This window comes from Tetrao urogallus, assembly GCF_951394365.1.
Source record: "Tetrao urogallus genome assembly, chromosome: 9".
NCBI lineage: Eukaryota > Metazoa > Chordata > Aves > Galliformes > Phasianidae > Tetrao > Tetrao urogallus.
Genome location: NC_136822.1, coordinates 10,125,506 through 10,413,863, shown reverse-complemented (window position 1 = coordinate 10,413,863; position 288,358 = coordinate 10,125,506). Strand labels below are relative to the sequence as shown.

The following is a 288,358-nucleotide window of genomic DNA, read 5'->3' as shown; positions in this document are numbered from 1 at the left end:
GTCCCACACTCTCAGATAAGCTTTGACACAGAGCTGGTAACGTGCTTCTGAATGGGATGTTGTACTGTGGAGTTAATAAGACAGCACTGCAATGCCCCCTGGTATGGGGAGAGGCAGATGGCCTCAGCATGTTTTCATGCTTGGTCAGGTGTTATTAATTTATGACCAAGAGCACAGGTGGCTGTCAAAAATTGCAATAATTTTTCACAAATCATTCAGCCCTCCAAAGAAACCAAGTACCTGGATGTGCTTTTATTATGTCTTTAAAAAGTGAGGAAGAAATTGTAGCCAAGTACTATTTAAAGTAATTGCTAAATTCAGACAATAGCACACAGAGAAGGGAGAAGCTGGAAGTGCTAAGTCCAGCAGCCTCTTCTGTCTTAGTCATTTTCCCATTAAAAATTATATGAAGCTCATATTCTTGATGTACTAAAGCTCTACTTCCAAGGCAATTGCAATTCAGGAATAACATAAAATGAAACGAGTACTTCAGCGATGCTGGACTGGAATTATTTTGAGCCCAGCACTGTGCTGCCAGCAAGCATTACCATTTATTATTTGAACTAGAACAGTCACTAGAGGCCCTGCTTATGACAAAAGACACACCCACGTAAAGAGAATATTAGTACAAACAAGAGGAGGATATCACCAGCAAAATAGAGAGCCTGAGATAAATGCTGAAAGTGTTATTCATCAGCAGAATAGGAAAAGCAGCAAATCCTGAAAGCCCAAAGGTCAAATTGTGAAGAACTCAGATCCCACTTCAAGAAGTATTCTAAGGTGCCACTCTTGTAGAAGTACTGTTTGCAGCAGTCTCTCCTGTGCATATCCACACAGAAATAGGAAGCCAAGCTGGAAACTGAATCTTGTCACAAAGAGTTGCTCCTACTACCACAATGGACAAAACCCAAAGCCAGCCCTGCCACACCAATGTGGGCAATTTCACAGAAGCACACGTCCACCTTACGGGAAGCGAAGAGGAGGAAGAGAAGCAGCACTGTGAAAGAAGGTACCAGGTGCCATACTGCCCAACTTGTGCCTCGCAATACCTGAATGCAACTGACATATGTCCCAGTATATTAAAAACATCCTTCCAGTTGTTGAGATTTTGTACAGTTAAAAACTTGCACAAATGATTGAGTGTTTAATCGACATTCCTTGCTTAACAGCACTGGATATTACCAAAAAAAATCCACCACATTTTGCAACCTTAATTCATTTTGCCCTACTTGTTAAATATTTTCTGCCATATTTTTATCAACAAAACCCCCAAGGCAAATCAAAATTGAATGTGAACGGTCAGCTTTTAACAAATTGAATTTAACCTATTGAAGCAGAGAAGGTAGTGTGTAGAAGGAGAAGGAAAATCCCAGGGTCTCTCTGGGTAACAGGGTTATCTTACTGTGCATCTGCTGCCACACTCGAGGAGCTCTAAAACTTTAGAGTTACAAAGCCTAACTACTGACACTGATGTGCATTTATGTGCAACAAATTGCGCAAAACCACAGCAATAAGAAAAACAAGTTAGAATATTGGAAATTAAACTGTAGGAAGCAAAAATGTGAACTGAAAATACTTTGAGAAAATAAGGACAGATTTCTTCGAATTTAATTATGAACTATAGGGGTGGGTGACTGAAGGGAAACAACCAAGCAAACATAGATACGCACAAAACCTCGTCAACATTGTTTTTGAAATATAAATTTATAAGTGATATGTCAGTGAGATTTTTCCTATGGCAAATACTATTGATAAATGCTAGTGTCTTCCTTTAAAGGATAACACTTACTATAGTAACAGAAATAGTTAAAAGGAACAAAGGCTCTGCTGCTACTGAAGAACAATATTAGTATCAGGCTAGTTAAAGAACTTAATATTTACATGGTAATTTTCATAAAAAGCTAAAATGATCTTACACTTCAGAGCGTACTTCAGATGCAGACTGACAGAAGTCCATTCTTACTTAGTTTAGTTTTTCTTATTTTGTTAGGGAGGGTTGTTTGGTTAGGGGTTTTTGTTTGTTTTTATTAAAGATCAGAGGGGAAGGAAAAACCAAGAGAGAAAAGAATCAGATTTAATTCAGAATCCTTTTAAGGATCTGGTTAACATACTCTCACTTTTATTGCAACATTAAAGAAGGAATATGGAAAGAATTATTCCCTCTAAAGATAAGCCTAGAAGAGTGCTTGTTCAGCATGTCAGGGACAGACACTCACACTTCAAGACATTCAGTTTAAGGAAAAAATATATATAAGAAGTTAAACAAAGCACTGACAGTAGATTCGTCAAAAGGATTACTATGGTAGACTGTAACCTAATCTCCAATTGCAATGTTCTCTGAAACTACACATTACACCAAACCTCACGTAGAGATGCACAGATGGCAGCTTATTGTCTGCTAGGGGTAAGAGAGCCGTTACAGAATAAGCAAAGAATCTTGAACTCAGCACAGGAGAGCACTTTCGCAAAGCAGATCGTATAGTAAAGGACTCCCAGGTTTAAAAAAAAAAAAAAAAACAACACTGATATTCATTTTAATAATACAAGTACATTATTCTTTTTTAACTTTATGAAAGAGTATATCACAAAAGCTTACAAAAGGCATTTTCATGTAAACACAAGGGGAAAAAATAAAAAGGATGCTTTCCTCAAAAAATCCCTGTTCTACAAGGCTATTTGTTTCGGATCCAGTGAACTGCAATGCTGGCATTTGAAAAAATTATTTTTCTGTACTGCACAATATTATTGTTTCTTATAAATTTTACTTCTCACACCTACAGCATTTGGGGGAAAGATTAAGATGGAAGAATAAACAGAGGTTAAATCTACCTCACATTTCAATCCTGTCAATGTCTCTAAGCTCACTTTGTTTCCCAGTCAGAAAATGCCACGTTACCTGCTGCAATACATGCATGTTTAAGAAAAAGCATTCCTTTGCTACAAATTTTTGAACTAATGCAACTTTGCTTCCAACAAAGAAATAAGCAGTGGCTTTAAGCCACCAGACTCAAATGAGTTCCTGTTCATGAAGCAGCTCTGGAAACAACCGTGCGGACATAACTCAGAAGATAGAATAAAGATGAGAACTAAGCCTATATCACCATTGAGAAAACTCCCAAATATACATCAGTGATCCAAGAAAGACCGCACTGGTAAATAAATTAATTCCACATTTGCTGGCTAAGCACATATTAAGTATACATCAGAGAAGATACCTGCTGATGCACATGGTCTGCTAACTAACATAAACCAGCACTGACGTTTGAAGTCAAACAAGTTATGCTACTTCATTTACATTCCAGCAGCAATCAGATGACCAATTCCTTCCTCAAGCCAAAGGTCTTTAAAGAGGGCATGTTAAACAAAAACATCACACACAAAACAGAAGAACAAGCTCACTATCTTTAATTTTACTATTTCTGTCAGCAAGGTCACATTAACTGCAGCCCAACAAGAACTGCCTATATTGTTTATTGCACGGGCTGCCCAGGACTCGGTATTCTATCACAGCACTGTGGAATAGTAGAGATGGACAAAGGTTGAATTACAATGACATCACCTGTTTGAACCACCATAAATGTGAATTGCTATTTCTTGTTAGCTTGCGATAACAGACTTACCACAGTAGGCATTTTCTAAAGAGAGACTAGCAGCTTTAATTTCATGTAAAAATCATTAAAAATCTTGTTGGTGTGAACTTTCCTTAGAGATGACAAGACATCTAAGATAGTAATAACTACTGCTTAAAACCTGCATTATTCCAGGCTACTTTAAACATAAGAAAGTAGTACAGCCAAGGCAGTCACAGTCATAGTACATAAAGTAACAAGATGAGGTCATTACAGAGGAAATAAGAGAAGTTCCGTGCAAGTCAGTGGAAACTACTGCAAGCAAACACCTCAAGCAGGTTTTTCAGTTTGATGCAAGAACAAATAATGACATCCTTGATGACATCAAGACACAAATTGCTTTGAAAAATGAGGTGAGAAATGCCTATCAAAAACAGATCAAGACCTTCTATCTTTCCACTGCCTATCTTCTCTACCTGCACTGTTTTATAAGGTTGAAAATTTTCACTCTTAGCAGTTTTAAGTTAGGGCTGTCATCTCAAGACAAGTCTTATTTCACCTCAGACCATATTTCAACGTATTTTCTCATCTTCACCTATGCCTTTGGATCCCTATGATGAAGCATAGCTTGTGCACCAGCCTCGATGTACACAGAAGCTGCATATCATATTGTCAAGGAAATAGATGAAAAATTAGAACTTAATTAAACTCCTAGCTTTTCTGACTACTGAATCAGCTGCTCATTCTATAAAAAGCAGCAAAGATCTGCACTGTTACAGAAGATAGTGGATGTATGATAGTGGATGTGTGCAATTTTGTGTTTCGCACGTGCTACACACCATCCAAACAAATAAGAAAAATCAGTCAATAGCATATGATTTAGCATGGACTATAACATATCTCCTTATATTGAGTACTACTTGGAAGGTGCAAACTCATCTCACCTTACTGAATATAAGATTTACATAAGATGCACTTCACCTAGCTCGTGTGTAAGCTCCCATCTTCCACTACTTTTTCAGCATAGACAACATAGGGTTGAAACCTATATAAGTCACTAAGTCTTTAAGAGCTACCTAGGTATTTGTTCTAGGCAGTTACCTGGTTTATTGCTTGAGAAACAAGCTTGACCACAAGTTGACTTGGAGCATTAGAAACAGCCTATGGCCCATTCACACCTACACAGGAACCAGTGCACTGGGAACAGATTGCAGAAGTCTTAAGTACCTCTACAAAAAGAGTTTGGGTCTGCACTAGTGGTCACCGACATGAAGTCAAATACCCTGGCTGGCCTATTGCTGTCTCCATACCTGGCTGCCCAGGCATTTCTGACACCCCACCTCGCCTCCAGCTGTACTTCATTCTGAACAGGTATTGCTGAGGAACTGCAAATTGTTATACCTACAATTCACAGGTCAGCAAGGCTTGATAATATTAAACTCATCATTTGAGGCACTTCTGTCACATTGATCTAGTGGTGCCCCTGAGCAAATGACCCTGACAGACCCTATCTGGCATAGTCCAGGACACAGACAATCTGTAAATAAATTCAAGTTGACTACCTTCTTTCCTCAAAAAAAAAAAAAAAAAAAAAAAAAAAAAAAAAAAGGCCAGTTCAGAAACTTGCATGCCAAAGTATTTAAGAAGTCACATTGATATTCTAATTCAAAACTATGTTACTTGGGCTGTTTTATAAGAGCTTAGTTCATACATTCAAAAACGTTCATCTTAGCACAGTGTGTTTTGAAAACAATCGAAATCTGTATGTAAAAATATTCCTCCTTGTAAGTTACTTCAGCTATTCAGTTTCCCGAATGTCATCATTTTTACTATTCTTTCAACACATACTTTTCACCCAAAAGCTGTTAAAAGGGCTCAGCTCTGTTAACATAGGCATCCCTTTATCTGACACCAATGATTTTTACCAGGTCACTGGTTTAATGCCTTTAAGCCCTTTATAAATTAATCATCAGTGCAGTCAAATGATTTTGTCAACTTCATAACAGTATCTGCAGTTTTGAATAACTGGCTCCCCATGGAAGATCTGGTATGAAAAGCTTTTAACAACTAAAAAATAGAATTAACCCTTATGGACAGGAAGAGATTTTCAGAACTGCAAAGAGAATGCTATTATCACTATGCCATACCTCCACTTACAGATGACAAGGCCTGGGGTAATTTCACCAGGACAAGTGAGATATTTTCACCTCTTAGGAATACATCAGGAGTTAAAGATTGCCTTCCGCAGCTTGCCCCTCTGGACCAAATCCAGAAAAGCATTTCAGTCTGAGATAGTCCCTGTTGATCTCAAGTAACTATATACATTTTTAACATTACTCATTGTTTAAATGCTCTACGGATCAAACCACATCACTAGTTCCTGGATGAGAAACAACCACCACCATGAATTCACACAAATATAAAAGCATTAATTTAGCACCGTACACCTTCCTGCTTAACACTAATTTTTTTGTAATGGGTATTTAATAATAGAACTGGAATCTCTTCAAGAAATCAAATTTCTTCCTACAAGAATTCCATAGAATCCTTAATTCTGTTAAAAACAAAAAACAAACAAAAAAAAAAACCAATAACTGTCCATGTGGGCCTAAAATTGCTAAAACAGTGCTCAGATGAAACAAATTTGTTGTACTGGTGGTTCTCATGACCCGTGAAGAACTTCTGGAATGAAGAACAGTTCAAATTATTAAACATTTCCGCACTATAATAGCAGCTGCTTTTATTTGAAGAATACTACAGAATTCTGGGAGCCAGTCCTAAAACAACACCTGAAAACACACCAGTGTAGGTGGCATACAGAACCCACTGATCTGCAAGTACTTCTATTTGGGTCAGAAATCACAACCAGACAGAGCTGCAGATTTTCAGCCCTTGACAACACTGCAACTCACCGAGGAGGAAGGGTGTGGGCAGGACGGTTGTGTGACCTCGACACACCGAGCTAAGTCACAAGTCCACATCGCAGGACTGCTCCAGGGAAGTTGTGATGTTATTAAAACAAGACAACAGAAGTATTGTCAGAAGCGCAGCTGCTACAGTAAGGATTTATGGGAGAGGGAAAAATGGAAAGAAACAGAAGCAGCACAGTTGGCAGAAAAAAATCATGACAGAGGACGTATAACCAGCATGGCAGTAGAAAAAAAAAAAAATATATATATATATATATACACAAATTGCCCTTATCAAGGCAGTGACTGAGTGCATGATCTGTATTTTTGCAAGAGTCCTGAAAGTCCAGGTACAATGTAGTTCAGGTATCAAGGAAGTGTACATAAATTTATTTGTGCTTTACAGTTGCACTGGACAAAGGTTAAAGTGCTTTTTCATTTTATCAGCTGCAAATTTAGTAACTGTCGTATTATCTGTAAAGCTACAGAACTCAACAAAGTAGGAACACTAATTGCAGGGACCACTAAGACCTTACCACAGTATCTATACAGCTGTGTAAGAAAAAAAAATGTTGCTTAATATATAGAATAAGATGCATGCAAAAAATACTGCCTTCTGCTATGACCGCTGTAAGATTCTGAGTCTGACTAAAGACTACTAATATCAAAGACAGAATGCAACATTAGAAGTTATAGGAAAGTTTAAGGCAGTTTATCTGATGCACATTCCTAATCCTGCCCTCCTCCAAACTCATTCCTACTTTTCTATTACTTTGACAAGGTGATACCATATGATCTCTTTCAATCAAAAAAACAGCAAACTTAGGCTTGTCGTTGACAAACAAGCTTCCAAAAAACCCAAAAACAACTAGAGGCACTCTCAAACGGCATGGGCATTGAATTAGTTTTCTAGTCAGAACTGTTCTATTGAAGCTTCAAAACTGGACAGAGAAAAAGGGAAGGAGATGGAGAGAGAGAGAGAGAGAGAGAGAGAGAGAGAGAGAGAGAGGGCAAGCCTACCTGTTTTGACTTTCCTTAGAGGAGTTGCAGTCTACATCCTCTGTAGAAAACACAGCCAGTACAGTACTTTCTACTGAGCAAAAAAAGCATATTCAGTTTACAGAATTGTTGTTTTAGTGGTAGTTCTTCTTGCTAGCAATTTATATCCTGCTGTTGCCAACAAGTGCGAATAATCACCAGAATTCAGATTCCAGCTAAACTTCCCAGCACTTCAGTTTCTGGCAAACATAACAATGATATTATTTTTACACTTACAGTCCAAACAGATCAGGATTGCAGGTTGAAGTACATTACACTATAGTGCTCTTTATGTTTACCCTCTTACAGCCTTACTTCCGTATCTTAGCAGCTGACATTTCAAAAGCAGCATGCATTTGTATTTGACATTAGAGAAGAACTGCTTCCAAAACCATCTCAATACTAGCTTCCACAGAACAGTCACTTGCATAATGCTTCTAAAATAAGTTTCAGCTAGTATGTTTGATAGGCAGATTACTTCAAGAACATTCAAAATAAGGCACACACCTTTATTTTCAAATTTAGCACTTGGAAGAAAATTATCACACCTGTTCTCCAAAAATCTAGAGAGATTTGAAGGTTTCTGGGTTTAGTTTGCATGTTCTCTGCTCAAAGATCTGAGGGGAAAAAAAAAAAGAAAAGAAAAAAAGAAAAGAAAACAATCCAGTGAGAGAAAACTCCCAGAAAGTTGAAGCCAGCTTCATCATGAGTGCAAATCAGAACAGTTCTACTAAGTTTCAGAATGCAACATTTCTTATAGCAATAAATGTCTGCCTTTGTATTCATTTGCCCAGCCATGCAAAATATTTATGACAGGTGGGAAAAGCAGTTTTTCCCTTCAAATATGGAATATTTCAATATATGACCTCAAAATTCAAGAAGAAATGTCATAATGCAATGGAACACATCTACACCCTTGTAGCTATATGCCTGTCCCTGTTCAAATTTCATCTTTAAAATCCTATCAACCTCAGCTCCCACCTAGTGATGCTAGCTGCTTTTCTTTCAGAGAAACCCAAATCATATATAAGAGAATGAGCAGTAATATTTAAACAGAGACAGGGAGTCAAAAGCTTCTTTCTTGACAAGTTTTCGTTTTTGAAAGTTTAAATCTCAATACAAGTACAATGCTCAGAAAAAATAAGTTATCAAACCCTGCATAAAATGAAATGCATACAATTATTTCATATGCTTTGATTTCCCAGAGCCTATTGAACTACAGAAGTCCTGACATACAAATAAATCCAACTCCTGTTAGAGTCAACAAGTGTCACATCTGAATAAGAACTACTATATAGTAAAATGACAGTTTGCCTCAAATTTGCCATGCCTTTAGCAGGCTGTGTTTTCATAGAATTTAGTGATTTCCTTTTTAAGCCAATAAAATATTTGTAGACTTAGAAATTCACTGTCAGAAAATGTTTCTAAATTTGAGTGCACAGGGTATAAACGACCATCACTCCACATCTTACACAGTCTTTTAAACTCAACAAAGTAACTGTCACTTCAGAAGGACAGCTGTCTTACATAAACACCAGTGGAAGATACCTGATCACAGGGAGGTAAGACATTAACAAGCATATGTACCAAGCAACAGCATTGTCTGAATGTAAGGAAACATTTCCAAAAAGACAGACTGACTGTTTCTAACTACTGAGTAAATAGCTTCCTCACATTTGATGGGCACTCAGAGCACTTCAGCAAGCTTGCATCCCCAAGGTGAGCTTCACACGTTATTAGTTACGTTTCAGCCACTGAGCATCTTCCAAAACCTATGCTTTCTTCTGCTCAGCATCTATGTCTCAGTGTTGACAACAACAACAAAAAAAATTGGACAAAAACCCCAAAGATGCTCTACAGTCATTTTGAATGACTCCAAGAGGTCTTTGGTTTCACAGTCCTTCAAAAGGGAAAGGGTTCAGCCTGATCTACGTTTATAAGTTTGCAGCTGTGATACTACTTTACAGTTTTCTTACCAAGTCATACTGATAAACCATTATTCTCACTACAGACACTGTTACATAGGTGAGGCAAAGTTAATGCTACTGGCAGTAGCATTCTCACAGGGTAAGGAGTGTCATAGAGGGAACTTGTTTCACATTAGCCATATGGGTGAAATCAACATTATTCAGTCAAATGCACAAGCAGGCAGGAGCTGCCAGTCCCTACTCTGTACAAGACAGGCTCTGGGCTAGTACGTGAAAGAGCCAATGCAGCCCTGTGCAAAAAGCAGCAAAGGCAACGTGCTGCGGGCAAAGCAACCCTGCAGGAAGGAAAGAAGCTACATACCTTATCTGCTGAAGGCAATGCTCCCCCTCAGTTGTCCCTACGGCATTCATCCCATGACTAGATTGCATAGACAAGCACTTGGGCTGCATTACTCAGCCACTATTACTCTGCAGCCATCGACTAACTGGTTCAGAGTGATTTTCAAGTTATGGGACTGGATACAATTGCTGTGCCTTTTTTAGCTCTATCTTCTTATATCTGTTCACTAGTAGCTTCTTTTCTAGCCTATTTGTGGACAGCATAATATGTCATTTGGCAGAGAAGGTTATGTCCTATCATGCTGCAGAAAGTTGCTATGAGATTATCATCACAGCTGCCAACTCATGCTACATTCTAGCTCTTGCAGTATTCAAGCTGTTCAGATCTGCACTGCTAGTTGAGTAGCAGAGTTCACAGAGCTCCAGCCTTGTATCACGCATCAGATTTGTTGATCGAAGTTTTTACTGCAGAAGTACACAGGACAAATTCAAATTAAATTCAAATGAAGAAATATCCTACAAAAGGCTCTTTCTGCATGTAGCACTCCCCATCTTTTACTCTCACTTCCCCACCTCCAATTTGTATCTCTACTTCTCCTAGTGTTTCTCCTTAGGTTCACACAGCCAACTGCAAGCCTCTCACAGCTCTCTGCTACCTGACTTCACTCCAGGGAAAGTGGATTACTGCAACGAACTCTGCCCCAAGAAATTTCCCTTTGGACCATGTACTGTGCGGGAATTTGTCCCCTTACCACAGCAGCTGAAAATACTAGACTAGAAAGTGAAACAGAATTTGAAGAAAGTAAAATATGTGATTTAACTTTATAACAGTTTACCATCCAGCTATCTGACAGGTTATCAATATTCACCATGCCTTCAAAGCAAAAAAAATTAATATTAGAGATCAATATTTGGCATGACCACTAGAGCTACCCATGCAAAATACCCATGTGGTACATGAGGTCAGGCAGTAAAATTTATCTTCAAGTCATATACAAGATTACCAGCCCATAATAATAACTTCAACGTTGCCAGAGTTGTTTTACAGATTTCAAAAGAAAAATGCTGCCATGTGTGCTCTGCCTGCTCAGAATGGCTCAGAACTCTATGAGGTATTTCAACAGAAGGAGAGAGAGTTTTGTTGGAATTGTTAATATTCTTTGTACAAATTCTGTCCAAGATTGCCTTAAGGAAAAAGCAACAAAACCCCAGGATTGCAGTCTAGATAGATTACCATTGGGCACGCACAAGATATGAAATACAAAAGGTGTCTTGCTTGCAAAACACCGCCCACAAGCAAACAGAAGGGCCAGGAGGTGGTTGGAGTTCCAAAGAAATAAAATTTATTATCACATCTCTAGTGATCCCAGCAGTGTAATTCAAGCAGAAAATAATCGAGTATCTTTCATTCTGTTTTACTGCACCTAGAAGAGTCATATGCTTTCACTCAATAGTAGTCCTAATTTCTCAGGTCATGCAGTAACATCCAAACTACGTTTGCCAGGGACAAAAAGAAATGTAGCATAATCTAATTTGCCATAGATTGGAAACAAAATCCTGACCGGAGAAACCACATGAATACATAAGAAAACAAAGCAGGTAGGTATACTTTGACATGACAGTAAAGCTGGTAAAGCTGCTGCTCTCACATGAGACTGAAAATAAAAAGCATCTTCCCCCCTCCCCCCCCCCATCCAAAAAAAGTACATTCAATTGAGGCAATATGTTAAAAAAGAGAGGAAAAAGGGGAAATAAAAAGTGAAGCCTCAGGCACACCTGCAGGCGGCAGGCGCAGGAGTCATGAGGTAAAAATTTTGGCGCCACTTCCCCCCACAAAATGGGTGCGTTCCACACATCATCATCTTTTATTTAGAGAAAATAAAATGAATTACCTCAAGGCCTTCTCCAAAAGGCACCAAGTCAGCCTCACACACACCACCAGCCTCCTCCTGCCAGCATTCCCAACAAGCTGCAGCCCGTTGCCCTCTTCAGCTGGGCTTCTGACCACTCATGGTGGCCCACAGCCATCACAGTGCTGACAGGGAGGAATCTCCTCAAGAGGACTATCTTCATCCTTGCACCTGCTCACAGCACCCATTCCCAAGGATCCAGGCTGCCAGACTGCATGCAGACAGGATGAGGCATGCCATATACTGATAACTGAGGTAAGTGGTATGCAGTCTCCACAGCAAGTCGCCATATTGAGCAACAGCAGGGGAATGTACTGCACAATCCCTGTTCCCAGGTCAGCACTCTCTAGTCAACACAAGAACACACAAAACACGTGCTGAACGCTGCCAGAGTCCCTTCCTCAAACTATTCCTTCCCACTTTCCCCCAGGCCACCCTGCTGTTTCCTGGCCAGCTGGGTCATTCCTCACACCGTTCCCTCCCCCAGGTCATCTTGCCCTTTGCTGCTTCCCTCAGCACCCACCTCAGGATAATCTTCACTGCTACAAGACAGGACCGTGCCTTTTCTTACCTCCAGCCCTAGCTCAGGGCCAGCAGCCATGAGGTGAGGAGCCATGTTCTCCTGAAAGCAGTTTCATGATCCTCTGACCAAGCAGGGGCACTGAGACAAAGGCCAGTACTGCTGGGCCTAACCATGCTGCAGAGAAGCCACTCAGCAATCCTCTGATCTTTGTCAATAACTGTGTTAGGCCATCCATTTCAGCTGTTTTCTGTGCTTTCATACAATGCAACTGTGTGCTCACAAGTGGACTTTTCTATGGGAAGAGGAACACTGAACAACTACAGTGAGGGGCCTCACTCAGCAGGAGCCAGAGGAGGAACATGCAGTAGCCGCATCAGAAACAAAGGTAAGCGAATAGAAAGTGTTTGAAAAAATCCTAACAAACAGAGGGAAAAAACAGACCTATGACTTTTTTTAGAAGCAGTCTGCTAGCAAACATTAGTCAATAGAGTCGTACAAATAGTTTGGAGAAAACAAGTTATTTCCTCTAGAGGCTTGAGATAGAAAAAACTGCATGTAAATGGTTAGCCAGCCTGTGTTAGAAGTAATGGCTCCTTGAGGTGACCTGCAACCAAGTGGATCCATGAACCACACAGACATTTATTAATCAAGGATTTCTTAAAATATTCCTTTTTCAGCCACTTAGTTATCAAATTCTGGAAAAACAAAATTGGTACTAGAGAAGTTATCACCTCCAGAATCTGCTTAGTTATCTACCAACATTTTTTTTTTTTTAAAATTGGTACACTGCCAAAGAGTAACCCTCAGTGACGTGCAGTCTCATGAGCAGCACACAAAAAAAGCAGCACAAAAGCAGAGCTGACTCAAATCCCCAACAGCCAAGAGGTAGGACAGAGTTAACAACAAGGCCAAAAAGGCTGATTGGGATGAATAGGTAAATCTGAGAAGAACACCAATTCTTCAACAGACTGTCAGTGCCCTTTAAAGTATACTAAATTCATCACTCTGCCTTTCAAGCTATGTAGCTGCTGACTCAACTTTTACTTCAAATCTTAAAAAGCAATGAACCTTCAGGGTAAATTTGCCAATCCAGAAACTAGTGGAGACATTGCACAAGTGGCTTGTGAGATTAAGCTGTCACAGGTTATGAAGAGGGTTAATCACCAGAGTATTTAAATACATATTTATTTTTGCTTATTCCTTGTGTGGTTGTTTTTTTGTTGTTTTTTGCTTTTTGTTTTTTAACTGTACAGCAGGGGCATTTTCTCTTTTCCTGCTCCAATTTTGTGCTTACCTGAAATAAATCAGAAATGCGTTATATGGTACAAAAATAAACCTCAAGCCTGAAACAAAACATCAACTTCCCCATGAGAGTTCTTTAAGCTTCATTAAGTACACTCTTGAAGGGAAGGTGGATTAATAGGAAAACGCATAGTAAGATCAGCAGACAAAAGCAAGGTAGAAAGTAGGTTGTTTTGTTTTTAAACAGCAATAATATTCCTATAAGTGTGTCACAATTTTTTCTCCTTTCTTATTAAAAACTCTGTGCAGCATTGTGATTTGACTCCACTCAGTTCTGTAGAATAGCACAGTAAGGTTACACAGTCCTTGCAATATCAGTGAAGAAATGCCCTTCATACAGACTATTTTTTTTTCACAGTTCAGCTTTTAAGTAAATCTACAATGCCTACATCCAAACAGCCAACACACAAGGTCCCAGCATCACACACAAAAAAGTAACTAGCCCAGATCAGATCTTGAAAAGGAAAAAGAAAATGGGAAACTGCTACTAGAAAACTCATTCACAATCACACAGCCTCTAGTTCAGCAATTCACCCCACATTTCACTTCTGCAAATCACATATCAGCAGATGATAAGTGAAACATCTTTCCTCACACCCACAAGAAGTCAAACACCTAAGATCAATCCTTTTCAAGATCTGAATGAGACCCTGGCTTTGGCAATGCCATTAAGAACAGCAATATACACACATACAATACGTAACCCAATAAGAGACGTTCACCATTTTCTAATCATATGCAAGCTTTAAAAATATTACTGTACCTACTTAATCCTCTACCCCAGTTTAATACTGATCTCATCTACAAGTTTTTCAGTATTGTTGAACTGTATCCTTTGAGGCAGCCTCACTTCAGTAGGAGTAGAAACTGCTTTTTACACTATGTGATAAAATTTCTTACAGCACTTTAACAAAGGTAAAATAACATACAGGTCCATACACAAAGGATCAGAAACCTAAGGAATAATTTTAGAAAAGTTTAAATCACTATTGTGACTCATGATGTTTGCAGTGCAGATAGGTTTTCAGACTGATTTTGAAGAAGGAAAATGAGACTTGGATATATTAATGAGAATATTCTGGAGGGGAAGCTCACTGCAAGCAAGTAGCTGATGAGAGAACAAGAGAGAAAAGGCAAAAGAGACACATGACCATTGGATTTATTGACTTTGATTTCCTCTATGGAGTCCATAAAATATTCCACTAAAGGATCCAGCAGACAATATAGGATCAATCCTATACAACATAAAGCAGAACCGCATTTAGTATGTATTTTAAGTAGTAATTGACTTTGAAATCTTTTGGGCAAATAAACTAAACTTAAATAAAGAAGATAGTATCTTTAACCAAAGTGGCAACAGAAATGATGGAGTGACATGGGCAATTAAGCATACACATCACAAATAACAACAGCCACCCTTAAGGTAGGCAAACAAATTGATTTTCTGCTTCTGTGAAGCTTAACAAGTGTTCTTCTAACAAACTTGCTTCCCAAAACACTCTCAAAGTACCACACTGATCAAATTTATTTCTTCCATTTAAAACAAACAACAGCAGCAAAACCCAACAATAAGCAAAACAAACAAAAACACCACATGTTTATCTTTCAAACCCAGTATCATATTATCCTTAGCAGACCTCTAAAAGCACAGCAGCTAGTAGATACTGTGGTAGGAAGTTTCCTTCACTCTCATCATAAAAAATGCTTCTAAAGATATTGTCAAACATAATATGATGATTAGAAATGATTGACTGGCTTTCTGCCATCGTACATTGTACTTGCTCAAAATTTATTTCTCATGCGACCTTATATGTGTAATAAGGATAGACATATCCAGTTCAGAATTGACAAAACATCATTTTTCCTCTTTGCTGAGCTAGCTTCCCCCCCCCCCCCCCCAAGAGCAATCTCACTAATATGCAGTTGAAGCATGCTGGCAGAAGTCAGTTTGCCTCTTCATGAGCTGTGTAGGTGCTTGCTATATTTAAAACAGATTACAGTCTATAGTAAAAATGATTGATTTGGATCCAATAGAAGTACACTGAGGTACACAGCATACTTTTCAAAAAGACCTTAGTAGACCTTATTAATAAGATCCCCTTAACTCTAGGGTTAAGCTCTAGCTTACCCTCTCCATAGGCAAACCAAGAAAACTCAGTGCACAAAAGCACCCTCAACACTTCTGTCGTGTCAAGGCCAGCAAAAGCTATAACACGATCCAGCCCAGAAAAAAAACAGTCTCTGTGATAACCCCATCAGCTATTTCTGCTAAGTTTTAGATGACGTCTGTAAGCCACTGTCAGAATTGCTCAGAGAGTTAAAACAAAGGAGACAAGGCAGTGACAAAAGGACTTGCTGAACCCACGGGTGAGCCTCTGGTGAGTAGAAAAAAAGTCCTACAGACACCACCTGAGGAGCCCCAGGCCAATATGCTGTGCTTTATGTCAGCTGATAACTATCAAGAGAATTTACCACAAAACATTGAATCTCCGCATACAAAGCATTTCACACAACAGCAAAAGGCAAAATCTTTCTCAGCCTAAGTCTTACCTGAAACTACACCGTACCTCCTTCATTAGTGCTACCCAACTGAACAGAAGCAGAGCCAGTACAGAACCTGAACCTCCTCTTCCCAACAATCTCTGGCAGAAATCAGTTACACAGCTGCCACAATCACAAAGGTGTTAACCCCTTCTCCAGCAGGCTGATTCTGCAAGCACAAATTACAACTGCTTCTCCTGAAGGAAACTTCAAGGGATAAACCAGTCCCTGAATGATAACTGTGTTTGAAGTAGTCATTACTTCTTAGGTACCCATCACTTAAGTTTAACTGAAAAGACATCTCAGGCTGCTGCCTCTTTAGGCAGTCTTAAAAGCTGCTGAGCCTATTTTGCATAAAAAGTAATTTTTTCTCAGCAAGATGTACTTTAGGTGAATACACTAAATGGAATTAGAGACTATAACACAACAAATATCATTTGTAGATGTTGCATAACTTTTAAAAGAATTCAATTCCTGAAAGCACTCAGAGACACCAAACTCCTATGCCTTAACTGCAACTCAAGTTGAGAGCACACAGTGAATTTTTGTCCATTGCTTCCCATGACGCGCAAAAATTTAGGTAATGAAAAGTGGTGAGAGGAACTGGGAAAGAGAAAGCTAGAAAGACCCGGTAGTAGCAACAGCGTAACATGCAGGGCAGAAAAGGAAATTACAAGGTCCCCTATTGAAATCCAGGCAATTCTCATCAGAATAGATGACACACAAGACAAGCGCATCTTCCAGTACATACATGCAAATGATTCAACTCTCATTATTTATGTGAAGATTTGTGGTACTTTGCATCCTTTCTCCTTTAGTACAGTTGGCAGGATTTGGATTCGATTCAGTTTCTCTAAAGCATTACATAGGGCTGTCTCATCTACAGAAGACTTGTAGTTAAAGAAGGAATAAGTAGATGAGGTGTGTGTTACACAACTTCTCTTTTAGCCCCAGTCACAAAAAATGGTGCATCTGAGGACTTTTGTGAGGATTCTAAAAGCAGGAAGCTATTGCCAGACATTTTGTCCTGCGATGGAACATTAAACTGTATAATATTTTGTTCTTTCAGAGAACAGGCTTCACTCTCTTCTTTTCTATGTGTAATTAATTGCCTATTACAGAGCATGACCTGCTAGATTTGAGGGTAGCTGTTAGATATAAAATAAAAATATGATATTGTTACAATTGAAAAGATTAGCATGACAGAAGGGCAACACAGAAGTAAACAGCAAAGGGACTAGCACAGATGGAACAGCGTTACAAAGGAAAAGAAAGGCACTCACCTGTCTCTGAGGCTCACAGGAAAGACTCCACAAGGGAGCAATCTCTAACTAGAGATTCTTTTCTAGGGGCAGTCAGCCCTTAAATGAGGTCTAAGAGAGGTACAGCCAGGCTCCACCCCTTCCACTCACACAGTTGAACTGCCTTCAGCTGTGCTCCCAGCGCTGACCGGGTCCTTCCCCAGGTGCTCAGTCAGTGAATCAGGCCATGACTTACAGTTACCATAGACATATCATTTGCAACTTTCAGAAATCTGAGGTGGTTGACCCAGGTACACAACGCATAGGGAACACTGTTTTTTCTTTCCTCTGCCTTCTTCCAGAACATGTAGCAATGAAGTACTTTCCATCAGTATACTGTAAACCTTAGTCTCCTACCCAGAGGCAAGACCATGAAGTGTAGGAGATCATTTATCATAGCTCATGAATTATATGTGTAAAGTGAATATTTTCTGTAGTATGATGGGGGAAAGAAGGGTAAAATTTGCCAATTGCAGTTATCAAGGCAATGCAGACTTTGCTAGAAGCATAAAATAATTAGGATGACGTCTCTGATCAAAGCAAGTTGTGCTCTTGCTTTTGAACTGATCCCGAGGAAAGGCTCAGTCAGCATTTTGATAGAGTAAAACTGAAGTCCTCAAAAGTTGAGGTTATTAAAGATTTTAGAGTGTTTTGTTTTTTTTTTCAATGAAATCAAAGTTAGTTAATTCTCTAAGTACACTATATTTGAGGTAAGCATTTTCTCTAAAATATTAACTAGATATTTCACTTGCTGTTCTAAAGCATTTTGTAAAGTTATAAAGCTGAGCAATAACTGCATCACGCTGTAGCTTTCAGTAGTTCCGGTCAGCATAGTCCACTCTATACAGAGGACAGCAGACTGGGAGGTATAAATTTACTCCCTTCAGCTACCTGCAGAATTAGATAATACACATGATTTTTCAGACAGAGATATCCAGATCTACCCAGCCCTTAAGGAAAGGATGTCTGGGAAATTAGGTAGGTCATTTCTGCTACAAGTTCTAAAGATAACTGCAGTGCAGCCACAAGCATCAATACTGTCAGCCACTGCTAAACATAACAATTATGCTTGTTCTTGTGCTCTAGTTAGGAAAGAGGCACACTAGAGAGGCTCCGTCCTGAGCTGAAAAAGAGACAGAGGAGATTACTATGCTTTAATTACAAGCACATCTGCAAGGTAATTTGCTGTAGGGATGGCACTTCCCACTTTTCTCATGGATAACTGATAAAGAAATGATAAGAATGCATTTTATTTCTGTTGCTTGGTGAATGATGAAAATCAGATAGCTTTCAAACTTAATTAAACATTTAAATTGCAGATTTGGTGCTGAAATTCTGTGGTAGTAAGACCTCACAGATTTGTTCTAAAACTGTGGTCAAGTTTCATCACTTTGCCATCTTTCAAGTGGTAAGGCCCGCAGAAGGTACTGGTATTTTGGATCTTGAAGCTCTGGCAGCTTCCAGAGTTCTCTGGAATGCTGCATGGTGTTTCCATTGGTGTTACTAAAAACTTAACTAGTTATTTTTCCTCACACATCAATTGTAATTTTTAGCCAGTTCTTAATCCAAGCCATTTACTGTTCATCACAGAGCATCCTGCAATCAACATCCATTCAGTTTTTAAGAATAAACACCCAAGATTTCAGCAGGATCCTTTAGTATTCTTTAAGATTGTGTGTGTGAGATGCAGAACATTTACACTAGGCTTTAGATATCTTTTTAATGAACTTGACCAGGCAGCTGTGTTATGCTGACTAAGGTAAAACATACTACAGACTTCTGACAGCACAGGACTGGAGCCAGTTGCTTGTTTACAGCTAATAGTAACTACAGATTTAGTTCCAAGTTTACTCAGTGTGGTCTTCTCCCATTTTCCCAACCTGGAATGAAAGAAAAAAAGATAACAGAAGTTAGCACACAAGTAATTATTTTTCTTTCCTCTGAGGAATAATGATTAGTCTTCCATAGCAAAGGTAATTTGCATTCACTTTTCCAGTAAGTATGCTGTGTTTATGCAGTTACAGCTGATAAAGGCTAACAGGTAACAACAAGCCTCTCAACAGAATTCAACCCTTTTAACTAGATCTTGGAGTTGACAGGCTGCCAATTGTGGGTAGCTGGGGTTATGGTATTCTTCCTAACACTTGCTTATTTTTAAGCTTACAAAGATCTTAAAAGTTTTAAAAAATCCTCTTAAGATTGTAAAATTCATTTGAGGCAAGAGATAGTGGCAAAAGAGCCTCTATTGGCTTCACTGATCAGTTTTTGCAGCAAATCATTGTGCTTTCAGGTGCATCGGTAAAATAGAATGAAAGTATATAAAATTTCATACTTTTTCTGTGTGCCTAACATTGTATATGTGCACCTATCTTTGTAAACTACACTGCATTCACTATGCCAGGTTTGTTAGGTACACATAGGCAAGCCCACTTTTGGAAAATACAGGATTCCATTGTAAAACAATTTACCTTGAGAATCAAGTCGTTTCAGAAAGCTCAACCACAATCTTTGCTTACTAATAATAGGGCATTCTTGATGGAGAAAGTATTTGAACACTGCAGAGTCTTTAATGTTTCCTGTGACCACAGTAAGTTGTATGCACTGACAGGAAGCAAAGGTCTTTTAGTTGCATAGGTTCACAGTAGGAGATTAAGATAATTGAACTGCATCTTATAAATGATGGGTATTAAGACAGTATACAGAAATTCCACCCTGTGTCTAAAAAAGACTACCAAAAGAGAATTGCATTCATCTTGGGCATTTGACAGCTTTTTCCTCGTTCCACAGTTTTAAAGATTACTTTCACACTGACTCATTATTTAACCAAACTTTGTACCCAGGAGCCATTTGGGATATTTGATAACACTAACACATCTTCCATAAATGGTAGCATTTTATTATACACTCCAGCTTCCCAGGTTCCAAATTTTCAGCTCTGAAACAACAAAGCACTTACACAAACTTCAAATGCCACCTCAGATGCACAGGAAAAATGGTATATTTTGCTAACTTCCTAAAGATGATAGAGATTTTTCTTAAGGTGTTTTCCAAGACATGTTAAAATTTGAACTTGCATAGCTTCTCAGTCACACTGATTTGGTAAGTGTATTTTCTCTACCAGCTGTATTTTGATTCTAAATTACATGGAAGAGAAACAATTTATTCTGCTTCATGAAACAGTTCTGAAGTTTTCTATTATGTTACTAACATCTTAATTGCTTTTTTTTTTTTTTTTGCTGTTTATTCCAAAACCTTTTAAAATATTTTGTTTACCCTTTTTCTTATGACATAACTCATTCAGCATAACAATTGTATTTGTCAAAATAGAACAAACAATTTCTGCTTTGGATGATTTAGAAATCACATTACTTTATTGCCATGTACCCCAGAATCATTGCTGACCACTCACATTTGAGACAGTGGTCCTAGTTTGAATGGCCTCCGCAAACTGCAGTGACTGATAATATAAAAGGTATCATAGAAGTTATTTTTCCAGGTAGCATTTGCAAAGACAACTCAGTGGCTTAACAACTAAATAATGCACATTCGATTTTCAAAAGCAAATGGGATTTTTCCTAGGAGCCAGATTTTGAGTGTACAGACAGATTTCAAAACGTAGATTTGCAATGCTTTTCATCATACAGGAAAACACCTGCGAGATTTTGAAAAGCTGACTGGTTTTCTTACCTAGTCTTTCAACATCTAAATGCCATTTACAGTTTGGCTCTATGTCAGGACTAATATTAAGACTTGGTTTGCAGGTTTCTTTGTTTCTTGCTTTAATTTCCAATAGTTTACATGCCATATCCTATGGTAGAGAAAAATAACAGCCTTTCTGTGGAATACTCTTGATTACATGGAGAGCAATGAAAGCCAGTTGAAATCAGTATAAGCCATTTTACCATCTTAACAGGTTTTGGATCTGACCACAACAAAAGACTCTGTTGATTACTTTTAGTAATGGCACTTTTCATCTATTTAATTATTCCTCACAAAAGCCTTTAAAAGGATTTATTTTCTACACAATACATAGATAAATTATAATGATAAAACACAACGTGACACCATTATTCTCTAGGAAAACGGTCATAGCTTTTGTTTTATTTTCTTCATGTTTAATGCAAGTAATTTTCCATACATGCAGAAAGCTGTGTGTATGATCATTTCCAGCAAAGATCAAAGGAGAATTTAATTTCACAGCTTATCAATAAGAAAATCTTTCATTTTCTCAACTAAAGTTTATATTCATAGGTTGGAAACTTGAGATAAATTCCCATAGAAGAATAAAAAAGTATTCATTCTCCTATGAAGGCTGCAGTCTGCCTGCACATAGAAGAAAGCAACTCCTGCCAGACTGCTTGTTTCCTGGCTAGATGCTGGACAAAAACCAAAAAATATTTTAGTGCTCCTTCTGCACCAATGCACCATTCAGCACAATGAATTCCTCCACCAAATAATAGGTGAACAAGACTGAAGTGTGACTTCATGGCTTGAGACAATCAGAAAAATGCTACTCAAGTCCACGTGCTGTACTGCAAATTAAGTCACTGCTATCCTTCAGTTGCTCTTCTAAAAATGAAGAGAAAAATATTTACACAATAGGTGCAGATCTGCACAGAAGCCATTGATGTTATAAGCTGCTTAGCAGTTCTACCAGATACAATTTGCCATGAAGTCCATGGAAGGTAGGGAACCTAACCTCAGGGTTAACCTCAGATACTACAGAAGAATAATATATTAAGATGTCCTGAAGAAGAATTCATTAACAAAATCAGAGCATAATTAGTTACTAGCCAAAGTTATGTCTCCAACCATGACTAAGTATGACTGACAGTAATGCTGTGATTAAATGTATGTCTGTCCTAAAAGTGAGGGAGCTGTGAGAAAGAAGGAATGCACAGAATCCCAAAGAGAATGACGTACATTCATCTTGTCTGTGCTTGCAGAATCATCAGCCTTGAGTAAGGAAAGACATATGATTACATTTTCCTAACAAAAGTCTGCACTATATGAGAAGGAGATTCATTATGTTGATAAGGATTTTAAAGTATTCCTTTCAGCTAACTGTGGAAAGTCAGTCACAGAACTATTTTGTAGACACTTTTAGCATAACGTATAGGGATGGGATGATCCTTGATCACCAACACCATTAAGCAAGTAAGCACACATTCAGTTGAAGGCATGTGATTAATCCCAAACTTCAGCAGACCTCTTAGGTTTGAGTTTAAGATTCCGGCGCACCTCACGGTTCACTACTCAGACAAGCAGAGATAGCCTCAGAAAAAGAAATCTCAAAAAATGTCATTTTGATTTGAAATCTAAATTCACCCTAAAGAAAAAGTCTGATGTGAAAGTACATTTCTTTCACCTACAGTAGGCAAAAGAGACATGTTCAGGTCTTCTAGCCTGCAGGCCTGTGCCATTCCTCCACAAGTACAAAATATCAAAAGTTTTTTGATGAGGTGAGCATGAATGAATTCTCTGTTCTCCAAATCACCAAGACTTGGCTGCAGAAGAATTCTCTGCCTAAAATATGGAGAAAGAATGAAAGGAATGTGGGTGTTCTTCCCTCTGGGGTTTAGTCTTGTTTATTTTAGAAGGCTAGCATCTCAAAAAGCTGACTTATGCTCCACAGCCATGTGTGAGTGATTTATATAATTTAGTGTAATTTGAAAAGCACTTCTCTGCAACTCTGACTTCAGCAAAGCACAGAAATATGTGCTTGAATGCCACTGTGAACAGATCTTTTCCTAAAACTAAGCTGGGCACGATTCATTCAGCAGTCCAACATTTTATCCTCTTTTACATCAACAATTGTTTTGTTTTGTTTTTTCAAAATAATATTATCGAGGCTTTAAGAATTTTATTTAGAGCCAGGCTGTTGAAAGAACAGGGTCTGCCACAACCAAAAGACAGATATGTGTCACCGAAGAGAGATGCACAGGACAATCCAGGAGTAAGACACTTGCAGGCAGAAAAATCATGCTGATTTTTCTTTCATGAAGGAGCCCAAGTGTGAACGAGAAGTCATAGGAACTGAGAGAAAAGGCAGCTACAGAATATTGGTGCTGTGGCCCAGAGGGAAATTTGATAGATGAAATTATGAGCTGGCAAGAGCTAGAAAGGAGTTTCTGGTACCCACAATTTTTGCTAAGGGCCTAGAACATCAGAAAAGTTGTGCTGTCAACCACTTTCACACAATAATTTCTGTATTTGTTCTACTGTAATGCATCAACATAATGATACTGCCTATCTTGTCAAGGCTCAAAAGTAAATACAGTAAAAAAAAAAACAAAAGGAAACAAGAGACAACAGTGAAAGAGTAAACACAAATAAGAGAAATGCAACTTGACAGGCAAGTTTCAGGCTTTTTTTTTCCCCCTTCTAAATATAACTGATTTCCTGGGGTATGGTATTGTTCAGATTTTGACCCACTACTGTTTATCATATAGACATCAATGTCATTCAGCCTTCACTCTGACTTCATTAGTCATTACAACAACTCCGTGTTAGAGTCTTCTTACCCTTCACTTCAGGTTTCTGGTTATTTCCACCAAAACCAGCAACCTCTCACTTCTAGCAAATCCTGATGAACATAACAGAATGTAGTAGAAGCCAAAGGCAGCAGTATCAGAACTTCATCTTCCGTGAACACTTCTCTCACATTTCTGTACCCATATATGAGGTCTAACAAATTACTGTGTTTTATTTTGCAAGATCTTACTGCATGAAGTCTTAGTTCATTTGCCAAGATGACTTATTCCTCCAGATAAGGTGGATGCAGCCAGGTCTCTTATCTCTTCTGTATGGGAGTCCCATACAGTCATGCCTTAGAGGACATTCACACTTCTATTTGAAACAGAAGAAAATTAGAAGTTAGACTGCATAGCTAAATTATACAGGGAAGGAAATGTGACAAGGGCAACTAGGACACAACCAGTTCTTCAAGGTGTTAAGTTTTATAGAACAAGTATATTAGTACTGAAGCAAAATTCAATGCCTCTAGAAATTACTGTGTGTCATAAGCATCAGGATTTCACAGCGGCCTTAACATGAATTATTTATTTTTCTTTCTATTTATCATTTCAATATGTAAAGTAAGCACATTCACAGCCATTTCCCAGAGAGCTGCAGCTAGACAATTTTCAAAGCTAAACTGAGATCTTACTTTGGACACTAGTCACACCCCCATATTCAGGATTCAGTCACTTTAAAGCATTCTTTCAGGATCTCACGAGCTGGTGAAGTCAAACCATTGGCCCATGCTTTACCAACACTGCTGCAGCAGCTAGTCCATGACAGTGACTACACAAAACTTTGTCAGAAGTATCAGCCCAGGCCTTGCCTGAAACAAGCTGCAGTTTGCCACAGGCACAAGTTGCACTCATGCTGTTGTCTGTGACCACGCCATAAGTCAAACCAGTGACATTACATGCCTTTATATTGCCTTCCTTTCTCCTTGTGCTCAAAAAAGGGCAAGTTATTTTTAAACCAAAACATATCAGTGACCTTTGAGCACTGCTTTTCTTGCCTTTTCTGAACTGCCTTTTTCTGTTACTATATTGGGATTTTTGCTTCAAAACATTTTAAATTTAATTCTGCCATTTCTCATGCTACTTGAGGCAGCACTCGTTTATAAGAGCATCATAATTTTAGTTCAAAACTATTCTCATAAAATTACAATATATACACCGAAAGCTGAAATTGCTATCCATTGTGTACAAAGCACTTAAAGTGTTCTCCACTAATTACTGCCTGTATGAAGAATTTTATGGATCTGAACTATGCGTTACACAGTTGCATTTTTCAAGTCACCTAGTACAGAAATTCTGAAGTTCCGGTTTGCTTTAGACTTTATTTTGAACTTTATTCTGTCTACAAAGGACAAGATATTTCCCACTCAGCATAAACTAGATGGTACAAAGGTAACTTGTCAACTTAAAATCTTATTAGAAACTGCACAGTGTTTTAAACTCAGCATTTTTTGCCAAAGTGACCAAAGCTTCTTTCCAGAGCACGGAGTTGGAATTTATTAGGTAATTAAAACATCCCAATCATACAAGCTACAGAGTACCTGGACAAAAGTGAAGTCTCTTGAACAACATTGGCCAAGCTGTTCACCTCTATTTCTCCTTCCAAAGCTTTGTCATCTTGAACTCTTTAGCGCACACGATGGTAGTCATTATTTAAGTGCAATGAGGCCTCAAAATTTGTTGACAAATCAACGAATTAGTGTAAAACATATATAAGGTGCCAGTGGAGATAGTGGAATGGAGCTGAATTTAACACAATCTCTAAAGTTTTAATAGTACAAAAATAGTAAAAGGTCCAAAAATTCCAAATTTATCAAGCTTTTCAATGTTTGTGCCAGATATTTTACTGAACTACAGACAAGCACTGAATCTGAATAGCAGTAGAGGGCTCCTCATTTGTCATCTGACACATACACATTCAAGTTTTTGTGCACCTTGTTCTCTTGCTCATTTCTTCACAGTCACATGAATCATAAGACATGGTATCACTCTACATTCCTTTTACACTTCAAAAAAACCTCCATATCCGTGAAGATCCACTGAAGTTTCCCACATCTAACACTTCACCTTCACCAAACCTGCTGCTCCCTTTTAGTATTTGACAAGATATGGCAATGTTGCCAAGAGGAATCAAACCATGTGAGCTTGCAGCTTTGAGCGCAGTAAGAGCACCTAAATTCCATCATGTGGTACCCTGGAAGGCTGAACCGAATGAAAAGTTTATGATAACTCCTCAGCACAACAAAGCAATCCCAGATCTGTTATTTTAAATCTCATCCATAACTTTCAGTTTGGCTTTCATGCACACACAAACCTTTACAGAATCATCATTTCAGTTTTGTTTTGCATATAATTTTGTTTAGCATTCCTTTTTTTGTTTAGCTACCACTTTTACTACGTCATGGTTTTGACAGCTTCCTCTCAAGCTAAAGGTTCTTGCCTATGCACAGTAGATTGAAAGCATTCTTATTAATATTTTACCATAATAACTCTCAACACTTCCGTGGTCTTTTGAGAACAGACATCAACCAAAATTGATTAAATATTACAAAAACTGCATTTTTAAAAAAGAATCTTGAATCATGCAGTATTTCAGTAAACGATGTAATGGTCAGAGTAAAGCAACGTAGTTCTTGAAGCATAACCTGCCAGATAAAGTTCTTACATTCTCCTATCAATTAAATATGAAAATCAGTTACTTTGAACAGCACTAATTTCAGCTATAAAATATATACTTAATATTTTAAACAATGCAGCAACTTCTTTGTTTCTAGAATTGTCAAGTATGTAACAATACTTTAGTATGCTTTGGCCTATTAATTCTGCACTCTAAATATTTAAGCCACTTGCTTATAATAAAAAAACACAAGGTATATGTTGAGAAATGATTAATCATTTACATTTTTATAATATTTTCCATCCAGTAAAACTAGGAGAAGTTTTATAGGTTGCACAAGGGTCCGTTTCCTTGTTACAGCCAAACAGGGTTTCTGCAAAGCAGAATTTGAATACAGAACTAATTTAATAATAGATAGCAACCTTCTAGTGGAAAAAAAGAGTAATTTATTCAGTTGAAGTTGGAAATTCAATAATTTAACAGCAACATAGTACCCTTGATTCGCTTTGGTGCACTGACTGATATTGGAGCGGAGTGCAACTCACAGCTAACCTCTGGGAAATGTCTACCTTTAGGTATACAAAATTGTATTGGTTCAGCATTGTATAATCAATCAACATACAGGTGTTATAATTAAGAAATATACAGGAGAGTTTGGCTAAGCAGGTTATTACACCAGAAAGAATAGATAGAGGGTTTACCCTTGTCCTGGGCTTGCTGGAAAACTCCAAAAGGAGGGATCTCCAGAAAGAGATCCTTCCCCACTGCTAGTCAGCTCTTAAATGGGGTCTAGGAGAGGTGAAGCCAAGCTCCATCCCCTTCAGTAGCACAGGTGAATTGCCTTCAGCTGTGCTCCCAGGGCTAATCATTGCTCATCTCAGGTGATCAATCAGAGGTTCAGGCTGTGATTCAGCAGTTCGCATACAAGTGTCTATTGACATTGGAAAGATGGATTTGTGCCCTTAAAGCTTCTATCATGGTCATGATGGAAAACAAACTTGAAATCTGAATGCCATTTATTGTTGCAAAAATCAGGAGCATGACTCAGTCTTTGCTGTTATAGTGCTAGCTTGGGTGATATGGCATGAATGATTCTGTGTCAGCAGTACAGCTATACCTCTTAGTGTACATGATGTTCTTTCCTCTACTGCTGATCCCATATGCTTAGTCTCTCATGCATGTTTTCTGTAACTCTTCATATTACACATTAACTTGCCTGCATTTTCTTCTTCAGATAGCAGTTTTGGTCAGCTTGCTACAAATCTTAAGACAGGGCATATATTCATCATCAAAATGAAATAGGATAAGACAGCAACCCAGACAATTTATGCAGAATCTGAAGAAGAGCAAGTGATGGTTAACACATTTACATAGCATGTAGGAGCTACCTGCAGATTTCTAACATGTAATTCTTGATTTGATTCTCTATCACATCTGCTACCTAGGAGACTGCCTGTGGCTACCAAATGCAGTATGACAGTTGAAATTTGCTAACCCTAAACATGGCCCTATTCTGAATAAATAAGAAAATGATTTTGCACTTTTTCTACGTTTCTTGTCTCACTGACTCAAAAAAGGCAGTCTGACCCCTAGGACACACTTTGAGGTTTTTGGTTTTGCGTTTTAAAAGTGCTGAAGGGCAATCATGCCACTGATGCAATGGTATGATTATTAATCATTGGTTCTTCATAGTAATTGAATTAGATACTTGGGAGTAGCAATTTTCTTTCTATGCTAATTATGGTGCTTATTGTCCAGATTTCTTATGCTTTAAGTTAGTTGACTGAAGTGCCTAGAGAACAGATATCTTCTGATTTTATGAAAGGATCGGAACTAAATGGACAATCACACAAAATAAGTCTGCTCTGATATTAACCCACATTCAAGAAAAATATTTAGCAAGTACTTAGCTGTTTTGAAGCTTTAGTTGTTTATTTTAGCTTTTCCTGATGCTCACTAAAAACCTAGCCTCAATAGAAGAATCCATTCTAGAAGACGCAGAGTGCCAACAACTTGTTTCAAGATCCACCCTGCCAGTCCAGGGCAGGCATACAGTGGTGCTGGGTACAGAGGCACACACTGCTGTTCACTCCTAAAATACGTATCATCTCCTCAATCACAGATATAATTAAACAAACTGGCCAGCAGAGACCTAATTTACCTTCTAACCAACCATCTGTGCACTTAGGCTGGCTCCAGGATGGCAGGATCTATAACCCATTTCACCCCCACCCATCCCTACCTATCTTTTTCTGCAGTGACAGAGAGTGAACTGGAATGCAGATGCAAAATGAACCAGTTCATGGAACTTAATCAGAAATACGGAGTCGGATAAGCACGACTTTTCCTCAGTTTTCAATTTCGCTGCATGGTGGCTGACCAAACAACTGTAGAGTTGTCAACTCCTAAATGAGGATGATAGCAGGAAAGTAGAGCTGAGTTAGCAGGAGTAAACAGTTGAATCTGCTGATTCAGCCTCTCTTTTGAAACTTCCTTGTTATGTTATGTTGTATGTTGTTATATAACATAACAACAAATTCCTTGTTTCATGTTTGCTACAAGTGCAGGGGAAGAGCTCAAGATATCTCCTCCAGTAGCATCTGTACAAATCAAGGGGGATTTTTCTCTTACTTATTTCCTGAACATCTATTTTAAAACTTTTCCTAAAACATAAACCTGAATTTAATAGAAATACTTGAACATGAATTATAATCTCCTTCTTTAAAATCTCATCTCCATCTTGTTCATCAATAAGTATTGTAGCTTGTCTTTTTTTATCTATCTCTACCTAAATTTCAAAGTAGACCTTCCTGTATGGTAAGGACTGACAGCTTTATAGCGATGGAAAGCCCTATGATCTTGGATTCTTAAAGAACAAAAACATGAAAAAGTGATTATTTTAGGTAAGTCTATGATTCTATGAACCTGGAAAGGGTTCTGAAGGTTAGGTACAGCATTCTCCTTTGCCTGAAGCCACTGCACTTAACCACCAATGTTTACAGCGTTCTGGATATGAAGATCAAAAACAAACAAACAATAGAGCTAGTGAAGATTTTTAAGAGTCTCTGACCCTTCAAAAGTAGTTTGTGCACACCCAGTGTGCCATCCCCTAAATAATTATTTGTACAGCTTAGATATCTCCTACACAATTAGGCCACGGCTTCACTATTTCAAACTTGAACTCACTAAACCTTTGAACTCATTACAGTAGCACTCTGTTGCATACATGAAGAATTTAATTTAAAATCAATATATAATCCAATTACTAACCTTGTGAACAGGAGAGAGATCTCTCCCAGTATTCTTTTTCCCCTATTGTGGATGCATACTAAGCTCATATAAAGATTTTTGAATGTCTACTTGCTTATAACTTGTTTCATGTTTGCAAAATTAATGTGATTTTTATTACCACAAGTGATAAATATGGTTTTAGAAATCATTCACCACTCAGACACTTACATCACCCTCTCAAAATATTTGAGCCAAAGCATCCATCCCACCATCACTTGAAAAGGCAGAACCGTGTGCATGCTGAAAGGACACAGCCCATAAGTTAAGGCACAGACAGTGTACACAGCACAATGAGCTCTTAGGGGAAACAATTTTTTTACTCTTTGGTTTGTGGAGCATCTATTTTATCACACTACACTTTTCAGTTTGGCCTTCACTGATGTACTGAAGATCTCACTTGGGAATTCAGAATGATAATTTTTCCCCCACTTCCCTTGAACAATTAACTGTAATGTGCAATGCAGCAATAATTTACAATGTGGCTCTAGGCTAAAAGCCTACTGCAGATTCTTTGCTAGAAATACTTATTAACACAACTAATATCAAGGTCATTCTCAAAGCCTTTCAAGCGCATCTATAGAATTTTTGCATTTGTTTGCCCAGAGTTAAGCTGTAAGGTCGATTACATTAACAGACACACGTAAGATCTGGTTTTACTCAATCTGTTTTAAAATTTATTGTCAAATGATTTTCATGTCTTAGGAAGCAAAAGCTCCAAATATAAATGCATCTCTGACAGAAGCACTTATATACAGACTGATTTAAAAATTGCAGAGTCTATCTGTCTTGATACTATGACATCTAAATATATAGCATTGCTGTTTTGGGGGAGTTCAAATTTTGACCTCCATATATTTTCTTACATACTAATGAAATGAATTTAAAACTTAAAATAACCTGTTATTTCAAGTGCTTGTAAGTTTTAGGCAGTAGGCAGTAAATTTACTTTTATATAAATAAATGTTATCTCATTACCAACAATCTCCATTAGAATCTAGCAGACCATGAAATAGACTTTGCAAGATCAAGCAATGTGCTAAGGCCCAGAAAAACATTATTTTAGCTCCCAGCTTCAGAAATTATGAGGGAAATGAAGCACTATATTACAGTTTGAGGTACACACACTAAATAAGCCTTTTTAGTCAGAGGCACTAGGAAAGAGAAGAGGAGATTATTCGTAACTGCAAAAAGTACAGTTAGGTTATTTGGCACCTTTACTTTAATGTCCTAATGCTTTTAACTTCTTACAGGATGTGCTTTTACCAGAGAAGAGGTTGCAATACTTCCAATATAGGATAAGCTCATTTTAGACAGCAGAGGAGACAACTACATTCTGACGCATTACCAGAAGCAACTTGCCTATTCAGAAAAAAAAATATTTGCACACTATGGTATCAAAAAAAAAAAAAATCAAAGCAAAACAATAAAAAAAAAAGTGTATCAGGTAAATGTAATACTTAGGCATCGTATCTTGAACTGGCATTTAAAGTCTGGGGGAGGACTGAATATGTAAGACAGCTCTTGCACATGGCTTTAGATCTGGCAAAGAACACAGACAGAACTAGAAGCTGATGATGGTGAGTTATTCAAAGCAAATGTGAAGTTCAGGGAAGGAGACCTGTGGAGGGGTCAGGTGAGCTGGGTTCCTGAGGTTTTTCTCGCCACGCTCTCGGGGCAGGTTTCAATCCAAGACTGATTCTGCAAGTTCTGTAAAGGTTGCTGTGACTTCCAGATTGACTGCAAGACTAAAGGTTTCCTGTAAATTTGTGCCTGTAGGTAAGACAGACCCCAATTAGTATAACCAAAGTGAGAATATTTGGACAATTCTATTACTAAAGATTTTCAGCAGCCATTTGACTGGTTAACATTTTTCCCTCCTAACCTTAACTCTGCTGTCCTGTTCTGCAGTGTGATGGAAAGCAGGGAAAAGGGCTTACAGTACACTAAAGTCCACAGAAAACAAATCTCATTTAAGAAACAAGGCGTTCCTCATAGCTAAAGAAATAAAATGTATTTTCCATTCTGTGAATACTACATTAAAAAAAACAAAACATTATAAAAAGGAAATGTTGCAAGTCAAAATAAGAATGCTTTTGAAGTTAAAGTTTTTAGCAGTTCATCCAGCCTTACTTTTTCTTAATCCATATAAGAAGTTATCAGAATCAATTCTAGAATATGGAGATGCAGATGTGGCCCCTGATCCCTTCTCTTGACTGAGGAACAAGGCAGAGCTTTGAGAAACACTGAGAAAACAGCAGGCCATCTGAGGATACGGCAAGCACTGTGCCTCGCCCCCAGCCAGTCACTGTTCATTTTCTGTAACCTGGAAGAGAGGATTAGGGCATTTTTGTTTTGTTTTTGCTTGCTTGCTTGTTTTGAGAGAAGCGCAAAGCCCTTTCCAACCTTCATCTCCCAGGATTTATTACTCCCTAAGTACCCAGCTGTCTTCCCAAAATACTGTGAAGGCAGGACAGGAAGAAGTGTCCCCAAAGGCTCTTAGAAGACAGAAAAAGCACATACACTCAAAAGTCAGGATGTGCTGAGGACATGAAGAAATGTGCAAAGGCCTTTAGAAGATGGGGAATGAGGACTTTAACTAAATCCAATTCAAAAAGAGAAATTGTGCAGTGAGAGCTTTAGCAGACCTCTCCCAAGCAGCCCCCATGCAGCCTTGTGTTCAAATAGCACAGGCCTTCCAGGCTGCTGAGGTAGGAGTTAATCAGTAACTTCTATGAGGAGTGCTTTAACTGCCAAACACTCTGCTCCGCTGAAGACAAATACTGCAGGCACTATGTCCTTCAAGAGACATAAGCTCACTCTTTGCAGGGCTCTCTCAGGAGGCTGTGCCTGCTGCTCTTAGCTGTCTGAATCTTTTCAATGACTTCAAATACATCTCAGTTCTTCTATCCAGACTGCAGTACAGCTCCTATCTCAGTGCCTGGAGCAGTCTCTCAAGAGTTAACTTCTCCTCATTCCCTCCTGCAGTGGTTACCACAAACTTGCATAGCTCTTTCCCACAGAGCTTTTCTCAACCAGACAGAAAACAATTCCCATCCACACCATCATAATTAGGTCACATTCAATAATCTACTCATCAACTGAGTTCAGTTTATCATCTCTCCTAAAAAGACAATATTGCTCCCCAAATCTGAGAGATTTAAAGATAAAATACAGTCCTTACGTACTTGTAGCAGCAGCCTTTGGACGCTTTTAGATTACACATAAGTCACTTTAGGACTGAGTTAACTTCTTCATAGCAGCCCATATGGTGCTGTATTTTGGATTAGGGGCTGGAATACTGTTCTGGCTCTTTCTGGACAGCTTTTCCACCATGTCTCCTACAGCAAGTGGCTGGGGATGGGCAAGAGGCTGGGAGGGAACACAGCTACGGCAGCAATAATTGCCTTCTATTTTCCCTTAGCTGCTCAAATCTCTTTCTCAAGTGCTTCTGAAACCCCTGAAAATCAAGACCTACAAATGTTACTTAAATGCACATATCTTGCTGCTAGCCTGGGCCCGTCTGATGTTATGAAAACTGACTGCTCAGGTGCCATAGTCACTAGACATTTAGCACACATTTCTGCAGTGAACTTCCTTCCACTCTCCCTCAAAAAAAAAAAAGACTCAAATTATGGAATAAAAGTCATAGAGGCAGAGGGAACTGACTTTTGACCCCTGAACAACATGCATTTGCTGTTTTAAAAATATTTATGGAAATGCATCTATCTCTAAGAAAAAAAATACAGCTTCACTTATTTCACTTTATAGCCCATTGTACACGGAACAGTATGTATTAAAGTAACTAGTAAAGCCCTTCCTTCGAAGTACTGAATGCTGCTGAGGGTAAACAGACTAGCACACTATGAATGAATTAACAAACCAAAATAGAAAGGACAGGGATCATGTATTATCCAGCATTAATGGCTTAACACCTCATTTTTAAATAGTCACAGTTAAAGACCAGATGGCATTTAGATGATAATCGGCAGCTTCGCTGTCATTGTTTACTAGAGATGTTAAATGAAGAAACAAATAAAAATACAGTGTTATGGCAGCATCATGAAGTGGGTTTCTTAGCTCTTGCAGACATTATAGAGGCCTTGTAGGAGCTTTATAAGAGCAAGTGCTATAAGAGAGTATAAAGCAGCTACCCTTGATTTTTATCAGTTTTGCTAGGAAAAATATCTGTTTATCCACTAACAGGCCAAGTGTCTCTGTGGAATAGCTCCATGGGAACTCCAGTGACCGTATGTGAATACTTGGTGAAAATAACAACTCCTTCAACAGTGCAACTTTCATCTACTATTAGTGCATTGAATCTGATGTACATTTGTCGTATGGTAACTACATGTAAAGGTTATGAGCCATATGTAATTGAAGTACGAAATTTCAGGAAACGTTCATAACCAAAGTTCAAAATACTAAAAAAGAATTCTAATCAGTTCTACTCTCTGCACACAATACCAGATCATTTTTCATTTTTACCTTTTTAATCTAATTTGGGAAGATGAAACAAGAGTTCCATATTAATAAGTTACTTTTTTTATTAACATTGTAAAATGTGTTTTTGTAAGTAGGCATTAAACCACACACTGACAGAGCCTGTCCATGAATTAAAGAAGGACCAAAGTATATGAATTTGATATTCAGACTGCCTCTCATTGAAGGGGAAAAAAATAATAATCCCCATTACCATGCCAAGCTAAAACAAGTTTTAGAGTTGCTAAAGCTAAAATTTAAAAATAACTGCTTGAGAGACTGTTTCAAACAGCAACGTTGGCTTTGTGTAAATCAAGGACAAATCCATACTACTTATTGAGGAGCTCCTCTCTTTTTTTGATATGTCTCACTTCAAACAAAAAGCAGCAAAGAAAAAAATGAAATGGAACCATGAGCTTCCATGCTTCTTATTCAGCATCTGAAAGTAAAACTGGTATACTGGCATATGTCTAACATTTACAGAGCACAGTCTTTTTAGTATTATTAAGGCCATTTAATTGCATAATCAGCTTGATGTAGTTATGGCCATAGTTTGCTAAATATTTCATTTGCACTTAATTTTCTATTCCAGTCTTTAAAAACAAAAACTAATGAACAGCAATCCTAGTGCATATTTAGGCTACATCCAGTCTAGAAATAATTAATTTCCTCTGGTGTCTAATAAAGCTTTCCTGAAGGGATGCACACAGATAATGGTCTTCAAGCATATTTTAAACTAAGACAAATATAAACTCAATTCTGTGTGACTTGTTTTAAACTTCAATTTGATAGTGTGTGTTTAAATGTTTTGCTGAAGCAATTTAGCAGTGCGGATGGGGAAAGTTTCAGTGTTTGAGCATTAATCTTCAGAAGCCTGATCAATGGAGACTGACTTGTTCTGATGCACTCAGGCTGACAGGAAAGCACCAGAATACACAGAATCAAGAGCATAAGGAAATCTTTCTCCTCCAGGAGAAAACAAGTAGAAGTTTCTACTGGAAGTCTAAAGTCCACTTTTTCCAGAGGTCCACCTTATGAAACTCCGTACAGGCAAATATTACCAGATTCTGGTATGGCATATAAATGCATTTATTTCACAGTATTGTGATGAGTGAATTTTCTTTTACATATAAAATCCAGGAAACCTAACCCAGCAATACCATATATGCTGAAAATCAAAATAGTGCAGATTTTTCACATATATTTCAGGATTAACCAATTCTTTGCCATGTCTCAGCCTCTGATAGCACATCAGTAAGGGAACCTCAACTTGATTTTAAAACTGCATACATGTGACAACACTGTAGGCCTTCACAGTTTTATTTTAGTATTCAGGCACTACTGCATGCATAAAACAGATGTAGGCATAAATTTGTGACCAACACAGCTTTGCCTAAGCCACAGTGACCTGAGCTGGACTTCAGCATGGTACATGTTAGCAGTGGAAGCACAGCCCAGGGGAATGAGAGTGGAAATAGCCATTTACTATTCTTTTGGTAAAGGTGTTTGTGCTTTTCTGGACTCAGAATACAATGCTGTGTTTTGTAAACAAAGGACTTTTGGAGGAAGGACTTCTCTTGTACAGAGTAGAATAGTAGGAAAGGAAGTAAGTTAATTCAATATTCACTTGGAGAGATCTCTCCAGGGATTTTCAAAGATTCTTGATCATGTCAGAGCTGTTAGCTACAGAGCAAAACGTCCCCTAACTTCCTTTAACTAGAAAAAAAAATCTCAACCACTCTTCCATGGTTGTCGTCCTCATCAGCTGTCCATGATGGTGAGTGGTATTCTTTTTCAATTACTTCACAAATTCTTTTGTTTCACTGAAAACCAAGGCAATATCAAAATCTCATTTTCTTCCAGAAGCGTTACCATTGTATGTCGTTTAGCTGCCATGAAAAGATACTCTACAAGGATGCCTCAAAGATCCTCAAAAGATGCCCCAACAGGGCATTACTGAAATAGAATTTATGCACATAAAATAGGAGAATGTAAAGAGGTTCACCATAGCCTGCTACCTTAACTAACAGTTAATGCACCTATTACTTTATCTCTTTGTTCCTCTAGGAAAATAAGTTAGCAGATAAGAGGATTTAGCCTAGAATTCAAGTAGTTAAATATTACAAAACTTAAACAGACTTCACAAAGTAGTTAAATGTTATTGAGTCTTAGTATATTCAGCAAGTAAGCTGTGTGCTAACCCTTCCCATACTCAGATTTGAAAAATGTAATTGGAAGTATAAGAACATTCTCAAGAATCTTGCAAGGAAAACAAATGAGCACCTTCACAGATAAACAAAGTAGGATGAATGAAAAGGATACCTGTAAACCTTTTAACTCAACATATAAATATGTATTATTTTCAGAAAGGCTACCTGGTTTTGATGCCCTTGAATGCAACATTTCTCACAAGAGGCCAAATTACTTCAAAGAATGTTTGACATCTACTTAAAATTGAAAAAGCCACACGGCATTTTTATCCTCTCCTCTCATTTCCCTCTACACTTCATCAACATGCTACAAATGTCAGGGGCTACTTAGAGGTAGCTGTGATTCACCAGTTAACCATCTCTACACGTTGATAAGAGAACCAGCGAGTCACTAGAAGTCTTTTCTAAAGGCTAGACAAAGCCAGGCCTCCAATAGATCATAAGAATACAGATCCTTGAACGGCAAACACTTGAATCTGAATACATTGTCAGTTTTCTTTATGGGGATTCACCTGACCACACCATTCAGCTGTGATTCACTGTGAATTAATACTCAGTACACCTTTTTGTTACAACTGTTTCTAGACAGTCAGAGGGTGGCTGGAGGGGAAAGTTTCCCAGTAACCAGACTCAAGATGTGAAGGAACCCACAAGACACACAGTTGTCTCTGAGTTAAAGGCCGGCTTCTCTTCAACGGGAGCCTGACAAAGCTATGCTGGCTAAAGCCTGCCATGGGAGGCTTCCTTTTGATAGCCAGCACCTTGCATCAAACTGAGCTAGTAGGCAACACATCCTAAGCCCAAGAACTTTGAAACATTTGGAAGTGAACCATTCTGTTTCCACCTGCTTGCTACTTTCGTTCCCTGGAGAGCAGCTAGCATCCACCAGCACTTGGCATTAAGATTCATTTGTCATTAGATAAGAACAAGGAAGAGCAGAAGTCAAGTTTATTCTATCTCTTGACTGCAAAGCAGAAAACAGCTACTAAAAGGAAATCAGCTGAACAAAAGATCAACATCTACATGGAACTCAGAGTGATTATGGGCTGCTGAACAGATTTCCTTCCGTGGACATCTCTGAGCTGCCTGTGTAAAGGGGCTATTTCAGCAGACATTTTCCTCTCATTGTTTCTTCTTTGGAAGAAACAACTCTTACCCCAGTTCACAGTCTTCTAATTATATTCCTTTTCTTTTTGCTAAATATTGAGTACAAACAAATCTTAACAACAGACCCTGACTCCCCAATAACCCGCTCTTCCTGCAATTCAGTCTGCTGATATCGTTGTATACCAGATGCATATTAACATCTTTAGCTCACTGGGAACAAAAGCTCTTCTAAACGTCATCCCTTCTGAGTGACTTTCCAGTGCAGTTGGTGTGTTTTGGGGGTTTCTGTTTTGTTCTGGGTTCGTTTGTTTGTTTAAAAATAATAATAATAATAATAAAAAAAAAAAAAGCATGGCTCACTCCACCTGCAAGGCACATACAGTAAGAGAAGTTTGATTTGCAACTCCAGTTTTATAGTATGTTGTGATTGTAAATTACCAAAAGGTATTTTTTAGACATACAAATCTCCTAGATGTCTTTAATAGTCAGATCCTGTTTGTTTTTTTTTCCCCACTTATCTTCCAGTTACTCACCTGTTCCCACAGACATTTTCCCATCTGCCTTGCCATTTCATCCCATAAGTTAGAACTGTTCCAAGGACATTAAATTTTAATACACACATTTAATAACATTTATACAATAGAAATAACCTCTCTACCTGGAAGACAATGAATTAGGAATATTTCTAAAAGTATCGAAGAGGTGATGAGAACATTGCCATAGATAACTAATTTTTTTAACGCAGCTCAGGTTTTCTTGCATGTTCCAGGGCTGCACAACAGCAACATGAGTTCCCTCCTTCACCTTACATGCAATGCACTAGCAATTATTCTGTACTGAACTTAGGCTTAATTAGCGAAAGAGAGCACAAGTTTCAACAACTCACAGTTAATATCCACGTACTCTGTAAAAACCTCTAGGATGAAAACCATGTCCCTCTAACTCAGTTATCGGTTTCTACTTCCCAATTTCACCCTGCATCTGTAAAAGGTCTGTTCTGTATCTTCTTAATTACAAAACAAACAAAAAACCCTAAAGATCTCCTATTTGCACCATGCATGTATTCTTATTTCCCCTATATGATACCTGATCTGTCTTCTTGTCATGATCACAATGCTGCTCTGACATGACATGATTCTTTATGTGATGGATAGTGCAAGCCGTGTGAACACTGGCTAATAGAAACCCACCTGTTGCACCTAAAACATGCCAAGCAATTTGCTGACAGCGACAGCAGATTAATCAACAGAGTGGCTCATTGCTTCGACACAAACTCTAGCATGACTGGGGCTTTGGCATCTCACAGGAATGCTCTTTATGTTGCTCTTTATGTAAGAGAGCAGCTTGAATGTATTGAACTCCACCTGGGGGAGAGCGGTGTAGCAGTGGAGAGCTTGTGGGTAAGAATCAAGGGGCGGGCTGGTATGGCTGACACCGTTGTGGGTGTGTGCTACAGGCCCCCTGATCAGGAGGAGGAGGTTGAAGAGGCCCTCCACAAACAGTTGGAAGCAGCGTCACGATCCCAGGCGCTGGTGCTTATGGGGGACTTCAATTATCCAGATATTTCCTGGAAAAGCAATGTGGCCAGGCATGCACGGTCCAGACGGTTCCTGCAATGTGTTGAAGACAACTTCCTGATGCAGGTGGTTGAGGAATCGACGAGGAGAGGGGTACTGCTGGACCTTATTCTCACTAATAGAGAAGGGCTTGTCAGGGAAGTAAAGGTCGGGGGTAGCTTGGGTTGTAGTGACCACGAGATGGTGGAGTTCAAAATCCTGAGTGGAAGAAGTAAAGCAAAAAGTAGGATTGCTATCCTGGACTTTAGGAGAGCCGACTTCGATCTCTTCCGGGACCTACTTGGAGCTGTCTCATGGGCTAGGGTGTTGGAAGGCAAGGGGGCCTGTGAGAGCTGGTGGGCATTTAAGCAGCTCTTCTTCCAAGCTCAGGATCGGTGTGTCCTGTGAGGAAGAAATCGGGAAAGGGTGGCAGGAGACCTGTGTGGATGAGCAAGGAGCTCGTGCACAAACTCAAAGGAAAGAAGGCGGCCCATGAAATGTGGAAAAAGGGTCTGACTACTTGGGAAGAATACAGGAATGTTGTCAGGGTCTGCAGGGATGCGACAAGGAAGGCTAAAGCCCGCCTGGAATTAAATCTGGCAAAGGGGATAAAGGATAATAAAAAAGGTTTTTTCAAGTACATTAACAGTAAAAGGAAGACTAGGGAGAATGTGGCTCCCCTGCTAAGTGACGGGGGTGTTCTGGTAACGGGGGATGCTGAGAAGGCGGAGATACTGAATGCCTTCTTTGCTTCTGTTTTCAGTGAAAAAGCTCCCCCTTGGGAATCTGAGACCCTGGAGGTTAGTGAGAGGATCTGGGGAATGGAAGACCTCCCTTCTGTCAGGGAAGAGGTGGTCCAGGAGCGCCTAGGCAACACCAGTGTTCACAAATCCATGGGACCCGATGGGATTCATCCATGGGTGCTGAGGGAGCTGGCAGAGGTGATTGCTGAACTGCTTTCTGTCATCTTTGAGAAGTCTTGGAGGACGGGGGAGGTGCCTGAAGACTGGAAGATAGCCAACATCACCCCGGTCTTCAAAAAAGGCAAGAAGGAAGACCCAGGCAATTATAGGCCAGTCAGCCTCACCTCTGTCCCTGGAAAGGTGATGGAACAGCTTGTACTGGATGTCATCTCCAGACAACCGGAAGAAGAGGAGGTTATCAGGAATAGTCAGCACGGGTTCACAAGGGGGAGGTCGTGCTTGACCAACCTGGTAGCCTTCTATGATGTTGTCTCTGGCTGGGTGGATAGGGGGAGAGCAGTGGATGTAGTCTACCTTGATTTCAGCAAGGAATTTGATACTGTCCCCCACGACATCCTTATAACAAAGCTGAGGAAGTGTGGGATAGATGAGTGGACAGTGAGGTGGGTTGAGAACTGGCTGACTGGCAGAGCACAGAGGGTCGTCGTTGGTGGTGCAGAGTCCGGTTGGAGGCCTGTAACCAGCGGTGTTCCTCAGGGGTCTGTGCTGGGTCCGGTCTTGTTCAACATCTTCATCAATGCCCTTGATGAGGGGATAATGGCCACCCTCAGCAAGTTTGCTGATGGTACGAAGTTGGGAGGATTGGCTGACACGCCTGAAGGCTGTGTTGCCATTCAGCAAGACCTGGACAGGCTGGAGAGCTGGGCAGAAAAAAACCGGATGAGGTTTAACAAAAGCAAGTGTAAAGTCTTGCATCTGGGGAGGAATAATTGCATGCACCAGTACAGGCTGGGGGATGAGCTGCTGGAGGGGAGCTCTGCGGAAAGGGACCTGGGTGTCCTGGTGGATGACAGGTTGGCCATGAGCCAGCAGTGTGCCCTTGTGGCCAACAGGGCCAATGGCTTACTGGGGTGCATTAAAAAGAGCGTGGCCAGTAGGTCGAGGGAGGTGATCCTCCCCCTCTACTCTGCCCTGGTAAGACCTCATCTGGAGCACTGCGTCCAGTTCTGGGCTCCCCAGTACAAAAAAGACAAGGATCTCTTGGAAAGAGTCCAGCGGAGGGCCACAAAGATGGTGAAGGGCCTGGAGCATCTCTCCTATGAGGAAAGGCTGAGTGAACTGGGTCTGTTCAGCCTGGAGAAAAGAAGACTGAGAGGGGACCTGATCCAGGTCTATAAATATCTAAGGTGTGGGGGGCAGAATGGCGAGGCCAGACTGTTTTCAGTGGTGAGTGGAGACAGGACAAGGGGAAATGGCCGGAAACTGCAGCATAGGAAGTTCCACACAAATGTGCGCAAGAACTTCTGTACAGTGAGGTGACGGAGCACTGGAACAGGCTGCCCAGGGAGGTGGTGGAGTCTCCTTCTCTGGAGATGTTCAAGACCTGCCTGGATGCCGACCTGTGCGACCTGCTGTAGGGAACCTGCTTTGGCAGGGGGGTTGGACTCGATGATCTCTGGAGGTCCCTTCCAACCCCTACAATTCTGTGATTCTGTGAATAGCAATGAATGAGCCTAGAAGGAAGCCAAAGGAATGAAGGCAGTCAGGCACTACTGTGAAGTTACACCTGGACTTAACGATGTTTTACCTACCTAGGTGCTTGCTTCCTCCACGCAACAATATCATTTCTTGACTTCTTGAGGTGTAGTTTGAGGCTTGATGAAGTTCCACCTCTCCAAATCACCTATTATTTGAATCTCTCCAGGATACTTTTACTCAAAAAAAAATTAGATTGACAGCAGTATGCCTATGGAACCATCTAATGTAGCTATAGCTTGCACTCCCAGTTACTTTCTATTCACAAAAGTGAAATGCACTTTAAATTGTGACTAATGCAACAAACCTACACAATATATATTTGTTTGTTTGCATAACTGAGAAATTCAGATAATCTAATAAAGGACACATGCTGGACGAGTATCACTCCAACCAAGGGAGGACGAGAGTAGCTGCAGTAGCATTCATACCATCATCAGTTGTAGAGATAATACCTTTGCAATAATAGGTTATGGCAAATATATACATGTACCTGCATGTTTGTAGGTATATAAAGCTTGCTTTTACATATTTATACATGTAAAATTTGTGTATATATGTTTACATTCGTATACATACATAATTTGCATAATGACACCTGTAAAAAAAATAATAAATAAATGATGCAGAGTCTTCAAAGCTGAGAGGAGTCTCAGTCAACACAGCACACAAATCAGCTTACAGAGAGCCAACCACAGCGAGTTGTCAGGGACTGGGCTTACATTAATGCTTTGGTTGGGGCAATAAGGCAGGTTTGAAGAGAACCACTCAATTGCCTTCCCATTTTCAGATGAGGGCTTGGCTGCAAAGCAGTGCTGATACACATGAACCAGGTTCCATGCAGAGAAAACCAAGCCAAGGGCACCTATCTGTGTGCATGCCAGATGTCTCCCAAGCCCTGACAGACTCATGCAAGAACAAACTGCTAATTGCACATACACATATTGAAGGTGCTCAGCCCACAAGATAAGACTGGATTTATACTGAAGCAAAATCTCAGACACACAGCAGTAAGGATGCAAGGATACTGGGGCTCTGGCATTAGTGGGAGATGAGTTTCAAAACCAAAAAGCTGAAGTATGCTTTGCCATATGCACGTAATTGTGGACATGCACTGTACAAGTACTGCCCTCTCATTCACTGAGTGTCTGCTGTTTATAGAAAGAGCTCCCTTAAAGACAGCAATGCTTAGAAGTTGTTGACAGCTACATCTGCTCTCTGCCAGAGCTAAAAATTTACTCTTAGTCAAGTAAGCATGAGCACATTAAGCTCAACCATCTTGAGATATAGTCTGCAAAATCAGTGTATCTAAATAAACAACCAGAACTGCTCATTAGTCTACAAGATTTGGAATAATAAGGCCCATTACTGGTAGATTCATTTCCTGCGGGTAATACGAAGTCAGCAAGTTTGCAATATCCCTATGATTTTTTCTGTCCTCAGAATTTGTATCCTATTTATGGCCCATGTCAGGCCTGCCTAAGCAACCAGGCCCCTTTTCCTACATTGAAATTGTAAGCTGACGTGCAATAGTTTTTAATACAATAAAACATCAAAAAATTCCCCACAAGAAAACTGACAGTTTTCTTCTTAAAATATATTATAAAAAGTAGCTGTTGAAGTCCATGTGACATAACTGCATATATATTAGACTTTACAGTAACTAGACATTCCAGCCTCAACAACCACAGAAGTTGAAAGCTTACAAGTCAAAATTATGTTAACAGTTGGCAGCAACGAAATCAGCTGCTGAAGTATTTTGAGGATTCTCAGAATTATTTGTGGAGGAAAAAAAACCAAAACACCAAAACCGAGGTAAAAATCCACTAAACTTTGAAAACCTCATTTCTTCATAAACACACAAAGCTTGCATTCGGCTAAGCCACAGTCATACCAAGGATGCATTAAATGGATACACGAAGCCTCCACAAATAATATCAAAGCTAGAACCCACGGCAGGAGTTCAGCATATACAACAGCATTGTGTTTAGAATAGGAAGATGCGTATTACAATTTGACTAACAGCACACTACTTGAAACCCTGACCTACAAAAAATAATATGCAGCTGAACACAGGCTGTATATTAAACAGTACATTTTGCTTTGAAGTATATTCTGCATTCACATTCAGTTCTCAGAAGACAGGAGTTAAACTAGCAAATATAGAAAACAGCTTAGACACTTCCTTTTAATGTCAGAACTTCCCGGCTCTGCCCTGAACATGCAAGGTAGTCTTCATGGCAACTGTGCATTACTCAGGTTCCTTCTCTTTGTCTAGCTTTTGAAGCACACAAAACAGGTACATTCTCATACTTACAGAGTGGCAGAACAACGGATCCTTCATTTTCCTAACAAAGTCATGCAGACTCTACATAGACAGCCTTTGTAGAGACTTTCTACAAAGAAAAGCCACAGGGCTTTTCTGCATCCAGCACTGTTGTGTACAGCAGAAGTTAAACTACCACAGATCTTTACTTGGAAGACTAATGAAATGTGTTTGTAAAACTCAGCATAACATTAAAAAAAAAAAAAACACAAAAAACAAGACAATGTTTAGAAGTGCCCAAGTGAGATCTGGAGAGTTGCTTAAAAGACTTAAAAAAAAAAAAAAAAAAAAAAAAAAAAAAAAAAAAAAAAAAAAAGAAGACAAATGAGCACAAATAATTATTTTCTTTAAAACACTTTAAAGTAAAGCCAGAATTAGATAAAGGTCTGCTTAAACTACTTGCACATCTTTGAACATGATTAAGAATTAAGGAAACAGCAAACAAAAAGCTTGCAGACATTGAAAGTAAAAATATCAGCAATGCTGATAGTGAGTGAACTGGTCACATGAACACCATTAAATAAATCAGCAGGTCTGCATCGTGTTGCGAGACTGGAAGAAGCTACATTTCCCTTACATTGCTCTGACATTCACCCAGACAGATGCATTTTAACAGATGGCTCATGGTCCAATCCACGTCACAGGTTTCATGCAACACAGGAATCTAACATAGCAAGGACTTAAAGTTAATACTGACTTCAGACACATCAGAAGGAAAAACAGGAATCCATGAGACTACCATAGATGCTGTCTACAAAATCATAGCTGGACTGTAAAAAAAAAAAAAAAAAGCCACCAAAATAATTAAGTGCTCATTAATGGGAGTCAAGGTCTTCACTGTAATAAATTTAAAGCAAACTGCATTTAAGCCAGTCTTCTGTGGTAAATCAGAGCAATATACAAAGTTTAATATACTTTCAAAGTCTCATAATAAACTATCTGCAGTATTGTGTCCAGTCCTGGGCTCCTGCACTCAAGAAAGATACGGAGCTACCGGAGATCTGAGACTGTTCATTCTGGAGAAAAGTGAGAGGGGATCTTACCAATGCTCACACACATCTAATAAGCAGGAGTCCAGTGGACAGAGGTAGGCTCTTCTCAATGGTTCCCAGTGACAGAACAAGGGGCAGTGGGCACAAACTGGAACTGGAGAAGTTCCATATGAGCACAAGGAAAAACTTCTTTACTGCAGTGGTGACAGCACTGGAACAGGCTGCCAGAGACACCGTAGATTCTCCTTCTCTGGAGGAATTCAAAACCCACCTGGATGCTGTCCCATGTTCCCTGACCTATTGTAGGGAATCTGCTTCAGTAGGAGGGCTGGACTCGATCTCCAGAGGTTCCTCTCAACTCCTACATGATGAAGAAGTATCTAGTAAGAAAATACCATGACCTGAAGTTCAAGGCAAGCAGGATTAATCTATATTATATTCTGGAAACTGTTGGAAGAAAAAGAAGCAGCACTTGTTCATGCTCGTTTCTTCTTAAGATTTAATGATCTTGACTGAGCTGGAAAATTCACAAGTTTTCAAGAACTGCAAACCAGCAAATTGAGATTAGAGACAGGAGGACTGCAACCAAAATCAAAACTTCAAGTATTTTTGAGGGTTCGTATTATTTATAGACACAAATTCAAAAGAGAATAGTATTGCTGCAGGTGTTAGTTTCAAATGCAAATGCTTTATGAAAAAAATCCAGAATAAATAAATCAGTAGCATCAAAAGTAATTATGTGTTTATATTATATTACCTGGTAAGATATTCTTCTGAAAAGGCAATGTCAGTGGCAATACAAACTGCTCCAAAGGCAAGGAAAAATAAAGTTCCTCAAAAAAAGAGGGAAGATACCAACTTAATATGAAAATATTGAATCTTTCATTCCATAAAACAGGAGGGTACAGCTTATTAGGTTGTTTCCAAGAAAATGAGTCCAACTTACAATAATCTTAAAAAGGAAAACGTTTCTGACAGATCATTTATGCTTTCAGTCAAACAGTCTGCTAGAAGGGTAGGGAGCGGGAGAACGATGCTCCTAGCTGCTGTCACTGACAACCAGGAAGCATTCCACAACACCACAAAGCACGAGTGCTTTGTCTATTTCAGTACAGCCTGGATTAAGGCAATTTTAAAAAAAGAAAGTCTGACAAACCTGAAAATGAGCATCTGAGATGAGGTTCTTAAAGTATTCTTTATTAATATCCTTAGAAGTTGCAGAAACAACTTTCTTGTAATATAAAGGCACAGGGAAACAGTTTTGATAAAATATTCCAATCAAACAGTAACTTACAGTACAAAAGGACAACTGTAATGCACATACAAACCCCAAACACCTCATTCAAAAATATTTCACCGTGCTCATCAATAATGGGCAATGACTAAAAATATAAATTGTTATTGTACAATAAATATCTGATAGGTGCAAACTGACCAAAATTTATTGCTCTCCACAATGTTTTCCCTGTAGTATTTTTTTTCCCCTCCTCTTTTAAGTTCCAAATTCCTTTTATAATCTACTTTATTGACTTGTTTCCGAGGGAACTAAATCTCAAAACAAAGCTGACAGGACATTCTAGCAGTGACAGAACTGCCTCAAGTAGTAACCAGAGCTGGTAGTGTTTGTTTCTTTTAAAACTTGAACAGTCATACTCCACTCTCTCACTGGGAAATGTGGTGAATGGTTTAATAAAAATTAAAAAAATAAAATAAAATCAACTTCAGTGATAAGTCAAGGCTTTTATGGTAGTGTAGTATTACCTAATGCTAGTCTAGCTTCCTCAAATGAGAGGATTTTATGATAAAAAATTATATGAATGCTCTGACAGCTTACGTCATAGCAAGTAAAACAGACTTTAAATGGAGGACAGAAATGAAAGACCAGAACTTGCACTGGTCCTTCCAACTTCAGAAAACAATTAAGACAAGAGCTAGGGAGGAAATTAGACTATATAAGCAAAGATGATTTAAAGTGAGAATTCAGAATGCTAACACATCCTTAATAGTCATCTAAGAAATCAAAAGCATTCTGCATCTTTAGATGACAAGAATTCTTAAGCTTTGAGAAAGAAGGACCCATGAGCTTGCTATTTCCCTCACTCTGCACTTGCAGCAATTTGGTAAAGCAACAATTTCCATCAGTCTTCTGATGCAGTACAAACAGCACACTGACTACAATCTTGCTCAGAATTTTTAGCTTGCATGAAACATTGTTTTACACACACACTTAAGAAATGTTAGTTCTCTTCATTACTGTTACCAGAAGTAACATGCATATGTTTTCTTAAGAGCAATGTTTTATGAACATGACTTCAGGAAAACGATGCGTTGTAGTAGTAAAAAAATAAAAATAAAAATTATGATCAAGTAATAAATGGAAAAGCAAGCTTTGAAGTAAGATCTTGTAGCAGGATGTGAGGTTTTTATAACAACAACGCTAATTTATCAGAGCAACTTCAGATTTACATACTTCATTAGTTTTTAACTGCACTGGAAATAGACAAACTTAGTTCAAGAAAGTATGTCTAGAGTGGATGTTGCTTAATCAACTCAGCTGGTAAACCAGAAGATGAATATCCAGTAAACTTCACTACACTTGAATTGAACAGAGTTGGTAACGATGTGAAGCAAATCGTTAACTTTCTGCACATTTTTATTCAAATGAGGGTTTTCTTCTAGTGTAAGCACAGAGTTTTTAGAAGCTCTTCAAACAGTATGGAAGGGACACGGAAATTTGAGTTTTAAGAATTATTAGCTTCAGGGTAGCACTTTTTTCCTTACAATTAGGTTAGGAATGGACAGGCAAAACCATTTTCTTTGGCTTTTGCTCAACTACTCTGGAGTAGCAAATCTTTATTTTTAGTCAAGCTTCTATCCCCAATTCCAATTAGCACAATTTTTTTTTATATTAGTCTTTCCTTAATTCTCAAAGAATGTCTGTTAAATGAAGGTTTGCTCACACCGTGATTTTCTGAAGAACAGTCACATGAATGTACTGGTATTAAGGATAAGGATTTTGTACAGTAATTACATGAAGTGAAATCTCAAATGGCAGAACTACAAAAGACATCAAACAAGTGTTAATTCAAATGACATCTGTGTTTAAAGAACCTTAAAAAAAAAATCTAAGCATAATAAACTACAGTGTAAAACCCTCTAAAATTAGACAGTAAACATGGGTATCCTGCACTCACAGTAGGAATGTACTGCACAGCATTAACATGAAAGCCTGTTAAACTTGAAACAATGCAGGCAGCTATATTTACCTGTAAGTAAATGCCACTTCAGGGTGTTTAAAAAAACCAACACAACAGAACACAAAAATGAGACTGTGTCAGGAAATAGGCCTTTAAAACAGGCCGGTCTAACTTGACTTTCCAAGTAAGAACATCAGTTTCACAAAACTGTGATACTAATGCAGTTTTATGTAAAGTACCCTTTGACACACAAGCTGTCAATTAAACTATCACAGTCTTTTTTGACCTACTCCCTTTTAAACAGTTTAGGAGAAAAGTCAATAGTAGCTCAAGTTTTAATTCAGTAAGTACCTTGTCTGTTTGCAAAGGAACATTACAATACCACAAAACCTGTGGTATTCAGAAAACCGATAAGTTAGTTTCACTTCTTCATTTTCTCTTTTGAACGCACAAGTTCAAGACTTCACTGCACGTGTCTTTGCAATAGTGTTTTAGCCAGTGTTGCAGAAGATTTTCATCGTGGACTACCTCACATTGTTGCTGAGTTGTGCAAGGTATTCACGCAGCTCCTTCGCTGCTTGGAATCTGCCGTATCGCTTCTTTGGGTTGGCACACTCATCCAGCAAGGCCTCGAGCTGCCCATCTTTGGCAATGTCAGCTGGGGGGTCGTGAAGTAGTCCTCCAGAAGTGCCACGCCATGTGGCATGTCTTGATAAAAGGTTCTGACAAATAGCATAATAATTGTGGTCCACAGTGACACGAGTGCAAAGAATCTCTTTTGAGAAGGACAGACAAGCTTCTTTATCACAGTCATCAAATTTGCTTTCATACCACACATCCCAGTTTTCAGGTTTATCTGTGAAATAAGGAGACAGTTAAAAAAAAAAGTGAGAGGAGGAAAGAAAGCATCCGGAGCACAATACATGTGTACCATCAGCTTTTTCATTGTTCATTTGGCCGTCTCTGTGACTGAGCAATTCAGACATGCTACAAAAGTTAGGTCTCACCTAATATTAAGAGGAGAGAGGAAAAAAAAAAAAGGAAAGTATGTTTGTGTGGTCATGAATTCTGAAATAAATGTACTGTGTTCAATACATAAAAACATTTTCTTGACGGATTCAGACAATTTTTATGTAAGCTCTCTGAAAATGTGTAATAAGAAATCCAGTTGCAAACCCAGAGGGATAACAGTCAAAAAAAAAAAAACAAAAAACAAGGAAGGCAACCCCAAAATACCCAAAGCAAAAGTAAAATCACTCGGATTACTGCCATAAGCTTTTCAGAGCCTAGAGTTTCATATTCAGTGTCTCCAGCCCTTAGTTTCACAAAGTTTTCCCTATAAGCTCAAAAGCAGCAAAAACCTCACGCAATGCCACTTTGTCAAACGTCTCCTGCTGCTGCAGCTTTGAGCTTTTACAGTCAACACAAAGATGAACAAGTTTTCACTATTCAAATTTGGAAAGAGCATTAAAACTCAGATTACCCAGTTCTTCAATTCCATTTTTACAGAGCACCTACATGAACAACTGAAATAGAAGCAGGCTAAAAGTAGTGCATGCCAATTAACTTCAGATATACTCAAAGCTTCGTAACGTTGAACAACTGGTCAAGCTAATTAGTAACATAACTGTTGAAGAAAGCTAATTTATTAATTTGTAGTCTACTTGTAAAGCTAGCTTTTTTTTTTTTTTTTAAAACATGTACAAATAATATTGCACTCATAGAGAAAGAAGAAAAAAACATGGAGGTGGGTGAAGTAAGGGGAGAGAAAAATAAAAGAAAAACTTACTCTGTCTGATTAACCTTTTGTCTGCTACCAGAACATTTTCTGCATCCACAATGATGACTTTCCCATCTCTTGGTCCAACTGCAAAGTTGTCAAAGCTGACATCAAGGAGGTAGAGTGCAAATTCAAAGTCATTATTTGTCAGCTGCTCAGCTATTTCCATTAACTGCCAGGCCAGATCCACTCGTTTCTCCCATGGTGCATTAAAATAGCTCCACAGCTCTTCTCCAACATAATTGACAGCCACCATTCTTCCACACGCTCCTAAGTACTTTGCGAATGGCCAACCCTCATCAGATGGGAAACTCTAGACATAAAAAGATATTTTTCAAATTTTCATTAACACAAAACAGCTTACACTTTAACAGGCTGTTTGATCAAATCTAGAAGAGATACCTGTAAATGACCAGTAACACTAGCAATAAATTCATTTCCACATACTTCTAGGTTTTCAAGGGAAAGAAAAAACATGACAAAAATATATTTGAGCAAGAAACGTTGCTAGACTGTTAGAGAGAAAAGCTTTGGAAGACCTGACAAAACATCAAGTTTTTTACATAGGCCTCTGTACACATTCTTCCACCAACCATCTTTAACACTTGATCTACGTCCACTGTACTAAGAAGTACACTCCCTGAAAATATCGTTTTGCTTCTGCTGTTTTTATTTACAACTTTTCTTTTTAATAACGTAGTAGAATGAACAAAGTGCATCTCGTTGTTTCTGCTCTTCCCCTCTTCCCATTTTCCCCAGTTGATTGGATTTCCTCTGAGGATCCTCTCACTTGAAGATTTCACAGGAAGGATTACAGAACAGATTAAGGTATAAAAGAAAGATTAGGGTTTTACACCTCTAGCAGCCTTAACAATCTACCTCTTAATTCCTACATGTATACGCTGTGCGTGTATTACACAAAACCACATAAAATGGTATCAAAAATAAGAAGTCTCCATTAGTAACTTTCTTGAGGTTAATACAAAAAACAGCCATTACACACTAACAGTAATAAAAAGACAGTGTATTTTCATATTTCAGTTGTGCTGAATGTGCCCTAAAGCTTCAATGTAAGCCGACTACTGTTTAAAAGATATCCTCTGTATTACGGATCAGAAAAGAAACACAAAAATGCTAAGTTTAATGTTAAATGCTGTGCACTCAGGACTTCTTTAAGAATATAACATACACTAATTTCAAATATGTAGAAATTCTACTGTGTGCCCACACGGCTCAAGATTTCATCTACAGAATTTTCATGGAAATTTCTGTGGCCAATCTTGTATCTATGGTACACATTTAAAAAAAAATTAAAACCATGATTAAGATTTATTCTTCACCCATTTTGTCAACTTCTGCAACTGCAATGGCAATTACAGAAGACAATTTTAGAAGAACTATTTACCATTACAATGAAGTACTTTTATTCTGCCTTCGAACACTTACATATCACAAAAAAACCTTTAAGACAGCTCTTTCTTATTTGCTCAAAAGGACATCGAATCCATGTTAGTAACAGAATAGGCTGAAAGCCTGTATCTGGACTTCTGCTCTGTTCTGACCACTTGCGCTACTCACAGAGATGAACCTAGTCATGAAGAGCCCTGAGGATGCTACAGAACTAATCTGATATGTTCAAAGCTAGTATGGTTGCTTTCAAGCTATAACAACATGCAATTGAGCAGAATTAAACCTCTCTCACTTACTGAATCTGCTATGCAATAATGGTGACATTATCCAGTCTTCAGCTTTTCATCTGCAGCTTCAGGGAAATTCATGACAGTGGCAAGTTACATGCAAATACTCACCAGTTCAGGGCAAATCAAGTGACACTCAACATGAGAAGAATGGGTTTGTTTTGTGATTTAAAAAAAAAAAAAAAAAAAAACACAAAAAAACCCCACCAAAAATAGTAACATTCCCACAAGTAAATACCTCCTTTCTTATTCCACAAAGTGATATAATGAAAATGCATACCAAGAAATGCCTTCAAAACAACATTTTGTGTACTTTTATCATTACTATATTCAGTCCTGGATCAAAACAAGCCCCAATGCATCTTTATATTGTATAGCAATACAAACAGGTGTTGTCCATCACGAAACCGCTTACAAAGGAACTCACTCAAAAAGACGCCACAAGGAATTGGTGCTAATTGATAACCTGTAGGGAATTGCCAGTGAGTTTTTCCTTCCAGTGAGCGGGATCAAGTGGCAAGACAGCAAATTCTAAATACTGACTGCTTGTATAAACCAGGAAAAGTCCTGATAGCTTAGGATCAAGAAGGCCCAAACCTGCGTTATCTATCCTGCAAGCATGCAAGTCTACTATCCGTAGACTACTTTTATAAAAACAAATTTGTACCCTGAATTGGAGAAAACTGACCTGCTTCTCTGATCAACACAAGTTTAAGTGATTTAACCCAACACAAAATTTTCATGTTGCTCCATTTTAGCAGCACTCAACGCAGTAAGTTCAACCGCTACAGCAATTATACCCAAGTCTTTTTATTTAGGTTCGATTTTGGACCACTCTACTCCTTTTCTTCTACCCCTCTCCTCTCCTATATTCCAGTCTTGCTGTTTGCTTTTGCCTCTCTTCCCAAATCCAAGTTCAATCACCACAAGCTGATCATGGCAAAGGGCACGTCTCCATCAAAAGGAAATTTTTTGCATATTCCTCCCAGTTGCATCAAGTACAGTCACTTCAAACCCCCTCTTTACTTTCTGAGGAAAGCAGTACAGCTGGTACTTGCTGGGCTGATGCTGAGTTGGACCAGTAGCCAGATCCAGCTCATGACATCACACTACTACTGAAAAACAGATGGAGGCAGGCCTGAATGGCCAGGTGCAGAAGAGAGGAAGAGCTAGAGGACTACTTCCTACCAGTAACAGGGATTTATGTAATGGATTAAACAGATTTCAGAAGTACAGCATTATCCACATAGGTACACTTACCTTCAAAACATATCTACTATGCTTCCTGTGTTGCATACGCTAAATTTCATCTCACAGAAGAAATTCTTGGAGGAGTTTTAATTTTTTGAAATAAGCTTCCCAAACAATACCACACGCCATACTGCTACACAGATGTATTTGCAACTCTGTGGCAACAAAAAGATCTTTTGACATCAGAAGTACAGGGAATCCTGCCAACATCTGCACATGTACAAACAACATCTCTGCTTTGGCTCCCCTCCAACTGGAACACAACAGCCACATCTACACTTCATTACCCAGGCCAGTAGCCGAAGAAGGGGATAAAAATATGTACAAGTGCCCCATTCAGTACTTTTATATTCACTCCATGAATTTGACAGGAATATCAATGAAGAACAGACCTGCTGTTTTCTAAGTAGAGATTTTTAACTTTTTTTATTTTTAAATTTTTTTAACTTTAAAAACTGAAGTAGCACATTTCTGCTGAAGGTCGTAGCTACCTTTTTTCTTTTTTTAAAGATGTATTACCCTTCTGAAAGCCAGTAAGATGCAAACACAGAACTGTATGGTTGTTAAATGCTGTTTCCATGAACAAGAAGCACTGAGAAACAAGAAGAATACACAGCAGCCAGAAATCCCACACTTGGGTACAGTTGCAGACAACATAGATTTTACTTTAGTTCTCAAGCTGCTAGTAGCGTAAATATTTGATTAGGTCACATTGTACTTGAACACATAGAAAACTGCATTTGGCAATTAAGATTACATATGCTCTTGCTCACAAGAAACAGCTACCTGATAAATTAATCTACAACTCCAATGCACCCGCTGACATCTTTGAATATACAGGTAAATGCTGGGAAAACCACAGTTACATCCCAGCGTTTAAAAATACAGAACTGTAAATGAAAGCCTACAAGTAGCTTAATAGTTCTCCTTCATTAAAACTGTCATCTTGCTCTATTCATACAGCAAAGTGAATAATTTTCTAACAGAGAGATGGCAAACAGTAAATACAACAAAACTCCTGACGCCTTCATTCCCAATGACACACATCAAAAAGTTTTTTCCATGCCCTGAATAGTTACATCTCACCAAGCAAAACTGAGCAAGCCCTGCCAAAGGAACAAAGGGCACTTTGTCCCTCAAAGTATTGCTCTCATGTCTTTAAAAAAAGAACAAGCAAAAAAAAAAAAGCTGTAGTCTAGGAAGAAATATTAAGGATTAATACGGTGAATCCATCATTTCACTCCAGAATAAAACACACTATTAATGCATTTGTCTGCCTCGCTTCCATCTGTGTATGCACAAGACGACATGCAACTGCGCCACTGCTTTGAACACAGCACTGTGAACTGGGGCCTGCAGCAAAGGCTCGGCAGCTTGAGGACAACAAGGCCCACTGTAGTTTGCAATAACACAAAACCTCACTGAATTACACACATGAAAGAATAATAGTTTATCATAATCAAGCATATAATTCACTTTAATAAATAAGTCTCAAAAAAAAAAAAAAGCCAAAACAGTTTGTGACAGTTGAGACCTTGAGCTGTTTTTCTACTTTAGCATAAAAAAATACAGCTTTTCATTTTCAGGAGTGCTCTAAAAGACACCGTACATCACCACCCGCTTTTATATAAAGTTTAGTTTTGTGTTTAAAAAAAAAAAAACAAAAAACAGAGTATGTACACAGAGAGCTACACCTTAAAGATGACCAAATTAATAGAAGAGATGCAAATATGCAATACAGTGGGGAGTCTTCTTCCTGCTTGCCATTACTCTGAAGATCCTGATGGCAAAGGACCTCTCCATAACGCCTTGGCTAGAATTATCTCACTGAGCCATGCCTGCCCAGGTATGAGCTGCTACAGCCACCAGAGTAACGTGCCACTCCTCTAAAGGAAAAGAATTAGTTCTCTCTCACAAAGTGCTGTTGATTTTGCAGTGTAAACAGAAGTAGGGCTCATATTAGTCACCAAGGCAAATAAGTACAGCCCTGAAGCCACGCAGACCTGGAGATCAGACTGCACAACGCGACTTCTCAGACCTAAAGAAGGTCAAAAAGCAGTCTAAGAAACAGATGCTTTCTACTGTCATGCCATGCATGATTTGCATTTTAGAAGCTCTGGATTCAAATGTATTTGTGAATGCTAGTGAGTGTAATGAAGACTATTTACTACTCAACTATATGCCACATAATTTAATGTTCATCTGAAGTTCCCACAGCGGTTGAGCATATTTGAATGCGCGTCTGCTCCACATTTGTGGCACTGAAGGACTCAGCTAGCAGCATGGTGGGGGTGGGATGACGGCTGGACGACACGACCTTAGCGGTCTGTTCCAACCTTCATGATTCTGTGATACTATCTGTTACTACTAAAGACTAAGCACTACTGTGTCAAAACATCAGTATGAGCCAAGAAATAAATTGGATGCTTGGAAGTTCACTATAAGACACACAAAGCAGCACGGATAAGCGCCTTGAAGCCACACGTGGTATTTAACATACTAATTATCTGTCAAAAAAGCACCAAAATTCAGCCATGACAAAAGCCTGGAATGCACCAGGCATTACAACTGGATGGCACTGCAGCAACAGTTAGACCAGAACTGCAGAAGATAACCTACTGCTAGTGCAGAGTCCGGGAAAAAGCTGCAGAAATGCACTTTGCCTATAGTTCACAGCCAACTTCTATAACTGTAAATATATAAGGCCAGCAAAAAAAAAAATAAAAAATAAAAAATAAAAACAGCCCACACATGACTCACAAGCATTTTATTTACTTCTAACTGCACAGTTTGCATAGGGTGAGATTCCTCTTAAAAAAAAGTGAACCCACTGTCCTGTTAGCCATGCTGCAGCACTGCAGGACCTGCCCTAACTGCACTGGGGCAGTTATGAAGACACATGGGTCAGTTGTGATAGCAGAAGAGTAAAGTTTCCTTCACTGCTCGCCACGCATCCTTACTGAATAAACAGCCATTTCTACTGAAAACACAGTTTTCTAAGTTAGAAGCAATTTCCCACCTCAGCAGTTACAGCACAGTCAGTTTCCCAAGCACTCTCTGCCTTTCTCCTCTCCTCTGCCTCTACACACAGGACTCAGGATCTTATTGCTGGGCTCATGTGTGAGACAACATGTGCTCCCTTCTCACAGCATCCAAACAACAGCAACTTTTGGTGCTCAGTTGTCTGAACAAGTTGTCCATATTTACATCAACTACTGCTTCAAGTGCATCAACTCAATGTTTACGTTTATGTAATGGTACGTTTTGAAAGACTATATGAATAACCCTTCACATATAGCTTATTTCATTTCAATGTGAATTCCGGTTAAAAAAATAAAAGGTGAGATTTAGTGAGATTCTACGAAAGTAAAAAATAATAACTTACTACTAAGGAAAGACAAACAGTGGGTTATTCTTCACTGAACACACATACGCAGCTGCTTAACAAACATTAACATGAACACCATCAAAAAAACGTATCTTAAGACTGCAGTAAGTAATCCACACAGCACCATGATGTTTCATACTACTGCCCACCACCTTCCAACAGAAGAACGTCATGCTCTTCTATCAGGTGAGGCTACAGACCCAACTGCAAGCTTATTCCAGGAAAAGCTCTACACCAATTACGACCACACAGTTCTGCAGGCATTGCCACTCAGGAGCGACCATGGTCCACACTTTAGGCTTCCAGCTCAAATCCCAATCTTTCATTTTAAAAAAGTTCCTGATGAAAAAATTCCTAAGTTATTAGCTGTGACAGATGAGTAAACTGACTTTTCAATCACTGTCTGCTCCTATCTGGTTGGTGCTAAAATTAAATAACAAAACTGTAAAGCACTAGATATCACTCAGGTTTGCTTTCTTGGAAGCAGCTGACTTTTAGAAGAAGCCTCTGGTCTCATTCCCATGCCAGTATCTGCCTTCATCAATCATGCAGAAAGTATGCCATGAAGCATTTCACATATCTTATGTATAAATGGAAGCAAACTGCTCAGTCATTTATCACTTCTGGAAAATAACCTCTCATACAGAGCACGCTGCATCTTGCTGTTACAAAAGCTGCGTAACAGAGAGTTGTGTATAATGTGCTCCCCTGGCAGGGGCTGGAAAAGGAGTTGTGTGACGTATGGTATAAATGAGAAAAATTGATTCAGGTTACATACGTAAGATACTTTACTCCTGATTGAAGGAAGGCATTCAAACCTTCATTACCCATCATCAAAGCTGCTGAATGTGCCTCTGCAGAATACATTAACTTTACAAAGTTTTGCAACACACAAAGCTGGTCCGACGTTGCCCAAGAACACTTTGCAGGATACTCTAATCTATCAACATTTCCAATACTCTGCAAAACACTTCTTACTTGATTAGAGGTAACAGAACCATACCACACTCTGAACTGGCAAGGATTGCCTTGCCTCCCACCAATATGACCTGCTCTGCTCTCAGCAGCACTTTGAGTAAGACAAATGGTGAGCAGAGCACTCCTTAAGCTCCACATGCAGCGGTTTTTCATCTCTTCAGCTGATTTGCCTGAAAACCTCAAGGATTATCTATATTTAGTGAAGAGCTGACATAAACGAACCAGTGCTGCCCACTGCCTGGGACGCAGCCCTGAACAGTCAGTGACACAACTATGCCATCTACTTGGCCTCTAAGGACTGCACCGTCCCTGCAAATTACAAAGACGATGACTTTTCGCAGGAAAGAGACTCTTTACAAAGAAGCTTTCTGCAGCCATCTAGGTATAGGATCGTTGTGCTGGAACATGTGCTCAAACACCCTAAGTTGTATGAAACAGCCAAAACAATGTGATTCCCAAACCACATCCAAATACACTCAGCAAAGCAAGACAGTTTGCACTTTCCTTTTTAAAGTGGAGTTTCCTTACTACACTTAGGAGCAGCTACCAGACTATGCCTTTCGTGCCCTGAATAGCAAGCTGGGAATTGGGGGGGAAAAAAACAAACCAAGTGCTGCAGATAGAAAGGCCAAAGGGAAGAGCACATGCTACCCTGAAATATATTTTTAATTAAGCACAGTTCATAAATGCCATCTCTAGAAATGAACCAATAAATGAAGGTGCTGGAGGCAGAACCTGCAGCCCTGCTTCTTGGGTGCTGGAAGTTTTTTGGCTTCCTCACTAGGGAAAAAGTGTGTGTGTGTAACAGCAGACACACAGCGATGCTCTCACACACACTTGCAAATATTCTCTTTGGAATACATCAGTTAGAAGCACGGACAGCTCGGCAGGCAGACAGCACAGCTCCAAGCCCAACGTGTGCAGCGAGGGCGGGCCTGGAGATCGTCGGCAGAGCTCTAAGCCAAAATATAAGGGAAGGGGAGGCTGCCAGCCACGAGCAGGTACGTACAGCTGGGTGTGCCACAGAACGCAGTGCTATATCGTGAACTTTGACCTAAAAACATGAATGAAATGCAAAATTTAGATGATGTACTGAAGTCCATATATATTGCCCGTGTAACAGCAAGTAAGCAGGGCTCTTAAATATACAACGCAGGAAGCACAACTGCTGAGAGGTGAGTGCTATCTCGTTTGCTGCTCCATCTTTCAGCTAGGAAACACACATTTTGACTGCCAAAAACGCTAGATCCGTATTTAGCTCCGAGAAGAACACAAGGCAGCAGGGCTCAGCTTCGCACGAGGCGAGCACAGGAGCACTAAGGCACGCAGAGCCCTCGGCCGCCGGCGACCCCCGGCCCCGCCGAACCGCCGCCCGAAGCGCGGCCCGCATCACCGCCCCGCGCTCAGAGAGGCGACGAGGAGGACGAAGCCCCGAGGCGCTCCCGCCCGCCGGCCGCTCACCTGCAGCACCAGCGGTTCGGGGTTGAAGGCGAGGGTGATGAGGAGCTGCATGCGCTCCGAGTCCTTCAGGTTGCGCAGCAGGAAGCTGCCCGAGTCCTTGGTCTCGGCGTAGCGGCGCACCAGGCGGTCGAGCAGGCGCTGCGAGGGGCAGTGCACCAGGTCGGACCAGCCCTCCACGGCGTCGGGGGTGAGCAGCCGCACGTCGCCGTTCAGGCTGGCGAACTCGGTGGCGTGCAGCGCCTGCAGCAGGTCGCAGCGCCCCCTGCCGGTGGCGCGCCGGCAGATCTTGGCGTCGATGTCGGCCAGCTCCTGCGCCGAGCCCAGGCGCTTCAGCACGACGCGGCGGCTGCCCTCGCGGGGCTCCCCGTAGCGCGCGAAGTACACGTTCTTCACGTTGAAGAAGTCGAAGAGGCGCAGGCGGCCCCAGCTCTCCAGGCGCAGCTGCCCGTTGAGGAACTTGCGGCACCAGCTGGTGCCCCAGCAGGCCGGGCACTTATTGAGCTGCAGGAAGCGCCGCTCCGCCAGCTCGTTGCGCTGCAGCGAGGCCAGTAGCGAGTGCGTGTTCAGCACCAGCGCCGCCGCCAGGCTGCCCAGCACCGCCAGCTTCACGTAGCGGTACAGCCGCCCCAACTTCAGCGACACCAGCCGCAGCATCGTCCCGGCCGCGCCGGGCCCCCGCCGCCCTCCCTTCCTCCGCGCCGCGGCTCCGGCACCACTAAACTCCGCGCCTCGGCGCCCGCCCGATAAAAGGCGGCCAAGTTACTGAGGGGACGGCGGGCGGGGGAGGGGAGGGGAGAGGGGGAGGCGCCAGCGGCCCGCCGGCCCGCGAGGCCACGCCCCCCGAACGAGGCCGCGCCCCCGAGGGAGGAGCCCCGCCACAGCCGCCGCCGCCGCCGCGGTTCTCCTCCCGCCGCCGCCCCCGCCCACCCGGGGCCGCGAGCGACGTCCCGTCTTCGCGCGCTCTCGCTGACGGCGGGAGGCGGGGCTCGCGGGGGCCGCGCGCGCGCCGAGGTAGAGGCGGGGGGCGGGGCCGAGCGACCCTCCCGTCTGCCCCCTCCCGCCCCACCGCCCTTCTGCGCCGGCCGGGTCGGGGCGAGGGGTCGGCGCTGCGGCCGCCATGCGGATCGCCTCCTCCGGCTGCGGTCCCAGTGCGAGACGCTTGATATCTGCCCGCGGGGCACGGCCTGTCCGGAACGGCGCGGTTCGCATGGCCGCGACGCCGCGCCCGCCCTTCGGCACGCAGAGGGCGCGCGCCGTTCCCGCCCACCGCTGCTCGTCGCTGCCGCTCAGCGGCGACTCAGGGATCGCTGCCCCTCCCGGGGTGCCGGCCGGGACCTCGCCCTGAGGGGCGGCACCGGCTGATGGTGCTGTCGGAGGGGGAGCGAGCGCAGAGGTTCGTGCGACAGAACGCTGTGATTTACACACGGCGGACCGCACGCGGAGGTTCGGTTTGCTGGGGCCGCAGGATGGAACGTGTGATCGTTGGCAAAGTGTGGCAGAGTGCTATTTTCCAGTGACTTCATTTCCATGATTTAAGTACGTAAATATTGGAAGTACGTTTGTATTTTTGCAGTATCACACTGTGTACTCTTTCGCCATCTGTATCCCTGCTAAAGCAAGTTTCCTATGGTAAGTCACACAGGAAGGCATCCATACCTCTCTGGGCAGCCTGTTCTTGTCCCTGTTACCGTCACCATGTTTCAGTTTTTGCCTGTTGCCCCTTGTCCTGTCACTGAACACCACCGAAAAGAGCCTGGCCCCATTTCACTCCTCCACTTCAGATGTTTATAAACATTGATGTGTGTAAAACATCTTCCAGGTGTCCGCGTGTACAAATTTTGCCACTAAGCTAAATATCTGCAGTGCATGTGCGCCTCTGGGGTGTGTCAGAGATGGCCGCGTCACACCCATCGCATGCCCAGTCTTGTGAAATGCTGTTGCTGGAAAGGACCCTTAAAGGCCATCTGGTCCAATTCCCCTGCACTGAACAGAGACACCCACGGCTCCATCAGGTGCTCAGTGTCCAGCCTGACCTTGAGTGTCTCCAGGGATGGGACATTCATCTTCTCTGGGCAGTCTGTGCCAGTTCTTCACTAATTTATCTATTACATCACAAAAAAAAAAAAAAATAAAATAAAATAAAAAAAATCCAGATACGAATAAATATAATGAATTGACATTTATTTTCTACTTTACTCACTTGATTCTTACTTCTCATGTGCTCTGTTGTAGTGAAACAGCTCGATTCTTCTGAATAATAACATTTTAGTGTTTACTACATCAAAACATTTTTCGAAATACAAATAATCATAAATAAATCTGCCGTTTCTGAAAAACTCAGAAAATTTGTTCCGAGGTACAATGGTAGTCATGGGAGTTTGGGAGGAGTCTCTGAGAGCTAAAGGAAAGCTGCCTTTTTAATACAGTGGAGCTGTAATTCAGAATTACAAATTTTGCTTGGGACTGAAAAATGAAAAAGCTGAGGCAGATTAAGTAAGAAAAAGCAAAGGAGGGAGTACACTTGGTTGAAAAACTAATTATTCAGTAATGATCTATGTAGCTTGTAACTTATAAAGCATGATTTGTGAGTGATCCCTTTCAAGGCAGGAGGGGAATCTGTTTCAAGTTGCAGGGGAATGCAAAGAAGACTAGATAATTCACTATAATATATGTATTTCAAGATCTGTTTTTCTAGAGTTGCCTTCACTCTTCTAAGTTCAAAATAAACTACAGTAGTTTTTCTGTGAAGGCTTCATTATATATGACAATGTGATTCATCACAGATTCCAGTGACTGGAATGAGAATACAGACCATCAGCAGAGAGCAAGTGTGTGAAGTTCTGTGACACAGCAGGTTAGCGTAGTTACACAGCTCTTCGCAGTAGCTCAGTAGGAAGTTCTCCTCTCCACATTATGAAGTGTCATTCCAACAGTTACCTATTATTGCTGGCTCCATATATGTATTTTTTTTAATTGTCTTCCATAACAATGCTGGGTTGAAGTTAGGCATAAACCTTTAATGTGAGCAGACATCATATGTTCGCATTGTTTTCAGATGCATCAAGAGGTATCACGGAAATCACAGACCATGTGGCCATGGGGGGCACTTTCAGTAAGTATCTAGCAGAGCGATTTGAAAGACTTGGGTAAATCCAAGCATTTTCTCTCTATAAGAACAAAGCAAATAGCTGTCCCAAATTTAAGCTATTTGGAATCCAACAACTCTATGCAAAGGGCTGATAACAGACTCTGGCATACTAGGGTGCTTAATTCTGAGTTCTTCTACTTCAAACTACAGAATGAGCGGCTGTCCAAAATGACAGCTATCTCAAAATCCTTGCAGATAATGGATATGGAGTGTCCCATTGTGTTTTCTAAATTGTTCTTTATTGATTCATTTCCACACTGAATCACATAACCACCTTGCAGCTTTCAAAATAGGGATGATTGTGACTTTTAACCAGACAAGTCTGACAGACTTGCCTGGAAGAACAACTACTGTAAATTCTGCACATTCATAATCAGAGTTCACTTATTTCCATTCTGTGCCTCAGACTTACTGCACAGATGTCATTCAGAAGCATGCGCCAGAGGAATGGCTGAAATTCCTGAGTATTTTGCCTCACTAGAGGATACCTTCAGATATCTATATTCAATATCCTCAGGCATCTTTCAAATTTGATCTCTTGTCAGAAAAAGAAAAAAAAACAGTACATATTTGAAGAAATCTGGATATATGATTAGGTTGTGTAATCTATGTGTCCATCCATCCATCTGTTCCAGCTCTCTTAGAGACCAAGAGAAAGGGATGCTGCTCACAGCTGCCTGAGAATATGTAGCGTAACTGCCGTTCTGTATTCTATTTTCAGCAGAATCAAAAATTATTTTATTGCTCTGAACTGCTTACAGTACAGCAAAATGAAATCAGCATGTGATTCTGGACAAATATTACCCTAAAAGTGTTCTACAGTAATCTATTCTATGAGAGATGGGAGGGAATATCCTTCTTTAATCAACTGCAGTAAACTGGTGTTTTAATGCAATTTTAATTCCTGCTTAGAGTACAAGAAAAATGATAAATAAGCAACAAGGTTACTTTTTCCATAAATAATCAGCACATTTTTAAGTGACTTGAAATCTGTGCACATAACACCACAGTACGTGTGGAAACATAACACAATTACTGGCTCTGCACAATTATTGCCTTGAGCAGCTTGGCATTTTTCCCTCAATTTCTTTTTCCTTTTAATTTGTAAATATTATGCTTATAACAGCTGAATAACATTAGAAGTTATTTTGCTGAATCAACATCAAGCAAATGCGCTCTATCATCATGACATGCACATTTGCTGATTCCAGCACTGAACCTGAACAACAAAATCGACAAAAGAATGCTTAAATTCTCCTTTCCCCACATCTTCAAATATAAATCAAGGATGTGCATTGTTTTTTCCCTTAAAAGTCAACATCTATCTTCACTCTGATTTCATGCAGATTGTTCTTTATAGTGCTGGGACAAGAAGGCTGGAGTGTTATTGTGTGAAGTCTATTTATATATTTTTTTCTCATGTGAATTTTAAAACCTCACAAAGAATTATTTAATGTTTTAATCTTCAAAGTTTGCACAACAGTTGGACAGTAGTTTTCCATAAAGACAGAAGACCTTTTCTTTCAGTACAGAAATTTTGCTACCTTTACTTATAGATTGATTTTGTTTAGTTCTATGTATAAGCACTTGATAAATTACTCTGAGGGGTTTTTTAATTATTATTACTTTTTCTTTCTGTTTACCATTCATTCATAAATTTGCAGGTTTTATACCACAATGATCAGAACTTTCACAGCATGGAAATTTGCTTCCAAAATGTATTCCTTTTGTGTTGTTTTATACACAAAGAAACCTGATAAGACTGTACCAAAATTTATAGATTACTGATTGGCCATTAACTTGGACTCAATGAATTGTCTTGACCCTGAAGTTAATGATTTCAAATGATTGTTTTATAATTAATTATACAGATTGCAAGAAAGGAAATCTTCCTCTGCACGGGGCAGGGAGTGCCTGAGAAAATAGCCCTGGAGCCACAGCTACAGCAGCACAGTGGGCCTGCTGCATCATTTTTTGGGTGAAGTCTGACCAAAATCACTGCTGTGATCAGCAGGTGAGCCTGCCCGCTGCCTCCTGGGAGAGAGGGCTCAGTTACCCACACAGATGAACTCTTCCATTCCTCCATTCCTTTTTTTTTCTTTTCCTTTTTCTTTTTTTTCTTAAAAAAAGTACCTTAATATGTAGAAGCAGCAATCCTGGGAGAGATGCTATGGGCACAGCCAGGCTTCTGGTTGCTCTGTGGTCACATTGTGAGCTGAGAAATTCTTGCTGAGTAAAGCTCCCCAGAATTGTTCTGAGTCACGTGTGATCAGTGTGAAAGTTTCGATGGCAGCGATTCATAATCCAGAGAGCCTGGGGACTGTAGAGATCAGGAGGTCCTGATATGCTGTGTAGTATTTCATTTCTAAATGAGAGAATACTGCACCTGAGGGCTGTCAGTAATTAGAGATTACCTGAACGTTCTGCATGCTGTAGTCCCTTCTGCAGGCATGCTGTGCGTTTGTGGAAGCTTCCTGCAGAGTTAATGATAATCAGTTTCCCGATGCACTGAGTAGGATGTATGTGCTGCTCAGCTGTTGGGATTGGGGCAATGCCACCTTTCTGAGGGTTGTTTTTACAGGATCTAGAATTTTAAATATAACAAACATTCTCGTAGCCAAAAACATTCATGATGTACTGGATACGGGTGGTCTTGTGTGGAGCCAGGAATGGGACTCAATAATCCTTATGGATCCCTTTCAACTCAGGATATTCTATTCTATCCCTGGAAAAAAAAACCCAACAACCAACTCTAATTTACTCTCCCAAATTCTTGCAGTGGTGACTGTCCATCTTATAATAAATAGTGCAAATCTGTAATGCAGGAAACCACATCAATGCAGTTGGCAACTTTTGCATTCTTCTTTATGAAAGTCACTATTATTACAAATGAATCTCCCAGTGACTATGGCAAGGTATTGCTATGGCAACCATCATCCACAACAGCAGCTGCTCACTTTTCATTGCTGCTGCGTATATACATTAAAAATGACAATGTCTCTCTTTTCAATTTTATTGTTTAACATTAACATTTCAGAAATAACACATGTAATGTCCAATGAAACCCATTTATGGGTTACATTTATTTAGTTTATCAGTGTTAGTCTTAGAGTTGTTGAGAATTAGCTAAAGCCACAGCTTTCATATGATTTTGTGCCATGAGAAATTAATGCACAAATGATAACACAACAAAGTTCCTTCTATACTGTTTCATCATATACAACAGAGAAAAAGATTTTCCAGTAACCCAGTTTCAGAAAATTTATTTATTTTTAATCTTAGTGTTTTTATACTAATTACAGTCAATAGTTATTAAGTAGTTTTCCTCCCCTGACAATCTTTCCAGAAGGTTTATGTAAGGAATACGTAAGGAATATGTAACTGGGGCTTCTGTTCCATAGGCCTCTTTTAAAAATATATTTTTTTAAGTGGATAAAATTCAATTTACTGTACTCCTATCCAATATTTTCAGAAATGTCTTTAAATCTGAGCTGTGCCATCTTTCTATGCTATTTAGACACTTTCTAAACAAATCATTCACATTTCAGTTGAAATTGATGAATCGCTGATGCATCTGATATGGAAAAGAGAAGAAAAAAGGAAGTGGCTTCCCCAAGTCAAACCATCAACAGTTTCATCGTCTGATCTGAATCAATTTCTACACAGGCAAGGTCAGTTAAATTACGTACTTTCTGTACTTTCCTCTAGGTGACAATCTGCTGGTTATAATGCAAGGACACAAGCACTCAAATAGATTTTTCTGACATGGTGTGCAATCTGGCACAAAGCAGCCTTATAAATGTTGCTTGCCTACTCTGCTTTTGCAGATCTAGTGATAGCATAAGTGTAAGCCCTGCCAATTTTGAGTAGCACAGTTAGATTTATGCAATCTATCTGTAGGTATCTGAATCCCTGTTGCCAGATGTGAATGTTTCACGTTCCCAAACTTAAAGATCTAGTTACATTTCCATGCTAGAAAAGTTAGTACTGCAGTTTCCATCCTTCACAGTACATTTGGAAGCATAGCAGAATTAAAACAAGAATAATGGAATGACGTCTGTGACTGTATGTTATATCGGTATTTAATGGAGTAATACTATAGATAACAGATGATTTATTTCAGCGTTATAGGGCCAAATTGTGATATCATTTTCTCACATTCAAGAGAATCTGCTTTTAATGAGCAGTGCACTAACAGGATGAAGCATCATGCAGTTGTTCTGCTAAAGCGTTTCCAAGTATATCTCAGCACAGAAGCAGAGATGCAAACCTTTGCAACTTTGACTTCATAGCATTCTGAGTGATGCTATAGTGTGTGATAATATTGTGATGCTGCACAGATGGTGAATGGCATAAAATTACTCTTTCATTTGTAAACAAACCAAGTATTCAGCCTTACATCTGCAGAAGAGAAGGGACAGTAAACCAATTCAGGGACACTCTTTTCTTTGAATCAATTTTAAAGTTTCTGACAAAATGCTTCTCTTGTGAAAGTTTTGTTTCCTAGACATTAATGCTACAAAGGAAAAAAGACTGCAGGTTTTCTAGCAAGAGCAGCACCACATATTCAGATAAATTAAATGGAGTTTTAAAGAATACACACTAAGAGAAACCACCATATTTTTCCATACTTTTTCTACTAGCACTAAACGGTGTTGATTTTATTGTCATCAGTACACTATTCAGTGGCAATCAGTAGAGAACTCTGATTCAATCCATTTATGACATAGTATAATTCAGTGGAGTTAATACCCATTTCATACTGTAGAGGTACATAAGCACTTCTGAAAAATTAGAGAAAGCTATCTGATTTATGTACTCTGTCTTAAACTGAAGCAAAGGCAATTGCTACTGCAGATTTACAGAGCAAAAGGAAACAACATCCAAAGCATTAATTATAGGATGGGATTTTCTAATTACCCAGAAGACTCCAAACATATGTCATAGTTTTGCAGGAGTGACAAGCACCGTATCTGAACAGATATTTCTCAGTATACCACTGTAATCCTTTAATACTTAGGCTTCCTTGCTGGCAAGATCTCAGCTTTCTGTGATTCTGCAGTTATAGAAATGCCATTCTCCAATTGAAACCTGCTTACATTGTTGGAAGTTACTTAAAAATGGAGGTTCATGAGGTCTGTTCCATACTTCAGCACATTGAAAACAAAGATAGATTTTATGTAATAGAAATTTAAATGTAAGGCAGAGTAGAAAGAAAATATGCATCTTGCCTATAGTTAGTGTGAGGTTTTTGTTCATAATAGTACTGCTGGACACTTGTATGGTAACCATTTGAAGATCCCAAAGTCCTTCAGAAATATGAATAAATTAAGCCTCACAACATGATACTTACTATATACCACAACATGGCAACGAATGATACCATACCTACAGCAAGTGTGTTGTAAAGTGAAGAAGGGCATTCTCATCTCTCAGATTTCTGCTTTAAAAGAATCAGTCTTCATCAATTGTATAATCACACTTTTTTTTATTTGAGTTTGTCTTGCCAAAAAGATCAATCTCTGAAGAAAGCATTGTAGCTCTTGAGCTAGTTGTGATAGGTCTAAAGAGGAAAGAAAAACCTCAGAGGAGATCTTGAGAAGTGACTTCCAAACACCCATGAGATTTCAGACAATATTTTCTTTCAATTTATAGGGATTTGACTTATGCTTTCTCCTCCAAATTCTACCTTTGCTCCTGTTTCAGTGTAGGGAGCTCAGTTTTTCCTTGATTCTGCATGTTAGCTGAATTTGCCTTTATGAGTTTTCTTATCAGACAGAATGTCTGTCCTGAAAACTGCCTCTACATGAGAGAGGAATGGGACCAACTACCAGGTTTATATGGTAGCTCACTGCCATGAGCTAGCTGAAACATGCTGTCCAACATCTCAAAAACAGTAAGATGGAAATATACATGGCAGTGGTTCAGTGTTGCTACATTTCAGGAGACTTTGGACATTTTCTTTTAAGGTTTCATTGACTACATATTTTTTGTTGCTTTTTAAGGTTCTGTTTTTTATGGAGCTTTTTGTTTGTTTTTTGGTGGTTTTTTGCTCATCCTGAGTGGATCGTATGAAAAGGAGTGAGAGAAAAAACAGAGAGTTACTATTTACTAAAACATTTTTTACTTCTATGTAAGAAATACATCTCCTTTCCTCATCACTGATAGGAATGGTGGATACCAAATCCATTATTTATAATCCTTTTGAAAATGTTATCTCACTTACATGAAGATGTTTGAACAATTTAATTTCAGTTCTTCCTCAGGACAAAGCATATTCTCTATCTGATCATTTTAGTTACTATTTTCCGAAACAGAAGCCTAAAATGTCTAAGTAAATATGTAAAAATCTGAAATGGGATTGGTTTTTATGATAAATGAGGGCAGACTGGCAGAACACAAGTTGCAAGTAGTGAATTGCTTCTTTTTATGGCAGTACCACCTTTATGAACTGCAAAACAAATGCATCTGCATTGGATTTAGATTTCACAGAGAGAAAAATCCAGGCTGTTGCAGAATAACAATAATCTTTGGATGAGCAGAGTACTTATGTCTATTGTGCTCATCCACTACTTTTGTTGTTTCTCACCATTCCACAGATAGCATCTTTCAGGTGCTAATCATTCGATGTAGCAATTTGTTAAAATGTTAAATTTGTGAAAAGAATTGACTCAGATGGGTACTACTTTCAGTGTCAAATATCATTCTATTTTCCTTTACAAAATAATCATCAAAACTGTAAAAATGTTAAGGAAGGACACAGAAATTAAGCCATTTCCCGTTTGGCATGCAAATATTGCTCTATTTGCCTACTGTGACAGCAACTCAATTTAACACGAGTTTCCGTTATATCTCTTTAAATGCCACGTACTACTGAAAAGCATATGAAAATTTATGTAACCTACTATTACAAAAAAAGAAAAAGGTGCATTTCTCCACATTTCTCCATTTTGGAGATATGCTGATTTCTGTAACCTTAAATGTATTAAAACATTTTGCTGACTTATTTGCTAAAAAATGAGCTCTCAGGTGAGATCTAATTTATGAAATTCCAAGTAATCAATTTCTATGGGGGATTTAGGAGGAGACTTGGGATTTTTCACTGGGAACATGCAACCCTTTATATTACCAGCCTGTTAGCATATTCTCGCTACTTTCCACTACCATCATAAGACACAAAAAATATGTATTTTCTTTCATAGAATCATAGAATCACAAGGTTGGAAAGGACCTACAAGATCATCTAGTCCAACCATCCTCCCATTACCATTGCTACCACAAGCTACTAAATCATATCTCGTAGTTTCTCACCCAGATGCCTCTTGAACACTGCCAGGGACGGTGACTTCAGGTCCATTAACTGGCTTTTTGCTCACTCACTCCACAGATGTCTCTCTCCACAAATGCTATGTGCAAAAACAGACTTAGAACTACTCAAACAAAAGATTCTGTGCTTTGCTGCCAGAGTCACAAAGAAAACCTTTAAGTTTGAGCTCAACCTGGTCAATATGTTTCATGATGTAATTTATCCCATTTAACACCCCAAAGAGCACCTCTTGTTTTTTTGCATGTGGAATATATGAAGAGTTCAAATACTCAAATTCTGCTTTTCTATAGTCCTAGAAGCAATAGCAAGAAGAATACTGAATACTTGCTACTACTTATCTCCAAATCCAATAAAATCCTGCTGGCCAGGAAGCTACAGATTTTCTTATCTTCCAAAACCACTTTGATTAATTTCAGTTTGGACTTACAGAATACATGGATGCACAAAAGTTTTGGGTTTTGCTGCTACAAAAATAAATAATGAAGAAGACCTGCTGAGGACTTATCCTTCTATCTTCTGTATACCTGGAGGGTTGTACTCAGCAGGTAGAGTGTTGCCAGATTTAGACTGTCAGACATGGTGGAGAGAACATTTTTCATGGAAGAACTCAAGCTGTGATCTCTAGAGGAGATTAGGCAAGCAAAGCAGCTACAGTATGTAAATCTAGGTTCAACAGTTTCCCTTCCTCCCCCCCCCCCCCCCCCCTTTTTTTTTTTTGTGCCTTAGCAAATTAAATATTCCAGTACAATCACTTTGACCTAGATTTTTAGAAAGTGATCAATGGCAGGTATGTCAGTTACTTTCATAATTTTTTTCATGTATTCCTAAATGCTTAAAATGAGCTCATTTCCATACTAAGAAGACATGTTTGTTGCCATTTTATACATGTTTTATCCATTCTTAGTCATTATTCTGTCACTGAACTCAAGCACAAGGTTTGTGGTGAAAACATGTATAAGGACATCCTTCAGAATCCAGTGTTATGGTTTTGTTCATTTAATTTTGCACAAGCTATTGAAGAGGGCATGTTGGAGATTTTATTGTGAGCATGTAGAATATCAGAGATTTCGTAATCTTGCCTATAACTCAGACCTTATTGAAGGTTTCAATTGGAAGAACTTCTGTTCTTCTGAGCTATAATCAGAGCAGATCCTCCCATAGCTTCATAAAAACAGTGGATAAACAGAAGAATAATATTGAGTTCCTTAAAAGACCTCTGGATAAAGGAACCAGTAACTACAATAGTCATAACATGATAATTTTGGTACAGCCTACAAAACAAATGTTAAGCACAAGGACACATTAGATGTATCATTTTCTAATCTCAGTTTGTACTTGAATTTCATTCCCACAACATTAAAATTATCTCCAGGATACCTTAAACAGAAGAAAAATAGCTCAAAGGCAAAGCTGGCTTTTAGACATTCTTCAGTGATCATTCCCATCATGTCAAAAAAGTCATGGAGACTGCAAAGAAATAATGAGAATTATGTTTTGTTTTTAATCTCAGAATTGACCTTTTCTGTATTCCTTAAAATAGATTATTATTTAATTCAGTCTTCATTAAAATGCAGTCACTGATAACCAAGCTTTGGTACAGTGTTCAGATGCTACTAATAGAGTGAAACCAAATCAGATTTATCCCTTTGCAGGAAGTCGATTCCTTCTGTTATTTATGCACATGGGAGCTTAGAACCAAACTGTGGTCTCACTGAAGTTAATGGCAAAACTCCCACTGACTTCAATTAGAACAGAATTTGGCTCACAGTCTCATTACTGAGGATAACAATTAAAAGAAGCTTTTACAAGCTGTATTGCTGTGTGAAAGGGCATGAACCATGTAGCTGATTTCATTGAACCCGTAGCCAACAGTCATTGCTATAGCAACTGAGGCTCTAACAAAGGTAGTCACTGTCTCTGTAATCATCAGGTGTCACTATAGCAACTAGAGTTTCCAGAGAACAAGAGAAAAATGTTTGAAAACTGTCGATTGAAAAAGAAAAAAGAAAAGAAAAGAAAAAGAAAAAGAAAAAAGAAAAGAAAAGAAAAGAAAAGAAAAGAAAAGAAAAGAAAAGAAAAGAAAAGAAAAGAAAAGAAAAGAAAAGAAAAGAAAAGAAAAGAAAAGAAAAGAAAAGAAAAGAAAAGAAAAGAAAAGAAAAGAAAAGAAAAGAAAAGAAAAGAAAAGAAAAGAAAAGAAAAGAAAAGAAAAGAAAAGAAAAGGTCTGAGAATAAGAAGGTTGGAACCCAAAGCAACAGAAGGCTAAAACATGGCTCACAGTGAAGAGGAATGATTGTCTGGAACCTACAGAGACAATGACAAAGGAAGAGAGAGCACAAAGGTTAGATTGGACATGCAGGAGGAAGCAGTTCAGGCTTTCCCTTGGGTAAGGGAAAAAAATAGAGCATTCCTAGCAGAAATGTCCAGCTGTATATTAGTTACATTCTGGACATCTTTCTCTTAAAAATTGACTGCTTACTACAGGGGAGAAGAGCTAAGCCTTGTCTACAAAAGCAATTTCAGCCCACTGAGATTTTCAAAAGCACCTACCTGCATTTCTTGTGTACTTCTCATTATAAATATAGTCTGATTTCATTCAATACTGTAAACGCAACTGCTGTTCTTGAAGTACTGCTGCAATTCTAAAGACACAATGGTTAAGTGCTCATAATGTTTCTTAATTACAAGTTTTTAAACAGTTCTCAAGTGATAAAAGGAACAGCTGCTGTTTGGATACCGACAGAGATGTAAACAGCATTGCTCATCATAGGTCTATTTTAGTAAAATATGTTTTTAGGCTAACAGATAGGAAGATGTCAGGGTTACCTCCATATAAGAAAGGCCAAAATAATCCCCCACCAAAAAAAAAAAAAAAAAAAAGAAGAAAAAGTTTCAATGATACTGGCAGAAACTGTAAAATAACCATAGTGGTGTAATGTGAGTCCTGCTTATGTCAGGGTGACAGGAATTTGGATGGGACTTTTTATTTAAGCAAGATTTATCCAATTTTTTTGTGTTAGGTTACCAAAAATAATTCAAGTGGCTGTTCTGGTATAACTTGGGAGGCAGCTAAGAACCACATGCAATTTATCTCCTTTCACTGAGTGATGACCAGACTGTCTCTGGGCAACATCAGCCCTTCTGGTCTTACTGGGTACAAGGATGCACAACAATACGTTTCTTAACTTACACCAAAATCCTTCTAAAACCTGCAGAATTGACAGGAGATCTGGTACTGCTAGAAGTCGTGTTTTCTTTTCATGTGTGAAGAGAGCCCTCTAGTGGAATATACTTTGAAATTCAATTCATGATGAAGATAGTCCTTGTACTGTGTTCGCCACCTAAACTGGGTATTTTTCTCTCTTGGTCACATTTTGCTACGAAGGAAGTCTCTAAATTGCATATTTTTGAATAAATATCTAGGAAAAGTGAAAAGTGCCACAGCAATATACTTTGCCAGGCAGCATTGCGGTTTGGTTTTTAATATTTAACTGTTTACCATAGTCAGGATACTTGCAAACACATGGAATTATGAATTTTGCTGCATTTCAGTTGCTGCTGTTTTCCCAACACAATTCAGTCAGCCATCTGATATTCATGAACTCACTGTGGAAGGAGTGGTTTTACGGCTACCAACAGGCAGGCCACAAGAGAGCTGGTCTTCCTCAAAGCACAGAAATCTCCTAACAGGAAGAAACTCAAGCAAGTGTAGCAGAAAGCCAGTGTGGATGAAGAATAAACATCTGGCTGAGCTCAAATGTGAAAGGGAAGCACATAGCAGGTGTGCAGGAACAGGCAATCCAGGAGGAATATAAAGGCATTGTGAGAAACACTTAGGAAAGCTGAAACAGTTGGAGTTGAAACTTGCTATGGATATTCTTTTTTTTTTTCTTTTCTTTTCTTTTTAGAAAAAGACTTCCACGTTTATGCTAGCAGCAAAAGATGCGATTGGAAATGTAGACCCAATGCTCAGTAGGGCAGAGGAGCTGGTGACAAAGGATATGACAAAGATGAAGGTGACCTTTTGGCCTGTAAAATTTACTGGTAAAATTTGCCATCACACCTTCTAGCATAGCAGCAGAGCTGTGGGACTGAAGCATTACCTGTTGTATAGGGAAACTGACTTGAACCAATTGGGTAAGCACAAGTCCCTAGTTCTGCATATAGTGCACCCAAAGGTGTTGAGAAAACTCCCTGCTGTCATTGTAAGGCCTTTGGCTATCAGCTCTGAAAGGTTTCAGGGATATGGGAGATTCTTGATGTCTGAAAAAAGGCAAATGTCACACCAATCTTCAACAGGAGAGTCCAGATAACTAAGATGGTCAGCCTGACCTCAGCCTCTGTGAAAGCTATAGAATAAACTGTCCTTGGAGGCATTTTCAAACACACGAAGGAGATGACAGGGGAACAGCCAGTACAGCTTTATCAGGGCTACATCACTCCTAAACAACCTGACCATCTTCTAAGATGAGATGTTTGTTTTTGTGGATAAGGGGGGAGCAGTGGATTTTCCAAGACTTGGATTACTGTCTACAATAGCAATACAGTATACAAATTGGTGAGATGTGAACTGGAGAAGTGGATTTGATAAGGCAGGTGGAAAACCAGCTGGACCATCGGGCTTAGATTGTGATCAGCAGTAGAAAGTCTGATCTTGGCCAGTTGGAATAGAGTCATAGAATAGAATCACAGTATCAAAGAAGTACTACTGATATCGCCCAGGACTGGTACTGAAACTAGCAATATTTAATGTCTTCCTTGGATGATGAGACAGAGTTCTCTGTTATCGAGTTTGTGGACAAACTAAATAGGGGGGAAGCAGTCCTTGTAATTGAAAGGTTCCAGGTTAGTGGCATGGGCCACCAGTAACTTCATGACAGCAGTAGTCCCTTCTAACCTGAATTATTCTAAGTCTGTACAACTAGCTACTAAACAGCGTCTTTCCAATACATTCTTTGGTGGATAGATATTTTTTCCTGTGCCAGGTTACATGGTTCCTACAGTCCTTTCACAAAAGGACTTTCTGAGATAGAAATCAAATAATTTGTGTGTGTGTGCTGAGGTTTCAGTGAATGAATACTACAGGTCACAGTGCACCTCTCTCTCTTTTTTAGCTTTCCATAAGTGTCTCCCCTTAGTAAACAATCATTCAATACTCAAAACCCACCTGGATGCTTTTCTGTGCAGCCTACTCTAGGGAACCTGCCTTAGCAGACTGGACTAAATGATCTGCAGAGGTCCCTTCCAACCCCTACGGTCCTGTGATTTAAAAATCATCTTTACAATTGGCATCCTTAAGTTATATCTTGCTATTTAGATTGTTATGTGATATAATATGAAAGAACAGAAACTCTCATGGTAGCAATTCAAGCTGAAAATGGATGTTAAATACGAGTGAACTCGGAACTTCATGATGCTGACATTTCTCAGTTAGGATTAAATTTTGTATATCAGTAGTGTTATTTTCTCAGTATTCCTTAAGAATTATGCATCTTAGTTCTGAACCCAGAACTGGTTAAAACCATCAGATCAACAGTACTTTGAAAACATACAGGCACAAACTCTTCTTTCCTTCAGAGCTTCAATTACTCCTATACACATTGGCATTTGTCTTCTCAGAAAAAATGCACTAGCATTTCAGCTTTCTTTTAATTGAGATTGGTCTGTAATGCTTGGTTCACATACGATTGTTTCAGCGTGTGGAACTGTGATTATCATGTTATATCACAGTGTGTATACTGAATTCATTGGTGAGAGATGATTTTCTAGGTTGATACAATGGCTGGAGACAGTGACATATAACCAGAAATATTACAACCCTCTTGGGAGACTGAAACTCAAATTCTACTCAACTCAATGTATATTCATCATGATAAGTATTGTGTTTTGATTAGGCAATAAAACAGGCTACAAAGCAAGGAGAGAAAAAAAAAGACTCTGCCTTCTGGATAGGAAGATGTATTCCAGCAAGCAGAAAGCATTTTTGAAGCTATTTTTTGGCTAAGAGCAATAGCTGTAATACACTAGGTATATAGATAACGTGGACTATTATTTCAGACTCTAAAGTCTATATGACCCTCGTAGATAAATTATCATCCAGACCAAGTAAGCAGGAGTAAAACCAGAGTTTGACCTCAGGAAAAGTGCAGACAGGGTCCATAAAAACCAGCAAATAAACTGATTTCATATGAAAATTCTCCTAAGAAACAGAAGAATGGATTTTGAAATAGACAGATAGCTGGTGGTTGTAAACTGACACTTAGGTCACTACTGTGGGCTTAGTGGCCTTAAGTGGCCTTAGCCCTCAGGATTTCATTGGCAGTCATGTATCAGAACAGGAGATAGAAAGGCAGATCTCCTGGCTGGAATGGATTACAGAAGGATAACCAGTTGTGATCCCACTAATCCTGTTCCAGTCTGTCTGGGGATTTTAGGCAAGAAGGCTGTGACAGAACATTTGTTATTTGGGCACTGGCAACGTGGTGGATCTCTCAGTTTCAGAGTTGATTTTGCTTAGTGTTTTATTTACATGTACATAGAGATCATCTTGTATTCAGTGTTTCTTTTTACTTTTAGCTGTACTTTACATATGCTTGCATAATGGCCAAGGTTGCTAAAGCATTGTCTCTGGTTACAATTCCCATCAACTGTAATCACTGTAATTAGTTATAATTTTTTAATTATTTTACTTACCTGAGTATATTTTCCAAGATGAGGATCCCTCCACTGATTTGCAAGAGTCCTTTCACTTTTTCATCAATCCCCATAGCTTTATAGTTTCTGTAACATCAGACTTCTACAGTTACAAAACTAAGGGAGAGAATGATATTTCTTCTGTCAAATACACAAAGGACACTTCATAAAGTGGAAACAGGAAACAAACAAACGTGCACCCTCTTGTTCATAAAAAACAACATCTCAAGAGAGATTAAAACAATATTATTTGCATTAAGAGCACGATATTATTAAAATTGCCTGACATACTAAGTTAGAATATAAATTATATCTTACCTCTGTCTTTGGCCTGCAAATTAATATTCTAAATATCTTCCCTATGAAGACTTTCTTCCTTCACTTGGTATCTTGTTCAGAAAACCAAAATGTAACGTTTTAGTTTATCCAGTTCCCTTCTCTTCATTTATCATGTTATCAGTGCTATAAATGTAAATGCTACAAAATATGATTGTGAACTGTTTAGCCTAGCCTAGGCATTATCTACAAGAGATAGAAATCTTACGTCATTTCTCCCAACTTTTTTGTGGCTGTAATAGATATTCCAATATTAAAACAAAACAAAACAAACAAACAAACAAAACAACAAACAAACAGAGAGATGTTTAGACTTAGGATCCAGCAGCTGTTGTATATCCTCAAAGGCTGCTTTGGAATAATTTAGCTATTTTCTATAGTGGTGTGATTTTTTTCTACCAGAATTCAGCTCTAGGCAGCCCACAATATGAAAGCAGTTGAAGTGGTAAAATACATAATTTATCCTCATCCACTACAGCAACAAGCATCTTTTATCAGTACAGTTATGTTGAAATTAAGGAAACTTACTCCTTTAACTATCAGTAAAGGAAAAAGTTTGCTTTGTGTCTAGATTAACTTGTTAAGCCCAAACCCTACTCAGGAAGTGCTCTGGTTTCAGCTGGGACATGCATAAAAGCCTTCATTTAGTTAAAAGTCAACCTTCAGAAACTTACAGCTTAATGAAAGTGTAAATCTCGGAACAAGTTTGTGGTTTTTTTGCTCAGTAGAAATAAAAGAACAAACAAATTGAAAGTAAATAAAGTCCCTCTAATGACCCTTTGGTTCTTTCTGCAACAGTTTCACACCCAGAGACATGAGTGGATCAACCACTGCAATGTTTAGTTATTCTCCATAACATATTTGCTTTTAGAAAATTCTTCCTGAAGAAGGTCTGGTTTTTGTTTTCCCCTTAAATAACATTTTTCAAACAAACACTTAGAAGCTCTAGGTAAAATTATTTAGTGGAGAATTAAAGCAGAGCAAACTATAATAATTTTCGTCTACTAATGCACTGCTTACCAATTTGCACTGCATATGTGATAGCCAGCATAACCCTTTTTCCTAATATTTTTCTAAGGATGTTTAGTATGTTCTAAGATACTTCATATTAAAAGAGACAACAGCTGGGAAATACAGAATTCCAGTTGTTACTACAAGCCAAATTCTTCTGCCTTGACTCCTGTGCAATAAACCTTTTATTTGTATGATTACATACTGGTTTTCTGATGTGATGTGAACAGTATGCAGATGGATAGGACACAGAGAATGCATAACTCACATTCCTACCATTTCCACTACCCATTATAGGGTAATAAATTAAAAGATGCTTATTATCCAAATCTAGTACTAAAACTAAAATTATTTGTTTCCATCCACATTTGGGTACGGTGTAAATTGCTGTAGTGTGTGATAGTTTCACAAACATGCTGCAGCTTATCTTGTGTGATGAGGAAGAATTACAGCCTTTCTTTGCAATAGGGGAAGTTGAAGCTTTGGGAAATTAACACTTAAGTGTTTTTAGTGCTGTATAGCAGAACTGCTCTAACATTTAAGACAGAGAAATTCCATATTATCTGGTAAGAAATAGGGCTCAGGTAGATTCAGATAGAAGAGGAAATTGAACCTTGCCTCCAAACCTGATATGAATACCATAATCACTGAGATCCCCAGTATAAAATGCCCTCCTTCCTCTGTTCTGTGCTTCTTTTCCTTTAATTTTGAGCACTTGCAAATTATTTATTTGGTGAGGAGAACTAAGAATTTTGGTTTTTATAGTGATAGGTATTGAATGGGGTTAATTTCGAATTATTTTTGTTTTGCTTTTCTTCATCTTCAGTGGAGAAGCATCAATCAGTCTCAAAGTATCTACTGAGGTCACTGTCATTTCCAAGCGATGAGGGTGATATCCAAATCAACTCTTTACTCTTTTTTCATCCCTTGGAAAAGCTCTAAACTTCAGCCACGTGACTCTTAATATTTTTAGAAGAATTAAATCCTTTCCATTTATAATGAGATAACATCAAAGTTTTATCCTTATTTAAGATTGAAATGCATGAGTCATTAATTTGGGATGGGGTTTTTTGGCCTACTTTTCATCTCTGAGACTCCACAGATAATCAGTTCAGAAATACAATTTTGGCTTTGTACTAATGAAGTTTACAAATTATCAGGTAAAATTACAGAAGGAAAGATAAAAATAAGAGAATTACAAACGAGAGAGAAGACACTATAACTGCAGAGTAAAATCACTAATAAGGAAAAACACCTGGTAATTGAAGAAAAAAGATGAATTTAAAAATCCCAGGCTTTGTTCCGTGGTGCCCAGTGCCAGGACGAGAGGCACTGTGTACAGACTTACACAGGATGTTTCCTCTGAGCACCAGGAAGTGCTTCAGTGCTGTGTAGTAATAAAGCACTTGGGTGGTGACCAGAGAGGCTGTGGGATCTCATTGGAGATCCCTCGCCTGGGTGGTCATGCAAACAGACCTTGGAGCAGATGGACTCAAAGCTCCAGCCATTATGTGGTCTTGTGTGATTCTGTGAAAAAGAACTGCAGGACAACTACTTTTCTTCACAGAAAGTGAAAGAAAATCTGAACACATAAAATATGATGAAACTAGCTTAGTAGGAAACTGAATTGTTTGCCGAATGAAAGTGATTACAAAACATTGTAGATTGAAGCAACAGTGCCTCCTTAGAAATAGTCATTGTTAGAAGCTACAGCCCTGAAATTACCAATAGTATCATCTGTATAGTAGACATCTAGGTATTTATTTCAAGTATTCGATCAATACTTGATTTGGAATGAATACTCCATATCTTAGTTTGCCCAAAATCTTAAAAAAAAAAAAAAAAGTGTGATTGCGAAAAAGAATAGTGAGGGAAAAGTTATCTTTTTGTACTAAGAAGCAGAACCGTTTTTTTCTTGATAGATTGAATATGAGAGCTTTTTTAGAATTCTTCCCTCCTGCACAGCACAATACTGCAGCTTTAGGTTAGGACAGAAATCTTGCATGAGGATTAACTATTAAGAGTAATATAATTTGTGCTTCTTTCCTGGTTTAAGCAATGAAAACATGCAAATAGCAGAGATGGTATAAAGGAAATTCCACTGCTTTTTATTCAGTTTGATAGATTTAGGGCTTTTTAATTGCTTTAAATTCTAGGTTATCCAACCTTTGCTTTTCCACATACTTCTGGCTACCTACAGGATCAAGGAGAGTTCAGGGCTTAAACCTTGAAATCCTTATGCATTGTTCCCTGCTCAGGAGGTAAAATACTCCAACAACCTGGGGGCTACATAGATGATCAGAAGGCTGGAGACCCTCCCCTATGGCACAGGTTAAGAGAGCTGAGGCTCTTCATTCTAGGGAAAAGAAGGCTCCTAAGAGGACTTTATAGCAGCCTCCCATTACCTGAAGGGGGCCTCCAGGAAAGCTGGGAGAGGCTTTTTATAAGGGCATGTAGCAACAAGGTGAGGGGAAACAGCTTTAAACTGAAGAGGGTGGATTTATACTAAACATTATGAAGAAATTCTTTACTGTGAGGATGGCAAGACACTGGCACGAGTTGCCCAGTGAGGCTGTGGATGCCCCCTCCCCAGAGGAGTCCAAGGCCAGGCTGGACAGGTCTGTGAACAACCTGGTCTAGTGAGAGGTGTCCCTGCCTATAGCAGGGGGTTGGAACTAGATGATGTTAAAGGTCCCTTCCGACCAGGAAGCTGTAACTTCCAACCTAAATAATTTCCATGATTTTCTTGAAAAAATGTAATACCACCCTCTATGTTGCTTACACTTAAAAGTGGGAAAGTGGAAAGACCTTTTATAAACTTCTAAGGAGTAGTGAAGGTTGCTATATCATTCTTTTAGTGTCAGTTTTTCCAGCTAAAACTACAAAAACCAAATATGATTTTTAGGTTTCAGTTTGTGTTTCAGAATGAAAATTTATGAATGCAGACTAAGTTTTACAACAAAATCTGAGAAAATTGGCAGAGCCTGAGCTTTGCAGACATTTGTGCATTTACAGCTGGAGCAAGCACAGTGCAGTGATGCAACCGTAACATTAAAAATAAGACAGGGCAGCTTTAAGACAGAAACAGGAAGCTGTAACGAGAATCCAGCTGAATTCTGAGCTGGGGCACTTCACCGTGAGGCTGCAAATCAAGCAGATGTGCTTGCTGTGAATTGCTACAGTGTCTGAACTTTTGTATGCCAAAGGTGATAACACCTTCCTTCTTCTGGGATTTTTTTCATTCTTTTATATTGTGTGTGTTCTCTGTAAAGGGAATGAAATGGAGAAGTTGAAGAAATATGCATTGCTGAAAGATGAAGATCAGTTTTATCATGAGGGAGCTGTGGAGTTGCTAGTCTTTAACTTTCTGCTTATTCTTACAATATTAACAATTTGGTTGTTTAAAAACCATCGATTCCGCTTTCTGCATGAAACTGGAGGAGCTATGGTTTATGGTAAGTATAAATTCAAGTGCTGGTTTGACATAGGAGTAGTTGCATATTTATAACTGGGCACTTGAGATCAAGTGCTGACAAAGCTCAGAAAACATGCTGAATGAAGTGCCATCAGCCCCTTAAATGTGCAGTAAAATAAGAACGTAATACCATCTCTTGTGCAGTAGCTACAGGTTGACTTGTTGAGTGAATACCATGAGCTGTTAAACCTCAAGATGTGCAGGTTATGTTCCTGTACATGCAGACTGCCATTGAATGACACTTCCTAAATCAGAGAATTTACTATTTCTAAACATTACAAATGCCTACAGTTTAAGAAATTATTTAATATGCCTATTTTACACACTTGTTTTGTATAACATTCGAAGTTTAGACTAAGAAGCTTTATGAATCTACCATGTTACCTGATGAAGTTTAGATCATTTTGAGACTTTGTTTTTCCCCCCCACAGTGCTTTAGAAAAGCAGACTACGAAGAATGCCTCTCTTGAGTAATCTCTGAATGCTGTCATTGTACTGTAATTTCAATTTGCCTGTCAAGTTCTAATCTTTTATGCTGTTTTGCAATATTGTGCATCATTTTCATGTGAAATCTTCTTCACTGCCCACCAATAAGAGTTACTCACTAGTTGTATAGTCTTATGTGTATAAGAGCTTATCATGCCATTCTCTCTTGCTGCCATTTCATTTTTCTCATGTGTGATTTCCGATTCTGTAGCCACATGACACACGTGCAGTGTATGTATAATTGTCAAAATGGAAGAAAAAGATGTAAATCTACAGCTCTGTAGAGAGCTCATCTTGACTCATCTTAATCCCAGACTGACTCATTCTTTGCACGTTAAATACTTCAGCAGCGATACCAAAACCAGTTTTGTTAAAGATGCAATTCTGAAGAATATTTGTGTCACACCACATGCAAACACTGCAATATTTTCATTGTGATCAACTTGTAGACTACGGCAGGTGAACTAATCAACTTGTAAACTACTATTGTTATAATTGTTTGAGTGACTTCTATAACAGCTTTTCCCAGCTATTGTAGTTTCCCATATGAAGCTGATGACATTTGCTGAAAGCTGATAAAAAAAGAGGAAAATACAAATGGAGCAATATGAAATTAGACAAATAAGATGGGATTTAGAATTTTATCTTCTTCCACTTTGCTATCTGCTCTAGCTCCATTTTGCTGCCTGCCCAAAATGCAATCTACACATCATGAAGATAACCAGCACCTGATATTCTTTTGATCAATAAAGAGATCAGTGCTCCAGCAAGACAGAGTTTTTGAATTATTAAAACAGTCATGAACTAAGGAAATGATCCTCATTGTTGCAAATAAGCTATTTAGACTTGCATTATTCATGGTGACCTTTAAGCATGGAAACATTTTCATTCATAGGATCTGGAAAGCTATTGTGTCCCCTCCAGTCTTCAAAATTTTGAATACGGGTTTGGTTATCTTCAGCATTATGAAACTGTGATCATGAAAATAAAGTGGAATTTTTGAGGTAATGATAGAGATGTTAGATGAGCTGACAGCAGCTCCAGGAGAAAAATCAGTTCAGGAAGTCATCATAGCACCAAGTACTGACAGTCAGGTAGATGCTGCCCTACTCTCAGTACAGCTAAACCTAAGTGACTTTGCTACAGCTGATCTTCTATGCAATCTCTGTCTTTATTATCAGAATAGTTATCTTTTATGTATGTTTTGTATTATAATACACCTGCCCTGCAGCTTACTTTACTGCAGTCCATTGAGCTGTTTCCTAGATATGTGAATGACAGCACAAGAAGCCAACAGTTTTGCTTCAAATGACAAAATATTGCCACTTATTTGAAGACTGTGTCCTACAGTATGATGGATGGGTCTGTATTCCTTATCAGGACAGCATGCCATCAGAGGTATAGCAGTGGAAGGTATGGGGAAAGTGAAATACGAGGAAGACCAGGAGGAAAGAACAGAGATACAAACAGAGGAATTTTTAGATTTTCTGCAAAATGCTGAACAGACACAACTTAGACACTAAGAACATACTAATAGTATATTCTGTTTAAAGTATACATACATTTTTCCCCCTGCATAAATTTCCAAGGTAAATGCATCCTTAGGCTGAACAGTTTCAACAACAAAAAACAACTTGAAAATATTTGAAACATTAAAAATTGAAAATAATTGCTTTCTTAATAAAATCAGCGTTTTTACATAAAATATAGCTGCTCTATTTACACCAATAATCTTTCAATATTTACCAAAAAATAAAAAAGAACGCTTTTAGATTAAGCTTATGCACAGGCGTTTGGGTTTTTTTGTTCAAGTACTGTTTACCTGTAGATTCAGTGTATGCAGTTATTTCAAGGTGTTTAGCTCTTTAAATCACTAACACTCTCAAGTTCTGTTTCAGCACCAAATGAAAAGCCAGTTAGTCACAAAAAAACAAAGAACGCAGACTTACTGTTTTTTTGTTCACCACTTTGTTCTCCAGGATCTTGGGGGACAGGTTTCTCTGCGTATTGTAGCTTGCATTGACAGACCCTAAACAAGAGCCTCATCTTACTTTCTTGTTTCTGTATATCAAGGAGGCAGGTGAATATGAAAGAGTACTGTTGTGCTACTCTGAATAGAAGGAGCAAAATTAACATATTCAGGTGGTAAGCACTATAGTAAGCACTTTCTCAAACACGTTGAGAATGTACACAGAAAACCAAATAAGGCTTCAAAAGAAATTGTGCATGAGTATTTCTAAAGCTTGTTAGTCATCTCATGTAGGGCTGAATTTCTCTAGATCACTAAATCATAAACCAGGTCTATTGCAAAATTCCCCATAGAACACATAATTCACAGTCCTTCATTTTAAAAGGGAATTGTCCAGAGCATACTAAATGAAAAAAAGTAGACTGTAAGCAGCCAAAGTTCTTATCCACCTCAAAATTTAGGTATCAGAGCTGAAGTGCAGGTGCTACCAGTTATGTGTAATTAATAGGTTAAAGCACTCTTGGAGGTAGGCAACCAAAATTAAACTTTATCAAAAACTAAAAAAAAACAAAACAAATCCCAAACATCCCATCAATATGGTGACATTATCTGCTAGTCTCATTGGCTCTACCAGTTAAAAACCATTCTCAGTTGAATAGTTCTCACACTAGGGAATACAATGAAGGTGAGGCTGGTGGAAGGTGCACCTGCTTTTAAAGCTGTGTTTCATAGAACTGGTTTATCAGACTGAAAGGAAATCATAATGACAAAGAACAGAACACAGTAGAACAGCTCTTAGTAGAAAGAAATGGCTCCATGTCAGAGGACTTTGAGCTGCTTCATGAAGTCTGGAAGGGATTGGAGAGCTGAGATTGGAGGCCTAACACTCCCTCCCCCGATTGCTCAATTCCTGGCAGGTATGCAGTGGGAATACTTGTTGAGCCTAGCCTCTTCTGGAGGTTCCCTTAATGTCCTTATTTAAAGGGAAGCTGACCAGACAAAGTCCTGGAAAAAAAAAAAAATCCAACAATCTTGTGTAGCTCAAGAATTTGGCATGGGTGACTTAGGAAATCCCTTCCAATACTCTTACCTGTGATTAAGGACTTTTTTTCTACTTACAGAATATGCAGAATTTAGAAAAACTGCATTAAATTTGAAACATGGTTCAGGTCTTAGAAATTGTTAGCTTTCTTTCATAGTAAAAAATAGTTACCATGGTATTTCCCAGAAGCTTTTTTTCTTTAAACAAACAGTAAGAAATATTCTACACTACAGAAGCATGATTTCACAAAATCATGATTTCAGCTTGGAAGGTGGAGTAGAGGAAAGACAACTACATTATCCAGCTACTTAAAATTGAATTATTTATATTAATAATCTGGACTCCTGAATTCTGTCATTAAAGAGATGTTACGTAATAATTTAAAGAAGAAAGTGCATTCCATAAATGATATACCTACTGAAATATTAAATATAATCTTCTCAGGTTTTTAATTTACCAGCATTTTTATCTAGGGACTTTGGCACAGTTATTATTACAGAAGGAACAATACTATTCCACCACTGTAACTGATTCCTGCAGCACAGTGTAATGCCACAACAATTGTCTTTGTCCAAACTTTCCGTAGAGAATTTGAAAACATTCTGAAGCAGCTCATCATTATAGAGCCCATCTATTTTGTTCACATCTAAAGCATCATAGAATTGCTTTAAAAGCTAAAAGGACTTCAAAACCTCATTGATACCCTAAAAATATTGTTAGAATGTGCTCTAATATAAATTCTTTAATATGTGTATGCTATTGATGACACACAATTTCCCTGTACTTTCATAGTTGTTTCATTGTTTTATTGCACAGTGTATTATCCAAATCTGAACTCCATCTGAGGATAAGAAAAACCTGTAGAAGAAAAACCTGTAGAAGAAAATCCAAAGGCTGACTTGAATGCCAGTTGCAGAGAATTGATCAATACTGACTGAGAATTACAATTACTGTTGTCATATATTTAAAACAATCATTTTCTGCAAATTGGTTTATTTATAATCAAGGATCATCTTGCATGACTATGATCAACAAAGCATTTGTGTAGTAAATCAGATAATGTGTTTCCATTCCAGAAAATTCTTACAGAGGTAGCTTGAATCTGCCACTGGAGATAATGTCTTATAAGAATACAAAAAAAGAACAGTCCCTCTTGACTCCTAATCTAAATTTGACACTAAATTTTGAAATGTTTTTTCCCTCAAGCAATTTTGTTCAATTACATTACTGTAGTGGAGAACGCTTTTTATTTTTTAAATTATCAAACAGAATTTGGTTCAAAGTACATGAACCAAAGAGGTTCTCTGTTTTGTTTTGTTTTGTGTTTTTTTTTTTGAGGAATTCAGTCTTTTACTACAGCTAGATTTATTATCTGATTCACTACACAAATGCTTTGTATCTTCAAAAAGCCTTGACGTTTTCTGCTGCATATCTCAATCCTGTTCCATCTGAAGTAGTTGACCATACTAAACAAGCATGAATGCATGTACATACAAAAAATGCAATACAGATGTAATTCTGTTGCATCATCAGTCCAGGAATCTATAAGCTTGCATTGTGTCTATTCTAAAAGCCTCTCTCAGTGAAAAACGTGAAAATAACTGACACCTGACCAGGTGCTTATGACCACTTTGATTATCCACAGCATCCATGACATTACATAATGAAACTTATCTTTCAGATTCCTATCCGCTATTTCCTACAATTAATCATCTCCAGTAATGTAATCTAGATAAATAACAGTTACTTTTCCTGAAGTAATCACTCAAGCTCCCACTAGTGCCAAGAGAAAGAAAGAAATGTACCTCCGTACCATCCTCACAGCTGATTTTTTTAAGCTCAGCATAGCACTTCAGATATGCATTCATGCCCCTTCTCTCAGTATCTATTGAAAGCACAGTATTTAAGTCAACTGCTGTAACAGAATGATTCCAGCAACTGGATTGCAAGAATAGGAGAACAGCTGAGGACATGGCAAACCAAAATCAGTATTCTAATGAAATTAACGTTTTGAAAGAATGTTATGGTCCCCCATAGAGTACTGAGTTAAGTGTGCATGTGTGAAGGTAGAAACACTGAGAAAATAACGTTCTAGCTTTAGTAGAACAAGAGCAGGGAAGTTCATTTTTCCCCAAGTCAGTGACTGTGCAGCATCAAATGCTTAAACTCACCTGAATCTCTTTGTTTTGTTTTTACTCTCCAGGCCTTGTAATGGGATTAATTATACGATATGCAACAAAAACATCAGATGTTGAAAATGGAACTGTTTATGAATGTGAAAAGCTGAAATCTGGGCCATCCAGTCTACTTATTAATATAACTAATCAGGTCTATGAATACCAATACAAAAGAGAGATCAACCATCACAATGTCAATGGTCACCAGGGCAATGCAATGCTTCAAAAGGTAAAAATGATTTTATTTTTTTTCTGAATTGTGTGAGATATTTCTTTCATTTATTTTATTTAGAGTCCTTTGCAATGTTGTGGACTTTTCTATTTTCTAGTATGTAACACTTAAAATATTCTAATTATTTAGTGTGTTGTTTCTCCACCTTTGCAATATTTGCTTCTCTTGATAGTCTGTTCAAAGAAAGGGCAGCAACTTAAGGAATTTATGAGTGCAGAGAGACTTTCCAAAATCCCTCTAAAACTTTAAATTCAAAGACATTGCATACTCACATGCAGGTTCTAAGCCCTTACAAATGTCTTTTACAATATTTCAATATATTATTTTGATTTTAACAAGCATCATTATTTACCTACCACAGTAATACATATTTTTGTATATAGTAGCAGTTATAATTATACAAAGCTTTTAATTTACGCTTAGAATGCAGACTGGGTATCTCCGCAGAATTTGGATTTAACCATCTGCTCAAAGTCCTTGCCTCGTGTCCTGCCTGTAGTTGCTGCTAACTTCCTAACAGTGTAAGAGAGAACTAGACTAGACACTGAAAACTGAGACCTGTGGTGGGTGGAGACAGGAAAGTCTTGTGGCAGTCATGCTAACCAGATTTTGCTGAGTCTTCATCCTTTTTCCTGCTAGTTGCAAGAGGTTTGTCTTAGTTCAAGTGTTTAGTTCCCAAGTCTCCTGTACTTCTCTATTACATTTGAATGTTTACGTCAAACTTGGTATACTGAAGCTGGCTCATGTTATGGGAAGGGAGGAGGACTAAAACAGATGTTCCTGTTGCTCTTACAGGGGATTGCCCATTCCTGTTTCCATAGTCCCAATTTGCAGAAAGATTCTTAAAAATCTCCGCTACGAATTGTGGGTTTCTCTAAATCACAGGAGAGGTCTGAGCCTGCTAACATTTTCACTGTAAGAGGGCAAGTGCCTTATTAAAAAGAAAATAAGTAAAAAAAAGGAAAGAGGGAGACATTTGACAGCATTTAGGAGACAAAAGCAACGCCTGGCAGCCTTCCTGCCTGGCAAAAGCACTGATATACAAAACAGAAAACATGATCGCACCATGCTCTGATTTTTGTTCAACTGCAATTCCCTTTTGACTTCAGTATATGAGTTTATTACATGCATTTATCAGAAATAACAGGCTACCCTGTGACTTACAAAGATATATCCTTCAAATCATTTTGAATGTAAAACATTCATTCAAGATTTCTGATGCCTATGTAAGAAATATTTTAACTTTTGCTGAATTAGTTCCAAGGTCAACATTTGAGTTTGCAAGTGAATTCGCTTTCTATCACGTGTTCCATGAAGTTAGCAGCACATTATGTGCTAGCAGCTTTTTTGTCAATTTGATATTTTTAAGTAAGCAGAATGGAAAAAAAGGCTGAGCTCTCACTTCCTGTTTATCAAATGACGCTATCTGCTAGCAAGAAGACAGAAGTCATTTTCTGGCAGCTCTCACTCTTCCAAATCTAAATAATTGATCTAGTACGTGTAGCCTTAAAATACCACTTTATCTGAACAAAGGAGCTGCAAGCCATTGCTCTAATTGTGTTCTGTCTCTTGTAAAGGTACTGAAGTAGCACAGCTGCTGACAGAACAGTAAGCAGTACATAGGCTTATTAAAAATATTTTCCTCTCCAGCTTTAAAAAGCACTCTGTCTATTGAAAGTTACTTGAAGTGTGGTGACTAAAAGTTGTTCTTGGTCACTGTGTCTGAAATCGAAGGCAAACTTGGACAGTGTACTGACAGCTGCACTGCTGTTTCTAGCTGTGGTAGAAAAAACAACTAGTGTTTCATGTATATGGAATAGTATTAGGTGAGGAATGCACTTCGTGTGAACTCTGGATGATTTTACAGTTTCATGACACTTCAGTATTTGAACAATGGCATTCAGAAAATAAAGCATGAGATAGGGTGGCTGAAGAGTTCTCTGTTTTCTACGGTGTTTTGGTCTTTTTCTACCACTCTTAGGCAGTCTCCATTCACTTACGGGTAAAGTTGGTTAGCCTGGGCTTTACACTAATTGCCCTTTTTATGCTAAGCACTGATCCCACACTAGATCAGAAAAGCACAGGAAGACGGCTCTCTGAAGGTGAAGCCAGGTTGTTTTCTTTTAGTTTCTTGCTGAAGGACAATCCCAGAGCTTGCTACCAACTGGCAGAAATCAGTTTTCTCTATATGCAAGTAGGAAAGCACCAGGAAAAAGTGAAAAAGTTTTAAGTATTTCTTCTGTAGAGAATAAAATGAGGCTGAACATACTCTAGGCCAAAATCCTTACAAACACAATTTATTACAAAAAAAGATTATTTGCCCTGCATTCATACTCTATGATATTCAGTTTAAATATTTCACCTTGTAGCTTTTGATAGATGGTGCAGATTTCCCACCTAACTGAAAGAGGAAATAATGAATTAGCTCTGTGGCTCTCATGTATTGATTTGGTTTCTCTGAAATTAAAGAATTTAATGTATTTTACATTGGCTGAAATTTAGGCCTTGAGAATTTTCCAAAGAAAAAATAGCTACAGTGAAATGGGGAGAAAGTTACTTTGGCTACTGATCTGCAAACGGACGATGTTCATACTGTACAAGTAACAATCATGAATTAGCTTCTCAGGTAACGTTCATCTGACAGACTGTACAAACATGAGTTTTCTCTGAAGTTTTTCAGACTTTTGCCTGTCTTGTGAAGCATTCTTACTTTCTTAAGTATCAAAAGTAAATTTTACAATATTCTTTTTATCAGTTAAAGATTTTTGTTAATGACACAAGACAAAATAAGCGGAGTCAACTCAGAAAATGGCCATTGATATCTGACATCAAACCTGTTGTCAAGGTATTGTAAACAAATTGGACCTCAGTCTATTTTCAACACAGAAGCAAACAGTGTTAATAAGGAAAAAAACAAATACAGCCTGCTGTGAAACTCACTTAAGGCAGAGATTTTTATGCATATTTTTAATGTGTTCACTGAAATTTAGTAATTAATCTGTATACAATATTTGGCTAAGGGATTCTATCAGTGTTCATGTTTTTTTTCAAATGGTGACATGGAGACACAGTTTAGTGGTTTCAAGAGCTAAGGAGCTTTTTTTCTGAGCTTTTTATTTAATTGGTCACAGAAAAATACATTGACCCAGTGTTCTCCTGACAATCTTTACTATAGCTCTAAGTAAAATTTATTACAGTATTCACAAAAATCCAGCTGCTTGCAAATGTCTGTAAAGTTTCCAATGATTGAATGATCTGAAGTAGACAGGCATTCTAATTTATGAGTGCATCTGATTCAATAAATCTCTGTGTGAGGTGATGAGGCTTTAGAGTCTGCATAAATTACTTAGCAAGTTCCACAATTAGTTCAAGCACACCAAATTACAAAACTAAAGCCTTGGAATACAATTATTTAGAAATCATTTGGGGTCTTGTTTTGTAGGTAACTGCACATATTTGAAATGATACTGCCAGGGGAATTTAAGTAACTTTAGTAGAAAACAGTTTCCTCACTCCGGATTTTGATGGCCATTATTTTGTATATGGTTTTAGAGGGCCTGCAAAATCACCAACTTAGTACCATCTTTGTAATGCTATTTCACTTCTCATTAAAGTAAGATTTATGTAACAGCTTAAAAGAGTGGGAAATCCCCTCCTTATTTCTATCATACAGAGGTACAATATCCCAGGGAAACAAAAGCTACAGAAATTTGCAGAAACACTTTGTGTTTGGATGCTGATCCCACATGTTTTGATGAGGACAATTCTGCTTATTCACATACAAAATACTGAGATGATCTGGAGCGTGAGTCATTCTTACTCATCTAGGTTTAAATCTTCTGTAATGTTGTACTTTGGCATATAGCAACATTAGTACTGCCTTCACTTTCAATTCACAAATGCTTTTCTTATAAAATTGACAGAATATCTGAAAGCAGATAACAGCATTTTAAATTGAAGTCATCCATTCCTAAAAGCTTGTAATAGAGCTCAGTGTACAGCCTGGCTATGTACCCAAAAGAGAAGATTGCTGAACTTTCAACCCTGTTCTCTGCACAAAGTTTCTCAGCCTCTTGGCTACGGTAGAATTGGTCTAGGAAGCTCAGGAAACTGGGCCTCTTCAGAAGGTTACTGGTGTCTCCCAGCTGCTTTTCTTGGTATTTTCTCTCTCTATTTCACGTCCCAAGGTGAATTGAGGTTGCAAAAGATATGATCAGAAGAGCTCAATGATAACTGGTCAGCATTACAAACAGTACTTCTGAACTATTCCTGCAGTGAATTTCCCATACAGCAGTTTCAGCTTTACACTGAGGAGGCAGTACAATAAATTCTTACTTCTTACAAAACAAAGGAGACGGAGGTTGTCTGGTGTCTCACACATAATGAGGTTCCAGATGCATCTCAGGCAGGCTGCACTCAGAGAGGACCTGGTTATCACTACACAGAATATAAGTGTAACAAGCTCTGTAATGGAGTATGAAGTGTTGTCTGCTGCTGTGCCAGGCAGTGGGATGGAGCAAGAATCACAAAGAGTGATCACAAAGAAATGACAGCCAGTAGTTCATCAAGCAACTTTATCTAGCTCTGTTTGGAACTATATGGACATGTTTTGAAAGAACCGTTAGTTTGGTTTGGCTAGTGCAGATCTTTTCTGTTGCCACTGCTGAGTAAGTGGGGAACTGACATAGGACAGTGCACAAAGCCCTCATCTGAACCAGGAATTAAGCATGGGACTGTCCAGTTGGTTAGTGCAGTAGTGTAATGACAGTATCACAGGTAACACTACTTGTATATTTAAAATATTCATAACCAATTTCCTTCTTTAAACATTCAAATAGTATTTTACGTACATGACCAATAAGGAATTACACGTTAATATGTAAAACAGAACTCAGAATAACGTTCTGTCTCCTTACCCTCTCTTTTGTCCTTTCTGGCAGATGACATTTGATCCTTCCATCTTCTTCAATATTTTGCTGCCACCTATTATATTTCATGCTGGATATAGTTTAAAGAAGGTAAGTGCCTCTGTCTTAAATTACAGAAATGGCTTAGTGTGATTGCTACTTTCTAGATCCAACAGACCAGTAATAGAGAAAAAAAGTCAGTTAACAAATATACTGCACGGTAAAAACTTGACAGGAATGGTAGAAAATGCAATCTGCTCCCTGTCACAGTGCAAAGATTTGATTGTGCAGTTTGTAACACGTGGACATTGCTATTTTCAGAAGAGGCCACTTTGAATCTGGTAACACTACAAGTAGGCAGCAGCCTATGTATTTTTTATACACTGCATGATCAAAACTTAGCTTACTCAATGGATAAGGTCATGATAGTTTATATCAGACACTTTTATTGTGAACCTGAAGCATTTAGCCAGATGCATAAAAGAGAGAATTGAAAAGGCACTCCAAGAGACAAAAAAAAAATAGAATCAAATCATATTTTCCAAAACAACTTCTATAGCCTATACTGTTTCATTTTATATCTATGGGCTGTAGCAAGAAAAAGAATGGATGGAATGGCACTTCTAGATGCAACTTGGTTTTAATGTTCTGTTACTGACTGTATTACAAAGGACTTTTTTTTTTTTCCCCAAACTTTCCTCCCCAGAGACATTTCTTTCGTAACTTGGGATCAATTTTAACCTATGCATTTTTGGGAACTGCCATCTCCTGCATTGTCATAGGGTAAGTGAATGCTTTCTACTATACTGCTGAAGTTTTAATTAGTGCTCTACTTGGTTTTGTTTGTTTTGTTTTTTTATTAATTAAAAACTAAACTGTGAAAATAATTGCTCACCCTCAATGATCAATAGAAATCACAATGTGTGTAATAGATAAAGTAATTTTATGTCAGGGAATGCAGAGGAGGCAAGATTGCTGGCTGGTAAGAAATGTCTAAGGCAGTCGGGAAGTTGCATCCTGCACTTCTAGTCTGTGATTGATGGAAGCATGGCCTATTTTCTACAACCTTGTTACCTTAACCACCTCTCCTGGGAAAAGGAACCATTCTCTCATTTGAAATGTCATCCTTCTGACCAGAATTCATTCCATAGGAGAACAAGTCTCTAACAAAAAACGAAGGACTTCAAAGCTCACAAGGGGATGGACAGAAACATACTGTATAGTGTAAAATTACTGGAATCGTCTCCAAGGCCAAGTGAAGCCTATTGGATATGACTAAATAGTTTCTGCAGAAAAAGAGGAAGACAGAAGAACACAGGGACAAAAAAATCCTGTTTCATTTCCAAACTTCTTAAGTAAAATGTTTCTAATTTTGTTGTGAAATTTGGCTGATTTACTAGTCACTGTGGAGAGACATTTCACGCTAAAATACTTGGCTAGCATTTACAGTCCACAATTTTTTTTTCTCCTTTATATTTTTCAGATCTTTCTTAAAAAAACTGAATCTGAAATGATTTTGAAAACCAAACTCACACATTCATCTATATATAAACATACGAGAGAGATGGAAAGAGGTATCAGGAATTAACAAATACCACTCCAAATATTTTTGAGGACAAAAAAAAGACATGAGATCAGCTTTTCCATTGTAACTTTTTGAAGTGGACACTTCATATTCAGACACTTGTGGTACCAAGATTCAATTGTCATCTGAAAAGGTTTCTTCCTCACATTTGACTGCACACTTTCAATAGCCCCTCTTCGCCTCCTGAGGGAAAAATGGATGGATGGAATGAATAAATTGTTCCTAAAAGCAGCAGTAGCAAGAAATGCTAAACTTTATATTGTTTAAATTGACACAGTGCATCTTGACTTAAGTATCTAAGAATTTTGTTCTTTCATAAGCATAGCAGTCCAAACTGCTCCCAGTAGTGAATGTATTTTAAAGATTTCAGGACAGAATCCTCCCACTGGCATTCTGTTTAAATATTCTATTTACAATTAATCATTTTCAATAGAAAATAGTTTTTCAAAACAAACAAACAAGAAGTCTGACTCCTCATTGGGAATATTCATTTTTTCCTGTAAACTTACAACTTTTTTTCTCAACAATAAATAGCTTCCTCTGGTTTCATAATATTATGAGACAGAACTGTGGATATTGATAAATTGACACATTGACTTATTCTCAGTGCACACAGGTTCTATTTCTCATTAAGCATTTGGAACACACACCTGAAAAGTTCAGCACCTTTCCTGTGCATTGCACAACTGGGGATTTGACTTCTCCTTGTGCTTAGCATTTCCAGAGATGTCTGGGTATTTTGGCAAATGTATGGACATGTAATTAGGTTATGGGCATGTTCTTTGTTGCTTTCTGACTGAAGCTTTCTGGAATATACTAATGGAGTCGGCTGATGTGAAACAGTATTGAGCTTAGAATCTGATTACTTTTGCTCATATGGGGGCTGTGTAAAGACTTTGCAGCTTGGAAACTGTTCTGTGCTTCAGCAGAGCAAAGCCAAAGTATCACACAGCACGGTACAGCAGGCTGAAACCAAAAAAATGTTTGGCTTGTATCTACTGCACTGTGCTGTGAGACTCTTCCGGATTTTAGAAACTGTTTCTGCAAGGAAAAATGGGGCCATGTTAAGGGTAACAGAAAATCTCTCTCTGTTACAGAGCGCTCCATAAAGTAAGCAAATACTTTTAAAGAGATTATCTGCAGCTACACCACCTAAACTCTTACCTTCCCAGTGGATCATTTCTGTATTAGTTTCAGAATTACAAGCAGTATTTTTTCCTAATTTAAAGATTGTTTACCACACATTCCTACCAAGTAATACAGGTGTAGTTTTCCAAATGCTTAAGCTCCTCACAGGAAAGAATAAAGGCTTTAGTTGGAGTACAAACAAAAAATGGTGAGGCAGCATTAAAGTATCCTGGTGCTGTACAGATTGACTGAGAGAGAAGGAAAGTTAAATGTAGGCAGTTCGCCCTCTCCATTGATAAAATAATCTGAATATATTTCAGATGCCTGTCTTTAATAATTTCCATTTATGTTTTGAAGCTAGATATTCAGCCTATGGCTAGAAATAATGAAAAAGCTAATAACCAGACATTAATTTGGATGAGGTAATTTATTTATATATTTATGAAAATATAGCACTTGTGTTGGTAATGTTTTTGTGCACATTTGCTTTGTTTTATTTTAGAGGTTTTTTTAGTGCTTTCATGCCCCATCTGGAGTTAATGCAGGTATTTTCTTTCAGTCATGAGGCAGTACTGTACCATATCTCAATGACCTCAGGAAACTGAACGTTTTTTAGATTAAAACAAACTGTGCCTCTCCAGAGTTCTCCAGAGAAGGCAAAGTAACACCAAGGCCCAGCAGAAAAAGAACTATTGTGCTTACTTGAGTGTGTAGCTCAGTGCCCCAACGTGGTAGCTTTGATTCTTTGATCAGTGTGCATCTAAAATAATTCTGCATGTGGGGTTGCAAGCTGTAACTCACATTTGCAGCTGCACGTAGTTCCCGCTCATCACTCTTGGTTAAAGATGTTAAACAAATCCCAAACAGGTTATTAAAGTATTGGTTTAGAGTAGTTTGAAAAAATATACACTCATTACGATGTCTTGAGCTTGGGAATTTTGCAAAGGGAATGAAAAAGGGAAGAGACTTTCTTTTAGATATAATTCCGAGTTCTAGCGTTTCTAAAGCTATAATATAATTAAAAACCACTCTCATTTGAATGACTTGCCAACTTGTGGACGAAAAGCTGAGTTAAACCAAGATACTGATATAAAATAGTCCTTTTCAGGCCACTAGCATCCACTCAGAGATGAATGCTTCCAAGAGTACTTTAATGCATTCAAAGTATGTGTTGCTGTAAGTTCAGTCTTAGTACTCGCAGCCATTTTGTGATAAGCATCTGATGTTGTCTACAGCAGCAGAGTTGATCACACAGAAAACACAGTTCTTCTCATAAACAGATGTGGTGAACAGCAGGGTGTAATTATTACTATCTCCCAGAATAACTACCTAGCATACTAAGGGTATAAAAAAGTTCATATTGAAGGGAAATGTATGTGGCTGGGGAAGCTAGAAAGAAAAATGTAAGTCATGCACTCTTTCAGAAAAAGAGCAAATGGCATTTGTTGCAAAATAGAGAAAAGACTTGAGTCTAGATTTTTCCTCAGAAGAAACACATCTAGGGGCGAGAACTTATTTGTTTCGTTGGCTTCTATCACTATTATTTAATAAAGTTTCTTCCCAGTTGCACTGGAAATTTTTTACTATAGAAATTAATACTTTTGCATAGATGTCCTAGAGTCTTCTTCCCTAATCTTCCAGATCATTAAAGAACTAACACCAAGCGTTGTGTTTAAATACCACCATTCCGTTTCTCTAGCTGTGGACCACCCATGCATCTCTTCAACCCAGCTTTTTGGCTCCAACAGCACTTGAGCTATGATTCAGAGACACATATCTAATTCAGCCTATACTATGCATTGCTACAAGCCATACGAAACTGCAGGGCTTTACTAAATTGTAGGACATGGCATACAGCAAGTACACTGCTTTTTTCTGAACCAACACGAGCAATGACATGACCTCTGTTATGCACACATTCAGTCAGTCTATTTCTGTCAGTCATTTTGTACTTTGATATTCTCTACCTTGTTTCCTCTACATTCATTTGCCTTCATCCCCCTCCTCCCATATCCAACAATTAGCTTCCCAGGCAGTATTTCTGTCTTCTCTCTTTCTTTAGAAATACAAAGACAACAATAATAAAATTTTACTGTACAGCAAAAGAAGGCAACAACAGTGCTTTCTAACAGGATGCAGGCACTATGGAACCATAGCAAGTAACAAAGAAAAAAGATAGCTCACCTCTTCTAATAACCAGTGACAGCTCAAGAGAAATGTAATCTCTACCCCCAGAAATACTGCTCCCTCAGCTGGTAACCCATAAGTGAGGGTGAGGAGGGGTGCAGCCAGGCATTTGTTTGCACCTGAGCCCCATGGATTAGCCACACATTCTCTCACCTGCTGCTTAACCATTGGCAATTCTTCTACACTTACTGAAGAAAAATGATTAGGATTGTTGTCCTTCCTGCTGCAGCAAGGACTTTATGCAGGTGGTTCTTGAAATGCTGATTAGTTTCTGCTCATAGGCAGCTCCATACCCTATGCAGAACAATCATTCCCTTCTTAAATATACTGACTTGGCCCCTGTTTGTTCTTTGCACCACCACCTCTTCCAACATAACAAGCCCCTTTGTGAAGCTTAGCAGGAGCCAAAATAGAAGTGTTACAGCACCACAATCTCTGTTCTGTTTTGGCCTCTCCCTTTCTGGGAGGATGAGTACCAATATCTGTTCTGTGGTATTTATGTACATCTCACATACTGCAAATTTAGAGCAAAATGACAGCACCAGTAAAAACAAACAAATAAAACAAAACAAACAAAACAAAAAACCCAAGCAACTAATATATCTCTATCTGTGCGAAGACAATGACTGATAGTGAAACTCTGCAGTAAGAATGTCAGGTCATATATGGATTAGACATGCTGACTGACCTAGAAGCTGCACATTGATACCTTTTTTGTAGTCTATGATATATGAGAAAATTGAACATTGGTTCAGATTGAAAATGCAGAACAAAGCATTTTTTGAAAATGCTTGCCCTATTTCTTCCTTTCAGCTGTCCTTACAAGCCACTTCATGTGTTTGATTTTGGAATAAGAAAGTGTGTGTTCATGCTATCTCTGTGGAACATAAGTATCATTAAATTAATTTCAGGAAAGCAGAAGAACTTATCTGATGTTGTTCTGTCCTCTTGCAAACCATATTATCTTGTTTATGCAGTTGCCCTCCATTGATCCTCAGGGTGTGGGTACAGCTGACTGCAGTTTCTCTCCCTTCAAGCAACATTCTGAGTGAAGCTGTTCTTCACCACTCTTTTTTATCACAGAATCACAGAATAATTTAGGGTGGAACTGACTTCTGGAGATCTCTGATCCAACCCAACCCCTTATAAGGGAAAACTTTAATGAAAAAGGAAAACTTGAGGGTTAGAACAAGATACTCTGAGCCTTCTCTGATCACATTTTAAATACCTCCCAGTATCCACCTCTGAGGAATGCCATTAGTAACCCAGTGCTATATGGATTTCAAACCAGTGTTCATTACTTTGTGAGCCCAGCAGATGAGTGGGTTTTCCACTCACCATGCTCTTCCACGACGAGTGACTTGATTCAGCCACTTTTCAGTTATCTTATTAATGCTATTTTATCTGGTGCATACAGAAGCCCACAGTTAGCTCTGTATCTTACTTATTATGTAGAATCCAGAAGGCATACCATTGTTACCTGTTACCAGAGTACTACGTAGCCTTTCTCACTGGAATATTGTGAAATACCTTTCAAGTACAGGTTGATTTCTATGAAGCAGAACACTTTGAGCTCTTTAGATGTGGAAAGCATTCGCTGACAGGTTAAGGGATGGGACTGAGTGGCAGAGCTGTGACACAACTTTGAAGGGCAGTGCCCTGCTCCAGCCATGTGATTGATGCACAGCTGTGGGTATCTGGAACGCCGTTCTCTGCCATCCCCACACAGGTGGCTCAGATCTACATGTGCAGTGGAAGAGAGAACAGCTGTGGTGAGGCTGGCATCAAAGTGCACCACCAGAGTCAGAGGGCTTACAAATGTAGCTGGGTTACTACAGGACCTAATTTCCTGTCCAAATCATAATCCCATTTTGGCACTTTTCCCAAACAGCCCTCTAATATAGCAAAAAGCATTTGTTTGATCGTGAGTCAGCCATTCAGTGCAAGAGCCTTACTCATGGCTTTAATAATACCCTGACTGATCCCATCTTGCTGTTGAACTTGGTCACGTGTGTAACAGACAGCACGTTCAGCTGAACCTTCTGCAGGCTCTTTCCCTATTAAAGATGCAACCCGACATCATTTACTTCCAGTTGACATCAAAGAAAAATTAAAAAAAAAAAAAAAAACAACGCACAACTGCTGTCAATATTACAGTGAGAGAAAATGAGAGAAACAGCAGATGGAAGTATTTCACGTTAGCATTCAGCAGTGCAGCGAGAGCAATGTCGCACAAGGCAAGCTTTCGCGTGCCGAGCTGCTGCAGGCGATCCTCGGCCGGCATGGCGCGCTGCGGGCAGCAGGGGGCGGCCGCGCTTCGCTCGCGCCCCGGGTCCGGGAGCCGAGCTGGAACCGCTGCTCCCCCGAGAGCAGAGCTTTAACGCAGAGCTCTGGCCGCCTTCCCTCCGCTTCTGCCGCTCGGTTCTGTGCGAAAGGAGTCGGTGGGGAAGCGGCACTCGTTAGCTCCCAGCCGGCGTCTCTCCGTGCACGGCAACTGCCCGGGCAGCCGAGAGAAGCAGGACTCAGCTGAACATCGAGGCTGGAGAGACGTCAAGCTCGTTTTGAGTTGACTTTCGGCTGTTTAAAAACAAAGGAAGGACAAAGACATTTCGCTCAGCCTCAGACAAGCAATCGAAGAAAAAGATTTTTCTTTGGAGCTCATCGCTACGCTAGAGGTGGGGGCAGCTGCCCACACTGTGGGCCCCATGTGCTGGGTGCAGGCTCAGGAAGAGCCATTAGCAGCTCCGTGTTCGTGCTGGGGCAGGTCAGCTGCCTCAGCCTGCATAGCCCAGCCTGCATAGGCTGGGCCACTCACTGCTGCCACAGCTTGGAGTGCTGCTTGTGAGGGAAGGCAAAGAATCATCAAATACATGTCAGCTTTACACGTTGCTTCAAACATCGATCCAAGGACTCCAAATAATACCGTAAATTAAACAACTCTGGTGAACAGTTTTTAGTAAACTGGGGAGTTTATTAGCTAAAATTACTGGCTATGATGGCTAATGTCAGAATGCTAACAATCAGCCTCGTTTTCAAATTACTTTGCTTAGTTTTCAAAGTATTTCAAAGTAGTTACCAGAATTGTGAAACAACAATCTGAGCACATCACCGACAAAACTACATTAGTTACAGTAACGCTTGTGGGCTTGGAAGTGACTCAGAAGCCTGAACTAGTTGTCTCCTTGCACTTCTAGTAAAAGAAATAGACTGCAAAACCTGATACAATTCCAACCATTCACTGGTAAATTGCAGCTTCATTAGTACTCTTGGCAAGATGCTGGGGGTTTTACATTACTGATCCTCTTGTTAGCCCTCAAGTGTGTGACTGAAGCACTCTTTCGGGAGCAGTTTGTGGAAGTGAATGTTGTAAATATATTTCCTTTATAGGCAAACAGCTGCTCCCTGTCTTTGGGGCTGTCAAACTGGCGCATTCACAAATGAACAACTCAGAAATAAATGGGAAGGAGAAGGTAGTAGTTAAGCCTGCCAAAAATTATCTGATCATAATTGTAAGCACGTTTTGTCATTTTTTTCTCAGTGTGTTGAGACGCAAAAAGTAACTTCTACATGCTTCCCAAAAACTTTATCAACTTGTATTTTCAGTAATGTGGATGGGGATTCTTATATAATATTTATGTATGGCATCCACACACACAACAAGGATGTTGTAAATAATTTTGGTTTTAATGAAAGAATAATCTATTAATGACATGTTGACCTGACACGTAATCCATAATCATAAATACATAAGACAACTGACAGTTGGTTACCTGAGATTTTATTCCTTCAAAATAGTCACGCTTGTTCCCTTGTGCAGGACAAACATTCCCACAAAACTTCTCAAGTGATGTCTCCCCTGGTTAAAGAGCCTTGGTGAGACCTCATCTGCTGAGGAGAAACAAACGCACACCATGAGGTTAGCTTCTCATGAGCGATAAACAAGGAGTCTCCAGCCATACCGTTCAAAACTTTTTCTCCTCTGTATTCTTCCTCTCATTAGTAGGTCCTGGCCCTGGGTGACTCCAGCTTTAAAAGAAATAATTATTCAAACTCTGCCTATATGTTTCTTTTCAACAGCAGCTTCTAGATACTAACCCCACTGTGCTCAAGGACAAAAACCCACGGTAACAGCTGGGACAGAGGACAGAAAGCAAAGTCACATTTTTCAGAGTTTTGCCACACCTTGTGCTATCGAGCCTGGTTTTGTTGACAAACCTCTTTATCTTTGGTATTTTAATTAATGTGCTACACCATGGGATATTTTTATTACTCAGAAACCTCATATTCTATTCAATTGTTGATGCTTGATGCTCCATTGTGAAGAGCTGGAAAGCGTGATCCAAATGTAAAATAAAAGCTGCACAATCCAAAAAAAAAAACAAACAAAAAAACAAAAAAAAAAAAAAACCCTATGTCATTTAATGAAGATCTTATTTGAGGATTTATTTTTTATCTTTTGCTGCTTTTTTTTTTTTGACATAGAAACACTGCCATGTTATTCAGCCAATATCCCTGCAGGAATGCTGTCTTTTTTTTCTGTAGCAGTGCTATATAAGCTGCTGTCTTAAGGGAAGTTTTAACAGTGTGGTGCCAGGGTGCCATGCAGATACATTTGTGCCTTCATACCTTCTTTTCTGCAGGGGTTTCTGCCTTTAAAGTGTGTCAGAGTTACTTTCCCCTCTTTTTCTTCCTTCTTTGATCTCTTCGATCATTATATTTTTATGACTTATTTTTAATTTTCTCTTCACAGACAATATAAAAAGCCTCATGTATGATTTTTAGTTGACAAAATTGCCTTTAGGATGCCCTTTCTCTTTCTTTAGCATTAGTTGTTGTCACTCAAACAGATGCTGGGGAGGCCAACGATTTTTCAAGTGTAGCAAGGAAGACTATAAAGGGTGCCTGGAGGCAGATTCTACCACTTAGAAGCATGTAGTCACACACCATGGTGTTAGCTTGCTTCGGGTGGGGAGTGGAGTGAAAGCTGAACATCAAAGTGCAGAGGAAATGTAAAATCCTTAGTGCCATGATTTCTCCTTTCATCTGTGTTTTTTCTTCTGCTAAGGTGTTGCAGACAGCTCAGCTTTCTATGCCACCAAATAGATTCAAATTTCAGTGAATATAAATGAAGCTTTTGGGTATGTATTTTTATCCTTTGGAAGTTCTAACACTCACTAAAATTACTTTGAGTTTGAAAACATTGTCAATCAGCAGAAGCAGGTACAAATGCTAGAACAAACAAGGCTATTCTTTATGCTGGAGTTGCAAGAGGGTGAGGAAGAGCAGGAAAAGTTGGGAAAAATCCATCCCATAGGGACTCCTTAGGCTGAGTCAAAGCCAGGTGTTGTATGATAGCAACAGTGGGCCAGAGGCTTCTATGCAGAACCCTGCCCATCCTTTTGAGGCTGAGTCCCATCCCAAATGCAGTCAGGTGAAAAGTTTCCAGAGAAGTGGCAAACAAAACGTACTGAAGTTATACTTACAACTCCTTTTCTGGGTTTGTACTGGGAGCTGGGAACATCCCAGAGCCAAGCACGTGTAAGGTTTTGTGAAGCAAAATGACGCTGCAAGACAAGTATACCCACTGTTTTATTTCCGTGCCCAGGAAACATCGTTTGCTTTGAACAGGGTTTTAACTGGACAAAATGACTACTGCTTGGTTAGGGTTTGGACAGCAGGGGGTGGCAAAGTGCAGTTCATATGCAGACTCTGGAAAGTGGCCAGAGCTGCTGATGCTGCCCTGGATGTGCCCTGATGAGGCTGCATGAGGCTGGGTGGTATTTAACATTCATTTCCAGTCTTGAGGCTTCTTCATCAGAGAGGATCAAGATTTATTCTCCAAACTCTTATCATCAGTACTTAACTTCAGACAGCTCTGCTGTGCTCTTCTGTCTTGTCTTTCATATTCTGCTTGGTTTTTACTGTATACTCATTTAATGGGAAAAAAACAAAACAAAACAAAACATTATCATCATTATTTCCACGTACAGCACAAATTTCTGTTAGCTTCAGTCGGTGTCTGACAAGTGAAAGTAGTTTTGTACAGTCTCTAACCCTTTCAGTGTTCCAAAACATAAACCAGTGGTTTTACTACAGAAGAAATCATCATGAGAAAGAAAAAAAGAGGGCAGAAAACACTGAAGTGTCATTAAAAATAAAAATAAATAAAATAACAACAACAAAACCAATACTTAAGTAAGCATAGAAAGGACTGTAGGATGCAGAGATCTTAAGGGCACTTTATGAAGTTTTGTCTATAAATTCCAAAATTACTTGCTAACTTAATGAAGTGGAACTGTGCCACCAGGCAACCTAGAACAGCTTATGTTTCTTTATTTCTGAAGTACTTCCCACTTTTCTGAATAGTTTCAAAAAATCTGCCTGTCTGTAGAAGTCCAGAGGTCCTGTCTGCTTTAGGAAAGAGTTCTCCAGTATGATAGGAGCAGTATTTTATGCACAGTTGCTCAGCCTATGGAAGACGCTGCTACTGGCAAGCATTCTGAGAAATCCATTGTCCATATGAGATTTACAAGACAAAAAAAAAAAAAAAGGATTTCTGCAACTTACAGTTTACAATGAAATCTAAACAGATGCTCTGTAAAATGGTCTTAGTGCATAAAAAAAATTTGACTACAGCTGCTGTATAACAATATCAAGAACAAAAGTTACCATAGTTTTTAGTAGGCAATGCTCAGTGATGTAATATCAGTGTCCTCCCAAGAAGGGAATGTTCAGTCTGGCTCATTTAGGAATGTAATCTTTTTTCTCTGATCTCTAAAGTCATAAAATGAACATGGAGACAGAGAAATTAGAGCAAGAAAAGAGCTATTAGACCATATATTATAGCTCATTATTCCCTCCCTAAAAGGCTACACTGCAGTATATTCATGGGTGCTTTGTCCAGTATATATAAAAACCTGGGAGCATAGAAATAATGAAAGAACAATCCTAGTGTGCAGAAATGTCAGTTCTTTTCTCTTTGATCCATCTATAGGATGAAGCAAAGCTGTAATTGCTGCCATTATGGGGAACAAATCTATTTGCATTTCTACAGCTCTGCAGTTCTAGCTGTGAATGTCTAATCAGTCCTATTGCTGGAAAAATATTTTCCTGCCTGTTGTCAAGTCTGATTGCAGTGCATTACCACATAGATGCTTTACTCCACCCATGTCCTGGCCCACATCAGTGGCTGTGGTGTGAATTTTTGGAGCAGATGTGTATGAAACTGTATTTCATGCAGCAATGTTAGTGCTTCAGTAACTACTCCTTTCACCTTTAATAGAATACTGCATAGCATAGCCTGCAAAGCTGTCTGTGCTTCTAGAAGAACTGTAAAGCTGCTTGATGTCCTGAATAATGCATTATACAAATCCCTTGGCACACTTTTGCAGGAATAGTGGCATTTGCCCCAATGTCCTTATCAGCCTAAGCCATAATAATTACACTGTATATTTCTCACCCAGCCTTCTCCTGCAGTTTTGATGGCAGGCTTTGTTTCTCATTCCCTGCTCCACACGGTACTATAGGAATGGTACGCACTCCGTAAGCACTGTGGAGTGTCTGCTGTGTTCTGATGCAAACGCAGCAGCACAGTGTCAGTGAGGAGCAGTTATTAATTTAACCTGAATCTGAGTAAGTTGCACTTAGTCTTCTCCTAGTTGGTAACATTATGCTTTCTTCACAAATCTGGAAGCTTAAGGTCAGTTGAAGTTTAGCATACAGTTTTTGTATCTGATATCCTTTTTCTTGTCATCCAGAACATAAGTGCTTTAACTTGGCTAAGTTTAAGGTAACTGTGGGAAAATGAGGTGGCCAGAGCTGTACAGAATTGGCACACTGTCAAACTGCTCATGTGAGCGATGGGCATTGTAGAGGTGAGGACAGATCACTCATTATACCTGAGTCACAGCTCTGCTTGCTCCTTTATAGCCCTTAGTCCAACTGCAGGAGCCCTAATATGCCAGGTAAAGGGAAAACGTCATGCAGCCCATCAGTTATAGACTTAATGGGGAAAAAAATAGTGTAATTTCCAATGAAGTAAGCAGCTTGCTCTCACAGGGGAAGCAGAGTTCACTTTCATCCGTTTTACTCTTCATTAATTAATTTTTTTGTAAGCGCTGTGTCTTGTAAATAATTGTATCACAGGGGTTTGGTTTGCTGATATGCAAAATGTTTATGATTCATCTTATGGAATTGTTCTTACCTAGAGGAGAAAGGGAGACTCTGAGCTCTCTAAGTACTCAAAAATCAGTAAAATATTTAAAAATCATGTTGAGAGAGGAGTCTGGGACACAGTCATGCCTAGTGAATAGCAGTAAAAATCCCATGTTATTCATGAAGTTACTTTGCATTTACATGGACAGGAATCGGCTTCTAGTGACATTCAGTCTCAGCAAGTGAAAAAGGGGATACACATCTGATTTTCGGTGTTATTTTCAGTGAATACCATATGCTTGCCAGATTCATCTCACTAATCTCATCTAACTTGATATTTCATGTGGGTTACGCAAAAATTCTGTCTCCTGGTGTGATGGTTTTACATTAAGGTACTACTTCCAATGTAATCACTGTGGCTGTGTTAGAGCTGTCCCAAAATCAAAATATTTTATACAAATAACTCAAACTTTTCTCATCAGACCCATGTATTCTTCATATATTTACAAAGTACATTTTCTATGTGAAAGCAGCCAATATCTCACAACAGCATTTCCATTTAATCAGTTTAATTATCATTGATTTGCCTCACCCAGGAAACATTTAAGGCAATTTTCTACTTAATCATTTCTACTAAAAGCTACAGGAGTTGCTATAGATTTTAAAGACTGACAAACCTCATCCTGTAGAATGGTGAAGTTTATTTGTTAGTTAAACAAGACTCACAATCATTATGAATACCCTACAGTGGAAGTAGTGCGTCCCTCATGAGACGCATCCAGTCAGTTTGTCCTAAAGATATTACTTTGATAAACTGCTCAGATACTCTGTTGGAAAACTGTCTTTTGTACAGCTGACTGTTGTGCCTGTTTAAGTCTTCTTATTCAGATTTCAGTACTAGTAAAATAAAGCACAATTATTTACAAGTTTATTCTGCCTTCACAGGAAAGAAAATGAGAAACTGGAGAGGGAGTGAAGTAGATTTATTGTAAAGGTTCATTCATGTATCCTACAGGATCTTACAGGTTTATATTCTACAAACCAAAATGAATAGGCAATAATTTCCACCCACTGATACTTACTAGCAATAACTAACCACATTTCCTGGCAGTCCCTAAGCTGTGGCTGGACAAGTCCGGCATCTGCAAAGCATTGAGTTTCACTAGAAATAATCACAATCTACTTGTGAATGCACAATGAGCTCTTCCATGGCAAGCTTGATGTGGTTAAACTGGGCAAGCAGCTGAACTCAGCACAGCCTTTAGCTCACTTCTCCCCTCCCAGTGGCACAGGAACAGAATTGGAAAAGAAAAAGGAAGGAAGGAAGGAAGGAAGGGAGGGAGGGCTGGAGGGAGGGAGAAAAGGGAGAAAAGGGAGGAAGGGAGGAAGGGAGGCAGAGAGGGAGGGAGGAAAGAAGGGAAGAAGGGAGGAAGGGAGGAATCTTTGGCCATAAACTTCTGCTAATTTTGAACTTCATCTGTATCTCTTATCACCTAATCCAGACAGAAGGGGTTTGATTCATATGTGGAAAGCTGTTGGTACAGAGCACATTGAGAGCATGAAATAACCACAGAGAAGTCAGCATCACATCAAGTACCAATTTAAAATGTGAATGTCTTGGAACAGGAGCAGAATGAAGCCTAAATGAAGTGCAAACATGAGCAAACATCTGTTACCCAAACAAAGTCTTTTCTTGCCTCTCTACAGTTTCAGTTTTTCATTCGGTTTGAAAAGTAAATCCCGTCTGGACGGATGGGTTTCTTTTTGTGTCTGCACACTTAACAGAGCTTGTCAGACTTTTAGATATTTAATGTTGGGTTTCAATTATAAAAGAAATAACCCTAACTTGGAAACATGAAAGTCAAAGTCGATATTCATATGTCCCTTCCTTTTTGTATGAGACACTGAACCAAGCACAGGTAGATAAATACCTGAAAACTCTCAAAACTTAGCAAGGTTCCTGTCTGTGCTAAAAGCATCCATTTGTTTTATCTAAAAGTGTATTTTACATTTGAAAACTGCACTGTAAATGAAGTGTTCATCTAGAATACCCAACAATCTGCACATAATCTGCACGTGAGTTCTTTTCTTGTACTTCAGCACTTTTATTGCTATTTGACTGCGCTAGTCCAATAAAAATGCTAAAACGGTTTCAAACATATTTCTTTGTTCACTTAATGTCCTGTTCTACAACAGGTTACTCTCTAATGTAATTTACATTATACTGAAATCAGGAAATGATTATTAATTATCTTTGATGGCAATACAAACGCATTTAAAGGGAATATGAGGTGGTCCACTGAGAACCTATTGTAAATGGTCCTTGCAAACATAAGATCATTGTATGCTGAAATACTAAATCAAAATATTTTTGTATTTTAAATGTAGTGTTCTTCAGATGTGGGCCAAAAATATGGCTGTTTCAGAATTCCTGTTGATTTGTGGTCTGAATTTTTAGGATAGCAGCTAATTTACTCATGAATTAGTTCAGAGCGAGTAGTAAACAGGAACATGTCTGTCTTCTGCACAGACTGATAACATTTTAGCAATGTTTTAGTACTTGGAGAGAAAGTGAAAAACGTTGATTCTCAACCTCTTGACTTTAAATACTTTCCTCAGAATTTCTGCTGAATTGTTTTTTTTTAATTCCTTTTAATTATGGAATCATTGAGCTCCATCAGTTTTGAAGACTTTCCCTCATCAGATCTTTCTGCTAACATTCTCAGTTGTCTTGAAACGTATTTCTGAAAGTAGGATTTTGCTGTTACATGGAGTTCTGAAGAAATCTCAGTTAAAAGTTTTTTGACAGAAGGAATGTTTTTGAGGTAAAAAAGAAAAGGTAAAATGATCCTTATTTAATTCCTCTGCCAGTATAATAATGATAGGACATTTGGAGCTGATCAAAGGTGAAGAAAACAGATACAAAGTTTTGTTCTTAGTCCATAGCTAATCTGTGATACTTACTGCTATCAGACATTGCTAAAGCCATGGATTTAGCAGAGTCTTTAATAAAATGAGACATTTATATTGATAATGAAATGGGATTAGAGGTCTTCACATTTCAGAATACAAAGCACCCACTCATCTGTGGATCAGAAAGAAACTTCTTTTAAAGAAAGTGCTTTTCTGATTGTCTATAAGAGGTTTTCTTGAACTTAGGAAATCTCTTGAATGTTTTGACCAAGCTGTATTCTTTATGCTATCAATATCTTCTGGTGTAGAGAGAAATTTTCATTCTATGGCTGCTATAATAATGATACTCACTGAAATAACTAATTGGTGAATTAAATCACTGCTGTCCAAATGAATTAGACAAATCAGTAGTGAATCTCATTTACCTAACACTCTTACTTTCTGTTCATTATGTGTTATTTGCTCTGTAGTCATCATTAAATTATGATGTTTTCAATTCGTATAGGGAATACCCTATCAATATACCTTTATTATCTCTTCTGCAAACTGGATTTTGTCAGTCCTTCTCTTAGTGTTGTTAATATTTTTCTCAAAATTTAATCAGCATTTTTATAACAGCTCATTATGGATTTCTAAAATCATTTACCAATATGGTTTCTGGAAAATCTTACCTCTCATTTACATTTGTTTTTATTCTTACTTTCACAATAATACCTCTCTCAAAATATGCATGTGATGTTCTCAGTTATCCAGTATTTATTATAAGCTTTCTTAATAAATAACATTGAGTTAAGTAAATCTTGATGTAATGTTTAAATCTTTGTGGTGCAATAAAATGTTCAGCAGTAGTATATATTGGATGCAGTACAGCTGACAGTGTTTCATGGCTCATTTACCCAAGTAATTATGAGATTGTAGCCATCACTCAAAGAGGAGCGCAGCTTTTTCATTGCAAAGACATTCAGGTTTAATGGCTCTGATTTAAATGGAGCTCAGGAGCAGAGGGATCCTGGAGTTGTGCTATACTCATTAAAAGAATATTTTAAAAGCATTAAATAATATTGTGCAGTTGTAAACTGTGGTGGATTGGCTGGTATGACTTTAATGCAAAACACTGTGTAACTATAGTAAAGAAAGGACTATTTGCAATCCAATCTGGAAAAGAGTGAACTTTGTGGGGAGCTTTTAAACAAACAAAAGAGCAAATTGGAAACCTGTTTATAGACAGTTTCCAGCTACATTCAGTGACCTCAACTGACTTTTCAGCTCACCAAGGCAAACATCTCACTTGGAAATCACTGCAAAGAATGAGTTAGTAGATCATGAAGTTAAAATACAAGCAGCACATGGTAAAGCAAAGCAAAAAATATTCAGCCTGGAGATATCATGATTTAAGAAACTACTTTAAAAAAATTTAATAAATGATTTTGTAAGAAAAATATAAAGGTTGTTCCATTTTTCTAGTTAATTCTTAGCTAGATTAACTGACAGACCGTGACATAATTGAACATTTGTAAGTAGACTGATTTAGCCTGGTAAAATATGTTTGTGGACAATTTAGTAATGTCAAAATGAGATGTGTGTCATTCATCTTGACTTACTTTTGCCACCTTGTTAGTATTATCTGCAAAATCTGCAATTGCACCTTTAAATTAAACACATCTTTGTATTACAACAGACATTTTCCATGGTCCACATTACAGAAGACAAATGAAAACATTGAATTGTAGCAATTCTTAACTTTCTTGAGAAAGACTCTATAGGAGAGTGTTGTACGCTAAGGCTCACATTCAGGCTTTTTGATCCTTCAGGCATTCTGCACTCTCATTCAGGCCAGGCTAAAGCATCAAACACTAATGCGGTTGGGCCTTTTCTAAATTCCAGGTAAGCTCTGGCTTCATTTCAGCTTCCAAAGGCATAGCCTGTGACTGGGGACACATCAGCAGTGGGTGCACATGCACCCACTGTCACCTTTAAGTTAGCTACCAGGGAGGCTGCTGATACATGCAGCTCTCCTCTTGCATGTGTGCCCCTTGCTGCAGCCCGTGATTGGACATGTGTGCATGTGCTTCAGTTGATCTCTCCCAGTACTAGCATAAGAAAGGACAGTCTCTCTCTTTGGTCCTATACCAATAAAGAGGTGTTAAAACCTAAGATAAATATTACTGCAATACAACCCTTCTTACTCCCACCTACCTAAATCCTATCTCCGAGGTGTGCATTTCTCTCCACTAGGCCTTCCTATAAAACTTCTGATTTAAGGAGAAAATAGGGGATGATCAGTGACTATTGGAAGACTCGCATGTTAGATATCGCTAAGCAAAAGCTCTTCTGACACCACCTAAAGCCTAGTCACGAGCGCAGCTGTGCTCAGTCAAACAGTTTCTCTCAGGTCCATAGATACTAAATAGCAATGATGCTCATCAGCGGAGCCATCACTGTGCCTCAGGTAACTAGGTATGCAGAGGATTTGTAAAGCCCATTTCTCTTCTGTTTTTCCAATCCTACCTGTGAGATTTATACAGAATACTTCAAGGTAAATTTACTGTTGGTTTACAGCTACGTGAGATGCTTCAGTGAGGTTTTCTGTTGCCTTGATTAGTTAGCAGATGATTTATTGAAGAAAAGGTCATGTAATAACTTTTCTAGTGACAAAACTGATTTAGAAGATGACAAAAGGAAGAATATGTTGGTGCATAATGCATTTTGAAACAGTGAATCACTGTTGCCAAAACAATGGTGAGAAAAATTCCACTGTACAGAAAAAGCTATAGGAAGAAATAGAATGAGCAGATTAAAGAAATGGATATTTCTTTTTCATCTCTACTATTTATATGTCACTGTATACATTTTAAATTCTGACTCTTTTCATTGCAGTTGCAATATCAATCAGTCAATCACTATCTTACTTCATGCACAACCAGGAATAAAATCTGTGCTCTCTTTTTTTGTATTATTGGGTTATTCATACTGCTATTCATTGTGAAAAGAAAGAAATGCCACTCCTCAGGTTTTTATTCATCTTTCGCTTGCACGATTACAATCTGTCGCTATGTTCAACTGGCTTCAAGCTACAAGCTAATCATATCTAGAAGTAAGGTTCTTTGGGGAGATAAAATATGAGATGAAAAATTCTCTGTAGATTAGAAAACATACTTGGCAAGAAAGATTTAAATTACAAATCTCAGTCGTACTACATAGCACAACTGCACACACATTTTAAATCTAGAATTAGGCTTTTAAAACCTTTAACAAAATAAAAACTTCTAGTAGTGATATTTAGCAGGGATGCTGCAATAAATAACAAAACTGAAAAAAAAAAGACAACTGCTGATAAAGTCATCAGGCAGATGGATCTATCTGTATTGAGGATATGGCGTGTATATTGTGCACCTTCATTTAATGGCTTCTGTTACATTCTAATTATGTTCCCTGCAGCTTTAAATTGAGAATAGAATCTTGTGGAACTAATAGGTTTTCCCCGTAGCTTGCATATGAAGATACAGTTTCTTATTAAAGAAGAAACATTCTGTAAACCAACCCAACAGTCTGTATGTATAGCCATACTTCTTTGTTTGCTGTAATGCGGAGGGGCAGGCACTGCGATGCCACTTTCTGCAGCTGAGGATTTGGTCAGAAACCAAGGCTCAGCACAGGTTTTCTCTCCTCACTGTGGCATTCAGGCACATTTTTACTACGAGCAATTTGTGGGATTTATTTCAGCTTGTATTTGTCTCACCTCACACGTACCCAAGCTACCTTGTGCAAAGAAAACAAACCTATACTTTTGCACAGCAGGCTGGATCAAAGTTCAGCGACAGCACTGCTTCTCAGAGTCCGTCTCTGGCAATACGAGCAAGCAGAATACTGATTTTCTTTGTGTGCTTATGTTGTATGAATCATCTGCTGCATCATGGGACTATATTTGGTAGTTGCTCCTGCTTTTTCCCATCTTTCTTCATTTGGATCTTTGTGATTCTGCTATTTCAGCCTGCTCTGTATGTACCTGAGACTAGTATGGGTGAATTGCTTTTACCACAACATCAGATGTTTGACAGTGATTCTGCAGAAGGTTTTCACCTGAACTAGCAACCATTGCTTTTGTGCTTTCTAAATGAAGATAGAAACTTCAGATGGAAACAATTTATTTGTTCTTAGAAGATCAAAATGGATAAAACTAGGGGTGTGACAAGGTTCTTCTGTCAGTGGCAATCTCTGCCTGTTGTTGTCACATTGTTCTCTCCTTTGCTTGCTGTTCATGCATATGTTGTCCCTCTCCACAGTGTTTTTGGACCCCATATCCAGTGCTTTTGCATATCCAGATATGCTGGTAACTTGCTGCTATTTGCCAGCTGCATTTAGGCATGGTAAAACCTTTTGTTAAGTGTTTAGTTATTAGGTGTGCTGCTTATTGACATGTTTCTTATATAGCCTTTCTTGTCCACTCATACAGCTAAACTCTTGCCAGGCGCACATCCTTCCTGTCTTGATGACTCCAGTATCTTTTTCTCATGCCTTCCCTGATGTAATCTGACCCCATTTGTGGCTATTCACAATGCTTCTGTTAAAATTGCTGACAGCTTTAAATCTTTCCTATAGCCTCCTTCAATTCTACATCAAACACACCCTGCTGGCTTTTACTGTAAAACTACAAATAATTTCTTATTTATTAACTGTGTTTTGGGCAGATGTTTTAATATTCAGAACTTTCAGAGCTTACCCAAAACCCCCAAAGCAATTTCAGTATCTCTTTTCACATGATTTCTTAAAACCAGCTGTTGCTAAAAGAAAATCTTGCAAACAAATAGTTACGTGCAGCTTTTCCTGAGCATTTAAATAGTTTCTCCTTAGGAGAGGGCTCTTTCCTTCCTCTACATTTAAACAGCAGCTGGTCTAGAATGTCCCAGTCCCAGACTAGACTTCCTTGAGAGCAGCTGTATTCATAAGCTCTCTGTAAACATCCAGGATTACCCAGACATCCAATGCTCTCTACATACTTCATTCTTGAAGGAACAGCAAAAAAAGATTTGTAGCAACTGAACTCTGGCAGTTAAAAAACAAAGCAAAGCAAAACAAACAAACAAAAGAACCCAATCAACTGGACCTCTAACAAACATATTTTTCCCCCTTATTCACACAGGTAAGCTTTAATGCAGGCCAGATGCTTAGAACCGCAAGAATTGTTGTTCTGGTTCTTCAGTAACTGTTATTTACTTTGATTTTTTTTTTTTTAAGTCTGAAGTTTATTTTGTGTTCTACCGAGATTTCACGTGGTCTACTTGTTTATTCAGAAACAAGAAATGCCAGAACAAGAAACACCAGAAATACTTGTAACGAAAGCTCAGTTTCCTAGAAAATGATTCTGACTTCAAGTCAAATATTTATGTGGTGTTTCCTCTTCTGTGCAATGACAACATTGTGTGTAGCATATTTTAGAGCTGAGGCACTTTGTACTTGCCAGTCTTGCATAATTTGGAAAATTCTAAATTCTCCTGTGTTTCATTCACATTTCTGTTTTTTCCCTTTTCTATTAAATGCAAAAAAAATACATGTTCTGGCTTGATGTGATACTCCCCATGCTTTCAAATAATATTATGTTGGGTGCAGAAAGTGTCAGGTCTCCCACAGTACAGCTGAGTTTTTTTCTTCTATTGTATTTCTTTATTAATATTCCAAATCATTGACCAAATCAGTTATCCACAAGTGTTGTTTGCAGCATTGAGCCACCACTGAGTCTGAGAAGTCTTCAGCGACTGTTCATTACTATTCAGTTTACAGACCTTTTTTTTCTAAAATATTTTTCTAATCAGGTCATACAAGGAATTTGATGAATTTGCGTATTTATTCACAATAAGAGGGGAAGGCAACCCAAAATAAATTCCCTGCTAAATAATGATTGTACATTGTTCCTTTAAAATATTTCTAGATCCAAAACATATATGGATCGAGACACTTTGTCACCTAGCAAAATCCACATCTTCAAATTACCTAAACAAAGCTAAAGGAATAGTGGAGAAAAGAATTAGACGTCAATGTGTGGTAGCCTCATGCTCAGATTTTCCCTTACATAAGATGAGCACCAAGGTCATCTGTTACTAAATCAAACTTACATATTCATACACTTCCCAGCTGTCTAATTTAATGAATAATGGCTAATGCTAAGCAAGGTGAAGCAGCTTTTAGGCACTAGGAACCTGGAGTCTCTCTTCGGCTCCCTTTCTAGTGAAAATGAAGGTTAACCAGGTGAAGCAGGAGTTTGAACCTGAGGCTCACACACCTTATGTATCAGAGAGCTGAGGAAAAGGGGACTGCAAAGTGGAGTTATCCCTTTTTCATTCACCATTGACCTTTGTGCCTGGCAACTCTCTAACGACTTCTGTGGCAAGACAGTTCATTCACGAGATCAGGAATGCAAAAAGATCTCTGAACAAGCAGTACCTTCATTACACAGCGCTGGAAAACCTTCTTCACCCCTCAAAGACTGGTAAGGAGTTAAGGAGCTTTACTGATGAAAATAAGGGTTCTAGGCAGCAGCTCTGAGGTTTCCTATTCTCAACATAAGAGTCTTGTGTCTAAGTCTCTTAGATCTGTTGCTTATTTTTTTTGTTCCATGGAACTATACATGCTTCTTTGCTATGGGAAAAAAGAGGAATGATATCTCAAGTGACTAATAGAGAGTTCTAAATGGTGCATATTTCACAGTAAAAATGCAAAATCCAGAAACTTATATGCGTTTACTTTATAATGTTTATTATCAGAAAAGTACTGCTCACAGAGAGAAAGATCTCATACTTGAAGGGGCATCCACTTTCCCAAAGAACCTACAAGATTGAAGTAGATTAAAAACATGATCTAAGAAGCATATGAATTATGTTGCAAGTATATTTTAAAGGCAAGATTTTCAAAGCTATATTGGAAATATGCTACGTTAGTTGCAGCTGGTCTTCTATTTTCTTTATGGAGCTCTGGAGATCTCAGTTCTGATACAAAGTCAGCATTATAGATTAGTAACAAAGATTATTTGACAGATAGAAACTGGAAAAACAGAAGTATTGTTTTATATTGTTTGTTAACTTGATCTGTGTCAACAGCCTACTCTTCATAAGCAGTGTGGTGTGAACTGGGAATGTAATCCAGTGGGAAAGAAACATTCTGGTGAAAATTCAAGAGTACTAACACCTTATTTATAACTTTATAACAGATACTTTAATAATGCTTTTATTTTAAATGTATACTAAACGGACTGTTGAAGATTATTAAGGCAATTTGATTTGCTGAAGCTTGTCACTGGTGTATGCTTATCTCCTTGGATTTCCATTAAAAGCAGTTATGTCGTGCAGCATTTTATGATGTTTAACGTTGCTGTAGTTGGAAGCTCAAATATCCAGATGAGATCCCAGTTTTAAATATGTAGTGGAAAAGTCACACTGGATTAATTCTTTCCCTAAAGAGATTTGTTGTTAGCTTTTGTCGTAGATAAATTGCTTTATTGTTTGAATTTGTCTACACTAGACTGCATCACCTGAACAATATCAGCTAATAAAATGTTAAAGCAAAGCTGGCATTTTTGAATAAACCATTCTGAGTAAAAAATTAGCTGGAATGCACAGGGTTAGAGCTTGACCTTGGTTTGAGCACTCCAAGATACACAGTAACTTCTGTGATGTAAGAGGATATTTTCTTAGTTTTACCCTATGAAGTTGAGAAAAGGATCTGATTTCTAATGGAGATTAACTAAAGCATTTTTATTTAAAAAGTAAATCTGTAAAAAACTAATAACGTTACATGCTCAGCTTTTGATAAGTATAGATAAGTGCAATGGGGTAAAATCAAATTTACTAATAGTAAGCAGATTGTATTATGGCAAACTTATTAAATGATTTTCCAGCAGTTTCTCAAACAGTCCAAAAATACTTCTGACCACTGGGGAATTCTATGATGACCTGTTTCCCTCTTTTTAGGTTTTTGTAGCTGAAAATTTGCTCTCTCAAACAGTGTTATTGCACTCCTTGTAGCAGTAGTAGTTTCCATGAAAATAAATAGGAGCCATTACTTTTGGAGTGAGTTACATATTAACTAGATCAGAAATATACATTAAAAAATATATATATACTACTGTTTTTAACAATAAGTAAATTTATTTTTAAAGATATTTCAATGTTATTCTTAGAATGCACATCTCTGAAATTATTAATGAATGATATAAACCACTGATAACACTTTGTGTGAATCCATGGGAGATTTAGCAGTGCATTTTGAAGTGCGACTTTGTTGCCTCACTGTGAAACACTGAGCTGTGAAACGTCTGCCTCATTTAAAAACTCGTCAGGAATGTGGAATACAACATTAAAAGCTAATGGCAATGAAGATGATTAACTTAAAAATGTTAGAACAAACCACACAGCTGATTATTACTGTCTTTGTTTAAAGGCTCTATAACATTAGGCAAATCTGTCTTGATAATGTCTTTTTAGGCTTATATTATCTTTCCTTCTGAAAAATAAACAACTTGAAGTATTGTCCTCTGCCAACAGCAGAGGGCAATTATTCATAAAAGTCTTTGCACTTGAACTGTCTATAAAGCTTGATACGGTGCTGGAATAGTTTAATAGGAAATAGAATTTTTATGACAGTAGTTTATGTTTGTTATTCAAATGGTACGGTTATTTAAAGGAAGCTGAAGAGAACAAGAAACTGCTTAATACTGTGAAACTAGCAGAAGTGTTATATACTGTGTCTTCACGACTGTCTTGTCTTTCCTATGACAGGTTGATAATGTATGGTTTTGTGAAGGCCATGGTGCACATTGGCCAGTTAAAAGGATGGGAATTCCACTTCACTGACTGTTTATTTTTTGGATCGCTGATGTCTGCCACAGATCCAGGTAACAGTTATTTTCAAAACACAGAAGAGTAAATAAGAAAATAATGTCTGTATATGTCATCAAAATGTTTGAACTGTAAGTTCTTCTTGATTTTGATTCCTCTAGTTGATAAATATCTGATATTCTGATCATCATAAGACAAAGTGCCTCCAAAGATCCCTAGTGCAAATTGTTTCAGTAACTGGTTTACCTATGTTAAGTTCGCAAACCTTATAAATGCAGTTGCTGAAGTGACTGAAATAACGTTTTTCTCAAGTTCTCAAGACACCTGTCTGTCTATTGCTGGGCCTGGTGCACTCCAGAGCACAGCTGGCCCTTTGGACTCCAGGGCATAGTGCTGGTTCAGATTCAACTTGCTGTCAATCAAAACCCTCAGATCCTTTTCTGTGGGGTTGCTCTCCAACATCTCATCCTCCACTCTGTGCAAGCATCCAGGGATGCCCCATCTCAGATGCAGAATCTGGCACTTGGTCTTGCTAAATTTTATAAAGTTGGTGATTGCCCAGATTTGTCAAGATCTGTCTACAAGGCTTCTCAATCACCAAGTGAATCAACAGCTCCTCCTAATTTAGTATCATCTGCAGACTTAGTATGCATTCAAGTCCTGCATCCAGATCATTTATAAAATGTGTGATCTAACCCAGTTTAAAGGTACAGGGAGCTAGCTTTCAGATCTCACTGCATAAATATTTTTATAAGGAATCAGTTTAAAATTTGAATGCAGTATTGCATGGTAAATACAATTCTGAGAAGATAGGTGCCAACATGTTGACATGAGCTTCCAGATGTTAGATTTAAAGCCTAAAGTTACAGTAAGCATCCAAGTGTGAGAGAAATAGATTCAAAATTTGAACCTGAAATTTGGAGTTTTAAAATGAGAAAATCATTTAGATTCAAAGAGAACTCTAGAGATCTTACTATCCACCTTAATAATTAAAGCAGAGCTGACCTCAAAGTTATTCATAGACTTAGCAAGTTTTAGTTACACAGAATAAGTTTATAGTCAGTACTCTGGCACTAGAATAAAGTACTGCTTTTTGCATTTCTGGAAACACAGTGAAAACGGAGGTGAAAAGATAACGTTCTGATATCTTCTGTACAATTCAGAAAAGGACTTAGGCTTCTTGGTGGACAACAGATTAGCCATATGCCAGCAATGTGCCCTTATGGCCAAGGCCAATGGTGTCTTGGGGTGAGTTAATAAGAATGTGGACAGCAGAGCAAAGGAGGTAGTCTTCCTCCTTTGCTCTGCCCTGGTGAGTACCCTGCCCAACAGCTCCACATTTTTCTCGTACTGGGGGCCCCAGACCTGGACACAGTACTCCAGATGGGGCCTTACAAGGGCAGAGTAGAGAAGTACAATCACCTCCCTGTCCCTGCTGGCCACCCCTTTTCTGATTGAGCCCAAGATACTATTGCCCTTCCAAGGTGCAACAGCATGCTGCTGGTTCATGTTCAGTATTTCATCCACCAGGACCTCCAGGTCCTTCTCCTCAGGGCTGCTCTCAAAGAGTTCTTCTCCCACCCTGTATATGTATCCGGGATTACTCTGACCCAATTGCAAAACCTTCCACTTTGCTATGTTGGACTTCATTAGCTTCACTTGGGCCCACCATTCGAGGTTGTTGAGGTCCCTCTGCATGTCATCCCTTCCTTCTAATGTGTCAACTGCACCACTCAGCTTGGTAGGTCATCAGCAAATTTGCTGAGGCTGCATTCAAGTGCATCTGCAATACTGTGTCCAGTTCAGGGCTCCTCAGTTCAAGACAGACAGGGAACTACTGAAGAGAGTCCAGCAGAGGGCTACAAAAAATGATAGGAGACTGAAGCATCTGCCATATGAGGAAAGGCTGAGACCTGAGACTATTCAGCCTGAAGAAGTGTGGGAGGGAATCTTATCAATGCTTATAAATATGTAAAGAGTGAAAATCAAGTGGATGGTGCAGACGTTTTTTCAGTCATGTGCAGCAACAGGACAAGGGGCAATGAGTAAGAACTGGAGCACATTAAATTTTGTATGAACGTGAGGATAAAATTATTTACTGTGAGAGTGACAGACCACTGGAACAGGCTCCCCAGAGAGGTTGTGGAGTCTCCTTCTCTGGAGATATTCAAAATCCACCTGAAAATTTCCTGTGCAACCTACTCTAGGAAAGCTACTTTGGTAGATTCACTACATTTCTGTGATTCTGTGAATACTGTGTAAAAGAGACGAATTAAAGAGAATAGAAAGGTACACTGGATTTTTGCAAAATTTCCAGTTCAGTAGTTAAAGGAAATAGAACAAAAGGCATTTTATGACGCACATGGTGTGCTGTGTTAGTATTAACTATTCCTGACAAGCTTCTCTAAGAAATGTATGAAAAACCTTTCAAATTCATGGTCATTAGAAGAAGCGATAAGAAGCAACACTCTTCCACAAATTTGTTCCATTCATTAAAAGAAACCTCAGTATTTAACAAAAGACTTTGACAGCTTGTAATTTATCATTCTGATGGCTTAAAAATATCATGTAAAACAATTTATTTGTTGTTATAAGACTGCTGTAAAAGCTGCTTCAAATTGTTATTCTCAAATTAAATGAAACATCCAATATGCTGCCACTTATAAAACCACCCAACTATTTTAATAATATTCAGCCCATGATTGGAGCCCATCTTCACAGCAAGAGAGAAACTAAAAGCACAAATTAAACATAGGACAAATAATTGCTTCTGGAATAGAAGGTTGCTTAAAGCAACTGAGTACATTTCTTGATTGTACTATGAATAGAGTTGTGTAGTTGGCTTAGTTTTTTTCCCCATTTTCCATTCCAACTCTATTTAGATCCCCAAATGAAAATGTTGATTTATAACGAGATATGTATAAGACAAACACAGTGACTTTGACTATAATAGTATTAAATCACCACTGAATAATCTAGAATAGTCATGAGAGAAAAAAAAAAGAAAGAGAAACTCTTTCACTGCAAGGAAGAAGTAGCAACAAGAACTACTTTTCCCAGCTAATAAACTCCGTAACTAGTAACTATTAACCGTATCAGCTATTAATGCTACTTTTCATTATTCTTCCACTTATACTGAGTGCCCGTATACGTGTCCAAGAGTTGTCTGAATGTTCAGTCTTTTTCTGTTATCTATTCACAATATTCTAAGCTGTAACTTGTTTAAGTAATCTTACCAGTGAATTTCTGACGCATGTCTTATAGAATTTTGAATGAATATTTTTGCTTACTTTAATGGTAGACATTGCAGAAAATATTTCACTGTGTTGCAGAATTTGAGAGTGAATTTTGATCTCAAATCATACAAAGAGCTCACTGAAACTCCAGGATCAATTAAAACATGGTCTCCTGGGGACTGATAGGTGTTAGTCCTTATAAAATAATCAATCTAATGATTTTATGTATGATATGTAGCTTTAATGAAGAGCAGTTTCTGGTAAAATGTTGTTGGTGTCATGAAAGTACGTAAAACAATGAATTACAGTACTAGAATGAAATAAGAAATTCCTGTCAGATATGCTACCTGATTTTTAATTTAATTTTTTCAATGGCAGGATTATAAATTCATTTCAAAAACGTTTTTAATTTCCCATGGTTGTGAATAGCAATTAAGTCTCAAAAGTTGTTAAAAGAGATCCGTTGACTTGGGGGAAGCGTTTTTTATTGAATTCCTTATTTGTAATAGTAAAAATGGTGGTAGATGCTTACATGTTAAATGAAGAATATTACTACCAGGACAGTAAGTAAATATGCCAGTTAGAAGTTCTGAAATTGTAAGGAAGAAGGAAATAAAGATAAAGCATCCTATATGTGAGTATTTAAAGATCTTCAGTATAGATATTTTTGCAGAAGACTGACAGATCAACAAAAAAATTGACTTCTGCCTTCACCACCAAAAAAATAACTGGAAAGCACAGCTTTTGCAGTTTGTTGTTGTTAACACATTCTGCGCAGTGACCTTCCAATCCAAAGACATTTCATGTATCATTAGCACTTTTTTTGATATTTCAAGCTGAGAAGAGAGATTTGCCTTCACAGGGTTTGCTGAAGCACAGCTATTTCTAAGCTACACAAACTCCCTTACCTTTGGTCATATTGATAATCATGAAGCACTTTTCTATTTGAAGTTACTATGGTTACAGCTGAACCTAGCATGTGAGTTACAATTCTGTTGTCATTGATAAAATACGGTGTTTATTGGAAAGAACAGTTCTTGCTTCACGCATAATCAGAGGATTTTGCATTAAAAAAACAGTTTATAAATACTGCAAGATAATACATTTTTGCACTGGTTATAAAAGCTTACTTATAAATGTGTTTTTAATTAACATATTTTAATACTTTCTTGTTCATCCCTGAACTAATCCATGAGTGGTGTGATGGATTAGCAGGGAAAGGAGTCTATAATTAAAATTGGAATTGTTATTTTTAAAGGAAACTTGATGGGAGACATAAGTGAGATTCCTCTCATTTTCTTTACAGTTGTTAGGCCATAAGTTATGAAAGATATTAATTTTCCTACTCAGAATATGAAGGCAGTTTAATACCAGTACTTTATATAATGGTCGCATTTATTTTCTGAATTTCCCTGTTCTTTTCAAATACAAAACAGAGATGCATTAATCTTAGAGATCGTTGAAATTTGCTGATATTTCAGAAAGCCAAGGAGGCCACATTTAACGCAGTGTAGTATTTAAAGACTGCTTTACTTATGTATGAGAGTTCTCACAGATTAGATATGCTACTGTTGCATATAAAGGCAAATACTCAAGTTTTAAATTCATTGTCTCGAGAATTTTCAAGTCATCCATCAGACAAAGCATGTGAGTGTTTTAGACAACGACCACTCACAGATAATTCATAGATAGGATCTTATTGTACCTGGAGAGCAATTTAAATTAACTTTTTTTCATTATTGAGTATTAACGTGCCCACTCTGAAGTATGTTTGTAGATTCTCATTCACAAATCAGTCAAATGTGATGTTGAGTAAATGACTAGATGATGTTTGGCAAAACAAGGTGAAAATGTTCTACTGAATTCTTAAATGGTGTGGGTGTGCTAAAGATTCTGCAGTTCTTTGTTCTTTTGCATATAATATTTATTGTTTTCATTAATGAATTGGGTGATGCAGCAGAGGATGCTTCTTTAAGGTACAATACTATGCTGAGAGGAGACAAAACACTTTGAAATGTAAGAATTATAACTCAAAATTAGACTCAAAATGATTCTTGCAATAGTTTGAAATCAACATTAAAATTCTATATTTAGGAATAATTAATGGAAGATAAGAAATCAGCATTTACTAGTAAAAAGAATTTTAAGTTTATAATCTGAAAATGAGTAATTGAGACCAATATATGGCAAAAAAAGGGAAAACGGGTTTATAAAAGTATTCTTCTTTTGCTATCATTCAAAATGATCTGTAATTAGATTTTTGGATTAGAGTTGGGAGTGAATGAGAACATGCTTCTTTGAAACAAGAAAATGCATTGGTTTTGTGGGAGGTAAGAGGAAAGAGAGAAATGTGTAGAAATCTAATTTACTTGGCCTGCTATACTTAAATACCAACAATAAGCTAGACTTCAAGCACTATTTTTTTTATCCTTCTATCATTTCTGGAGGAACTATTAATGTAAGCAATTAACTAATGAGCAAAAGCTGGAAGAGGCAAAGTGTTTTAGAGAATAGGTCTGTTGCTACACTAATGACATCAGAGAATGGGAGAATTAATTAGATCCACATTTAGCACATTAAAACAGCGTTGCCTAAATAAGCAAAAATCTGAATATACATGCTCACAGAATATCCTGGGTTTTGTATTGTTGGGTTTTTTTTTGTTTGTTTGTTTTGTTTATTTGTTTGTTTTTCTCCATTTAGAGATTCTGCAGTGCTAGGTAAGTCTATGAAGGGATTGTGATCACCTGTCTACAGGTTAAAAGACTGTGAAATAAAGTAACTTAAGTGTCCTTTAAAATTTATAGGACATAGATACCAAATATGAAAAAAGTATCTAAATAATCTTACAAATGTGTGTTTAAATGATTAACATTTCTAAATGAAAGAAGCCTAAATTGATTGAAGGGAGTTTAAAATGGCTTTAAGTATCAATCATCCTAATCTGGACGAGGAAGCTTCCAGACTATGAGTGTGCTGCACTTCAAGTAAAACTGGTTATATTTTTAGTAGGACAGGATACAAGGTTATTTTTTCCTTTGAGTTTCTCAATAAATACACATTACAGGTGGATAAACGTTATCATAAGCATCTTAAAGTATGCAAATCACTACTCTCATCATCCAAAAAACCAATGGCAAAAGCTTAAGTATTTTCAGCATCCTCGTTACTCTCTGTCAACAGCACCTAGGCCCTTTTGCACAGTAAAGTATGCTGTGACATTCTGAATTATGCATCATTCGTTGTGTAAGAAAGTATTTTCCTAATTAGCTGGAGAGGCAGAATACATAGAATTACTAGATTTAAGGATATTATGTATACCTTTGCTGATCTCTTTTAAGTTATTAACCCTTCAGGTAATAAGTCAGACAAGACTTTCCCAAACCCATATACTAACACTTGCTTTATTTCTTGAAATGCCAGAGGAATTCAAAAATAAGAAACCCACTGTTTTGTCTCCATACAGTGACAGTCCTTGCTATTTTCAATGAGCTGCACGTGGATACAGATTTGTACACACTTCTATTTGGAGAGAGCGTCCTAAATGATGCTGTAGCTATTGTGCTGACATAGTAAGTACAGCTGCTTCAATTCTTTGCTTGTTGAGTTAATTACAAGCTTTAATTGATTATATAGTTCTCCACAAAACTGATACAGTTTATGCAAGTACAGATATATAGCATTTGAAATTTTCATTATAGAAATTTCATTCTGGAGTGGTTCTTCATTTATTAAAGACCAGAATTCCAATTTCTTTCAAGGCAATTGTGTATCCATAATGTAATTCTTTCATTTTCCTCATTTTAGAAAGCAGTATATTCTGAAAAACATGTATGTTTAATTTACCACGTGTAACAGTCAGAAAGATCAACACAATTGAATAGCAGTATAGGAGATGTAGTGGCAAAAGGACTAGCACGATGGGCAGGTGTTACAAAGGGAAAGTGCTCACCTAGCCCTGACGATCTAGGCTCACAAGGAAAACTCCACAAGGAAGGGATCTCCAGAAAGACATCCTTCCCCACTCTCAGATAGCCTTTAAATGAGATCTAAAAGAGGTACAGCCAGGCTCCACCCCTTCCAGTCACACAGATGAATTGTCTTCACCTGTGATCCCAGGACTGACTGGGTCCTTTGCCAGGTGTTCAATCAGTGGTTCAGGCTGGGACTCAACATTTACCACACAGCATGATTTCTTTTTCCACCTTATAAGATATCTTGAATAAAGCTGAATAGACACCTTGGACATAGGGCAGCCTATGGAATCTATTATTTTCCAGGATTCAAATCACAAAGTGGCACACTCTAACTCAGTTTATCTCCTTCCACCTATTAAATCTGACAGAGTTTCAGATGGTAATATTATCTTAAATTTGTTTATAGCCTTTTCATTGTCATGAATCCTCAAGCATCACAAATGATGAGCAAAAGTCATTTGTTGTCCTAAAAACACAGATGCTAAATACATGATTAACAGGATCTCAAGTTAACTCTGCTCTACATGTATTACATGCTTCCTAGAGCTTTGCTAGAAAGACAAATAATTCTTGCAGATGATGTTAAAGTAATATAATTCTGTTAAAAATCAAATTCAGTTTTCTGGGATGCTTGAAGATGCTGCACAGCAAAGCCCCAAGTTGTTGCCATCTTTTCTTCCTAAAATACAGCTTCTTGAACTAGGATTCATCCTATCCTTGAGAAGAACAGACTTACCAAGATTAGTCTTGAAAAAATAATCTTACATTTTGTCTGAAAGACACAGAGAATCTTATACTAGTTGAATTTTTAAAAAAATTTAAAAATAAAAACACCATTTGTATTTATCATTTTTCATCTTCAATTATCAGCTTACTTACATTTACCTACACTAAACTTCTTGCATTGATTTCAGAGCAAGAATAATATTTTCAAACACTGCCAAATGTCTGAGCATGTCTGCCACATTCAGTGAGTGTGGATGGAACGTGTCATGTAGCAAAGCATCAAGTAAATCAGACAACAAAATGCACAAAAGGAAAGCTAAGACTGGAAACCTCAGTAGAGAGAACAGATAGAAAAGTATCCATTAATGCTGCTGTCAAAATTGGAAGGAAGCATGTACGTGACCAAAACTCTTGAGACTAACTTCTGTTTTCAATTTTGTTTTGTTTAATAGAGACTAAGGCATATACAGCTCATTTAGACTCTTTGTTTCTTAGTGCAAGGTGCACAGACCATGGAAAGGTTACCTACAAGCAGCTCAATCCCAAAATCTCTTAATCGTGTCTGGTTTTCAGTCACTGCGATGTCAAAGCACATGGATCTGTTCAGCAGTGAAACTCAGCTGCAAAGCAAAACTAGGAAGAAAATACTATCAGTGGTACATGATTCATGGGTTTCTAATCTCTGCTCTTTCATGTACTCAGACTTTGGTTAGGACTTTCTGCCTATAAACCGATAGAATAATCAGCAAGGATATCAGCTACAAATGCTGGTTATCTTCTGATGTCTTTGCTGTACATGGAATATTAGAAACTTTTTTTTTTTTTACTAAAGAATCTCCTGTCATTGGGAAACTATTGTAGTGTCTGTATATCCAGTGTGAGTAACAGTTTGACTTCTCTAATAGATTTAGTAATTTGCAGACACTGAAGAGAGTATGTCATAATCAGTTTCACATTTCATTAATTTCTGGCTTAAATAATCAGTTTCTGCACAAATACTGTGTTTCTGCAACCTAAAATGAACTTCCTTTCTGTAGCTTTTTAATTAAAGCTACATATTAATAATGTCAGTTTCAGTGTGTTAATGCCCTTGTAAACCAAACTGAGCTTAAATGAAGAATATTATTTTTTCTGTTGCTATCAAAGAACAGCTAGCTTTTTTCTCTATAACACAACACTTTTTGGGATGGTGCAAACAGTGTATTCTTACTTACAGTAATAGGGGACTATTAAAAAAGGTATGAGAGCAGTATTTACAGATATGGAAAAGCAATAACAAGTTCCATTGTATACTGTGGTAAACAGAAGACAGAATAAGAGTACACAGTGTGTTTCATCAACTAACAGAATAACCAAGTTAATGTCTGAAGGAATGTCTTGTTGCAAGAAAGGGGGTAAAGAAAGGAATCTGCTTAAGATTGGTGGTGAAGGTATTATGGCAACCTTTTACGAAAGCTGTAGGACACAACATTCAATGTGATTATTTTTTTTTCATAGATTTTAAACCCAGGAATGTTTATCATTGCTGAGGAATGTTAATAGCACTGGACAGACAAATGCGATTAGCTGTTTGTGTGCTCGGGCACTTACCAGCTGTGGAACAAATTTAAAGATCATAACTTCAATTGGAGTTGTGTGATGAAGACTGTTGAATCTGGTTGAAAATTAGTAATTTAGTAATGTTTGGGGGCAGATCTTGAAGACTAAACTTTTATTTCATTTTCACTCCTTTTCATTGTTCTCTCTTTTTACATCACTTGTTGAATTAAACAGTCGCGTGTATTTTGAGTGCACATGCTGTAGCTTTTGACTTCATAAAGTTTTTGTTCCTTTACATAAGAATTTGCTGAATAAAGATGTGTAAGCTGTTGTTGAAACAGTGGCGTTTCTGCCACATCTCACGATATTTAGTGCTGTCAACTACGTTGACCCAATATATTTAGCAAAGCTAGTTAATCTTTCTCATGCTGAGCCGTCTCATAGTGCAGGATGTGGAAAACACTAATGAATATTGGTACGTTCCCTGCTAATAAATTTTCTAGGAGAACATTGCACAATAAATGTTTCCATTGTAATCAATGTCAGAAATGTTTGTACCATCATTACACAAAAGACCTGCCTCCATTTCTTCACTGGCTCCTGTACTATTTATTGCTCAGTCGACCTGATGGATTTCTTTGTTTCTTTCCTTTCCTAGAGGAAGTTATAGTACTGAAGTCACAAGGCATTTTAGCTAGTATGAATAACAAAACAAAGGATCAGCACACAACACTGTATTTCTTTGGAAGTGTTCAACGGCAGCTGTGATGGGGACTTGGGAAACCTGGGCTACTGAAAGGTGTCTCTGCATGTGGCAGGGGAATTGATGGCAGGGGAACAGATAATCTTTAAGGTTCCTTCCAACACAAATTATCCTATGGTTTATGATTCTGTGATTCTATGACACTGTGACACGTAACAAGAAACTAATTTATTACAGTTCATGTCCCCCTCTTATATGCAATTAAAAACAGTTTGATACATGGATGAAGTGGAAGTCTTGAAGATAAAAAGTGTGGAAAGAAGCCAGAAACGTGTTCTCTTTTATCTTTTCATCTTCAGAAATAATCTCCTTTGTCAGAATGCTAATTTTCCTAGAAAGGTTAGAAGTGTGGATATTTCGAAGAAGAGAAGAAAGTAATACTGCAAACATAGTTTTCTTGTGAAGTTTGACTTGCCATTTTTAAGTACCTTAAATGATATGCTAGTAGGAGGATGTTTCTATGTGTTGTTTCAAAGATTTACCAAGCAATTTGCCATGATGAAGATATTTCATTTCCCAGAGTTCTTGAATATGACTGTTATCTCTATTAACAGATACATTTCAACTGCTTTTTTCATGACGTAACACAGCATATGACACCATACCTGTACTTGATAAATTAACCATCCTTAGAATCCAGACCCATTTTTAACAGTTGTGAAGACTAGAAATGTGTGACAAATAATTTGGAGAATGTCCATTTAATCTTTCCTTCCTCATAACAGAGGTTATCCACCAGAGTAGGATATAGTACAAAGAAGACACTCCAATTATTCAATGTTTTTGTGACAGTAGGGCTAATATTGAGGGGAAAAGTGGAGGACTAATTCATATAGGTGATGATCAGCTTTATGATGCTCGGTAAGGAAGATCTTTGTAAAAGAAATTTCACAGCTCCTCTTAAATATTTCCAGGGCGGATGTTTACCAACATTTTTCATAGCACAGCTCCTCTCTGCTCAAAAAATACTTTCATTCTAGTGTAGTATTATCATATTCAAATTAATGTCACACTCAAACCATTCTTTCTTGTCCATAGTTCCCGTGGAAACTTGTATGGGGCTTTCTAAAATAATAAAGCAGTGGTAACTGAGACAAATTTATTGAAAAACAGTATCTATTTCCAAGGAAAATAACTTGGAAGCCAGAGTTCATCTCAGTTTATGCTAGCTCCTTCTAAGGCTGACATTTCTCAGACAACGATTCCTGTAATTGCCTCAGGAACTAAATAGAATTCCTTCTGTCACACTGGTGATTCTTACTGATAGGTACAGTCATGATATAACTAATTTTAGATTCACATCTCTTCAAAATAGAAGAATAGAAAATGGACCTCAAATAGAACCTTTAAATCTTTCTGATTTTAGTTATTTTCTTGTTTACCAGTATTTTTACTTCTTCTGTGGTTTAAATCATATTGTAAGATTCTTGAACTGAGGCTAGTTTACAAAGGAGGAAAATGTAATCAGAAACTGAAGAAACTACAGTTTCACAAACAGCAGAGATAGGTACAAGTATTCATTTTATGTTTCACTTAACATTTTCACTGGTTTGTTCACATAACAATCCCTTAATTGCAAATGTTACGTTCCTACTCTTAATCAGCAGGCTTTATTTCTAATTATGATTTCATGTTTCATATATTTTAAAATCAGCAGTCCTATGCAGGACACGTTGAGATGCTGTAACGATGCAGCTGAATAATGAAATTGGGAACTGTTGGTTTTGAAAGGTATGATATGTGTATTCATGATGCGTACATCTCACTAGATGTGAAGCTCCCTTCACAAACATTTTAAGCTTTCTTCTTTTGTCATGGAATTTCTGTGATTTGGTTTCTTTAACCTTCAATTTTTAAAGCATTATTCTGGATAGTCTTTGCCACACTTTGATCCTCAAACACATTGAATAACAAATTTAGCAGAGGAAAGATAGCTGAATATTCTCATCTCATAATTTTCTATTATACTGCATTGGAGTTGGAAAGTGGACATTAGAAGTGACATTGTGGCTTTCCATATTTACTATCTCAAAACTTTTTGTATCATATGCTGCCATAAAAGGCTTTCCTATTCTTTGTTTCAAATTCCTCATATCTGCAGCAAAATGGGAGTTCAAAGAATATGGTGACATCTGTCAGCCTGTGTCCCGTATCTCCTGCTGGGATTTATTAGGAACTGTTACCAAGTAGCAAAAAATATGATTACTTCAGTATTGAGTCAAAGGAAGTGAAAGAGCATGTTTCTACGCTGCCCTTGTTTTTTAGCCATTTTAACCATACAGCTTCTTAGTATCTATTACCATATAATTTCAGCTACTGATGTGGAAAAAACACCCACCTCATTTTAGTTCTGTTTGTTTCTAACATGTATATAAGTGCAGAGATATTACTCACACAATCTAAGTAAAACAGCATGTAATTAACAGCATAAGCCCTCCACCCCCTATTCATAAGTGAGCACCACACACAATTAATAGCTTTACTGTACCCAGACAAAATTGTTCAACCTAGTTCATTCTTTTTCAGAAGTGTATATACCTCATTCGTTGCCAAGCACTGTACAGAGACACATTTCTGGCCTTGGAAGTAAAGACAGAAATAGAAGCATCTGTGCTATCAGACAGAGGAGAGACAGATAAAAGGATTAATACATGCAGCATTTTCCTCCTTTAAGAAAATAAGTAGCATATATATTTCTGAGGGTAGGAAGAGATAGTGAAGTGGGGATGAAAGAGAAAGTTTGAAACTGAGCTCGTGAAGGCAACTCGTAGACTTTGTGAAGATATGTCTAGGAAAAAAAAAAAAGAAGCAAGGATGAGAAAAGACAAGACATGATAAGAAATCTAGATGTGGTATGCTATGTAAATGCAGATCGTAATGTTAACACAAAAAGCTGTAGATTGTAAACTCTTAACAGGGAAGAATTCTGTCGTTACAGAAATAACTTTGGCAGAACTAGAGCTTTTGTGAGCTCAGCTTGGTAGGGGCAGGCTTAGACAGGTGAATGGAGTGAAACCTGACCTAGAACTCGTGGATCAAAGAGAAACCAGCCCTGCCTCACAACAGTCACAGAGTTGTTCCACTGTACTGATTTGCATGACCCTCAATCCTTGACAAATATCTGGGGATTATGGAAAATCTGCAGAACTACATTTCTGGAAAAATGACCAAGCACATAAACCAGATAAATTACATTTGTAATTATTCCCATAAAGATTCCTAGGAAGGAATAACTGTTATTCTGCAGAAGGGAATAAAATAGAATTTGCTGAAAACTTGTAAGAGAGCAAAATGCTGGAAGGAAGCTCAGCCAAAAATTCTGCTTACTGGTTCCCCTTGGACAAGACAAATTTGGCTACTTTCATACTGCTATTAGAAAGCTTACACACCAAGCAGCAACTGAGCCAGACAAATAACAGAGTAACTGATAAATTAAAACAGTAAGCAGTTAATTGTTCAACAAGTTTACTGAGTGATTTTAAAAGGTGAATGAGGAATCTTTTCAATCTATTATTTCTATAATAATGAAATTATGGTTGCCCATCTGCTCTTTTTACCTTTGAGGAAGGGCTTAGTTCCCTGCTTATTTTGTTGATGATAATTAGAGTTTCACGTCACTGACCATCTGGAACAGGAGATGCAAGCACTGGGAAGCTGACCAAGCTTGCTATTAGCAGAAACTTTAAAAGACCTGATTTCCTGGAATAGAGGATATCCTGCATAACATAGTGGTGTCTTTGCTTAATAAAACTTCCTTTCTTTTTTGTTCATGAACCTTACTGTGCAGAGCAGTTCTGTGCTTAAACTGGGGAAGCTACTATGGAATTTCTGAAAATTCAGTATGGAAATGTACATTTGGGACAGAATTTTGTTAGGAGATAGTCCTCATCACTGTATTTCTTTCACTTTCAAATCCGTTTCCAATACTAGTACTGTATTAAAATTCTACTTAGCTTCTCGTTACTATGTGATGAAGGTCTCTCTAGTTATAGGTTATCTAATTGGCTTTGTTTTGTTTATGCAGTTAATTTGAATAGGCAGCCTTCAGTTGCGGTCTGGTAAACTAGAATAGATTTCATTAAGTACTGTTATGGAGATTTCCCTTAGGGATGTATGAAATTGTAACTTAGCTCAAATCAGCTGGGAATGTCTGTACTTGTCATAACCAATCAAATCAGACTAGCTGCAGGTATTTCTGTCCATTTATACACTAACAAACTGATAACATTAAAAAATATGAAATGTAAGCTCAGAATTAAGAATGCTGCTTGCATTGCTTGCAAATAACATCTAAAAGGCAATTATTTAGATACATTTTCCACACAAATGACTGACTTGACATCAAAGCTTCTTCATTTCAAAGATTCCTATTGGGAACTCAGAGCTGAAGTACACCCTGGTACGAGTCAGCTTTTTTTCTGAGCTTTTCCAGATGTTTTTTCTTATCCAAATAACCTTTCTCTAGTGAATAAGACAGATTTTCTGAGAGGAAGATAATTACACACAGAGTCTAGTTCAACTTACAGAGACAACTCCCTTAGAGTTTAAAACGAATGTATTGATGCTATTTCTCTTGAACTGTTCCAAAAGAAAGCTCATCTAGCTGAGATGTTGTCTGCAAGAATCCACCTGGTTCTTGTGATAGATCAACATGTTTTCAAGTCTTCTTAGAAGGGCAGACAGAAGAGGAATATGTGTTGGAAATGTGAGGGGAAGTTTTCCTTTTTATTTACCTCGTACCAACCAATACCTATTCATTGTTGAAAACCTTTCCAGAAACACAGCATTGAAGAGTATGGCTATTTCAAAAGACATAGAAGTTCTGTTGCATAAGTATGAAACCATGAAAATTCTTTTATTGTCTGTAGATGAGGTTGTGATTATGTGAAAAATATATAGGAACAACCTGCTTGCACTGTGTTAGAAATGTACTGCTTATTTCCTGATCCCACTTCCATGAACTCTCCACAAGCTATGTGCTACTTTCATTTGAATTCTATCATTGTAACCTGCTCTAAATTTTATTTTTCATTCGACTAGTAGCAGCATCAGGTAAACTATTTCCAGCTGCAGGCCTTTATCTTTTAAGACTCCAAATCCATAAGCTGCTAAGTCCGTTAGAGTGAAATGACATCACTCCACATGAAATTCTTTTGGATCTGTACACATGTACATGCATGTTTTTGTTTGCGTGGGGAATCATCCATGAAGCACATCAAAATAACAAAAATGTTATCAAGTACTTAATAGTTACCTAATGCCCAAAATATTTTTTCATCTTTTACAGAAGACAAGTTGAGATACACCTTCTGTAAAAATTTTAATCAAATGTCAATTTTTGTGTTTGTTTTTCATACACAGAAAACCTTCCTTACTCCGTACTCAAGGCATTATTTCAATGTGCATAGTTTGACATTTGAATTAGAAACTTGACTGTTTTCAAAATATGCTTTTGTCACTTGAGCAAAGAGAATAGTTGATGGCACCAGTGTGCACCTGCCTTCCCTGAGTGAAAAGCACAGCAGGAGGAGGACTATATACCTCTAGCAAGTACATTTTACAGCTACTTAAACAGTGAGACTCAGCAAACTTCTGTTCTTAGAACTTATTCCAATGGTGATGGAGTTCCAGTCTTTCATTTCCACCTGATTTTTTTTTGGTCCCAGCCTTCCACCTTCTCTTTCTTTCATCTTTTCAACAGACAACGGCCACTGTCTCTCTATTTACCAATTCCCCTGAATTGCATGATCTACTCCACCACTACTGCTGCAGTCATCAGTCATTTTTTCTGTCATACGTTCCTTTGTGAAAAACAGAGAAGAGAGGAGGACAAGAAAGCAATGCTGCAATTCAGTTCTGAAGGCTGATGTAGCAGCAGGTGGCAGAATTTGGGAAGCAACAATTGCAGGAAAAAAATTACACAAGTTTTAGATGGCACAAGTCTAATGTAAATGAGATCTTAGAAGGTTTTTAGCTGATGACATTTGTCAGATCTGTGCTGAAATTTGTCAGTTAACATTTCAGAAATTTCAAAACTTTACTAGATTTAGGCATATATTCTTAAGGATGGAAGAGGAGTAACAGATGCGTAAATTCCTCTTTCCTTTCCGGAGGAGAGAAAAGTCTAGCTCAGGCAAGGATTTTGTCAAACACAGACAAAAAAAGATGTAATTGCTCCATACTGCTTTTGCAAAATGACTAGATTTCTTCTGCAGTGATTTAAAAATAATAGCCTTTCTGAAAAGTGTGAATGCAACAAGGAAACATATTCTAAACACTATCAGTTTGACAAAGTCACAAACCAGGAAAAACCAGTGCCCAGTTAAAATAAGAGCATTGCTCGGCATGCTGCAGGTATGAACTAGGCTGAAAGATGTCAGACAATCAGGGAGGCAGTGGTGAAGATGTCCCTGAGATACTCCAGCATGACAAAGCTCAGTGGTTTCTACACTGTTTAGGGAAATGGGACTTAGGAAGTGCTGCAAAGACCATTGTATTAAGGAAAAAAATCTAGTCTTATCAGTTTCCTCTTAATGTGTTTGGTACTTTGATGTTCTCCAACTAATTGCTAATTATAATGATCTACATAATTTGAATGCGATATCCATATGTATATGTTATTTGTAGTTCTAATGAAATTTCAATACATTTCTGAGGAGGCCTAGTAACATGAACAGAGGATCCAGATGACCTCAGGCCTGGAGCACCTCTCCTATGAAGAAAGGTTGGGGGAGCTGGACTTGGTTAGCTTAGAGAAGAAAGACCTCATTGCAGCCTTCCAGTACTTAAAGGGAGCTTACAAGCTGGAGGAAGACTGGCTTTTTACATGGTCTGATAGTGGTAGTACAAGGGAGAAAGGCTTTAAACTAAAAGAGTGGAGATTTAGGTTAGACATTGGGAAGAAATTTTTCACTCAGAATGATGAGGCACTGGCAACACTGCCCAGATTGCTGTGGACGCCATGTCTCTTACAGCATTCACGCCAAGTTGAACGGGGCCCTGGCAGCCTAAGCTGGTGTGGGGGCAGCCAGCCTGTGGCAAGGGGGTTGAAATTGGGTGATCTTTAAGGCCTCCTCCAATCTAAGCTGTTCTATGATTCTATTATGATTCTATGACATTAGAATTTGGATTTGAAGAATAAATTTTGAATATGACAACTTTGAACAAAACAGCATTCCAACAATTTATTGATTAAATGGATATGCCCTGTTTTTAATTAATTTTTCCATTACAAAATTTCACAGAAGCGAAGACATTTTTAAACACAGTATTTTCATTTTGTTTTCCCATTTATTGCTTTCTTATACTCAATTAAATAAAAAAAAAACAATTTGTTTTTCCTTTTCTACATTGTTCTGCTAATGTAGAGCAAACTGAGCCAGAAATGATAGCAAGAGAGATGAGAATATGAGCATGCATGGCAAACAACTGTTCTCTGTTTTAAACTGGAAAAGGATTATGAATAGATGGAAATATTCCTGAAGAAAATACTTCCATCTCCTGAACCACTTTTATGTTATATTTTTTATTACAGTATTTTATTCCTATGTAATGATGGTAAATATATGTTAGGATCATATTAAGATCCTTGTTTGCAGCTCTTTGTTCTATTTCTAGTTAACACGACTGAGCCCATTGGTAGAAGAATGTTTCCATTGTGTATTTTTATAGTGAGGTGAACGCGTAAGATTGTGAGGAAAGACTCCCTTATTGTAGTAATTCTGAGGGCGATGAAGCTAGTGACAGTATTTTCATTTTAATTAATAGCTATATTTAAGTCTCACAGAACTACCAGTCTGTGAAAAAAATGGTGGCAAATAGTCTGTTGTAATAAATATTTAGCTGTAAATCCATGGAATCTTTACAAGTCAAGGAGCAAAAACTGTTTAGTTGTGTATCATTTCTGTGAGATTTATCCACATTGGGTCAAAGTCACACATAATAGGCAGGGATGTTAATTTTAAACCAAGGAAGATCTTCCTTAACTCTTCAAATCTTGTGGGTTAAGGAACAGTTCAAATGTGTGTCCAAAAACTTCAGCATAAGCACTTATGCATATTGCATGGTTTTGGAGAGCCAGCTACAATTCAGAATGGGTTCAGGCCAAAGGGCTCTTTTGCAACTCCAGGCAAGGACAAAGGAAAAAAAAAAACTGATTCAAAGCCACTGTTCAACTGTACTTCATCCAGCCTAACTTCTATACTCTGTCAGACTATACAGTTTGTCTCTAAATTCTTGCTTGTGTTTTGAGTAACTAATTCCCACTCTGGGATTTTCAGTCAGCGCGTGCTAGAAATAGAAGTCTTTTTTTTTTTTCTTTTTTTTCTTTTTTTTTTCCATTTTGAATAAGTTCAGAGTTATTCCTCTATCACTTCCTCAGAGTTCTCTCATTGTTTATTTTCCCTAGAGTGACTTGAATGGACTATACCTAAGCAATACTGAGCAGTTTTCCCAAATCTATCATTACTTACGTTGGAACTGGTTGGATTAGACCTTCCTTGTCTCATGATTTTGAGTTAATATACTGAGTCCAACATTAAATGTGATTTTAAGAAACTTCAGGATACAGAGTGGTAAGACAGTAAATATGCAAGATTGTAATTTAAAAATTTCTACCGTGGCTTGGATTTTTTCTTTCTTTTTTTAAGTTGCAAATACCAAAAAGCTTAGTGTATTTTCAGAAAGGTAATCGAGGAAAGTTTCAGGTCTACCTTGCTCCTACAGAAATATTACCATCATTCTCTGTTCAAGGCTTACCAGCTATTGTAGCAAGTGAAGTGCATTTCCCTCTGTTTCATTCTGTTCATTTGCTATATTTGGTTCACAAGCAGAGCCCTACAATGCAAAATATTCCTAAATCCCTGTCCTCATATATCCAGACAACAAAACATGTAACATGTTTTGTTTCTGACATTATTACTACCAACATCAAAGCATGCACTTCACATCTGGATTTAGTTTAGACTTTCTCATGATAACAGATGCATTTCTTGTCTTCACTTGGACACATTTTTTAAAATGAAAATTGCCATGGCAACAACTGCAACCATTTATTATAAAGCAAAAGAAGTGGAACTAATATCTGTGAGAAAAGTTCTGTTATCAAGATAGTATTTCATTCAGATATCAGCAGAGTCATTTTTCCCTAGTCTTTCAATTTTTTTTAAAGAAAAATATAGAAAATATTTTCAATAATGAAATGTAGGTGGGATTGAACAGCTCAGGCGATTATAAAGATTTTCTTCTTTAGATTACTGGCTCATCTCAAATCCAGATTAGCAAGAGCCCAAAATTATCATCTGTTTGGTGAGGCCTTGAAAAAAATGGATAGGGTACCAAAGTTTGAAAATCTCTATTCCCATAACAGCTATGATCTCAGCCGCAGCACAGAGACAGCAAACAGTACATATGAAGGGTATGTATTCACTGAAAAAGGATTTTATCCATCCTTGAAACACACTAATATCTAATGTAAAGAAATATTTCATAGGTAGTTTGAAATGCTAACACAAAATAGTTCAAAATATGCTTCAAGACTTTCATTCATATTAGTTGCAACCTGCTGTTAATGGACTACAAGCTCCGCTACTGAAAAACAGCTGAAAAGTATTGCTCCAAATCTCAAGCTACATGTTGTGCCAAGTCAGGATTGAGGTATGGTAACCTAGTGTGGCCCAGGTGCCTTAGGAATCACAAAACCTATTTTCTTTGTATGTTTCCTAAATAAGGAAAAAGTTGTTTTTTGTTTTTTGTTGTGTTTTTTTTTTTTGTTTTTTTTTTTGTTTTTTTTTTTTTTGCAATAAAGTTAGGGAGTCACTGGTACGAGTGTCCCAGAGGGAAGGTGGAAGCTCCATCCCTGGAGACATTCAAGGTCAGGCACTAAGCAACCTAATTGAGCTGTTGGTGCCCCTGCTCATTGCAGAAGAGTTGGACTAGATGGCCTTGAAAGGTCCCTTCCAACTCAAACCATTTTGTGATTCTACTGCTACAAGCAACAGACTATCCAGACACTCCAGCAGCTATGTGCATTCTCAAACAGCTGACTCAGCTCCATCTAGGATAGCGTTTTCGTCAAGAACTGTAGCTTATAGACCTCTTTACAGACAAGAAATACCCACATTTCACTGCTTACTTTAAAAAAAAAAATCTAGATTTTTTTTGAACAAAGACAATCACTTAATCCAGATTTATTCAAGTACTTCTGTGTCAAAGACAGTTTATTTCAGGGAGGTAACAAAAAGGAAAAATGGGGGAAACAAAATTACTTCTACCATTACTGAGATAAATTTACCAAAGAAGATCTACCTCTAAAGAATGGATTTTTTTCTTGTTGTATTCACACAGAGGGGAGAAGCAGTAAAAGAACAGGCTATTTGTTTTTCCCAAGCTGAGAAGCACTGAGTACTTAGAACCTCATGCTTTCTTTGTGTTAACTGAGCTGCACATCTCCTGTGAACTTGGAGTGCTGTCTGGGAGGAAAAGTTGGACTCATCACCCCAAAACACACCAACATCAGGATCTGCATAAGCAGAAGCCAAAGAAGAGAAAAACTCTGAGTAGTGAATACGAACATACTGCTTATGCTCTTTCATTGATCAGCTAGCAATCTGAAAGTGTCCCTCGATCCTTCATTCACATTCATGCAAGAGTATTTCCAAACTGCTACAATATTGTAACGCGTGTTTCTGACGGATAAGGACTTGCTATTACTACAAATAGAAGGCTGCTGTACATCCCTCAATACTTTACATTGCAGACGGATGTAGTGAGTTCTGCAACAACGTTATGACAATGAGTCAAATCCTAAATGGAGCTAACATTGTCTGCGTAAAATAAACAGCATTTTCTGTTATTTCAGCTTTAAGCATCTCCTGAGCAAAATCGTGGGCTGTGTGATTCTAAGAAAAAAATTACAATTCAATAACACTTCAGTGCAAACTGCTTCCCCTTAATCTCTACTGGTAGCCCATAAGGGCAAAGGATTTATCATGGCTAGCCAGCCTCTTTGAAAAGTTTCAGAAAGTGCTGGGTCATATTCTACTTTTTTATGACACTAGTGCAAATCTGGAACAATTGCATTGAATCAGTGGAGTTACTTCAGATGCTCATCTGAGGTGGTTTCTTGTCTAGAATGTTCAAGCAGAACGACAATTTTAGTCATTTAATGATAATGTGCTGAAGCATTCTAATGTATCACTTCATACAGGCAACCATCAGACTGTATCATTCTACTAATCATTTTGCAGAATTTAACTGGAATATCATATGTATTTGCAAGAGTGCAGTCACTGTAAAAGACAAGGATATTTCTGTCTTCATTATCTCACCCTGGAGTTATCCCAATAATTTTAGTACAAAATGGAAGGTTAATTAAGACCATCCATCCAGCAGTCACTTCCCTTGCTTCTTATAGACACATTGGTCAGCATCTTGTTAGCTCTGATGTTTTATTATTTGCACTCCAGGTTTACAGATTAAGTCCAATAGTGTCACATTTTGCAATTTTTTGTACAAGTAAAAAAGGTCTGTGGATAGAATTAAGGCTCCAAGAGCACGATGAACTTTTTCCCCTACACTCATAGAACATTCGCAATTACACTTGAATTCAATTTTTGTCTTTCACAAGAAACATTTCATTTTCACTGAATATCCTTGTTTCATGAAAGCATCACCCTGGACTAACATAGGAACCACCACATAAGTGAAAAGTTGTGTAAATGTTTCTGATAAATATTTATCAACTCTGCTCTAAGTAACTTTGGATGCTAGTGGTTCACAGGCAAGACATTGAAGGACAATACAAAGATGAAGAACGATATAGTAAAGAATACTACAGAAGTAAAGGTCTAGCACACACAAAAAAGCAAGTGCTTTGCATTACCATATTATTTGAGAAATACAAACCATTCGATCATTTAAACAAAATATGTGAGTGGACAATAACTACTATTCTAAGTCAGGGTTCAGGAGTAGAGAGACAAAAAATAATTTAAAGTCATGGACAAATAATAGTGAAAACGTTAACTCAGAGCATATCTATTTCCCTTAATGGCACAATATATCCCTTTAAATTTTAGGTTCTACTTTTTAGTTTTTACCATTTTGAAACATCTCTTGGGGATTATTTCACTTCCTGGATGCCTAAAGATGCTCTTACAAGTATGAAGTGTTATATTTGCTAGATATCCTCTATTGGTCATGTGTGGTAGCTCAAGCAGCATGGTGCAGAAGAATTGTTTCAAATACCATATGGGACTGACTTCATTTCTGTTATTCCTCTAGAAGCTGTTTGGAAGGTACTTTTCTTTTTTCTCGTTAAATCAGAGGATTGCTGGTTTGATACATTACTGGTATCTTCTACAGTCATCTTTTCTATGCAGAAATACTGCATGATTTTTACAGTACTGCTCTTCTAATTTGCCAATTCTGTTTTGCTTAGGTGTAAGTGATTACAGAGATTCAAGAGGGAAGAAAATTCCAGCTCTTCATATGAACATATTAATTTACTTATATGTATTTCTTGGTGGCTGATTGTTTGTTTCTACTTTCTTCCCACTACATGCATCTTTGCAGTAGCCACTCAAGCTCCATAAATGGGAGGACACACTTCAAGCCTCTTTAAATATACAGGCCATTTCACTTTATGCAATATTTTAAAAGAAAGGAGGTTTAGCTCTGGGGTGGATTATCATTGTGGCATCCAAATGAGAAAGGATCACATTTGCAGGCACAAAAGTCTCTAAATTATGTGCCTTTTGATATCATCTGCTCAAAGTAAAGACAGTCATACAGTGGCAATAGTGTAACGCACTATGCAGCACATCCCATCATAGATGAACCACTATCCGCCATCTGTTCTGTGCTGATGTGCTTCATTCCTCTAACAGGAGTATGGGACAGATTTTTTTGAACAGAGTTGTCACTGGAAAATATATTTTCAAATACATGTACAAAAATTAGACATTTAGAAGCAATAACAATCATATAAGAACAGAACATTCCTGTGCCAAGCCTCAGATAAATGCTAAGAAATGAAGCCTTAGTTTATTTTACAAGGAATTTTAAGTCCAGATTGCAGTTTATCGGGATCTCTTTCTATCAAAGATCAAAATAAGATAGCATTTGCTTCGGATGAGGTAATGGGCATTTTAAGATTATTGTGTGTGTGTGTGTGCGTGTGTGTGTGTGAATGTGTGTATATAAATATATATATACATACAAGTATATATAAATGCATGTATATATATATATACACACTATACACACACACACATACAATGTATATACAATATATGTATGTATAGATATATATACATATATATTCAAGTGCCTTAAAATTTCCATTACCTCATCCAAAGCAAATGCTACCTTACAGTAATATATATATAATATTTTTATATATAATAATATTATACACATATAATATTATCTATTATAAATATTATAGAACATACAGTTCCTAGAAAAGAGAAGTGAAGATGTGCTAAGGAAGATTTAATATACAGCTGAGCTAGGGGTTCAGCATATGCTAGGGACTTCTTGCATTTGATCTTCTGAGAGGAAAAGTTACTCCCCCAGAAAGGTAAATTTTAGGAAATTAGTGATCAGGACACTGCCACCTTTCCTGAAGCAATCAGGGCATTGTTCTGAACGCATGGATGTGTGCCTTGCTCCTCACTTTCGTCATCTCTTCCAGGCACACTAACTCTTTTGCAGGCTTCTCACTGCATGTGTACATAAAATTCAGTTATAAAACCGAATTGTTTCTATCCAGTGCCTATGAAAAGAACAGCAAAAATTTCATTTACTTGGAATTTGGTCTAGAATACTGAAAGAAGAATACTATGGCACATGTTCAAAGGTATGAATTTTTGTATAAGGAACATAATTTGTGCTCCTGTACTAATTAGAACCTTATTCCTTGCTTTAATTTTTCTGCTGCACCTTGACATAATGAATACAAATTTCAAGTTTCATAAATAGCACCTGATGTTTCTGAGATGTACACAGGTAGGGAGCCCCCAAACCAGATCAGATATGGCTTTGGTCTTGAAATTATTCATTATTTGTGCCCAGTAAGCCATTACTATGTCAACCTGGAGTAAGACAACTTACTTGTTATTTGCTCTGACGGTACTTCGAGCTGCTGCTGTCTGTTTTATTGGGTCTGAACACTGAACAAAACTAAAATACCTATCAGTGTAGAAATTATCAATAGCTGCCAAAAATGATTCCTGATGAGCTAAACTGATCTCTGACTGCCCAAGCTAAGGGATGGAGTCATTCGAATTTTGCAGCTTCATTTTATTTCCATAGGTGAATTTACTGAGTTAAATTCAGACTTTGTGTCACTTAAAAAGGAGCTTGAATCTATCAGTAAATCTACTTTATGATAATGTTAAGTGAAAATCTGGCAGAGAGTCTGAATTCCTTTCTTATTTTCATGCAGATGTTGCTTTTCCTCATAAATGGAAAAACATCTGTTTTACATAAACCCTGCAACAGCTTTACCTTTCTAGCATGCCTGGTGCTTTGACATCTGCCATCTGCTATCCACTTTGGAACTGATAACAAATCCATTTTGAGAAAGGTTTCCATAAACAATAAATGTCCTAGGTACTACAATAGTAAGTGCTAGTTTGGTTTGAAGTAATCAAAATAAAAAGTCCTTTAACAGCTCATAAAGTCTGGAAAAGCCTATAGAGGAACAAAGGTGCAGACAGAAAAAAGAACAACTAAATATGCCATTAAACAGAGAGAACTGAATGGAGTGTAAACCGTGCTGTAAGATAATTTCTGAAATAGCTGCTAGACCTTTTTCTAGAATCAAAACCAGTAGAACTCCTAACAGCATGTGGAAACCATGCTGTGAGTGGAATGAAACCACAGTGTGATGAATTGCAAAGAATAATGCTTTGGACATCCAGAAAATTGAAGGTTTCAAATGCTGACCACTCAAGCATCCATCTGCTAGTAACTTTTTCTTACACATAATAATAGAATGATTGATTTGTTTATTTATATGAAATCTTTGATTCTGGAACCCTGTTTTTCTAAATATTCACAAATACTGTCAGGAATAAATTCCAAGGAGACAGATTTCTTTGTGCATAAGGATGTACAGAAGACTTATCTATGTTCTTTTAGTGCACGTTCTGTGCATTTACTTAGCTTACTGGTAACCATTCTAGGTATGTCTGAAAATTGCATCAAGATGTCTATGGAAATTCTCACCTACAAGATCTCCACATATCTGCCTCAAAACTGCTTCCTGCAGTGGTTTGCCTCTTCTTTCCCTTAATCATCTGCAGAGCTTGTCTCTACTTCACGTATGCTTTTATTGGCTTAGCATACTCACATCCCTACTTTATCCCATTTTTTTTACATTTTTATTGTTCACCTGCTATTACTTGGTGAGGGACTAACTTACGAGGCAGCCTGAAAGACCAACCTAAAAGTTGCCACGAGAAGCTTGTGTCTGGTACTATGTGTACAATTTTATATCAAGCTTCTGGTTCAAATTCTTATGGGAAAATGATAGTTCTGTCTTTTGGGCTTTCTTCCAAAACTTTTAGGAAAACTAAATAGTTAGAAAGTTTAGAGGGAAAAGGAACTGTTAAGTTCAATCCACTTCTCTGAAAACTCTAACATGATATAGTGACCTACCTTTATCTGTACTGATTAAAAAAAGAAAAAAAAAAAAGAAAAACTTTTTTTCTTCTTAAAAACAACTTGAACTCTGGAATAAAATGACCGATTTTGATTTTTTTAATTAGTAGCTCATGAAATCGCTACATATTTGAATAATTAATTACTCACAGAAGGTATCACTCATTCAGCAAAGGTATTTTAGGTAATATCTGAGATTTACGTATTTTCAGGTATGTTTTTTTAATGTATATTGTCTCTGATTCTCTTCTGTCTAGTATTATGTAGCACACCACAGAAGTGAGGTACTGTAAGTTTAATTATGGTTTTCTCCAGTGTTAAGCTTTGAAATTTTACTTTTAGGTGAAATGATTGACTTGGCAGGAAGTAATGAAATAAATGGTAATAAATCCTGTTCTATTTAAGTATAGCTTATGTAGGAAAATTACCAGGTAAATTAGCATGTATTTTAGATGTCTGGAAGGTTAAAAGACAGTGATAGAGAAGAAAAAAATTTAGAAGAATCAATAATAGAGTTAGTACATGGTAATGTGAAATCAAAAATAGAACTAAATACTTTTAAAACTGTAGGAAAAAGATATACATGGAAAACCTGAGTTCTAGAAAGATTTAGAGCAGAAACTATAGCTGCCATAATGAGCATCTGTTGTGTTAGGGTGGTTAAAATTATCACATTTCTGGGGGCCATATTAAGTAGAAAAATTTCCCAGTGAGAATGAGTCACTCTGTATTTGTTAATGAAATAACTACACCAAGTATAGGATTTTTTTTCGACACCTGAAAGCCCTTTTGGAGGGTGAACTGGAACCCTAATGGTCTTAACAAAGTCAATGTTTCTTGTTTTAAGAAACATACTTAAAAAAAAGTCAGTTAATGGCTATAGCTGAAACTTGACTAGTAAACTTTCACTCCGTCAACACTTCTTTCGATTCACTTTTTATTACTGAAAATTCTTTTTGTGAGCAGATCCCATAAATTTAATAGAGGAATTTTTGCATGATGTTAGGGTGTGATTCTGGTTCACCTTGCTGAATTCACCACTGAGTGGTGGTGGCCGTACCTGTGACATAGAAAGTCAATTCCTATTTTACACTTCATTAATCAATATATGTTAGCACCTACAGTCTCTGTACACTTATTAGAACTAAATAAGAGAGAATCAAGTGGCTGCTTTACTGTCAAGTCATGCCTAAGTTTTAGTTCTAACATTTCAGGTCGCATTACCAAATACTTTCAACTCTACATGACTATCTTAAGTCAAGCCCTTACTAAGTATACAAAATGCACTTAGTAAATTACATTATAGAATTACAGAATCATAGAAACCAGTCAGAAGGGATTGTAAAGGCCATGTATTTGCAATTCCCTTGCCATGGGCACAGACATATTCCTCCACATCAGGGTGCCTAAAGCCCCACCAACCTGACTTTGAACACTTTCAGGGCATCCACAATTTCTTTGGACAACTCATTCCAGTGCCTCACCATGCCTTTCTCTGTCTTTCTTGGAGGCCTCCTATAAATTCTGGAAGGCCACTTAAATGTAATATGTAACAGAATTATAGAATAATGCCTAGAGCATTCACTTCTCTAGGCTAAACATATGCAGCATCACGGGCAATAGCTATGTCTATCAAAGGAAATTCTGTCTCATCCATTTTGCAAATATATTTATGGCTTAATACAGTACTTTATTTCCTATGGGGTTAAAAACAACAAATATGCAGTAGGCCAGAGGTGACAAACATTTTAGAAGTTATTTGAGAGCAAGAAATTATAACTGATCCCTGGTCTGAGAGACTAACAGTTGAAATAGGACTAATTAGCATTTCCTCTGGGAACAATATTTGTGCAGTTATATTAATGGGACATTCCACTACAAGTCATTTCACTAGTTTTGCAGCAGTGCATCAGCATATCTAGACATATCAGATTTTGGTGATCAGTTATTTCTGTTTCAGGGGATATGTATTCATCACTCATATTTTGTGGTACCCCATCATGTGCTTTTAGAAAACCAGAAGCCTTTTTTACACACTGAAAATGCGAGATCCATTTTCACATGCCTTCAAACTGTATGGAATTTCCTAAATTAATGTAGCTGCTTAGAAAATCCTTCATGCAGATTTGCAATTCTAAACCTTGTCTCCAGATGGAAGATATCACACTGATGGGACCAGATACTTAATATGCAAGAGCTTAAAATATTCAACGTATTTTAAGAATTCTAAATTTTTAATGCTTAAAATACCAGTCATTTTCCAGCAACCCATGCTACTTTCTGGAATCCAGTGCCAGAATTTCTTTAACAGTATACATGAAAGACCTACAGCACTGAAAACAACGAACCAGAAAGATCTGAAACATACTTTAATTAGTGTTTGGGGGTCTTAGTGTATCTGTTAAATTCAATGTTTTCAGAAGCAAAAAAGGCATATGTATTTCATATTCCTAATGTTATGAACAGTGACTGACTAGTAACAAATACTAAACTTGGAACTTAAAATGTTTAAGTCTCCCCTCTGGTAGCAGCATCTCGCATCCAGATATTCTCTTGGGGGGTGCACTCAAAAGTGGGATATGGGAGATGACCTTTGACAACTTCACTAATTTCTTTCTGTGGGACAATATTCATCCTGTCCACAAGGTTTCCTGTTTAGCTCCTGCTACCTTTCAGTTCTATTTATGAAGGGTTACACCAAGAAGGGAACTACTAGGTAGTTTATGACAAGATCACTGCTGCAGATGTTTGGTACCTACTGTGATTTGTATCACCCATTTGAGCCTCAGCCATAAAGCTGCAGTTTTTATCAGAAATATCAGAAATATAACTGCTCTGAAGACAGATTTCTCATGCACCTACCACCTATTAATGCTAAGTTGGTCTGGAAACAATATTCTTTATGGCACTACTAGTATAAAAATGTACTGACTGGCAGCAGACTGTTGATTTCCATTGTGATACCTTGAAAATAAACTGTTTCCCACCCCAGTCTCTATCTACTATGCTTTCCCATCTGCTACCTGTCCAGAGATGCCTTGTTTTGTATTTTATGTCCCTAAAAACATCTATTTCCAATTATCAATTCCAGTATCACGCCACTGTGATTATATTCATGATTGTATTTTCTCTCCCTCTCCCCCATCCCTTTGTTTTCTTTTCAGCTCTATATCCATTTACAGTCCCAAGGAGAATCCTAATGCATTTGATGCTGCTGCTTTCTTTCAGTCAGTGGGAAATTTTCTGGGGATCTTTGCTGGATCGTTTGCTATGGGATCCTCTTATGCAGTTGTCACAGCTTTAATATCCTTTATGGTTCATTTTCAGAGAGAAAATCTGTATGTGTGATATCTAAGACTGACTATCTTTACTTTCAGATTGAACCTTTCCACTGTTCACTCAAGATTTCATAAACAGTCAAATCATAAATTGACAAGTCATTTAATTCACAAAGAACTTAAGTCAATCTCCAAATGTTATGCAAATCTCTTTAACATTAGGCATGACAGCGGTCTTTATTGTTTGTAAATAATGAGATGCTGAGGTTTTGAAGTATTCAGAGATTAAATTATGAATTTATGACTACATTAATGTATTTAAAAATTACACACTAGCAGCAATCAAAGAAAAATGCACGGCAAACTCCCAACTACAAAACAAGACAAACTAAGCCTACCTAAAATAGAAATAAAAGGCATATATATTGCCCAGCACTTTTTGTTTTATTTTACAGTTATTCATGTAAAACACTATAAAGTAGGAATAACACCTACTTTCATCTTTCTCATTCAGCCTCAATATAAATGTTAAACAAATGCCAGTCAATGCAGAGCTAGACAAAATTAGTTTCTGCCCCCTTTTTCCAGGAAAATAAAATAAAACAAACCAATTAGGCACTAGTTCAAAAACTACAGAAATACTTCAAACAGCAGATTTGTTGAATTCGTTTATATCATCTTCCCTCCCTAGCCCCATCATGGGGACAATTTCAGCTTAAAAAACAGTTGCTTTTTACTTTTCCTTATTAAGTGTTTCAGCACTTGACAAAATTTACAAAGCTGTGTGACTTCCCCATGTTGGAGACAGGTCTGTTTTTCCTTCTATCTTGGAGTGCCTTCTTATCAGCAGAAGCTGCTGGTCTCACAGGTAAGTGTGGCATTTTACTGAATAAAAGCAGTTTCACAATATACCTCCTAACATGGGAAAATTGCATGTTTATTTTGGGCATGACATCATCTTACATGAAAAGCTTCCAAAAGCCAGCTGCTGTACTAGAGATTGTTTCATCCCCAAGAAGAAGTCTGTATGGACACTGAACAGCTCTACAAGAAAAAGACTTACTAAATCAGGCTAAAAGTCCTCAGTCTTCTCTCCTGTCTACCTACAATTTCCCATCATTCTATCAGTCCCATTAGTAATCCACTATTTACCGCTCGCTATAGGGCCAAAGATGACAGTAAACATGAGGAACAAAATATACAGCGCTGTGTGACATACGCTCTTAGGGATGACGCGCTCCTCTTCACGCGGTGGATGTCCTGGTACCTCCTCCTGGTTTCCCCACTATCAATGACCAAATGGAGGACAGGGCTGCCCTCGACATTGCCAGTGGGGTGCAGCCACTTTCGGATTTTTCTAAAACATAATTCATCTTGTTTGGTCTGCCTATGTAAATACCTTTTACAAAAGGAGTAAGTTACTGTTGCATCCCAGTGAAAGGTGAAAAGACAGATCTGATTGCTTTTTTTTCTATGAAATTGTGCAATCATAGTCAAGGACATACCCAGGGACTGCTTTTAGCAGCAAAAAGAGTCCACACAAATTAAGGCAAAAGTCCTAAATGCACATAGATTATCTAAATAACAAACTACCACACAATATGATTTGAAAGAACAAACTTCATAATAGCTTGATCATTTTAATGGCCTTGATGCTGTCACCTTTAAAATCTAGTGCTCTAATTAATGTCATAGAAAGCCAGGGGAAGAAAACTGCTTAATGAAGTGTTAATGCAGCCCATGCTGTTTTGTTTGCAAAACTGTTCAAAGCCTTTCTGAAGTCAAGAGTTATATTTCCATTGAGTTCTGAGGAACCAGCATGCTACCTCTTAAATCTTAGCCACACAAATTACTTTCAAATTAGTATCACACCTGTATCTGCCGACATCTTTGCCTTATTAAATATAAAATCCCGTGCACTGATTCCTGCCAAAATATTCAGGACAACGGATACAGTGAAGGGTGCAAGAACTGAATGAAAGTCATACATTCCAACACATGGAGAAAATCAGATATCACTTGCATTAAAAGCCCACTTTGTTTCTTCATGCTTAATGACTCTTCAAAATGCGATATGATTACTAAAAAATTGCCAGAGAAGGATGATAATCACTTGCCTTCAACTGGAGGTAATGATTTCCTAAACCACTGACTTACAAGGAAAGATGCTTTAAAATACAGTCCTAGTAGAGAAGCATACTGCGTTTCATCAAGGAGAAAATGCATACTAAGTTATACATTAAATCCAAAAAGTGAATTTGTAAGGGAAATAGTTTTACTTTTTATAGCCTTAGGTGCTCCATCAAATGTAAGTAATGTTACGTTTGTTGTGCACAGGAACAAACCGCACCCAGAAAAAAGAAAAAACTGTCATGTGTCTTTTGCACGTTGCAAGTGTGATGACAGTGAAGACTCTCCAGTTAGTCAGTATGAAGAGCATTTTATTTCTCTTTTGCTTTACAATATATTAAATACTTAAAATAAAAAGCTTAATTATTGAACAATAAATTCTTACACTAGCCTTGGCAAGGAATTTTAAGCATACTTACATTACAAATATTAAACATAATAATATAATATAAGCACTGTTGTGAGGAGGAAAGTTTTATCAGTAAGGATTTGTCATGACTGCTAAGTCAAAATAGGGAATAGTACAGGAAGAACAGTGTTAATATATCTGCTTTCTAACCTCCATTAGAAAGTATTTACATGCAGGCTACAAGAAAGTAAGCATAAATAATTTGAATACTTGTCAAAATAAATGAAAGAAACACATCTTGCTTATATTATGATCCATCCCTGGAGGCATTAAATGCAAGGCTGGATGTGGCTCTGGGCAGCCTGGTCTAGTGGTTGGCAACCCTGTACACAGGGGGCTTGAAACTAGATGATCACTGTGGTCCTTTTCAACCCAGGCCATTCTGTGATTCTGCATGATTCTGTGATTAATTGCTTACTTTCCATCTCATTAACAAAATTTTTAACTGATCAAGAAGTCAATAGTCTATGAAAGATTCCATGATACATGTGGGTATTTAATGTCCACCTCAGTTAGGCTCTCTGCATCTACAGCTATTTTAACTAAGTAGATATACTCAAACTGAGATATATATATATATCTTCAGAAATGCATCCAAATCTATGTATGTATTCGTTTAATGCATACTTCAAAGTCACATAGAATTTAGCAGTGTAAAAGCATCAGAATCAATTGCTCTACTTCTCTAGTGTCTCCTGAACATGTGAGAGATACTGAATGAGTTGTGTAGGTAAAGAAGGATTTCTTAAAATCTTTTCTGCTTTTTATTTTACATGCCAAAGACCTATTCTATGAATCTCAGACAATAGGTCTCAAAGGAAAATTTTGGAGGAGATCATCCATCCCAGCCCAAAATGTTTTCTGATTTTTATGAAGGAAACAGTTTGTGATAATAAATTATTGCTGCTTCCTCACCCCCTGCAATTCTTGTCTGAGTGTTTCATGATGTATCTGACACCTGCCTTCTAATTCAGGGGCTAACATGGGAGTACAGTCTACCTAATGAGGAGGGTTTTCCTCCAAAAATAAGCAAGCAGTTTAGCAAGAGACAGACATACCTAGTCAAAAAAGAGACTCCAAATGAGCTGGTCCATTGGGCGGTTTTGGGCTACCTTTGTAATTAGGGTATAGCAAGAACAAATGCACCAATTCCCAGTTCCTTTATTAATGCTGATTAAGTGCATTAATCCCCGTGGCTGTTCACTGCTCCCATCTGTTTGCTGTAATTTGCCTCAGATCCATCCTTTACTTCATTGCCTTATTGAACTGTTGGGACCAGTTCTTCACCTTTTATCCTTGTCAGAAGGGATTATCATATATCCTTCCCTCTGCAATTCTGAGCAGTGCAAACACAATGCAGTTCAGTACCCGATTGTCTACACATGTTTTGCTGACATAAACGCTAGATCCAATACTCTGCAGTTTCAGTTATCCCCCTTGTCCTTGCAACAGCCTCACCTGACTAGTCTATATATATATATATATATATATACTTCAGCCGGTGCTTGGGTTTGGCCAACATGGGAGTTGCTGCTGGTACAGCATTTTAAGACAGTAAAAGAAGAGGAGAAAGGTGTTTGCTTTTACTGAAAAGGGCAACAAGTTCTTGCATGGCATTAGGCTGAGACTGATGATCAGTTGCCTAAAATTAAAACAGTAACACTAAGCTGAGGGTAAGAATCCATGTAAATTTGAGGTGTTACTCCTAGAAAATATTGTAAGCATAAACAGAATAACTCCTAGCATGTCTACAATAAAACCTAGCATGTCTCACCACAGGAGTTCCAACCTAAACTGAACGCAGTAACATTTTTAGAGTTACAGAAGTACAACATTGAAGCTCTGGTCATATTTGAAGTAGACAGGGGCAGTATCATGGCTTATTCCTCAGATGAGGACACACAAGATTCCCTCAGATATGTCTTTTGCTGTTTTCTGTCACCTCAATTCACTTCAGCATAAAATCAGCTTAAGACAACTCCAGTAATTAAAGCTCTGTGAACAAAGCAGGAACTCTGGTTCTGCATTGGTGTGGGTCCAGTGAAAGACAACTTAAACCTTTGCTTCAGAATTAAGAAAATGATCAGTCACACTCTGTATCCACACTGGAAACAAACTGAATAGGGATATTATCACTGTTGGGTTCATAGCCTTATTACTGCAACAATTTGATGCAGAAGACAGTATCTCATTTCCTGTCACAGCCTCAGATTGCACTGGAATATGCCTTCTAAGCTGTGTGGAGATTTTCTGACACAAATATAACTCCACATTGTTTGATTTATATAAACTCTCCTGTCTTTTCCTACATTTCTCTGCCTTTGGTGCAGGATTGGTTCCTCTCACTTGTACTTTGGCATGTGAATGTTAGGAATCATTAAGAGGCATCCCTGAAGCTCTGGAACACTTCAAAGTTGTGATGAAAACCTGTCAGTTTACCTGCACATCTTTCCACAAATTCTACATTTTATCTAGTCATTCCCTCCTTTGTTTCCCCAGAAGGTAGGGTATTGGGTTTTGTTTGTTTTCTAAATTCTTACTTCTACCATTAAAGGACCTGACAGCCACAGACACAATCACAGGGTTTTTTTTCCTCTAAAATTACCAAATAATGTTCAAATTTTGTCCCGTCACTTCTAGACTTGCATTAAAAACACACTCCAGACATGCAGCACCTCTCTGAGAAAATATGGGATTTTATTCTCCATTATAGCACCAATTATTGAAATATGAGGGTATATTACTTTGCCTACTTGTGAAATATTACATAATGGATATTTATTCTCTTTTGCTCACAATGGAAATTTTAAGATTAGCATTTATTTTTACACACATTATCATTTGGCCTTCCTATATTATCCCTGAACATTAACAGGAATTTCAACTACAAGTATTCAGTAAAACTAATGTAAGATCTCAAATTACATTAACTGCTAAAAAGCAGTTTCTCTGTTAGATAAGGAGCAAAAAAATCCAGCACAATAGTATGCTTTTATGCTTAATCAAACTTCTTCAAAGAGCTTAAGCTGCAGCTGAAACTTCTCTGGTGTCTATCAACTGTGATGTGAGATTTCCCATTTTTTATATCAAGTGAAAATTGCCAGTAACTTTACCTATAGAGAGGCAAGAAGCTGTAATACACTCAACAGCTCATTTCCCATTTCATCTCTAAACTTCTGCTCAGGTTAACCTGCACTGCTAGTGTAGTGCTAAAATTGTCTGTAATCGCTGACTTTGCCACTTAACAAATGACATACCATAACAACACTGAAATTGAGCCAGACTCCAGACCCCCTGAAATTACAGCACTGGCTGGTAGAGGGGACCACCTCACTTTATCTGCCTCGTTGCATCTAATAAATTCTTCCTGTTTACAATTTCAGCATTATCACATTTGTTCTCCTCTATTTCTTAAAAAAAAAAAAAAAAAAAAAAAAAAAACCTGCAAAAATTTGACAACTCAACTCAATTTATGTTCCATAATCTATTTTGCAATCCAACTAACTTCAGAAATCAGCTTCTATAGTCTTACAAAGAAAGAAATCCAAATTTCATTTATTTTATTCCATCTAATAAGACCCCTGTTCACCTCTTGAGGTACTGTGCTCCTTTATTCTTTACAGTTACGCTAGCATATAGTAGATCATTATCACCCTTAAGTTACCATTTTTAATAAAATGGAATTTTTTGCAAGCTTTTTAAACGAAGCATTCCTTGTGAATGGCATGGCAGGCTAATACTTATTTCCAACGGTAGCAACTGAAATATTCCACTGCGTTCCTGGCTTTCTGGTTTCTATGCTTGCATAATTACAAGGTTTGGATAAATTATTACTATTGTAAAATCAGATTTAGGGTATTTTGTTCTTTAGATCACTCTCTCAGTTCTCTTGCTGCCAATAATTAACAGTTTCTTAGCAGTCCAAAAACACTGTACAAACATCACTGAATTTAATAGTGAATTTTTTTAAATACTAGACTTGGCAGAATGATGATTTGAATAAAGTGAACCACAAACTCTCATCTCTTTTCTGGTTACTAAGCCCCAAGCTAGCAGTACTTAGGAACATTACTGACTAGGTATGATTTTTTTTTTTTTTTTAAACTGAATCTTCACTGTCTGAGCATCCCATTGCATATGAGAGCACCTTGAGAACTTACAAACTCCCCAGATTACATCTGCACGATAGTACACTTAGAGGGGAAAAAAAAGATTTAGTCTTAATTAAGAGATCAATTATACCTCAATAAGAGCAATGAATTTCCTGGAACATATTTGGACATTTACAGCCTCACCACCACCAACATTACTTACTGGAAAGAAAGGCCTTAGTGCAGTTAGAATAAGTAAACAAATATCAAAACAAGCATAAGAAAATAGGTACAGTAAAGAAAGACAGCAGCTAAAGCTCAGTATGATTTCTCTTGGCTACAGAGACTGTGTAATGTAGAAAAAAATACAGACAAGTTTATGATATAAAGAAAGCCCAGATGCAAAGAAAATGTTCGTGCTGTATCATGGGGAAGAAAAAAGAAAAAAGATTTGCTGTATCATTTTCTTCCCTGGTGCTAAGCACATGTTAATATTGTGTTCCTCCATCTTTCATCAAGTGCATTTTAATGCCTGGCCTCTCTACTTCCCTGCAACAAGAGAGGCTTGCAACTCAAACACAGTTGGGTTTTTTGGGCAGTATTTCCACAGTTAGCAATCCAAAGACTCAGGAACTTGAGAAAAATATGATGAAGTGATGATAACTAACTGGTATGGGTTGATGTGATCTTACCCCACGTGTACTCCCTCAAGTGAAATAGACAGCATTATCCTTTTTCTTGTTTTCTTACCTCTACCTTGATTTAGAGAAAGAGGATATTCCATCTACTACAGAATCTCTAAAACTAGAAGTTCAAACTTAGAGGTTTGAATAAACTCTTTAAGAAACTATTGGGCGACTATGTTAAGCTTTGTCTACTTCTATTAATCCTTTTGAAATAACAGATTGTTTTACACCTGTTTTGCTGTACCAAAGTCCACAGTGCTGTAGATTCTGTCCTCCAAGTCCCTTCTTGCCAGTCTTTGTAATTTCAGGAGCTACAGTGCTGAAGAAGATGAAGGAAGTCTTATCCAGACTCAAGGCCAAGATTGATGGCATAGAACTGGATTATATTTCACAATTTTAGTTCATATTGTTTGTTTCCAGTAGAACTTATTAATATGATTCAGTTCATGCTAATTTAACACTGTGAAATTCTAGAAAGTCACTGTGTAGTCACATTGCATGACCCTGGGCTGGTATATTTTTGCTTCCTTTGTTGCTTCAGTGAATTTTCCAGAATTCACCAGCACTATTTCAATACGTCAGCATCTATGAGCTAAAAATTGCCTAACAATTCACAGAATGGTCCACAAGGAAGAATTTTAGTGCCAATTCAGACATGCTGTAGATCTTACATGGGAGGCAACAAGTAGAAGGGCTGAAAAGCAAAAGATCTAAAACACTTAGAATGGATGGCAGAAATCTGCCTGTATCAGAGTCCTGAAGATGACAGGCCTGCTATGATCATCCTGCAAGCTAGCTCTGTACAGAACCAGTGGATGTTGTGGAGGTGTGCGTCAAGAAACCACATAGAACCTGCATGCTCTATGAGCTTCAAGAAACGTGGGTGGAGGTTTTCGTGGAAATGGTGATTGGAATGAGCATGATGAACAAGCCCTGAGCTGTGGTGCAAGTAATTACCAGGTAGACATGCCCTAGGCTTAAAAAAGATACATAGTTTTTTTCTTCTATGGATATTTACATATGGATACTGGTAAGCATTTATTTCTGAATTTCTACTTTCTGTGTGGGTTCTTTCTGCTTTTCCTGTTTCCAGAGCTGGAAAAAAATTGAGGTTACAGTCATATCAGCTACTCTAATTAAAATAGTGCATTGCAGTGATGCAACTCAATGGTTCTAGTGATATAGGAGCAGGCTCAGCATTGGGGAGAAAGTATTTAAAAATCTCCATCAGTTCCATCCCTGCCAAAATTTTCATCTAGTCTGAAGTCCTTCATATTGTAATTATGTTAATCTTGCCTAATGGTGAGATTATGATTAGATACCATCCAAGGAGGTTATCAGGTTTGCTGGGCAAATTGAACAGCAGCAGTGCTATAAATGTGTGATAGCCATGTTGAAGATTCAAGATCTCTATGATTTTTAGCAAAGAAAAAATATCTACTTTGAAATATATTGTTATAAAACATATCTCATAGTTCTTTTGTTACAAAAATCCTTTCAGCAATCTAGTAACCTTTTTTATGCAGCCTTTTGAAAAATCTTAGAAAGGAAATAGAAGCTGCTAACCATCTTTTCTTTGCATTTCAGGTATTGTTGCAGTTCTATTCTGCGGAGTCACACAAGCCCATTATACCTACAACAATCTCTCATCAGATTCCAAAATGAGAACTAAACAGGTAGGATATGGAAATAACACCGCATCTTCAACATGTACAAGGAATAGACAGAATCTGAAATACAGCTGGATGGAATTCTGTTAGTGCAACTGAAAAGGTCTATGTCTTCAATAGGGAAAGATGAGATTTCTCTGGGGAAAAAGTTCTCTGGCCAGACAAAAATGTAATAATCTGTTCTTCCCAAGATACCTGCAATGTCACTCAAGGAGATAAAGTGTAAGGAGATAATAGTTCAGATCAATTTCCATAGAAAAAGGCCACAAGTTTAAGAAAATCCAAGAGCTCCACTAAACAAGAGAAAAGCATTCTGGAAGGTTAGATCCATGTGCATTTTCGTAAGAGGACTAAAAACTGCAGTCCAGCCCATTGTCTTTAGTGATGACATCACTTAACTTCTACTCTGTTAAAAATCTGCTGTAATTAGAAAATAGTAAATAATAAAATGGAAATCATTTTTAAGTTCCAAGATGAAAACCTACAGGACCTGTTTTAGTTTGAACGAGTAGTAAAATTGCTGAAAAGCATGGGGCTGTTCTCAGTACCAAAGAGATGGCATTGCAATGTTGGAAATTCCCAAGCAGAAGGATTGGATTCTTCCCAGCAGAAGGATTAAAGTCAGACTACATTGTTGCTCCCTCATTCCTGTGACAAGTCATTTGAATGTTGTTTGCTTCACTTTCAATGTTGATTTGTATGTCCCAAATACCTCAGACTATAGAAAATCTGTCTCCTGGAACAAAATGAAAATATATGGTCCAATGCTACAATTTCCATTAAGCAATCCAGTAACTTTTTCAGCAATTCCTCTGTTTTAAGCATTAGAAATAGAATACAGAAACTTTTACCTCTTCTTGCACATCTCAAAATCAATTTAATCAAAAATCCAATTTTCTATCAATAACAGTTTGATAGAAAAAAAAAAATGCTGGCCACAGTATTACTTCAACTGTCAGACTCTTACAGATTTTAAATCAGAAAAAGTTTCCAGTCAGTACTTGCAGAATAAAATGTTAGCAAGTGAACAAGATAGGTCTTATCAATTGCATTTCTTCGTACCAGGGGAGGCTGACAGGCTGATTCTTTGAGAAAATTTTCTAGCAGAGAAGGGGACCTTTCTCTAGTGAATGTATTATAAGAATAGCATTTATATCTACTATAGAATTGCTTTTATTTTGCAGAAATACTGAATTCCATATAGTATTATTACACTTGCATATAATTGTTAAACTTTGAATACAGATCCCTATTCCAGGGATTCATCTGCATGATTTAGTGATACATAGCCAGAGAGAGATTGGCCATTGAAATTTTAATTACATATGAATCTTTTCAACTACAGAAATAACCAACATTTAGTTTAAATGCATACTGGCTTTGTTTGTTTTCACGCTTTTATTTCCAGTCATTCAGTTTCAAACAGAATAGTGAAAACAGGTTGAATCTATGCTTGAATACACAGGAAAAAAACTCCGTATTTCATTATGAAACTATGAGTTTTATGCACTCCTTCTATTCCACTTTTCTCTTCCAGCATAAGCTCCAAATCTTAGCATCTCTGAGGATAGTTCAAAAACTCATCTGAATTCTTCTATTTTCTATTCCAGATTTCCCTTTCACACATAGCTGTTTCAGTGAGATCCGCACTCCCCTTTTCTTCCCTTCCCCCCAAGTATTATCTTGAAGAAAATTTACTAAACCACACACTTTATCATCATCATAATTATGTATGACATTATTGCATTACAAATGGATATTGTTGCTAAGACCGATGGCCTCGCTCCCAAATTAAATCATTTTTATTGCTATTTACTGGCGAAAAAAGATGACTTTTTAGTTCATTTATATAATTATTCCAGGGCACTCTTTTTTTTTTTTTTTTTACAATATGACAGGTCTTTCAGTATGGACTGGCGAGCTGCAGTGCGCACTAACAAGACAATGAGTTGAGACTGAAGTTAAACTAATAAAAGACATCAGAAATGGAATAAAAAACTGTAAATCAAACTGTGAAATCAGGTTATTTGCCTAAAGACTAATGCTTCTTCCCTATTGTCTTGCATAATTTTATTTACAATTTCTACTGCCTGTTAAAATTTCATAGCTCAATGATAAAATCCAGTATACAGTGACAGTGTTTGAGGCTGTGCTGCTGAGTTCTGCATTTCTCATACCTCATCATTTGCTCTAAAGAGCACATGAGAAAAAAGACAGGTATGATTTTCTTCATATAATAATATCAAATTAAAGCCTACCTTTTGTTCTTAAACAAGAATTTGGAGCTCTATTAAGAGCACCTGTTAAAGGATGCCATATAATTATTAGTCCCCATGTATTCTTTATTATCCAGTCCATCACTGCCTAACATCTGATAAAAGAGAAATATTACATTTTAAGGATCTGAAACTTACAGAAGCTGAAAGTAGCAGGTAATGTAGATGTTGTCATAGACAATGGATCATTTTAACGCTGCCGTAAGATGAAAGATTTAGTGAAAACACAGATTTTGGAGAGTTTTCATTCGATCCAAATGTCCCAAGTCTCACTAAATATTGATACAAATTCTCCCTGTTTTCTTACTGCTTGTTTATTATCGTGAGTAATGTTTAATGGTAGTATTTTTAAGTCATCATCATCAACCTGATTAACATCATAATGACTGTAGCATTAAAATTGACACCCCTTCCATGCCAACAAGATTTGGTCAGAGAGCTCTTGAGCTCAATGCATATAGTTTAATTTGTCCAGTATATCTTCAGTGAAGGAGAAAGTGGGACTGCTAACACTTTATCAAAAGTTATTTGATCTTGTGCAGTTTTATTTAGAATTATTTACAGCCACTAGTATAACCTCACAAAAAGCTGCAGGCAAATATCTGCTTCCAAATCTTAGGACATTATAGTCCAGATTTCACACTGGGTACCTCAGAGTTACAGTTCTATTGGTCTGATTTGCTTAGGTACAAGTAAATCGGTGACTAGACAGGCTGTTGCTAGATAAAGAGAAATTATCTGTTTGCTGACAGTGGGCAGACCATAAATTTCTACAGCTCAGCTCTCAAACAGGACTCATGGACAATACTGTATCTCAATACTGTATCTTCCACAGGAAGATATTCTTAACTTTTTTTTTTTTTTTTTTTTTGTCTCCACACTCCAGCATTTTCACTCAAACTCAAATGATGAAGTATTAAGAGAAGTTTTTAACTTTTTCTAACAGCTATAAATATCCAACAGACTTATGAGTTAGCTCATTTCCTAGTTGTTGTTTTTTTTTTTTTCCCCCTTTAATTTCATGGGATAAACACAATGAAGAGACCAAAGAACAGAGCAATGCCTCTCTTTGGATAAATGCACAAAGGTCTTTGCTTTCAGACAAAATACTGCGCCAGAAAGTTATAAATTCTGGAAAGGAAATTAAGAAACCCATCTCCTATGGAAGCAGTGGAAAGTACAGCAAGTTATGTCCAGCCAACAAGGGATTATGTTACATACTACCCTACCTGTCTCCATTTATTCCACCAGTCTAATCCTTGTTTATGTAGTGACCTCTGAAACACTTGTATCTATCAAGTTCATGAGAGCTGCTTTCTGAAATTAAGTGCAAGAGCCTTTCTTACTGCATTATTTGTTAAACAGTTACTGTTCTGTTAGCAAACCGTTTGGTGAACACCTGCCCTTACAGAGAAAAGCTTCTGGCCTGATTGTTCAGCTGCTCTGGGAGTGCAGTATGTACAAGATGTCATGTTAAGATTTCAGTGGCCCTTCACCTTCAAAGTCTTTACACAAGCTTGAGAACAGGGCAAAGGTAAAAATGAGAACTGCATAACTTCTGAGAAACTTTAAAGGAGCACTTGATGTTAGTAGAACTACTTCAGCAAATTAACTGATGCTGAAGGATTGAAAATTCAGACTGCAATCTTAGTTCTTTGCCCACTGATGGACACAGTACTGATTTATTCAAATTTTCATCTCCACACTTTAATGCAGACATGATTATCTCTGATTGTGGAAAGTCATCACCTTGTAGAGAAGTAGCTAATATCATCTGAAAATCTCTTTAAAATACATTTAGTTTTCAAAATTTGTTAAGCTCATTTATGACATAGCTATACATTTTTCATCAAGTTAGGGATTAATCAGCTATTTTCTATATCAGAAATTGACCTGTATTGCAGGCAGTTGGGTGTAGCAAAATACCTATTTTTTTAACTCATCAAAAATGAATTCAAATCAGAATAGTCTCTCGACCCTGATCTGCTACTAAGCAGCCTTGACACATTTTATAGTTTGCTGTTCCACTTTTAATTATAGACTGAAGCAAACTGGAACATATCTGAACAAATCTGAACAGCAGAATATCACTTAGAAAGTCAAGTACCACAATGAATAAGTCCAGATCTACTGGAAGAGGGGGGAAAATCTCTAAATTAAAGGACTGGTTCCTGAATAGCATCAGACTGCTTAATAAAATAAGTATTCTAAAGGAATGGAGGTAGCTAGAGTCAGCTTTTAGCTGACTGTGTCCAGGTGAAACACCATTACTGTGAACTAGTCATTCTACTGCAATTCTGCTGGCCTATCACTGTAAACAAGTTACAGAAAAGTAGAATGACAATTTGAAGAACAGATCTCCTCTCTCTGGATACACAATGTAGTACTATTCTTCAAGATTCTTATCAGCTGTCTTTTCCTAAGAGAAGAAACGACATACTGCAAATTCTGCTCCAGTGGCAGATTGCTTTCACCTGAGTTTGTAGCTGTTGTTAGAACACACCAGGAGTGCAGCTTCTGTTTGTCTTCCCTGTGAGAGAAGGGGAGTGGCAGTGGAGATGGCCTTGTCCTACTACAGCCACAGGTACACCAATGTGCGGCTCTCAGGGGTCCCACTCTGGACATCCTGCACTTAACCTTTGTTAGGGAGAGGCACAGGAAGCAATAATGCAGTGCCCTTTAGCTTAAAGCCTCCACAGTCATGTAGGACACACACGCCCTGCATAGACCTGCTATTTCCATGAATCATTAATCTTGAAGAAGTAAAACATTTACAACTATGAATATTTCTCAAGTGTATAGCCTATATTAATTTATCTCCGCATACTACTTTGTTATTAGATATTGGATTGTTTATAGATAATTAGTTTACACCTCTAGGAAGAAAAGGCCACAAAAATGTAATGTCTCTTACAGTTCAGACTCCCGACTTTTAAAAAATTCAGGAGTATTTCCAGGCTGAGGAAAACCCCACTTAGAGCAAAATGTCTTTGATAATTAGCAAAGCACCACAGCAAATAATTCTCATTTTGAAATGAGCAGCCTAATTGGCAGCTGTTGTTGTGATTTGTTGAGGAACATTACTTAGGAAAAAATGGCCTTTCAAGTACTGAGAAATCAGACGTGTCCACATAAGTGATTGGCAGAGACTGAAATAAATTTATTTTGAAACAACACTACCACCAGTATTACATTCTGATCATTCTTCGCATGAGCGCTATACACTAAAAGGCATCCCACAATCACAGTGCCTATGGGAACATTTCTTACTAGAATGATTTTTCCATTAGCTTCTGAGGTACACAGTATCAGTGAGATATAGTACTGGCTGAAATAAGATGACATATTTGATGGTTAATACTGTGGGAAGAAACCGGAAATTCTGTTTATCTAATACATGACACTCAGATCTGGCACGCACACAAGAAAGAGGGAAAGATTCTAGCCTAAGGGAGCCAATAAAATGCAATGAAATGCAAATTTGTGTCTAGCATTAAACAGGTTGCAATGCCTAAAGTATGTTGTCTCATTTTAGTGGAGACTGAACCTAAAGTTAGGCCTGATGTACGCCACCCCCTTGTTTCTCATGGTTCTGTTTCTGCAGTAGAACAACCACTGAATGCCAGCTTACTTGAGACCACACAAGTTCACACTCAAGAGCATTAAAGACAAGACTGGTGCTTCAGCCAGTGCTGCTCAGGAAGGAGTCCAGATGACCATGTTACAGTGGTCAGTGCCGAGGTCTGAAGCACCTATTTCTCATAACAAGAAGGAGCTAGTTTTGCTCAAAATTAACACTTTGAAAAAGTTACATTAGGAAAAAAACAGCTGTGCTTATGTCTTATATCACATGTACTCTTTTTTTTAAGCAACAAAACATATAGCAAAGCCTCCATTTTGCAGCTATTCAAAATGAACAGGGGGAAAGTAGCACTTCTGCCTGCTCCCTAATCTGAGATTTAACCAACACTCAGACACTGAAATCATGGCAGAAGAATGTATCGAGTCTCCATATTCCCTGACCTTCTGGCTATTTTCTGTCCTCTCACAGAGATCAAGGAATCCTTTTTCTTTTACAAGAGAAAAATTATAAAACATGAAAAGGTTGCAAACACAGGAAAAGGAAGAACAGCTTATGCTGCATTTAGCACATGGCCATTAGGAATAGATATCTGGAATTGTTCAGGAGTTTCTTCTAATTTTGAGACACTTGAAACACTCTAAGACTCATATTGAAAACAAGAAGTCTCAGTAATAGAACCTTCTAAAAGTTCAAAAGATCATGTATGCTTTGGTATTCACTAGGCTTTAGCCTAGTAACCCCTCATTCTAGCTCCTCACTCTCATCTTGTGCTTTCTCTCCCAACTTAGAGGTTTACCTCCTGAGCCACTGATGAGCTCCAGCTGCACGACCAGCATGCTGACTCAGTGATCATCCATCTCAGGAACACACTGCTAACTCAGTGCATCTGTACACTGCCAGTGGGTTGCCCTAGTTTCTAAATTGCCTTCTTATCTCAAATTGAATATGCACCGCGTGCATAGTGTTTGTAATAATTATTACCTTTAAAATGGATTGGGATTGACAGAAGTGTGCAATGAATTCCAGTTTTATACAGAGTTATTTTCTGTGTTTAGCAGAAAAAGCTGAACATTGGGCATATTCCAGATGCATTATTTGACCAGATGCACCATAAGATCTTATGGAACCCTGCAGAACAGTATAATCTATAAAGAAAGCTGAAGCTGCTTACTGTATGGGTTTAACAGGAAGAATGATAACACAAGAAAATCTTGATTTCTATAAAAGGAATTTTACTACCATGTCCTTCAATCTGAATATCTCAACAAAATCCTTCATTATCTGACTGATGTTCGTGATTTCTTAATCATGCTAAAAGAATGTTAATCTTCCATCTCCTTAGGTGCAGCTCCACATAAATTTATGTGAAGATGCCTTTACTGTTTTCTCTTTTTTTACCTATGAGCTACAAGCTGGATGGTAAGCAGCTAGGAAACATTGCTGCAAGTAAGCTGAGAACAGTAGGCTTTGTAACTACAGTACATGATTAATTATCTAAAAAAAAAAAAAAAAAAAAAAAAAAAAAGAACCTTCATTTTTCACAAGAGGAAATGAGAAATGCTGCTATCCTGAGTATATTCAATACTTCACTGAAAATGTTTAATTCTTTCATACAGAAATCTTGTCTGTGTATCCATTCCGTACCATATTTGTTAATCTCCACTTTACTCTGTTTCTGCATACCAACTTCAGCATCTCCTTAATTCAGAATGCGCAGATTTACCCTGACCTCATTAGCTGCTATCAAGTATGTCTTATCATTAATCAGTATCTTGTAAGGAGTAGTACCTTCAAGTATCTTCCACCCACACAGACCCAGGAATAAAAACAGTATTTTGGATATATGAAAAACAGATCTTCTCTTGAAACACAAAGGACAACAATTTTCCTTCATTTTGCTTAGGCACAGAAACTGGAAAATACAAATGCTCAAATGTAATTCGTACCTTGAAGAAATCCAGCACTGTAGTGAAAGCAGTTCTTCTATAGAGAAACTTGTCTTCTTGAAAAATGATGTTACTCTTTATGCTAGTAGAATAGGGGAGCACGAGGCCGTATGCAAAACAGCTTCCAAATGGTTTCATTAAAATTTTTACAATATGTTTAAACATTAAGCATTTTCCTTAAATTATTAATAAAGTTCTTTGATTATTATAGTTTACTCTTCACAGCACAGAAGCAGATGCCAGCCATTAGCTAACACATACCAACCAGAATTAAAACCTACAGGCCAATTTCTCACTGGAATGGAGCGGAATGCGTATGGGAATTCCAAAATGAGTTGCATGCTGTATATTTTTTTTTATGGAAGAGTCACAAATGAGTCTCTCACTCTATACAGAAGAGTAAAATTGTATGGGACTATGTAAGCTACTGCAAAGCCAGAAACATGACTCATATTGCAATGCAGGTCATGCAACTTCATGTCTGTCACCACATCTCTTAATCTTCTCACAAGAGCTTTGAAGAACAACCTCCAGACCATTTCCCCTTACTGTGAATAGGTAGCACTTATCTCCAGTTTTTAGGTCTGCGTTCTGCAAAGATCCAGCCTTGGGTCTCAGCTCTGTAAAGCACATCTTCTAGCGTTGTGAACTTCCTCTAAGCATGTTGACCATCAAAGCAAGTCCCTTCCTAATTATGGCTATGTCATCATCACTGCAAATGGTGAATGTATAGAGAGGGGAAAAAACAACACAAAATCAAATACTGGCCTATGAGAACATTATGCCTCATCATGTAGAGCTGGAACAGACCAGAGTGTGGCTTACCATCACATTCTTAAAGTATATTTGGTTACTTTTATTTTTAAATTGCAATTTATTTCAATTCCTGTGGCCTCTCCTTCTGCCAATAGCACTTTCACACTGCACAGACTATCCTGGGGCAGTGGGAGGCCTGAAGGAGTCTGAGCTATTGTGTGATTTCTAGCATTAACAAACTACAGTTGACAGAGGTCCATCGCAATCTCAAATATGTTTTGTACATCACTGCTTTTCAGTTATGCTGACAACGTGTCACTCCCTGCAAAATTCAGTATCAACTAAAATAACTGTACAAAAGAACTGTTTCAAAATATGTAACGCTAAAACTCTCATACAATGAACTGCAATAGGAAGAAAATAGATACAAGAAAATAAGGCAGTATAACCCATCTATTTAGAGACTGCACAGCTGTGTTTCATTACATGATTAATGGATTTTATACCCTCAAAAGAGACATTTGTACCAAATGGTAGCACAGTGCAAGAAATACTAAACAGCTAACTGGAGCTCATCAGTTTCTCATGCTGCCATCTGTGGAAATCATCAAGGGCTAAAACGCCCTTAGTCAAAATCTTTAAAATTACGTGTCTATGTCACAACTAGGATTCAAAGAAGTGTCCTTTTATTTCTCAGAATGCAGATCTGCTTCCATTCAGAAAAGAACACAAAAAGTCTCCTCTAAGCTTGTGCATCAGTTTTGAACTTTTGACTTTTACTTCTGCTTGTCTCACTAATTTAAGGGTGGTCAAAACCTTTTACCTCCAGTCAACTTCTGAAGAGTTCTGAGTGTTTGATAATTCAAAATAGACATTTGGCATCCTCAGAAACTTACACTCATGCCATGACTAATACCTTTCTTGAAAAACCGTTTCTCTGGATGAGGTGCCAAATGATACTTCTCTACTCCACTCACCTTCCACATTCCTGCAGTAGAACTGAAGATAAAAATAAAAAAAAAAAAGCTCTTTGATGATTGTTTCCAGTTTGTGAACCAAAAAACTTAGAAGTTCTAGGAGCATCAGCATCATCCTTTCTGTCTTGGCAATACTTTCCATTAAGGTGACACTCTCAGGTCATTTTTAGGAACAACTTGATGGCCAATTTATAGCTGTAAAAGCTATTTCTTCTGCAGGAAAGGAAGACAAACATCTAAAAGGTTCCCTGTGTTGCAGATGTGTTCAGAAGAAAACAAAGTTTGCAGAAATCCCCTTCCTATGCAACTTAATTACAAGAATAATGATAGAATCATTAATTTTTCTGCAACTAGGTCTGAAGTTTATTGAAGTCAGCATATAAATTCTCATGAGGTTCTGAATCTGGTATATTATCACAAGCGCATACCAACATTTCAACAGCTCTTCATGCTTTATTCATATAAGTAGCAAATATATTGAGTGTTAAATTTTGAACAGTGTCTCTTGTCAATTAATTGATAAAAGAATAAATTTCTTTCTGAGGGCTGATTTTAATCATGCAATTAAAGATTTGGCAGATTCCTTGTAAATATTAGCATCCTATGCTTTCTTTCACCCTGAGGTCGAACATTTTTTAGAAGTTCTGTACATTTTATTTTTTAAATCTTTCTCTGTTGCTCTCATTGATTGAAGTAGTTTTAAAAAAAAAATGAAAAAGATTTCAATTTATCTTCCTAATTTTCAACATTTTTTGGTTTAAACTTCTCTTATTCAGCAAAGCCACTCCAGAGCTCTGAATTTAAGAAAGGATTTGCCTTAATGTCTAGAACAAATTTTCCCTTACTGTCAGAAGTTAGCATGTTTTTATGCCAGTAATATATCTATCTTCTTAAAGACAGAGTTTTGGAAGTGGGGTGTAGAGTATGCCACAAAGAATAATCAGACTGTATAAATACAAAATATCATTGACCTTTCCTCTCCCTTGAAGCTGACATTTTCTTTATTTCTTTCTCCTTTTAGTTTCCCCACTTCTTCCATGGGCTTTAGAAATCTTTTACATCTCCCAGCTTTAGAGAGAAATAGAAAGTTATTGTGTGCCTTCCATAAATTTTTTGGGATGAAATTAATCAAATCCAGTAGCAAAGTCCACTGATTAAAAAAAAAAAGAGACCAGAACTGCTCAAGACATAGAAAGAAAACTTGTAAGAATTTTCCTGTTAGTGTTTCTAACCTCACAGTCAGATATCAAAATTGTTACCAAATACAAGTTATAGTCTATCATGAATTTCAGTTAGTTTTACTAATTCTTCATTTAAGCCTGTTATTCTAGAGACAAGCACTATATCACTATGCTGCAAAGATTCATTACAGCTGTATAAATGATTTCAGGCAAGAACTTCAAATTCAAGCATTCCTTTTCAGATTTTGAAACCTTTAATCAAAAGAGAAAGATTAAATAAAGCAATTACATTATAATAAAGACTTCTACAATCTTAGAAAAAATACGATAGCCTGCATACTCACAGCACTTTAATTCAAAATAGGGAAAAGCAATTTTCATCACCTATTGATTTATCAATATCCTTGACTTCATGAACTTTTTTTTTTTTTTTACAGTTGTGTTCTAATTAAATAGCATTATTCAAACACCAAATTTTATAACCATCACTTAAAACCGTCTGCTTGGGATTTATTTTTTTTTTAATAGCTCTGTCACCACCGTTTCTTTCCTGCAAAGTATAACCAATTTTACATCTCAGATCCCCAGCTGATCTGAGACTGTTGCAAGTTTGCCTGCTTTAATGTTGCATAAGGATATATTCCTGTCAGATAGAACCCATGTACTGGTGGCATTTCTCCATGTTCTATCTTAACCATATATCTGTAAGAGGTGAATGGCATTCCTTCAGCAGGTATTAAATGGAGGAATATACTATCGCCATGAGGGAAGTAAAATTCACTGAGGTTTGCACGAAGTTCTTGCAGGTGTCATTCAGGTTTTACCCAATACTCTCACACTAATATTACTCCCCTGAGATAAAAGAGTGAAGTTTGTAATTCTGCTCTTACCCAGTACTCTGACAAACTTTACTCTCTTGAGATGAAAGAATGGTCTTTGAAATATTAATATTTGAGAACTGTTACATTTTCCATTTCCTCAGCCATAAAGGGATTGTGGTATAGAATATGTTCATTTTCTCTTTCAAAGAATTCTATTTTTACTACTGTTGAGATGGAAACATAGTGTTCCAACTTCCAGGTGCACTAATTACTTACCAAGATAATCTCTCTAATGCTCAGTGAAAATTGAAGTAGTTCTATAAAATGGATCAACTTGCAAAACCTACTGTGGTGAAATTTCCCTATTCGGGAATCTCACTTAACTGCGAGGGATAGAGAAAAGGAAGAAAAAGAAGGTGCTTAGATAAACTTAGTATTTGCAGTAAGACCTGAAGTGTAGATAATTTACACTCATTCCTCTCTCTACCAGTAAGTAACTAAACTCTAAGTGACACTTCCCAGAAGACCATGCCAACTTAAAATAGACTTTTTTAATATCTCTGTGCACTTATAATGACTAAGGGTAATAAAAAACAACAGCATATTTATTGAATTGTGAGTTTTTAAATGCCTAAATACTATCTTAATTTTAATAGACATTTTTCATATCAATCTTTTGTAATATCCACTCATTACAGAAAAAAGAATTCAAGTAAAGCAACAAGCAGTGTCACTAATTTACTGAGCTAGCATCTGAATCCAGTGCCCAGACTGTGCTCATAGTTTTTTTGTTTGTTTGTTTGTTTGTTTTGGTTTGGTGTTTTTTTTTGTTTTACTCTAAACTATACTCTGAGATGTATTGATATTACTTGAAATTTATATTAATAATTTATTACAATTTTTTGTAGACCTACAAGCAAATTTATAGACTTCACAGAGAAGTTAAAATTGTATATTACAAATGAGAGGTTATTCTGTTTTATACAGAAAAGTAAATTCATGCCATGTATATACTGAAATGGTTTCTAGTATAATTTTCTGGTAGCCCTAGGGAAATTAATGGCAGCATACAATCATTTTAATGCCAATTTCATTTAAAGTAGAAAGAGGTTAGTTGGCTGTGTGGGAGGCAAGGGAAGAGAATTTATGGTTATGAACAAAATACTTAAGTTCTTCGTCTAGACAAGATTGCTGAGAGAAAAGGATTGAGAAGCCTAAAATCAATAATGCCATGAAAACACTTCAGGCAAGAGTCAAGAGCATGAATCTACTGTTGAAGACTATTGAGAAAACATATAGCAAAAAACAGTGATACAGAAAGTCTATTTTCCATCAAAAAAAGTTTGAAAATGTTTTGGAAACTACTAGCAGCAGATTAATTTTACATTAAAGTCTAAAGCAAGATTTTGTAATGAAGAGTGAAACATCACCCAGCTTTGAAACCACTGACAAAACTTTATCTTATCCCAGCAATTAAAGCATACAGTGCGACTCCTCAGTGATGCCCCTTCCTCAAAAGATTTTTATAGGTTACATGTCTATAGGTATACGTAAATCCTGTCATGCCACTCCTGCAAGACTGTTTAAATGATTAGAAATATTTGTTATGTGACAAGCCCACAAAGAAACAGAAGTATATTCATCCACTGGATGGAAATGCAAAGATACATGATAATCCTTATTGGTTTCTAGGTCTCATAACTTGAGTCTTTTTGACAAGTAGTTTTTCACTGAAATTTAATTTAAGCTTGAATAATTTAAGTTGATTAAATTGCAAATATTTCTTGTATTTGTTCTCATGTTGTTCATCAGTGCAGTGCTAAACAGAGACTATAGAGTGTGAGCTTGGGATAACTGATGGTGCTGCCATGGGGTCCACAATATCCTCCCATATACTACCAGGCTTTATGCCTCTTTCCCCGTGAAAGTTGTTGTAAATAATGATTCTGACAGCTCTCATTTTTCCTTTGTTAGATCTTAGTGACTGCTATTAGATATTTATTTTTAGAAGCACAAACATATTACACAAAGTACATAAGCCCATGGAAGATGAAGAAAATGTCTCCATAGTAACATTTCTGGTAGAATGATTTATGACTGTTTGTAGACAGATCAACAAACTTTGGCCCTAATTCTGTATCTCCTGAGCCCAGATGTGATTTCAGAAGTGTAAATCCTCATCTTCTCTCCTCTCTAGATACTCAGCAACAGTGCTTTTTTTTTTTTCCCAGATGTGAAGAAACATGAAAATTTATATTTGATATTAGGCTTTATATAATCAGCTGCAAAGGCAATCAGGAACATCCCCTCAAGGCAAATGTTCATTTTGGCTTTGTTTATTCAGTGGGTTTTTTGTTTGTTTTTGTTCTGGTTTTTGTTTATTTTGTTTTGTTTTTCAGGAGAAATCCTACCATAATATTGTATTTTAGGCTTATCTTGTAATACATTTAGATCTATCCTAAATACAAGAACACTGGTTTGAAATGAGTACTTCATACATATGTTCAAAAAAGGCAATAAAATTCTCACCTACAGAATAATATTCATGATGATAAAGAGCATCATGCTATATTTTAAAAGGCAGAGGTTCTTTAAAAATGCACTCAGGAATTTTTTTGTTTGTTTCTTGGCATTACTGCACCATCCCCATTACTGTAGTGTGGTTACTTCAGCCAGGTTCTGAGCTACTTCGCAGGTTCACCTGTGTAAACACGACCAAAGCTAAATCCCCTCAGCTTCTTTGCAGTTTGCATTGAAGGCTGTATAACTTAGTTTCTGTTCCTGTATTTTACGTGTTCATACCAAGCTTTACTACACAAATCAGAAATCCAAAGTGAAGTCGCTCACTATACATAATGCTAAATGGTTTTCAAATTCCCCCATGAAATTGGTTTGATTCCTGATCCCTTAATATAAATGTGTATATATATATAAATATTCCAAGATAACTTTGTGATAAAAAGTGATTAGTTAATCACTAGTCCTAATTATGTTCTCTCTTTCAGCTGTTTGAGTTCATGAATTTCTTAGCTGAGAATGTCATCTTCTGTTACATGGGACTTGCTCTGTTCACCTTTCAAAACCATATCTTCAACCCTCTTTTTATATTTGGTGCATTTGTATCCTTTGTGCTGAAGAACTCTTTATCTATCCAAGTGCATATTTACATTTGTGTGTATGTACAGATGTGTGCTCCATGTTTAAGAAATTAGAAGTCAACAGGCAAACCCATCAGCTCCTTAGATCCCCAAAAACCTAATTTTTATCATGTCCAAAGAATTCAGCTTTATTATGTGTATCTGGAAATCTGGCTTGATGCACATATGCTGGTGGCCCTACAACTGCTGCTGCTGTTTTACAGACACGCCATCTCCACACAGAAATGTACCTACCATAAGCAGAACTTTCCCAATGCTACCTAAATTATATTAAGTCCCAAGAAATAAATTAACAGCTGAGCATTTCTCAGATCTTCCCTCTTTTGTATGTGATATTTCTAGTACACACAGAATTATTTACATCACATGTGATAGAGATACAAGTAGGAAGTCTTGTCTTGGTTTCTGCCATTGTTTCTCAGCCAGTCCATTACCCACTTACACAGTGATATCAATTCTTTTCTCTTTAATTGCTCACATAATGATTTTTCTTCAACTCAAAGCAGCAGCCCTTTTGCTCATCACTTTTTGATGAACAGTCGAAGCTTTGAAATTTGGGATTACACAGTTTACTTGCATTAAATTTTTATGCAATTTCCAAACGATTAAGGTCTGCACCACAGTTCTGCTGGCAAAACATTGGTTGAAATGACAGAACAGGTCACAGGAGCAACCACCACCACAACACAAATGAATCCTGCACTCAGCGTAAGGAGAAAGTGGAATATGAGAGGAGATCTCAGCAGCCCAGCTGAAAGCCTGTGTTGCAGAGCACCATCAGGACCTCAGCCTGTTTCCTCTCAAACTAGCCTGGAAAAGTAAAGGGCAAGTGAAGCAACAGCTGCTAATGCTTGTGCTTCCAGGTATGTGAGAGTTCTAAGCAAGCACTTGGCATCACAGATAAGATGCACTCAGCTCAAGTGCTTCATTGATTCTCCAGTACACAGCATGTCTCAGACTCTTACAACCATAATTGAGCCCTAAGAATCACAAGACAGAGAAAAGAGGGAACCTGCTAAATGAGTGTATAAGGCATTATGGTTCTTTTATTTAATCTGAAATAACCATGTTTCTCATTAAAGTTACTTTTGTGATAGTTCCACATAATATACGTAACAAAAAACTCCTTTTGAAAAATTTCCAAAGTGAAAGAAAAAAAAAAGTGCTGGACATAGACTATAGGAGCAGTCAAGAAACAAGAAAGTAATCACATCCAAAAGCATATTATTGTCAAATTGCTGCTGAAGAAGATAATGCCATCACTGAAATCGATGACAGTGATTCAGCTGAAAAACTGTAGATGAAGTCGTGTGATACAAATGTGATGAGTGAAAGTAGAGCGATTGAAGTGGGATATGTAATGATGAATTTGAAACCAGGATGTCTAGTGAAGTCAGCTTCTGCCACTACACAGTTCTATAATGCAATTGGAACCAGAAGGATATGGTACGTAAAACAAAGGGAGATAATCTCATTTTTATTTCAATTACACATCAAGAATAACTATGTAGAAATACTAGATTTAAGTTAGCTCCATTGTTTTGGCTTTTTTTCAGTAGTTCCTCCTCTATTTTCCTCAACATCTTAATTTTAGCTGGCAGTCTTTGTAGCAAGAGCTTGCAACATATATCCACTTACTTTCCTTTTGAATTTTGGTCGAAAACAAAAGATTCCCTGGAATTTTCAACACATGATGATGTTTTCAGGTAAGTGCAATTTTGGTATTGTTCCTGTTCCCAGTCACCTCTAGCTAGTAGTATTAACTGTCTTAGAATTCAAGATAGCCGCCTCAAAGCCACTGAAGGAAATGGATATATTCTTGGCAATTCACTCTGCTCTGGACCTATTTTAGTCAACTTTCTTGAAAACCTATTACCCGGAAAGTCTGTCTTTTAATCAATTGCCAGTTTGGAAATACCACATTCTTATGTTGGGTTGTTTGAGAGGCATTTATAGCGTACTGCTATACGCTGGCAGTATACTAAGAAATATCAGACTATGAGGGTGCTAGTACTGATACTCAGATCATGGTTTCCAGCAATTCTTTCTCACTTCAGGAAACAGTTTTATTCTGAAACATGACTAGGAGACATTAGCTCCACAGGCAAATTTTCCGTGTATATTTCAGCTGTTATCTGAGAAGTTTACTCTCTAAATTCAGGTTTACTTTCAAAATTGAGGTTTTACTCATTTTTAAATCTGGTTAGCATTGTAGAATTACAAAAAATCCAAGAGAAAGCCAAATTCTATTCTCAGTGCATCATTCACTGAACTGTTAAACTCTCCATGGGAAACTATTTTTGGACTTGTACAAGCTGCCTCCACTTGATTTTTCTTAGAGGCAACTTAGAAAAAACTGTTTTTTAAGTAAGAATATTTGAGAGCTGAGAATATTTGTTCACTAAAAGACAGAAAAATGGATCCTCCAATGACATTTATGAAATCATTTTCTAAGGTTAGAAATGCAGCACTTCTTTGTCTTCTTTTGCTTTTTATACAAAAAACCATCCCTATTTTTATAGCTTAAGTTCTTGATTGACAGTCCTGCTGTACACTGATCCATTTAGTCAGGTAACAAGAATACAATGCACCACATTTGAAGCTTCCTCATCAGGAATACTCCACATCAGGGTGCCTCATTTATGCCTATATAATTCCATGTATCTAGAGAGCAGCACAGTAGTTCATTTCTATATCTGTTCAATACTTCTCCTGAAAGCTGCCACTGAAAATGTCAGTTAATGTCAGCTAGATTGCAGCCTGAGATGGTGACATATATCCATTAGGAACTGGCTTTCAGACTGCCTGCTCATCTACAATTGTTAGCAGTGTAAGACCTATATGTAGATCACCCAGATAAAGCTAGCAGGTGGCTAGCTAGGTGGCTAACTAGACAAAAGCTTGCAATCATTTCTTATCCAGTTTCTAGGGACTGTTTTTTGCTTTATTTTTTCCTCAGATAAAGTATGAAATTCAAGATGTTCTAAAAAATATATCTTACTCAACAAATTTTTGTCCTCATTCTCTCATCAGATTTCATTCTCCCCAGGGCTAGAGGCAGAAAACAGCCAGAAACTGAGAGAACTTGCACACATGCATTTACTTCCTAGTACAGTCTAGCAGCTGAACACTGAAAATGGTACTACTGAAAATGTCTGAAATGCAAATGTTAAAATAGTCAGAAAATATTTTTAATATTTTCAAAGGAAGACTTCAGTGAAGAGAACTTTAAAGCATCTTTTTAAAGTAAATTGCATGATCTGTAAGACCACCAATAAGGACTGACAGCCTTTTATGCTGCCAGCAGCATCACACTTTACTGAACGCTTCACAGATGTGTGATTTTCCCTTTAAATTGCACTTTATAGTTGGTATTTTGTTCTCAGTTAACAATAGTCATCTTACTACAAACTGTGTACTATGGTGTCTAGTCTGCATATGGTGATCAACAGAAAAGATTACCAGAGCACACATTTCTGATATGAGTAAACAAGACAATGAATCTTGAGTTTGGAGGAACATGCTTATTGCCTACACAACATCAGCAGAGCTCTTGAAGCAACATTTTGGCATAATATCAGGTTTGAATAGGTCACGAAGAAAGCAAGGCTTCCTGCATCATGCCATCATACACACAGGAGTGAAAACAAAGAACCTGGGATTGCATTTGTTTTCAATCTTACTGTTACTGAATGCACACAACACTTAGTGTTTTCTTTACTGAGTTTCACAGCCAAGATCACCGTGAATATAAGTGTCTGAAAACTAACCCTTAGGACTGGGTGGATGAGTTAGGCTTGGAAGGGGATTGTGTAGCATTTTGACATATTACATTATTCATCTGTTTATCTTAGGCCTCTACCAACTCATTATAAAGGGTGAATTCACTTTCACAACAATTTTTAATCGTAACTCCTGATAAAAATCTATTATAAATCAAAACTAGATTAGCCCTTGTATAATTCAGCCAGAGCTTCTCAAATTGAGTTCAACATCAGCTAAAACAAGGTCAGCAGTCTCTAATAGCCAGAAAAGGAAATATTTTAATGTCTTAAATTTAATTTGACCTATTCACCTAGATAAATACTTTAATTATTGAGAAGTGGCTGTTCATATGGAGGAAAGAATGAGCTGCCATTAAAATGAGCTGATATTTTCCCCCCCCATGAGAAAATAGTTAAGCATGAGCATCTTTGGGCACATCTTTTACATAAAGCCTACTTTTTGAATTCTGTACCATATTGGTGAAAGTAGAGCTTTTAAACCTGCTGCCACTGATCTGTGCCAGCTGAGGTAACTAGCTCAGTCCTTCCTCGCAGAAACAGCTTTGTGTTGTAGTCTGCTTAAATTGTATATCTTCTATACCAAATAATACATTCTAGCTGTGCACTCCTAAAAAGCTTTAGAGTTCGACTACAAAAATAGTTCTTGTTAGCACTTAATTAAATGACTCCGCATGAACCATTAGTGTGAAATGAAAGGTTTAGTTATTAGGTTTAATCTCTTTCAGAGTACTTTTTGGATTCACTGCATATTGCGTACATGTAATGGCTTTGTTCTTTACACTTTGTACAATTATTTTAGAAAACAATAAATTTAAACAGATAAATGAAAATCATTGGAAAATGTAGTGTTATTTGTAGAACGCATGCCGACAGCTGAAAGCACTGATGTGCTTTCCTCCCCCCTTTTTTTTTTTTTTTTTTTTTTTTTTTAAATGTGTCACTGTGCAAATTCCTATTTAGAAAGCTTTGTACTACCCACAGAGTTGTTTTTTGTGAATACTCATTGTTAGCTGTTTTAAGGTTTTTCTGTAGGTATATAATTTTACAACTATTATATTATTTCAAGTATTTTCAAGTTCAGTCTACATGTATTCTGCACCCCTTTTCAGATACTTAGATTATCTATTAAAAAGTATTTACTATTTTAAAATCATATTTATATGACTGTACCCAGAACATAGATATGTTTTAAAGAAATGGAGCTTTCTACTGCCTCAAGCAAGAAATGGGTATTGGATTTAGCTACAGATTCTTTTGTTATGCCAGCCCCTTTTCTCACCTGCTCCTGATTTCACAAGTACTTCTACTGAAGTGAATAAAACAATGCAGGGAATATATTTATTTTTAAAACGTATAAAGGCCAAATTACTGTTTAATATAATGTTCAAGACAAAGACCTCAGTGGCTGTAAGACAAATGTGATTACATGTGAATATCAGAGTCGTTTTGTTGTCTACTTGTGCGAAGTTGTTCAGACTTGCATTAAACACCACACTTTCAGTTGTCTTGTGTCAGCATATTATAAATGCAATAACAGTTGAAAAATCCATCTGCCCTTGGAATTGGGTTTGGGCTGGAAAGAGTAAAATTCTATTTCTCCATCGAATAAATTTCACCATTTTCACCTGTTTTTCAGGTTTACGTGGTGCAATAGCTTTTGCATTGGCTATTCGAGACACAGAATCCCAACCCAAACAAATGATGTTCACAACAGCACTGCTTATTGTGTTTTTCACAGTCTGGGTATTTGGTGGAGGCACAACACCAATGCTCACATGGCTTCAGATCAGGTTAGTACTCTTTTTACAATAATAACCATAAAAACAATGTAATCACTATGATCAGTCACCAATTTCCTACAGCTTTCTGAAACTCACATTCTTTTTAATAGTTAGGAAGCACAAAGCAAGTACTTGGCTACCTGTTAGAAGTAGGTTCAGACCACAAGAAATAAGTTCTTCCCAACTTTATTAAGGATTTGGACCTTGATCAGAACATCCTTATTTCCTCAGAATTTGCTTCACTAGCGGTGTTTCTAAATACTGGGAGTAAATGAAGCAGTATCCTCCTCACTGCAGAAGAAATTGCTATGAAGGAAGCTCTTGCACTAAATTATAAATATGCATTCTTTATACAGTCATCATATGTGACGCATTTCTGATTTTACTATGAATATATTAAGAAATCTACCTACACTGTTGCATCATTCAGCTATTCATTTATTGCTCATTATCTTATATATTTGCTCCTTAATAGTAAGATTTTCTCAACAACTTGATAGTCATTTGTAACGATAAAGTAGGTTAAATGAGAAGAGGATGAGGAAGCTGAGACAGCATATTTAATTTAAATACAGTACCCTGCCCAAGATGCCTTTTTGAAACCTTACTTTTCAGCAAGAGCCTGATGTTTGGGTTATTTCATTATTTAGACCTTCCTGCCATGGTTCATAATGCCACCAAGAAAATCTCTATACAAGTTCAGTTTGTATTTCACAATTTCTTATCATTTACCCTACATATAACATACACTTTTGCTTATTTATAAAATGATGTCTGATTAACAAGCTTCTGCATCTTACTGTTGTTATAAAATGCCAGCTGAATACAACTAAGTTGACGTTTTAATAAAGAACAGATATAAAAGCAGACAAAAGAAGTAGACTAAAATGCACTACATAAACATAAAATGCAGGCATCTGTACACAGCGAGGGGGCTTTCCATTTCTTTGATGTTCAATTTACTTCATGATATCTCTCTGTGATGTCAATTAAATTGATTGGGTTTAGATAAACACCTCTACTATCAGCCATCTTCCTAAGATTAGAAATTTATTCACTGTCAGCATCAGAGTTGCTTTATACGGAAACAGAAATGTGGGCAAGGAAGAATAATCCCACTAGATCTTGAGAACTTTGTCACGATAGGAGGAGGTTAAGAAATAAGTTCGAAAATATAAGGTCCAATTTAAGTGTTGCCAGTTGTGTAGTACAGTAATAAACTTTCTGAGCATAAAGGTGTATGTACAGTCTTTGTATTACCAGCTGGCTTTCTGAGAGAATAACTGATTACCCCCATCACTAAGTAATACTTTTTTTTTTTTGTTTATCTGAGAATCATTTCTAGAAAAGATATCTACTTCATAAGTAGAATATACTGCTCCAGCCAGACAATGAGTAAGCCTGCTCCAGTGTACAAGAATAATATCATGACACATCAACAGCAATACAAAGATATCTATTTAAGCATGAGTTCACAGTCAAATTGAAGTACTCAATAAATGTGCCTACAGAGATGTTGAGTATTATCTGCTAATGCCTTTGGATGTATGTCTCCCCTCATTCCTCATATTCTGATTGAAAATAGCAAGCCACATTTTACAGTAAATCTGCAATGAGTGGTTTGGGGATAAAGGATTCTCCAGACAGGCAGAAAAGACACACAAAGCTGTTAATAAAACGCGTCCTGTGAAAGTATTGTTGTGAGAGGTATTAGGTCTGGCTTGTTTATTATCACCTCCTGTGCAAATGTTTGTCAAGGGATTTTCAGATTCCTTGTACACCTTTCTGTAGCAACTCTTTGGTGAATAAGGTTTTTAATTCATATTCCAAATAAATACTAAGCACCATTGAATAATAACTTTTAATACCATACATACCAGGCCATTGCCTTTGGTATGTATTTTACAGACTGACTATATCTATGTGCCTGGCTACCCTTGAAATATGCCATATTGAGTTTACTTAAAGCTTCAGTTCTAGACCTTCAACTTCCTCTAAATACCTTTGCCAGAGACCTGGTATAGCAGATTTTTTTTTAAGATGACCAATACTGCACAAATTTTTATTCTCACCAGAAGCATCTCCTCAATGAGTTATTCTATGAAAAAGCTTCAACTCAGGAAATGCAGTTTATCAAAACAAACTATTCTCCTCATACTGAGTACCCATGCACTCATTACTCCATAGCAATGACCACAATAGCAATAGTCCATAGCAATACCTATGTAACGTAACAGAAAACACAGAAACAACAGCAGAGCAGCAAGGTCCCAAGCTACAGCAAGTAAGGATTTACTCAAATACAACACCCAAAAACAGAAAAATAAAGGAAAGAAGCTACTTACTTTCAGAAGGTCTCAAGAAGATCTCACAGGAATGTCCAGCAAGAAGCCCTCACTTCCACTACCAACCCTTCAATGAGGTCTGTAAGAGGTGCATCCTGGCTTCACCTCTTCTGGTCACTCAGGAACATTGCATGCACCTGAGCTCCCGTGGGTTGGCCCTGCCTTCCCACCAGGTGCTCAATCACTGCTTCAAGCCGTGACTCAGTATTTCCACTATAGAGCCACACTTTCAGATTTGCTCCCAGAGGTTTTCCAGAGCTCTGCTTATTCTCTCCACTGTTCAGATTTCAACTTTATAACTACCTTTGCCTATTTTTTATTGTACCTCTAATTAAAACCAAATCTAAAAATGCCAAGGTATGCTTTCATAACTTTCTTTGTATGGACAAAGGCAGAAGATTCATACTATGCTGGCATAAATGAAGCATAGCTTACTGTAATCAAGAATTTCAGCGTACAAAAAAATCAGTAAAAATAATTTAATGGATCTTACAAGGATAGGAGGTGAGAACTCATGTCCTATGAACCAAATGTCTTCACACCTAACTGCTTGGAGTAGATAAGTAAAGAGGCTCCAGAGAGTTCCATCATTGTTCCAGAGACTCTTCTCTGTTTTGTAAAGTTAATCTTGCTGAATGACTACAGGAGCAGCATGCAAGTAAACCAGGAGAAATATTGTTATCATAATGAAAAAATAAGTGCAATCTGCAATGTTAAGAACATACTCCACCATCCAGACTTAAGAGCCGTGAGGAAAAGGACAAAACTGTTACAGATGTGTAGATAAATCTCTATCAATTATGTGAAAACACTGAAGTCAACAGCTTTCTCAATTATGCATTTGGTCCTTCTATCCATTCCATTCTTCATGTGCTGAATCACTCGATCAACCCAAATATAAAGTCCTTGTAGGGATTTATCCTTATCCGTCTTTATTGCAAATTTGTATCGAGTAACACTAACAGAATATAACAAATCAGACTAAGAATTGCAGAAAGACCTGATTAGAGGAACTATCACCAACTCATATTATACTGCTATGCTGGCAAAATTAACTTTTTGAAGTCTTAAGGTTTTTTTCTTCCACTTTCAGAAGTTACAATATAAAGCATCAACAGTCCGGATTATTTTGTGGAGTTTTCCATGTGGTGTGGCTATAGCAATGTTTTCTAAATTAAAAAATTTTATATAAGGTTGCATTCAAAATGTTTTGAGAATCTGACTTAGCTGTTTATGCTTTTAAATACAGCCAACTGTTTGACTGTAGCTCATCTGAAACATAGAATTATGACATTACTCAGTGTGAGGGTGTAAAAGTTGGAAGATCAAACCATTGCTAGCTCCTAAATTCCCACCTATATCCATATTTCACAAATCCACAATAGGAAATGAATGTTCAGTGTACATAAGCAAACAAGAGATACGAACCAGAAGAGTACAATGCCATGGGAGTACTGATTTATCTCTTTACAATTAAAATATTTATTGGATCACTTATTATTCCAAGAAGTCAAAATTTTGGATCCTTCAGTAGTCAACTCTTTAATCCACAACATCTGAGAATCATCTTCTTGATCTACAAAAATGATTTAGGAACAGCTAATACAGTCTGTATTTTTTTTACCAGAATATCTCATTAGGGATGCAGGTGAGCAGCAGGGTGAGAAAATGGGCTAAATTCTGTGGCTTGACATCTTGTAACCATGGCAGTGTCTGTCTAGCAGAAAAAAACCTGATTGTTAGAGCAAGATTGTGTGCTTAACCCAGTCTTCTATCAACTGGTTATAAAATGCTAAAAGAGAGAACTTTCTGATGGAGCACCTGGAGTTACAACATGACATTGGCCAATATTGTAAGTGTTTCAGTAACAGAAATATTCTGCAGAGAGGCAGTTTACAATGCCACAGTGGTACCACTCCTAGCTGCCAAGTGGGAAGCTTTCATCAGATTTAGTCAGTACTTTAGGCTTCCAATACTGCTAAAAGACAACTTGTCTTTCTGCTTCCCAGCAGAGACCCGCAAATTTAAAACACAATATTGTGGGCAGTGGAAAGAATTCTGCCTTACCTAAAATGATAAGGTGGCTGTGGTAAGAAATTTAGGGGCTGAAATGGAAACGGCTGAGCCTCAGGGCTCTTAACAGGCAGCGCTGAGGAGGACCCTTTTTTTCTAACACAGCCTAAGAATGAAGATGAATGCACATTTTGATCTAAGAATTTACAGACTTTTAGGCAAAGTGGATGATGCTGCCTAAATTTGCTGAGCTGTGGGCACACAGCTGGAATCATGCATTACTTAGCACTGTGCCAGTGACCTAACCATTATCAGAACCTGTTCACTATCACCTTTAACTTGATAAGAAACAAAGTAAGGTTTCTTCTATCTCTACCCAGGCTGCAGTTCTGCGTCTTTACTTGATAATGAGGAAGAACCTTTACAAACAGTGAGATAGAAACAACATGCAATTCTCTGTTCTGTGGGTAAGAAATAGACAGCACCAGTCGCTAGTATTTGCAGCTTTAAGATGGTATAGCACAGCAAACTCAGGCAGAAGTCACACCAATCTCAGCCTTAAATTCATCTGAAAGCACTGACACATGCTAGACAACTTCTCATCCCAGTGTTTTAAAAGCAAACTGTACTGAGCCCTTTTTATTGCTTGCCAGCTGGTCACTGAGCACCCCCCAGCTCTGGAGGCACACAAGTAATGAGAATCTCAACTCTCCTGACCACATTTGAACCATCATAGTGATAAAGTAACTATTTTCTGCAGATTCCCAGACTATAAAACAAATAATAGTAAAGCTAAAGTAGGTCCATATTCCGTATCAAATTGCAGAGTCTCATATGGTAAGGTGGCTTAGAAACCTGAAGTACATAAAAATTCAAGAGAGCTGAAGTTCCTAAGTTACTTTCAAAAGTTTGATTTTGACTGCCTCATGTAATGCGCAGTGGAGCAATGCCTTCTCTAATTTTCCTGGTGTGAGGATCATCTCCTTACAACAGGTCTTTTGTTATACGGAACAGAAAGATGAAACTAGATGGTAAACCAAAGCTTATTCCCAGTTACTGATATATGAAGAAGCATCAGCTTCTGCCTCACGTTTCTCCTTCTTGCCCTCCACATTGCTTTGGCTGCAGAAGATGCATGCTCTCATGACAGTGCTGGGAACACCTATGGGGTTTCTAATGTTGCATCTCTGGAGATAGCAAGACAGAGGGCAATATGCAGAAAGGAAAACCAGTCGTGTCTACTGACATGTCCTGACAACCAACCCAGGCCAAAGGACTGCAGTCAGCTGAGTTGAGGAGCAATTTTTTAGCTTGATCAACCTGAATATTGCGCTCTGTCACTGACTTCTACACAGCTCACAGAGAAGAGATTGAAAGAGTGCATCTCCTTGTAGCAATTAATCATTAACTAGATTCATGCAGAAGTTCAGTTTTTACTCCTCCTCATTTACTCCTAAATTAAGTGGAAAGTTTCTCTCTGAGTAAATGCGTTTCAGTTTTCATTTTTAAGTTTTCATTTTAAGAGGCATACAAAGATTTTCCCTCCTGAAGCATGGCTGGTCTTTGAGATACTTGGAAACCAACAGCCAAGAGCATGTGTTCGTATCTTCAGATGATCCATAATTCAAGAGCTATAAATTATTATAAGCCTTCTTAATTGTTTTGCTTGTATCCCTTTGAACACATTTTACTGTTTGTCAAGAGGAAGGAAGGTCAGTTTATAAAAGGAAGTTTAATTAACTTTTTTCTCTTGGCCTTGGCACATTCTATTTTGTATAACTGCATTGCTTTGGGTCATATTTCCTCTAGAGCCCTGGAAAACATTTAATGAAAGCAAAGGATCTGTTGATTTACTATTGAAAATATATTGTCAGCCTAAGTATCTTCAACTGTAATTTGCTAGTGACCACAATACAGAGAGATACAGCTAAATTAGAGGCAATATGTTTTCAAGTGCTGTTATATTTGTGTACATCATACTGCTTATTACTTTGTTTTGTTTTTAGAGTACTTGTTTCAAAATGAGTACTGTACTTGGTTGGCCAGCTGTCTGTATCTACATTCAAAGGACAACATTTCAACAAGCATCTTTTATACTGATGGTAGATTGAATGTCACTGCACTAGGAAACATGAAAAGTGGGCAGACACATGAGAAGCCACACTTCTCTCTCCCTAGGCTCTCCTCACTATTAAGATATTGCTGATTGATGTACATTTAAAAATGTAAAAACGTTGGGTTTTAGCTAGCTAAATGTATTTTTAACACAAAAGTATTGCTAGATGTTATTATTTTCCTTTGGCTGGTATTTTTTGCCACTGGTCTTGGACCTGTGCATATGTATACCCTTAGTATGTATGTGGCATCTACAAGAAACAGGGAATAATCTGGTGTTCCTGGCTAAACACATATTAGGGAAATGTATTCTGCTTCAAACACTAATGTGAACAAAGAAAAGTCTTCTAGGGGTGCACCCACGCTGAAAGTGTTAATACAATTGCTGCTTTTATAGAAGTAGCTAGAACAGGATTAAGCTGCTATATGCTATAAATCAAGCTGCAGTATAAAATTAGATATTAAATGTACTGAATGTTATTATAAAAAGAAAAAGTGGATAATTTCCTTCCATTTCTATCTGAAAATGAGAAATCATCCAGGGAACAAATCTCAATGATCTGCTGAAATGCCTATCATTTATTTGCAAGGTACATTTCTGCTAAGATAAGGTGCATATTTGATCTGTTGAAGTTATTCACCATAGCAGTTTTCCTGAGTGATACTAAACAAGGTATATAAACATTTGCACTGTAATAGTCCTTGTTAAAAAAATACAAAGACAAAATACACCGGGCTTAAGCTTTCTGACTCTGACTGTAAAGGCAGACCAGGGCTGCTGGTGAATGGGAAATTTCAGATTGCAACTGTGAACTGTTCATGAGATGTACCCATCTCCTGCTGTCTGGTCCTAAGCTCTGTTGGTCCTTATTGGCCAGAGGGGTCTAATTTTGGGCAGAGTCTCCTAAAATAGCACACTGATCATTAAGTCTCACATTTCTAGCTCTGCATAGCTATTGAAAAAAGAAAAGATGAAAGATAAGCTTTTATTGCTAGAAAATTTGTTACAGGAGAGGGGGAAAATTCCACAGTAGAAGCTCTGCACCTTTCCGCACATCTAGAATAAAGGATATGTAAAATTTCCACATCTCAAAATCCCAGAATAGTTTATTAACATTTCCAGAAAACTGTAAATTATCCTATAGCTTGGAATATAATCTGCCTAGAAGCATTTTAGCATGTGTCAATTGAAGAATATATTTTATTTGCTTTTAATATACTGCTGCATTGATATGCCTGAGTAGGCAAAAAAACCAAGTGTTCTTCCGTTTCATACAGAGACATTGCTCTTCCATTAAAATGTATCTTCCTTTTGCACAAGGTAGCTGTTGTGCAACAACCAACATGATAAAACATGTACGATCTACAAAAATGGAATGAATCAAACCATCTACAAATGCTGCTAGGGAACTTCTTAATTACCTGGGACTTCAGAACAAATTGCTGATTTATTGCTGTATGTCAAAATATGCAAAATTTGGGCTTCTAACTAGTTCACCGAAATTAAATCAGTGCAAGTATAAATCCAGTTGACCTCAAGCATATGCAAAAGTTGATTTTCTCGGAGTAAAAGTAAAAGAGTAAAAGAGAAAATAGAGAAAATAGAGAAAAATAATTTGAGCCCTTAAAAGTTGGAGATAAATATGTGGTAATGAATCCTGGCTCTAGAAAAAAATAATGATCAAATTTTACTGAGAAACATCCTATACCTCTGTTTTGTAGGAATTAGTCAAAATGCCTCTTAACTCTCTCTACTATTGGTCAGATACTGTTGCTTTTTGTAAAATAATTCATCTGGAAACTGACTTGTTTAAAATTTCTTGTTTAAAGAACAAGCATGTTATGGTTTAAGCTGGTTTTCCAGGGCAAATTAGTAATATAACAGAACTCTGTGACTTCATCTTGGTTGTGAATAATATGCAGTGTTCCCTCCTTCAAGGCTGGCTGCTGCTTAGGATCACAACTTTGTGGTTTCTCCATTAAGCTGCCTTATTACATAGGTCACTCCAAAAATAATGCCTCGTATTAATTTCCTTGGGAACAGCAATAGATACAAAGAGTGCAGTAACACTGCTGGATAGAGCAAATTCTCAGCTACAACGCATTATTTTTCAAAACAGTCACCACCATTAGTTATGGACTTTTGCCAGCGATGAACATGAGCTTGCATGCCACTCTTGTTAAAATCTGCACCAGAGGTGACCCACCATTGCCACTGAATGCTGAATTGCTGAATGCACCACCCACTGCATCCCTGGGCTCAGACCCACTCTTTGGTTGCCATAAAAATTCAGCAGAATGTTAATGGTTGCATTTTTTTCCATATGGAGGAATTCAGTGACACACTTTTACTTCATACACCCTTCTATGTCAGACACCATTTTGTTGGACAGCCCCTCTGCTGCCATCTGTCACACAGCAACAAAATATAATGGAATATTGGTGAGAAGATTCAACCTCTACTGCCATACCACCAGCAGCTGCCTCTGATGTCATGGGCCAACATAATAAAATAGGAGGTATTACTTTTAGAGCAGCCCTTGTAGTTATATAAACAGTGCATGACAGAAACAAACTTCATCTGTCACAAAACATTTGACAGGAATTTCTTAGCTTTATTCTTTTTATTAAATGCAAATAGAAGGAAATCTCTGGCACCTTTCATAACTAGTCTGGTAATTTTGTGCGTGATTAGTTGAATATGAAAGGTAAATTAAAGCAGATATTTAATAACCTAGACTGTGAGGCAATATGGGCTTTTAGTGTTTAGTAAACAGCTAATTACACTAGAATACAGGCTTTTGAAACTGAATTACCAGTGCAGAAACAGTCTGACAATGATTTGCTAGTCAGTACATCTCTCAGATTTATATGAGAAAATTACCTCTTAGCTTTGCAAGGAGTAACTTAATTCAGTGTATTTAAAAATACATTATCATTTTCTGTTTCATCTTTCAGTTCTTCAAAGAGATATACCATTTTGTCACGTAATGACAAATAATACATAAAGCAATCTTGAAATTGCACATTAAATTATTCTTTTTTAATAAATATTTTCTGTGCAAATAAAAATATGTAACAGATGTCACACATCTGAACTCTTTGTTCAGGTCACTGCTTGGAACATGGTTAGACTGTAGGTTTCCTTCTGTTTGAATTTTTTTTGTGTATGTGTTTCGGTATTTTTTTTGTTTGGTTGGTTGGTTTTGTTTTAAATAAGTATCTATATTCAACCTTCCTTTTTTTTTCCTTAGTAATAGGTCTGAATTAGTTAAGGTGTATACTTACTCTTTCAAATATGTTATCAAAACATCGGACAGCCTTCTAAAGAAAATGTAGTCAACTACAGATAACTGAAAGACAGTTTGCAGTACCTGGAAGCATGTTTAAATGCAATAAACTAAAATACATTGTATTTTTAAATATTTCTTACTATAGATATAGTAGTATAGTATAGATATACTATATATATATATATATATATATTATATTATATATAATATATAATATATATAGATATAGTATAGATATACAATAGATAATTGTTTTCCCTCCTTGTTATCTACTTGGGACCCTTTGTCATATAGCAATATTACTGTATCCCAAAGGTAGCTGAAGCAAGAAGATAGAGGAACAACACTTATGGCAAGTCATATATTGCCTTCTAATCCAAATTTCAAATTAACTTTTAATTGAATTGATCAAGTAGACAACTGACTTGCAGTTGTTGCATTTCAGTTTCTTTAGCATTTCCAATTCACTGATAAAAATGCTTTACACCTCAGTAGGATTTGCATGCATTTCTGCCACCCTTCTGGAGGAACATTAGCCCAACCCTCACCATGTTGTGTGCAGCTCCCTACATATATGCATATACATTCATGAGGAAAGCAAAAATAATTTTAATCTACTGAACCAGAAAATGAGATAAAATTACTGTGCTGACTAGTTGTCATGTTCACTAAGGAGGTTCCATCTCTTCTCCAAGTATTTCTGTTTTATGTGAAATAAGTCATCAGCTGAAGTACTGTAATCTTCTGGGGAGGAAAGACAGGAAAGATCAGAAAACAGGTCCTTCTCCTTCCAGTAACCTATTCGATAGCCTACAAGATAATGCCTGCTCATATGCTTTCTGACCTCATGACCAACACATGCAATTTGAATTCACTTAATATCAAGTTTTCAGAAAAGATCAAAGATTAGGAGTTTTTCCTCCTGAAGTTAGTGGGACTGTATTATCCAATAAATCAGACTAATCTTTATTGGCTTGAGGACCTCATGTTTTGGGTGACCAGCTCCCATTTTACATGAGCAGCGCTTAAGCTCCCAAGTGCTATGTTCCTTTTGAAACTGATGCTGAGACACGGCTTCACATTTCAATGTTTCTGGAGGTATTAAGAAAACTTCTAAGTCTATAAAATAAGTTGCTAAAGGTGCCTCAGTAGCTATATATTTATTTACTATGTGATGGTCTTTAATATCCCTTCTATCCCAAACCATTCTATGGCTTCGCATCTCCAAAAATTATGCTTATAGATTGATAACTAATAAAACCATCCATTTATCCAATTTGATTCTAAAAGCCTGAAGCCTAAATCCTTCCTTACTCACTCTCAGTACAATACCAGAGTATTGAACCCAGCACCAGAGCATGTCTTTGCATTGCTGTGTCGCTTTCAAATCTAAATCAAAATGGCTGTCTGTCATTTTGCTATCACTTATATTGAAAATCTGAATTACAAACACGTGACCGGTTGTCCAATTTACATTAAGCAAATGTCACAGTTTTCAACCCAGTTTATTACAGATACCTCTGCTTGCGTTATGCTTAAATAAAAGAAGAAAGATGAGTGTTCCCAGAACAGTAAAACGTTTAAAATGAAAAACTAGTCTTTTAATTTTCCAGCGTATTTTGCCTTTCCAGATTTGTCATTCTGATAGTAAGCTCCTGGGTTATTTTCTAAGAACTCTCAGTCATAGTGAGCTAAACAGACTGTCAGCATTCATCCTAAAAAATAACTACACGAAATCCATTTCAAAAAGTTTAATTTATTGATGATTTTGACAGTAAATCCTCTCTAGACAAGGAGAAAGTTTTCTTTTATAGGGCTTTTTAAAATATTAAACAGCTTTTATGGTTTAAAAAGCAGCTCTCACATATATACTCTCCCTGGATCTCAGTGTTACATCTCAAATATTCAATAAATCCTTTTGACTTAAGAAGTACTGTCTTACAATATTTACTGACTCATTAGGAAGCAGGGTATGTGGAATTTTAAGCAAACAGAATTGCCTTTCAGCTACCAAGTTTTCTTGCTCTCTTCACTAACATGTGAACCTGAAGCCAATGTCAAAGTATCACACATTTATGAATACATCAAAAGAATTAACATATGAGTGAAGTCACTAGCCATAGGGAATTACTTACAACCCCAAGGAAGATAAACATCAATGGATAATTGAGGGACAGATCCTCAGCTGGTGCACACTGTCAGCATAACATTCATTTATTTCTTGGACTGTAGGCAGAAGTACAATATGCTTTGGGGATCTCTGATTGAGGCAGTCTCTTACTTTGTACTTTCTTACTTTGACTCTTCATTATTTTATGCATGCTGTTGTCATATTTGCTTGAATTCTGATGTTGGTTCATAGTTGCAACATGTAAGTTATTCTTACTTTTACAATATAAAAACATAATGGGAGTGAAGTAGAGCCTCTGTCTTAACTATAATGTGGCAAATACCTTGCACAGAAAGATAAGTCAAAGTGCTTACAGTGCACATCCTGTCTGTTTTACCACATGCACCTCAAATGCTCAAGCTAAATATGGTTTCAAGTCCAGGAAAATCAATAAATAAATATACAGCCTTGAAGAGCATCTCCAAATGTTCTTGTGAAAAGATAAAGATTTTATTTAATTAAAAATGGAATAGGTTACTACTCTGTCACAGATTATATATACTATTTAACAACAACATTGTGAAAATGTATAGATATCATCTGAATTTCAGCAACATAGGAGCAGAACACCTGGGCATCTGAGTCATTCATGTCTACTAAAGGTCCTGTTCTCTTTAGATGAGTGTATTTCTTAAATATGCATAGTTTGACAATAATGTGAGAGAACTAAGTTCAAGAGTTAGAAAAATAAAGCCTAATATTTGTATTTAGGGTATTTTCTGAACTCCAGAGAGGGACTTGACCTGCTTTGAAATATCTGTAGTTTTGGATAAATACAACAGCTAATATAAATCAGCTCTGTTGTTGTTGTACAAATAAAACTGTCCTGCATACAAAAAAAGAAAAAAATAGAAGAACACAGCTGTATGCTACTCCATGATAACCATGTGATAAGCAAAACTGGCATCATTATGGGTAACCTCTTGTCCAGTTTTGTTAACTATTTTGTTAAAAATATTTTTCTCCTCTGGAAACTGTACTGCGAAGTGTCAGAGAATTTGTCTATCTACTCACAATTATGAAGAATTATGTTTTTGTACACACATATTAACAGTAATAGCTTCTGTGCTATCAGACATTGTAAACAGTGTTACTACAGATCAGTACCTATTTTATGGCTTTCTGTGCATGATCCTAGATATAATTTGAAACAGCTACAGGAGAACTGAAGGTAATGCCTGAAAATGGTGAATATAGCCAAGGTGAATGTAGGATTATATTGCAAATGCACACTTAAAGTCATCTAAAATCTACACTAAGCTGAATTATGCAATCATCAGACCAAGATTATAGTGGAATGAAACAATTAATGAATTAGAAGCAACATGGACTGAGATGAATTCTAGATCATGAAGGGGAGAATACTTTTCCAGCACTTGCATAGAGCCACTTTGACAAAAAAAGATGTTTGAAGTTTGGGCGTGTGTGATATCAGGAGCATATAATTTATGTAGAAATTTCATTAGAATAGTGGAGTAAGAAAACTACGAGTAAGTATATGTCTCTTTTTGAGTCATTTTGCTACTCTTTGTTGTTGAGTAGCAAAGCGTGTTAAAAGAAATAAGAAGTTAAATTTTCCATTAAGCAGTGCTTTTGCATGCTGCCTTCACAAATGTCACAGCTGTTTATCTGGCTGTATTTAGAGCAGCATTAAAAATGTTCCAACACTAATGAATAGAGATGTTTCTCTGACATTAACACTGAAAGGATAATAATCGTTGTCAGATAACAAAAATTTATGCAATGCTCTTCCTTTCTAGCACACAGTATTTTACTTTGTTTGACACTTTTCCCTAAGCTTTTCCTTCATAAAGTTTGACCTATCCTTTAAAATATAAAAATGTGAAAGCCCTGAGTTGGCAGAATGCAATGTATGCAACTTATCTTTTACAAATCTGTGCATTTTTCGGTTTCATTATTATTTTTGTCTTTGTGTGTATGACCGAGTTGCAGCCAACAGAGCACTTACTTCCCTACAGTATTTACTCCTCAACAAGGAAGCATGCAGAAATCCTATCAATGCTTACTCAGATTACCACCTGCAGTGTAAAGGCCATCGTGCATATGTGGTTAAAACCACATCAAGTTTTCAGAATCATCGTGTTCACTGACACTTTAAAGCAATTGTTCAGTGTACCTTTGAAGCTATGTTCATATACATATACCATGTGTTTATTTTTTACAGTACTTTGATAGCCTCTGTACAGTTTTCAGTTTTCAGAAGCAAAGCCGGTAGCATTTACACAGTGATGTTTGATTATAGCATACATTTAGTCCGGCCAGCTTTGTTCCTCACTGGCAATGGCTGTGCAAAGTCTGTTCATCGTAACAGCTGTGTGTGACAAATCTCCAGTGCCAGTGAAGTGCATTGTATGTGTTTCCCCACACTGGGTCCAGGGAACTTGGAGTTGATCATCTCATTCTTTAGACAAATGCCTCAGGAGCAGTAATAATGATAGTAATGCAAAATATCTACAATGGCTCATGCTTCTCTCCAAAGTTTTTCTGTTTATATTCAAATAAAATAAAGGAACCTATAGTGATTCAGAGAACAAACATTTTACTGCTCTAAAAATCGCTGACATCGTTCACTGGAGAGAACTGTTATTTCTCAGCCAGGAATTAACTAGCCTCATCTGTTGGAAATTGTGAAGATACATCTCAGCAGCTTTTTTCCTCATACAGAACTTTTGTAAAATTTTCTAGCGTTCAAAGCTGATTAGTAGTCTAAGTTAGAAGCCAAAAAATGGCCTAATTCCTGAGGATTCAGGTGGGTTTTGTTTGTTTGTTTTTGCTATGAGAAAAAATGATAGTTCTTGTGAAGCAGTACTGTTTCTGTCTTTTTGTATCAACTGAAAATGCATTTCAAATAATGTTCCAAGTTGTTTTGTTTTTAAATAGATAGTTTGAGAATTGTGTGCATGATATTTGATCTATAGACTTGCTCAGAGCGTGGGGATAGGAACGGAATGCTGAACGTCTTAAAGCATGCAGAGGGTGATCAGTACTGTGCTTTGTGCACTGCCTCTTATAAAAGGACAATACAGAAATGCACTTCTATGTCTGTACCCCTCCATTTCGTAACATCTGAATTTTAAAGTCAAACTGCACCTCCCGTCACTAGAGTAGATCCTTGTCTCCACATAATCACTTTTCCTTCACACATTTAGGCTGATATCAGTGACACCAGGTGGTAATAAAAATACAAGATCATTTGGCTTCAGGTGAGGAAAATCAACATAAAGGTTTTTTCTTTCTTTTTCTTTTTCAATAGTTACAAGATAAAGAGTTTGGATGTGAGGAATCACAGTCAACTCACAACATCCTTGCCACTGTGTGCTGTGGCTCAGTAATATTACAAAAGCTGAGCTTTGTTGAGATTTACTGCATTGACAGCCCAAAGAACTACTTCAGTACCACCCAAAGAGGTTTCAAATCCTACCCTTTCTCCTATGTTAATGCTACTGTATTGTGTCAAGAGATCTTATTCCAGGTTTCCCATCTCTCATCTGAGACATAAAACTCAGGTGAAAAGTAAATTGCAAAATGCAGTCTCCATGAGAAAGTAAGTAGTTGCATGGTATGTGCCAGCTACTAGAATGTATTTTCTTGAGGTTTTAGATACTTATCGACATTATATTATTTTTCAAGTATTTTTTTTTTCAGTGTCTCTAATCATGACTTACTGTTCTTGAGTGATGGGACCTTGGAACTGCATTTTTCTCCAGAAGTGTCTGCAGAACAGTTGAATCTGAAAAGATTTTTTCAAATTTGGACCAAACCCTTTTATTTTTAATTAACTTCATAGCATAATTTAGTATTAAAGTTTCTACTAACTTATACAAAGATTAAAATGCTTAAAAAGCAGAGAATAGCATGCTCATCTTCCTCTATAGATCTCATTTTTTACATAAAGAAGCTGCATGAAATAATCTTTTGCTTTCACTGAGAAAACAGCAATACCAAGAAATGCCATTCACCAATCAGTCTGCTAGTGAGTGATGCCAGTACAATGCTCAGTGGATTATTAAAATAACCACCACATTCTCAAGAAGATCAGGAATGCTGATAGACAGCAAAAAAATGCTAAGGAAAGACTCTTTGAGCACAGTCACTGCTAGTCTAGCTTTCCTTCTTTTGAACTCAGTCATAGCAGAGACATTGCCTTGAACAAGAAGGGTTAGAACCATGCTGAGCACCTTATGAACCAATGCTCAAACTGTAATTCAAGTTTCTACAAAAAGCACAGGAGGCATTAGAAAAAGAAAGGGTGAAATAAAACTTCTCTTTTTGGGGGGGGATGGCTGACACGCAAGCACACTACATACAGTTCAGTGCATGCTAATGACAGGAGAAGAGAATGAAGTTTTGCCAAGCTGACTGAGGAGTACGAACTTCATCAGATTCCTAGGTAAAGAGTTGCATCTGGAAGATCTCACTTCCAGAAAAGAATATAAAAAGGGGTAAAGAATATAGAGGTTTTCTTTGTAAAACAAAGTTTATTAATCTAAAGTTTATTAATCTAAATTCAGACTGTTAACCATAACGTTTTATGAAGGTTTTTCTCCTCCCTAAAGCAAGTGTAGAAAAATAACACAAGTTACTTGGCAAAGCAGGACCATAAATGGAAAAAAGTAAAGTGATAACTCTGCTATGTCCTGAAATGCAATGAATGAAAGGTGCAGGAACAATGTGACAATAGCCACGTATAAATAAGAAAACAAAAAAAAAAAAACAACAAAGAAGAACAAAAGAAAGAAAAAAAAAAACAACCAAAAGCTTGCAATGTAAAAATGGGGAGCACTTTTTCTGAGACATAAGTACAGATGGAATCTAGCAGAATTGAATCCAGAGAGTATTTTCAGGAAGACGCATCCATGAATAAAAATAAAGTCTTCAACTGGCTTCCAGCAATTTTGGAGCATGCAGTTAACAAACCAGAGGAATTGCTCCTTCATACCTCAGAGGTTTAAATCCAACTTCAGTGTTACATTGTTTATGGCATCTCAAAAATCAGGGAATTTACCAGTTAGTAAGATCTGGTTAGTTTGCAGCAGGTCATGTGTCATAATGGCATGGTAAGTGTGCAGAGTGGGTTTGGCATTCTGATTTGACATAGTGTAATTCATGCAACTGCTTTGTCTGTGGAGATAAACATTTCCATGTCAACTAAGATTTGGTAATTTATGGTGTAACAAGATGCCCATGCATTACAGCCTAATGAATCGTGTAACCTCTTATTCTAGACTGAGAATCTACTGCAGTGATCTGAAGACAAGTTCCAGCTCTTATGCTGTCACCACACATAATAAAGATCATTTTGGTCACTGCCAAGCTTCATTCCCATTTTATTCCAGTTCTGTTTGCATGCACTGGTGATACTACAAATGATGATTTCCAGAAATTCCACAGAAGGAGTTAAAATGATGCTCATTTAAATCAGCTTTGGTTGGTACTTATAAGTGGGAGGCTTGATTTCTCACTGCAAGTATGTCCACATAGAACAATGATATTCATAACCTATTTGACATACCAGAAGCTTTATAGAGACATAAATCACTGCTGCTCAGATTGTCATGATTACAAGACATCCAATATTGCATTCTGTCACACAGACATACCTTGCATTACTTCAAAGTGACCAGACTATTTTAGTCACTCTGGCGATAGCAAGATAAAGCAGGATTAATGGAATAGTGAGAATCAGATACCTGATATTTTAAGATCCAGTTTGTCATTGTGGTTACTATCTGCATAAGTACATGATGTAAATGTAAGTGTAAGTCAAAATCTACTTTTACATTTTAGAATTTTACTTCACACAGCTGCACAGCTGTAGGGAAGTGATTTGTAAAATTTTAAACAGTGGTATTATCCACACTTAACTCTTATTCACATGATTTTATAGGTTTTTAATCGTATTCTTTGTTCCATGATGTATACATGACAGAAAGGATTAGCCACATGACAAACAGCTGTCATAACAATTTAGAAAGTATCCTTTACCTGATAATTTACTTTAATCTTTCGCAGCATGAAATTGTACTGCTTGGTTATTTCTGCTGTGAGACACAAGCAATTATTCTTGCCTTGAGCTTAAGCTAAAGCATATTCATTTATTAATAAAATCAGCTTGATCTGAACATTTACAATGTATACTCTTGGGGTAATTCCAGAAGGGCTTTATGTCATTCAAAATATTGTACTACAATTTTGAGGGCATCAGTCCCCAGCAGCAGCAGTATAAACAAGCAATTCAGCAATCTATAAGAAAAAGCATTTTAGGTGTCACTTTGTTAGGTATACACATCACAGTTACTGCCATCTGGACTGGAATCATGGCCTGAGCAGTCATTATTTACCCTGAAGTGTTTGGGTTCTTTTATTTCAATTGTTATGATTTATTGGAGTTGGTGAAACAATCTTTTCTGTATTTTGTTCATGTTTCTAGTATTTTACAGCTAATAATTTGGACTGAATGCAATATGCTGATGATGGATAGCCACAAGCTTCAGATTTATTCATGCAAAAATATTCAAGACTCCTGTTGCAAATTCAGTTTAATGGCCAGCTTTGAAAATTGGGTTATAAATCACTTATTCAAAAAGCTTTTCATGATATGGACAGGTTTTGAGATAGAAGCTGAAGCTTACAGACTGTTTTAGTTGCAGCAAGACAGCCAGGGGAAGACTGAGACAAGTGCACTGAGGTTACTTCTTCCAATGAAGCTTATGACAGTTTGGGAAATATGCCACTATTGCTATCGTTTTGCAGCAGCACTCCTAAGGCTCTGAACAAAACCACAGCTCTGCTGAGCTAGAACTGGTACAAACACAGAGTATATTTGTAAAGCGTGCACTTACAACCTAAATACACAAGACAGAAGAGCAATGGTGTGGAGCAACCATTATTATCCCCATTTTGTAATAAGTGATCAGACACAGAAAGAAATGCAAGACTATCTTCTTGAATACTTTTTCCTAATGAAGAAGTAGTAAATGAGACTTAGCTAATTCTGGCCCTTACCTGACAGTTCTATAATATCATGTGCCATCAGTAACACTTTCACCATCATACTCTTAGAGCAGGGACAAGTCTCTTACAATAGGAGACATTTCTCTTGTAAATTTTCCCAAGCCTGATGTTTTGTTCACTGTATCTCTTGTTGCATTATTTAATGCAGCTTTTAGGTATATTATTTAATACACAAATTAGTAGAACTGTTTCCTGGGCCTTTGTCAGTGCTCGAACACTGTTTGATGCGGCAGAACAGCCTCAGCAGGATGATGGACAGTACCACCATCTGTATCACTCTCAGGCCAGTATTTATGGCAGTTCTAGGAGGTGTGTTATGGAACCACCTCAGGTTGAGGTTACTGATAGAAGCTGGCCTTGCAGGACACTCTAATGCATTAGCCATAAAATTGAAAGGGCCTAGATTAAAATACTTGGTATCATGTTTTCAACTTAAGATAGTCCTGTTTTCTTCAACTGGAGCACAGTTCACTTGTGTGAGTATTTGGTAGGTGCAAACTGGACTAGCTGGGACTACAAACACAATCCAGTGTGCATAAACCAGGCACTGGACTGCTTCATTCTGCAAACACATAAAGCCTAAACAGGCCCAAAAATAATGTTTCTATATTTGTAATTCAGATTTGAGAGAAATATCTCTGTTGGGAGATTTCTTGGCAGCTAAAGTGAGTGAGGGCTGAGAATCCTAACTGTAGGTGTAGAACCAAAATTCTGCTCTACATTCTGAGATCCTTAAGAAAACACAAGTTTAAGTTTTTTTCTGTGCCTTTATTGTGGAAAGCGGAGATCTAATCCTAGAGCATTGGCTTTGTGGTAATTTGAATGCGAGAATGAAAAGTTTGCTGACAGAATAGTAATTTTCTACTCAGTATTCCTATAGATTAGCTTTGTGATTCTTACTTGTGGTTCCCCTGACAAATTGGGATTTATCTCTCCATCCATTTTCATTGCAAACCACATCATAAAAGATGTTATTGACTGCTTTGTATTCAGCGACAAAATCCTCTTCTTATAATCAAATGCATTCTGACTGTTGATAAAAAAGCGATGCACTTGATAGCACACAGGGATTTAAATACTGAAAACTGCAAAGGGTATTTCTGCAGGCCAGTGCACAGTTCCTAGCAACGCTTTGGCCTAATTACTAGAAACTGGCTGCAGTCACAAGCTTCAGTGCCGGATTTTGAATATAGAAACTTTGAACAATGTCTAAATCTGGGTTTTGATACAGCCATTATGGAAAGGCAGAAAGAACAACATAGACCGGCTTTCAGGATTTTGAATTCCTCAAAATCGAAGACATTACTAAAGCCCACCAAAATACATACAGTAGTTAAACTGCACAGCAATGTAGATTTGATTAAAAAGTCTTCATTGCATTTCTTTCTATGTGAAAAAGTGTCTTTAAATCCAAATCCTCCTTGTAATGTGCACACTTCATCAGAAACCATTCTTAAAATATTCTAATAAATTCTAAAAGAAAAGCCTATGCAAAAATGAAAAAGCATACTAATGGATACTTCAAAATCTAAAATAAATGTGTTTTTTAACCTAACTGTACAATCATGGAGCAGAAAAAAAAATGTTTCATTGTGATTAGTAGCAACTGGAATAAATCAAAGTGCAATCTAAAATTAACAAATCGTCATGTTATTTGTCAACATTACACCTCAAAATCAGAAAGTATTTAACAAAAACATGAAACAGCATGTATTAACACAGAAGGAAGTATTTGCTGGGGAAAAGAAACTTGCACTGCCCTACAGCTTCTTTCAACCAGTCCTTTTGGCCTCCCACTTTATCTCAGGATACCCAAGAACAAGCTTGTGCTGAGAAAGCTGTTCAGTAAAATGCCATGTCTCATATTCTCAAAACAAAGGAATAAATCACCTTATACTATCATAAAACCAGACTGCTTTCTGGGTTTATAGATGAAGTAATCTCAGCTGGTTCTGGGGTAAAGAAGTCCATGCCTGAACAGAGAGGATGAGAAGAGATTTCCCCAGTGGGACAAAGGGGAGGCAAAGCAGAACATTTGGAGGCTCTTTTAAGTTATCAGTGGAAAACCAGGATAATCTTAATTATTTTTAATTGTGTTTCTCTCAGTGCACACCAAATTGTCTCTGGCACCATCCTGCACCAAACCACAGCTATTGACATGACATTTCTTATCGGAATAGGTAGGCCTGTTTCACAGAAGTGTGCACCTGTGATCTGCAAAATAATCCCATCAAATTTAATATCTTCCAGCCCTCTGTGGTATTATATACTGAAATAATGTGCCATGTACCATTTCCTTAAGTGCTATAGAAATAAGTTTAATTGTATTCTAAAGAGTCAAATCATGGTAAACAATGATTCTTGCACCAAAAAATCATCTTTAGTAACATTTTAACTGAAAAGGGGGGAGGGAGGGGAATGTAAAGATCATAGTGGTATTAATGTTCTAATGAGAAAAGCCAGATTTGTGTCACAGAAAAAGTCATCTAGTCTATATTCAATCCAAATAAATTGGTTTAGATGTTATCCTAAATATTTAACATATAGAATAAGAAGGTGCAAAACTAGAAAGTTGGAAATAAAAACATACAATGTTTAGAGGAGTTGAGAAGAAATGAACAAGGAGTACAGAAAAACCAGAAAGTGGGACAGAAGGTTGGAAAAGGGATAATACAACCATGAAACATGGTTACAGGAGAAAAGGGACAAAACTGGCAGCAAGGAAGGGCAAGTAAAATAATACTAAATGTGGAAAATACTTTTCTGACTTCTCACAGAAAATGAAAATTGAGAATGCTAAAAGTGACACTTATCCCAACATTAACAGTAGAATATTTCTTTAAGTTCTTCACTGTAATTCATCAGGAATTTTAAGTTTGCAAATTCTAGATGTTGCAGCCCTGCAGAGGTCAAGGATAGAAACCTGAAGCACGTAACAGCTTAATTTCAGTCGTCTTGACTGTCTTGTGTAATTTGCTATGTTTTGTTTTCAGTATCTGCCATTTAAAAATAGCATTCTAGTTCACATCGAGTTCGTCAAATTAATTGCTGCAGACTGTGATTTTCAATGGTAGATGCTTGATGTGAGGCTTCCAAGCCTATGTTTGGGTAGGAAATACTCAGCTTCAGAACTGACTGAACTGAATCTGCTTAGTGCACACTTAATGGAATCACTAAGATTCACATTTTTACAATCTGTTTTTTATTCTAATCCTTTAAGAAACTTGACAATAAAATGCAAAAAATGACCTTTTTTTTCTTTTTTTCTCAAGTAACTGCATCAGTGGATAAGATAATGCTGTGCACACTGATTTCCAATAGTGAGATTCTCCTTCACAAGAAGAGGTTTCATGTGAATATCTTCATATGTGCCATATTATCATAATCTGTTGTCTACAGGACAATCAAGGCAGAAGTGCTAGCTAACTCTGTAGCCATAAGGACTCAACGTAATACATATTCATATGGAGAAAATGTAGCTTACCACAGGAAAGAAATATCTGCATAACTCTTTGAGCCTGGATTTTTTCTGTGCCCATGGATTCCTATTGTTCCTGATTAGTTAACAGTTATATTTCTGAGACAGTCAGTTCAGCAGCCAAAAACTGGTTCCTGTTGATCCCACTGTCCAGTCTTTTTTATATTCTCTCTTAGTGTTCTTTTAGTCTCGGGTGAAATATTTTCTGTTGTCTTAGCTCATTCTGTAATAAACGCATCACAACTCCAGCACACACAGTCAGTCAGAACTGGCAGTTTCTCAACTCCAGTAAAGTCGGAACTGCATGAAGGCTAAATTACTTCTGTCCCAGGAGACTGATTCTTTGAGGTCAAGTCAAGCTCATTAAGGAGAACAGAGCATGGGGAACTTTGTGCTGGAGTCTTTCAGCTATACCTATCATGCATAAATGCTTTGAATTCTCTGTATTATTTCTTTTATGTTATTTCTAGAACTATGCTGTCCCTTAACTATTGCATTACCAGTGTTTTTCTGTGACAGCCATGTGACGCTGTCAGTGAACACATCCAGTAAGTAAGCACAGTCTAATAAACAGGGTATACAATTGGGTTTAGGAGACTTGGATTCTCTGATTCTGACTCGCTTTATGAGCCTGGGATGATCACACCTCCACCTGCACCACTGTTTCCTGCTGTAGCAATTTCCATACCCTGCTGCAGTTCAGCCGTCCATTGCAGCACAGGACTGTCTCACACTGCTGAGTTTTACAATGTTGAGCATAGATAAAGACACCACAGTTCTGTATGTGACAGTAACAAGGTCAGTGTCAGACTGATGGTTAAACCTTCATGTATGTTCCTTTTTCTTTTCCCCTGTAAATGTTTCCATTACTGGAATGGAAAACAGCTAGATTGCTTTCCTCCAAACAAATGAATAGGTTAGTACTGTCAGAAGACTTCTCTAGCAATTCGAGGAACAGGCGTGAAGAAGCAAAATAAGTAGCTGTGCAGTCTGTTTCCTTGTTGCACCAGAGTCATTATTTAAATGACCAGAGTCTGCACCAGAGTCATTATTTAAAAAAAAAAAAAAAAAGATTAAAGTGCTCAGATTCACTGAAACTCAAAAGCTGTGATAGAAAAAAATCGTTTTTCACTCTTGCATCCAGTGGTTTGTTTGCAGAGAAAAGCACTTTCCAAATGCTAGAAGCCGTGCTCAGTCAAGAAACTCCATAATCCTGCAGTCTTCTCCTTCATTTACCTCTTAAACTCCAGTTCCTCCTCAGGTGACTTAACACTTACATTGTATCATTTACAAGACACGGTGAAGATTTAACCTCAATGTCTCATGTTCATAAAAACATATTAAGAACTGCCCTGATTTGAAAAGTGATCTCAATGTTTTGTCAGTTCTCTACTTTTCTCACCTGGTGGGCACAAGAGAAATACTTCTTCCCTCAAAGCTCTCAAATACACATCTGACCATTACCACTTTTTTTTTTTTTTTTTTTTTTTTAAACAGAGTCGGTGTAGATCCAGATGAAGATATGAAAGCAGAAGCTGCAAACCAGGTATGTTATGATTTCAGATGTATGTGCTGCATAAACCTGAACCACTCAAGGAGAACATTTGACAAAGAAAGCATTATAGCTGGAAAATTTTTAAACCAGCAAATTATAAATAAAGAGAATCACAGAATCACAGAATTGTAGGGGTTGGAAGGGACCTCCAGAGATCATCGAGTCCAACCCCCCTGCCAAAGCAGGTTCCCTGCACCAGGTCGCACAGGTCGGCATCCAGGCAGGTCTTGAACATCTCCAGAGAAGGAGACTCCACCACCTCCCTGGGCAGCCTGTTCCAGTGCTCCGTCACCTCACTGTAAAGAAGTTCTTGCGCACATTTGTGCAGAACTTCCTATGCTGCAGTTTCCGGCCATTTCCCCTTGTCCTGTCTCCACTCACCACTGAAAAGAGTCCGTCCTCACCATTCTGCCCCCCACACCTTAGATATTTATAGACCTGGATCAGGTCCCCTCTCAGTCTTCTTTTCTCGAGGCTGAACAGACCCAGTTCACTCAGCCTTTCCTCATAGCAGAGATGCTCCAGGCCCTTCACCATCTTCGTGGCCCTCCGCTGGACTCTTTCCAAGAGATTCCTGTCTGTTTTGTACTGGGGAGCCCAGAACTGGACGCAGTACTCCAGATGAGGCCTCACCAGGGCAGAGTAGAGGGGGAGGATCACCTCCCTCGACCTGCTGGACACGCTCTTTTTAATGCACCCCAGGATGCCATTGGCCCTGTTGGCCACAAGGGCACACTGCTGGCTCATGGCCAACCTGTCGTCCACCAGGACACCCAGGTCCCTCTCTGCAGAGCTCCTCTCCAGCAGCTCATCCCCCAGCCTGCATTGGTGCATGCAATTATTCCTCCCCAGATGCAAGACTTTACACTTGCTGTTGTTAAACCTCATCCGGTTTTTTTCTGCCCAGCTCTCCAGCCTGTCCAGGTCTCGCTGAATGGCAGCACGGCCTTCAGGTGTGTCAGCCAATCCTCCCAACTTCGTATCATCAGCAAACTTGCTGAGGGTGGCCACTATCCCCTCATCAAGGGCATTGAGAAGGAACTGCAAATTGTCTCTATAGTACAGGGTACAGAAAAGGAGATGTATTTCATGAATATTTTGTAACTAAAGGTGTTAGAGAGCTTTGAAGAAAATTATAAAGCAGTGCAAAGATATCCTGAGAATTCTGACAAGCAGAATAGTAGAAATGTAGCCTTCATAAATCCAGCTATTTATCACCTTCCAGATGAGACTTTCTGGAAAATGCAACATTTCAGAACAACTTTCCATTTCCTGGAATAAAAAGGGAAAGCGTGCAATGTTCTGTCCCAGCAGGCCAGGTTTCTGAAAATATTTTTAACATAGAAATCTGTCTGTGTTCTGAACATAAAAACTTTAAACTAAAGGAGCTTGGTGAAAAAGCTCCCAAAGATCATCTGCCACCCTCCCTATTTTGTCACATCTGTATAGAATTCTTTCAGACGCAGCATTGTCTGCAACTGTGACTCTGTAAGAGTCAGTACACATAGAGGTAAGGTGTCCTTTAGCATCCTAAGAGGAGTAAGGAAAACCAGCGTGAGACTTGGCAAATTCTCACAGCAAAAAAAAAAAAAAAAAAAAGAAAAAGAAAAACAACAGATAAAAAAATCCTGTTCCTGTTTCTGGGTAATACCATCCCAAGCATTCCTTCAAACTGCCTAACTGCAACTGAAATTACCCAACAATTAGAAAAATGTACATAATAAGTTAGGGCAATAAATGAATGAGAGACTCTATCCACATGGAAATACATAAAAAATATTATTAGACTGAACATCTAAACTTTACCCACTTGCATATATCAGAAGTCATTTAGGGTCTCAGCTTTCACTGAGCTGAATGGAATTCACATGCCTAAATGTCCTAAAGTTTCTCTGAAAATAATAGAAAAAATTGATTCATATATGATCATATCTTTATTTTTACATCTCAGTCCCTAGCAAATGGCTGATACAGCACCCTGTTGCACCAAGCTGTGATACTGATATATTCTGATGCTGAAGGCACAGGTTACAAATATCACCCTCCTTGGTGACTTGGTAGTAATTCTTGCAATGCCTCTGCTCAAATTCTGGCTGAATACAGGACACACCACTTTTTTTATGTTGTTAACGTTTATCTATTCTTGCATGAATTTCAAAACCATTTAATTTCAGAGCTGTTCTCCTTTGCAGCAGTCACAAGCTATCAAACATAACAGAATGCTGAATTGAGTGGTATAAAATTGACCAAATGGTTTCTGAAAACTTGATTTCTCCAGAAACCCTGGGCTTCTAGTTGCCTCCTTCTTTTAATAGAAATGAAAATAATTGTTTATGAATAACAATAACATGTCAAGTGCCCAGCAGTGCCCTGTGAATCAACACCTATCTCTGTTGACAAAACTCAGGAACACAATTCAGGAGGTGTAAATAAATGTAACACATTTCATGCTCTGACACGTCCACAGCTGTAATCCTTACGGTGTAAATTTTATTTTGGAAAATAGCTTTGCTGCACTGATTTCTTCTACCCTATGGTCTTCTATTTTCATTTCTCTGAGTTTTTTGTATTCGACATCTCGATCTTTGACTGTTGCAGATCTCTATTGCATTCTCTGTAGCCCTCTTTAACTCAGTATCTATCAGAGTTGTTTGATCAATTTCAGGTTATTTATTTAAATTTTCTCTTTTTTCTCTCATCTTTTTCTTTTCTTTACTTCCCCTTTGTTGTCTTTTTGTTTTCCTTTTATGTCTAATATTTATCAATTATAATTTTTGTATTTATATAATATATAATGTTTTTATTTCATTTACCTACTTTACATTTTCTGTGTTGCATCTCTTCACAGTGAAACAAGTTGTTTTACTTGTAATAGCATAAACTAGAATACATTTTGGCTTTTCAAAAGTATTACTAGATCACAGTTCAATCTGAATCCTGCACAGCGCATATTCATAAACCTCACACAGAACTCATATAAGTAACATACCAAGTGCCACTGTCTTCTGTTGCCACTTAATATCTCAGCCAGATGAGATGTGAGCTGCCTGCCAGCACTTAGTGCCATTAATTAGAGCTTCAGGGGATTGTACAAGAAGGACTGAACCCACTCAAGAACAAGATATTTAAAAGCCAGCAAATGTGTGAGAAGTAAGCCTCTAGACTCCCCCCTTCTCAGCCAGAATGGAGAGGCCTCCAGATCTGCTGCCGAAATTTCTGTCCATCTCCTTTGTGACCAAAGTTCCCGAGTCCATGATGGCTTGAAACCGGACCCTACAGTTTTAAGGATCAGCACACTAATATTATTATCATCAGCCCATTTACATGCATGTTAAGTATTATGGGAAAATAATTTTTAATGTGTTCGATTAGAATAAAAATAATTAGATAACGTGGTTTAAAACTGCATGAAGAAAAGCATTCCTATTACAAACAAATCTAACTTCCAACAAAACAGAAACAAGAAGAAAATATCCTTTAGAGGACTGACAGTCCCATTCCTAATTCCATCATGCCACTGGTATTAATGTGATGCCCAGAGCAAGACGAAACTAGCTATTTTTGCACAGAAGACTCTCACAAATATATTATTTAAAATTATGATTCTCAGTAAAATGACAGCCCGTCTACCTGTGCAGGGTATCCCAGAATTAGTTTACAGCATGAAAAACAGTATTTTGAGTCAGTGTATTTTGGTGCTTATGACTGCCCCTGCTTTTCCAATATTTCTGTGATCTTCTCTCTCTTGGAGAGCAGCACAGAAAGCAGTGTCGTGATTATTAGAATACCACAGTACCTTCAAAAATGACATTTGGTTAGGCATACAGCATCCGAGCTTGTAGGAGTAAACTGAAGTAATCCCACAACAGCAATTAGATCAAAATGTCATTTTATTGATCTTAGAATACAGTGCTTCTCAGCTGCTTAATAAAATTGGAATCATTAATAAAACTAAATGCTGATTCCTCCATCAAGTATACAGTATAATGAGAAGTGTGTTATATGAGCCAAATTGCTCATGAACCAATTTGAGAGATGACATTCCTGTAAGAGAGGCTTTTCAGATTAGGAGGGGAAAAAAGTACAGTAAACTGTTACTGGTTTGACGTATTTTTAATATTGGAACTTCACGGTTTTTTGTCATAAAAACGCATTTCACTTTTTTATTTGCTTATTTGCAGACTGCATGTAACTTGGATAAAAATACAACCAAAGCAGAGAGCGCGTGGCTGTTCAGAGTTTGGTATGTATTTGATCACAGGTATCCTTTTCTGTTCCAAGCTGCAGGTGATAGTTTCATTACAACTGGCACTTTCATAATACCCCAAACTGGTTTACTTTCAGAAACAAAAACTAAAGACGTTGAAATCAATTATACTTTTGTAAGGAGAAGAAATATTGAAAGTTCAAATACAAAGTTCTAGAGAAGTAGAGGAGTGCAGTGGTGAGGCTGCTTGTGAGAACCAGCTGAGATGCAAAGCTGCGCCCTACAGCAGGATTTCCAGGAAGCTCATACTTGATATTTCCTGGACTTCTGAGCCATTCTACATCCTTCCACATTCATACTGATGCAACAATACTGATTCTCTTCACACTCATGTTCTCTTACTCTTTACATCAGCATTAGTGACCCTCGCTGTCACTAACACCTGTGTAGAGAGATGATAAAAGCAACCATTCTGATTTACTGCCATTTGAAATTCACTCTGGAGAGGCTCTGTGTATGTCAGTGAGATCCCAGAATAATAATCATGCCTTAGCTATTAATAGAAAATAAAATGAATGCAGTACAAGTCCTGATAATTTCCAAGCATAGTAACTAAGGAGCTAAATGGGCAAAACTTTACTAGTAGTCTCCATTATTCAGTAGCATTTCTACTGATAATTCCTTTGTCCTGCACTAGTGAGTAGAAATTAATATTCCAGTTATATGTTTGTTTTTCTGTTATGATCTGCAATGAACTAAGATGAAATATTTCAGCTTCCTAAGAAAAATTCTAGTGAAGTTATCTTTCAAAGAGTCTTTTGACAGGGAAAAACAAACAAACAAACAACATGTATCTGGTTATAAATGATTGTATTGATCTAATTCATCTATCAGAGCAGCTTCAAGGGGCAAAAAGCTCTTAGTATTTTCTTAGAATAATTACTTAATGATACTTACAAGTCGTAAGTAAATGCAATATAAAGCAGGAAACATGCTTAAACGTTAATGCTGGGTACCAGAATAACTGACTTTAGCTACCATCCAGGCCTCTGTTTTTTCAGAAAGAAAAAGCCTGTGGTTGTGATTTATCTTAAAAGCTGTAGGTTGAAAGAGATAGATGAATGGGGTGGGAAGGAGAAGGAAAAGAATAATTGTGCTCTGAAAATGAAATAAGAAAGCAAAAGGCAAGAACTGGACAAAGGTATGAGTTAGAAAAAAAGAATGAAAGAGACAACAAGGGTAGAACTACAAATCAAGGGACAGAGGAGGAAGGGAAAGAGAGAAATCGATATGAAATAGTTGGACAACAGGGCCTGCAAAATGAAAAGAATGTGGAATTCAGAAGTGAAAATGATGGTCTTTACTACTGTCTTCCCAAAGGTTATCGGTATGGCAGAGATCTTAAATCTTCGCTTCTGACATTTTATCTAGAAAGTGATTTTGAACCTGGGTTTGTAATGCTTTTTTTTTTTACAAATTCTAGTTTCTAACTCTTTTGCATTTCAAGAATATATTATAGTAATGTGATTTTTTTACGAGTCATAAAAAGAACGCGTTCTTAAGTATCAACTTCTTTAAGTCATAAGCTTTCTTCAAAATTCAGATGTTCAAATGTTACAACCACACCTTTATCCTAAAATGTATTTCTATTACAAATCAAACACTTCGAATTTTACAAACAGAGAAAATGTATATCCATACACAATAACGGTTCAGCCCACTAATGCTGTGACTCACAGCACTGAGTGTCTCATCAGTATGGCATTTTTAGAGATAACACTCTTTTTGTGGAGACAAACTATCCATACAGATTTTCTAGGTTTGTTTTTCTCTAACATTACAAAGCTGTGGTGCTAAATTTAAAAGAAGAAATTGTCATGTAACACCATGTTTGTGTCCATAAGATTGCACGGAGAATTATGATATGGTTTCCAAAGATAAGACAGTGAAAAATAACCATCTATCTGGAAATATACTTTGAAAGTGTAGATGATTGTAACATTTCTATAGTTAGGAATTTCCTCTTAGGCATTAACACCAATCTGCTGACTTTTCTGGCAGTTACATCTCTTACGCCTGTTTATTTTGTGGCCAAAAAGCAAAAAGGAGGAAATGTCACTGAAGAAGCCAAAATGTGGTGCTGTTTTTTGCTGTCATTCTGAATGATTTTCACTTACTCCAGTCGATTTAGATGGTGACAATGTGCCAGACTAGGGTAGAATTAAAAAAAAAAAAAAAAAAAAGACTTTTGAGGATCAAACTTTATATTTGTTCCGAATAAAACAGTAGAAGCCTTATCCAGAGCCAGCTGGATTCAATAAGGATTGTTTAAGCAAGTATCTTTGAATCAGGTATTGACACCTAAGAAAAACATACCATTCTCTAAAATCTAGGCTAGGACATTTTTACACTGGAATAAGAAAAATGAAGAGAACATTTAAACCATCTTAAGTAAGCTCAACATATGCTCTTGGAATTTCATCTCAATTATTTAAACAAGTAAAATGCAAAACAAAATACTTGGTATCTGACATTGGGATAATTCCACTGAATTTATTTCGGCTTCCTTGTTTTTACAACTCAGAGTAGGTTATCATTTGAAGCTGTGATATACTCCTAAGGGCAAGTGGAGATGTGAGGAAAGCAACACAAAATACTTCATGAATTTGTTTTTAGGAAACAAACAGCACAATACACATACTTTTGTATTGTTGTTTTTTCAAGGCAGATGCAGCCAAGTTTAGCTAGTGAATAAGTAAGTGAGTGGGAATTTCATCTTGTAGGGACAAGACCTGAGTACGTAAGGGCAGAGCTCAAACAGGTGGTGAGCAAAGATTTCCCAACGCATCCCACAATGAAATTGTAACTTTAGTCCCAATTGGCAGCAATCTGCTTTAGCTCTTCTCAGTCTTCTACCTCTTTACTTGCTTATAAGCATTGCTGTTTTTTGCTGCCTAATCTCTACCTGTCTAGAGTTAGAATTCTTTTCTACAAAGGCCTTTATTCCTGTCACAACCTCTTCCTTAAAATGAAGGTAAAATGAATCTAAGAATGTACTGTAAACAGCCTTTACCTGCTTCTCCAGCTACTTTGGACTAAACTTATTCTGCTATTCTTGGTTTGATATGTTATTACACAAAGCTTCCTTCTCTTTCTGTATTCATGAAATCCTGACTTCCTCACAGGGGGTCATTGTTGCTCTCACTGATTGTTCTGTAACATCAGTCAGGAAGGTGACTGCACTGCTCTCCCCCTTCTGGTGGAGCACTTGCATTAAGGAGAAAGTATTTGGGACTCCTACACTGAAGTACACAATAAAGCAATAAAATATGCAGAAATAACTGAAACTGAAGATGAAAAAGGGAACATAATGCTCTGCTAAGATTTTTCCTTCCACAAATGCTCACCTTCTTCATAACAAGAAGCTTATATCATGTTGCAGGATAATTATGTGAGCTTACTCATCATACTCTAGCTTGTCCTGAGAAGAAATGTCTTACTTTATAAAAGGAAAATATGTGCAAGAGTATAATAAAGTAAGAAGGAAAAGAACAAAAGATGGCTTCACATGCTCTTAGGTTTCAATTAAGAAGTGTTAAACTGCAAGAGATAAGCCTTGGTTCCACCTACAGCCAAGTCTGTTCTTTTCTGGCAGTGGGGTAAGATGGAACTGTGTGCTGTGATCATCTAAGACCGAATGAGCAGAGCTCTGCTGCTGCCTATTTCTGGCAGGCATGATGACTGATAAGAGGTTAGGCAGGAATCAGTTGGCAGAGGCGTACTGCAGGTATTGCAGTGACACATCTACTGCATCCATTGCACTGAGCTACCAAGCCCGCACAGGAGCACAGCTGTCTGGCTTCCTCAAAGCTTTGCTTTTTGATACCCTCATGCACACGGTCACAAATAGAGTAGTGCAAGGGGAGGTTTCTTCTTCTTTTCAGATTTCTTTTGACTTTGAGGAACTAACATTCGGTTATGCTGAATAGAAACAGGAGTCTGGTTCTGAGTGAGGCAATTCTCCATGTAACAGCTGCCAAAAATGTTTCTACTTGAACTGCAGCTGTCTGTCCTTCAGATGTGCACTGTTTAGTTAAAGAAAAAGGTTGTTTGTGTCCTTTATGCTCACCTGAAATCAATCAGCCAAAAGGAACTGTGTTATTTGTAGACTTCAAAAGTTTCTCCTCCTTAACTTATCGGGGCACCTAACTTTGTATTTCTGCTGTCCTTTGTTACACAGATAAAACAGCCATAATGGCTGCCTATGAAGCAAGATAAGTGCTTTTCTATGCTTGTGAGAAAATGGAAAAACTACCAAAGGCAAAATTCCATTCCAGGGTGAACTACCAATCAAATTAAAATTCAGAATTTTGTGACTTTCAAATGAATTTTTCTTAAGGGATAACTTACCACTGTCATATTAGAGACAGACATTTTGGAAAGAAAAGGCAAGAGTCTGTAAGCAGGCACATGCATACCATTTTCTTTTACCTGCTGTAGAATTAAAGCTTTTTTCATTACTGCCACTCTGTTTTGATTCTTTTATCACTGTGGTAGTAACAGTAAAATGACACCCAGTGGCCTAGCTGTGGACCAGGAGCTTATTTTGCTGGACAGCTTCCAATCTGAGAAAAGACACCCCTCTCTGAGACTTCAGTCTCATTACCACTCAAAGAAGCATAGAAAAATCAGTGCAAGCACATTCAGGTAGTTCACAGAAACAGTAATGTAGGATTGGCTATCAGAAAAGGTAGGGTTCATAGCAGAGAGATGCTAATCAAGCACAGGAATCTGTTTTGCAGATTTTACAAGCAGATAATAAAAAAATCTGAGAGTAAAACACAAACCCCAGCTGAGGGATTTTAGTGGACATCATAACACAACAATGACACAAGAGCAGCTGACTAATCATAAAACTTTCTCAAATGCTACAGACTTGAGAAGGACAGGAAACCAAAGGACATTTTAGTACTAGCAATAACTACCTGAACTTAGTTCAAAACTTATTAAAAGAGAGGATTTGTAAGCATCTGATCCACTGTTCTTTTCTCTTTCCTGCCCAAGTATTTTTAAATGAAAGTTCAGGGGAGACATTATCGCTTCCCATAACTACCTGAAGTGACGTCATGAGCTGGGGTTGGCCTCTTCTCTCATGTAACTAGTGATAGGACTAGAGGAAATGGCCACAAGTTGCACCAAGGGAGATTCAGGCCAGACCTTAGGAAATACTACTTTTCTGAGAGAGTGGTCAGGCCTTGGAATGGGCTGCCCAGGGTGGTGGTGGAGTCACCAACCCTGGAGGTGTTCAAGGAACGTTTGGATGTTGTGTTGAGGGACATGGTTCCTGAGATATATTGGTGATCGGTGGACAGTTGGACTGGATGGTCTTGTAGGTCTTTTCCAATCTTGGTGATTCTATGATTCTATGCATCTATTACTAAACATAATTAAACTGCCAAACAAAAAGTTAACTAGAAAGAGATTTAAAAAAATTGTAGTTCTTTTACATTATTTGATGCACGTTCCTTTTCACCTTCCCACTGCAAAAGACATACATGAAAACTATTTGTAATAGTTTCCTGATATTTTTATTGCACAATATGAATCTTTTCACTCACCCTTTCTCCACCATGATCCTGAAGGAAGAGACGAGCGGCAGGACTTTTGGTTCCACAAAGTATAATCAAAAGGATCAGAAGTAAGGAGCTGAAGTTTGAAATTTTTACTATTTAGGTTTTTCATCCTGACACTGAAACTCATACACTGTGCAAAGACCTATTTATATGTTCAGAGCTGAAAAATATAGCAAAAAACAGGCTAAGTACAAATTTGTAAGTGACAAAGGAAGACAATAGAAAGATGAGATGAGATTCTTTTCTGTATTCTAACTTTATCCCTCCAAGCAATACAAAATAACATACAAACTAAATAATTCTGGAAGCAAACTGTTATGGGTTTATTTTCTTGTTACTTCAGTGGTAGCAAATGCATTGTTAAAAGGCCTTCGTACTTTACCTTGTTCTTGCCTATAAAGGAAGAAGTAGAGAAGCATGGGAGAATGGGATTTCAAAAAATCAGTGTTCAAAATAATGATTAAACAGTGCAGGCACGGTACGAGTGAAAAAGACAAGCATGTCATTGCTACTGTGATTTGAGAAAAGGAGAAGTGCTTTTGTGTGAAAAGAGATCCACAATATCCAAAAAAACATTTTGTGAGCTGTTATTGAGTCCTTGTTCCCATCCTTCAGGGACATTCAGGGCTAGGTTCTATTTTCTGTACGTTGTGTCAAATGGTCATTGATTTTTGAAGGAGTTTTGCATGGTTTCTAAGGCAGAATCTGGGCTTCAGCTTGTTCGAAACAACTCAGTGTAGAATCATCTGCTTTTATATGTAACATCTTAGCTCATTTGACATAGAATACCTTTTGTTTTTCAGCTCAAGGGCTTCTCTCAATTTCTGATAAGAGGAACCACAAGCGAATAAAAAGAATGTTTCACAGAGCCAGCAGCCCCAATATAAATGTATGAGTATATATTGCTCTCTTTCATGTGAAAATATATTAAAATATGTGAAAATCTACAATAGCTAAAAAGTATTCATTCCACAAGAAGTTCAAAATTTTAAAAGCAAAATTATTCATAAACAAAATATGACATTTTAATCTTTCCTGTATAAAACAGCTCTAAATCTCATTATAAAAGCCAAAATGTTATTTCTTCAATGGTTCTGAAAGGTTTCCAAGGCTCATCAACTGCATTGAGACTAGCAGCCCACTGAGTAGGTCAGAAAATGGACAAAAAGTCAAAGTGAAACTGAAGATTCTGGAATCTGCCTTTTGCAGGGTGCTCGGCACTGGCTGTTAATGTGCCTTTCACAAAGGAGCAGAGGGAACGGGAAAGAAGTTAAAGCTCCTGCCTAGTGTTCTGCCAGAGCTTTCTGTTTATCTTGCTTCGTTATGTCACTTAACCAGTCCTTCAGACACAGAGATAACGTCTGAAGGTTTTTGACTGGCTATGACCAATTTCCTGTTCTAGCAGCTGAGATTAAGGAATCCCCTTGTCCTCAGGCACCAGTCTACTGTGTGCCTGTTGGTGAGCAGTCCGTGCCCCAGCCTAAGCAATCTTTGCCCATTCCCAAGAGCTGAGACACTCGAGCTATTCCTCCTGGAATTACCAAGTACTTTCAAGTCCCACCACAAGCACACAGCACTACATACAACCAAGGCCCCTGTCAGACAATCCAACTTGCAGAACCACTTTCATTTCTCTGTTAATCTGTTAATTTCTCTGTTCTCTGTTTTTTTTTCAGCTGCATTAAGCCACTGCAGACAATTGTAGCATGTTAAATCTTGACAGCATCAAGATTTTAGGCTTTAGTATAAAAGAAATTCAGCAAATACAGTAACAAGATAGAGCAAAGTTCAGAGGATTTCTTTCACAGGCAAACTTTATGCAAAAGTATTATATTAATAGCTGTAGTCAAACATTCTAGCACAGACACAATTTACAAGTGGAAAAATTCCTACTTTAAAGAAACACTTTGCAGTTCTGCAGCTTCCTTCTACCTGTATAGCTGTCTGTTACATTCCTATCAAGTCAAAGTACAGAACTTGAAGCAGCTGCACCAAAGTTTAATGTACTGAATGGAATCCCAGTGTATCCACCAGAACAAACTGCTGCTCAAGCTACCATAGTATCTACTATAGTAGAATTTACTGATGGATATTGATTATTATTCCTTGTGACAATTTTTAATTCTATTTTTCCCTCCCCTTCTCACTCCGTTATTACAGTATAGTGTAGCATGAACATAGAAAGAAGCAGAAGAATAGGCTTTTATCAGCCCACTCAAGCATGAAATTACAGTTTGTTGGCTGACAATACACAACTGTATAGACGAGACCTAAATATGATATAAAAGTACTGGAAGCTCATAAGATAGACATAACCATAAGTTAATTCCTTCTTCCAAGGCTCCTGCTATTTCATTTACAGCCTTGAATGCACAAAAAATATTTTACATTACATCTAAAGCATTTTCAAATGTTTTTATGCATGTGTATCTTTCACTGTTGCCTTCCCAGGCACTAAGCATATATCAGGATGGTTGAATGTGCATGCAGTGCACACTGCATATGTAATACCATCTATAAATGGTACTTCTTTTATAGCAGCAATTGTCACAGCAAGATGTTGCTAATTATAACATTACCTAAGCAAGAAATTGATACTCCTTCCTAGGAAGGGTCTGTTATTAATGTTAAATCACAGCAGTATTGTTGTAAAACCATGAGACTATAAAGGAATTCAAAATAATTAAGGTTATTACCAGGAATGCCAATGGGCAAATTAATGACAGGCCACGTATTAGAAAGTACTGTTGAATTGAACTCTCTTACGGAAATCTATTATTGGGATGCAAAAACCCAAGGGCATTCACAATGCCTTCAGAGGGGGATATGGATCAGACCCTCAATAGGCCTTGTTTGGAAGCTTTGTCTGTACACTGGCATTTTTCCCACTTCAGTGGTTGCTGTTGAACAGGCACTGTTGGTATTGGCTCAAATAGCTGTGAGCTGAATTCAGCCATTTCAGCGTCCTCAGAAACAGAAACACCAATAAGGCTAAGCAAAAGGACAAATGATGGGGGAAAAAAATCTAAGAACACTCCAGCAATCAGTGATTCAAAATAGTGCAATTCTTGACAGCAGAGAAACTCAAGAGCTCTTTTCTATTTTACGATTTTGAAATAGGTGTCTGATTCACCATAACATGTGCATCATCATGCATTCAAATGTATGGTTAATCAACCAGTCTTAGCATCAGTGCATGGCACTTCTCAAAGGGATGCAGAGGGAAGGTGGAGGGGATAAATCAGAAAAAATAAAATATTGATTTATGGCTGACCGTAGGTTTGCATGAGGTGATGAAGCATTACATTTCATGAGTTCACGACTGTCAAAGGATGCATACATCCAAAACAGGAGAGAGAAAGGTGGTCTTCTGTCTTAACACTGTTCTAAGAGCTTCGAGAGTACAATGAAAGTCAGAGCATATAGCCAAGAGGAATACAGCCTATTAATTTACCTGCCTAAAAAAACTGGCAGAGCCCTACTGAAAATGAAGGTTAACCTTTCATTTTTCATAAATACAGTCCTAGAACTCAGGAACCTCTCAACTTCTATAGGTTCAGGTCATCCTAATAGAGGGTGGTGGACTTCATTTGAGTAGCATTTGTTTTATAAAACAAGCATCATTCCTCCCAGCCAAACATGTTCATGGCTCTCCTAGTGAAGGCTATTTGACAAAACTTATCATCCTGACCTTCACTGCACAATGGGATCTGCTTAGTTTCTCAGCAAATACAGATTTGACATTTACATAAACTTTTACAGGGTCAGATGAAGAAAATCCGTTGACAGTATTTTCTAAACTTTATCAGTAGATAGCTAGTTGTCATTGTCTATAGGTCAAATTGAACTTTAAGAAAATCTGCCTCAGATCCAAGCAGAGCACTGGTTCTACTACCATAAAACCTGCATCACAGCCAGTATCACAACCACAAAACCTTTCACTCTCCATTCTTAGTGGTAAGGGGAATAGGAATATGCTATGACTCAAAGAATTTGATCTGTGGTAGAGCAGAAGCCAATTCTTTTATTCCATGAACACTGTTCTTTCTACTACTGGAAAAAGGAGTAATTCCTAAAGGTGGGCAGTAGAGGACTAGCTGGCTGCACAGAAGATTTTCAGGTGTTCTCCTTCTATGTCACAGCTGGTAACAGAAGTACCCAGAGGTAGGGGAATGATAATTGATTGTAGTGCTAACTTTCAAAGAGCATTTGTTTACCTAAGGGACAACAAAAATCACATAAAAAATGTGCAGGTTCAGTGTTTGTGAGGCTGCTGTTTCAAAATGTAAGAGATACTGTCATGGAAGGTTAAGAAATGATGAAAGTATAAGTGTTTTATCTGCTAAGTTTGATCAGATTTATTTTTTTTAACTTCATGCTACCTGATAAAAAAAAAAAAGCTTTAACCTGTTAAATATGTATTAATAAGTTACTATAAAGGATGTTTTATTTTTTGAGACCATTAAAAAAAAAATTGGTCTTCCATGTAATTGTGTAATAGAGACACAATCAGGCTGTGAATGGAAAATCTCTCACACAGTCCTTGAAGTTCCTGAACAGTGGTGATGGACTTAAAACCATTGGCTGTCTATTCACTAGAAATGCATACAGTGTGTTCTGGTCAGTCTCCTAAAAGCAACCTGATGATTTTTCTAACTGATTCTTTACCACATTGTTGTACTTCCAGTACTTAATTTTGGATCCACAAGTAGAGAAAAACAGTTAAAAATTGAAACTTTTCTTTATGATTCTTTGAAATAGGGTATTTTTAAAATAATGCACTGAAATACATCTTTAAGTGCTTAAGCAACAGGAAACAGTTACTTGTAAAAGATTCAGGAATAAAAAATTATGATCAGATCTTTTATTATAAACTTTGCTCAGTTCCACCTATTTCAAAGAAAATCCCCCACTCTTGCTTTGCAGTGTAGAAGTGCTTGCTTTGCAAGCTGTAAGTAGATCAAGAAGAGGCTCCTTCCTCGCTTCACTTTGACACATTGTTGAGGACCTGTGGTCTGAGCTGAGAGATGACTTCAGCTGTGGTTCTAACATCAGGGTAACAGCAGAAGCTTCAGGGCAGCCTGTTAGTCTCAGTTTATACCAGTACAGGAGAAGCTGTTGAAATTTACAATCTTCAAGCCTTTCATCATACGTCTTTGACTTCAGTCTAATAAGAGCCTCATTCACAAACCTTCCATGTTCATGTCCACTCTTTTCTAAACTAGTTGGAAGGGAATTCTCTTCCATTCGACATGGTTTCAAGCTGGATTCCTCAATAAGAAAGCATGAGGGAAGCAGATATTTCCTCAGCTGTCACACTACTTTACCTAGCCTTGGTCATGAGGCTGCTTGTGCTGTCTCATTCCCCAACAACCAGCTGGCAGCTGGGGAGGGGGAGCACAGCCATAGAGCACAGAAACCTGATTTGCACTTTAACTGTCAACAGAACATTTAAAATCAGTTTCAGGAATTTTGAAGCGTACTGATAAACCCTAATATTTTCAATATGACTAAAAAAAGGATTGATAGACTCTTTAATAGGGAAGCACAGACATGGTTTTTACTCATGAAAAGCCCAGTATGACTTATTCAAAACCTGATTCTTCATTAAAGATACAGAAAAGTGCATGTCATAAATGGTTAAGGTTTTGAAATTCTTTGTGGATTATTCACTGAAATTTGCATCGCTACACAGCACAGACTATTTTTGGATTCTGCATAAATAGAATATCTAATATAGAATTACATTATAATGAAATACGTAATAATTCAAGTACTCAAAGAGTTCTTCATGTACTGCAGGCATCCAGAAGTTTCAAATGCATAAAGTATGATTACATTTGCTGCACAGATGACTGCATATTAGGTTTGTTCACAGTTAATTAAAACTCAGATTGAAAAAAAATATATATGCATGTATATACAGTATGCTAAGACATAGTTAAACTGCTGTTAATATTTTGTATTATGGCCAGTGGGAAACTGGCAAATAAAGATGGGATTGTTCTAGAGTGCTTGAACCTTACAGCCAAATCAAAGGCTGGTACTTTGTGCTACTCAGAAAATGCTATTGGCTATGAAAACGCAGATAAAACAACACTGGATCTGATTGTTCACAGGTTGCTACACAAATTCAAAGAGAAAATATAATAAAACATAAGAATAGTATTTTTATCTGCTAGTACTCAACTCAGTGAAAGCTTAAATTGTAAAATATAAGAAAATGATATTTTAAAAATAAGAATAAAAATTCTGTGAAAAATAAGTATAAAATACATAGGCACTCCATTTGAACATTTTCAGCGCTCTTTTCCTTCACTTTTGTCTCAGTTATGTAGTGGTTATAGCTCAGTTATGCAGCTTCAACAGCACTGCCGCACCGAAGGCTGCTCTGTATCTTGTCTGCTAGGACATTCTCTCAGGAAACAAAAGCAGTTGATTCAATCCCTCTTGGGCCAAGAGGAACCAAAGATCCTCATTTTCACTTCCCAGATTTCAGCTATTATGTAAGAAAAGGCCAGTAACCCACCTGGCAGCTGAGATTTATTGGTTGAGTTAACTGCTGTCTCGATGAGTTAGGCTTGGTACAAGGACACCTAACTTATCATGTCACTTTGGGAAATAAGGCATAAATGAAATACCTCCACAGTCATCTCCAAACCACAGTGATTCCAAGGTGTCTGCCTCCTTGGTGCCTCTCTCCCCAGCCGCATTTGCTTCTTAGTGTGCGAAGGGATATGATCAGGAACCTACAGAGATTTCTAGCTAAAAAGGCAGGCGTTCTCTGGTTTGTTCTTAACAATGCAAAAACTGTTCTTAACAGTGTAAAATGCCAGCTCTCCTAATATTAATGGATTATGTAGCTTCCATTAAGATAAAAGGTAGCTGAAAATTACATTTTCGTTTAATTTCTTATATGCAATAAATACATCTACATGTCTGCATTTACAGCAATATCCCTCATGACAATCTGGCAAAAAGCATAAATAAAATTTGGGGTGTCATTTTATGCATAGAGTGGTAAGATCCACTCAATATAAACAAGCAAAAATGCCTATGCAATTCACTAGCAAGCAGGCACATGCTTTTCCTGCCTCCATGTGCAAGGCAATTGCAATGTGACAGCTACACTGAACACAAGAGCAGTGCCAAGGCTGAGCATGCATCACCTGAGCGCACATGGAAGGGAAAGACCGAGAGGGTATGCTATGAAATACAGTCAGTAAGCTGTGACAAATAGCCATGGATCAGATTGTGTTGGAAGCTCAGGGCAACTGCAGCACACATTCATGGGCCTTCTCTGCAACTCCTCCTAATATTCAACAGCTGAAAGCAGCTTCTAGGACCTCCCCTGAAAAATTCACACTAACCTAGGGTGGGGAATTCCCCCCCAGGAGAAGCCTCAGCAAGACCTTGATTCCCTAAACCTCCCTTCCTCAATATTTGAAGCAGGCTGGGGAGACACAGCTGTGAGGCTGTCACTACCAAAAGATATTTTCTCCACAAACTGAAAGGGGTATATATTAAAGAAAATTCAGATTCTGTAGAGCAGTTAATCAGCTGCAAAGCAAATAGCTATGACTCAGTTTATCACAAACAACAACAGAACAGGAATTAACATTAATAAGCTAATGCTTCATCTGATTGTGTTCTTTTTTTTTTTTAATCTTGTTTCTAATTAATTTTGACAGATTGAATTAAAATACTTATTTGCTTTGCATTTCTTGTGTATGGAGCCCTTCCTGATCATTTCCTCTCATAAGATTGCATGCTCTCAGCACCAGACTTTGTGAGCACTTTTTCTTTTGAACACTAGAGAACTAAGTGCTTATTTCCATTTGTTAAATATTTTTGATCTATTAAGAAGCTTCTGGTTTTTTTGGGAAGGCTTTTCTACTTTTTGTTTTCAGTTTTTCAGATGTAAAATCTTTCTTTGACTTAGATATAAATGCTTAAGTTCCCATTTTGGCTATGGGGCCATGCCCCCATATTCCTTTTGAAAAGCCTTCCTGTGTTAGTTCCATCACAGCAGCACAGGAACAGGCCTTCGATCCTTCTCTGTACTTTCTGTCAAAACACTTGCAAGAAACATTTCTGAAGCATTTCAGCTGGAATTAACAAAAGAAGACTGATTTCCTAAGGTATGCATTCCTTCTCCTGACAGAGTCAAGGAGACAAGCTGCTTCAGGAGAAAAATGACTTTTCTACCATCCTTTTCTCCTTGGGATGTATGAACAACTCTCATTAGCATTAATTTGGATTCTAGTTGCTTACTGGGGTGGGTGTAAGCTCCTCAGCAATTAAAATTTTTTAGAGCTACTGTGTGCAAAACTATAACCATCAAACCACGCTCAGAAGTAATTCTAAAGAGCTCCAGTCTATCACACACACTCAGGTTATTGGATTATTATGTTTCTGTACCCTACGTCTTAATACCTGCAGTTTTGATGACTGCTGTTACAATGCAAGCATTTCAGGAAATGAAAGCAGAAAAAGAAATCTTCTAGCAACAAATTTCACAGTAAATGGCAGAGAGCTTAGAAGGTCATGGGGTATAATGATTCCTCACAGATTTTCAGCTAGACCCCTTGGAACTTTGAATTAATTACATTTATAATAGTTGTGTTATCTGAGCATAGAGGTGAATTTTATTTATTGTTTATCCTGCCTATTTTACTTTCTATTTTAAAACTAGCATTACGCAAAATGTTATGAAAATAGCATACAGGAAACCTATATAGATGAATTACATGCAAAAGAAGCACACATTCACTGCCACTTTGTATTAGTGTCAATAAAACAACACATCATCTAAAGAAAAAGTAAATCAAAAGTAAGTCCCTCGGAATGAGTGCAATTGATATGATGCCTGACATAATTTAGCTCTTGCGCCAAACACTAAATCCAGCACAGATGGAGTCAGTTACTCTGCATTAACGCTGCTGTAACTGAGGGCAGAATTTTCCTGTTGATACCTTCCTGTTGTTTCACTGGGTTATGAAAACAGATGTGATGGTGGTACCAGGCAAGGATAGCACGTCTCTAACGGTGCATGGTTCAGCATGTGCTTTCAGTGTTTATCAATAACTATGCACTGGGAATGACAGCCAAGATTACATGCATGCTGCATGGTGACCAGTAAAGGAGCCCGAGCGGATCTATATGCAAGCTCTATTCCTTTTTCACATGCATGTATTTAAAAAAATAAACTATTCCTGCTCCCTTCTCACAGAATGGTTGGAATGGTTGTTGGGCCCCAGAACACAAACAAAAACATTAAAAGTAAGCTTAAATGAGCTTTGCTGGTACTGTAGTGATTGGTGTTTGCATCCCAGTCCTACTAAAGCCTGAGATGCTTTTCCATGGACTGCTCTGAAAGTTCAAGTAAACTCTAGCTGAGCACAAGGAATCTGAAAGCATCCTTCTCTAGAGTCCTGCCAAGCAGAGGCACAACCTTTTTGCATGTGCCTTTTCACAGTGGCTTCAAGTTCTACAACCCAATTAGAGCCCTAGTTGATCTAAGATGCTCTCAAGAAAAATCACACTAAGTTTTAACCTAATTTATACATACATTGCATATAAGTTGTGTGGACAAGCAGAACAGAGAGCAGGTGATGTAAGGAGATAGCACATATTAAGGAGAAATATTTCTTCAGACTGTGTATTTATAAAATGTACAGTCAATGAGAATAAAGTAAAAGCATCACTCAGCTTCAGTCTTCCCTTAGGATTCCTATACTATTAAATAATATATCACAACCAAATCAAAGGCAAATTATTACTGATATATTAGGCAAAACACAAGAAATCTAACATTTAAAGCTGTATTTGTTCAGTTATATTTGCTCTACGCATAGATATGATGGCATTTTAAAATAATGTGACCCAACTCTTTCTGAAATGCCAAATGATGCTAATTTACAGCAATGGGAAGGGAGGGAACCTGAGGACACTGATGGCTACGAAGTTAACTTGCAAATTACAAGCCAAGACCAAGCAGTGCAGCAATGCAAAGACAAAGTGAGACATTAACTGTGTGAATTGGGAACAGCCACCTTCTCAGAGGGAAGTTAACTCTAGAGGTTTGTAATTGCAGTTTCCAAAGAGGAAGATTGTTCATTGAGAAGTAAATAGATAATCACAATTTTTTAGGTTTGCATAGAAGCCATTAAAGATGAATCAAGCTTTGAACAATCATTAACCATCAATTTCAGTTTTGTGCTTCCCATGTGCAGAGGGGAGTTAATCATTTGTGTACAGGAGACTGTTTTGCTCTCCTGCTAAAGGGAAATTTTCACCATTTCTCTTTAGTACCTTTATTTACTAACTCAGGTTTATTTAAGATTAATTATCTAATGAGTTTCAGAGTATGTGTGCATGCAAAATACATGCATATATGCATGTATTCAAGTGTATGTATTCATCTATTCAAAGTTTCCTTCAGTTCCAAGAGACTGATGTTTCTGCAATCACATAGCATGGGTCTTTTTATTGGACAGTCAAACTCCTTCCAAGACATTTGCTTGAAAATATATCTGCATTTTCTTTATGATTTAGTAAATCTTTACCTCTAATCACCATATGTTAATACAAATACTACAGGCTAGCTGAAACTCTTCAGCGTTGCACTGCACTGTTTTTTGGTTTCTTTTGTTGTTGTATGGTGCTGAATGTCAAGTAGTATTCAGGTGTTCCATTCTAGCTCTTTGATTCTCAGTGAAGCAGTACATCACTTGATTTCTCCAGTTTTTGTTCCTTGTTACTGTTTGGTATGTATCCAGTTGCAATTGTATCATTTTCCTACCTGCATGGCTGTATTTTGTCTTCACCTAACTCTGAAAGAGCCTTACACTTGTAGATGAGCTCTAATTGAACTTATCAATAGACACCAATATTTTCATGTTGTATTGCTTTAGAGCTTTTAATTTGCATCTCTGTTTTCTGATACTTCAAAATCTTTTTCCAAGTGTTTGGTTGTTTTTGGTTTTTTTTCAGAACAGACTGTTTACTGCTAAGACATGCTATTTAAAATGCTATTCTACTTTGAACAGGTAAACTTCAGTTTAAGTAGACACAGCAAGGAAAGACAATAACGAAAGATCAGGTAGAAAACTAAATCTGATTAATGGTTATGACAACTCTTGCATGTTTACACTGCTGCTATAGTACTGTCCAATCCTGGGAGCTGGGTATATATCCTAATGATGAGAACACAGTAGGCCATCCTGCCCCTGCTGCTGAATTGCCATAAGTTGGCTAACATAGCATTTAATGTGTATTTAGCCTAACAGTGCTGCTACTGCACAAAGGTATAATTGAATCTGGAGAATAAAGAATAAATCAGAAGAATGAATTTGGGCATTTCAAAAAACAGAATGTCCTGGCTCACAGAGCTAACAGCTTTTCACCCACTGAGATAAGGTATGCCTCTGCTCTTAGGGAGGGGTGGGAGAAAATTGCATTTTTATAAGCTCAATAACCAGATCTTTCACTACTGAGTGAAGGGAGGAGCACTAAACCAAATAGCCAGGAAGAACTGGAGCAGAAGAGCTGTCAGGTTCACCCACTCCCTTTTCTGCCTTCTCTCAGCACAGCATGTGCAGCTGGTGCCGGATGGCTCCACGTGCACTGGGCCTTGGTAAAGGCTACCTGCTCCCTCTATTGGGACACTCCATACCTTCTATGTTCAGACCAGGTAATTCCGTTCCAAAATTAAAAGTAGGATACATCAATTTTTTTTTTTTTTTTTTTTCTTTTTTTCCGGGGGGGGGGGGGGGGGTTGGATTGGGATAATCCCAGATAAACAGGTATATATGCTGGGTGAAGAACTCCTGGAGAGTAGCCTTGCTGAGAAGGACTTCAGTATCCTGATAGATTGAAAACTGAACTTGAGCCAGTAGTGTGCACTTGCAGCCTGGATGGTCAACAGTAACCTAGGCTGCATCAGAAGAGGTGGCAGCAGGGTGGGAGGGGTGGTTGTTCCGCTCTGCCCTCATGAGCCCCATCTGCAGTACTACATCCAGGTCTGGGACCCCAACACAGGAAAGGTGTCAAGCTTTTTGAGGGGACCCAGAGGAGGGCTGTGAAGACCATCAGAGGGCTGGAGCATCTCTCCTATGAAGACAGGCTGAGGGACCTAGACTTGTTCAGTCTGGAGAAGAGAAGGCTGAAGGGAGACCTTATTACAGCCTTCTGTATTTAAAAGATTATTGTTAACAGGAGGGAAATCAGCTTTCTATATGAGTAGATAGGATCAGGGGGAATGGTTTTAAACTAAAGGAGGGATGATTTAGATCAGATGGCAGGGGAAAATCTTTCACAAGGGTGGTGAGGTGCTGGCACGGGCTGCCTAGAGAGGTAATGGATGCCCTGTCCCTGGAGATGTTCAAGGCCAGGTTGGACAGAGCGCTGGTGCTTGATCTAGTGGTTGGCAACCCTGCCTGTGGCAGTGGGGCTGAAACTAGATGATCTTTGAGGTCGCTTCCAACTCAAGTCATTCTACAATTCTAATATTTCTTTTTCCCCCCATTAGCTATATCTTATTTTTCTTTATTCACACATTCTATTAAAAGCAATCCCTTCTGTGGTTACAGTGAAGTGCATTTTTTTCTATGGGAGACATTTTCAATATTATGAACGCTGAAATACCTCTCAAGTACTCTGAAAATTGGTTATTACTGGTACCCATGCCACTGATTCTATGCCATGTGGCATCAGTAGATATCATACACTCCCAAAAGTGAGTCACTTTTCATAATGATTGGCATTTTCACTAATTAGCAATCCTTCCATGAAATGCACGTCAAGATAGTATGCAAGTTTGTTTTCATGCTACTGCTGTGTGTCTTAATTTTGTTAATACTGCTTAGACATAAAAACCAAGGCTGCACCAAAATATTTATGATATTTTTCTTTAAGGATGACTTATTTTAGGAGGTAAACTTCAGAAAATAATTCAAGAGTTACTTAATAAGAAATTCCCTGAAATTACAACAGGAATCCTTAGCAAGCCCCTATTTTACCACCTAATTAAGCGTATGATAGACATTTGCAAGTTTAAGGCTTCTGATCCAGGCTTCACAACAGTTTCAGTGTGCAGTTTCACAGACATTACGTGGGTCATGATCAGCATCACTGAAGACAAGATGAGCTTTTCTATTCATTTGTAATACAAGCAAGCCTGAGCTTTTCAGCCCAATTTTCAAGCCAAAGCCCTATGACGCACAGTCCAAAAATCTGTCTGTCAGAACAGGTCTCAAAACATTTTACAATACTCATTCTTCCAAAATCACCTTTGGTGTAAATATTACCATTCCCTTCCTGCAGCTGAATAAACCACAATACATAGTAATTAAGGTAAAAATTGCTGACCCAGATGTCAATTTCTACATACACAGCAACAGTAAATTGCTCCTGGAGGTTTTCATTCACAGGTGATTCACACCATTTAAGAATTTTCTATCTTTTCATTTAAGTTGTGAATGTATTAGATGGAGATGGACAAATGTTTGTGTTTTGGTAGAGTTTGGAGAGAAGAGAAATGTTTAACAACGATGAAAGGAATCAAAGCATTAACTTGACAATAAAATTCTGCTTTTTTTTTCTTAAGTGCTGGAAAGATTTAAAGATAATACAATAAAATTGGAGCACTCTATTTATTGCCAGTTATATCTGTGAACACATCAGAATAGCAAATTATACCATTTTTTATCTATAAAAGAAAAAAATTAATTTCAAGACATTCCCAAATGATTTCACTGAAGAAAAAATAGACCGCGTGGAAAAATTTTGTGAACATTAGACATCCCTATTTTGCTATTGTTCCAGCTCTCATCAAAACTTTCTCATCAGATTTAGTGTCATTAGAGAGAAAAGTGGCAAAACTGGCTAGTGAGCATTTCTTATGCCATCAGTTTGTATCTGGCATGCAGAGTAAGTGTTCTTGCTATGAAAAAAGTCAGCTCATTTTTTAGAACAAATAGTGCAAGAAGCATGTTTTAGAACTCTACTTTTGTGCAGTTCCTACAGAGTTGGAAGAAAAAAAGCCATTATCTTCATACAGATGAGAGTGATGAAAACATTAAAACGCCACCATTATGCAAATATAACTCATTGCATAAATGAGGAACTGAAAGTTTCTATATATACAAACATATGCTACACTGTCTAAAAGAAATATGTTTTTTGCAAACTGGAGGAGAACTGGAAGGGAAAATCCAATGAAAGCAACTGATAATAAAACGGTTGGAAGAAAATCTCATCAGAATAGGGGAAAAAATTGACACTGATATCAGCAACATCAAGATTGCACTGTACCTCAATAATTGGTATGAAAGCTCTTCTTTTAGAATGCTGAGTAACGTTAACAGTGAAATATATTTTAAGTGACAACAAAAGGCAATTTCCTAGCTGGAGGGATTCTAAATAGAGGTCAAAGAAAACCACTCATAAGCTTGAGGTCAAGTTTAATGTGGCCTTTTGGACATGAAAATGAGGGAAAAATTCCCATTTACAAGTAAAAAGTACAAATTTTGGAAGTGTCTTCCTTGACCTACTTGTGCGCAGGAAGCCTGATGGTTTCACAGGACTTCCCACTGAGATGAATTCTAATAGCATCTGTCTTTTCCACAATGTCCACACTTGCTAACATTACAATATCTAGATTTTTCTATTGCTATTTGCTACAAATACAAACTACATTTTTAACATTATGCAAAGAACCATCTTAGAGTAGCTAAAAATATATAGATTCCCCTATAATGATAACTATTTGATGTAACATTTACAAAATCATGTTAAGTCTTTTATCCTTTCCACGGGTTGTTACACCTTTCTCCCTCTTTTCCACTGCAAGAGGGAGAAACTGAGGTGTATGTTTTCTGAAGGGAACGATTCGCTCTTTTCTGCAGCTGGAGTGCCAACTTTGGTTATTCTTGGAATACCCAGATGAGAACATATGGTTATCTGAGAAGTAAAGAGCTAAAGTGAAAGAAATGCACATATCAGGTGATATCATTTTCCTTTGCAGTAATCTGAGTTTTTCTATAGTCCTATTTACAACTGGTAAAAATGGGACTAAAATGCATCTTCTTGCACTGTTCAGATAACTAAAAATATTAACAATATTTTGACTTTAACAGTTGACAACTTTAAAAAGTTTGAAGCTTGTCCGGAATGCTGTTCTTAGATAGTCTCATTTATTTCAGATATCATGCTGCCATTTAGAGACTTCATAGATTAATCTAATAGATTCAAGCCCTACCTCTTAACTAACATCCCTAGATTTGAACAAATCTTAGAGTCCATGTGATACAGCACTGTGCTTTGTGCATGTTGATCTGTATTTCACAAAGTTATCTTTATTTTGCTAACTTTTAACTCTATTATTAAAAAAAAAACAAACACACCTACAGCACTGCTTCTGTCAAAAAACACATCAAATACCAAAGTGGAATACATTGAATTTCTGCCAAACCAAAATTTCTTTTAAGTTTATAGGCCACAAGTCAGCAGTGTCCAATAGTCCACTGTCATGCCAGCCTTATGCATAGCTGTCTATATCTTGAGAACAATATAAACACCCCAGAGATGGAGTTGAAGCCTTCCTTGCTGCTAAATGAAGTCTTTACATGCACAAATTTGAACCTTTCTGACTTAGAGTGGCCACACGCAGTGCCCAGCAGCAGGCTCAGTGCCTATTGTGCTTGTGTTGCACCACTGCTTACAGATAAGGGCAGTTTCCGAACATAAAGGAAAGGCATTACTCAGTGCTTTCACTTCCATTCCACATATGCTCCCCAGCTCTAATCCACACCACAGTGGTTTGGGCTATTATGGCATTTTTCTGGTCTCCATCTGATTCCATCAGGCTTTGATAGCATCTGCTTCATCACATTATGCAGAAGAGTCTGATGAGCACTGGAATTACAGTATTAGTAAGTTGTTCATGGTCTCGTGGAGGAAAGGCATAAGTAATACCATGGGTACATTCTGATCCATTGTCAACTAACTGGCAGGAAATCCTATCACAAATAACATCTTTCGGTATTTGTTGACAGAGAAAGGTATAAAGCAATTGAGCTGTAGCTTTTGAGCAAAATTCAGCTTTTGGTTACAGAACTGTAAGCCTAATGTATTTTTACAAACTTCAGAGGGATTTTCATTTTTTGCTAGTACAATTCAAACTGAAGTCATGCAGCATATTGTACTAGGATCTCTGTAAGAAACAACTCTGCCAGTGCCAGTACCAGAGAGCTCAAGATGATCCAAATTCCTCAAGATACCAGACAGTCTGAGTCATAATTGCCAGAGAAATCCATACCATGGAAACTAATATGGTCAGTAGAGTGTTTAAGAGCATTCAGAATGCATCAGTCACAATCCCAACTGCTAGAAAACTTTTGTTCATCTTTCTATCTTGGCTATATTTCTATGTCTCTTTCTTATTCAGTCTATACATAGCAACTAGCAAAATGCTAGTTGAAGACTTCCAAATGTTTCTATAAAGAACACTATTAGAACCACATATCCCTGTCCCTTTCATACCTAAAGCTAATCCAGAATCCTAAAGTAAACTCATTAACATCAATGCAGAGTTAGAAAACATTCTTGCATAGCTCTCACAGAGATTCGAACGTTGTCCTTTGCTATTAGAAGAGCCTAACACGTATCTGTGACCTTAAATTAAGATTTATTAAGAGCTCACTAAGATCGGTTGAGTTGTTTTTCATTTGTTTGGGGTTTTTATTTAATAAATTTGTCATATGTGTATCAATCAGATATTTAGAAGGTTGGATTTCTGAGGTAATTTTTTGGTTTTTTTTCTTTTTTAAGTTTCCTCTATCATTGTGAAGTTGTTTTCCTGTCAGGTGATATACCTATAGTGTATCATCTCCAGACATCTTTGTCTTAGGCTAGATTTAGCGACATCTTCCTCTGCCTGTTTATTTTCCATATTTTTGTGAAGCAGAAAACACTGACAACCTGAGACAAACAACCATCAGCAATGTTGGCCTAGTAACATTTACCAACCAGGTTGAGATTACTTTCTTGAAGATAAATTTTTCTTTCAAGCTTCCTAGGGGTACCGTGTCCTCACCGTAACATGATGGCATGTCTATAACTACAATATCATCTACCACACATGGAGGAATAAGCTTCCATTCCTATGGTAGGTGCAAAAGACATCTGTCCTGTGAACTTCAGAACAGAGTGAATAAATAGCATCATTCTGCAGTGTTGCAACCAATCACCTCCAGTTTTAACAACGCAGGGTTTTTTTATGAAGATGTAGATTGACCACCAAGCTAATATTATATCTCTGATGTGTAGAGGTATTTAAATGCTCTTCATAGGAGAATCAGAATGTCAAAAAACATAGCATTATGTATTAAATAGATAATACTAGATAAAAAATTTTAACTGGTTAACACACAAACCTCTCATCCCCTAATATTAAATGCAACATCTGTTAATAAATCCAAGCTAGAATGAAAAATGAAATACATCTTAGTGCTCTATTCATATTGTACCAAGTGTCAAACTGCACTCAGAAATTTTTTCTCAACTGGGAGCTTGCTTTCAGAACAGCAATAGGTTAGTAAACATGTTTCAGTTCACAACTAAAGAGAACGTTTAGATGTAGGAGTAGAAAATTGAACATTTCCTGCTGTTCTTTGTACAGATATCAAGCAGTGACATCAATTCCTGCTTTTCTAAAAGCCAAAGTAAATTATAACTAACCTACAAAATAAACCTGCATTCAGTACCACACAAGAGATTTGCAGTGTAATTCATAGACTTAATTCAGTCATAACATTCTGTTGATGGAGACAAGCAAAGAGCAAAAACAAATGTCAGGCTTAGTGATCACAGAGGTCAGAAATGATAGTTATTTTTAAAGTATTTACAGGCTAGGATAAAAAGAAAAATGAAAGAAGTAAATGAAAGTGAGTGAAGTGAATGAAACAGTAAGAGTTGTTAGTGATGCTGAATGACAATGTGATATATTAAGTGCAGAATTTGGGATATAATCCAGGATGTAAAAAAGAGGGGACTAGTTATTATCTGCATATTAAAAACTGAGACATGGAAGCAAATTAAAACAGCTATAAACAGAATAAAGAATGTGTCTGAGGTGAGAATGGTGATTATAAGACATTTAATACACTTGTGACTGAAATGGTGACCTGATAATACACATAAATTGCCTCAGACCCAATCTCAGCAGTGAAATGAGGAATATTAGAGGAATCTGAGTGTAACAGTGACTGAGGAAGGAACTTAGCCTGCTAAATAGTCCTCTCCACTCTGTGTGTTCCCACACAACATCTCCCACACTACTCTCTCTCCTCCTCCTTCCCAGTGGCTCAATATAATTACCATGGTCTTTTTTCCAAAGCCCTGGCTACTGGAGAGCAGCTCCCTGATCAGAAGAGGCAGCATTCAGTTATGAAGGAACAGTCCAATTTTAGAGATTGAATATGTTGAGAGAACAGATAGGTAAATCTGTTAATTTTGGGGTTAGTTGGCAAAGCACTACTACACGTCTTTAAAGATACGAGTAAGGCATGACTGCTTTACCTATTTTTTTGTGATGTTTAAGTCATCAAGATCACCTAAAAATAGTCCTGCAAAAGATCTGCTTAATCTGTAGTCAAATCTGCTGGTTGATTTTTTTTTTTTTCAGAATACTGTTTTTTTTCTGCATGTGTTTTCTGTAAACAACTTTTGTTGCTGACTCCACAAGCGTCTTTTTTCAGTGTCTAGCCTCAAATGCACAGATGCTGTATCTATCTGAATACTAACATAAAAAGCTTTAAAATCTTGGGGAAAGGTCCACTGTATTAGAAAATATTGGATCCCACAAACCTGGCTTTTTCAGTACAGGAAATCCTTGTTGTGATTTCAGCCCACAGAAAGCAGTGCATCTCAGCAGTGGACTATGCCTCATTAGGAAGCAGAGAGGAGCAATCCCAAGTTGAAGAATAGCTGGCAATTTTAGAGTAAATACCTCAGGTGGCTAAGTAGGGCAAATGGAAGTACATAAATTTCCGCTTTGCAGGCAGATTCCTAAATAAAGTTGCTAATTCTAACAATAATTCTTAGACTTAGTATAATATTTCTTCTCCTTTCCATTTTGTCTTTATTCGGTGGCCCAAGGATATCAATTACTTACTGCTTTTAGTACAAACTGACTTGATTTGCGCAGACGTCTTGCATGAATTACTCCTCCTATTATTGTGTTTCTCTATGTAAGTAATTTTCTCAAAAGAGTTGCAGTACAGAAGTAAATTAAAATATATTTTTTGCTCCTGATATACTTAGGACTCCTCTAATCTCGTTTCATATAATAGCTATAGCATAATTTGTAGGATAAACTCAGAGAAACAATACCATTGAATTGAAAGGCACATTTTCAGTATATTCAACTGCTATAAGAGCATGAAAAACAGCCTACTGTAATACTTCTATGAAAGTATCCAAAATGAGCAAGTAGCTTCCAAGCTCTTACATACTTATCAACCTAAACAGCAGGCACAATAGTTTTTGTCTGTGAACCCAGAAGCACCTGCATTTTGTGGTGCTAAATTTCTGCCCTGGGTGTCTGCATTTCCACCTGGGAGCAAACAAGTAACCCAGCTGCTATTGTCATCCTTGAGCAAAACTCACAGCATCACCCCCACCTATGCCATCAGTCTGCTCCAATTCTCTAGATGTGCTTAGATGACAAGATTGTGCAGGTTTTTCCTATACCAACAGAGCTTGCTGGCCACGTAAGTTATACGAGAGCATACAGTTTAAAAAAAAAGTGGGAATTCCTTCAGGTGCTTGTGCCTCTGTTACTCCTAGTGCAGTGACTTTATCTTGCCTAAGCAATGAAATACTCAATGAAGTAGAAAGAATAATGGACTCTAAAGCCCCAAGTGTGCCTTGTGAAGGAAACTGAGGCTCAAGGCCATGTCCAAATAAATAAGTATTAATAACATTAGACAGGATAAACTGATAGCCACCACAGAACATAACATCATCCTGGCTGTTTCAGACTTCAGCTCTGGATCTCACAGAGTAAATCTGAAGTCTTCCCAACATGGTCTAGCCCTCTGGCCCATGAGGTATTCAGATTTAAGGGGAGGGGGCATTATTGTTACAGATGGTAACTAGCACCATATCCAGTTCAAGACCCCAGGCAGAGACAGACTCGCTATTAGGAGTATCTGCTAGAGCAGAGACCTGAACAAGGGGAGGCACCTCTGCTCCCCAGTCTACCTCAGCATTTAGTTCATCTGCTGTTTTCATGGCTTTTCATCTGGACTCTGTAGAATCCTTGTGCCTAAGCCTGGTTGTTACAGAACCCAGAGCTCATTACTGCAGCATGCACTTGGGGAACTTGGAGTTAGGTGGTGCAACACTGAGCAGTACAACACCAAAGTATCCTGAAGTAGCTCAAAACCCTGGAACTTGTTACAGAAACTATTGTGATAAGGACCCTGCTGTACCTCAGCAGCAAGTGCTGTAACTCCCGTGCATGTGCCTTACTCAAATAAGAAAGATCCAAGGAGCAATGAGAAAATGGAATACCAGCAAGGGCTATAAAACTGAATCCCATAACCTAATGTAAGAAAACTATATCATCACTTTAAAAAAAAGCAACTATAATATAACGATCGCCACAAATTGACTGACAGCTGATTACGAAAATAAGATACTTCTTTCCCTGTTCTCAGAGACATTTCCAACTCTGGCAGTGTCACAAAACAGAGCCCTCTGCCCAACTGCGCTGCCTAGACAGGATATAAGAAAGGGAAGCAATCCATCTGAGAGGTCTGTGTTGCACAAGCTTGCTGATTCTTTTTAGCCAGCAGCTTGCTTTATGTGACTACAGGTCTGTTGGCATTACTTATACAGAAAATCTCTCTTCCCCTGTTCTCAGCATTGCCCAATTAAGCAGGCTGGGAAACTTATACCCAACCTTTATTTTAAGTTACACTGGCTCAACAGTGATACTTTAAAACAGATTGAAAGCAGAGCAAATCTTTGAGCCGACTCCCGTAGTTCACTGGGCACTCAACAAACCTAATTTATGTCAGAATTGCTTTGATTCAGTACTACAACTCTGAATGTAAACATGCCCTGAACTAATAAATAAAGTTGCAAAAAACTGCAAAAATTCTGAGCACTATGGTTATTCTTTGGAGAGATACCAAAATTTAATACCACAAAGAGTATAACTTCACAAACAAATCAATTTTTCAGAGTTACCATCTCTGTTTTGCACTGGCTCCTGGTGTGCATACATTCATCTGCACACATGCACAAATAGCCTAAGGGGGATTTTGGGTATTCAAACACCCATCATCAAGTGATGTCTTCCTTAAAAACAGGAATATGAATAGAATTCCAAAAGTCTGTGAAACAAACTGGACTTTTTACATGTGTTGTCACAACCTTTTTTTTTTTTTTTTTTAAACCAATTATGTCAAGTCCTAGGATCAAAATGTGAGAATGCTCCTGTGTTTTCAGTAATATTTTTGCAATCTTTCCATATCCACCAACAAAGATACTTAGTTAACCCTTTAATGAAATTTATTTATCCAGATTGAGAATGCTTTGAAAGGCTTTGGGGACTAGATGGCATTTGGTCCTGCTTTTTGCAAAGGAAGAAGTTTACTCCATTTAAAAGATAAAGCCTTGGAGGACATAGCTTTACAAGTACATCATAATAAGAATGCCATTGTGGATAATGGTGCCATCCACCTTCTCTAATAGTTTATTTACCATCACTTCCTCTAAAAGAGGAAAACGAATGCACAGATTTTTATTGCAATAGACTAAAGACCATTCACCTGTATGCCTCTGTAGGAGACTGTCAATGACATCGACTATATTCCACTGAACAACATAATAACTACTGGGAATTGTCAATTTCAGTCCCAGTAAAATCAGATCAGCAGCTGTGACTGACAGTAGCATTCTATAATTCATCACAGCCAGTTACAAGGTCTGATAATATTCAGTGGCAGAAGGAAAATCAGTGCATTCATACCCAAAAGCTAAAGGAAAACTCATTTTGAAGAAATTTTTCTTGCACTGGATAAAGGTACACTAAATAAGAGCCATTTGGAAGACAAAATGAAAAGCAATAAAGGTAGCTTATTTCTTATGAGTTTGGTTTTTCAGGGGTTTTGTTGTTTTAAATTCTGTAGTGTGATTTTGAGCTCTCACTAAACAAAGTAAAATCATATGAATAGGAATCGTTTTATGTATAAAATTTGAGGGTAAAGGGTAGAGAGTAGAGAGGGTAAAGAGTAAAATGAATGGCAGTGTGTGTATGAATATAGTGTTGGAAAACCTTCACAATATAAGGGCAAAACCCTGCTTTATATTTTTATTATTTCTACACTGTTTCTCTGAACTCTTAGTAACAAACTACAGACTACGGTGTTCTCGACACTGCATTAGAATCAAACACAAACCCTGTATAGCATAGAGGATAACAATCTGCCAGGCACATTACCACGCAGACAGAGGGAGATACAGAATGACACTTCCAGACAGTTATCTGACAGGAGAATAGGCTGTGGTACAGGAAGATTAATTATTAATAATCACTGTGCCTTATCTGGGCGTTTAGGGATAGTATTTGGTTGTGAAGTATGGAGGAAATGGGTGACTGCAGCCTAAGAGCAGAAAGCTTTAAGAAAATATTTTAGGTAACTTTACATATTTAGAGTTTAAATCACTAGTACTTTTCTGAGGAAACTCTGCATTGTAAGAGGCAACACAGACAAGGAGCACGCTGTCTAAAGATTTAACAGGTTGATAATGTGCATTAGAAACGGTTCAACAGTGACAGAATCAAAACTCCTAATCCAGAGGGAGATGAATGATAAAGTGGGGCAAACCCATGAAAATGATGTCAATCAGATAAAATCTGAGGAAAAAGAGAAGTCCTAGTAGAAGAGAAAGAAGGAAGGGCAAACTGTGCAAATGAACACTCATGTTATTTAGCATGCAATCCCTTATTAGTATCCCATTAAACATCAACAGCACAGCAAAATAGTTCACTCTTCTTTCAAAGCTGCAGTATTACCGTTTCAAAAGTTAGAAAATTACTATTGCCAGTCCATCCCTTCTGCATGCAGTATGTACTGATACAAATTGGGTAATGTTTTTGAGACCCACTTCTGTCAATGCACAGAAGTTCTTGTTCTGTCTTTCTATCGCAGGGCTTTTGCCACCTTCTAATCATCCAACCAGGCATCAGGACTTAGTGACTATAGGGAGAAGGCTAAAGCTGGTGAGCCTCCTCTCCCGAATCTAGCTTGCATAGCAGAACACCTGATGACAAGAAAGAGGAAAGTGAATCACAAGCCTCTCCTACAACAACCGTCTGAAAAGTGAAACTTCACTAAAAGAGTGCTCAAAATTGGAATGATGAATTCAAATAATTTAGCTGCTTTACTGTGGCCACATAAGTGTCATGAAGTAAAACTTACCAGCACTTGTAATGAGCAAAAGAGGGCTTATTTTCCACCATTGTGTGGATATTTAATTTCCTTGAAATTAATTTTAATTTGAGCAAGTGTTTCTTAATGCATACTATTTAGGCTGCAATATACTGTCTAGTATGAGTGTGGTGCATTTAGGTAGCACCATATTAAGAAAATCAGAATTACATTATTACTAATACTGTATATTTGAACTTTCCATCTACATTAATCCTCATGGTTTCTTACACATACATGCACACAGAGATCTACTGCTACACCTTAACACAAAGCTAAACTGGAGGTAAATATCATACCATAGAGAGCAAAACAGAATGACTTCACACAAAGGGCCACGAACACCGCCTGGGAGTTGGACCTGTCACCTGAAGCCTCAGTGAAACCATCAAGTATTTTCTAGGAGTTTTTCAAAACAGTAAGGTCAAACAGTGGTCTGCTATCAAAAGTTTCCATGTCTTAAATTCCTTGCCCTTCCCATGTTACCATCTCCTTTGGGTCAAATCACCTGACAAGGCTCACAGGACACCTCACTGACTGTCCCACAGTGACAGCAGAGGAAGAGTGTGTTTCCTTGGCACTGTGCTCACACTGCCAGTGCAAATGACAGTCAGCCTGATGCTACAAGAGAAATGACTAGAAATAACAAAATCAAGGAGGGAATTATACAAGGAGAGAATGTAACTTCTGGTTATGCCTGCAGTAAATGATATTCACAAACACAGCTAGGGACAGCCCTGTGCTGTTGCAGTACACACCACCAGCTTGCCGTGTTCTGATGCAGAACAGACACATTAGGCAGAGCGTGTCAGTTTCTGCTCTTATCCAGTCCTTGAACTCCTCTGCAAATACCTGTCAGAAAGGACAGCTAGGAACTATGTGACAAATTTTTCAACCATAGATTTCAAAGTTCTTGCTAAGATGACTGTCTTTACCACTAATCTTAAAGGTTAGAAAAAGAAAGGGGGAGGGGGGGGAAGGGAGGAGGAAGCAGGCTGGAGGAGAGATGGGAAGATAAGCAGCCTGTCAAATATCACAAATGAAGTCAGTAAAAGACCAGGGAGAATGCAGACCTTATATTTTCTTGGATCATACACCTTCCAACACAGCTTGCTGTTTTGTGAACCACATGAAAACCAGACCAAATTTTCTTTTTCACGTGGCAGACCTGCCCATCACCTTGGAAACCATGAGTTCACTAAATTGTTTGTCACAGGACACCAAAACTTCATCAAGTTACCACTTCAAAACTTCATCATTACAGGATCATATTATTCCAATAACTGCCTCCACTAGTTTAAAATGGTTTCTAAATTTCTTCTGTCCTTCATTTCTCTCAATTTCAAGTCTCAGTCTCAAAAAAAAAAAGAGAGCTAATATCAAGGTTTTAAAACACAGTCCCTTTAAAATCTCATTTGTTGGACTTTCACAGTGTGAATTAAAAATAATTAACATTATGGAAAAAACAGTCAGTAAGAACTGCCAAGGTCTTTTGAAAAACCTGTCTATTTATCCAGACTTTGAACTACAGAGACAAAAGCCTCTGCATTTCAAATGGTACTTTTGAAGATATTTTAAAGACACTTTATTTCAGAAGCAGGGAGAGTTGCATTAATAAATTCTCAGAAATAGAGCAGACTACAAAAATATACCACCTTCTGAATTCAGAACATGGAAATCTTTGCTTAGTCAATAATTTGCTGGATTAAAATCAGAGAACCCTTAGAGTTGGAAGGGACCTTTAAAGGTCATCCAGTCCAACCCCCCTGCAATGAACATCCACAACTAGATCAGGTTGCTCAGACCTTGGTCCAACCCGGCCTTGAAAGTCTCCAGAGATGGGGCACTGACCACCTGCCTGGGCAACTTGAGTCAGTGCCTCACCACCCTCTCCATAAAAGACTTTTTCCTTATATCCAACTTAATCTCTTCTCTCTAAGTTGGAAACTATTTTCCCTTGTCCTGCCGCCACATTCCCTGCTAAAGTCTGTCCCTTTCTTTCCTGTAGCTTCCCTTTAGATACTGAAAGGAAACATACCTAAGTTCATGTTATTCAAGAGGTGCTTTCTTACAGCCAAATCTAGGAATTACAAAAAATATCCCAAAAAGCTGAGGAGTGATAAATCTCATTATGCCTATTAAGTATTTTATCTAAGCAATTCTAGAGAAAATTGCATCTGTTTACAGATGCTCAGAGCCATGTTGCTTTTCACTCCAGCTACTAAGCAGTTTTCCTTCCCTTACAGGGTGTTGTCACTGACTGTGTGCTCATCAGCTAAGGAGGAAAATGTCTTAAGCAAGAATGTTTTGCAGTGTGTTCTCATTTAATTAGTCACTGGATGCTTGATCATTCTTGATACTATTAAATTTCTTCCCATTCTATTATTGTTGTCTCCAAGATTCTCTTTTTGCTAAACGTAATCTAATTGTCTTCTGCATTGGCAATTCTGTCCTAATTTGCAGCTGTTTATAAAATCCACTTCTGAAAACTGCTTTCATATCCCAGTTACATTTAAAGGTATGATCAGAGGAGCAGGGCCCAAGGCACACCTCACACAACCTCTCTCAATTCTTGGATTGAATGTAAGCCTTTTGTAAGATGACGCAAGCTGCCTACAGGGGAAATTAATCTTGTAATGTGTTCTATTCCCTTTTGTCCCTCTGGAATATTTTCCCATGAGGCATTGTATCTCACATGTTTTACTTAAACGTATATATATTTGATCTGCTACCTTGACCTTGCCTAACAAATCATTTATCTTATCAAAGAAAGATACTGCTCTAGCCTGACGCAATCTGCTGTTGTTAAAGCACACTACATTTTATCCAATTTTCCATGTAACTTAATGCCCTTGATTACCCTTTTCCTTCAATATCCAAAGACTTTGCTTAGTACTGTAGACAGACTAGTGTAGCTCTCTTACCCCCAAAATATTTATAATCTTCTGTCCTTGACAGCTATCCTAGGTCAGACAAAGCTGTATTTGTATGTATGGTTGGGCCCTAACTGTGCTGTTCAAGTACTTTCTCTCACAACTGTATTCAATAGGAAAAAAACCCTTTCACCTGAACAAAAATGTCCTTGGAAAATTGTCTTTTCCTTGAAGCATTAGGCATCTAAACCCAGAAGCATTTTTATTTGAGAAATTAAAAATATTTATATTATAAATGTTAACCTGTCACCTCCCATGAATTGTTTTCTGATCAGAAGGAGCTTCCCTTCTGATGTACAATAGTCAAGAACTGCTATGACAGAATCCAGAGTAATTTCCCACTGTCATGCTTAGATACAGAAATTCATACACATTTCTGTCTCTTCAAAAGCTATTGCCTGCAATCTATGGAGATATAGCAATAGCCAAGGGATCTGCTCTAATGATAATCCAGCAGAAAATGATTAGCAACACAGGCACAAAAAGTATTTGTAGTAAAGCTGACATAAGCCTTTACCTAGATCATGGCAATGCCAATCATCCAAAAGGGACAGAGGAAGGGAAATTTGCCTTCTTAGATGCTCCTTCGGCTGAAGTGAAACTAACAAATAACAATTGCATTTAGGCCTTTCATAACACTGATATTGACAAGTCATCAAGCTCCTGCCAACTACTGTCATACTAGATTGGGTGCTGATCCTGCTTCTGGAAACTGTATTTCGTGTCTCTCTCTTGTATCTCACCAACAGTCCAGAAGATTAGCATCTGTCCCTGGGAGATGAACTGCCATGGGCAGAGGCACTAGAAATATCCTGCCCCATCATAGCTTGCTTCTTTTCCTGTTTTCATAGATGGTACATGTTTTCATAGATGGTATCCCCATCTACTCGCTCTCGTTCTTAGAAATGGGTAGCAGCATGAAGAGACACTGATCTAAGCTATCCAGGGTGATACAGAGCTGTGTACAAAGCTAGTAAAGCTAGTAGATACCGCAATAAAGTAGTAATTCTTTATTGTTTAGCACCATACTTACATCTAAGCACCTCACAAAGTCCTCAAGATGCCTAATTTATGTGTCCTCTGCATTCTGTTGTTGATAAGCTCCAAGCTGGTGATTATAATTGAGTACAAAGGCAATACAGATTTGTCAAACTCATTCAATAACTACAGGTTCACACGCGAAGACAATGAAATATTTATTCCACTGGCAGAAAGCAAAGAGGAGCTTAGAGGACGTGCTTCCACAGAATGTTACCAAGCTAAGTGAAGCAGAGCCAAATAACTAGAAAGACTGGAAATCAAGGTTGCACAGACATAATTTGGGACAGCAAGGCACATAAGAAATGAAGAAAATACCAAAAAAAGGTGCTTAAATTAAACATTTCTTGGGTACTACGCCAACTATCTTTTCAGAAAGAAAACTTTCCTAGTGTCAAAGTGCTTCTCATGTTTGAAATAATTAAATTTAACAAAAAATTTAGCACAAGGGGTATCTAAATTATACACTATGACCTCCTGGATATCACAGACTCATGTTTATCCTGTATTGATTTCAAGAACACATACCAGGGATATATCCATTTCTGACCATAAAAAAAAAAGTGAGCAATGGAGAGTTTACTGCTTCCCTTAGGAATGTTTCCCACTGGTATTGCTGCTAAAACAATTATTATTATTATTATTTTAATCTTTTAGCAGATACAGATCTGTGCTATTTTAATCTTTTTGAGACAGAATGGAAGGAATTTCAGCTTTTTTTTTAGATTGAAAGAGATCTTACATCTTCCTCAACTTTTTGAAACCACTTTAAAATATGGACCACCACACTGGGTATACAGTGTTTCAGCACTAGTCTCACTAACAGTCTTTGTGGGTATTGACACTAGTTTTATTCTTAGCTCACAGCTTACATTGTTCCCCCTACCCCAGACCTTACTTCTTAGCTACCATCCACAACTGCTGCGGAGACTGTCGGCTCTTATTTGTCTCCAGGAACGCAACTAAAGGAAATATATTGGAGTGAAACCAGCTTATGAAGCAACTAATGTGCGACTGCATGACTGCACTGCCTTTATCGTGATTTAATCTATATCATCCATCCATACATTTTTCCATTACCAACAGTGGTGAAGTTACCAATTTTCAAATTTTCTACTGATTGCTCTAAAATCTGCATGGAAACACTCACCAATCCATGGCAGTTCTCCACCAGCAATTACTGTTTCTAGTCTATCAATCAGCCAGTTCTTAATCATTTTAATGCATGTCTTATTGATACTGTAAAGTGCTAATTTCAATAATAATGTCATTATAAATCTTACACAGCTTATTAAATGCAGATCATTTTTATCAATCAAACTTGTAATTTCTTCCAAGGATAAAATCTGATTTGTCTGACAAGTTCTTTTTTCTACATATACAACTTTCTACAGTCTTATGATTAGGTTAAAGAGATATTACTACTCTACTGCAGTTATACATTTTCTTGAAAGTTGTAGATAAAAAGATTCTGAACACACAGTCTATGATGTTCCATCTCTGAGGTCTGCATTTGTAGACATAGAAGAAGTTTCTAGTACCAAATATCAGAATCTAGGATCTTACTTTAAAAATTTAAATCAAGCAATTTAAAATTATGATTCATTAAGCCTGGACTGGTCCTTTTGTTTTCATATTTTTTTAAAAACTATTTGCAATGCTAGGCCTCTTTTATACTTTGGCCACAGATTCCACAGTAAATAGGGGAAAGATAAATGTCGACTAGTTTAAAATCATGTCTTCAAAGTTTAGATAATGTCTAGTGCAAAACAGTAACAAATTACAGGCCAAGGCAAGTACATTTATTTGAGCCTTTCTTACTATTTTTTTCCCTTTTTTTTTTTTTTCCTGAGAACAATGTGACCTTTCAGCCAGCTCACTTCCTGGTGAGCTAACTCTTCATCTTCTCAGACACTGCATAAATGTCAATCATTTCTATACTGCAATGTTACGTAAATTTCATTAAGTATTCAAAATATGACTATATGACTACTGCTGCTAAGACATCCAGTGGGCTCATAAGCATGTTTTAGATTTCCCAGTTTCTAAACTCTCCACAATTCTGCCTACCATCATGGATTTTACAAAGCTATTAAAAATTGTCATTCTCTTAATAGAGGTGACTTCATTCTGGATTATTAATTAATGAGACAGAAATCTCACGTATGCGGTGAGGAGTTCAGAGCAAGGATTCCGTTGAATAGAGGAAAGAAAAAGAAAAGCAGCGATCTCAGTGAATATGTTTCTTAAGCAAATCACAGTCATGGAACTCTTGTTTGTGCGCTGTATAGCTAGCTCTTGCTTAATGAAGGACTCATGGCTGAAGCCCCAGTAGCTGACTTCTCAGGCTATAATGAAACACTGAGAACAAGAAAACCTCATGCTCATTCATACTGCACTGTACATTTCCCCATCTTTTCTACTGTTTGCATTTGGGTTAGTGTCTACGTTGTTATGTGTGCAACGCATTGCACCAGTTACAAAGAAGAAAGATGCCAAACGAAAACAATGATATATTTCATCGTGTGTCTCCAGAATCCTTCTTTGGAAACATAATGAGCTGTGAGACGTGAGGAAGGCAAGCCTCAACAATATGGCTTAACCTCTCTGAAACTGCTGCCTAATATCCACAACATCTCTTGTAACATGTCAAAGCTATCCTGTAAAAGGGATTACGAAAACATTTTATCCTTTAGCCAAACACAGCAATGACAGCATCACAAGGACACAGATTTTCTCATGCTGTGGCACATCCAGGTACCATTGTGCTGATTTTCCAACAGCAAATAAAATAAAATAAAATATAATCCTCCAAGTAAACATCATAGGTTGTAGAGTGGGAGACCTAAGGTCCTGCACCTCCTGTTGCCTCAGCTTGCACAGCTCTACGTGTGTTACAGTATCTGATTATGCCTTTCTCACACAGCCTGTGATTCCTGCAGGAAATGATTGCTGCAAGTTGAATACCTGCTGTAAAACAATACTTTTTTTTTTTTTTTTTTTTTTTTTGCCTGAAAGCAAGTACCTTTTCATTCTGTTAAGTCCTTGCATACCCTTAAAAATGTAGTAAAATAGTAGAAAATCTTATATATTCTCATTGCAGTTTCTAGTCTGAAACACTTTTGCAAAATGATACCCCTTCCAAAGCTTCAGTCAAGCAAAACTCATTCTGTTTTCCCACAATCATCCAGCTACATTTCCAACTGTGCATCTCAAGCTCTCCCATCACAGCGCACTGCTCCCAGTACTGCTCTCCAACATTCACAGTCCCCAGGAAAATCTTTCACACAAAGACAGATATTAAGAGCTTGGCATTCCACTGCAGACTAGACAGGTAATAGAAAGTGTGAGAGCAGCTATCCTAACGGAAATATAGTGCTAGTTTTTAGATTTGTTTCTATATTTCATAGATTTCTCCACTGACCAAAAAGCAGTTTAATATGGATCCTCTGTACTGTTATTTTAATCTGCCATTATTCCTAAGCAAAATACTTCATTTAACCAATTTAGAGTTTTAAACTGTGATATTAGGATAAATACCTCACATTTATTTCTCCTTGCATTATTAAAGCTGCTATTATTCTTTTTCAGTAAAAATCTTCCTTTTGCTAGGATCTCTGTCATCATTCGTTATCCTCAATTGTTCTTCACTCTGAAATTTCCATATATCTTCATGAATGTTGCACTGTATTTTCTAACTGGTCTTTCCCTACTTTAAAATATCCTTTCAAAAGCAAAGATCTGGCTTGCTAAAAGGCTGCTTTCTTTGGATTACAGTGGAACCTATTCCTGTGCAATATATTCCCTTCTTCAGACACTGAGCCCTCCACTTCTTAATGTGCTTTCTTCACAAATCCATTAGAGACTTTCAACTTCGTCCAGCTAGCTAATTGTGCACATAACATGGGTCACACATCAGAAAAAGCTGCAAGAGAATCCTCAGACATAATCTTTGGGCCAATCTGCTCACAGGACTAAAGGTTCTCAGAGGATATATTAAACTAAACAAGCTTTCTATTAACAAGGCTTTACAGAGGCTATCCTGCTCTCAGCAGCTCAGCAAGATTAAAAGACTTTTCTTTTTTTTTGACACTCCCAGCAGCTCCCTTATTCATTACCTGTCTATAAGCACAATATGTTACATGAGTCAGTATAACATTATTCCAAAAATAGAGATAGAACATGCCCTGTTTTTCTTACGTGGTCTTTGAATCTACTCCCTCATCTGGAATGAGTATTGTTTCACACAAAAGTGTACAAATAAGCAATAATATAATTTTACGACTGAATGGTATGTTATTACTTCTGGCTTTGCCACAAACTTCACACAAAAATGATCATCTTGGTGTTCCACTTTTATATTCAGTAGGGATACACACATCTCTGATCGCAGGGTAGCTTGTACATTCATATTACTACTGACCTATCAGTCTCCCCTCTGTGCCAGGAATGATCATAGCACAAATCCTCCTGGAAGCTACACTATGGCACATGGAAGACAGGGAAGTGGTATAGGAAATCCAGCATGTTTTCACCAAGAGCAAATCCTGCTTGGCCAATCTAGGTGGCCTTCTATAGAGGTATAACTGCATCAGTGGATAAGGGAAGAGCCACTGACTGCATCTATCCAGATTCAGTAAGGCCTTTGACACAGTACCGCACAACATCCTTCTCTCCAAATTGGAAAGATATGGATTTTATGAGTGGATTGACTGGAGAATCAAATCCAGAGAGTAGTAGGTAGTCAATGTCTCAGTGTCTGCATGGATAAGCAGTATCAGTGCTGGGACTCTTCAAAATCTTCATCAGTGACACTGACAGGGGAATCAAGTGCACCCTCAGCAAGTTTGCAGATGACGCCAAGCTGAGGGGTGTAATCAATGCTTGAGGGTCCTAGACCAGCTTGAGCAGTGGGCCCAGGAGAACCACATGAGATTCAATAAATCCAAGTGTAAGGTCTTGCACCTGGGTCAAGGCAACCCCCCACTGCCAACACAAGCTGGGGCATGAAAGAATTGAGTCCTGCCAAAAGGGACCTAGAGGTACTGGTGGATGGTTAGCTGAACATGAGCCAGAAATGTGCCTTCACAGCCCAAGCCACTGACCGTATCCTGGGCTGCATCAAAAGAAGCATGGTCAGCAGGTCAAGAGAGGTGATCCTGCCCTTCTACTCTGCACTGGTGAGGCCTCAGCTGGAGTACTGTGTCCAGATGTGGACTCCACTGTGCAAAAAAAGACACTGACTTGTTGGAGCACATTCAGAAGAGAACCATAAAACATAAAAATGATCCAAAGGATAGAACAACCTTTCCTACAAGGAGCTAGAGAAAAGAAGGGGACAGATTCTTTACCAGAGTCTGTGGTGACAGGACAAGGGGAAATAATTTCCAACTCAAAGAGGGTAAACCTCAATAGGAGATAAAGAAAAAATCGTTTCCAGTGAGGGTGATGAGGCACAGGAACAGGTTGCCCAGAGAGGTGGCAAGTGCCCTATCTCTGTAGACTTTCAAGGCCAGGCTGGACCAGACTCTGAGCAAACTGATCCGGCTGTGGATGTCCCTGTTTGTTGCAGGAGAGTTGGACTGGATGACCTTTAAAGAAGTCTTCCAACTCTAAGGATTCTGTAATTTTATGATATTGAGCTACGAGATTAGCTGTCTGTTCTATCTTTCACTGCTTTACCAAACAGCTTCCAACAAACCTTCAGAGTTTTATTCTCTTTAGAATTACTGATTTCTTCTCTTTTGGCGTGATATCCATCTTCTTATTTACTTGTCTTTATTCCCCAAGCTCATGATAGAGAAAGAGGTTAGTTTATTTTATACATGTCATTCTTTGTGTTTTTTTCCTTTCTAAAAGATATATGAATAATCTTCTGTTTCTCAGTTTTTGTCAACATTCACAAAAACAGGTGAGCGTATAGGATGCATTGCTCCTCCAGGCCTTTCTTCCCCATTCATAGCTCATCCTTTTCTTACAAACTTTTGAAGGGTTTTGCTTATTTTTTACAGTGTTTTCTCAAGCAGGATTATATTTTCCTTTCAAGTTGCACTTCCATAACCAGAATCATTCTTTGCATCTTGGCAAAGCAGGAAGCTGGAGATTTTGACAGAAAATATCTCCACCTGTGGACCATTTTAAATGTAACTGTGCAGCTATATCTATAAAGATAAAATAACCAATTTTCTGAAAAAAAATGCCAAAGAGTTCTTTCCCTATTGGAGCATAGCTTTGATGCACTGGCTTCAGTTCTCAACCATGTCACCAGAGGACTGTAAGCAAGAATATTATTCCAGCTGCTGTTTTCAAAGATCTAGTTGTCATGCCTTGCTTTCATTGTAGTATCTTCCTTTGAGCTGAATGTTTGGAAAGTATGCTCACGTTACCTTCTTCCTAGCCATTCCTGCTCCCATCTGCTTCCTGCTCTCTTAACTCTCCATTTCTGTAGCAGAGGCTGTACAATCACTGCTAATCCCAGTAACAGTATTAATAGGTGTGAGATCATCATACCTGATATCATTTATTTGCAAGAGGTTTCTAGAAGCTTTGTAGATTTCATTTTATTTGAATCCAGTCTTTTTTCTAAGATGTAATTGAAGTAATTCATTAGGTCAAAACCAATTTATACTTCACTGTGCTTAACCTTTAGGTTTAGTCTCCCTGCATCTTGAGAATGGCTAGGTTTGTGGCCAGCAATGCACACAAACAGTGCTAGTTCTCATTTTTCACACATACATTTTTGGGGCTCATTCTCAAGCAGGCAGTAATGTCAAGAACATCCTTCTGAAATACCATCTTCCATGCAGAGCGCAGAAATCCCTGCTAACTTGCTTGCTCTTCTGCACCTATTCCTTCTGCCAATACTGGGGCTGAAGCATCTTATACAACAGATGTGTTTCATGTGAAGAGCTTGAAAGTGATCTCACCTGAGGCAGATGGCATCAGTCTTTTTAAGGTGTTAAGGTTCTATGCACAACCAGGTCACAGCACTGTTGTTCCTGTCTAACGCAACAGGTTTGCTTGCTCATGTCAGTGCTATCTCTGGTTTTGTAACCAAGCTAAAAGGTATCCACAAGCCAGACTTTCCTTTCTGCAAGGAAGATTACCATTCACACCACATGTACTATACTCAAGCTGCTCAAATAAAAGTTTTCAAGGGTCCTGTGAGACTTCCTAAATCTTCATATATGCCAGGACTCTTTTTTTATTATTATTATTTATTTCCTGAGAGGAAATTCTTTCTATGAATATCATTGCCATTTAGGTTTTCACAAGCCTAATGATTTTAAAGTTTTTATTTCTGTTGTTGACTTTTACATCAAAATTATTTCATAGCAATCTATCTTTAGTTTTACCTTTTTGCCTCTTAATTTCCCTGATATGTGGAAGATGCTGTGTTTGGTTACTTATATTTTGCCTCAGGAGCTCAGTTTTTTTATGTCCTAGAGTGAAATTCATGACATCGAACTTTAGATACCTAATTATTAGATAAGTCTAATCTAGTTGTTAAGACTCTTCTGTAGTCAAAGGGAAAGAAACTCATCTTAGTTTCAATTCCAATTAGCTCAAACACTGCAGGACGAGACTGCCTAGGGATTTGCCTGTGTTTCTTTATTGATGAAAGACTGCTAGATTAGCTTTGTTCTGCATATCCTGCTATAAAGAGTCTGATGGTGGGGAAGATAGATCCTATGAATGATGCCAGTTGTGAAGCATGAACTTTTCCCTGCAAAATCACATGCATGCCAGTAATACCCTTCACATTTTTCTTTCTTTTTCTGCACTGTCACCCAAAGGATATTCTTTTATTTTACTGTTTGTTTGGGTTGTTCTTGGAGACACTATAATGTGCAACTTTGAGAAGGTTCTCAGGCATTATCCAGTAATAGAGAACATCTCTTTTTCAGTCTCCTATACAATATCTCACTGAAAGCTACCTCTGACTTTAATATATGCTCTCCTGTAATGAATTATATGGCTTGTTGTCATAACCACAGTCTTCCCTCTTCATTGTACATTATCATGGTTTCATGGCTTTCATCAGTATTCCACATCATAACCTTTACATATACGTAACAGACTTCATTCATTCTCACAGGAGCAATTCAAAATGTAGACATGTATATGATTATTTGGTTGCATTCTGATGAGAGGGGTGGCTGTTGTTAGACAGATGGTCATTTCCTTGTTTTCACATTATACAACTGATGTCAGGGGGGTTGTTTCTTCTCTTTAGATGCCTCATATAGTCTGCATCTTCCAGAGCTTTCTAATGCTAATTTGCCTGACGTTCACATCTGTTCACGTATTTCATCTGAGTATTACATGAGCATTCTCCTACCCTTCCTCATGTGCTACCCTTCTCTTTTCAAAAGTAGCTGCACTATCCACTCATCAATTATCTAAGTTTCCATTTACATCTCAGATTTTTTTATTTTCATGTAAGCATTAAATTTAGAAAATAATAGGCTTCAAATAACTTGAGTAAGATGTCTCAATTTTCTTCTTTTCATTGAGCTCTCAAGCAGAAACCCATGGTCTGCAAATACACCAGACATTTTACTCAGTGCATACCCGATAACAAGCCACTTATCTGTCAGCAGCTACTTATCTGTAAAAAGACTCAACTAAGAATAATTCTATCGACTCTTGCCATTTTGCACACATCTCTACAGGGCCTCTAGTTTCAAAGCAGAAAGCTTCAAAATTTAGTCACATTCTGAATAAAAGCCAGAGTTTGTTCTTTCCATTTGGTTTGGGAACCTTACTGTAAGACAAACAGACTTTCCTGTGAGGATGTATTAAACTAGTTTTTATTACCCCTGATTTTCATCCATCCTACCTACCCTCAGGTGTGACTAAACCTAGTAATCACTTAAAGAGACAGAGTAATTTGACTTTGTAGGCCTGCAGTATGATTCCCTTTATCCTCAGTAGCTTAGTACTTCAGATTACAGCAGTGATGGAATATTTTTTTAATCCACTCCATTAAAAAAAAAAAAAAAAAAAAAAAAAAAAAAAAAAAAAAGGAGAGAGAGAGAGAAAGTCACAAACAGCCAGACTAAATTCACTAATATTGACTCTAAATTAAAATATCACTTAGAACAGATGTAGTCACTGTTCTTTAGCTTTCACCCCCGTGCAGTTCAGGTTATCTGTACAAGGTAAATCACCTTAAATTTTGTGGTATTTTCAAAAGTATGCGTGTGATTCTAAGGATTTAATTTTATATAATCATGCTCTCCTTTTTTTTTGAACCACTCTACACCAATTATTCCCCTTCTCCTGAAGAAAGTTCTTTCGTACAAGAGGAAAGATCATCCTCCCCTATAACGGTCAGGAGGAGAAACCCCTCTTAAACTTAATCTGCCATGTATGCATTTAAAACCTGGAGATGTCTCTGTGCCTCACCAGCTCAGTCATGCATACAGGCTGTTGTATAAAGTAACCAAATAATCTCAGTCAGCTGTTAGCAGCAGCTAGCCACGTGCAGAACTTTGCCAGATAATCAAACTTTCATGGTTTGCTTGCTCCTATGCAAACATTTAAAAAAATGGAAATATTTGCTCTTTATACTATCACATAGCTAATGTTAAACTCCTCTTTAAAAACTGAAACTCTCCCAAGTTGCAAAATAAAATATGCTGTTATTATGGAAAACACTGAATGAACAGAAATGATATATTTTCCTTAATATATTCTATATGTTTCTTCATAAATACGAAAAAGAAATAATAAACTCGTGACATAAATAATTCACAAATCCCAATTTAAGCATTCACAACAGGGTAACTTTAAAAATAAAAGCTGCAGTACTAAAGAAACCTTCAAAACACTGCACAGTGGAAAGATTCTGGGAGTGGTGATATTTGCCTCTAGAGACTTATGCCTACAGCAGAAATGTAACACCTAGCAAAGCAGTATTTAGGGGCATACTTGTAACAAATGTGTACTTATAACACAGCTTACCTGCTTTAGGAAAGTATTCTTTAAAAACAAACAAAAAAAAAAACACCAAGATGTAATTTTTATTGGTATCACAGGAACTCCTGCACTTTAGGGCTTTTTAATAGTCAATATTGTAGTGTGAGAGCATTTGCCTCCTTAGGGAAGGGTGGGATTACACTGAGTTACAGAGCCAGGAGGAGGCAAAAGGCAAAAAAGCACCTTCTGAGCCAAATGCAGTACTTCATAGAGCTGAAAGTGAGCTGCCATATGTATTTATAACTGTGGCCACTTCTGCTCATGAGATTTGGGGGTTTTTCTCCTCATCTTCAAACTATAAATTAACTTTCCCTCAAAAGCTCAAGTTGAGCATAAAGAAAATGAGGATGTGACAATTACTGTTTTGCTGTATAGCAAAGCCATCAGAGATGGAGTAGGACTTGCTCCTCGAGCAAAAGAGAAATGTGTTTCCTTTAAGTCTTTGATTCACAGCATTTCTGCCTTGCTATTTTGCTCTTTGAACAGCTTCATACCATTAAGTTAAAAACAGCAATTTTACCAACATCCTCCAAATTTTGTCCGATGATGAGGTTTTAACGAAACCATGCTCATTTCAGCTTACTGATTGAAAGAAAAATTGAGATCCCAATTTCTTCATTCTGAAACTTGGCAAAAAACTGTTTTCAAATCTCAGAATTTTCTGCATAATGGAAATTATCAATATGCAGCTACTGACGTTTCTCATCAGGATTACCTGACAACTCTCATTTGAAGATTTCATTCATTCCTATTACCTGTAATTTTGTGAAACATTTGATGTATGAAAGGAAAACTTCCAAATTTCTGTAACAGCTGTTTTTTGAGCTGTGTGTACTTTTTTTTTTTTTGGGGGGGGGGGAGGGAGGAAGGACCAGGTAAAAGTCAAGAAATTCCAAGTTTTCCCACTGAAAAATCCTCAAGAGATCTTCTTTAAATTATCTATACTTAGAGGAAAGACTTCAAATTCCACCTTGGAGATGTGAAAGTTCAATCTGAATGTCACATTGTGCAGCTTTGAAAAGTTTGCTATCCATATGCTTTCTACAAATATCAACTTCTAATTCAGAAGCAACTCCCTGAAGGTCCTGTTGCTTTTGAACATGCTGCATCCTCCAACAGCCCCTGCTTCACTTGCTCAGCCTTGTCAGCCCTAGCAAACCATCTGTGAGAAGTTCACTTTAGGCCACATTGGCCAGACATATCTGCAGAAGAGACCCAAAAGGCCATCTTCCTGACTATCTTCTCTGCAAAAGCATTGTTTTTCCTTATTGCTGAGTAAGAAGTAGTCACATGATTCAAACTCAGAAAAGGAGAAGCAGAACCAGAGAGCAGTCAAACACTGACTCCGGTGCTGAGTCTGGCAGCAATGAAGGTGGTAGAGGAACTGTGCCCAGACAGTGGGGACCGCAGACTGAACTGTCAGGCCAAAGGGATATTCAAGTGACAACAAGGGCTCCCAGGGTACAGATTTGTGAGAGTAGAAGCCTGGACATATGAGGGCTCAATGGAAAATTTAGTATTTGATTACATGAGCAAAAGCACACTAACATGCCAGTATTGTACCCTGATTATATGATGGACCACACATGTGCATACGAAGGCATATCAAACGCAGTTTCCCAACTTCAGAACTACCACACCACTTTTCCAATAATAATAATGCTCTTTACACAGTACAGTATCTGAGCCATTCTGCCCACAGAAAGCTGAAATGCAAGTCTAAGAGTAGGTTGTCTAATGCAACCTCTTTCCCCAATCCTGTATTAGGAAGGCATAGACTTGGTTAGACAATAATTTCTTAGTTCTGCTAAGAAACCACTTTGGGGTTTTTCTCCAATTTTTAAAGCAGCCTCAGTGCAAAAATCCATCTTATTCTATTACTGTATTTAAATTCTTTCTCGCAGGAGATGCAACCAGAGCCACTGGAGTGTGATAAGATTTTTTTTGCTGGTCTTAAAATGCTGTAAACCATGTCTGATATACTCTTGAAATGCCAGCATCACACATGGATTAAAATTCCCCTTTCATGCTGCACTGAACAATGTGATTACGTCTGTAATACCATAAAGAAACCATGCCAACAATAGAGAAAGCATTTACAGCGCAGGTCATTAAAACATGACAAATAGGCCCAGCAAGTTAAGCTCTTTCAGTGAACTGAATAATTAATTACTAGTTAACTAGTAAGGAACAAGAGGTAAATAATTTATTACAGAACCAGAAGCATCATAACAAGATAGAGAAAAATGACTTCACTTTAAACAGCATCTCAAGAGACTGAAAAGCAAAAGCATGGACAAAGCACAACAAATGTGAAAACGAAAGAGATTTAGAAGATCTGTCACAGTCCAAAATGAAGTCTTCATACGAGTTCATGCATAGCAACCAAATACTTGCTGAAGTTAATCCTAAAAGCGGTGGTGGCTCAAAAGATCAGGGAGAGGAAAGGAGTTAGGGTAGAAATCTCCACATTGAAGATTACTTCTGGCCAAGTAGTCTGCCTGTTTCAGCACACATCCACTATTCCCATCTGGTATGATGCTAGGCTATGCTATGCTATGCAAGCACATGTGCTGTCTGTACAAAGCACAGGAGGTAAACAGGACAAGTTAGACTGAGGGCTATATAATTCACTACGAAGTCTGCTTAGACAGAGGCCCCACTAAGAGATCATAGTTCAAAGAGGAAACGCAGAGAAATATTCATCTTCTGTTACTTACACTGGAAGAAAATAAAAGAACAGAATGGAAGGACTTGGTTTAATCACATGAAGCTTCCATTAAAAGACTCAATTTTTCACACTGGGTCTAACAACTCAGTGCAAGTGCTTCAAGTTGTTCGTACTAACAGTGCCAATATTTCCAGTAATGAAAAAACTAGAATTAAGCTCTTATTTGCAGGGTTTTTTTTCTAATCAGGTTCATTTTTTGTTTTTTTGAAATGCTGAAAACAAAACAGCTCTAACTGGCAGCTTCCATACATTGCATTTTAAAAATAGCTCTTAAATACTTGGCACTTGGGAGGACTTTTCCTTCGAGATTCAAATAAAAGTGGGTCAGGAAGGCTTCTTTTTTTTCTTTTTTTTTTTTTTTTTTTCCTGCTCCTATAGAAAAAGATATAACCTGATATAAACTTTCCTACACAACCCCATCGGATTGGCACTTCGATAGATCCCGCCCGGATTGTTGTTTTGATCAGATTTATTTATTTGAGTGGATTCAACATTCATATTTCCATTCACTTTGGATGAGGGGATCACATGATCTTCCAATAGATGCAATTAAGTTTTTTAGAATTGCACAGGAGAAAATATACATACAAATAAAAGACTCCACAGAACAACTGCTATGGCTGTAGTACAGAGGACAGCCAAGTGCATAATCTAGCCTTTCAATCTGAGATTTTGAGGGTGTTTCAGTGACTCGGTTTCTTCAGTTGACAGTTTATATAGAGTGGCTAGAACAGTGGTGCCAGGCAATAATGAAGGAAGAGATGGTACTGGAAGGACTAGGTCTAAGACATACACTGTTACTCACTGAGCATTTCTACAATATTTCTGCAGAACTCAAGTCATCATTCACTTTTTTATGTCTACTTTCCTTTAAAGGAGGGAAAGAGGGAGATCTGGGACAGGAGGAGGAGACAGGGACCAGAATCAATAGTGAAAATTTTCCCTTGTTTGCAAAAAAAATAAAACAAAAAAAAAAAAAAAAAAAAAAAAAAAAATCTGAGACCTGCTTACCAAAAATCACTTGGCAAGTTAAAATAACAGAGAAAATATATCAGCTTGAGGGAGCTGCTATTGGCAGATACAAGGAGGATATGTTTGCTTAAGACGAGCAGGTTTTTCTTTCATCTCAGTACAGCACTTTTGAATGAAAAGAAGATTGGAAAGACGTGTGAGACATTAACATAAAGCTTGTTCTTAATGTTTTTGCATGCTTTTATGTAAAGAAACATTGATGTATAACAAATACGTTGAGTGTTGTAAAATGACTATACAAAACAAATGTATTGAATACTAAAGATAGAGTATTACAGAGAATAACATTTGTATGCTCCTCAGAATAAAGCAACTTGATACTTGATGAAATATTCTTTGCCAGTTGAAGAAATCCATTCATCTTGCAGAAAACTTAGTATACGTTTAAGAAACTGTTAGCTACCGTTTTCGCATAAATAGCTGATACAATTGCATCTTATGTAATTATAACAGGAAGTACTTTAAAAAGATCACATTTTTACAGCAAACAGTGGATGAGAGCAGCAAGCAGAACAATCTAGTGCGTATTGCACCTCTTCCAATTCCTTTTCCCATTTCTGTACTCCATGACATCCACTTCAGCCATTCTGCTGTGCTTCCGGACAGATTTTGAGCACTGCATCATAAAGACTTGTGAGAGGTAAAAATCAATGCAATAACGGATGAGTACATAAATACTATTTTGCTTGTTTCCATCCAGTTGGCTGATGCCCTTATGCTTTATAATGAAGTTTCCTACAGAAGCATCTTAGTACCAAATTCACACAGGAAATTTTCTTTAACAAACTTCACAGATACCTAAAACCTATTTTAACACATGCCGGTCCACCTCTCACGACGACGTTACCTGACTGGTGTAATCCTGTTGCCAGAATTCTGACCAGCCCCAGGGCGTATGGCGTAAGTACCTAACTTGGTTAATGGTATTTCAAGTGTACCCCAAAAGTCACTGTACTCAATGGAACAGCCTGGCACAGTGCTTTTCCTAAAGCCTATTATTTTTATAGTGAAGGATTATAGGGAGTTCTCCAGGATTGTAGAGAGGGATCCCAGAAGGTGCCATGCTGCATTGTGAAGAATGGACACACATACTCAGCTCACGAGTCAGATTTTAAATAATCCAGTCAGATGCTGAATGAAAGCATTGGCTGCTCCATCTGACTAATGTCAGTGATATTTAAGCACTGAAATTATCCTAGAGATCTGAATAGTAAATTCACTTCACAGCACTGTCCAAGAGCTGAACATGGTAAGCAACTATTTGCCCTAATCATCAAAATTCTTAAAGATCATAAGTTAGTAATTGAAAGAATAAGGAAATTAAGTGAAAGGAATTGTATCTAACCTGTTCTTCATTTAAACCTTATAAAAATCCTCTTCAATGGTCCTTTCACTGGTATTTTTCCTTGTTTGAAACATACAGGATCAGCTGAAGAATGAGGACACAGATTATATCATAAATAACGATGAACTGACCAAAAACTATGAAGCATCTGCTCACACACTAGTGCCTGCACAGGACAAAACAGGCTGCAGCAGCCAGGCTGCAGGCAAGGAAGATATTCATGAAGGAGACCTTGGATTAGGAGCATACAAACTCCAGCTTGAACACACTCCAGGTCAACCTGAGCTGAATTCATCAGCATGAACAGGGTAATTTTAAATCAGAAGAAATAAGTAAACCAAAGAAATAAAAGATATAACTTCATGAACAAGAAACAAGAAAACATATTAAGGTTTCTTAGATTTTTGTGCTAAGATGTTACCAAGTAAGTTCTGGTTTCTCCGTTGAAAAAAAAAAAAAAAAAAAAAAGTATCATCTACACAACTACAACAATATGCCATTTTTCTTTACTGCAGCACTTCTTATTAATAAAAGATAGATACTGCCAGCCCTCTGTAAATCCATTACAGTCACATGTTGTCTGAGATGGCATTTGACTGCATCATATCCCTTTCACATGTACGCTTTCCTTTGAACATTAATTATAATCTTCAGTCTGCTGGGATGAAGACAAATACCTTCCTAACATACTCAGAGCATGTCTAATACAAAGCTCCTAGAACCTTTGTATTGAAGACTGGATTCTCAGAGGTAAAATGTGCTTATTTTACTCTGCTTCATCTTGGAAGCAAGGTCAGCTGTAGTTAGAAAAACAAGAGGAGAATTTAAGTATAAAAGTATTCATTATATCTGCCTAAATGCAACAATGGAATAAACAAGGATTCAATCTCACACACCTAGATGCCCTATCCCTATTATTATGTTCTAGCACAGACGAGCACTTGTGCCTACTACATAGGTAGTGTAAACACAGGGAGAGAGCCAGGCTATCGTTAGGTCACATGCTTTTTCTCACCTCCAGAGTTTCAACAAACAGCAGATAATATTCCTGACTAAGCTTCGTAAGTAGGGTCATTCTTAATGCACACCATAAGCAACGAATTTGTCATCTCTGAAAAAAATGAGTCATTTTCATGAGTGTTTGTAAAGGCAAATATATCTTGATTTCAACATAGATAGAAACTGAAATACAAATTTAAATATAATCAAACCTTAGTCATTCTTTTCCAGCCTAATTAATTAGTAAATGCAACTAGAACAGCTGCTTTAAGCCTTAAATTTGAACACTAGAGCCCTACATGCTGTTATGAAAGATCAGAAGTCTAGTTTGACATTTTATTTTTCCCTAAATACTAACCAAGAAATTTCAAAGGAACTTAATTCATGCGTGGTCTAAAAAAAATAAGTCACAATAGGTTCTGAGAAAAAGTAATTAATTGCCAACTCCTTGCTTTGTCTTACTGTGGTGAAACTAAATATATATGTGTGTGTGTGTGTGTGTAACAGGTTATGAGAAGGGATGGAGATGGGGTGAAGATATAAGATTTTCTGGCCTAGTACTATGCATCCAGCAGCACATCATCAGAATGGCAAAGAGAACAGCAAACAAGATAAACAAGCTGTTACAAGCTGCAGTGAGATTAATATGCAGCAACACCATGAGAAAACTATTACCACAGATGGGTAGAAGCACAGTCCTGATTTCAGTAGCCAGAGTTTCCAATTTCTATCTTCACAAGTTCTGAGTACTTCTCCCAGGCTTCCTATGTTCCTCAAGAAGCATGGACTCCCGCCCTTAGCCTGTAGCACAAATTAATAAGCTGTTGCAGAATTTCAAAGATGACAAGCTGTTTTTCCCAACTGCTATACGTACTGGAAATGACAAGCTCTTAACCAAAAGTTCTGGTCTGCAGTGCATCCTGCAGCACACTGTGGGATTTTCACTGATTTATTTATTGCATCTATGTCCAAATTTCTCACACTTCTGAGAAACATGATCAGTGAAGAACTCTAGGGCCTGAAATTCTATTTATTCTAAAAAGAGTCAGTAGTGAAAACACTCTTCACTGTTCTATCTGCATGCCTAAAAGTCCATATTACTTGGTAAAGAAAGTCATTTCTTGTAACAGAAGTGCTCATTCTTCATGTCTTCGCATATCAGATTTTTATGCTAAGCTTGTCAAGAGGCTGAATCAGAGGTCCCAGCAAGATGGGGTTTTGTCCTCTAGGGCTATGCTCAGCCAACCATACAGTATCACTGTTTTTTAGGAAAACTAGTAAAGCGAGCTGCAAGAAAACATGAATCTTCTCCTGAAAGGCAATAAAAGCCTTGGTGATTCATTACACTATTCAGACGTGCCATTTTTTAATTTTGAGATATTCTTTTCAACACATGCAGTTCAAGAGAGTTAAGACTATGGTAGAAGAGATGATGTATCTGTATCCGAGTAGAAACTGCTGGCAACTATTAATTCTGCACAACCTTTTAAACAGCATAATGGATGTTGAGAGGCCTCTAATGTTAATTTATAGTTTGTACTCCGGAGATTTAAACTATTCAATATCAGTGTTTGAACATGCAAGTTACTCATGATAAATGTGAAGTTATTCTTCCTATCTGAGCTAATCTAATAAAACAGTACTTGGAAAAATAAAATGTAAAATACTGTCAAAACATAGTGACTGCACATGCAGTATGAAGTCCAAAATATTATGAAACATAAAAATCTCCTCAATCACTAAACCTTTAAGTTTTCAGAAGTAATAACTGAAGTTTTATACTTAGCTGCTGAGAGCATTTGGCAAACGTTCAAAGCAGAATGACTCCTGGATGTGTAGGGGAGCCAGTCCCAAAGACACTGTACTAAAAATATCAGGTCACGATGCTAACTTTCACAGAGAACTGTAACATTTGGTGACCTCACTGAAAGCAGAGGCCACTAGGAGCATGCATTTACATTGCTGTGATAAAAGCTCTAACTTTTTCATAGTAACTCTGTTAGGGCTAACTTCAGAAAACCAATTATGTCTGTGCAGAACTTCAGCTGTTAAACTCACTGAATTGAAGCCGAAATTACTCTTTCCAGAGAGCAACTTATGTGCCTTGCTGGGCTTAGGATGGTCCATACAACAGATCTTTCTTTCCTTTCAAAAACTGGTATGTATTTTTCTATCAGCCACCAAGTAATGCAGGAACATCCTCTCCAATCTTCATGTTACCAATTATATTCTTCCAGCTTTTCCCACTTTTTCCCATTATATTCTTCCAGCTTTTTTAACAAATACACTGGCTTCCTCCCACAGAAGCCCAACCTTGCTCTGGGCTGTCTTCCCCCTGCTCACCAGAGAAGGCACGGAGTGCTGCACAAGCTCTGCTGCATGATGGCTGTAATAGCAACAACTCTGCTCCCAAACAAAAAATTTTTCCATCAGAGCAGAGGAAACATTTTCCCCATATAATTTACTGTCACTGGTCACTACTATTTCCCTCCAAAACTAGATTTGAGGCACAGAACAAATATTGTTTCAGGCCTCAGAGGATTCCCAAATCTGAACAAGTCAAATTACATTCATCCTTCCGAGGACACAGCAGTGCTTGAAATCTTAGTGCCAGAAACAGTAGGGAATGCCCAGGAGTGTTTTCTAGCCCGTGTCCTACATCATTCTTTACTACGCAGCTGTCTGCTTCTGTATGTCCATCAGCACGGAAGCAGATGGACACAAATAAAATGCTACTTTATTCAGTAAGGATTTGAAACTAGAGAGCAGTACGCCTAACAATCTAAAACACTGACAAAAAAAACCTTCACACTATAATAGTAGGCATTATGTAGGTCTAGGACAAGTTATACACAAGTGAATTGAAGTAGAGTAATATCTCATAAGCATAATGAGATTTCTGACTCCAGAGGTACGGTTCCATCTAAATATAACCCAGTACTTCTGCATACATGCCTGAATGGAAACGAAAATAAGAGAGAAAAGGAAATGAGTAAATGAATGATGAAGGAAAAAAGAGGGTAGCAAGGCAGGGAGAAATCTGTGCCAGAGAAGATATTCAGATTGAAAAAGATCACCAAGACATCCCGTTGCAACGGCAGACTAATGAAGTATTGACCAAGAGCACGAGAAACCAAGAACTAACTTGAAAAATGCTGCTAAAAGCTGCCAGAGCCATATTCCTGACTCAAATACTGTACTATAAAAACTTCAGCGCCCCACAGGCCTAAAAGGGAGCCACTTCTACCAGATGAAGACTGATCAAATTTAAAGAAAATAAAGGAAAGGGAGCTGGGGTGAAAGGCTAATCCTTCAGCAGCACTCTTAGCAAAGCAATAGTGGGCTGATATTTGCGCAAGTTTGAATAAACAACTGAAGATAGAAATTCTTCAGTCTTCCTCATTTCTTCTCTCCCTCCTTTACCAGCTATTCATTTTTTCAACATTTGTCTCTTTCATCTTCCCTGTGTTTTAGAATGAAATTTTGTTTTCCTTAGTGCTTTGACTAGAAAAAAATTATGATCTTCTATCCCCTCTAGCACAGTAATGACAGCCAAAGTTGTAATAGTTCTTCAAAAAGAAATCAAAACAATGTCTGTCAACTACATGTCTACTTTAAGTACAGACTGTGCTCAAAGAGATGTCTCAAGCACATTGTGGTATACTTTGAGCACTTCACTATGGCTACCAAAGTTAAGAGCAAGCACTTTAATTACAGGAACCAAGGATAAAACAAAGAACAGGCAAAAAAAAATTAACAGAAAAAACAACTTATTTTTAAAAGAAAAAAATGCTGACCGCAAAAAAAAAGTCACAATTCTGTACCATAACTGCTTAGTCTCAAAGCTTTGCTTCATGTTAACCTGAGCTGAGATTTTTCAAGCAACAAGACTAAACTTCAGATCCTGAAACTACTGGCTCCTAATTGAATGATTCCGTTTTTAAAAGCAATGAACACACAGCAGCTTACTTTCAAAGCCCACTGCAGCCTTCAAGTCATATTGAAATTAGTGCATAGGAGGTGCCAAAACACTCACTGCTCCCAAAAGATCTTTTAAGTAAAACAAAAATGCAGCACAAATACTTTTTTTTTTTTTTTTTTTTTTTTTTTAAATCAACACAGTAAGCTCCCTACTCAGATAATGGAATCGATTTCCATATCAGCATGACTCAGCTACAGTTTAAGGAGTAATGCAGAGATTTAAGTGGTTCTGTACCACTCCCCTTCAGTCCATTACTTTCTCCTTCCTCTCCACATATCCCCATTTTTTTCTCTCTTTGAGACAATGCAAGCTAAGACCTGGACAAGCAGAGTGGAGTGGTGATATCCTGTTTAGTATCCTAGCATCTTCTGAAGCAGTGTAGAACAATCATGACTTCTCAGAACAGCCAGGAGTTGTGTGAAAGCCCAGGGTGTGTTGCAGCATATTTTTCCATGACTGCTCCAGCATATGCCTCCTGTACAATTTGGCCTACTGCCCATAGCAGTCTTAGTTGACATGAACTTTGAGAACCTTCCTGAACAGAAAGGTGTCACTTCAGGATGCAGGAGTACAAGGCTAGAGATGTAGTACTTAGACATAAGCAACACCTGAAGCTCTCAGATTCTTTGAGCTTAACTCATGCTAAGAGCCCTGCTTGGCAGTCAGTTTATTAAGACTAAGTTTACACCACACGTTCTTCCACATTCTGAAAACACAAAGAGAATATTCTTCACAAGCAGCTACAACAATAGATGAGTACTGTGATTTTTAGAATGCAGTGCACACTAAAACATGGAAAACAGTGTATAGGATCTCTGAAGTTTCTCTTTCAAGCATGATTTGAGGATTGCAGTGCTAATGCTTCAATTTGATTTCACAGAGGAAAATTCTTTGTTTACATGAGTTTGCTGTCATACAACACCAGAGTATCAAATGGAGACCAAAACTCTTTGAAACTAAGAAAGCCTATAAGATTTTCAAATTGAAGATAAACTGTCCAGCTTCTGATACGTTATCTACCACCACACAGCTCTTACGAATATATTTGTAATCTTAGAAATTAATACCTCTGAATGATTAGCACATTAAGCTACAATTAAATACAGTTTCAAGGCATATAAGGAGACCTGTGACTATCTTACCACTCTGCATGTATAGCTCCCATCCCTTCTTGACTTTTCAGTCCATTTGCACCAAATAATGTCACTATAAACTCTATTTTTCCTGTGTTATGGGTGCACTCTGCCTGCAGCTGTGCTATGGATGAGGCCATAGGTCCTCTCCAGAGATGGCTCCTGAGAAGGCCTCTCCAAGATGACATGCTGTTCCAGCTCCTGGGGCTGCAGGAGAATGGCCAGATCCCACCCACGCTTTCATGGAAAACAACTGTCCCTTGCATCCAAGAAGCTCACTTCCCACTCTCTTCCTGCTAGCACTCACACTTCCACATTTATCTTAAAGGTTAACTGGCTTGACAGCAGGCTACCAGTGTAGACTAAAGAAAGAAATCATTTTTTCCCAGTGCCCGTCATGGTGTTGTGCTGATATTTCACTGCAGATGGCAAAATTTCCTCCTGCACTGGCGCACTCTTTGTTTCTTCAGAAGAAGCATCTTTGCCTTAAATGCTTAAAAATGCTATCTGCATATACCAGTGAAGGTCAGCAAGCATCATCCCTTTGAAGATGTTTTAAAGTTACCTCCAACCATCTTGCTCCCAGATTCATTACATCTCTTCTTTCTATACATATGCATATGCGTAGGCGCAAAAGTTCCCAGGACAAAATCACAGCCCTCTATTCTTGATGTTCATTGATAGTTCATTTTCTGTACCTTATTATTCTCTTTCTCATCACTGGATATTTCATCTTGACTTCAGGATCACACATAACCCACAGGATTCAAAGTGACTTGAGCACAGCTACATCAGCCCTCATGAAACATTTTGATTATTGCTTAATTTTGATTCAAATTTTGAATACTTATTCCATTATTTCATCAAATATTAGTATGGAAGGATATTATTCAAAAGTAAAGCTGAAGAGATTAAAGTTATGAAATAATATTGAATCGTTTAAGAGAAACATAGTTTTGTTTCAGTTCAGAATGGGAAAGTGATCTCAGAAACCGGGATTTTCTGTTCCCCATGGATGGTCATCATAAGATAACATCAACATGCCCTCTTGAGCCCTGGCTAACAGCATCTTTTCTGAGTGCTACCAGGCCCAGAGTCCAATCCCTGCAGTCAACAGCCCAGCTGGGGATGCAGGACATGCACAACGCATCCAGATACGGCAGGAGAAGTATCTCTTTGCTCCAGCAGTGGCGGGGTAGTAAAGAATGTCACGTATCATACAAACTGTAGTGTTCTCAAAACAGCTCACTTCCTTTCTTCACCAGCTCAGTGTCCACTTCACCCAAATCAGTTCCATCCCCCAACAGTATTCTTTTTCCATGACAAGGTTTCAAAACCCCCAGAGGCTTTGAATGGGAACATGACGACAAAGCCAGGAAACTCACATTAGTTAAAAGGAACGAGAACTGTCTATTAATAAACTCACGGGCAAATGCATCTGTTAAACTGGTGTTAAGCCTGAATTTAGGAGTAAGTTTAAAAAGGATTTATGAACAAAAAAATTTCCTGCATGAATTGTTCAGTATGAATTAAACTCCCAGCTGCATGTAGCTGGCAGATTTCTGTTCAAGAAATCAAATCAGAAGTCATTCATAAGCTGTCCAAAAAAAGAGAAAAAAAAAAAAACAACATTCCTTTTATCCTCTTACAAAGAAAATGGAGGCATTTAAGCATCATGACCTTCAATGTCAAAAGAAAACCTATAAACAACCACATATCTGGAAGACTGGCAAGTCATTTAGCTGCTCTTCAAAGAAAAGTTTGGGAAAAGAACATGTGATGATGTTCACACTGAAGAAAAAAATATTTAAGAGAAAATTCACAAACCTAGACTTTTTATATCTCTATAATAGCACATTTTAATTTTCAAAGCTGCTCCTTTTGACTTTTCTCAAAACTAAAAACAATAATTTCAAAACAAAAGCGGAAGTTGATTACTTTTTTTCTACAAAATCTAATTGTTACTATTCATAAGAAAGCTGAGAGGATAAAAGTTAAAATAAGGAAAAAAAAAAAAAAGTTTTTCCTACAATTAGATCTTTTCATTTTAAATGAATTAGGGAAAAAAAGGAAATTTCAAATCTCCAAGTTTGAAGCAATATTTTGTTTCAGGAAGGTGAGGGAAACTAACAGACATTTGTAACAGTCAGAGGAGAGAAGGACCCAGCAAGGCTCCCACCTGGTCTGGGCACCGAGGAAGAGGAAGGAGCTGCAGCACTCACAGCTGACAGCTCTGCTTTCTCAACACACAGGGTCAGGAGAAGCCATCCATCCACCACAAGCACTGGGCCAGCCAGGATCTGTGCAGCTATTTCCCACATGCCACTCATCTTTATCTCCAGCACTGACAAGACAGATGTCACTGGTAATGTTTACAACAGTCCTGTGATGCATGAGTTTCAGTCACTCTGTTTTGTAGTTGCAAGCAGGGTGGATATCATTTAAAGGGGACTGTCCTTTAGAACATGGGTAAGCTTGGAGTCCCCTGTGATCTTAATTTCACAGCTACCTGCTGAAATCTTACTCCATGCATATGAGTTCAGCTACAGGTACATTCATACATTAGGAATGAAAAGCTTAATTCCACACTAGTCCTCCAGCAGAGTTATTTACTGTGCTATGAAAAGGGTTTGCTGTGCACTGTGGCAATTACCCTGCAAATGCTTACTTTTTTGCAGAGCTGCTTTTCCCTGTCTTGTATCAGTGGTTCAAATTCAAATAACTAAAGCAGATTTTACAGCAATCTGAAGAGCTGAACAGAGTGTGTACCTGGACAGTGCAGCAAATTTCTCTCTGTAACGCACTGCAAGAACTGTTGTGTTTTCCCTAGAGAATAAATCCCTCTAACTAGCAACCCAGTTTGCCTGTCTGTTTTTGAATCAAATTTTGAATCAAATAATGGCTCTCATCTTTGAGCTTTAAGGGGATACCATCAAAAGCTTCCAGCCTGCCTTCCATCTCCAAGCGTGAGGCAATGGATGAGTTACAGAGCCTCTCTTCACCTTATTTTGGGGAACATAGTGTGGGAAGTTACCAGGACTGATATCTCAGCCACATGCCACTGTGCATGCACCCACCTCCTTGCCAGTGCTGCCAAGCCAGCTGCAAAGGAGGCTACACTGCCCTTAGCTCCATACAAGGAGGCCAGGCTGGGAGAGCATTGACATCTTCTCTGCTAAACTGGAAGAACCTGAAATCAGCACCTCAACGAGTGAGAGGGCATGAGAACTAAAGGCACTGTATTATACAGCTGAGAGAAGTTAGTAGGAGCAGACAAGTGAAAATATTTCTGAGGTGTCGTTTATTCACATCTATTTTCTTGACAGCTGAGCCACTGACACTAAGAACAGTCAGTTTATTGCATTCCTTCAGCATGGGTGGAGATGAGGAGCAGGTCACTGTCTTAAAGAGCCTCTTTAATTGGATAATAGCCACTGTTTGTTTGACTATCTCCTATTCCACTCTTCTCCCCACAAAAAAAAACTTGATGAAAATTCTCAATTTTATCTATTTTTAATTCAGTGAAGCAAAAAATTGCATCTGCTGGAAAAAATACATGTAAATTGGCAACTGCTAGGTAACTCCAGCAAAAATGTACTGCTTCGTGGCTGTTATATGATAAGCTGCAGATAGGGTATCTAGTCTTGTCTTCAGACAGCATAGTGGATGTAAGATTGCACTTGGGGCAGAACAGCCCCATACTACAGGCCCTGCCCTGGCAGCTAAAACCTGAATTGTCTTCATCCAGAGTCTGGAGAGGCCATGGAACCCTTCACAAGTCTTCTATTGCAACTGTCTCCCTCATCCCATAGCCTTGTCTCTCACACAGGCAAAGTACCCACTCACCAGTCTAACACTCCAAAGCTCCTTAGTTAGAGTTCAGTTTGCCAGTGACAGAGGGGAATATGGTAACATTAAAATCAAAATAAGTTATTTCATAATCTTTGCAGATCACATTTTTTACAGTGTTTCTTAAGCCTGAAACTGTAGATGCTGATGTATAGCTATGGCTCAGAAACCACCCCACTGTGGTTCGAGGGAGCACTGCTGTGACCCATATCTGCCATGCACATCAGCACAGAGTTCATGAAAACAGTGGCAACTTCATTCTACCTGAACATGAAGGGCTCAGATCTTCATGCCATCTCCAAGTTTCTGCCAGAGGACCAGCAACTACACAGCTCAGTGTTTCAGCTTTCCCACTTAAAAGATCCAGCAGCCGGTCTGCTCTGCCTCAGGAAGTGGCCCGGTAGCACGTAGGCTTCATTGAAAGATGGTGATTAAACTCTGAATTTTTCTTCCCTTGGTTTCAATCTGTTGTTCCCAGCACATTTCTCATCATTATGAAAATGAAGGCTTTTTATTCAAGTTTCTGAGGGGTGAAAATTCCAAACCTTAAATGTTTTCACAGAAGATGAGTTTGCTTTTTGTTTATTTTCTCTTTGTAATGTCTGACCCAAACTTCACCTAAGCTGGGAAGAAGGCTGGAGCATAAATGAAAGAGTTTGCTGTTAAAAATTTAGGCAGAGGAGTGACACTTTCAGCCCTTATGTATTCACAAGATGAGAAAAGCAAAAGACACATCCCTTTTAGAGCAACCTACTTTTTTATTTCTAGAGGAACTGATCCTACACATGAACATAATCCTTCCCTCCTCAACCCCTGGAAAGCAGAAGGGCATCCTTTCTGTCACAAGTAACCAAGCATTCGTGACAGCTGCTTACTTAACTGAGAGCAGAGCTCACCTGGCCTCACGGTGCTACTAGACTTAGCCAGGGAGAGCAGCACTACTTTTGGAATCAACAGGATTGCTTCAGTTACTCTGTTGAAGTCTGTTTATATGGCTTTAGTGTAGTACTGCTTAGGTTTAGCTGTCACTGAAGAACGCTGAGTTGAAAGTACAATAAATTGTAAATAAAACAGGGCTTATTACTACTACATGAGCTTTGCACCACCTTCCCAAGTGTTTCCCTCCCCAGGGGAGAGGAAGCACATAACCCGATTGAACACTTTCATTTGTTCAGCAAGGCTGTTGGCTGCCTCCCCCAGCCCCAGACAAAGGGCTGATTATTCCCTCCCACATTAATGGTGACTCCTCTAAGCAGGTAGGCTGCCATCTATCATTCTCATCAGTGCCTTTCGCTTCATGAGAAGAAAGATCCCTCCCTGTGGCACTGTGGGGAACACAGAGCCCTTTGCACCATCTGCAGTACCCGACTGGCAAGAAGGGCCAGGGCTTTTACTGTTCTGAATATCCCCTCCTGAGACCCACTATATTGTCAATTCATTTCACCAGCCACAATAATGTCCCCTTTGTGGAGGTCTGAAAGACAAATCCATTTGTGGTGTAATGCTACTGCCCTCAGTGGAGTTGTAGCAGAGTTGAATTTGGACCAACCTCTTTACTTTGATTTGCTTTAAAAGCTGCTTTTGCCCATGTGTATAATTAGTAGAGGCAGATCCCTTCTCTCCTAATATCAAACCACTTCTCTGTATCTTCTAGCTCATCTTAACGCAGCCATCTGAGTTATAGACATGCCTGTGTGAAACAGATCGATAGATGTTTTCTCCCACCCCTGCCACTATTAATTCAACATCAGACACATCTCTGCCATTTGCCTGTTTAATGTTTTTGTGTAGGAGGTAAGGGGGCTGGGAAGTATTTTCATTAATTTGGTGTCTTTGTTTATGACAGATGGAAAGCTTGCCAACAACACCAAATGCTCCCAAATTAAAGTCAGTTCAGTGGCTGCAATTAGATGAATTCTGACTGACTTCTAAACCCTTCACTTCTCAGCCATAAATCCCTTCTGCTCCCTAGTCACCTGAAGCGATGACTAATGCCAGGTTCCCCTAGATACACGGCAAGAGGGGAAAGTGCCTGGGGATTAGACACAAAAGTCTGCTGCCTCCAGCTTGTTTTCAGGCTTTCATCCCCATCAAAAAATTAAACATGATGAGAGAAGCCATATTAAGTATATTGCCTCTCTCCTTTTCATCCCTTGCTGGGTAGTGCTGCACAAATAGCTCATTTTCCTTTCAGTTGATATTATCTGCTATTTTCTGACTGTTTTCCTGATATGTTCCTCTCCATTCATTTCCTGATTCATTTGTCATTATCATTCACACAAGGAGACTTTCACTGCAACAGCCAATATCATCAATTAAAGAGAAAAATAAAAAGCCAACAGAGATCCAGTCTCCTCTCCCTGTTACTACACCCATGCCAGAATACTGAGTATGGGTTTTTACTCCTGATTTACATCAGGAAGAGAAAACTAAATATCTTATCCAGTGCTGGGTATTCTTTTTTCTCACTGAGAAAAAGCACAAAAAAAAACACAGCACAATTAGCCAGGCATGACATGCAGCATATTAAGCCTTCCTCGCCATTTGAAGCACAGTTAGCAAGATGAAGTAATACTTGTAATATTTGTATTGACCATGGGTTACTGCAGTACTAATAAGCTTGTCTGTTCTCATAAATATGAGGCCTGTTCCTTTATAAAATGAAGAAATAATCATGCATCTTCACTTTACTAGCTGTAGGGAAATTGCCTCCTCCCACATTTCCCCTAAAAATGGTTCCACAGCACAGGTAATGTTTGTTACACATAATTACTTTTCCTGAAGTTGAGTGGCTTTAATGATCAAGGTTACGAAAGTGAAAAGAAAACTTCTCATGGAAATCGCACATTGAGTATTTTATGGCATGATTTTCTCTGGGAAATTCCATGCCTATCATCCACCCAAAAGTAATATAATTGCAGTCTAACAAAGCCAGGCATAACAGACTGAAATGTCCTACAAGATCTCAGCACAGAAATTTTCACCAACTAAGAAGTCATTAAGCACAGAATAAAATCGACTCTGCACACAGTAAATAGGACTTGTTAACAGAAAGCTTCCCCTTTTCTGAGGTTCCACATAAAGGTTTGGGCTATTAGTTGCAACAGGGATCCTTGAGTGTCTAAGCATCACTGTAATCACTAAAGGCTGGTTCTCCTCCAGTTTCATTATTACTATAAGAGGGTTAAGGACAATTTGCTCCTTGCAGTTTCTTTCTTCAAAGTAAATTGATCCAAGATACTACACTGCAGGGGCCGGATTGTCTTTTTGTAGCTGCTTTATGACAGATTATTCAAACCATAAACCCTGCTTCATAAAGAGGAGAAATCTGCACAGATTATTCTTGCCCCAAGTACTGGGCATAGTGTTTCCTACAGAAATCTTTAACCTGTGTAATATGTTCTGGACTATACCAGCCATAAACACTGCCTAATATCTGCCACAAAGCATTTCATCCTAGAGTGCGCTGCAGCTCTGAAAGCCAAGACACACACAGAAACACCATTTTTCAGTGTCTCTGCCATTTGCAAGGCAGCTGCTGCCCAACCGTTCAGGCACGCAGTCCAGGCTGGAGTCATTTTCTGCCTCTAGCTGCCAGTAGTGCCAGGAGAGAGCATTTCAAGGCAGGAGGACAGCATCCCTGTGACATCGCTCCCTGCTTGCCAGTCACAGTTGCTAGGGGACCTCATAATAGTTAAAGTGACACAAACAGAGCTGTTTTCACGGGGCTGTTGCTACCCTGGTTTCAACCCATAAGACAAACTCTTGCCCATATCGCAAAGAAACTCTCACTAGCTTTGACATCCTTCAGTGACATCCTCAGTAACCCCCAGAGAAAAAGCTGCTGCATTCTGAGGCACAGAATGTCGATTGCCAATTGGTATCTGTACTGCATCCTTCCATACAAGAGCACTGAATTATTTCTTAGGTATTTTTGCTTTTATTATGACATTTAAATTATACCTTCACAAAATGGTCAAATCACCTCGTTTTACAAATTTAAATCTACGTCATATGTTAGCTGAGAACCTTATAAAGGATTAAAATTGTGTACTTCTGAAAGGAGTAACCATGCATTCCTTTAGACAAAAAAGTGTACAAAATGGATTTGAGGCTTAATGAAGAGGGAGAGTGCACCACTACAAGGGTCCTGTATTCTCAGTGACTTCCACTAGTATAAAAGCTATTGCATCCAGCCAAGCCTCACTTCAAACAGTAACTTGTAGATTGACAATCTGGTTATTAATTTTCCTTGCGTGTGTAGCAAGTAATCAGTTGGGTGGGAGAAGAGATGTGGGGAGGAAGTAAGATAGAAGCTGCAGCCATTCCACTTCCTCACACACAGTTTCTATTCCTTTAACTGCAAATTGTACCAAATGCCAAATCAATGGTTCCATGACCTTGTACTAAGTGAAAGGGCAAAACAAGAATCTCTCCAAATGATAAAGGTAAGCTATCACTGCTTGTGAAAATGGCAATCAATAAAACACTTCCCATTTAACAACCTTACTTCTAACCAGATTGGGATTGAATGCACTCTGCCTACACCATTCATTTAGAGAAAACATTTGGTCCAACTAAATGCATACAGAACACTGAATAATTTTAACTAAATTTTAACTATGAGTTTAAATGACAAAATAAATAGTACATAAATTACCTGGCCACATAAGTTACAGGTGATTATAAGTGGTCTCACTATACTCTTGTGGCAAGAGCAGATTTGTGTCCCACTCCTTTTTCTGAAGTATCTTAAATCTTATTTACTTTTAATCTTGATCAGAACTGAAAGGTCAGGAAAGAGGAAAGATTCTATTCTCAGTTCTGCCAGATATTGGAAAACGCGTTCCCACTATTTTCTGACTAAAATTAAGAAGTACTGTGGCTTAATTTACTTTATTCTTGCCATTTCTGTTATTCTTCTCTTCACACCTATGTTCTCCTTTTTCAAGTCACAACATATTGCCAGAACTCATACAAAGATCTTTCCCGCAGTGATAAATACAACTTAAATAGTGAATGAATTATTTTTAAAGCTATCTAAGCGCTTATGACGTTCATAACTCTTGGTATGACGAAACTCAGCCTCTGCCTGGGGTTTATGGGCATTCCCACGCACACAGCTAGCCCACATCCCCCTCAGTAGGCTGCAGAGTATTTATTTCCCCATTCTGTAAGCAAGAGAACCTTATGGCACAGAGGAATTTAGTTATTCCTCAGTGGCTATGAGGGTCATTTGTAGTCAAAGCAGCTACCAGAAGTATCTCAGGTGACGCTGCTGCAGTCCTGCCACTCCCACACCATCTGAGCCTGGAAACCTCTCCCTCAGGCTGCTCCTTTTGGCTGGCTTAGCTACTGACCTCTGACTGCCCCTTGCACTGTGCGCATACACTTCATGCAGGCATCTCAGCACCTTCATCACAGAGTATCATGTGCAGTTGTTCAGCAATGCTACTATTTGAATCAGCACAGGATTTCTAAAACAACATTTCGTACTACAGCTGTAGGCTTGGCCTTAGGCACCACTGTGTCCCTGTGCTTTTCTCTTCCTCTCTGAACAGCTGCCATTCTCTCTGGAGATCCAGCAAGCTGCTTTCCTTAGACAGACCATCAACTCCCTTGCTGCATCCAGTAAGTGCCTCTCATCATAAGCAACAGCAAGTGAGACTTAAATACCAACCAGTCTCCCTCAGCTGCCGGTCTCTACAGAGTGAACTGCAGCAGTCCGCACTCCCTGAGCATCGGCCAACCAGGCAAAAAGCCCAGCGAGGAACAAGCAGAGCAGTGCAAATGATTCCCATTCTGGTGCATCATCCTGATTTTAATCCAGTTTTGTTTGTTATCCAGAATACTAAACTCACGCCCACCTCTGCAGCCAAGAGGAATTTAGACTGCAAGGGTGGGTCATTTCTTTAGGAAAAAAACAAGCCAGGAGGCACTAGGTCACTTGCACTGCTTCTCTAGTTTGTTGACACATATGTATATTCTTGGAGACAACTCAGCCTGGCAACAAGTGTTTGCAGCTTATAACACACAGATGTGGAGCTGCTCTGAATAACAGCACTGTTTAGCAGCATCAGTCAGACTGCTTCTCCTGCTCTGCTGCTTCCAAACACAACATGCAGTTTCATGAAACTCCACAGATCTAATTCACAAGGTCTGCTTTTGTCCAACGCCTGAGCAGGCCTGGTTACATAAAAGAATAACTGACACATGAGTCTATGGCATCCCTCCTCGAGCAATGGAGACAAGGCATGCGATACGCCAAATACAACGTGATACAGTCAGACATCAAGTCCTAACAAAGGATTTGCTCCCCATCTGTTACTAGACTCAGAGAAGCAGAGTAGCAGAGTTCTGAGGGAAAAGCTCTTCACAAAGTCACATCAAGTCCAGAAAACAGATTTGAGCAGTAGCACAGAGGGAGATTCTTGAAGAGATTTGAATAACATTTTTGTACTCATACCAACTTGTTTTTCGGGATTTTTTGTTGTGTTATGCTGTTTGTTTTTTCCCCACATTTGCAAAATGTATATCCTCAGCTTCTTTGAAATTACATTTCTATGAATAGATTCTAATGAGAAGGAAATAGGGGGGGAAAAAAAAAATCTAAACAGCTTCTATGCTTCAGTTTAACTAAAAAGCTTCACCACTGAAGTGTTTTTTTTTCCCATTTTGTTGAAAAATACATGCACAAAGTCTGTTTGACCTAAGCAGGGGATTTTTACCTTTCAATTTTTCAGTTTGGCTTTTGTAAAGGAATTCTATTTTTTAGTAGCTTATTCTAGCATAAAAGTTCACCAAAACCCACAGCTCAGTAAATCCGACAGATTCTTCTCAACTGTAGAATTACTAAGCAAGCAAATACTTATTTGCAAACGCTGAGCCTGAAACAGCACTAGGTTACAAGCTCTTCAAGCTTGATTCATCTCATAAATGCATGGATACATCTGAAACCACTGGATTCACCGCTGAAACAGCCAGATGAAATTGCATAGAGCAGCTTGAGAAGCTACACCACAGAAATCTCACTGTCTTCTGTAGACAAGTACTCTCCCCTATCTCTGTCCCACACAACCCTGATTAAAAAAAAAGTGTGATTGATTCTGTATTCTCAAATGTATATTCCAACCAACTGTATTTCTTCCAGGATATTTGATAAAATCAGTAGAGCATTTAAAATGCAGTTCAATTCCCAAGAAAATATTATATATTTGAGATTGGATAATGCTTCAGCAAACAAAGAGATATTCATGTATTTCTAGAGAAAGAAGTCTTACAAGCTAAATAGTTGGATGCCTATGGCACATCATTTGTAACAGCCAGCCGTGCTACTTCCAGAGCTGCTTTTTGCATACACTTCAGGGTTAGATATATGACATTCTTGTTTATTTTTTTTCTGGTGTTTTGACAGTAGTTGTTCTGAAGCAGCATCTAAGTTTAAAGGGCTATTTTGCAAGTCAGCCAACTTGAAATCAGATCCAAGATCAACAGAGTTGAATCCTTGGAGGCATGTTTTTCCCACTGACTCACAAATATACCCCTTTTTTCTCTGTCACTAATTAGAGCCATGCCAAACTTTAAGTTCTGGCACTTCAGTGTGCTTACAGACTTCAAAGAGACAGAAAAAGGTGCAAGTTTATTTGCCCTGAACATTTGGTTAAACTGTTATTTTCCCCCATAGTCACAGGGCGCATAGTGGTTTTTGTTACAGATTATGGTACTACATATAGAACTCCACATATTGCTATTGTCTCATACTTGACCGCTGCTTTGAAAACAGGCAGAAATTATAGTTATACTCTCAAAAAACTAATGACATCATACCAAAGGAAGCTTTGTTATACTGCTGATAAGATTGGGCATATACCATCCTCTGCAGTTGTTAGTAGTTTAGGCAAAACCAGTTCACCCAACATTAACCAGTATGAGGAACTCGCACACTGTGTTGGTGTCATCAGACACAAAGAAGGATGTGTCTACAGGCAGCCTCCTTATCTATTTCTGAGGTAAACAAGCGTTTGTTTGTCCACAAGATTATTTAACTTCATGCCTAGACTACAAGATAGCTTACTAAGCAGTTAAAAAAGTTTAGTGGTTTGAAGCAAATAAGTAAGAGGCTGCTCTTCCTGGGAAAACAGCTTACTGTCATGGGAAAACTTTGTACGACTGGGAAATTCCTATGTGCTGTCCTTGTCTTCCTCCATTTCTAGCTGACACAACATGCATAAATCAAGTTTTATGAACAGCTCATTTTCAATGCAGTCAAGAACCTTATCTGCAACATACTAAAAAAAAAAAAAAAAAAAAAACATAGAACAACCACTAACTAGCATTAATCCAGATAGATCTGTCACCCATTCCCTGGAAGCATTCAAAGCCAGGCTGGATATGGCTGGGCAGCCTGGACTAGTGGTTGGTGACCTTACGCATAGCAGGAGGACTGAAACTAGGTAATGATTATGGTTCTTTCCAATTCAGGCCATTTTGTGGTTCACAGCAGTGACTGCAGATTCTTCATGTCCTTCAGGACCTGCACAACTCATTCAGGACCACAAGATCTCAGTAGTTTGGGCCATGGCCCTGAGATGTGACTGCTTTTAGAAGGGTGACAGCAGCAGTCAATATCCACTAAGTTTTATGTGGGTCAGGTCTACCTTAGACTGTTGGGAATGTACTCCAGATAGCCCCTCAATGTCTACATCTGGCTTTTCCTCAGAGAAACAGATGCAGACTCATTGCCACAGCCACCCACACAATACTGATGCTACAGTTTGCTTAGACTGACAGTTTAATAGATCTGCCTAAAAACTCATGGGAGAATTTTGCATTATTCCTTACAAGATGCTGCATACTGCTCTGACACTGCTCTAAAACCTCCCTGAATCACTGATATTAGTGGTAACAAAATCTGAAGGCGCAATGCCTCGTATGACTGAATATTCATTAGAGAAGCGTTTTTAATAGTTGCAAAATTGATCATTAAACTTAGAAATTGGAAAGAAATCATTCAAGAGAACTGGATTCTGTACCTAACTCAATATTTTTTATGCAATTTCTACCTCCATATATTATTCTATGAAATGTGTACTAGCAGACAAGAAAACTCATATAGAGAACTAGTGTAAAACAGTCATACCTTTGGATGGATTGTAAGCTATAAAACAAGTGCTCTGCTGTGTTTTTCCAGGACAGAAGTCATCACACATTGGACAAAAACTCTAGTGGACAGTCACCAGCCTATTCATCAGACTGCAATTACAGGAACATAACTATTCACTGCCTAGAGGTGGAGCATAACTCCACAGACCACCACTGAGACAGCCTTGTTCTGCCCCAGTCATCCACTGGCCTAAGACTGCAAGTCTTTCTAATTGCTTAAACCTGAGCCTTGGAGTTCTAGCTCTGAATATATGCTTAAGTATGTTCAATATGTTCAGAAGCCACGCAGAAAGCATTAGAGAGCTTTTAAAAAAGAAATATTCTGTTAAAGTAATACACATTTTATAAAGTTCTATAGGAAAAGAAAATTCTTTGAAATAATTTTATAATTTTTTTTTAATCAATGATAGAAGTTAATGATGTCATTTGCTCTCAGTGGTCTACAACTCCACAGTTATTTAGGCTTATTAATTATTATTCTTTTTGATAATTCATTACCAAGTTCAGCTGAAGTTTGATCCACAAGGTCAAATTTGAAACAAATATGAAATGGCAAGCACATTTTGACACTTGCAGTTGTCCTAAAGATTAATTTGCATGATCAAATCTGGAAATGTTTTCAGGGAAATATTTTCTACTGTAGCTGCATAATCTGCTGTGTGCAAAGAGCTATTTCACTAAGATTTTAATAAAGGTCTTCTAACACAAATTATACTAAGAGGAGAGTGTAGTCAAGTTAGTAGAAGGTTTACACTCATGGAAAGATATGAGGATTGTGCATACGATAAACTTATTGTATGATAAAAAAAACAGATCCTTTCTATCAACTAACTGAATGTATTTGTGATTATAACCAGCCATAAAACCCTTACAACTTTTGCATATCCAGTTACAGGTTGATGAGATGATCTCTGTGGGTTGTAAAACTCACTATTTTTTCTTTAAGCAAACAGTATTCCAAATGATAAGAACTCTGATAGCCAAGGAGTAATTGTAAGTTCCACAGCACATGTTGGAGTAAATACATTTATTCCTAACTGAATTTCATCATCAGTAATTAATATCACAAGCTGGAAATTTTAATAAAGAAAGCGAACACGACTTCTCATTTACACTAATTTAAAACGTGAGAGTAACCTTACTGAATTATCCTGGTATGAGATGGCAGCCAGACTCTCCATGAATAAAACAATAGTTTATAACAGAACACAATGCCCAGTGATGAAAAGAATGTGGAGAATAAGTTATCAGAAATTAGAAACAGCCATGTCTTTAGGTGAATTCATATAGGCTTAACACTGATTTGAATAAGAATTATTTTAATACCACTGAATACAAAATCATCCCTAGAAGATGAAAGGGCTTTGTTCAGGGCAGCATTAATGCACAGCAGCTCTCTTCCTTCAAGCAAGAAAGGAATAAAAAGGGTGTGCAATTTTTAATGCTGCCTGGGTTCAAATCTTTCAGCTTTTCTGAGCACACATTTGGTTTTGTGATGTTTGAGCTTGTTGTGTCCCTCCCCCCCCCCCCCTTCCACTTTCTCCTCCTTTGTGTGCAATTAAGTGCTTCCCACAGATTATGTTATAACTTACATTTTGAATTGAGCCATTCTTAGCCATTAAGCAGGAATGCATCTCCAATTATAGAAACGGAGTTAATTTACCTTACACCATCTTTGCAAGAGACAGCCCAAAGAAGGCCACCACACTTCATGATGCTTTACTCATAGCTCAGCTAAGGGGCTCAGACAGCAGCAGCCTCCACAAAAGAATTAACAGGGTAAAAGAGAGGATGCAGCCAGAGGAGAAAGAAGGGAAAGCAAAAAGGAAGAACTTTAGACGATAAAATAACGCATGGTAGGCAGAACAGCTGAATGTGGTATTGTGAATCATTGCTGTTTTAGTAGCACTATAATAACCACACTCAATTCTGACCTAAGATACAGTAAAGAGGAGAACTAAAGAACATATTTCCAGAAACAAATTTCCAGATGAGCAGACAAATAACAATTTTCAGTCCTATATTTGATATTCTACATGCAAATGATCACAAGAGAACCTCCAGAAAGTTACCTATGCCTCCTTGCTGCATCTTTACTGTATGAAAGAAAAGATATTTTCATAGGCAGTCCTTCACATATTGCCAGGAGTCACCTGTTAGCAGAGCAAGTTATTCTTCTGGGGCAAGTAGCACTTTCTCTGTTATGCATTACTAATTAGCTCCAAGCCGAGGGTCAGGGTTAGCATAGAAGACTCACAATGCAAAAACACTGACAAAAATATTCAGAGCCATGCAAATGACTGCTGCCAGCACGGAGACAATAACTCCATTGTTCTTAAGTGAATTATTTCAGAAACATCTCAGAGGGTCCAGGAAAGAATAAATGGTAACACTTTTGCAAATTCAGCTCGTTTTCCACAATTCAAGAGGGGTGGTCTTTTTTTCTTCAGTGTTTTTTTCTTCAAAAGAAGGGATGTTGAGCTGTACTCAGAGCTCAGATCCTGATATTCTAAGCAATAATTTACTGTATGCCAATCTTAATGCAACTACCTAATTGAATAAAGCCAAGAAACACATCCTTCATCATGTTAAAAGAACTGGAACAAAGAGGCACAAAAATGAGAATACACCATCTGATGAAGGGTCGTGTTATTAGCTACTTAGACGTTATTAGCTACTTCTACTTTAGAAGCCCCGTTCTCCACTTCTCCTTTAATCCCTCAGCCTATAAGAATGGCCGTAAAGCCTCTGCTGCTGATAGCGCATGACTCGTCTCTGCTCCTTTCCAGCTCCACAAAGGTGCCTTAGCTGCTGAAAATAGAATCCCATGATCTCCTGCCTTCAGGTACAAGACCAATGGAGAATAGCATTGGTAGCACTGCAGGGCAGTAGAAGCAACAGAATTCTGATCTGCACTGAGGCAGTAACACCAAAGCCTGTTAGTAGTATGAAAGAACAGGTCTGCCCGTTTGCTCTTCCTGCATTGCATCGTCCTCTTCCCCATGGAGGACTGGTAGGAATGATGAAATGCTGACATTGTCCTTGGATGCACTTCATTGCGGACCACATGGCTTGATGCTGGGAAATATTTCTTATCCATATATTTGTTCTAATCAGCGTACAAAAAGAGACTTACTTCATCATTAAAGGTTGTATTTGCAGCTTTTGCTTTTTGAAACCTGACTGGCAAAAAAAAACACATTTCTTTCTTTAGGTGCCACATCAATAATTCATTCACACTGTAAAGCCACACTCAAAGGGAAACACTGAACTCATGATCTCAAAAATAAAGTTAAAAATTCACTCAATAACACAAATTTCAGTTCAATTCAGCAATATTATATCTGCAACCACTTAGAACACATTAAGCAAAGCAACCCAGAACAAGTTGGAAAGCAAAGAATTAAAGCTTAACAGTGTTATGAGCACTGTTCATTGTGAGAGAAGGAAGAAAAAAAAGTCAGTGGTCTCAAACTGCACCAAGATGTAAAGGTCTGCTGTTCACCAGACTTCCTGGTCAGTCAGCAATTACTCTACCTTGCAGCCCTCAACCACTTCCATTCGATGTCATCACTTCCATTCTGCTTTATTGTTCTTACCCATCTTCTCTCCACCTGTATGCAAGGCAAAGACACCCTAGAAAGACGTTTCTGCATGTGCCAAACAAGCTCAAATACAGAGATTCCCCAATGACACTGCTAACATTGCACAACCAGCTTTTTGCTAGGAGTTCTTTGATTTAGAGATGTCTAGATTCCCAAGTGAAAAAAAAAATTAAGAATATAGCTTGAATTGGATACAGTGAAATACATAACAGGGTTAGGTTTGAACTGGAAGACTTTCAACTTTAAGTTTCAGACCTACTTCATCAATGTCATCAACTGTTTTATTTAATTGTTGCAACACTGGTGTCAGGCTACTGTGTTTATCTGGGAAAAAGCACTTTAGAGTTTTCCTTCTCAATTTATTTCTTGCTGACATTTACTCAAGCAAATTTCTTTTCATATACATAAATGAGCTCACACAGGAAACAGAACCAGGTACCGTTCCAACTTCACTTTTTGTCCAGCCTAAATCAATACATAGTCATGAGTTTATTTTCCCCTGTTTTAAAGGAACAAGAATGCTAGTTCTGGCATTAACAACCTTTGTGTTAGATTGCATTTACTTTACAAGCAAAACTTAAAGTTCACTGAGGCTGTGGGGAAAGAGCAAAGGCAGAAGCCCCTGATAACATGCAGTCTCTCCAAACACATGCTAAAAACAAAAGATTTGTCTTTAAGTTTTCCACCTGTGAGTGGGTTTAATAGATCAGACCCCATTCATCCTTAATGCTTTCCTCTTTGAAATCAGTCCCGTTTTCCAGCAAAATTTAATTTTTTTTGGTTGTTTTTACAATGATTAAAAACTGACTGACAATTTAATGTGGGATTATTGCCTCCAACATTTATCCAGCTGCTGTTACAGGCTCAGATTTTTCTGCAAAGCAATTTTCCCAGAAGGTACAAAATTCATAGGTCACTTTAAGAGCCCTCTGCACTATGACAAATTAAACACTGAACATTTCACAGAGAATCCCAGTTTCAGCCAACAAGTCTTTTTTGTTGACCTATCCTGGAATATTCTTATTATTAAAGCAGCCTTAGGCTCTAGAAAATAAGCTGAAAATCCATTTACCTGGAAGTTCTTTCTCCAGAAATCCTTCCTGCTATAGCCCTTTAGAAAGCTGCATGAATAGTTTGACAGGGAGGGCAGATGAAGAAGGAAACTGTCATTGACACGTCTACAGTTATCCATACATTTCTCTGAAATTCTTCAGCTGATTGATACAGTGAGGTTGCACTAAGCAACAACTCCTTAGCTAATATCCTTAGCTTGAAGTTAAATTTTGCCAAGCCTACTGAAGGGACCTTGCCCAGTTTTCTTACTTATTCCCAAATATATCAGCCTTTCCATTAAAAAAAAAAAAAAAAAAAATTCAACCTATTCATTCTGCATCTCAAATTTAAGAGACTGCAGGATGCCTACCAGTATCACTATGCAAGTTCCAACTAACACGTACTTTAAAACACATACCAAAAAAAATGCACAGAGGATGAAAAATCCTCAAGTCAGAAGCATAATGATTTAGCATGACATTGCATGCAAGATGCAGCCAGTGCACTGCTCCAAGACTGTCAAAAGAAAGTTTTGGTGTGAATAACAGAGGGCACCTCGGTTATGACATACTGCCTTGTTAACATGTTGTAAGACAGGAAAAACTAATAGCTAAATGTTTAATTTGTTAAATCTGAATAGACTACAGCACAGGAGCCCAATCCTTGCAGTTTGCATATCAGGGTAACTCTTCTTACAGTTACCAGTAATTTATCAATACATGACCCTCCAGACAGACTTGAAAGAAAAATTCACCATTAAAAGCTATGAAATATAGACTGCTTATTTTGTGGTGCCTGACACATCGCTGTACCAGTTGGTTATACAGTTAACCAGAGAGCTAAGCCAGACTCAAGGCTGGGACTTGCATGTTTACACACAGGTTAGCAGTGCCCTGAAGGTACCACCAACTGCTCTCACCATTTGTACTGCAACCTGTCCTCTACTGGATTAAGGACAATTGAATTCACACCCAAGACTGCACTTACTTTGAAACACATTTAAAGACCTCTGCAGCATGCACCTGAAGTAATTACACTCTACATCATAGTAACAACCCCCATCATCTTCCCACACTTTCATTACCAAGAGGCCTCCTGTTACAAATATAGGAAGGTTCAGTAAAGTGTATTAATATTGGTGGAACAACCTGGAAGAGAGAAACTCCATAACTCTTTAGCAGTTTTTAGAAAAGTACTTCCCCACTTTTAGAGATGATGGGAAAAGGAAGGAAGAATAAACTAATGAGTACAATTTCCTTTTCACTGTTAGGTTCATACTACAGTACTTCATGAATCAGCATTACAAGCACTGAAAATTATTATTGATTTCAGTGCTAAAAAAATGCAGATGTCTTATTTTCTTCTTAAATAGCAGTGCATTTGCACATATATTATCATTATCACTATACAACCTCTTAAATACTTAACTAGCAAGAAAGTTACTGCTGTATCATAAATCCTCAGTACTTTCATGAAACAAAAATTGAACATATGTTCCTCTTCAATTAACTTCTGATGAAGTTATTTTATTTTTTTTCCCCATGTTGTACGTGCCTGCACAAAAGGACAAAAGTTGTTCGGTTCTGCTACCAAATTCTGCAGTTCCAGCCCCTACCTCCTGCACAGTGGGCACACAACTCCTACCCTCACGTAACTGCTGGAAAGCTTAACTTTCATAGATTACTTCCAACTCCTCTAACAAAGCATTAAATAATTGATTGAAAAGCAAAGTCTCAATTGACATGTAAAAAACTGTTGAGAAATCAGTATTACTCTTTCACTGGTAAGCTGATGTCTGGAAAATTTTGCAATAGATTGCATTGAGATGCACAAAGATAAAGTTAACATTAATCAATTAATTTACTCAATTTTCTCATCGTCTTTCACGAAGGCAAAAGCAGATAGGAACAGTACAAAGCAGTAAAAAACAGTATCTGCAAAAGCAGATAGGAACAGGTCTAGCTGTACCAAACAAACTGATTATTCAAGTCAGTTAAGGCTCCTTAGTGTCTAAATATGAAAATATACCACTTAAGACAAAGCTTGGCTTTTTTGTTTTATTATTAGTAGTAGTGTGGAATTAAAAAAAAAAACTCCAGAGCAAATAACCTCCACAGACTGGAGACAAAAACAGAACTTGATCAACCTGAAACACACTTTCTCCTGTTCTATGGCTCCTTTCCACACCCGACTCACTGGCCAAATGAAGCATGAGAAATTGTGTGCCAATGGTACTGACGTTGCACTGCATATTGGAACGCACGAGCTTCAGGCACACTCCTCTTTGACAGGCCTCCAACAAGATTCCAGCACAGCCTAACTTTAGCTTTTTGCAGTTATGCTTTCACTCCTTATTTTGCTTTCCCAATGCCTTACCAATTCACAGGAGTTGGCGGACTTCGCAGCATTGGGCAGGGGGTTTGAATGCCTGTATGTACCATGAAGTACTGCTGCTGTTGAAAGAAGTGTTAAGCTTTGAAGAGAAGCAGCAGGCAAAGCTGTTAAAATACATATTTAATTCACAGCTATGATTGCACTGCAACACTAGAAACTGAGAGAAGCCAGCAGGAGATACAGCCCTTACACCCAGACATTGCAAGAAGTGTTCTGAAAAATTTGGTTCTATATATTGCTTTGAACAATGTAGAGGTGCTTAATTTTAATTACCACCAGGGTTCTGAGAGCACAGATGGATGCCTGTTAATTGAAGCTACCATGGTAAATCAAAAGAATAAATCAAATATCAGCCTCCCATGAACATTCAAAGTAAAAAATGGTAGTGAGTTTCAGAAGCAAGGAAGGAAACTGTTGTCAGTGAAAACAGCCACTGAAGATAAAAGACCTCTGCTGGGAGACAACCAGCAGTAACAGCTCTGTCTTAAGAGGAAGTAGCTTGTCAGCCCAGTCTGTAGATCAGAAGAACAGCCATAAGCCAGGGAGATGCACTGTAGGGACTGATCAATTCAGTCAGGTATTGTCTTAAATCCAGTAGCAACACAAGCAGCAATGCAAGTTACATCTCCAGAGGGAGACACACAAAAAATTTAGTCAACGTGTATGAAACCAAAGATTACTGAGAAAGATCAGTTCTCAAGCTGTCCTGACCTCAGGCATGAAATGGGAAAGTGAAGGACAACAAAATGTGAACAGCTGGATAAATTTCCATTAACATCCTCTACTAGATTTCAACAATAGGTATTCAAATAATTCATTGTTGATTTAGCAGTCCAGTGGAGTGACAAATTCACAGCCCTGAATACTTAAATCACGAAATACTGAATATTGAAATAATTTTTGCAGACACTGCCATGTGATTTATTCAACATTAATGACATCAACTGTAAAGATTGTAAAGACTCTTGCTAGAGTCAGTACCCACAGTCATCAACATCTTGCTTGAAATATGCCAGCCAACAGCCACAGACTGTAGACACTTAATAAACACAAGCCTGAGATAAGCTGAAAAAGCCCTCACGATCTCTCCTCACACTTGGCAACGTACTCAAGAAACCACCCCACTAACTGCTCTGGCACGTGCTGTGCCAGCAGAGTCCTGTGATAGCCTCCTTGTTTTGTGCCTTTTGCTTGGTTTATTTAACAAGACAAGAGCAGTGCTGTTCACAATACACCCCAAAGCAAAACTCTCCCTTTCAGGCTATTTTATTCAGAGAACAGATGTGGCAGCTGCAGCTGAGCTGCATTACAGGATCTGGATATGAAGAGAAAGAAACCAAGGAAAACAGACTACAGATACAGAAATGGATTCACAAACAAGACAAGATTCCACAAAAACCCAACAATAACAGGCCTGTCTTAACAAGACTCATTAGTTGTGTCCTTAAAATACAAAGCCTGGGTAAACAGCAGTGCTCAGTGTAGGAAAAGACAAAGGATTCTTCGAGTGAATATTTCTAGTTACAGACAGCCTGGGAAGAACAAAATAAATAGCAAGTAATATGGATAAACATCGTACGTAGGATTTGTTCATTATTCTACGTAAGTTACTATTCTACCATAGGGAAAGATCTCATCCTGTTCATAAAATAGTTGCATGATTTTCTTTTCTGTAAGAATGGAAAAAAGTCTTCAGGGGAAAGTGGATAGATAAGGCTCAAATACAATATCATCTCAGTGTCTTCACTAGACAAAAAAGAGAAAGAAACCACCACATAAACTGCAGCACCTTATGATCCTACCAGAAAAGAATATCTGTGCAAAACTAAGCTTTTGTACAGCTATTTTAATAGTATAGGAACTCTTGAGCTATAGAAGCAAGGCTGAGAAATTACATCTATTACAAGCATTAATACATGGAGCATTAATATAGAGACCTTCAAAACCACATTGTTCCTACTGGCACTACCCATAAATATCCTCTCCAGCATGTATTAAAAATTGTCAACTGAAGAATAAGAGGAACATGTTGGTAACAAGTACACAGATCTGCAGACAACAAAATTTACTAAACAAGGAAGAGAGTCGAGGAAAAGATGGCCGAGTTTGTATTACAAAGTATAGCCAGACCTCTTCAGACCTGGAAACAGTATAAACACATCATTGCAGCCTCCTATTTAGGCTAATTAGCTCTGCTGAGGAGGAGGGTATGTTTGCAGAGGTGAAGCACAATGTTAATGCAGTTATGCTGTTTCTGAGACCCACCTCATTAAGCAGTGTACTATGTAGACACATGCAAAATGATTCTGGATAACAGCCGTTATTCCTCTTAGGTGTGCCTGTGAACAGAGATGAACTTTCACATTTGATTTTTAACATTATTTTTAAAACCTGAACAAACAAAAAAGTAACTCAAAAGGTCAAAGCCCAAAAAGACTGAAATCCCACTAATTTCTGAGTTAAAGGACAATTTAAGATATTTCCAAATATCACATCTGTAAAGCCTTTTCTCAGCTGTTTTCAATTACAAAGTTACTGCCTTCACAGAGTAAGTAGATTACCACCGCATGTTATTTGCTGGTCAAATATTAAATATTCTGTTTGGGGGTGTACTTTTAATGAGATATTTATGACACTCTGCAGAGCTGTGCACATCATTAGTTTCAGTTGCATCTAGATGTCTACCTATGCAATTGTGCCCACAAATCCCAGAATTAAATACTAAAACAGAAAACACACCCACGAGTACCCAAGCACTCTAATTAATTGTTCTTGCCTTAGGCTCAGTCTGAAGCCCAGTTGCAGATGGCTTCCAAATTTCAATTATTAACAGGAAGAAAAAAAAAAAACCTTTACTTCTTAGCCTATCCTGTCAGCTTCCCCACATCCCATTAACTACTTACAAGCTGCAGAGCACTGGCAAACTCAAAGCAATGCTGGGGCAAGAACTCCCATGGGAAAAGCAACTCAGAAGATGTCGCTGCTTCACTCCTGGGATTATGAACACATTTTAACTGCTGCCAAACACAGTCCTTAAAGCAAGGGACAAACTTGGTGCCCTAATTAGTAGGCTATGAAGCCAAAGTCTTTTTTACTTCCCCTCCCCCTGTGCTATACTTTTTTTTTTTTTTTTTTTTTTTTTTTTTTTTTTTAAGTCCTGTCCCAGTTTTAAGTAGTAATTTGAGATATTGGAAGTCAAGACAGTACCTCTTTAAAACCCACTTTAGACTGATTGCTAGAAAAAAAATTCTACTAAGAAAGGAATTGACCTACATTTCCTGCTCTCCCCATAGGTGCTCCAGCAGCTTGGCTATCTACAGACTGCAGTACTGCTCAGTATCCTTGGGAATAAACAAAGCATCTGCCCAGTTTGCACACCTGACCTGGCTTTCAAGAGAAGCAGGAGTTGATATACAGCTTAGCCCTACCACTTTCAAGGGGTAGCAAGGCACCTCCCCATCCAGCCTGCCAGAGACTGTCTTGCTCAGCCCTTCCCTCCCACTACAGAGAAGTGTCACATCTTCACATACAATGCAGACAGGCACAAGCAGGGAAAAGGAAGAGAAGCTGGAGCTGTGTGAAATGTAGGGTTACTGTAGAGGATGTGAACTGCAGCTTTGAAGATGACCAAGCTTGCTGTAGTGCAGTTCTATTCCTCCCATATCTTATACATTTCTGCATAACCCAGAACACCTCTGAGTTCCTGAGAAACATCATTCCTGGTCTCTGCATTGCAGTAATTTATTTGTTTCACTCTTTTTCTCTAATATATATCAGGCTTCTTCCAATAAGCCAGTAGCCAAAAAGTAAAATGTACTTCTCCCTCCCTCCCTGTTTCTATCAAGTTCTCTTATAAGCCAGCCACTCTTCCTACAGACTAACCCCCTAATACCAAGCAGTGAAGATCCTGAAGGTCCACAGTATCCTTCTAAGAACTCCAGAGGAAGTAACTAAAGCACTGATTCATGGCTGCAAGAGAGCAGATCGCAGACAGCTCACAAATATGATAGACATCAATAATGGGGATCATTCCAGGGATCTAGTTAAGCTGTAAGAAAATTGGCCAGAGACAGTTTCCAACCCCAATTAGATCAACTGAAATTATGTACTGGAAACCAATGCTCAGTACTCAAAACTTCAGCTAAAATTACTAATCTAGTACTAATGGGAAAAAAAGCACATATGCCCACTGTTGAGTATCAGCCTACTTGCAAAAGCAAAAATCCAAACAATGAACATAAATATAGGCAAAGAGAAGTAATCTTGCTTACCAATTAAAAGATCATTTGCATAATCACCATCTGGAATTCAAATGTATTTTCTCCCCTTTAGCAAATGGAGAGAACCTTTCCCTCTGAACAGAGTGAATACGCCTTCAATGGCTATTAACTTCTTGCTTTGAGTTAGATCTAGAATGATCTCTACTTACTAAATCAACACTAAATCAATTCCAAATATGCTCTCAGATGGGACTGTTCTTACCTGATTGCTGTCATTATTGTTAGTCTTCTGTTTCTATTACTTATTCTGAATCTTATCTTTTCTATTAGGCATGGATAAGTTTTTCACAGATGTCAGCAACAATATAGTGGAAAAAGTCATTAGACAGCAAAGCATCATCCAAAAGTGCCAAGTCACAAAGCCCAGCAAGTCCTTCTAGCTTCCGGACACGGAACCCAAAATGTAAGCCCTGATTCTCAGTCTACACTCAGCTCTGAACAATGAGAATGAACTTTCCATAATGTCCATCGTGCAAGAGCTGAAGGATTATTCCACAGGAGACTGCAAGTAAGTTATTTGCTGTAGGAAAGCAGTGAGCATCATCTCTCTAGATGAGTCATAATAGGCACTGATAAGGCAATCTGTTCCAGTGGTACTCTAACCCCATACTCAATCTGCATTTCCATTCTGAGAACTAAGTTGTTTTACCTCTTCAATTTAGAATTGTCCAAGGCCAAAAGGCCTGCATTTGCTGACTTCAAACCCCATTTTTGAAATTACATCCCTATGACATCAGCTAACCACGTACATGTAGATTAAACTGTATTTAATAAGCTATATGGTAAACAAATCCATACATGTCATGTCACTCCTGCTGGATGAATTACTGTAATGGGCACTTGCAAGAAATCAAGTCAGCTGTGCAGTTATTACTCAATAGCTTTGTGAGTAAAATTCAGTTTTACAAGCCTAGCTTAACTCCTATGTATGCGTATATATATATTTCTCTTTTTCAATACAAATGACAAGATTATTTCAATAGCTAGAAACACCTAGGCCTTCTCAAGAGATGAGTTCAACCCAGCAATTCTTTTGTGTCCCCTTCAGGTTTAACAGTTGTTTCAAAAGAATAGAATCATTTATTTTGAACAGATATTAACCCTCTCATGAGCCTATTACAAAAAAATCAGATATTAACACTAGATACCTTACCAAGTATAGTCCATTCATTGCATGTCAAGTATCCTCAATTAATTCCTCACCTGAAGTGTTTTCATATTCAGTACATTAGAACAGGTTTATTCAGATGCTGTCATTCAAAATAACCTTTCTAGTAAAGGAAGCCTCAGCAGTTAAGCTTCTCGAAAAGACTGATGTTGCCCCGCTGAGATAGCTTGGTATTTTCAAATGCTTTGGAAATGCAAAATAAGTATTTTCAAATACTTATTACTTAAAGAGTAGTTATTCACATTGCTCTTCACCTACAAATACACATCATACGAATACAAATACAGTAAAAGGTAGTTGCAAAGTGTGTACAGGCTTTTATATTGGAAAACCTCAACACCGTATAAAAAGCCATGTGTCTTTAGGCTTTACAAATGAAAGAAAAAGTTTGCTGAAGTTCAAGCTACTTTGCTCAAAAAAGTATTACACAAAGAGCTGCAGAATCAAGTTTCAAAGCAGATAAGTAGAATTAAAAAAAAAAAAAAAAGTTAGGGACTAAAAATAAGAACTTTTAGCCTTAGTACCAGATAAAGAAGATAAAGAAAATCAGAATTTATTATAACGCAAGTACTGAAATACCACAGACCTATATAATGCATTTGGATTTGAACTGGAGCCCAGTTCTGAAACATATGCTAGATTTGATTTAGTGCACATTAAGTAGATTACTGATATAGTCTAGTTCATGCTATTTACAACTGTGAGAGCTTGATGATAAGTAGAAAACAAATTATACAAGTTTATTACACTCTCTTTCACTGATACCAATGAGTGATTATGATGGAAGTTATAATTACAGAAGACTAGGAGAGGTGGACAGACAACCACATTGCTGGTTCAGCACCCAGAAACGCAGCAGATGTCCCTCGTAGTGATGAGGTACATTATGCACACAGGGTTGTCTGAAGAGTTCTGTCATGGCACTACGCTGGGCTTCCCTCTCCTGAAGTTGATCTACATACTCAACTTTGCAACTCGTCAACTCCATCATGGAACGCTTTCAATCAGGGCAGCACACCACACAAATAAAGAGCCTGAACTGAGCAGATGGCTGTTGATTCTTAGAAGATTGCGTTCCTGTGTCTGGTGCTCAAGATGCATTCAAGACTATTTGAATTCACAGAAATTTGGTTTCGCACTGTTCATTAGGCTGCCATAGATGGTTAGTACCTCTCTGTCAGCCAGAAACAGCTTTATTCCACAGTTGTATTCCATAATCATTTTTTTTCCTTCCATACCACTCCCAGTGATCTTGGTTATTTATAATGCTGGGAGGGTGTAGAGCACATCGTGTGGCTGCCTTGAACCCTACTAACAAATCAGCTTGAAAGAAATGCTAATCCTTTCTGGAAACTGCTCATGCTAGAAATTTCCAAGGCAAAGAATCCATAAATCAGTGCTTCTCTAAGAACAGAAGTGATTACACAAGATTCCAGTTTCATTATTCATAGGAAAACACTTGATGTAAAGATCTGCACATTACCAGACTCAAGTTACACTGTTTTAAGAGTAAAGGAAAGGAGTATCTATCCTCTTAAACACTCATTATTCTAGAACATTAACTTCATAAACATCCTGCTTAGAAGCTGCACATTTGGGGTAGTGTCTGTGAAAAACTGATCCTTGATATCACAGCTTCTCTTGGGAAGTTTTGCTAATTTTGAGATTCTTTAAATTAGATTTTATTATTATTGTCAATTACAGCCCACTAATACTTTTGATCATCACTTCTGTACTAGAAACAGATATTGCATCTGAATTCCTAAATGAGCACATTGAGAGTTTTCTGAAAGCTCAAAGAAAAAAAAAAATGCTTTTCAGAGGAAATTCATCTTTTGCTTGCCAAGGGGATCTCAGCCTCAGACAGGATTGAGTTGAAGATGCTGATTAGGCAGCTGGTACCAGAAGCTCACACAGTGCTTTTCTTCTCCTTCGCTGAGTCTCCCTGGGCAGCCCCTTCAGGCACAGTGAGGAACGTCCATTGCTCAGTGGAGAGCAGGAATCCCAGTTAAAATTTACTTAGTTGTAGTCATTTGATGTAGAAAATAATGGTATTGTACAATCAAAGGTGCATCACAAAAGCACCTTTTTTCGTGATGGGCAACATGCATGCAGTAGGAGTGGGTTTCACATATTCCTGGATAGATATACTTGGATTTGGCATTAGTACAAATCTGATAAACATCCAGAAATATTCACCCTTCAATGAACTGATAGGGCCATTCATTTTTCAGCCCCATCAAATAACCAGCTGATTTTGCTATATCATCCACTGAACATTTCTACTCCCCATCAGAACTGAACATCCCACTGAAATAGAGGCACTCAGTAAAATCAAATGCATTGTCTAATGAGTCGGTGCATGGCCCATTACAGCTGAAGCCTTGCCTCTCATTTTGCATTCTGAAATGCAAGGCATTTTGTGATGAATATATTTAAGAATAAAATACACAATCAAATCTGAATCCTGATTCAGAGCAATAACGGAAGTATCTTTAACCATTTCTCTCAGTCAATCTGCATATTAAAGGCTCTTTTCAGGGTTTTAACAGCAAGAAAAAAAAGACAGGAAGCATATTTCAATACCAAAAAAAAAGTTCTACCCTTACCCACGTGTCAGTCATATGGACAGCCAACACTGTAGAGAGGGAACAAGGTGCGAGCTGCATCTCCCCTCTTCACAGCCTGGTTTGCTCATTCTGCCTAGGAGATTCTGGCACAAACATTTCCTCTTGTCCAAAGAGATATTTCTAGCACCAACTACCTGATAGCAGCCAGACTGAGCTACTCCTTAGGAAAACATTGAGGTTATTACTTAACTGGATCACAGACTGTAATCCATTACTGAAACAAATATTGCAAGTGAACCTGATAAATCAACTCTTTAGCTGGATGCATCCACTCCCTAAGCAGTTGCAGCTCTTTCCAACTTCACTGTATTGACTTTCTGACAAGAGATATTGCTGCAGTGAAATCATGATGAAGCAGCAGATAAGAAAGTAAGAGTGCCAGATAAGCAACATGAATCCTTACACTGCCCCAGAAATAACAGTAGCATTCAGGAAACTTATTGCTTCCACAGAGGAAAAAAAGTAACTAAAGTACTGCTGGAAACACACAGCAAAATTTCCCCTTAGTTCCTTGTAAAGCAGGCTAGATCACATTACATCCCTGGTAGGACTAAAAAGTGTTTCACTGCCCCCAAAAGCTGCTCACTTGCAAACGCTATCCCCACTGCATGGGCACAGATGACTGCACAGCTCTACAAGGTGGGAGATGTTTTGAAACAACCACATGCTGGAGATGCTTCTAGGATGCAGCAAATACCAAGGCATAAATGGCTCTATACTAGAGTAAGGCACAGTTCAAAGGGGCATGGACAGCAACGCTCTGAAGAAAGCCAAACATCCAGGAAAAGGTTAAGGTTACATATATGTGCAATGCCATAAAGCTATGAAAAGCACAGCAACGACAGCATAGTAGCAAAGTCCAAGGCTGCAGCAATATTGAGAATAATGTAGCAAATGTAGCAGCTGTGGATACCAGAAACAAAGGAAAGACTCTGCTTACCTTTAGAAGGCCTCAAGTACACAGGGATCTCCAGCAAGATACCCTCACCTCCACTGTGAACCCTTAAAAGAGGTCTGGGTGAATCCTGGCTCCACCCCTTCCAGTCACTCAGGTACATTGCATGCACCTGAGCACCCCAGGGTTGGCCCTGCCCTCCCACCAAGTGCTCAATCAGCATTTCAGGCCATGACTCAGCATCTCTACTACAACATCTGAAAGCAATTATTGGAGATTTCAACCCCACTTCAGGGAGTGGGAGCATTACAGACTTCTCAGTTTAACAAAAAGGAGGAAGAGTTATTATGCAAAATGCTTCATTAAAACAATAAGATGAGAAATCTATACAAAGAGAATATTTGCCAGCTCTTCATCTAGCCTCCATTACAAACCCAAAGTGAGCTGTGTCCACACCTCAACTCCCAGCCCTCACCTTCAGAAATTTATTTTTATTTGGCTGCTCAATAGGATCTTACTCTTACACACACAAATGGAAGTGATCTTAATGTCTGTTCCTCCAACACCACATCTTGTGTGTGGCCTCCTAATGCACCCTCCACTCCATGATGATTTATATCAACATAGGAAATACTCCCTTTCCTATCTAAATTTCCTTAGATACAGTTTCTCTCTTTTACTCGATAGGAGTTTATGTGAGAATTATGTGTCTATGAGTTAAGACTGTATTCTAGCTTTAAGGCAATAACATTTTTTACTTAGTATAGTTCTCAAATTAATAGTAAGTTAAATCAATGGGCTAAAGAGCCCCATGTGCATGATTATCTCGTGCTTCTCCAGCCACTGAGCAATCTCTCATACTTCAACACCTGCCCACGTTCCGTACATCCATAAGGCTGCCAGTGCACTGCACTTTTTGTCACATTACAATTCAGTGGATGCAAACAAGATGTTGCTTTCCCTGAAGTACTAGAGAGTTGAGTTAGAAAGAGTAACAGCTTTGTATAATGACATATTTAATATTTAAGTGAGAACGATCAGCTCTGAAACTAACTTTTTAGACAATAATATGGTCTGTTCTGTCAGGCACATTATCATCTCCTCACTGCCCCACTTGTTCACTGGCTCTCAGAGCACCCAACACAGGCTGGTGTTGCAGGTTGCTACTGCACGTGCTCATGGTCAGCCACTGTATATCATCTGGTTATCATGGGATACTCCCTTCTCCCTGCCTATTTAAATGGAAAGCAAAGTATTGATACTGACACTTAACTCCAGGCACTAACAGCCTCTAAAGACAGCACTGGGGAGCCCTTCCCTCTCCTCTGAGCATTTTACGTGTGAGGTAGGTAAGAAATAATACTGGGCTTCTTGATTTAGCTTCAGTAACCTCATGCAGAAGAATTGCTGGGAACACTTGAGACAGCACTTCTGTTCTTTAATACGATTAACTGAGCCATTTTGAGAGTTTTTAAACACAAACCATTTTAAATGCATCGTCTGCCTGCACAGCTAGCTCCTCTTTCTCTGAAGTTATGTTTAGCTTTCTCATTTTTCCTTATTTCACCTTTCCACAGGGTGAAATTCAACAGCTACCCAGAAAGCTGTTACATACTATCCGTACACAAAAACCAAGATCATCCAAAGATCCAGTGCAAGACTGATTTGTGCCCAGTTCATTGTTTCAACAAAGAATAAAAAATTATCAGGACACACATTCACAGTGGTCAGGGCAGTCAGTAAACTATCAGCCGAGCCCCCCTGCACATTCTCTGCATCTCCCATGTAAACATCGGTAAAACAAAATGGGCCATTATTAGGCACAGCACCAAAGCCTGAAGCCTGCAGTAAGGAAAAAGTCCATCAGTTTCTTGATACGATTTAAGGAACCTGTTGAAGTACACAAGCTCTGTCATAATAAAAACTGGCAACTGGGAAGAATTAAACTTCAAAATAGTCTTTATTTATGTGAAAGTGACAAAGATAAGTGGCAGGTTACAACTCACAGCAAGGCTTTTACCTCAAATTATTAATTACAGGAGAACTAATTAAGCAGCAAGGAGTCTGATCACCTACAG

The 288,358-nt window shown here is 37.9% G+C and overlaps 2 protein-coding genes across 2 annotated transcripts; one reads left to right on the top strand and one right to left on the bottom strand.

The window, feature by feature from the left end:
• Positions 1–48,651: 48,651 nt before the first annotated feature.
• DIPK2A (divergent protein kinase domain 2A) lies at positions 48,652–59,336 on the bottom strand (the record flags this gene model as incomplete). Its single annotated transcript, XM_079540037.1, has 3 exons — positions 48,652–48,983; positions 49,917–50,220; positions 58,683–59,336. 3 exons carry the CDS (start codon positions 59,334–59,336, stop codon positions 48,652–48,654), a joined length of 1,290 nt encoding a protein of 429 aa, XP_079396163.1.
• A 21,139-nt stretch (positions 59,337–80,475) lies between these two features.
• Positions 80,476–251,433, top strand: SLC9A9 (solute carrier family 9 member A9; the record flags this gene model as incomplete). The annotated part of the gene is made up of 16 exons (XM_079539768.1): positions 80,476–80,650; positions 86,371–86,573; positions 91,517–91,594; positions 92,190–92,266; positions 116,219–116,334; positions 122,981–123,086; positions 145,353–145,488; positions 146,226–146,334; positions 154,370–154,458; positions 168,998–169,111; positions 170,745–170,856; positions 174,572–174,725; positions 198,663–198,711; positions 202,902–202,981; positions 250,580–250,685; positions 251,209–251,433. The coding sequence occupies 16 exons, from the start codon at positions 80,476–80,478 to the stop codon at positions 251,431–251,433; spliced, it is 1,929 nt and encodes a 642-aa protein (XP_079395894.1).
• Between the last annotated feature and the right edge of the window lie 36,925 nt (positions 251,434–288,358).